This window comes from Pomacea canaliculata, linkage group LG3, assembly GCF_003073045.1.
Source record: "Pomacea canaliculata isolate SZHN2017 linkage group LG3, ASM307304v1, whole genome shotgun sequence".
NCBI classification, from domain to species: Eukaryota; Metazoa; Mollusca; class Gastropoda; order Architaenioglossa; family Ampullariidae; genus Pomacea; species Pomacea canaliculata.
This window is the reverse complement of record NC_037592.1, coordinates 41573010-41861367: the sequence shown is the minus strand read 5'-3', so window position 1 is coordinate 41861367 and position 288358 is coordinate 41573010. Positions and strand designations below refer to the sequence as shown.

General features: G+C 43.6%; 9 protein-coding genes and 2 long non-coding RNA genes across 34 annotated transcripts in view; 6 read left to right on the top strand and 5 right to left on the bottom strand.

Moving 5' to 3' along the window:
- LOC112560364 (carbonic anhydrase-related protein 10-like) overlaps positions 1-35837 on the top strand; it is a 39594-nt gene extending 3757 nt beyond the window's left edge. The window contains exons 2-8 of the mRNA XM_025232186.1: positions 24523-24570; positions 32939-33075; positions 33445-33636; positions 33912-34007; positions 34612-34678; positions 35184-35337; positions 35706-35837. Coding sequence (XP_025087971.1) covers positions 24523-24570; positions 32939-33075; positions 33445-33636; positions 33912-34007; positions 34612-34678; positions 35184-35248 — 605 coding nt within the window. The 3' untranslated portion in view covers positions 35249-35337; positions 35706-35837. The remainder of the gene's footprint in view (positions 1-24522; positions 24571-32938; positions 33076-33444; positions 33637-33911; positions 34008-34611; positions 34679-35183; positions 35338-35705) is intronic.
- A 2442-nt stretch (positions 35838-38279) lies between these two features.
- LOC112560365 lies at positions 38280-40348 on the top strand. Its single transcript, XR_003098510.1, has 2 exons — positions 38280-38466; positions 38693-40348. It is a non-coding gene; the product is annotated as an uncharacterized LOC112560365 (long non-coding RNA).
- Positions 40349-46757: 6409 nt separating this feature from the next.
- LOC112558563 lies at positions 46758-50236 on the bottom strand. The gene is made up of 4 exons (XM_025229093.1): positions 49979-50236; positions 49297-49457; positions 47248-47468; positions 46758-47125 (listed from the first exon to the last, which is right to left on the bottom strand). The coding sequence occupies exons 1-4, from the start codon at positions 50085-50087 to the stop codon at positions 47005-47007; spliced, it is 612 nt and encodes a 203-aa protein (XP_025084878.1). The 5' UTR covers positions 50088-50236; the 3' UTR covers positions 46758-47004.
- Positions 50237-50515: 279 nt separating this feature from the next.
- On the bottom strand, positions 50516-87109 carry LOC112558559 (copper-transporting ATPase 1-like). 6 transcript variants are annotated; one of them, XM_025229076.1, is made up of 27 exons: positions 86897-87109; positions 83605-83649; positions 83044-83130; positions 81812-81949; positions 73062-74415; positions 71268-71459; positions 70811-70974; positions 69314-69475; positions 68914-68993; positions 67933-68167; positions 67015-67248; positions 65995-66135; positions 64768-64876; positions 64172-64296; positions 63575-63709; positions 62839-63030; positions 62224-62406; positions 61845-62061; positions 61464-61619; positions 59668-59810; positions 59195-59398; positions 58318-58435; positions 57924-58026; positions 57494-57736; positions 55707-55733; positions 53527-53727; positions 50517-51365 (listed from the first exon to the last, which is right to left on the bottom strand). In XM_025229076.1, exons 4-26 carry the CDS (start codon positions 81914-81916, stop codon positions 53553-53555), a joined length of 4797 nt encoding a protein of 1598 aa, XP_025084861.1. In that variant the 5' UTR covers positions 81917-81949; positions 83044-83130; positions 83605-83649; positions 86897-87109; the 3' UTR covers positions 50517-51365; positions 53527-53552. The 6 variants fall into 6 exon arrangements, with proteins under 6 accessions (XP_025084860.1, XP_025084861.1, XP_025084858.1 ...); XM_025229073.1 differs by lacking the exon at positions 83044-83130; XM_025229074.1 differs by lacking the exon at positions 83044-83130 and having other exon boundaries at positions 50517-51315.
- On the top strand, positions 77918-91132 carry LOC112558560 (GDP-Man:Man(3)GlcNAc(2)-PP-Dol alpha-1,2-mannosyltransferase-like). 2 transcript variants are annotated; one of them, XM_025229080.1, is made up of 8 exons: positions 77918-78036; positions 80236-80369; positions 87140-87257; positions 87849-88082; positions 88426-88531; positions 88964-89190; positions 89797-90395; positions 90625-91132. In XM_025229080.1, the coding sequence occupies exons 3-8, from the start codon at positions 87223-87225 to the stop codon at positions 90906-90908; spliced, it is 1485 nt and encodes a 494-aa protein (XP_025084865.1). In that variant the 5' UTR covers positions 77918-78036; positions 80236-80369; positions 87140-87222; the 3' UTR covers positions 90909-91132. The 2 variants fall into 2 exon arrangements, with proteins under 2 accessions (XP_025084865.1, XP_025084864.1); XM_025229079.1 differs by lacking the exon at positions 77918-78036 and adding an exon at positions 78115-78408.
- Positions 91133-91312: 180 nt separating this feature from the next.
- Positions 91313-100026, bottom strand: LOC112558562. Of its 11 annotated transcripts, none has more exons than XM_025229083.1 (3): positions 99575-100026; positions 94317-94582; positions 91313-92560 (listed from the first exon to the last, which is right to left on the bottom strand). In XM_025229083.1, exon 3 carries the CDS (start codon positions 92505-92507, stop codon positions 91818-91820), a length of 690 nt encoding a protein of 229 aa, XP_025084868.1. In that variant the 5' UTR covers positions 92508-92560; positions 94317-94582; positions 99575-100026; the 3' UTR covers positions 91313-91817. The 11 variants fall into 11 exon arrangements, with proteins under 11 accessions (XP_025084868.1, XP_025084869.1, XP_025084871.1 ...); XM_025229084.1 differs by having other exon boundaries at positions 94317-94579; XM_025229086.1 differs by lacking the exon at positions 99575-100026 and adding an exon at positions 96744-97284.
- A 3654-nt stretch (positions 100027-103680) lies between these two features.
- LOC112560340 (protein Jade-1-like) lies at positions 103681-131540 on the top strand. Of its 2 annotated transcripts, XM_025232141.1 has the most exons (18): positions 103681-103818; positions 104439-104586; positions 105252-105329; positions 105681-105763; positions 106603-106760; positions 106991-107029; positions 107568-107728; positions 108721-108779; positions 109507-109596; positions 111641-111703; positions 112452-112570; positions 114298-114403; positions 115119-115292; positions 115915-116051; positions 116496-116616; positions 117097-117222; positions 117605-122635; positions 128601-131540. In XM_025232141.1, exons 2-17 carry the CDS (start codon positions 104532-104534, stop codon positions 119849-119851), a joined length of 3816 nt encoding a protein of 1271 aa, XP_025087926.1. In that variant the 5' UTR covers positions 103681-103818; positions 104439-104531; the 3' UTR covers positions 119852-122635; positions 128601-131540. The 2 variants fall into 2 exon arrangements, with proteins under 2 accessions (XP_025087926.1, XP_025087927.1); XM_025232142.1 differs by lacking the exons at positions 103681-103818; positions 104439-104586; positions 105252-105329; positions 105681-105763; positions 106603-106760 and having other exon boundaries at positions 107024-107144.
- A 5-nt stretch (positions 131541-131545) lies between these two features.
- Positions 131546-137621, bottom strand: LOC112560344 (short coiled-coil protein B-like). Of its 2 annotated transcripts, XM_025232151.1 has the most exons (7): positions 137516-137563; positions 137357-137416; positions 137189-137240; positions 136479-136559; positions 135334-135420; positions 133083-133234; positions 131546-132596 (listed from the first exon to the last, which is right to left on the bottom strand). In XM_025232151.1, exons 3-6 carry the CDS (start codon positions 137223-137225, stop codon positions 133092-133094), a joined length of 348 nt encoding a protein of 115 aa, XP_025087936.1. In that variant the 5' UTR covers positions 137226-137240; positions 137357-137416; positions 137516-137563; the 3' UTR covers positions 131546-132596; positions 133083-133091. The 2 variants fall into 2 exon arrangements, with proteins under 2 accessions (XP_025087936.1, XP_025087935.1); XM_025232150.1 differs by having other exon boundaries at positions 137189-137416; positions 137516-137621.
- LOC112560343 (FERM and PDZ domain-containing protein 4-like) lies at positions 137600-237065 on the top strand. Its single transcript, XM_025232149.1, has 13 exons — positions 137600-137690; positions 145883-146341; positions 197119-197235; positions 206018-206178; positions 216047-216149; positions 220779-220830; positions 221252-221365; positions 223305-223316; positions 228688-228795; positions 234092-234229; positions 234863-234982; positions 235369-235505; positions 236810-237065. Exons 2-13 carry the CDS (start codon positions 146244-146246, stop codon positions 237048-237050), a joined length of 1401 nt encoding a protein of 466 aa, XP_025087934.1. The 5' UTR covers positions 137600-137690; positions 145883-146243; the 3' UTR covers positions 237051-237065.
- LOC112560345 lies at positions 163048-166642 on the bottom strand. Its single transcript, XR_003098507.1, has 3 exons — positions 166554-166642; positions 166351-166456; positions 163048-163724 (listed from the first exon to the last, which is right to left on the bottom strand). It is a non-coding gene; the product is annotated as an uncharacterized LOC112560345 (long non-coding RNA).
- Positions 236966-259278, top strand: LOC112560341. 6 transcript variants are annotated; one of them, XM_025232147.1, is made up of 13 exons: positions 236966-237028; positions 237246-237323; positions 237642-237747; positions 238644-238779; positions 239173-239372; positions 240481-240985; positions 241448-241621; positions 242312-242461; positions 243458-243600; positions 244219-245391; positions 245915-245953; positions 248411-248462; positions 257100-257235. In XM_025232147.1, the coding sequence occupies exons 3-12, from the start codon at positions 237679-237681 to the stop codon at positions 248435-248437; spliced, it is 2616 nt and encodes an 871-aa protein (XP_025087932.1). In that variant the 5' UTR covers positions 236966-237028; positions 237246-237323; positions 237642-237678; the 3' UTR covers positions 248438-248462; positions 257100-257235. The 6 variants fall into 6 exon arrangements, with proteins under 6 accessions (XP_025087932.1, XP_025087931.1, XP_025087928.1 ...); XM_025232146.1 differs by having other exon boundaries at positions 248408-248462; XM_025232143.1 differs by lacking the exon at positions 248411-248462 and having other exon boundaries at positions 257100-259278.
- The last annotated feature ends 29080 nt before the right edge of the window (positions 259279-288358 follow it).

Sequence of the window (288358 nt, the reverse complement as noted above, 5' to 3'; positions counted from 1 at the left end):
AATGTTCTGAAGTAATTTCGCGGTTTGTTTCTCGTTAACCTCATCGTCTGTATTAGCGAAGGAGTTCTTTAATTTTGTTAGCCCGGACATGAGTTTAAAAATTATTTCCTGATGAAAGATGCTGTCAAACTCCACCTAGTGAGTTGGAAAAGAAGAAAAACTACCCCCCGCTCGTCTCACAGGTCAGGTTGCGGCCTCACGTGCGAGAATAACGGACCTGGCGAGACTCTCGCTTCACAAATTTGAGTTTTCTTCCAAAAAACAACTCATGGCTGCTGATTTGTATATCTTACAGGCGACTGCTTGTCTTTGATTTGCTGGGTGTAGAGAAGGATGCTGTGAAAGGACCTTAATGACTTGCACGACTCCTTGCAATGAAGAGAAAAGCTCTGGCGGCCATTCCCCGCCGCTGTGTGGAGGTTGCATGCTGTGGAGGGACCGCCTGCCTCCTGTAAATCATTTCATTTATTTCTGTGTGTGCTGGCGCTGTCAGAGAGCAGCTGTGAGAACTATCGGGGCTTGGGGGACAGTTGCTACAGCCGCCCTGTCACTACCCGGTGCCGGCCTGCGTCTTTCAACCTCCATCTGTCTTTCCAACGGTCCTTTGCTTTATTTGCTGCTGGCAGCAGGGAGGAGGGGGCAGGTAGGGGCACCAGTCTTGGTGGGGCTGTGCACTGGTGTGCATGCGGTTGTCGTGAAGAAAAGGCTGTAATCTCGCTGCACTTCTACCATGTCAGGTTCACTTCAAACATCAGGTACACGGGTACAGACAGTTCTTTGTCGGATCAGTGAATGTCGGAATCTGTCCTTTGCTGGGGGAAGGACCGTCAACAGCTTGTCCTCACTTGTTGGTCTGTCGGGTATGTGAGCGACATCAGAAACCCTCTTTTCCACTTTTTCGGGTATTTTAGGTTCTACCCCGACTAGTCGCTCTGTATTTCGCTCTGCTTATATTTGTTCATTGGGGTGTTTGTCTGTACAGCCGACAATGGGGTAACAGGATCGTTTCCCTGTCCACCTACACAGCGACAGTTTTTAAAACTGAGACAAGTGACGTCATCAGTCATAACAGATGCTGCATGTTCACACCTCTCCTCTCTTCATCTCTTCAGTTTCAACAAATTCCCGAGCGCTTCACGTTCGAACAAAAAATGTTTAATGGATTTGAGAGGTCACTGACCCTCGAGGACCTTGTCGCTTCCTCCCGGACCCGCCTGTCAGTCAGCACGGGTAGCGGTCCTCGCAGACTTTCTGATGCCGACATCAGCAGCAGCCTCCCCTGGCCTCACTCAATGCAGGTCGCTATGTCATGACCAGCGGGTGTCTCACATCATCGCCATTTCTCATATCATCGCCAGTCTCAACATCATCGCCAGGCTTTCACATCATCTCGAGTCTATCGCGGGTGGTCGCCTTCTGTCGGAAGAACACTGTTTGCCGAGTCCCTTGTAACCTTTAACCTTCTGCATTTACAAGCCCGTGTTCTGCTGCTCACGTGTTCTTGTACGGCTGGTGAACAAGCTGAACTGTTCACTGCTCATTAAAATAAGTTATTGATATTAATTATTTAATTAGTTTGAGTATTATATGTATAAATTAATATGATGTTCTTGCATGCCTGTATGTAAAGCGCCTTGAGACTGACTGATGCTGGAAAAAGACGTTATACACATGTGATGATCATGATGATTATTATGATTGTTATTGTGATTACCTGTACTTGTTTGTTGCTCATTGTCTGTAGTCGTGCAATGACCCCCACTATTGCTGCAGTAGTACTGTGTAATACTTGTAGTATTGCTAGTGTTTGTATGTGTGTTGTTGTTGCTAGTATGAGGTGCATGAACTACTCCTGGACAGTTTAGTTCGTGAAGTTTCTCCCAGGCAATGCGCATCCATCTGCTGCAATTCCTTGCGAGCCACAAACCACGTCAGTCCTCGTTATTACCCATTGAACCTCTGACCTCTGACCCCTCTGTTACCACTAAGCTCTTACGCTGTAGACATGTCTGTAGACGTCTAGAGTGGGTGATTATACACGAGACATTTCTGGGTGAGATGAAAGTGTCGTGGCGGGTGTCGATGGTGAGGAGGAGGTGATGCCATGGAGCTGTGCAGTCTCAGGCCGAGCGGTGCGGCGGCGGAGGATCAAAGCGCGTCTGGCTGCCGAGGGTCTCAGGCTCCGGCACGTCCTGGCGATGCTAAGTCCATCAGAGTCCAACTGCAACCTCATAACGGCTCTCCAACAAAATAGGAAGCTGCTCATTTCCGCATCAGCGCTGTCTGGCAACTGTCAGGGGAGACAACGCACCGCCACGTGGGGGTGTGGAAGGTGGGTCGGTGATGGGTGGGGAGGAGGAGAGAGTTTTATAGTGGTTGTAATGAAGATTGGTGTGCACTGTGGTGAACTGTCTCAGTCCGTGTCAGCTGTGTGACAAGTGTCATGTGTACAAACTGCATGTCATGACATCTGTAAGACATCAAAGACGTTTAGTGACAAGCAGCAATGGCGGAGCTGCTTTCTCTAACGACTGACAACGACAGCAGCTTTATTTTCTCATATACACAGGTCACGACAACAGCGGTGTTATGTATTTTATATTGGTCACGACAGCAGCTTTATTATCTCTTATACACAGACAGCTGGGTGTGGTGCTCACCACAATGGTTTTCACTAGGGAAGCTCTGCCTGAACAGCACAACAAACAAGTGCACTATACACTCCTTAGTCACAATTATATTTTGTGTGTGTGTACGTGTGTGTACGTGTGTGTGTGTACGTGTGTGTGTACTGGGATGTTCTGCTCTCATGCACTCGCAGTTCAAATCGCAATCATTTCAACATGTGTTCAAGAGACCTGGGTACCGCTGTGTTGAGTGATGTGAAGTCTGTGATGTCTGTGATGTCTGTGATGTCTGTGATGATGTTTTGTACATAACTGTCCACATGGCAGCAACATGACGACTGTGAAGTGTAGTCACACCCTAATGTACACTGATGATATTTTGCTGGTAGAATTGTGTAAAACTCACAGCCATCACTCGGTGCCAGTGTGTCGGTGCCGTGGCTGCTGCTGTCTGTCCTGTAGAGGGAGGAGGACAGACTGCGGGAGGCTCAGTCGCCATTTATCTTGTTGTTTGTTGTGTACACACATCTTACGTGGCTCCTAGACATGTGTACACTACACTCAGAGTAAACTCCGGTTTTTCTAATTGATGACAAGGGTCGCCATCTGTTAAAAGTCTACAAGTGTTGGCCACGTGACCTGCAGGGTCATCGTTGATGACGTGGATGACAGACCTTCTGTCAACAGATGTTTGTAGTTGGATGACAAAACTCTGTCGAGTGTAAACTGCTCGCCTCGTTACTGGAGTTGTTTGTTTACCTCGTGTCCACCTGATTGTGAGTGATTTGTAAACAGTGATAGCATCCTGTTCTCGTGTCACCACGAGGCGTAGCGGGTCTGTCCGTCACACATCGGGCTCCCCCGCGGTCACGTGATCACCTGGCGAGGTGTGAGTGAAGACTGACATATCAACATCTCAAGACTCAAACATTCTGTCTATCCACAAACATGATGGAGTGACATTAGATGTCATTCAACAGACAATGAAGACCTCGTCACTTCCTGGTGAATAAAAGTTGAGAGGAAATGAACTTCAGTGGGTGGCCTTCACCCTGAGGTGACTGCTGTCCATGTCCTGCTGTCTTCCTGTCTTCTTCGTGGATTTTGTGTTGGTGTCGACTGAGCCGCGGTTTTTTTGTTTTTCTTGTTTGTTTTTTTTAGTTTCGAAAACCCTTTGCTGGAACGATGTTCACCTTCCTCCGAGATAAAATGTTGTTTAAAAAAACAGGAAATTCTGCTCAGTGGGTTTTTGTGCGATTTGTATTGTTTCACACTCGGAGAGAGAGCCACCACTATTGTCTAGTTCCCACTAAGAAAGAGCGAGAGAAAAAAAAACCTCGCCAATCTTGTGTATTTTACAACAAGAGAGAAAGAAAAAAAGCCATCAATTGTGTACTTGACACTGAGAGGGAGACAAAGCCACCAACATTGTGTTTCTCACTAAGAGAGGGAAAGAGAAAGAAAGCCATCAGTACTGTGTCACACTAAGAGAGAGAGAGAGAAATGGAGAGAGAGAGAGAAAGTCCCACCTGTACTGTGTATGTCAGAAGCAATGTTTCATTTGTTGAGGTCAAAGATCACACAGGTGATGTATTTCATGCTTTGTACTCACACATCGTACAGACAGCACCTACTGTAGGTATCCCACAATACCCACCTTGAAGTCTGGGTGATACCAGTGTGTTTGTGCATGGCATAAAATACCAAAAACAAGTGTTTGTGTGTGTGTGTGATTGCCCTGTCTGTAGCCTCTGCCCTAGGCCACGTGTGTGCGTGTATGTCGGTGTGCTCAAGTGTGTGAGGAGCGAGGTCACACACAATGGGGCGACACACAGACACACACAAACACACAAACACCAAGATAAACACGGACAGTAAGCAGCACATGTCCTGTTCCCCTTCATTTCGTGATCATCGATCAGGAGACAAGCCTCAGAGAAATTTCTAGAACAACAGCTGCAATGGGAGGCAGCGATTGTCAATTATTTATTTTAACAAGTTTCGTGTTTAGTCAGACCGACACCCGACAGCGGACATCAGTTATCAGCCGACATCACCATTGTTCACCATCTTCACGACCGGCGACGGAGACAGAGAAAGAAGAAGAATGAAGGAGGGAGAAGGAGGTTGCTGTTGGTGTTGAAGTCGCTGCAGCATGTCGCGTGCAGCTGACGTCTCAGTCGCAGATCGTTGATGGCGCGTGGGCCGAGTGTTGATGGAGTGGCGGCGATGTGTCCTCGTGCAGCGGCTCGCATCTTGTTGCTGCTCCCACCCCCGGGTCCTGTGGCTGCCGGTCCCAACTGCCGCGCCGTCATTTCATTAACTGAATTCAACCCCCGACGCGTGTTTGTCAACGGCACACAGGCCGCCATTTGCCGGCAGTTTGCACACTTGAGTTTCAACAATGAGGTGGAGGGAGTTCGATAACTCCAGTCCTTTGATGTCCTGAATGCAATAACCTCCCTTCTTTATGAGACACGTGTTGAATGGACTTCCTGCTCGTCTGCTGCCTGCGGCACCCTTGCCGCCTTTGTTGATACGCTGACGTCACTTCCGGCACAGACACGTGGGGAAAATGCCCGCTAGTCACGTGGGCAGCTTGCCAAGGTAGGCACCTGCACCAGGTGATCAGAGGAGCAGCACCCTGCATAGTGCGGGTGTACACAGGACTGGCCTGGCACTGCAGTTTGTGTGACGGGTGCCACGGTTTGTCAACGTCATCAAGGTGTGTTTGGTCACAGGTAGACAGCTCGTGGAGACTAGCGACACGTTACCTGGACACACCTGATCATGAAGTTTTTGTTTTCTCACTTTCATTTATCAGTTCAATCTGATGCTGGTACTTTCACACCAAGCAGCTGACAGGCGAGCTGGTGATTGCTTTCTGGGTGTTATCGCTTATATTCACCATCCAGTATCGTCCTAATTCAGCCAATCTTGATTAAAAACGAGCAGAAAACTGGGTCAAGACCGTTAATGGTGCTGGTGGAGGTGCCCGGCGCTGACGTCAGGAGAAGCACAACCATGACGTCACAACGGCGTCCGACATCTTTGTTGACTGTTTGTCCCGCAGCACGAGGTCTGCACGGTCTGCATCACCTCAGTGAACTCAGTCCGACATGTTAGCGAAACTAAAGGCTGCACTCCACCCTCGCTTGTGTTTGCTTACCTCCAACTCTCTTCACGCATCGGGGTAGATGTTGATGTGTATCGACAGGCAGGAGAATCACTTTTATCTTATACATCCATTCACAAACGAACGCACAAGCGACATAGAATGTGAATACACACACACACACGAGCACGCTCTACACGCGTGTTGTCTAAGAAAGAGAATTATGTTGTGTATGTGTGTGTGTGTCTGTCTGTGTGCCTGCGTGCGCACTTTCACTGAGAAAGTTGAGTTTGTGATCTTAAAGTGGACACGGGATGGCGCTACTAGCAGACATAAAAAGCACCTGACGGCTCCACAGAGGTAGAGGGGTGAGTCCAGCAGCAGACAGGGGCAAAGTGAGGGAGTGACAGAGAGACACAGTGAGATTAGGAGACAGAAGGAGATAGTTGGAGAGACAGAGAAGGAGAAAGCAAGCAGCGGGACAGAGTGATAGAGGGAGAGATAAAGCCCCGTAAGAGCACTTGTGAAAGTTTGAAAAGTGATGATTGTCAGATGGACAGACGTATTTCCCAGTGGCATGATACTTTACTTCCGGTAATCTGTCTAATGGAGGCCAACCTGCCGACAAGCTTCCGTCTTCCGACTAACGCGCGGCTCCACAGGAAGTATCTGGTTTGGAGTTGTCTCCTCCAGGAGGGACTCCAGTAAATACAGTTTCTCAAACCTTCATGTCCCACAAGGAGGTCCACAGCTTCACGCCGTCTGCTGCAGACATGTCGTCAGCTTCACATTCACATTCACACAGCTTCCTTCCACACTCCTAGATACTTCCACACTCCTAGATACCTCCACACTCCTACCAGTCTGTATCCACACCATCAGCTGTCCACACACCAGTCTGTATCCACATCGTCTCTGCTGACTGCACCAGTCGGAAGCTCTCGTAGTATCATCCTCTCACTTCCTGTGTTTTAGCTCCGTGGCTGAACATTGGCCTGACATCACCTTGTATGACACTGACAGTCATCACCTTGTATGACACTGACAGTCATCACCTTGTATGACACTGACAGATCACCTTGTATGACACTGACAGTCATCATCGTGTATGACACTGACACACCGACGTTCAACAGCTGTCCAGGAAGTGACGTTTTAAAGGTCGAGCCTTTTGTCGGTCGTTCATCTTTGACGAGGGCGACAACATCCCAGGGGTGTCGGCGGGGCCTCGGTGAACTCGTCAACCGACGATGAAGGTGATTTTTAAAAATGCATTAGGATGATTTACATGATTCACATCGCGATGTCGACAGCTGATACTTGTGTGTTCACTTGAAACTGTCGACATGGCCACCTGCCAGACGACTGACCTGACTGGATTACAAGGTTTCTTACTGAGTGATTCCTAAGTTCAGTTGCAAGCCACAGACAGTTGCACAGACCGACTTCAGAAAGTATAAATTAGCGGGCATGTAATACTCTGCTGTCTGCAGCCCATACAAGCCAGGGACAGAGGTCAAAGGTCAAGACTGCAGGTTTTTTTCCATTTTTTAACCATCTTCATCCCGCGCACGCTGCGCCTCATTCAGTTTGTGGGTCCCCGGAGACAGGCAAGAATGGAGAGAGATCAGTTCCTCCCGACATGTCGATGCTCGGCGGGAAGTCGCTGCTGTCGGCTGGGATGAATTTCGACTTTGTTTTGCTGTGGTCAGCGACATTAGAGCAAATGAGATTTCACTGGGATGCTGTAGCCTGCTAGTCGCTCCAGAAAGCTTAGCATCAGGCAGTTTATCACTGGGGGCAATAGAGGGGTAGGGGCTGGGGAGCCAAGCTTGTTGTCTGGAGTGACGGCTCCTGCCGACTGCAACCAGCAAAACTGTGAGACAAGCAGAAGTCGATGCTTCCTCCTGCTGTGGACAACCTTTGTGGATGTGGAGTCTGTGGCGCCACGCGCACCTTCTCCAAGTGTTGCAAGCTGACCCACTGGTGGTTGAAGTATTGCAAACTCTTTCATAGTTCAATGCTGTTTTTACTTGATTACGGGGGTGTTTTTACTATCTTCTATCCTTTTATTATATAAGGAGAGGCTGAAATATAGTGAGTGGTTCACTGTGTTTAAGAGCAAGATATGCGAAAGGTACTTTTGGTTGATGGACCGACTAAGCTTCGAACACACGACTCTCTCATTCAAAGACGAGCGCACGAAGACCACGGCGGCGGACTAACAATCAGAGTTTCTTTCTTTCGCTCGTCAGAGACAAGTCTGCTGAGGTGGTTTTGAGGTTTATAGTTGGTAAACATGCTAACATCAAGGTGTAAACATGCTAACATCAAGGTGTAAACATGCTAACATCAAGGTGTAAACATGCTAACATCAAGGTGTAAACATGCTAACATCAAGGTGTAAACATGCTAACATCAAGGCAGGGGAGGCGGGGTAGTGAGAGAATGTGGAGGTGGTGGGTGTCAGACCTCATCTTACATCTTGGGATGCAGCAGGACTTGGGTGAGAGCATTGAGGTTGGTGTGTGTGTGTCTGAATGCTGAGTGTAAGAACTTGTATAAAGAAGTCGTATATGTATTTTATATTTAATTCTCACTCAAACAGCATCAGCCCGGCTTGCCAGCGGTTCATTTTGTTCACTTGTGCGGTCGCGTGCTCGCTGATGTGTGGGTACAGAGACAGGAGGTCGGGTGGCTGGTGTGGCCACTGAACTGAAATGATTTCCTGCATGGATCACCCCCCCCTCTCCCCCTGCTTTCACTGGTTTCTGTGGCTTTGCTACAGCCACTGGCTGCTGCATGCAAACAACAGTGGTGATGCTGATAGTTCCAGACTCCACCGCCAGTTGCTGGGCTCGGGGCTGCGAACCTTAATTAGCGGCTTTCTGTGGGCAGGAATCGCCATTGCAACATTCGCCAACATTCACAACAGTTTTTGGTATCAGAAGCTGTGTAAGCTTTTGGTACATCTGTTCCCCCCTTCTCTCTCTCTCTCCACTAACCCCTCCAAGGATTAAAGGAGAACAAGTTCTGTCGTGGACACGGAGCCCGCGGTGCTTTGAAATGAAGATATTGATGCCCCGTCACTCAGCGTCTCTCGTGAGGCTCACTGCCACCAACATGAGCCTCCCTCACCCTCAGCCCCTACACACTTCTCACAACACCATCACCCTCTCTGTCTCTCTCTCTCTCTCTCTCACACACACACAAACGCACACACATACACAGCGGGGCAGATGAATACACACGTGTACTTGGGGAGAGGTGCTTAACGGGGGGTGGGAGACATTGTGTGTGTTTATGTATGAGAGAGTGTGTGTGAGAGTGTCTGTGAGTATATATATCAAAATGGCAGTTTTGCTTTTTGTCCTGATGCTAGAAAGCTTTAGCACGACAGCAAATGAAGGGCTTTGAGTAAATCCGTCATGTCTGATATTGATCAACACAACTCGCACATTCTCGCTCTTGTTCAGCCCCTACACTTCCCCCAACACCCTACCCTACCCTCCACTCTACACTGTACCCCATCCTCCACCCCACACTCCACACACACTCTACCCCACACTCCACCCCACTCTACCCCACACCCCACCCTCCACCCCACTCTCCCACTCAATGGCTTTTTCACGAGGTGCACGCGAAGGTGCAATGAATAATTCATCACCGAGATGATGATATTGTATTTTTCTTGAAGTAAATAGTCAGTTCACGCCGCCATGATCGTCGTTACATTATTTAGTGTAAAACTGTTTACAAACCTCACCAAGTGTTGTTAAAATCGTAAATTGTTCTCAGGACAAACGCTTCAACCTGTGTAATGAGTTGTCTTTGCTCTCTAACAATTAATAGGTTTTAAAGCCTTTGCGCCACCTACATTGTTTATGTGTTGACTTCTGTCATAAATCGTAACTGGATATTGTGACACTGTGACACTGGACACTGTGACACTGGATACTGTAATGTTCTTCACTGTCAGGTAGAGAGCTTGTCATTACCGTGAGGGTGGCGGAACTTGGGGTCCCCCTGGAGGTGAGGGATAGAGCATCCTGTAAACATCTGTTGTATTTGTTACAACTTTGATGTGAACACCTTGCTTAGTAAAACAAATTTCTAGTCTTTCATATTTTAGTTTTCAAAATGAACAAGTGTTTTGACTCATGGCGACTGTACTAGGGATCGGGTGGGGTTGAGGTGGTCTCCCTCAAGCTCAGGGTGTGTGAAGGTCACTGTCCCCCCACCCAAGGTGCGGCATGGAGACCCCCCTCGCCTCTGTTGACTGCGATCCCCTCTACGAACATTGTGGAAACTGTTACTGGAATCCCAGTGCATGGAGGGCTGGGACAGTCCACCCACGTGTGAGCCTCCCCCCCACAAGTCTTTCTTGGTGTCCAGAGGCCCTCCCCCACCTCACTAACAGCTGTGCACGTGCGAGGTGTGAGCGTTGTTCACTGGCGGCACGTGCCTGCAGTTCAAGAGCGAGTGCTCTCCCCCCTCGGGGCTTCCTCGCTCCCTTTCTCCTCGCTCCCTCTCTCCTCCTCGCTTCCTCTCTCCTCACTTCCTCCCGCACACAATGAGCCGCGCATGAGTGTCCTCCAGCTTCTGCTGTCGCCATTTTCCTCCTAAAGTGTAATCGTTCGTCTCTGATATAAAAACTGTAATCGCTCTTTACTCTGATGTTAAAATCTCCATTCCTGCTTTCTGTAAGAGACGAAGCCTCCCAATGTCCTGCTGCCCTCTCGGAGTGGGCCATTATCGCGAACCATGGCAACAACAGGTTGCAGATGGATGGACATGGCCACACACACGATGGGTGGTTGCTGACATCTCTTTATTCGTTCACACTATCAACTGGCAGCGTGTTGGGGGGCCACAGGTACTGAGACTGCCAGCCACAAACACCGGGGCTCCCACGTGATGGCCTCTGACCTCATTAGTCCCCCAGCGCCGCCTGGGGGCAAAGCCTGGATACAAGTGTCACCCTCAGTTCTGCGAGACAAAGAGGCAATTAATTCCGTTCTGTGAGCAGACCACGGGGGGAGAGTAGCCAGCGACATTGTAAGAAAACATGAAACAGCGAAGACAAACATACTCTGGCAGGGCACAGCGACTGACAGACATCCTGACAAGACAGCAAACAGGGGACAACAGCTGTGACTGCTGGGAAATACTGTCAGGCGACATTATCTCACACATCACCCAGCCCCGCCTTTTCACTTCCAGTTTTTCATGTGAAACAATTGTAATCAAATTTAATGTGCGCGCGTCCCTGTGTGTCAGTGTGTGTGTGAGTAGTCCAGTCTTACAGCAGGCCAGTGTTACGATGGTCAAACGCTTGTCACCAAGAGAATGTGTCTGACTTCAGCCGCTGTTATAAGGCTACATTGAGCGCTCTTACAACACTCCAGGCCCGCAGATCGGCAGGTTCGATACCCACAGAGCGCCGCTCTGCTTCCCTCACTTGACTCAATGAAAGCTGTTAGGGAGAGAGCAGTAGCGAGGACATGATGGACACTCTGCTCACAAAACGCTGCCCCGGGGTAGGGGGGGGACCTGCTCCTCCACAGCACGGCGCTACCCCCGCCTGCACACTGGGGCTCTGTACCCAGGGTGCTTACCTTGCACCAGGACTACACACATTGACACATCCACACTGACACTGAAACACACTGACACTGACTGACACTACACTGACACAGACACACACACTGACACCACACTCACTACTGACACACACACACTCACACACACTGACACACACACACACACACTGCACTGACACACACACACGACACACACTGCACACTGACACACACACACACACACACACACACACTGCACACACACACACACTGACACACACACACACTGACACACACTGACACACACACTGACACACACACTGACACACACACACACACGGGACATCACTGTGTACAATGTTTAGTTTCTCCCCTTGATGCTGTCAGCAGAGGGGAGACAATGCTGCTGAGGCTGGCCACCGGGTAATTAGCGGGTACATGTAGGTGCTGTGTGTGCGACACCCGCCGCAGGACCCGCCCACAGCAGCGGCCACACGGCACGTGCACCCCCCTCCGTCCTGCCACGTGACGTGACGCTCGCGACGTCACCGACACTTGTTCTCGGACCACGACAGGCTTGAACTGTGACTGCCAGCGCCACCTTACGTCTCCCACGTACCCGTGCTTGCTGATTGTCGTGGCTGTCGTAGCCTGGGGGAGTCTGCGGTCCCCCCGTCACACCCTCACGTGCAGACACCCTCCCTGATAACGGGGACCGCGATGGCGCAGAGGGCAACAGACTTGTTGTAAACACCGGGAAGGAGGTGATGGTGGTGGTGGGGAAGTAGCATTATCTTGGATTCCTCCATTAAGTACGGCGCTCGCACTATTTTCTGACAGCTTAGGAGCAGGAAAGACGGTCTGTCAAATAAACTCCTTGAACCGCCGACAGCCTCGGCTAAGTGTTCATTGTAGTGGAGGTGGTGGAGGGTTGTTTGTGTTCTCCTGGCAGCAGTCATTAAGAAGGGGAGGATTACTTCTAGGTGCTGTCAAAATAATTGTTGTTGTTTTTAATGGTTGATATTATATCACAAACAGTCAGTGCTTTGGTGCTGTAGTCGTTTTACAGTAAGTAATGTCATGCCGCAGTCCGGAGACGACAACAGTTGATGAGTTGATGACATCTACTGCAGTGACGACAACTATTTAGCACCTGTACAGTTGAGTTGGGAGATAATTTCACATCAGCAAATGCTAACAAGTATGGAGTGAAACTTGACATTAGCTTGCTAACAAAAGTCAGTTTAGCATTAGCCGGACAAGACCCTCGCCACGTGGACGTCAACATGGCCGCCACTCTAGACACCGGCGACTAGAACAACCACACCAGTGATTGCCTTGATGCTGGCAGTGACAAGGGAGAAAATCAAGATTTCACCGGATGGAGTTGAAAACACACTCGCAGTCATGCGCAGGAAGGCAGCTGTGAGTAGACGCCTCACACCGGGTGGACAGCAACCGCCAACAGGTTCTTTGTCTTCGCCATGAATACGAGCCTCCTACTGGCTGTGTATAGGACACCCAGTGACTGTGATTGATTGATTGATTGATGGATTGGATTGATTGATTGGCAGCATCGCAATCAGTTGCCTGAAGTACCTTAGCGGAGTGTTAGAACACGAGCTCTAAAGAAAAAGGGACGAGAAGAAGACAAGAAGGAATAAAGACTGGAAGACTTAGGATCCAGACTGTCCCGAGCAGGGAGCCGAGGGATCCCCCAGTTCCACTGATAACCTTATTTTCTGAGTAATGGAAAATTTCGATTAGAACCTGCAAGTGCCTCTACCTCCCGCTATCCCCACACTAGACTCCTCCTAGCTGTGCCTCCCTCTCCCGGATGCGACATGAAAGAAATTGAGCTGTCAAAGATGGCGATACAATCTGCCAAACGACTGGTGACCCCGGGGTCAGACCTGTGCAGGGAGGGCTGGGGGGATGACGATACTTTCTGTGAAATTCTGTGTCGGGTAGCGGGGTGGGGTGGAGAGTTCTCACAGCCCCAGCGGGTGTGTGTGTGTGGAGGGGGAGGCGATCAGCTGCTGCAACAGACCGTTAGCAACAACAATGCTTGTGATGTTCAAAGCATCTAAACTTGTATGGGGGGAGGGATGCAGGCCGACCTCTGCCCACTGCGAGGCTCTGCCAGCGTTCCGCCTGATGCACTGGGGTCAAACTGGGGTCAACTCCGCGCAGATTTTTTACAATAAATTACCTGATGGGGATCTCCTGATTGCCTTTGAACTCCACCTAACTCGGACATTTCACTGCGCCAGTCATAAAGCTCTGCTTACTGAGGATGCTGCACAGAGATAGTGGTGTGTGTGGGGGGGACCCCCGGGGACCCAAGTACACTGGGTAAGTGTAGATGTGGGTGGCCACACGCTCAAACACACCCAAACCATCTACAAACGTGTATACACTGCACTTACACCACAAAACCCTTCCATCTACCCCAGTGGTCCACCAACAGACATCGTCCACCTGTCCTGATGTCTGCTGTTGATGTGATGTCACAGTGACGTGTCGGTGTGGACAATCGTACTGCAAGCATATTATCATCACGTGGGCAAATAATTTACTATCACAATTACAAGAGGTTGTCTGCCCCAGGGTGAGTGCCGGCTGTCGGCATACTGTCTTACTGTGTCCCACTGTCTCCCAACACTTGTCCCGGGTACTGTACCCGACTGTCAAGGTGTCCGCTTCAGCTCGCAGACCGTGGATGGACATTTTGCACGACAACAACGCACGCGCCTTAAGGACTCGAGCCTGCCATGGGACAGCCGCCATTTTTCTTGCCTTGATCACGCTGTTAAATGGCTTCCGGTGTCGCCACCCAGCGGCGAGATGTGGAAAAGGACAGGAGCAGCGAGAACCACGTGACCCGCTTAAAATGCAATCAATTAACGGGACTCCTTGAGCTGCGGGGCTGTCGCTCCGCTTCCTGCTGGCGTGGATGTCGTGGCTGGTGTGGCTGGCGGTGTGGCTGGCGCTAACGGGCGCCTCACATGCCGTGTCATGTCCTCAATTACCCGTGTCAAGAGGTCACCGCCGATCCTAAGATGTCAGCAGGGGCCTCTTCTCCTGGACTCCATTCAAAGTCCAAACATGCTCTCACAGCGTTTCCAAACTTTGAAAGACATTTTGTCCAGCTTTGCTCCCGGAGCATCAGGCTCTCTTTTTTTCTTGTGTTATTTTAAAAGTGAAGAGGATTTGATGTCGTGTGGTTTCTCGCATCTGCAAATATCTAGTGACAAACTGTTTATTTCAAAGTTAATCAAGTTCAAATTCAAAACCAAAGAAGACCTGATAATTGCTAGTTTCAACACGAACTCTGCCCATTTAGCAGGAAACACAAATGTTTCATTGGCTGCGACTGCGACTGGCTGAGGAAGTCCTTTTGATTGGTTAAGTTAGTCACGTGTTCACATCCTCTACGTGTCAGTCAGTTCGCTGAATTTCAAACTGCGGGGAGTTGGTGGTAGAGGTGCTGGAGTTAGTGCGATATATTATTGTAAGACAACATCATTCTTACCAGGTGTCTCTGACAGGACCGTTGACCTCCGAGGTCAAATCCTCGTCAGTGAACATCACAAGCTCGAGACGGGAGGGTGGTGGGATGGTGGAGCAGGGAGGGAGAGTTTCTGATTCAAATGCTGAGCAAATGCTGAGATTTCAATCGTTGTTCGACTAGAGATCATACCTGACTGAGCAGATCCACAGATAAAGTATGTCAATACACAATGCTTTATTCCTTTATATCAACACCTTATCTATGTTTTAGAAATTCAACTCTGAACTTTGACATTGTTGTCGACGGGTTGAGAGGTTGACGAGGTAATGTGTTGAATGTGTTCCACGCATGCTAAGTTTTATGGACCGTTGGTCACAGCTGATTGGACATGAGACAGAGCGGCTGCAGCTAAACTAGCAATAATGTTGCAGCTGTGGGAGGAGGAGGGCGAGCGATGAGATGGCCCGGGGAGCGAGTGGCTCACAAAGAGCGGAGCGCACCGAGCCTCGGCTAATGTCTGGCTACAAACACACACACGCACCACTGACCAGCAAACTCAGCTTTCACGCCGTCCTTGCATCTTCGTCATGCTTGAACAAGCACGCCCCTTCCGACCTCCTCCGCCCATCCTCCCAAACATGGCGCCCACATGGGGCCCACACGGGGAATTGCTGGGGCCGAGCTCTTCACGTCTGCCACGTGTCGGCCAGTAATGGAGGAGATGTGGAGGAAAACAGCAATCAAGAAAAGGAAAAAACAATAATTAATGACACTTTAATCACGTGGCCTGTCGTATATCATTCTCGCCCTCCTCTCTCGTTTCCCTGGAAACCACTTGTGGCGGCCGTTACGTACGTGGTCCTCATGTAGCGGGCCGAACGGACCAGGCGATGACCGACAATGGCAGCTACAGTTGGACCGAAATTCTTATAATGAGACAACCTCATCGTCATCATGATTGCCATGATGGCCAGCACTCAGTGCACATGGAGAGAAAGGTCACGACTGTCCTGGTAACAGCTGTGCATCCGGGCAACGGGGGGGACAACCTGCTGCGTGTGGCGGCAAGTCCATGTGAGGGGCGTGTGTCGGTGTATGTGTGTGTCGGTGTGTGTGGGGTGTCGGTATGTGTGTGAGGGGGTGTGTCTGTGTGAGGGGTGTGTCTGTGTTTGAGTGCGTGTGAGGTAGGAAGGGTGGGTATGACAGAGGTATTGGGGTGGCGGTGGTGGAGCGGATCTTACACTGTGTCGTCCTGCTGGCCATCCAGCCATCTGTCCACAGAAGCAGCCGCCACACAGTCACTAGAGTTAGTAGACAGTCGTGCAGCCAGACCACCCACACCACGTGACTTTGCTGAATAAAAGAGATGGTCGTGCCTGGAAGGTGTATCAGCCATTACCAGGCCTAGAAATCTAGTATCATGTTCACTAACCACCCGAGTTACAGCACTCAACTGTTTCTTCACTTTAGCAGTCCGCCAGCTGCACTCAAATCTTAGTCCCTCAAGTGGGCACAGTGAACCCCTCACAACGCGGCTCTCACAGCTACATGACGTCACGGCACTTAGCAACGGGCACCCCTCCCCTCCCCTCCCCACCCCCATCACACCCACCACTTTCCTCAGATCGCCGACATCGTGTCGGTTATCCCCGGGAAACTAAGCGAAGCCTGAGGAGCGCCACCCGACACAAGAAACCTGACGACAGCCTGTGGGTGACAGGGAGGATCGCCTCCACCTCCTGAGCGCTCGTCTAAATCCAGGTATTGGCAGGTGGCGGCAACCCTCCTCAAGGTACGGCTTCATCGACGTCGTCACTGCTGGTGGTGGTGGTAGTGGTAGTGGGGGAGATGCTGTTACCGACCAATCAGCGGTCGGTGTGAGTGGTGCGCTGACTCTAAGCCCATTGACCCGCAGTGCAGTGAGCTGAGCAGTTGGTGAGGATCACGTTGACGGACATTTTGACTTTTGTCAGGTGTGCACGTGCACTCGACACGGACACTCACACACAACTCGGTGTAAGTACCTGGGTGACCTCGTCCTCACTGAGTGACTCAGCCCTCAATCCAGAAATGGGGAAAAGGAGGAAGTGCACCTGTTGTTGGAGGGTGGTGGTGGTGGGAGGCGATCGCGCGGTGTAAAAACTATCAAGGGGAGATTACCAGGGTAAGTGACAGGGGGAGATTATTCGAGAAGAGGCTGACTGGCTGACAGAGCAAAGCCGCTGATGCGAGATGATGATGGGATGAGTGACACTCATGTGAAGACGGAGGCAAGGAGTGTTGTGCTGTCGTGGACAGTGGAAGGAGAGGTCAGAGGTTAGGCTAGGTTAGGTCAGGGGACACGTTACAGGAGGTCAGACACTGGGACTTGTGCTTGCGCCCCTGTCTTTCTGTACATTAGTTCCTCGGTCCTCGGGGTCTGACGTCTGTGTTTTGATGGAGACTGCCTGAAGTGTTCACGTGACAGTCTTGCCGAGTGTTAATGTATGTGTTGTGATGGAAGTGTTCACGTGACTACTTGACTGTCGTGACATCCTGTTGATTTGTGTTGTGACATGTGTGGAGGGGTTTGTGATGTGCTGTGACCGGAGACAGGCGAGCAGGACCAGGCGGCGCCTTGACAGATGAGGTAGTGACCACAGGAGGAAATCTGTGATGGAGAGGAGGAAGAGAAGAGTGGACAGACCATCGGCAATGCTGCGGACATGAAGTGGGGGTCAGTCCCGGGGTCCAGCGACTGGTGATTACAGAGGCGGTGAGTACACTGAGCTAGCACCGCTGTCTGATTAATTACCGCGCGTGAGGAGACTTGATCACATCAGTGGATGCTCGTACCAGCCACGGTGCTTGGGGACGACACACCTCCTTCCCCCGGGATGGCTTTCTCCATCCGTCTAACCGTCTGTGACCGAGGTCTGAGAGGATTTAAACACAAGAGAGGGGCTGGCAGCTGTGTCAGTGGCTTCTCGCTGTACGAACATCTGTCATCTACTTTACACTGCACGGCAGCTGCGGAAGTTGAATACTCTACCAAAACTTGAAAATATGAACAGTTTTCACACTGACAGCAGCAACTGTTTGTACAGCCGACATTATCAAGCTTTGTGACAGTGAACAGCACAGTGAACAGTGGACAAACGAAGTTATCAAACCTCTGTACACCAGACCTTACCAACCTGTGTTACCATGGAAACATCAGCCTGTCCCCACAGTAGACAATTCCACAGACCTACTCCACTACAGACGACATCCACCACATGTGTGCAGTGAACACCAGGATTCCTCTCCTAACTACCAGACCACCCAGACCTTTGCATCATCATCCTGTCCCTCGAGAAGCCTCATCATCATGCTTTCCATCACTAACCCGCTCATTTTCTCCTCGCACCCCCCTCGTTGTCATCAGGGAATTGTGGGCACTAAACATGGCTAATCAGTCCTGGCGTGGGCACGTCACCATGGCAACCTCCCCTTGTATGCTCGCAGTCGAAAGCAAACAAGCAAACGACCAAAAAGTCTGACACTTTATGAGTTGATGACGAGAACATTTCCGGTCATTCTCCTCTCAGGTGTCTGCTAGGGTCTGAATCATCTGTGACCTGCGAGGTGTTAATCTGGTTTCATCACATTTGTTGATGTGAAGTGATAATGCTCTGTCAGCTTTGTTCATATGAAATGATAATACAGTCATCGGCGAGTCGCTAAACCACTTCAGATGTTTCACATCATCGATGACACTCAACTATTTTCCATTATTTACTCTTTTGCAAAGCTTGGGGCGGAATTGTTTCACGAAAACAGCTTCATGTTTATGAAATAATGAAAGTAATACAGCCATTAAACACAGAAGCACTCACCATCATGGAGCACGTGCTAGACGAGGGAGGGACTGAAAAAGGTTTTGTCGGAAAGCTTATCGTCTCAACCCTCGATGATAGACAACAGTCTCAGGCGCCGTTAGCCACCTCGCGAGCTTTAATCGTCGAGAAACAAACGGATAACGACCGCGGCTCAACCGTTGTTGATCGTTAGTAAACAGTAAATACTCAGGGATTATCAGAGGATTGGAGGAGGGCGAGTCTGGTGTCTGATGTTGTTCTTCCTGCGAGTCAGTGGAGTGAAAAAACAAACTCATAACTTGTACATCACAGTCAGTTCAGTCCTCAAGTAGGTTGTGTGTTTGTTTTTGTTTTTGTTTGTTTTGTTTTTGTTTGTTTGTTTTTGAAAAGTGTGAACCTGTGACAGTAGAGCCTGTTTGGTGTGACTGGCAGTGTTTTCACAGGAATTATGCGGGAGGAGGGAGGGTCGTGTGTCACTTTGCGTGCGAGGGTCCGTGGGATGATGTTTATTGACAGACTGACAAACAACAAGGTCTCTCCAGGTGTTCATGCGTGTGGCAGGTGTGGTGTCGCCACTGTGCTCGCCATGTTCTACACGCAATCATCTCCACATCCGCCCCCAGGCTTTGCGCACGTCACAGGACACGTGACAGGGGGAACAGGAAACCCGATGCGCCACCTACCGCAGTGCGCGAGAGTTGACACGAGATGACGACGTGGAGATGACGTCTGATGGCGGAGGGCCGGCACGTGCTTCCCGTTGGTGTGCTGGTGATGTGAAGGGGTTTGTGGGATGGTGGGTGTCGGGGTAGTGTGGGGTGTAGGGTGTGGGGTGTAGGGTGTGTAGGTTGGTGGGGGTAGGTAGGGGAGAGCAGAATGCACCGTGGCACGTCGGCGCGCGGCTCTGCGCGTGAATATATTCCTCAGTTCGCTGCACAAAAGCCTGGAGACAGCCGTACACCCGATGATTTGATTGATGAGTTGATAGCCGATTGACTGGTCGCCACGACTGCCTGCCCCACGTGCATGTCGCCAATCACCGAGGCACTGGCCAGGCGGGGCATTAACGGCTCCATTATTCACTTCAGGCGGGAAATGCTACAAAAAGGAGATCCTCTTCAGCAGCCAGACGGAGGTAAATAGTCGGAGATTGGCGAGCGAGGCGTACTCCTCAACACTTTCCCTCCACATCTTCCTCGCTGTGTACTGATTGGATTGATTAAGCACTACAGGGAGGGTCTGAGGCCGCCACACAGAAGGGGATACAGCTGTGAGGTTCGTGCAAACACTGCAGACGAAGAACAAACGGCGACAAGAATGAGGCATGACGGAGGGACTTAGGTGGACCTTGTGGAGGAGGCAGACCTCATCCAGCGCTCGCCAGATGTCGGGGGCCGTGAGGGGCAGAGACGGGGCCGCCCCCGACACTACAGGGATGCTGCGAGAGATGAACACGTGATGGCTGTCTCACACACACACGAACACACACAGACCCACACACACAACACACAACACAGTCACACACATACAGTCACACACACACATGATGTCCTGTCACAGTCTGCATGTTGTAGTCTGTCGACTAGTTGATGACCAGCAGACGAGGTCGGACTGTAGATGGTTGATGTGAACGAGGCTACGAGGTCATTAAAGATGTCCGCCATGAAAGTTCAAGAGAGAAGCCGAGGTGCTGGCGGGTGGGTGTGGGTTATGTATCCAGTGGAGTGAGAAAGCACCTGTCATGTCTGCAAGCAGTCAGGCGGAATACAGACGATGTCCTGTCAGTCGCCATAGTCGCCGTCTGTAGACAGTCCCTCCCTGTGCTGCGCTCGGCGGCTTGTCGAGTGCTGATGATGCCGGGAAAATGACAAGCTTCTGTGAACACTGAATTCCAGAGGATGCTTAGTGGATGGCGATAGTAGCTTCTACCTTTTTATTTTTATTTTTATTTTTATTTTTATTTTTATTTTTATTTTTAGAGCTCAGATTGGTAATGGAATTTTTTCTACCACTTTTTCTTCTCTTCAGCTTTCTCTTCCTTTTTCTCTTCCTCTATCTTTCTCACACACAAAACCTGTCTTTGTCTCTCTCTCTCTCTCACAAACACACATACACGTACACACACAAATCACATAAATATTCATATAGCACGCTCTCTCTCTCTCTATCAAACACATACACCCATATATATATATTCACATCTCTCCATCACACACACACTCATTTGCATATGCATAGCAAATCGGATAAATATTCCTTTTCACTGGCTTGCGCTCACTCCCTCACTCTGCACGAGAGAGAAGAGGAAAAAAGCGATGAATCCCCCCACACCCCACACACACACCCAGTATTCATTGAGTGAGTTGAAAGTGCCGTTGCCATGACACACTGCCACTACTCGATACACACATTTCTTACCTTGTGTAGGGAGGTGAGGTGGAGGGGTGTGTGCCTCTCGCTGGGTCATCTCCCCTTTCATGGCCGCCATATTGATTTTGGTGTCAAAACTTGTGTAAAACTGTATTTTTTGGCGAGAGATTGCTGTGAAATGTGCGGCCTCGCTAGTGTTGGGCGGAAAACGAAGAAATAAATCCATCAGACCTGACACCCTAGTCTTGAGCGACCCCCGGGCACTCCCAGGTATACCCGCGCCACAAAGACTGCGCGCGCAAGGAAGGAGCTGCGTTTCCGGTGCACGACAGCTGCAGGGGAGGTAAGCAGTGGGGGGAGGGGGACTCAGATGAAGGCGTACATCCTGATGTGCTGCTATTTACAGCGAGACACAAGTGATAGTTTATTTTTTGTATCTGTACATTTGTTTAAAAAAGTAAGGTGGAGTGGAGACACTCCTGTAATTTCAAACTTTAATGCTCCTACGTCTTGTGTGGCGATGAGGCTGGTGCATCATGGGATTTGCGAACTAGGAGAACCTACCAGCTCCAAGGAAAGAACAGTTCTGTAGTTTACGAGAGACACGAGGTTCGCTCCCCCCATGTCCACAGACAACCTTAAACAAATATCGCAACTAATATAGTAACTAAGACTATATCACGGCAAAGCCGCCAGCCCTATAAACATGCAGAGAAGAAAAAAAGCCTGCTCGAGACGAGATCTGAACCCAGGACAGTCAATCATCACTGTATTGGGGGATCGGGTAGGGACAACAACGGTGTGTGGAATAAATCTTCACTGCCACAGAGCCCCCAAAGGCTCTTTTCCGATCAAAAGGACATTTGGACATTAATATGCAGCAGTCAGTAGTGTTGACAAACAGTCCGTCAATGACATGTTACACGTTGTATTATTTATTCACGTGATGCTTTGCACACGTCACTCTTGTAAGCTATCACCTGGACTCGGGCTCGTGCGATGCCAACAGCTCTCGTCTTGTGCTCAGCTCCCACATGAGGGTTGGACAAGAAACTCGCGCTGCTTGCAGGTGACTGGGCGGGGGTCCTTCTGGTCAGCCACGTGACTTGTACTCTTCATTCACGCATGTCACGTGTTGTCAGCATCCAGCAGTCGGACACTGCAGTCAATACTACAGTCATTACTATCTCTAGTTTAAATATTTCTGTCGTTTAAAAACCTGGGAATCATTTGTTTGTACTATCCGACAAAAATAATATTTTTCGCTGTATTTCTGCCTCCCCGGGATCCGATCGCCTTTTGTCAAACTGTTGAGTGACTTGTGCCCGGTCTGTGTTTTTTTCTTCAGTCTCTCTCTCTGTGGTGTTGATCAAGGAGCAAACTACTAAGTTATTCCGGGGCTCGTTCTGTCGACTAGTACCTGTCGAGCCCTTGCAGCCCCTGTCGCCGGGGGGACGGGCCCCGGGAAATGCCGGGTTATGACAGCGCATTCATTGGCGGGTGTTGCCAACGACCTGCAGACAGGAAACTGCTATTTATTCCGTGTGAGTGAACAGACAAACAGCCGGCGACGGATGGAAGAGGTTTATTTGGGCGGCAGATGATGAGATCTGTCCAGACCCCACCCCACCAGAAGGTCATCGGTACACGGAGGATTGTGGTCGTCGTCTGCTCACCCTCTTCCGCATCAGGACGGCAGTGCGCATGCGCCAAGCTGGCGTCCCTCCTGCAAACACCGGAGGAGGCTTTGGCGGCCATTCTGCCATCGGGGGCTCTGGTTTCTGGCTTATCCTCGCGACGGGTGTATTGATTCTCCTTGATTGTTCATTTCCTCCCGGCTCTACCTCTGTGGACACTTTCTTGGTGTCCATGTGCGAGTCAATAGTACATTTAATAAAGTCGCTTTTCTCCATTTTTTTCTCCAAACTGCACTCAGATTAAGTCGGGTGCGTGAATCACCCGAATGTTTTTCTTGTTACACCGATTACCTACATGTTTGTGCGCATTCATCTGCACGTCGTCAACTTTGACCTGTATTGTTGGAAGCTGGAGGGTCAGACGAGGACTAGGGTCTGTTGTTGCTGCAGCAGCGGCGATACTTCAAAGACTGACTTTCGTGTCGCAATGCATCAGGGTGCACGGGGTAGTCGGGTGGAAAATGCAATTTTCTGCTTCACTGACTGCGCGTGCAGGACTGCGCACCGACAGCGCGCCACGTGAGTCCCCGGGTGCTGCCCCTCCCTGGTGTGTTGGGAGGAGGAGGAGGGTAGACACAGGGTCAAGTACTTGGCCACACAATGCCACACATCATCATCCACACAGTCAGTGATCTTGTCCACATGGCACAGCTTACTTTCCTCTCTTCTCTGGGTGCAGGCGAGGGGGGCGGGGACAGGATGAGATCACCAATTGTTTGACTGGACTACAGTTGCTCCATGTTGGCGGCCATGTACATGTCGTGATGGGAGCTTGTAGAGGGAAAACTCAATGTTAGGAGCTTGTTTGTAAAAACTAGATATGATTGTATGACATTTCACAATTATTTACAATGCCAGTAAAAGTGTCCACTTTCTAATGGCAACTGAATACTTGTTTGTTAGAAAGTGACAGATGACTCAGCGCTGTCCTAAGTTGATCCACTTTGTGGACACGAGACATGACTAGTGACTTCTGTCGACAAGAACTTTGGACTTTCTGGTCGACTACAAGTACTATAGCATCACAGGGGAGACAAATATTTAAAAGACCAAACACTCACACGCTCAGTCTTACAAACTCAGGTCAAGGTTCACTTCAGTCAGTTGTGAGAGCTGAGCGTCCTTGTGTTTTGTTTGTTTTTTTCTGTTCAAGCAAACATCGTGGTTGTTGTGTGAAACATCTTGCAGCGTGGATTGTGTTTGCTTGAGATGTTTTGCACAGCACGGAGCAGTTCCTCTGTTTGTCAAATGAGTTGTTTTTATTCACTCACTTATTCGTTCGCTCACTTGCACTTTCATTCATTCGTCCATCTTTATTGTAACGACAGATTACGGGTATCTGGGTGAGTAAAGCGAGAAGGGTGGAGCAGTTTAGTTGTGGCGGAGGTAGGAGGAGCGGGTGAGGTTGTACAGACAGGGTGAAGAGAGTCACGTGACACAAGACTTCACTGTCTAGAAGCTCCGCCCTCAGCGCCATCTACCGACTCCCAGCCAGAACAGACAAGTGAGGTCAACGGGTACAGTTCATTGCTAGTTAATGAAGCAGACCGCCAGGTCCTCTTGTAGCAGCATCTTGTGATGGACACAGACCCTGAGCTGATGTGTTCACAGGCAACCTTCTCTCTCTCCTCCCTCACTCTGTGCTGCCTCCCTCCGTCTCTACCTACCTGTGTGTCTTCCATTCTGTGTCACACACACACACGTATATATACATATATATAAAGTGAAATTTTCATACACACTCCAACTGTCTTTATGACGATCGTCTTCTTTTGCAGGTGACTCTAATTTGTGGTCCAACTGGTGGAGCTACTATGGTATATCCGGTGAGTAGAGCTGGCCAACTACCTTCCTCCGTTTCTGTGTGTGTGTCATGTGTGTAATGTGTGTGTATAATGTGTGTGTAATGTGTGTGTTCAGGGTATGTGTCCGACACTTGTACGTGTGTTACACAAGTTTCAGGAGTAATGGCTGTCGTGTCACATCATGTGTAACAGTTTGTACTCACTTGCACATGGACACAGGATGGCGGGGCTTCAGTTCAAAGGGCAATGACAGTGTGGCTTCATCGGCTTCTGTTATTGTGTGCTGTCACGTGACCGGGGTGACAAAGGCCGCTCATTTAACTTACAGATAGAAACAGAACACAGCTGTTCAGCCTCTCAGTCTCAGTCTCTCAACCTCTCAGCCTCAGTCTCTCAGCCTCAGTCTCAGTCTCTCAGCCTCAGTCTCAGTCTCTCAGCCTCAGTCCTCCCTGCTCGTGGGTCTTGGCGTGCAGGTCATTAAAGGTACATGATGTAATTTCCGGTCTCAACTTTCCTGGCGAGAACCTGTGGACACCCAGCATTGTGGGAAGCCTTACTTCATCCTCCGCGCTGTGCACCGTACAAGGTGGAGCAAAACATCTCATCGGGGATCGAACCTTGCACTGGAGACCTTTCCTAAAGAACGTGTAACGGCCCGGTCCTTCCTCTGATCACACGCAACAAAAGTATTTCATCACAACACTGCCTGAGTCCGTGGACTGATCTCAGGACTATGCCGGCCATCATGTTCCGCCATTTGGACGAAAACTTCGACGGGACGAGGAGTGGAGCAGTCTGGTTTACACGTGGCAGCAATGGCGGCTCCTTGCAACAATCTGAAGGTGGCTTTAGCAGCCTGCCGCAAGTTACTGAAAGGCTGTAGACAAATGAAAGACAGGGTTTAGGACTGAAGGTGGTGCTGGTGGTGGTGGTGGTGGCGGTAGGGACATTTGTGATAATGTCAACTTGTTTAAAGATTAATGTCAACAAATACGAAACACGTCCAACGGGAATTTTTGTGGCATTCAGCTTGTAGACAGAATAATATTGAAAAGTGGGATGTTTTGGTGTTTGAAGTTACTTCAAGCGGGACAACCGGCCACAGGGGAGACAAGCTGAAATCCCATTAACTGCAAGCAGAATCTGCCTTCACTACAGTTGATACTAGTCCTCATCTCTCCTGATGCTAGTGCTGCTTTAGTAGCTTCAGACAGAAGCCAGATTGTTTGATTACCTCCCTTTTCGTCTTTCAAGCTGACATGAGATTCGCTCCCCGGAATCACTGGGGCGTGGAGAGACGCTTTTCAAAGGAAACCACGAGGCCCTGATGTTTGTTTTTTTCAAATCCAAAAGTCTGTTGCACAAACCGTTAGCGGATATCGCCTTGAAAAGGTGTTGACCTGTTGGTCTGTGAAACATTGACACACAGGTGAGATGACAAGAGGGGAGATAACTTTTTAAAAAGCTCTGTCGAGCGGAAGACGACACCTGTCAACTCTGATGTATGCTCTTCGCGCGTGCGTGTGTGACCGGGAAATTTGTAGTCAGTCAAAATGTCCTTGTTTCCTGTCATCATCTCCTTTTCTAATTTCCTTTTCATCTTTCTCTCCGTCGTATAGACTGCTTTTGAACTTCTCTCCCACACCGCCATGTAACCCCCGATCTCCCCTCGACATTTTCCCACTCACGATGAGGGTATTTGTTCATGCCCACCAGTCTAGTGTTCACAGCGCTATTTTTAGAAATATGAATATTCCCGACTGGTATCAGTAACCGGATCATTATCGCCACCCAGTGCTTTCTTGTTAGCAAGTATTGCGACTTCCATCATCAGCCGCCCTCTAGAATTCAGCCTGCAAGGCGCGCCGGGAAAAAAGCATGTGGCTCCCCCATTACATCAAATTCCAATGTGCATTTAGCGATGCAATCGATGCTCGGAGGAACAGTGGCCACCCCCCTACACCCACACACCCTACCCGGGGGACGGGAGAAGCTTCATCCTTTCGTGAGCCTCGTGGTCGATGTGTTGCCTCCGCCATGAAGCCATCATACGACATCGGGGGTAGCACCCGACCTTCTTGTGTTGCCTCCTATGTTTATCTTTTTTTAGACTTCTTAGGATTGTTTCCATTTGCAAAAACAGAAATCCATCTGATATCCTCACCGGGCCACCGTGGGATCGATTGAGTAAAGAGATCATAACATGAGGGATTGTTGCATTGCGAGCACGGCAGGCGGGTCGACAAAACCTACAGTTACCCAGTAGTGCCCTCCCACACTCTCCCCCCTCTCTCTCTAATGGCTGGGCAGCCACGGCCACCACATCAACACCAGGAACACCACGTCAACACCAGGAGCACCACATGAATACCAGGAGCACCACATCAGGATACCAAGCCAAAGGACCTGTGCGCCGAGTGCACCTTCACTGTGTGATGGCAAGATTATCTGTCGGCGATGATCGGCTCTTGTCTGCGAACTGCGCCATCTTGGATGCAGATGATTGTCGGTTTGATTGTCTGTGAAGCTGTCGCAGCAATCACCGACCTTCTCTTCCTTCAAGAGGAGCATTGTGGTCATGAAGTAGTCGCAGTCGTCTCAACAGTTTGTTTCAACCGTTCCCACAGTCCTCTCTGCCCAAACAGCCATCTCAACCCTTTTGTTGATGTTTACTTAATCCGTTCAAAAAGTCCGTTGAGGACAATGACGTCACTCACGTTGTTGTAGACTGTCTATTCACCTGCACAAACAAATCACACCAAAGTGTTTTACACTATTTTCTACACAAACAAGTCCTGCAATCTTTCCTCCCGTGACACGCCTCATGACCTGTGTTTTATTTCTCCTCCTTTCCCCAGGGCCCCATACACTGGCGGTGCCGGGGTACGTGTGCACCCAGCCTCCCTCCGACTCGATGGTTGCACTCGCCTTGCTCGTCTGCTTCCCTCTTCCATGACTCACCGGCCCCTTCATGTCTTTGTCTACAAATTTTCTCACTTCCCATCTGCTATTCATCTTTTCTTTCCTCTGCCTCTCTGCCTCTACTGGCTTTCCCATGTTCCTCTTGTTCCAATAAAAACATTTTCTTGCTTTGGTTTTCTCCTCTCCGTGACCTGCTGTAGCACTGCGGGGTGTGCCCCTGTCGGGGGAACTGTGTACTGGAGTTGGGTCTGTGATGGGCTGCGGTCCATCATTCCGAGACCTCTGTGCCTGGGTCATTCTAGTCCACGCATCATTTGGACCAGTGGACCAGTTCTCCTGTAGCCATGGTGCGGTTGGAAATACCCCGAGGAAAGAGTGCACGGAGGTCAGTAGAGTGGCCTGCCCTTGTTTTCTAGCAGCTGATGTGTTTTGTGAGCATCCTTAGTTGTTGGTCGGCTTCCTGCTGTTGTCCCACGCCATTCCCTTCTGTGGTCTGGCACTGACTTGCTCCACCTCTCCCTCGCTGTCTTGGCCTGGCATTGGAAGCGTCTAGCCAACAAGTGGCCTCCTTGATGTTTGTGAGGATGAATGTCTCAAAGTCCCTAAACATAAAATTTTTCTGCATTGCTGTACACCCGCACCTTTGTGCACTCTCCCCGCCCCCAGTATTTACACAGACTTGAGGCTCGTGACAGTCAGAGTCTGTGACTAATGTCCGCTCTTGTGGAGGAAACGTGTTCAGACTTCAGACGGTGCTGGCCCCTCCCATGTCATTACAGAAGCTGTAGTCTGGTGCTGTCGTCAAGTGGTCGTTGCTGGTGGCCGCGACGTGCTGCTTGTTTGTCGTCGTCGTCGCTGGCTGACAAGTCGTGTACGTCACCGTCCTTGAGACGTGACCCTGCTGTCCACTTCCTGTCTCCAGGTCCTCAGACACACGGCTTCCCGCCGACTGGCCTCAATGGCGGCAGTAAATGAGACACTTGCAGCCGTCACTGACAGACAGAAAGTTCTGGCGACACTGGCAGCAATGCACCACTCACTGGGGAACACCTCCAGCCCTGCACAATGCCGTCTGTGGATCCCTGGCCACGGGCAACGGCCGCTTGTTTTCTCGCCAGTCATCTGCACTTCGTCAGGTCAAGTGCTGGGCTGAGGACGGAAGCTGACAAAAGTCCGGAGACACGTCAGTCAGGAAACACAACTTTCCACAAACTCTTAATCTTCAGTCGGCAACACTTCAGAGGGAAATGGACGGACGGTCATTTGGCGGGGAATTGCTACAAGTGAGTGGACTCTCGGCATAGCGCCCTCGGGGGCACGAGGGGGGCTTCTCTCGTCTCACAACGAAATTGTGTCCGTCCACAGAGTTGGGCTCGGCAACGAGTTTACAGCGACAGGGAGACAGACACACTCCAGTGAATCGCTCCAGTGAGACAGACACAGTGAAGGGAGATAAATTACATTGGAGGGACACGACTACACTTTGAGACCTTTAACTGGTGAGCAATGGACTGTGTGTGTGTTTGTGTGTGTGTTCACACGCACGGATCTGCCCTGTCCCTCCATGTTTGTCCAATCAAGCGCTGACATATTCCGTGTCAAACAAAGCAGATTGTCGTCCATGTCGGCGCTGGTGGGGGTGTGGAGGTTGTGGCGGTCGTGGTTGTGGAGGATGTGATGGAGTATGCGGACACGGGCGAGGCGGGCGATTAAGGCGCTCGGGTGTCGGTGTCCTTTTCCCTTCAGCGTGACGTCTGGCGTCTGCTGCACGTCACCGCGCGTCACGGCCAGCAGCAGCAGCAGGCGGCCGGCCACCCAGCCCACCACGCCATCTAATTTGTCTGCCCCTTGCCATGGCAATCTCACCCAGCAGCCAGGCGGCACAACAGTGGATTGTTGATGTGGTGGTCACGCACGGTGTCGGCAACTCACTCCATTGGCTCTCTACCTTCTTCATTTCTTTATCCCGATTCCCAGTCCCCCCCTCTCTCTCCCTCCCCCCTTTCCTCAGCCCATTTGCTCTCTAGCTTTTTTATTTGTTTATCCTTTTCCCCCTTCACCCCCTCTCTCTCCCCTTCCCTCTGTCTGAAGAGCGAGTTTATAACTGGAAATCGTTCTGTCCTCTTGTGTGGCGCAAGTAAGTGTTCTCTACACCAGCCTGTGGTGCTGTGGTGCTGTAGTGTAGTGTGTAGTGGTGTAGTAGTGCTGTAGTGTAGTGGTGTAGTGGTGCTGTAGTGTAGTGTGTAGTGGTGTAGTAGTGCTGTAGTGTAGTGGTGTAGTGGTGCTGTAGTGTAGTGGTGTAGTAGTGCTGTAGTGTAGTGTGTAGTGGTGCTTGTGAGACGAGAAACGGGGAATGTAGACAGCAGACACCAGACAGGAGGGAATGGGGAATGTACACTGTAGACAGCGGACAGCAGGGAATGGGGGATGTAGACAGCAGACAATGGAGGGAAATAAAGAGCGCCAATACCAGAGAGCGGGGGTAGGAGGAGCGTGGAGGAGAAAAGTTTGTGGCGGCGGGAGGATGAAGGAAGGAAGAGTGTATATCACTGCGCTCAGAAGGAGGCTGAGCTAAGAGCTGTGATTGCAGGAGGCTGTGGGCCACGATGGCTTTAATCTCGGAATTAGGAAACAATCTGTGAACTGCCTGTGATGCCAGCCGCCGTGCTGTGAAGCTGGCGACAAAAGCATCTGAGGACCGAGGCTATCGCTGCTCCCCCACCAGACCCTCGTGGCGCAGAGGCTGCTGGGATTAATCATCGCGGGCCTCCGCAGCCTGGTGCAAAGCTTCGGGAACATTCCGCGTCCCTGGCGTGTGACTGGCCCCCTGCACGGAAGGCGGAGGATGAGTCTCCGGGGACTGGGAGCCCAGTGGGGTGATGGCCAAAGTGAGGCACTTCACGCTAGACAGGGATTCCGGCAACCAGCAGCTTGACAAACAACCTTCTGCCGATAGGCACTTTGATGAGGTCACTTCCGGAAAGTCTTGACACAGTCTTGGCACGTGTCTTGTGGTCATGTGACTGATTAAGGGGGCGTCGTGAACAGTCTCAACATGTTACCTTATATATATATATGTTACGTGACGTGACGTGCAGTCTCAACATCATGCCTGTGACGTACGTACAGTACCAGCTCAACATATTGTCATATCTACTACACATGACTACTACATTCATTGTTGTGTACGTTGCATGCTGTACACAAAGCTAGTTAACGTGCATCACACAGCGAGAGGATGTTTGTAAACATTCCCCACTGCTTGTTGGCGAGTACAACACAAAGATCACCCCGTGCATGAGAGTGAGCAGAGTTCAAGTGTCATGTGGATGTGTAGCGGCTTCTTCTTCTGACCACCGCGGCGTCCACCACCCTCCAATGTGCCTAAAGAACAGTCTTCAACAGGGAGTCGTGCCTGGTCACATGACCAAAGACCAGCTGACGTCACTTGAGTGTTGAAGTAGAGGTTCATGGTGTCTTGCGAGTGCGGCCATGGAGAGTTGTCGCCGTGGAATGTAACCGTCATCAAAGCTTCATTCACTCGTGTCCTTCTCCATGTCCGCACAAACATTGGATGACAGACGAGAAGCGAGAGGCCGCGTGTCTGTGTTGTACACCAGGACTTCAACCAACGGCGGAAGTGGAGGACAACGACATCATGGAGGACGCCAGAGTGGATTAGTGACGATCGATGACCCTCGTCATTAGCCTGTGTGTTAATTGATGTGGTTACTCCCTGTAATCACCGCCAGCATCTCACAGCTGCGACTGTTTGCCGGACTCGCATGTTCTCCATCACTGGTGTTGGCTGCTGTGTGTTCTCAGGCTCCCGCTGTTCATAAAGATAAAATCACTTTTTGTCGAAATCGCATTTGCCAGGGGGTCGAGCGGCAGCGGTTTTCTTCTCTCCGTGATTTGTCAGTTCTCGCCAGAACGAGTTTGACGAAAGGTTCGGTGGCAGCAGTCACTGGAGGGAGGGCAGGACCGGAGGGTGCTGGTGATTGTTTTCCCTTTGTTATGCCTGCAGCAGCACTCACCCCCTACCCCAACATCCCCCGTGGGAACCCGCCAACCTGGCCTCATCAACTGTAGCCGATTATGTTCTTTTTATTTTCTGCTTCTCTCCTTTGTTATTAGACATAAGCTGTTAGCGATCAGAACAAATAATGGGAACCATTTCCTCGGATATTACGAATAAGCTGTTAATAATGCAAACAAACAACAGCAACACGAGGCCTGGGTCCCCCAGTGTGGAGGGTCTCGATGTCCTATGACCGGGACTGTTAGACATGTGAAGAATGTTTCCATAATCTGAGGGATGCGTGAAAAATGTAAAAATCGTGTTTATCCAAAAAAGGGGACGGGAGAAGACACTCTGAAAACAGCAGCAGAAATGGAACAAAAAGATTTATAAATGGAGAAGAAAAATATCAAAACTTGTGTGTGAAGCTCAAAAGCCCGAGCCCAGAAAAGTGAGTGATGTCGGGTGGATATGAATGTGCTAATTACAAAAATGTTAATATTTATCTTGTTTAATCCTTATTACATTCCTCCTTTCGTCAAAATAATTTGCATGAACATGAACTGAAATGTGAGAAGATGACGCGGTGTGGTGTGGAGGCTGTCACAGGCATACAGGAGCGATGACACATCATCACAACATCGCACATCACCAACCATCATCTGACATGAAGATGATGAGTGATGTCGAGTGATGACGATGACGAGTGATGTCGGGTGATGACGATGACAATGCACTGGGCGAGGGCAGTAGAGGCTCAGACGAGGAGATGAACGAGGAGCCTGGGGCGCAGCGATTGTCCCGGCGGCGCGCGCTGAGCTAGCGGAGGACACGGTCCATTAGTCGCGACTACCATCATCCCATGACCTTTGACACTAAGCGCGCTTGTTTACTGCTCCTGTGGACAGCACCACTCCCTCCCATGTCACGCTGCAAGTACACAGGCCTGTAAATCACGGAGAGGAGGGCTAGGAGTGGTCCATCTGATATAAATCTGCTGAAGACATGATGCAGGACCAATCATCGTCTGCTCAGACCGAGAGGCTCGAACCACTTGTGATACATCGACCGATTGACCGATGTTTACTTGCGATGCTTTTCGTTGTTTACCTTCAACGCGGCTTATGCTCTCAACACAGCTTTGTTGACTTTTTAAAAATAAATAATGGACATTTACAATCTTTGTTTCTAGCAAATTTTGTAAAAACATAGTGTGATGTACATTCTTGTCTATCATCAACCATTGTCTGTCACGAACATTTCTGCCATTACTGACATAGTGTGACCTACATGTGTGTGTGTCTATGTGTGTACGTGTGTGGGTGTGTGTATGTGTGTGTTTATGTGGTGTGTACGTGTATGTGTATCTGTGTGTGTATGTGTGTATCTGTGTGTGTGTGTGTGTGTGTATCTGTGTGTGTATATGTGTCTCTGTGTGTGTCACAGGACCGGACTACTGGGGCCGAGTGAACCACGAGTGGACTCTGTGCAGCAAGGGTCTGTACCAGTCGCCAGTGGACATCAGTCCGCGGACTCTGGTCTATGATCCCAACCTGCGGCCTGTCAGGCTTGACCAGCACCGCGTGAGTTGACCTGTGTCCCTCTCTCACCTGTGTCACCTGACTGCCACTCACTGTCATTCTTTGCTGTGTCACTCCATGTGTCTTGACCTTGTCACTCACAGTATGTCACTGGCATCCCTCACTCACTGTCTTAACCTGCGACACTCACTGGTACACCACTCACCGTCGCCACCTCATTGTCTTCTTCACTCTTGGCCTCAGCACACGCACACACACGCACACACACGCACACACATAGACACACAGACACACAAGCACACAGACACACAGACACACACAGAGACACACACACATACACATACACGCACGCGCTGGTAACTGCACGAAGTACGCAGCAATAACTCTTGACTTCCCTCTCTTTCTCCCTAGGTAGACGGTCACCTGATCAACACCGGAAATGACATCACCTACCAGGTGGACCCCGACTTTAACCCTCCGTTTCTGATCTCGGGCGGCCCCCTGTCCTACACGTACCGAGTTCACTACATCAAGCTGCACTTCGGGCGCGTGGACCAGATCGGGTCTGAGCACACAGTCAGCGGCAAACCCTTTCCTCTGGAGGTCAGTGCCTTGCTCCTGTCATCTCTGGTTACGTCACTGACACCGTTAGTGCCGTGACGTCACCACACTCTTCTGTAGAGTATCATGACAGTATTGTGTATCTCTTTTTTACCTCTCACTGTGTCAGGTGAGTGGTTAAAACACACAAACCCACACACAAACACACACACAATCATAAATCTAAACAAATTTTTTAAGAAGAAATTCTTGGAATTGTTGGACTTGTTCCAGTATGTGTGCGCCGTGTGACCTTTCACCTTTTGCTGTCCTTTCAGCTTCAGTTCCTGGCCTTTAACAAGGATCTGTACAGCAACTACAGTCACGCCTCCAAATCGCCACACGGTGTCGCTGCAGTCGCTGTATTCGGAATGGTGAGCACCGTTCACTACCTCACCCCCAACATTAAACAGTCTGAGACCCCGACATGGACAAGACCTCAGTCCCGTCCCTCCCTTAGTTTGAACCACAAAGACTCCGCCTCACCTCCCCAAGCGCCTAGTCACTTCTGACCCCAACTAATCTCAGCACCCGTGCACCCGATAAACTTCCCCGAAACCTCAGCACACACACACAATACAAGTCATAAACACATCATGGAACAAAAGATTAACTGATGGGAGGAGAACAAGCACACACACCCCAACACTCTACAATCAATCCAGGGGCACCAGCAATCACTGCGCAGTGTTCACTCAGTCCGTGTGTTTATAACTCTGGGTGCTGACTGCGAGGTACTAAAGAATTCTTGTACAACTCTCATTACCAGTGATGTCTGGAATCGTGGCCCGGGGGGCATCTTCCTAACAGACTCCAGAAGTAAATAGGAAGAATTCTAAAGAACATGGTTTCTTCACCAGCAAGCAGCCTGGAAACTGTGGGTAGCTGTGTTGATGGCGGAGTGGCAGTCAGTGACATGTCTCATGACTTGTAGCCCCACACGTCCATGTTTTTATTTTCTCTCTTCATGTCTTTCAGATCGCAGAGGCGGGCAACAAAGAGTTCAGCATGTTTATAGAAGCCTCCTCACAAATACGATATAAAGGTGGGTAATACTTAGCTGTGTTACTGTTGTTACAGACTTGCTATAGTAATAGTGTATCATCACACTCTCCCTCATTACCCGGCAAGCGAGGTAACTCGCTGTGTCCCTATGACGTGAAACGTACATTTCGATTGTCTCCCCTTAGTCTACTACCGACACTACGTCCGACACTGTCACGACCAGCATCGCCGTCCAGAGAAGACTTTGTCAGACTAAAATCATGTTGGACAATGCCACGGGTATCTATGTACCTAGCTTTGACACCCGTGACACCCGTGACACCTCGGCTGCTTTAAAATGTGTCTGTCTCCGTCAGTGCTCAGATGACATGACATGTATGTCTGTTGCCTGTCTGTGTGACAGTGTGTGACAGTCTGTGACACTACAGTGGTAGCTTCAGTGTCCTGTTTCCAGGCAGATCACGTGTTCCTGTAGACAGTCACGTGACCACGCAGCAGCTGTATCCAGGACTGACCCTGTTGATGTCCTGTTTCTCTGTCTGCAGGACACAACCTGTCGCTGTCAGGCCTGTCCATCCGGAGCCTCTTCCCAGCACCGCGGACTACATGACGTATGAAGGCTCGCTCACGCAGCCCAGCTGTCACGAGACAGTCACGTGGATCGTCTTCAACAAACCTGTTTACGTCACCAAGCACGAGGTGCGCCTTCATCTCTGACTTACCGCAGGCTTTGGGTTTTCTCTGGTCATTGCTTGGCCTACAGATGGTGGCAGCAGCCAAACGAGTCTTTGTGTGTCTGTGTGTGTGTGTGTGTGCACGCGCGCGTATGTGTAGTGTGTGTGTGGACTCCTGTACTCACTGCGCGCTCACTGCAGTACAGTGTAGGTGGCAGTGTGTCTCCCTGTAACACCTGTGTACACACGTGACCTGATGTCGTAGAGCAGTTGGACATTTTACGTGCATGCGACAGTCTGTATTTGTCGACATGTTTGTCTGGTGGTGATGGGGATGATGGATGATATGATGATGATGATAATGATTATTGATGGATGATGATGTTGTTACAGCTGAGAATATTACGCCAGCTCCATGAAGCCCCAGACGGTAGTCGAACAGAAATGCTGATGGAGGACAACTTCCGGCCCACCATGGCTCTCAACCGAAGAACTATTCGGACCAACATAGCGCCTAAAGAACCAGTGAGTACCCTCACCCCCTCGCCCCGTGCCCCTCCCTGTGAGCAGTGAGTCCTTTTCATGTCCTGCACGTGTGCACAAAACCCTTACATACCGCGTACGAACTTTGGGTGCTTGTGGTGCGACATTAGAGAAAACTGAACTGTGAACATCACAGCATGGAGTGAATGAAGCTCTGTGAGCTTGGGTCATGAGAGTAGTCATAGCTAAAACATGGCGTGAGTGAACATCTGTGCCCGTCGTCTCCTGCAATGCTCTTGTCTTTACTTCTTCGATCCTTCCACGTGGACTTCAAGATGTCAAAGGTCGCACCCTGACTTTGAACTTAATGTTAAAAAACTTCAATGAACGCGGCAGGCCGACATTTTGTGTCCATAGTAAATGAACCTGTCGAGAAAAAAGTTTGTTCATGTGTCATTTCTGTTACTGGGTAGACGGACAGATGGCTACACAAGGTTAGTCGTCTGCTCTATGCACAATGTTTGTGACTCAAAACACCTTTGTACTGGCCTGTCATTTGGCCAAGTCAATGTTAATGAAGGTACCGACTGTGTCCCCTCTCTAAGAACTCACCTTGTCTAGAAAGTTCTAAGAAGGGAGGTAACCCTCGTTATCGCTCCATCATACTAAGAGGCGAGGAGCTGCCCACTTCCAGGAAATTGATTAAACCCCGAGAGAGATCCCGAGAAAAGTTTGAAATGTCATTAAGCACCGAACCTTCTCTAACAGGTAGGGCGGAACCACCATCGACCGCCATTCTCCTCCTTTCATCAACTGATAACAACGCAGGACAAGGACTGGCTTCTGGCTGTGGCGTCCGGTGACCACGTGATGTCCAGTGACCCATCAACTCTTTTCCGAAAAATATTATGTTTAGGCCTAGATCTCTAGCTTTTGACCGCCTCATCTCCGTGTGACTCAGCTCCTAGGTGAACTCACTAGAGAGTAAACAACACACAACCGGAAGAGACAGTAGGTTGTCCCCCATTAGAGGTTTGTTGCTTTACCTGTGAGGTGTGTTTACACAAGTGTTTGTCACTCACGAGGTGTGTAGTGCCGGCTGTAAAGTACCCACCGTGGGGTGAGGATGGTGCAGGAAGCGAACCAGCGTTGACAAGACAATGACACGCGTGACAATGACATCCTGGAGGAGGGAGCTCGGGGCTCGAGTTGAAGACAAAAGATGGCGGCTAAGCTTCACAAGACTTCAGATTGACCCTGCTCTAGTGACGAGCTACTCTTCTCTCTGAATGCATACTCCGCCATTTGCCGCTTGCCGAATTCTCACACAAAATGCATAAATTTTTGACATAAATGTGCACGTGGCCGCCCCTCGCTGACAATGGCGCGTGTGCGGGGTGTCGGGGAGGTACCCATGTGCCGCCCTTGCGTCACTAAAGAGCTCGGCACGTGGTTTTTTAACCTGCCCATTTGTAGGCCGCTGCTATTACCTCCCCCTTGTGTGGACAGAGCGAGGCGCTGGAGCACGAAACGAGGAACAATCATGGATGGCGCGCAGTCATGCGCAGTGGAGCGCACGGGCGCAGTCGATGAAGCGCAGCCAAGAGCTGTCGTGGGCCACCGCACCCATCAGTTGCTGCCCTTCGCTTTTCTTGCTTTTCCCCGTTTTTCTAATTTTCCTCTTTGTTGCAGGAACCCAAGTGTGGAGTCAAGAAAATCACGTTCTATGAAGGTAAGTACATTTATCGCCCATCAACGGCGGATTAAGTCTCAAAGGGAGATAACTGTACCCGACAGAAATGGATGTGTGCGTAATGCGTGGAATAAAGTTGGCAGAATTTATTGTGGCCCGCGCCATGCCACATCTTCCCGATCTGCAAGGGCCCTGCCTTCAGGAAGGCAATAACGACAAACTGCGGGCTGCGGCGGCTGATGTTGGGCTGAACTGTGCTTATCAGCTGCGCTATCGGGGCTAGTTGGCTGGACGCCTGAGACTCGAGAATCTGTGTGTGTGTGTGTGTTGTGTGTGTGTGTGTGTGTGTGTGTGTGTGTGTGTGTCTGTGTGTGTGTGTGTGTGTGTGTGTGTGTGTGTGTGTGTGTGTGTGTTGTGTGTGTGTGTGTGTGTGTGTGTGTGTGTGTGTGTGTTTTGTGTGTGTGTGTGTGTGTGTTTGTGTGTGTGTGTGTGTGTGTGTGTGTGTGTGTGTGTGTGTGTGTGTGTGTTTGTGTGTGTATGTGTGTGTGTGTGTGTGTGTGTGTGTGTTTGTGTGTGTGTGTGTGTGTGTGTGTGTGTGTGTGTTTGTGTGTGTGTGTGTGTGTGTGTGTGTTGTGTGTGTGTGTGTGTGTTGTGTGTGTGTGTGTGTGTGTGTGTGTGTGTGTGTGTGTTTGTGTTTGTGTGTGTGTGTGTGTATGTCTGTGTGTGTGTGTGTGTGTGTGTGTGTATGTTGTGTATGTGTGTGTGTGTATGTGTGTGTGTGTGTGTGTATGTGTGTGTGTGTGTGTGTGTGGTGTGTGTTTGTGTGTATGTGTGTGTGTGTGTTTGCGTGACTGTACTGCGAGACAGGACCGGCCGTTACGTCCAGGTAATTCATCACGTGATCTGTCGTCTTGTTGCAGTTAACGATCGTTATCGTGTGACGTAATCACGTGAAGGCCATCTTGAATGACGTCAGAGGTAGATATATTCGTCTTTTGTCACCTTGTTTATTAGTCGCCAGGTGTAGCTACAGATTTACCTGTGGGTCCCCTGTGTGCGAGTGTCTTGCTGAGGATGTGACTGTGTATGTGGGTCCCTGTGTCCTGGACTAGTCGGTCAGTAGAGGGTGAGTGCGCATGTCACAGTCTACCCGTCTTACTACCTGTTACACAAGCCAGAGTCTGTTTCACTGCTGTACTTACAGAGCTTCTGAACTGTTCTGCTGGTACCTGGAGCGGATGCTGACCCTCGTTCTCTCTGTTGACCCACACAACACCTCGACTAAGGTCTGTGGAGCGCCGTCCACCCGTCAGACGACTCGCACCATCTCCCAGCTTCTCGTGTCAGCCGCGGCAAAGCTCGCCAAGCAAACAAACAAACAACATGTACGGGAGATCAGGGTGCTAAACACTGGCCACTGACAGGATTTCCCCTTAACACTAGTTCCACGGAGAGAGAATTTGTTATACACAGACTGGTGTGTATGTCTGTGTGTGTGTGTGTGCGTTAGTGTGTATGTCTGTTTGTGCATTATTCTGTGTGTATGTGATTGGGCGCTTGTGTTACTATACTAGTAACCTTTTGTGTTCATCTGTCTGCCGGTAATATCAAATCGCTTGTGTATATTCATGTTCTTTGCCGTGAGTCAATACAGTATGTATCTGACATGTCGCGTGGAGTATTCAGTGAGTTTACATATATATATATGTATATGTAATTATGTACATCTGCTACATTTTTCTCTTTCCTTCTGTTTGACTCTCAGCATGCCAAGCGTGGCCGGGGGCCATGTATATCTTTACTTTCCATCTTGACAAGTCGTTAGGTGTCTTTTGACAATCGGCTTCCAAGAATATCGTCCCTTAGCCAAAACGAAGAAATCGTGATCCCGTCTTGACCTTTGGCCTTGTAGCGTGAGGTGAAAGGTCAGAGTAGCGTGAAGAATGCTGGAGAGGAAAGTGTCACCTTTGTGCCATGTTGTCTTGAAATCTATGCAAATGTTGTGTGGTGGTCTGTGCCCACGTGTCCTGCTGTACTCGTGCATCAACTTCTACTTGCTGCTGGAGCTGGTCACAGACCTTGCTCGCTCGCTAAGCCCTCGTCCTCGTCCTCGTCCGTCAACATGTCTTTTGTCTTGTGAAGCCCCCACACCTTCCCGAGCATCCACCCCTCCACCCGCAAGCCCCCTTGTGACTTTCTCAAAGTCCTTCTTCTTCGTGTCATCAGGGCGAGTTGTCTGTTCACAAGCCTGAAGAAGTTTTTCTGCACCTACTTGTCTGTCCTGTCCTACCCCTGTCCTACCCGTAGTCCCCACCCACTCGTACATCTGCTTCATCGTGTCACTTGTTCTTTCTTCAGATGACTTTCTTTCTCTCTCTCACTCCGGTGTGAATGTGAGGAGCTGTAGCTGGAAGACTGAAGTAGGGGCCAGACCCTAACTGGGGCTGCATCCCACAATAATGGTTTTGTGAGAATGATGTCGCAGGATCGTTTCTGTCTGTCGAGAGTCATCTTCGTTTTCTCAGTTTCGCAGAACAAGGAAAGACAACTTGGATAGAAATACACCGCGAGCACATGTAGTACACATACACACGGATACAAAGCTTGTACAACACTGCTAAGACCTTAGTACAACAGTGAAATATACACACATACAAGCGTGTGACTACCTTAACATCTCAGCACCACCCGGTTGTTACAGATGTGAATGTAGTTGTGGGTAGCGTGAGTTTCAGTTTATACAAACATTCTTGGCATAGCTATGGTAGCACATCATACACACACTGACATGACTGCCCGCAGTACACAGTAGCTGACAATTGTTCTAATGTGCTGTACTTTCAATAAATGAGTTTGTAAACACCTGTGTTGACTGTCACTACAACTGCTACCTGTTCAGACTGCATGTCACAGGTGAGACGGACGAATGTGCGCAAAGTAGTTCTAAAGAAGCACACCTTTGGCCAGCAGCCGCATTTCCTCACAAGTTTCCTCCCATTTCACAGTTTCTCTCCACACTGATTACCTTCCTCTGTCTATGTGTATGTGTGTATGTGTATGTAAAGGTGTATGTGTATGTGTATGTAAGCGTGTATGTGTATGTGTGTGCGCGCGTGTCCAAGACAGAGCAACTATAAATCATCGTATTGCAACCCAAGTCTCATTGCTCCTCATTCCCATGACTGGTCCCTCTCGTCTGCTTGCTGACATTTAAAGGCTGAGTCATTAAAAGAGTCAAGCAAATAAAATATTGCCCACAAAATCTTATCTGAAATAACACAGCTAATCAATTTTCTGTTTATTTACGTCTCCGAAGCAATAAAACAAAACAACAAAGACCTTGTCTGAGGACGTTTCTGGAAGTAAATGGTGGTAACAAAAGCCATCTGGGAACATGACCTACGACCTTTGACCGAATCACTCGATCAACACGCAGCCTCCAACAAATCCCTTCACGGACATGCGCCACGAGTCCGCCAGTGACAGGACGTGAAGACGTGAAGACGTGACGGAAGACCGTGATTACAGTCGCCACACCTGACAACACACTCAGGTGACCAAGGTCTCCATCAGACTGGAAATTCTGTTTTCATGCGAAAGGTCATCAACAGGCACACACAGGGAGCACACGGAGTTGAGTCTAGAAGCGAATGGTTGGCCCAGTGGCTGTGATTTGTTATTCGACATCAAATCGTACAAATGTTTGTTGTCGCCGTTTCCAGTGATGAAAATGTCCATGAGCAACCCTGCACACCCTGAATTGTGCAAAGTAGGAGGTGGGGACCTGTTGCCTCCAAGGATTCCTTCTAACAGCTACACAAGCACCGAATACAGAGTCAGGCTGAGTGGTGGGACGTCCCCCTGGCTAATATCCACCCTGACAGTGAGGATCCCGGGTTAGTGGATTAATGCCCACCCAACCCACACACCCCTACCCCTACACATACATTTTCTCTGGATGTGGCAACTGTTCATTAGGATGCACCCGCTGGACGATAGGACTGGGTAAATCAAGGTCGGGTATCAGCAGAGTCCGATCAGAGCTGTGTGACCTGTGGATTGAAACATTTTAACCTTTGACTGGCTGCATCGTGTCATCGCCACTCACCAGGAATCAACAAACGATCGCTACGTTTAATCTTTCAATTTTCATCTCACGTTCCATCTCATATGTATCTATGTTGGTGGATGGGCGTGCGTGGCCTGGTGGTGTCTGTCTGCATCCTACATTCCACTTCGTAATGATCCACCAGCGGCAGTCCGTGTCTTTATGACAGCAGCACTAAGTAGGTGTAGGCAACACATCGCACGATCAAAGGAGGATGGCAATGCACGTGGGAGGCCCAGCGTCTGGCCAAGTCGTTTCAGGCCTGACGATCAAACACCACGAGCATCGCGCGCTCATTGCGTGTCGGCGCGCACGTCCTTCCCCGCTGAGTTATTTTCACCTCCGGTCAGGGAGGGTCCTAGGATGGTCTAGCCCACTAGACCAACGTGAATAGCGCCAGCAGGCGTGTGTTGTAATTCCACGGGCCTCGTGGTCAGTCTCCATCATTTACACTCCAGTGAACATCGATCATCTCCTGATGCGAGACAAACTCCCGGACAAGAAAGGACCATAACTCCTACAGCGCCGTGCTCATTGTGGGGTGGGGGCAGGGTGGGGTGAGAGTACCCCCCAGGCCGAGAGATTCACTTGTGTGCGCTGTGCATAGTAAGACTGAACTGCATCAGAATATCCTACATGGTATGCAAGTGTATTTCCTTGCGAGCTCCAGAGGTCAAAATCTTAATTACCTTGGTCTGTGTTTATTATTATTAGTAGTAGTAATTATAGGGTTTGTAAAGCGCATTTCTTCACACGGAGGCGAGCTCCATGCGTTTGACCAGAGTCCAGGGGCAGTGGGGAGAAGCCGTGTGATGTGACAATCGAGTACAAACACACATACACCAACAAGGACGCCAAGGAACGCACACAGGAGCGTGGGAGGAGAAAAGACAAGAGGATGGACGAGTTACAGTAGGTGTTTTCGAACGAGAAATGTTTTAGGTCCACGAGAAGGCATGCACCGACTCCGCTGTGAGGAGAGACAGACTCAGGCTATTCCACATACCGGGGCCTGAGAAGGAGAAGGAGCGACGGCCGAACGTCTTCAATCTGAAGGGAAATAAAAAGAAAACCAAGCGTGGGCCGAGCGAACTGACCTGCGAGGTTGGTATGGCAACACAAGCTCAGACCACGCACGTGTATAGGTGGACTGCTGTCTGTCTGCCGAGACCAACACTTAGCCTCTTGTCAAGTTCTCCGCTAAACCGGAAGCTTTGTACACAGCTGCCTCGTTTTAGTAGTTAACTGGAAAAAATCGTCTGCCAGCAGTCCTGTAATACACGTTCGTGCTCAGACAGTTTGGGGGGAGACCGTGAACAACACAGTAGCAAAGCATGGCGGTGTGGCAGGGTCGGCCTTCCACTAACGGAATACAATCCGGGAAACACTGTTCTGAGCTCTCTGGAACTCGTCCTGCAGGCGACCAGGAAGATCTCTGAAGAGATTGCAACCCGATCATAAGTCTTTCACCACCAGGACCAGAGCAGTCTCTGTAGAGTGGTGTTGACGGCAGGCCGACTGAAATGGTGCCAGGAGACTGTACGTGTCCAAATGTTGTAGCAGCTGATGTCAAGCTTTCTCAAGGATCTTATTTAGAGACTTGGCGGTAGTTCTTCAGGTCGCTAGGGTTGGAGCTAGACTTCTTTAATAGTGGAGTGACAGTTGCATGTTTGAAAGAGGGAGGAACAGAGCCAGTGAACAGACTGATTGATGATGTCTGTGATGACAGGAATCAAGCCACTCAAACAAGATGGTCGAAACAGGATTCAATGCACAAGATTTCTTTGGTGATTTATTATTTGTCCCGCAGGCCATAAATCTGATGCCTTGTAAGACAGGCTCAACTTCATCTGTAGTTTCGAAATCACCTCACAAGTCTTTGAGCTTTAGATTGCCTTGTGGTTGTCTGACAGTTTGGAACTTTGGGCTGGAACTGAGTGGAGAGTTATCGTGCGCTAACTGTACATGTTTCACAGCAAGCTTTTTGTCAGAGCTAAATTGTCGTCGCCCACACCTTTAGCAGTTTCTCCTCCCCCTACCCCCATCTCCATATGCTTTCAATACATTGTTGGTGTTGTTATTGATGTTGTTATTGCTGCTGATGATGATGCCAAGAATGGTACTTGATGAAAAAAGCAAAAAATATCGATCCAATTTTTTTTTAAAGACTTGTAGGCTGGTCCAATAAATGTCTACTGGCTGCTTTTAATTGTTTCTTTGAAGCGTACCATCAATGAGAGCCATCAGTGGCCTCCAAACACTTGAACCTCCCTTGCGACACAGGCAGTTAACCCCGCACTGGACTCGGCCTACAGCGCTGAGGGGAGTTAATCAGGTCTGTCTCCTCCTGCAAGGGAAATAACACCACTTGCCGCTTTATTGTTGTTTACTTTTTTCCTCTATCTCGCCAGATCTCGCACGCGGTGCACCCGTGTGAAGCGAAATGTGGGTAACTCAATACAAGTCTGGAGCAATCTCTCCAGGCGTTGGTCACGAAATGTGAAGGAACAGCGGTGTGACAAACTAACTACACCACTCGTCTTCACAGGGAAAAGCAACTTAGCAGCAAGACAATACACGGGACATCACGCTTGTCTACATATAATATCTTTATATCTAACATGTTGAGGCACGTAATGAGGAAATGTGTGCAGTCTGTTGACAATTTGATTTTGTTTATAACAGTCAGGCGACCTCACAACTCGACCAATGGCGACATTGTAGAAGCTGCTGCCAACCTCCTGTATTCTGTCAGTGTCATGGACTGGCATCATGATATTCACTGGCACAATCAGCATCTACGCTGTGTGACATTTCCTGTGATGTGTTTCACAGAGTTGTCCCTAGGGTGAATGACTGCCAAGTGATTACATACAGAAACTGTTAAAGGGCGGCTATCGATGCTGAACAATCAACGACATGTCGTCATTGATAGCCTCCCTTAGTGCCGTAGGTTTCTAATATCGAGGGTTTCCAAGATTTTCTAATTCCCTCAAATGAGTATGTCAACACTTGCAAAAAAGCATTGTCTTTAATCATAGGTGCAACAGAAATTCTTTAAACGCCAAGTCACCGTTACTTCCGTGGGTAAGTCGGTTCGCTCTAAAAACAAGTAGAACAAAATTTAAAGAAAAATCATTCTTTTCCAAAAGCGAAATGGTACTGGTAATGGTACTAGTAATGGTAACTGACAGATCAATGTCCGAGAGGAAGACCGCTCCAAAATGGCATTCCAGACCTCTGCTGGCCTCTATCAGTTCCTAACCTTGTCCTTTGACGTGTCCTGTAACTTTTGTACCAATGATGAGGAAACTGGACCTCCAGGACCTCCACACCATGAGTTTCTTCGACGATATCTTTATTGCCACGGAGACGTGGGGGAACATGCCACTGCTCTAAACCCTGTTCTTTCATATTCTTACATCTTTCAACACTCGCCGTCTGTGGGCTGACTGTCTACCCCACAACCAGTACTAGTGATCAGGAGAAATAATGAAGGAATGCATTTTCAGTATGGTAGACAAACTTCAAAGCAAAGAAAATACAATTACAAAAATAAATAATCTGACACTTGAGCTCAGCTAAGAACGTTTTGCGCTTAAAGGGATTGTAAAGGCAAAATAAAACTGCTTAGAATCTGGTAAAGAGTAGGATCAGCTGTAATATCGTCTATTTTCGACACTTAAGGTGGCTGTTTACATCCTTGGCGCTCAGAATGCTTCTGGTCAGGTCATCAGGATCAACATGCGCTGACCACCTGGACATGGCATCGCTCCTAGTCGTCTGATGAAGTTCTCCAAGAACCAGTTCAGCACAGGTGCACTCAAATGTGCACATAGCAGTCATATACAACCCAGCCTACAGGCAAGATTAGGCCAAGCTTAGAGAAAGCTCGTGATATTTGTTTGCCCGTTGCCAAGCAACCCCCAGTTCGTTGCCGGTGCGCGCGCAACGCGATGTGCGATAAGGAAACTGGCAAAGCCACGCTGCCGCCAAGATTGGAGCCAGTGTCGCTGATATGAATATTCACGACTATCAAGTCATTCGCTAAAAATACATTTACACGGTGATTGCTTGTCATTATAATTATTTGTTTAGATTGTTGAATAACATAAATATATCTTTGACAAATTGTGCTCAGGTATGAGGGTAGTGACGTGAACGTTGTTCACTATCAACATGGAGTTTGGCCCCTCAAAGCTGAGCATTTCCCTCCGCCACTGGAGGGTTTACGAGATCTGTGATCTCCCATAACAAGCATCCTTAAAGGTAAGTAAATATTTGCAACAAAAAAAAAAAAAAATCGTCTTTGCCTACAGTTGCGACAGAAATCGCTTTAACTTGAAGTCACTGTCACCTTCCGTGGCAATGGCAGATAGCCGAGTGGTTAGAGCACTGGCCTCTCACCTAAGAGAGGAGGCGGTTCGCTGAGACTAATTCCCCCCAGCTGTCGAGAATGGGTACCTGACTCCATGGAGGGCTGGGGATAATGGCAATTCTTTATTAACGAGAAGTAAAGTAAGCAAGACATGCTTTTCTTCCACTTAGCCCTCGCCCTTTAAGGGGTAAAAATAAGATAAGTTATTAACTACTTACTAAAAGAATAAGTAGTAATAAGCATAACATATTATATTAAAAGAGTGGAAGTTAATTTGTACAAAAACTAGTTGTAAAGGTAAGGTATTGAGGGAGAGGAGACAGGCTCCCCCCTCACAAAAAGCTGTCCACCTCACTCCACAAACGACTTCAAGTCAGGTGACGACCTTTTTATAATCTCTGAACGCAGCAGATGTGTACAATTTTATACTGACAGCCGATGTTGGCACAGCTTGTTCACTGTCTGGGAATAGGAGGACCGCATGTCTGATATCTGTGAATAATTTGACTGCCTGCCCGACTAACATATGTGAATAGACTGCCTGATGTAATATCTGTGACTAGGCCGACAGCCTGCATATTTTAGTAGGCTAGACAGCCTGCCTAATACTTGAAAATAGCTGAGTACATGTCTGTCTAATACCTGTGAGTAGGCTGACTGCCTGCCTGTGAATAGCCGAGTGTTGTGTCTTTATTCCTGTCATCCTGTTTCTCAGTTAGTAAAGTGAATCACCCATCAAACTCTCATTCTTTCTTCAAAAACAAAGTGAATCACAAAGCCAGCTTAACATTGTACTGTAAGGTGCTTTTAATTTTCTTCTTAATCTGTCATCTTTCCTCACAAATAGTACTTGCGTAGTACAATGCCCACATTCTGGGGATAAATGTCAGCATCAAAGATAATATCATAAGTCATCATCGGAAACCAACAGACCTAGTGGAAAATATAAAAATATAAAAACCTAAATTTAATTTGAAGCCAGGATTAAGTTGGTCCGAGACAGGAGTGCCTGAGAATGGACAAAGGATGTTTACTGGCCGTTGCCGATGAGGGAGCGAAGAGGTGAGACTCGGGAGGACACGGAGGCCATGAAGCGGGTTAACGCCTGACCCCCGCAATGTCTGGCCAGACCCAAAATCTCTCGCCACAACCTGCAACACAAGCAAGAAGGCTAGTGACACAAGCCACGTGCAGAGCAAATGAGATGAATTGTAAGTTTGCCGCACAAAGCAAGTGTGTGTGTGTGTGCGCGTGCGTATGTCTGTGTACTCACTTTCCAGCGCCAGAACTGAAGAAGTCGTTGGCCTGAAGGACCTCCACGAACTGCTGCGCGTTGTCGCCGATGATGTCACAGAAGCCGTGACGCCTGTAGCAGTCTCCAACAGCGGCGACGGCGTCGTGCTCCAGGTTGTGGCAGTTGACGTAGTCGCGGGAGTACGTGTCCAGCAAGCGCTGGTTCATGCACTGCTGAGTATTGCGCAGGAACTCCTGGCCCTGAACACACACACACAGAGCAAATGTGAGGTCAACCGTACACTCGGGGATTTCAAACCATTTTGTGCTCGCACGGGCCTGCATTTGGAAGACTGTAAGGACACGCGAGAGTACACGTGACTTCTTCACATAGTTTAGTGGCAATGGAAGTGAAGGTAGGCGGTTTCCTGTATCTATGCCATGGGTAGTTGAAGGCGGAGCCCAGCCCTCTCCCTCTACTGCCCTAGCTCTATGTTTATGTCGTCGCTGTTGCATCTCTTACGCTGTCGCTGTCTCACACTGTGGTATACTACTACCTGGGAGAATGACGGCGCCATCTGTGGTTGTTTCTCCTTTGTTTGAGGTCAGTTTAACTCCCGCCCACATGTTGTGAATATTTTGTATATTAAAATAAAACAAAAACAAACAAACAAACAAACAAAAAAACAAAACAAAAAACACCTAGGACATTATAGCCTCCCTTGAACAAGAGACCGCGAATTCCCCAAAACAAATGGTCTGTGCGGTCCAGATAGGTGAAAGTTCATCAAGCGGGTCGGTAGCTATTTAGTGTCGCTGACCATCAGGACCAAACATGAGGCTACGGTGTAGTAGTGTAATTTCCTGTCGTCTGCTGCAGATGGCCTTTGGCTTTCCCGTGTCTTTCAAAACACGAGAGACCAGGGACCTATACAACAATGTCTGTTCAAGGGGAGAGTATAGCACCATTTCAATTATTGCCTACATTTAAGCAGGGTCCCATCCTCCAGTCGGCTACTGGCAGGTGATGAGAGGGTGTGCCTAAGTGCACTCGAGTTCAGAGGAAGTGGGGACACACAGTCAGTGTCACGCGGACATCGCCTCGTGGTGTACAACACTGAGGTCTCACAGGATGCTTCCGTTCTTGCCGGGAAGATTTCCGAGACTTGACATCCTGGGATGTAGGCAGCAAGTGATCTCTCGGTACGAATGGGACAATGATGAGTTGATCGTAGGTGTGTCTACACCATCTGCTTGTCAACAAGTTGCACAAGGAAGTCAAGGCATTTCCTGACACTTAAGGGACCAGTTCCACACGTGGACAAACAAAGCTTGTTTACTTGTCCGCACGCGCGTCACTCGTCATCACACATCATCATACTCGCCATCCCTGACAGATCCCTCATTTTGTTTGCGACCAGTTTTGTTTTTTTTTTTTTTTTTGTTTTTTTTTTTTTTTTTTTTTTTTTGCCTGCTGCAATCCAGTTGTGACAAGTTGTACTGCTAACCTCAGTTACATATCGTAAAAATGAAAGGCTTTGAGATTTGCGTGTTTGTTTCTCAGCCTCTTTTTGTAACTACATAATAAACAAGTCTTTTTTCCCATTGAGTTTGTAGCAACAGTCGTACTGGTGATTTGTAATTGAGAACAAATAAACTACTTTTTAGCCTAACATGTACATGATTCTTCATTCTCTTTGGTTACTACGTCTTCCAGTCTCCATGTGGTCCCACTTCGTTTTTTTAGGTGGACAGGGAGACACTAGGCTCGCTCAAGCCTGTGGTCAGTAAACTCGCCCCTTGTCTATCCAGTCGCAACCAGAGCGAGATGTACTGGGCAGCTGATGTACCGGGCAAAGTCAATGCGATGAAAGGCTCCACCTTCCACAAGCCCGAAGACATGGAAACCATTTAGACGGTCACTGGACCTCAGTGCGGCGCTGTCCAGTGGAGGGACGGTGAAGGCAACTTTCTAGCTAAAGACAGGAAGGCAGTTTAGCTCGCGAGAGGAGGGCAACATGTGTTGCGAGGGAAGGAGAGCAACATGTGTAGAGGGACCAGTGTACAGAGGAGGGGGCGAGGTACTCACGGCCGCTGTGAAGGATGGCATGAAGGTCTGGAAGCGGTTGCAGTAGAAGTTGCCGTAGCGCTGCATGTAGAACTCGCGGCCACACGGCAGGCGCTGCTCAAAGCAGTTGAAGAACTCACAGTTGCCGCTCTGTCCGTGAGCCACGCATGCGCTGTCCACAGCTGAAAACATAAACAACAGTTTCATCTCTAATGTCTGTGTGTGGTGTGTCAGAGTGACAACTGACGTTCTCTTATTTGATGTCCAAACAACCCATCGCTCAAGTGCACAACAACAGATTTTTTGGCAAGTGCAGTTGAGCTTACTTGCTGTTACAATCTGCGTTGTTTGTGTTCCCAACATTCGTCACTAAGCTTCAACTGCCGCACCTCCCATCTGTCTGTTTAACTTAGCGTGAACGGAGTATATATTTGGTAGTGAAGGGGACTACCACAGCGCTAGCGGCAATGTTTATACTGTTCTCGTGATGTCTTTGCCACCACCTCATCTGGAAATATCACTACAACTCACTTCCATTAAAAAAGGTTCAAACGCCACGACACTTGTCCATAATCCGACAAAGGGGTTGGGATAGAAGGTTGTTCCGAAACTCTCTCTCTCCGACTATCACAATCAATCATCACATGCAATCAATCAATCATCAATCGCCAACAAGCTGCCGACACAAGGTCCAGCTACTCACGTCGGCCATCGGCGGTGGCGGTCCTCTCGTTGTTGCGGCTGAATATCCACCAGGCGTCGGCACAGCCCAGGGTCAGGACGAGAGCGAGAACAACAACAACAACCTTCATGGTGGTCACTGCACGCGCCACAGACTGGGTGTTGGTGGCAATGAGGGTCTGTGTCCGCTGACAGCAACTGATTGCACGCTGTGAGAGATGTTGCCCTGGGATGCTGCTACCCTGATGCTGGCTCCCTGTGTGAAGGTTGCTGCTCCGTCACGTGCTCTCTTTATATCGGCCTCCTTGATGCGCGCGCTGACGCCCTGTCTTCCGGTGAGGTCGGCAGTCGGGGGCGACGACCTACTGACATACGTCGCTGACCAAAGAAACTGGCCAAGATTTATACATCATGTATCTCTCCTTGCCCCAAGGAAGATTTATATAACTATTTAGTATCGTTCCTTGATGGAAAAAAGATACTGTTCACGATTTACATGAGTATCTTTTGTTGACTGAAGAGATGCAACATTCAAGATTTATACAACACTAATATGTCGCTAGTGGAAGAGTATTCATGTCGCACTCGTTGGCCGAAAGAGACCCTGTACAAGATTTATAAAACACGTATTTTTCAATGAACCGGGGAAATATTGTTCCAGATTGATAAACATCGTTGACTCAGGGAAGATATAGTTTATTTCATACAAAATGGCATCTAAACATTTCAAACATCTCTTGCTGGCATAGTTGACATCACAAGTATGGATGAGAGGCCAGTTCAAAGCTCTGCGAACCTTCACTGTCTATTTTCTTGGAGCATTGGATCATCTGTCTGAACAAGTGGTTACGAGGATGCATGTAGAAAATTGTGGTCACTCTTGCAGAGCGCGGAGCATGCTGCTCCTTTCATCGGTCATGTCACGTGGACAGGATCCAGGGTGTCACAAATTGTTCTGATCATGTCTGGACAGGAAAGACGCTCGAAGTTGTCTGCTCATGTGAAATAATTGTCAGCATGAATTCTTTTCTTCATCTTAATAGAGCTGTCATTGTAGTATTGACACAATCCGTACTTGTATTATGAGCAGTCAGCACAGCTGTCACTTTGTGAATCATTAACCAAGCTAACACTTGTAGTATTGGTACAAGGTGTACTGAGATACTGAGATACTGAGAACATTTTGTGTGAACACTGTTCACGTCCTTGTACAACAGTTTCTCCACCAGTTCAGTCAGGTTGTTGTGAGCGGCCCTCAGCCCTTCACCGCTGGACAACAGCTTCATTCGCTCTTACAAATGACAGAAGTCGGGTTGTCGCCATCTTGACAATTATCAGTTGGTCTTACTTGCTTCAAAACTATTCAACAGATTGATCAAGCGGGTAACAGTTGTCTGAAACACCTGGACCTGGTAACCGAAATGTCAGCATGTGAATATTTGAGAAAATAATTATTTAATCATTAATGATCAAAGTTTTTTGTACAGTTTTTTTTAAAACAATGCTAAGTAAAGTAATATCAGGAATAAATCAACAACAGAAAGATGAATGTCCTTTGTCGGTACTCACAATGTCTTATACTCATTTTTCCGTTGAATGAAATGTAACGAAGGTTCTGTTTAAGGACAGACTGCGGCTGAAATAAAATTTACCCCGGAGGTAGCTGGCAAATTAACAGATCATAGCGCTATCAGTAGTTTGTGGGTAAATTGTGCTGAGAATTTTAAACTGCATGTAGAAAAAGCACACCAGGACTGAGCTGTGAATTGTAGCGAGTACGAGAGCTGTGAGGTGAACACACACTAAGGATGTTGCCCAATACAATAACTGTAATGTGTAGATACACTAACATCAGCCAGCAACTCTAGTGGTAGTGAGGTTTTCACCATTTTACAAATCTCAGGTGAGGACTGTCAGCTTTAAAGGCTTACACCCCATAAATGGGACTGAGAATGTTTGCTGAGATTTTACAAATTAGTAGTGCGGCAAATTAAACCCTTTCGTATGAAAAAGGTCACACTCGGGTAGAACATCATGTACGGCCATTGTTTAGAGACGCTGAGCTTTGTGGGTGTATGTAACAGGGTGCATGAAAAGGGGGCGTGCTGGTCTGTAGAACTTTGATTTATCGTCAAGACAGGCATTGATGTTGCCAGTGCCCATCGAGGAAGCAAGGAATAGTTGGAATCTCGTGGCTGACTGCTGGAAACCTACTTCTCTATGACTCATGCCACACACCTTCACTGTGCAACCCCAGTACTTCCCGAGGAAACTAGAATGTGTGACAAAAGTGTTGTGCTTTCGAGAAACAAGCAGAATGCGAAAGTTCTGGCACACTGGGGGTACCAATGTTTTCTTGGTTCTTTGAGGAAAGATGGAAGCACAGTGAGAGGACTGCACATCCGGCTGCTGGAGAGGATCTGGAGCAAAGGTACATGTAACTCAGTGTCGATCACTTCACCACTTCCCGTCATCACAGGACCGTTCACGGAAACGCCATTCACTTATACTTCCGGCTTCACTCGCCAAGACTGCCGACGACCGCAGGCCAGCATCAACTCTGACGTCATTGCGCCCTCATGTCGAGGCTGTTCGAGCCTGCAGCACGTGCACACTGTCGTCAGGGCCTCATCCTGCAGGCCAGCACTCACCTCACGTCATCTCCCTCACGCTCACATGATGGGGTCCAGGCCATTGTCCTCAAGTGGCTCGTGATGCACCCTTGCAACTTGGGGTCGGAGTTCAAAGTACAGCGGTGGTATCGTCAACAGTCATCACTGGCTATTTGCTTTGTCAGACACCGTGGAGCGTTTCATGTTCTAACTAGCGCGGCTTTTGCTTGCTGGGAAAGCCAGTTGTACCATTGTCATTTACATAGTATGTTAGTATGGACCCAGCACTACCAAGAATGCATTTAAATATAGCATTCTGTTTCATGTACAATGTTTAGTTACAAGGTCATTTCATCAGTTAACTGTTGTTAGGCTATAAACAAACAAATGTGCCTGCTACAAAGCCTTGTAACGGAGTGGACACAAAAAGCTGTCTCAGGATATTGTCTCAGGTATATTGGTATATAAACAAAATTGCTGTATAAGGCAATTTAATGGGACGGTGTGGTCCATTCCCTAAAGAGTAAGACTGAAAAGTAGGCAACATTGTTTCCTTAGCCCTTTAACATTCCCCTCCACCAGGATCTTGCTGACAGTGTTCTTATCAGCACAACAAATAAAGTTGTCGCATGAGGCAGTAGGTATTGCCAGTTATCGTTTATTTGATCATTAGACTTCTCTTTATAGTGTGCAGGGGAAATGAAGGAATGCTGGCAAGTTATCTCACTCCCTCCCTGTAAGGAAGTGTGCCAGAAAAGTATGAACAGTTGAAAACCAACGAAAAACCTTGCATCCTCTCACCAAACAAGAGGTGGGAGGGATGTACTGATCAAAAGACAGGTGGAGGTAGGCAAAATAAGACACTTAAATAGTGCAACTTGTCAACAGCAGTCATCTATCCTATGTCTTCACTGGGCCACTCAACAGTCACGTGACCATTACTGGAACAATTAGTTACCTGTGGGGCAGCCAGCATTTTGACATTTAAAGCTGACTGGTTGGCTGCATCTCTTGCATACACTTAAGGTGGCTGTTTAGATCCTTAGCGCTCAGAAGAATGCTTCTGGTCAGGTCATCAGGATCAACATGCGCTGACCACATGGAAATGGCATCGCTCCTAGTCGTCTGATGAAGTTCTCCAAGAACCAGCTCGGCACAGCTGCACTCAAATGTGCACATAACAGGCATATATACAAGTGTGCAAAGCTTGTATACACATACACATGCATGCACTCCCACACACACACACACACAATTCAAGGCCATAAAGGACAAAGACAATTGCAAGTCACTTTGACAAGGAAATGAATTTTGTGTTAAAATATATTCTTGTTTAATTTTCAGTTTTATGCTGTATTTTTAAAATAATATTGAAAATGGATTCAGCATAGCTTTAAAACAGCTTCCATACTATATACATTCGAGTGCTGGTATCTAAACATCACAATGTCATTTTATATATCAATTTTAAATCTAGCATGATGAAAATGTGCATGTATTCGCACAAACATTTCTAACTGGTCCACAAAAGTGAAAGAAGGAACATATTGCCAAATGTTTTACTTTTGTACCCTGACATTTTCAAGGAAAGGTCAGCCATTCATGTCAATAGCCTTAAAACCACTATGTTGCTGATATCTACAGCCAACAAATTAAAAAAGCTACAAAAAGAGTACCATACAGGCATGGCCATCCAGCACGAGCCAAGCAGAATGCATTTAGCCACTGGCTAAACAAACAGGAACATTTTATTGCTAAAAATTTCAAATGAGAATATGGCATCATTATGACTTCCAGCCTCTCCCTTCTTGCATGCACATGTAACACACAGACACACACACATTCTCTCTCTCACTTTGGTAGGGATGCTACATGAGAAAAGAAAAGTTAATTTGTCATATTTAAAGTCTGAAACAGATAGCAACAGATCTGATAGTAATGCATGAAGTCAATTTGGAAACACTGTTTCAGAGTTAAATGTTCAAGCCAAGAGGTCAAATGAAGTTTCCATAAGTAACAACGACTGAATGATAGTTCATTCCACCTACTTCCCTCATAGGCCAACAATAAAAATTAGTTGGAAAAAATAAAATTACACAATAAAATTTATTGCCATTTCTTCTACAATGCCTTCTTGTAAATGTGACGGAGGACAACTTAATATTTAAGAATAATATCTATCAAACAAGCAAAATATGAACATGCATGCCTTTAAATTAAATGACATCATGTCAATAATTGTTATGCATGCTTACAATTCTTCTGGTTATGGGTAAGGAGCCAATCAAACCCAACAACCCAGTGTAAAAAAAAGACTTTCAGCTCTGAAGAAAAATGTTACAGCTGAGATATGTTAACTGTCATTGAATTGGACTAGCATCTGCCTTAATTTTTTTTTTAATTCAGAGAGATGTAAAACCAAAGAAACATAAAAATAAACAGGAGTATAAAAACAACTTGCCAACACAAGAACAAAAGGATCTACCTATTCATAAAACTTAAATCCAATCAAAGCTCTAGTCTTCAAATATAGAAAAATTACAATTTAAGTGAGTGTGAAAACTTTAAAATGTCTTCATTGTTTAACAAGGCAATAAAGAACAAATACCTGATCCTGTTCATCGTCATTTGTACATTCAGTCATCAACATTTATACATTTACTCATCACTGTAAAATAATGCTGATATTTGACCGCAATGTTCACTCAGTACTCTTCCCTGACATTGTTGCACAGAAAAAAAACAAAGCATTTACAAAACAAAGTGAACAAAATTAAAGGGAGAAACAACTGCATAGAAACTGTTTCAAAGACATACCAGATGCAAACTGCATGAACAAGAGTAATGAAGAAGCATACTAAGCATGTTATAAAATAACAAAGTTATAAAGTACAGAATTATTGTTAATTGTGATAGACATTAATGTTCTATCATCAGGCATGCATGTCTTTTAATTTTGTACCACTTAAGTTTTCTAGTACAGCATGACATTATCTGGAAACATAAATCTTCAAAAGAAATAAAAAAATAATATAAAATATAATGGTAAATGTTACAAACAAAAAATGGAAAGGTTCAGCAAAATCAGCAAAGCTTTGAAAAAAAAAGCACAATGTGCTGAAAATAAACAGAATATACCTGATGACTGTGATGCCATCTTCAAAACTGGCAATAATGAAAATAATCAAATGAATACACAGGCACTGACAACAGTAATATCAAAAGATGGATTAACAAATGTGTTTAGATTCCCTTTTTAATCCCTTGAAAGTACAAGTGGCCATGTGAAAATAGAGCTGGCAAATTTACCATCTTTGATTTCTCATGTCAGAAACAAGAAACAGCAAGGTTTTTTAGAAATTAAAAAGCATAGAAAAAATGGATGATCCTGATTATTAATATTAGTATATCCTTTTTTATTCCACCTTTAACTCCCTTATCTCCAGCTTCAAACGTTCTCATGATAAACACTAGTTAATTGGTTAATGCCAAATGATCAGTTTAAGACAATGAAATGTTTTTGTGCCTACTTGATATTAAGCACTCAGCCCTCGTGCAGCAGTGTGCATACTGCTTGATATTTCACAAACCATTACTGTATATCTCACAAACTATTGCCATGGACGAGGTAGGTAATGACTGGAGAAATGCATACAGGAAAAGACATTCATCATTCTCAAACTCTTGACCTGCAGCATACTTCAGGATACGACTGACTTCTGATCAAATGATGGATAGAAAAAGTAAATCTTAAGAAAAACAAAAGATACTATATAGTGCAAAAAAAAAAAAAAAAGAATGGAACAATTATTCCAACAACTGCACAAACTCCAATTTTTACATATACACAAAAAGTATTTACACCAGGAAAGATAACCTGACGGCAGCGACACTACAATGAGTAGCAGGCAGATGAGGAGTGTAGGAAGCTCTCTTCATGTCCACCACTAACAGCTGAGCTCAATAATCAACGAAAGACAATGAAATATCAAAAGTTGCATAACTTATTTACATGATGTGTAAACTTGCAGAATTGGAACAATGATTGCTCAGCGAGCAGTCCCCTGTCTCCACTTAACCTTGAGCCAATTATAGAAATAATTTACCAAAGCTGACATTTACTTAACTTCCTAAACAATTAACTGGATTCTGCTCCATGCTGAACAAGAATCAGAAAATATTCCTAAGGGTGTCATCGTGTGCCAAAATACTTCTTTATTACAAACAGTCCACAAAAAATTCACGGACCAGCTGATGTCATTTAACAACTGGATCACAAGGGAAAGTACTCCCAGCTTCACATTTTTTTCACACAGACTGCAAACACTCAGCAACATTTTACAAACTTCATATGCCAAAGTCTTAACCACCATTTCACACAATGTGACATCCTAAAATCTTACTCATATTTCATGATGATCAAACCCTTAATTTGTAGTACACAAAATATTACATTCTGATTCTCAGCAAATATTTATGGTCTTGCAACTTGCAAGTTAATAGATTGTTATTTCTGAACATGATTTTAACAAATATCACATTCGTTCTAAAGGCAGTAACATGTGCCAACGCACTTAACCATGACAGCAATAACAGTTTAAGTCTTAATGACATTTAACCATTAATTCAAACTCTTGGATCCTATAATGAACTCAGTTAAAAATATATAAGAGCAGCATCACGCCAGGCCATATCCTGTATAATTTAACGAAAACTTCTTTTTATCAAACTGAGGATGGAAAGACACTGTGGGTGATATGTTGATGGCTTTTGATGTACTTAGCCAGAAACCCATGAGGCTTCAGCCAACCTGTTCTCCAAAGGCAGGAAAATGAAAGTTAATTGAAGGTTTGATGTTTGCCTACACTACAGTGTTCACCTCAATATCATTATCATGATTGTCTGGGTTATCTAGCAGACTTAACTGGTCAGGCGTCGCTTTCATTTTGCTGCTCAAGCGAGACAGTAGACTGCCTGGGCGGCTGCCACGATTGGACCCTGGATCAACTTCACCTCCGCAGTGCACAGAAATATCCTCATCATTTAGAACATCCATGCTGTGTTTGAAGGAGTAGGATTTGACACTAGATTCTGGAAGGTCTTGTTCAGCAGCAAAAGCATGATGGTAGTCCTGTGTCACAAGGTCTTTCACTTTTGGCTTCCTGAACCTGAAAGACCAGAACCAGCAGATTATCATGAATGTCAGTGCTAAGATGATACTTTTTTCTTGCAAACCAGGACACATGCAAGTGTGTGCCTGAAGGCATATGAATATCTGTGTTTAATTTGTTCAAAACTTGTTTATCTAAGCTAATATACCTGAGAGACTAAGAAAATGAAAATGTGTCAACATACGTTTTCAGCAGCAGTGAGGAACAGACCACCGAAACAGAAGACAGAGCCATAGCTGCAGAGGCCATCCATGGCCGCAAAGACAAGCCGATGGGCATGAAACAGCCTAAACATCAAGCAGAATGACAAGTCACATGATCAGTATCTCCTGTTCTCGTCTTGCTAAATATTCACAGCCTCAGTTGATTTTCTCATTAACATTCATAAAGATCAGACTGCCAGTTTACAAAACATTGCAATATATTCAAACCAAGCTATTCATTTCTAAGTGTGAAACAGAATTAAAGAGAATGAGTTGGTAAAATCTGTACTATAAAGAAAACTAAACTGCTGCAGAAAAAGTGTCAGCCTCAGATAGGACACCTCTCAGACATCAACCATCCTTGATATGACTTACCTGCAGCAATGGGAATACCCACAAAGTTGTAGATGCAGGCTGCAACAAAGTTGATGTGGATGCGGCGCACTGTCATGCGTGAAAGTTTAACAGCTGCATACACATCTAGCAGGTTGCTCTACATATATTGGAAAAAAAAAATTCAATATAATCTCAAGAAATTTTTAAAGATCAAAAATTGCTTCCATTGTTTTTTTCATTTATAGTCAAATTTCTGCCATCATGGAAGTTTATTGTTGCATGGTGTTATTTTAAATATTGTTTTTAGAAAATCCCCTGTAAATGCTGTTCAAGGAGCTGAGCTTTACCCTTAGAAAATTACCAATTTAAAGTAATTTTTTTTACATGTGAATTATCTCAGTAAGAAGCTGCTTGTTTCATTAATACTGCATTCCTAGCTCTGGACCAGTGAAATAAATTGTCTTCTCAGAATGAAATACACTTGAAAGCAAAAATTCTATTTGTGTTACAGAAATAGCCCTTTCATTAATAAAAACGAGTATTTGTGATGTGCATAACTTTTCCTAACAGGGCAGCTCAAGGGATTCATAAACCATTCTACACAATGTATCAGTAATTTTCCAAGTAATTTTCCAAGAAACAGAAACAATGCAAAATTGTCACAAAAAAGAAAACAAAAATAATTGTACTTATGCTATCTAGTAGTAATGACAACATCTAACAATGTTACTGGTCATTTCAAAGTGTTCGTATAACTGGATTTGACTTGGGTTTGATAGGTATTTAAAAAACAAGGACAACTGATTAACCTATTCACTAATCAATTTTACCGTGGCTAGCCTTGTTCTTGTTTCTCGTTTTCAAGTCAGCATTATGTGTACAAGCAGTGTTATTACATTTCAACAAGCTCTCACACCTTCATCAGCACAATGTCTGCTGCTTCCACTGCGACATCAGTGCCAGTGCCAATGGCAATGCCGACGTCAGCTTGAGCCAGAGCAGGTGAGTCGTTCACTCCGTCTCCTACCATTGCAACTTTTTTGCCAGATTTTTGCAGCTGACGAATTTTCATTACTTTGTGGGATGGCAGCACCTCTGCAAACACTTTCCTGATTCCCACCTGACAAAAATTGTAAGGATTAATTTACAAATAATCTTGCTTTCAGGCAAGGTATAAATGTCTTAAAATTGTTCAGACTTTAAGTTCCCCAAAATGCTTGCAATGCACATCAACATTCTAAGAATGTCATTTTTGTCATTCATATACCAGTACGGTAATTGCAACGTAGTATAGTGAGCATAAAGAACATGAAATGTCTCAAAAGTTTACTTATATCTAGAACACGCTTTTTCCCCCCCCATCTTATGATCCTTCTAGCACACTCTTACTTGTCTTGCAATGGCTCGAGCTGTTTTCTTGTTGTCTCCAGTGAGCAGATAAACTTCTGACACCATCTTCTTCAGTTCATGGATAGCTAAGTGTGCTTCTGACTTCACTGTGTCTGCAACGGCTAGCATGGCCATGATTACACCTGCAGACAAAATAAAATTCCAAGATTCCAATTTTTTATTGAGTAGGCCTGAGCCCATTTCAAGAGGAACAACAGCACCCATCATAATTAACATTTTCATAAACTGTAGTGTGGGGAAAAAATACAATTAACTTTTAATAGTACAAATATGTAAGATGTGCAGCAGCATAATTATTTTACATCCCAACATGGACAGTAATGGAGATTGATTATGTTCACATACTACATAAACCAAAAAATGCAGAATTCAACTAGAGAAAAATAAAAATCTACAATGCAAGTTTCAGATTAAGAAAGTAGGCATTTCAGTATGTATCAGATTGATGGATGTTTTATTACTTTAAGAGCATAGCTTCAGCAAGGGAGTGAGTATTTAAGAAAATAACTACACATTTTAAAACTGCTGTACCTACAGTCCAGTAATAAATAATGTCGAAACCAGTTATTCTCAAATTCTATACACACATACATATACATGCACTTCAAATAGCAGCATTTGTGAATATAACTACAGTGGAACCTCGGTTAACGAACTTAATCCGTTCTGGAAAGCTGTTCGTTATCCGAAATGTTCGTTATCCGAAACAATTTTTTCCATAAGAAATAAAGGAAATAGATTTAATTGGTTCCCAGCCCCTGTTGACTCTCTAATATTTGAAAGTTACAGGCTATATAGGTATTTGTTTTAATGAGAACAGTTATAATGCAATATAAATGGACTTAAATAAACATAAAAACATTAACGAAAGCATCTAAAAATCAGAAAACTCGCCGTTTTGACGGCGTGGTTGGAAGCAGGTGTGGGGAGGAAGGGGTGGAATTACTGCTTTGATTCCCCCTCCATGAGCACACGTGACATTATAAAATCGGGGGTGACTTCCCTTTTCTTTAGCTTTGAGGTTAAAGTAAAAAACTTGTCCAGTGTCTGTTGCTTCTGCCTTTTTGCCTTTTTTGTAAAACTCGTCGGTAATACGACATCACATTTCCGACAGACGCATGCCGCCTTCATACTTTGAAATCATTTCCTCTTTCAATTCATCTGTTGGCCGCTTCCTTGTCATTACCTCACAACTATTAATTGCTCTTAATTTTCTTTGGAGCCATTATTGAGGATTATCTTATTAAAATAAAGCACAAAAATCACTAAATAAGAAGGATGCGCATAGATAAGGAACGACTGATCGTAGCTGTGTCTCGAGCGCGAATGATGACATGCTGTTTGGTCACGTGTGGTTCACGTGGCTGTTCGTTATCCGAAATTTTGTTCGCTATCCGAGACAAACTTTTAACGAAATTTTTGTTCGTTAACCGAAATATTCGCTATCCGAGGCGTTCGCTAACCGAGGTTCCACTGTACCTTCTCACACATATACTGCTCACACACCACTATCCTATCAACATCATATACGGAGAATCATTACATCATAAAGAAGAAAACCTCCTCACAGCCTTTGGCTATCAAAACAAAACTTAGAGACCAACATTAAGAAGAAGAAAAAAAACCCCCAACAAATCAACAAATTGGGAGAGGAAACCGATGTTCATGCTGTTTATTCATCTATCTATGAGCAAGCATGTACACATACTGACATTTTTGCAAGACATTTTTGTTGATTTATAAAAATAAACTGAGAACCAGAAGCTGAAACCAACCATCAATAGCACACAAGACTGCAGTGTGTCCCTGGTCCTCGTGCTTGGTCATGATATGGTCCATCTCATCTGTGACCTGTAAACCATTGCGGTGCATCCACTCCCGGTTCCCAATTAAAACGTTGTACACTGTAGGTGCCATGGCACCTGCTACATCTGTGAAAAACATCATTCACATAGTTTTTTTTTAAAATATGGAAATGCAAAAATTAAATCATGCTTTATAGATGTTGATTGAATATTAACATATTGCCAAAATATTCCTCCACATTTTCCTAGATCCATGCACTCTATGCAAACATTTTTAAGCAGACTGTGTAGGTCAGATACATACACTCTATGCAAAAATTTTTAAGCAGACTGTGTAGGTCAGATACATACCCTCTATGTGTAAATTCTCACGCAGACTGTGGAGGCCAGAGGGTGACTTTAAGTCTACCTTGACAGCGACACTGCCTTGTTTGTTACGCCGGTTGTTGACACCCTCTAGATCTGCCTCTGTCAAGAGGGACTCAATACCAGACACCTTACACTTAAGGCCACAACCAGGAACAGCCTGAAACTCCTGTACCTTGCCAAGAACTTCTGTTGCCAAGGTCTGATGAGAGAACATACAAACAGACAGTTCAGTGAAAAATTATTTGACATTAATCCAGCACCTCCCCCTTGTCAGGAAAGTAAGATGTATAAACCCCCTCTTTCAGCGTGCCATCGCGTGTCACATCAGTCCTTTTCAATCATGCCAACAACCAAAACTTACCTCCTTGGCATACTTGACAATGGCTCCTGCTATGGGATGCTCGCTACTGGCTTCAGCAGATCCACTGATAGCAACAAGTCTGACAAATGAACATTCCGACTCATCCACAAACATGGACACTCGGGCCACCCGTGGCACTCCATGAGTTATGGTTCCTGTCTTGTCAAACACTATGCACTTAATCTGAAAGAAAAACAAAACTAAATTTAAGTAAACTTAAGTGTTACTATAAGGATTAATGAGACCACAAACATAAATTTCTAAAGGCTAGATATGTCCCAAATAAGACCATGAGAACACAAAGTCTGGTAGTGTTATGTACAATTAACCAACACAAAAATTTACACATATGAATGTTAGTAACACATTAAAATGCCTCAGGTAATAGAAACAGTAAAATGGAAACACCTAAAACCTACTATTCCTTGGAATAAATACAGGAGCTTAAAGGTATCATGGCTGAAATAATCTTATGAAACAGTACCACAGATAGGGGAGGCTTTACCTGGGGAAGAAGAATGGGAAGTAATGCACAAAAATACATTAACAATTTTAAATCTAAGTTGCAGAGCAATCATATCATTTCTGTCTATGTCATTTTGATCAGGTGCTTACTTTGCGGGTTGTCTCTAGCGGTTCTCCCCCCTTGATCAGAATTCCATTGCGTGCTCCCACTCCAGTGCCCACCATAACGGCAGTGGGAGTAGCAAGACCCAGAGCACAGGGACAGGCGATGCTGAGCACAGTGATGGCATACTGGAATGCTTTCTGGAATATCACTTCACTCTCTGAAATTGGCCCTCCTTTCTGAAGACAGTAAATGGTGTGTTTCAGTGGCAGGGTGGGATTAAGACTAGGCTTATGCCAATAACTTAAAGGTAGAATAATTCTTTTCATAGCTTCTTTTCAGCCATGTAATGGAATGCCATTTTCAGAAGGAGTGATGATATTTGATGGCCTCCCTATCTGCCTGCTAGATAAAGAGCTCAAAAGAATTGAATATATTGGACACACTGTGTAGCTCCTCTGCACACTTCTCATATATCCAGTTCTTGCTCTTGGGATTACAAAACTGCAGATTACTAATGATTCTCTGAGAGACGCTATGATGGACAACTGTGAGGCCCTCTATAGTGGATTATTGTTAGGGACTCTGTGGTGGATAATTGTTTATCTGCTGAATGTTATGATAACTAGTATCCCATGGCTTATAGAAAACACATTCAATCTTCGCGTGTGATAAAAAAACTCATTTTAAACCATACATCAAAATGATAACATTATTTTTTGTCAACAAGGCAGCACAGCCATTTAAAACATACCAAAAGATGAACAGAAAAAATAGTCTCACCACAAAGGATGGGTCAATCAGATGAATATTTACATAGCCAGCTATAGTCCAGCCAACAAGGGTGGTAACAGAGAGTAGAACTACTAGTGGCACAAAATAGCCAGCAATCTTGTCAGCCAGGTTTTGAATGGGTGCCTGAACAAAATCAATTTAGGCTTTATATCTACGTATCAGTGAGTCCAGTGTAGGAGAGATCAAATTAACTTTCCAATGAAAATCCAATGAAAAATGCAATCAGGACAAATGAATCTTTGAAAAACTGACTTTCCAATATGACCAATGTGTAATGAAAAACTTACTTTCCAATATCATAAAAGTCTATCTACATGAACAAAATAAATGGTTTCCTAAAAGTTCACCAAATAGCAAAATATAATAAACACATAAATGAATGACTACTAAGGCACAACTCCCTAACCTGTGCATCAGTGACGACTAGATTTAGAAATATGTAAATGAGAAATTTCATAGCAACTGATACAATTACTATTATAGTGTTCACTCTATTTTACTACCACCCTTCCTACCTGCAATATGTACCCATTTAATTTCCTATTTCTTCTACTCAAAAATATTTATATATGTGATGCCAGTCACCTTCGATGTTTGTGCCTCTTCCACCAATTTAACGATCTGTGAGAGAGTGGTGTCTGTGCCAACATGTGTGGCCTCTATGAGTAGCATACCATGCTGGTTAATACTGCCACCAATCACTGTTGAACCTGTCACACACAAACATTCAAATTTAAACTCAAAAGCATAATGTTTATATACAAATTAAAGTCTATTTTGACTTCTAAACATGTCGACATACTGTTGCCTGAGCCAAAATGTTCTTTAAGTTATTGATGATACTTTTTAAGGGTAAATATCTAAGCACCCTGACTAAAAAGTTCCTTCCTGATAAAAGACAGCCTTCCTGATCCTGTCCCGTAAATTTTTTAAAAGAACTTTATCAACAAGAGCCAAAAAAAAAAATGTTCATGGTCACATTTGTGTTCAGTACGCTGAGATACTACAGATTATGGCCTTTTTAAGTCAGTAATAATTTCAGTGTTGACCAGTGTTATTTTATCAATTCACAGGTATATACATTCCATGAAATATTAGCTTGAAATATGACAGAGTGGCATGATCAGGTACCTCTAAAAAGATACTAGCGTCACACTTGATACTTTAAAAGAGTTGTTTACCTTCTTGCTTGGAAACTGGCATGCTCTCCCCTGTGATCAGTGATTCATCACAGGTGGAATGACCATCAATCACCTTGGCGTCTACAGGTATTTTCCCACCAGGCACAACCTGTGCAAAGTACAAGAGTAGTAAGATGGTGCCTGGAAGACCACCACCGCTATTACTGAGTAATTACAAAAGTGTAATTACAAACACACTTGTGCCATGTGCACACTCTGCTCGCTCACAGCCATAATATGTCCATAACCCAATCACTATTTTCTCCCACAATCCCCCTTTAGATGCATATCATTAAAAATGAAGCTTTTCTTTATAAACAAAAAATGGATACTTAAGATAGGTTCTTTTTTATCTATTTCCTCATCTAGCTCTCATCATCTTGACGCGCATCTAATGTCAAATAAAATCTTTATTTCTATGCATTTGACAAAATCCACAAGAGGTTAAAGGTAAACCTAATTTTTAAGGGTAAAGACACCAATCTAATGCTCTATTGTCCTATCTCTCCCACCCCTACTCTCTCTTTGTGTCGACAAGGTGTATAGTGCAAGTGTAAGTAAACATCTATGTATGCTTGTGTGCATACTTACATGTCTATTTGGGTATGTTTGTGCATGCAGTCAGTGGTGAACTAATATGTATAGGTATTATATAGTGTATGCATGAAAGAGTGTGTGTGTGAATCAAAACTGGAAGTACGAATAGCACAAACAATACTGGAACCCTCTAGATGAGTCAAATTGCTGTATGTCTTTTGCATGTTTGTATGTTGTGTAAATCTTTACTGTTGTGCTTTAAATCCCATATCATTAGTCTTTTGGTTTTGGTAAGAGCAGGGATCGGGGCCCACAAGCCATATAGTGAAAATTGCAAGCAACTGACGTGTCATTATACTTATTGTTCCCCTGGGTGGCAGGAGTTAAATCCTAACGTTCACCATGGAAACATTGGTACAAGAGAAATATACTTTTTCATTTTTTAATGTGCGTAGTAACATCTGCGAATGTGTTTATGAGTCTGATATTTGTGTCGAGTAAATAGTAGCCATCATTAAGACATGTTCCTCGTGCAAAGTCACTTGGAAAATAAGCTTTTTTTCTGCTCTCTCTCACACACACAAAAACATCCACAAAAACTTCAAGATAAAATATCACCAAAAATATTTCTGTTGTGGTATTCAAGTTTCCAATGAAACTATTATTTTTGTTTCATGAGCAAAAACAGACCTTCAAAATGTCTCCTCTCTGCACAAGATCCACACTGATGATCTTCTCATCTGTGATTGTCTTCTCTTTGTCCAAGATCACAAGGGTAGCTTCTGATGCCTGGAGTGACAACAGCTTGGCCAAAGCCTCACTAGTTTTTCCCTGTGCACATAATTTTATAACTTTTTGCAATGTAATTCATCTAACCCTGAAATGACATATAAATAACTATACAGGTTTCTGGCCATACACGTAGGACACCAGGAACCTCTACTTTCAAGTCAAGCGATGTAAGCTGGACTTCTTTGGCCATGTGACCAGGCATGACATCTTGTCGAAGACTATCCTTCAAGGCACCTTGGAGTGTGGTCAATACCATGGTAGCCAGAGAATGAATGTCAAAGACTGGACTGGTAGTCCTTTACAGTACCTGCTCACTATCGCCCAAAATAGGCAAGAATGGCGGGCCCTATCCATGTGTTCCCCCCGAAAAACAGGTGCCAGTCAAGGGACAACTGACTTGTGACTGTATTTCAATATTCTACACACATTTATATATTGTATATTTTATTACTTTCAAATTTATACATCAATTGCTGACAATGCATGAAGTGGTAGAGAATTATTTCTGAATATTGTAAAACATGATATACTGTTGTTTGGGTTTGTCCAAAATCTCTACACTTGCTATCTTTTATGTAAATTTACAACCTGACAACAAATAAAACCCTTAATGCTAATACAAATTTATATACTTTATAGAAGTTTTAAATGAATTTAAGTCTTATTCATGTTTTAACAGTAGTTTCTTATTTAATAGTATTATAATTATTTAATAGTATTATAATTATTTAATAGTAGTAAACATATGTGACCCTCCACGTTGAAATGAGTCTTAAGTTGCACGGAACAGTTAACTATCAAGCCCTTATGCAATACTGTTATACTTACGATGACAATGTTATTCAACGAACTATAACCAAAGCAAAGGCATGGTACAACCAAACCAATGAGAAGAAACAACCAGATGTGAAATGTTACCTTGGCAATGTGTTCTAGCCATCGTCCCAGGGAGATAAAGACCATAAGCATGGGCGTGGTCTCAAAGAAGGTGACAGGTGACACAGATTCATGCAGTATGATGGCCACTACAACCACAATCACTGAGTATACATAAGATATTGTGGTTGCTAAGACAACAAGAACATCCATGTTGCTGGCCCCATGCCGGAGAGCTTTGTATGCTTGAATGTAGAAATAACGGCCACCAAAGAACTGAAAAATAGTGTAGATCAGATTTATCTATAAGAATGTACAAAATGGGCATTCACAACCGATAAAATGACAATATCTGTACTCTTAGTCTCATATGCACTACCACACAATTGAGACTGGTTCAACACCAAACTGGGCAGAAGGAGTTCATTTCTTATGTTTTCAGCCATCTTGTCAACACAGCTTAATCTCGTCAAAACAAGTGTTGGAATAACTTCAGAACCGGTCTAACATAAACATAGGTCAAAACTGAATATATATATGCACACACTACCCCAACCCTGACTTCCAGTATACATACATCCCTGATATCTTAATCCTTAGACCACGATGAGCCACGATCATGGCTTTGCCAGGTAAGTGCAGGGAAGGCAATTTTCATTACTTTTATTGCAAAGTTCAAGCTTTCTCCTTTCCAAAAATGTACGGGTTTCTTGTTTACCTGACAGCAGCAATAATAAAAAACAAACTTCACTCACTGTCGTCTTCATAGACTTCACTTATTAGCCAGTCTTTGTAATATTTATACTTTTATGCAATGCTAAGAGGGTTAAGTGATGTAATCATATTTCTACTTTATATCCAGTATGCATACATCCCTGATATCTTAAGTGATATTATATTTCTATTTATAGCCAATAAACAACTATATTTCTTGAAACTGATGTCTGATAATCTTCTCACCTGCACAGGCGTGGCAAGGATAAACATTAAAAGGTTCTCAAGGGACAGACCAGGATACACCATCATCTGTGGGCCATGCTCTCCCTGAGGCATGGGCGCAGGTGTCGTCATGTTATCTGTCATGTTGGTGTTGCTGTGGCTGTGGTCTTCGCTTTTCATACCAAGCATGAAGTACATCATTAAGATCATGGATGGTGCACCAAAAATCAACGAAAGAAGAAAGGATGTTCTCCATCTGAAGACATATCACATTTTGTGTCTCGTCAATTTTTGCAAGTTTCTGGTCCACATGGCCGGCAAAAAGAGGAGAAAAATATGTACTAGTAGGTGGAAAACACAAAGTTACATTTACAAGATTTAAAAAGACATACAAGAAGCTCATCAACCCATTATACAGTACAGTGTCATACAGTGAGACCAGTTCTGAACTGTTTCCAAATGAAAGCTCATAATTTTCATTTATGTGAGAGATAAATGAGCTTTAAATTACTTTTTTAAAACTATATAAGGCTTTAACAAATGAAAAACTGACTGAACTGAAGATTACTCCATGCTTGTAGCCAACAACAGAAACAAAGACTAGAATACAACCCTCAGCAAGTCTATTGAATCCATGTACTGAACCCCGAAAGTAAATCTATTAACTAGTACTCACTCCAGTCTTAGCTATTTTGTGAACACTGCACTTTATTTCCAACAAAACTCAAAGTGGTTGCATCACATAGTCTTCTGGCTAAGAATGAAATACACTTATTGGACTGCTGTTTTTTTTTTTTCCTCAAGTTGCGTTAAGAGATAAAAGAGCAACAATGCTGATCTTTTATGGGCTAAGAATAAATCACTGTAAAAATCTACTACTGAATGAAAGAAAATGTGCATGTAAAGTGCTAAGTGTGTGTAGCCATGATAAAGCCTATTGTTAGAATAGTTACAGTAGCTACCTTCAGACAAAATATCTTGGAAAAAGAAAAACTACAGTACCTCTTGATGTCTTCACGGTGATCATAGCGAGCAGCTCTCTTGTCGCTGTCCAGCAAGATATATGCATCAAAACCCAGATCCTACAAAGACACAAACTAGATCCTGATTCAAATACTAACAAAACACAAACTCCCATACTCAATAGGAAAGACAAAAACTAAAGACCCTAACATCAAGCAAAGAAGACCCATGTCAGGAAATACTCAAGAATTTTAAACTTTTAAATATACCTGATCATAAGACAAAATTAAAAATAAGTAATAAACAGAAACAAAGCTTTTGTTATATGACACTTTCATTTCAAAGTTTCATACTATTTCTTCTTTACTCCACAGAACTAACTCCTCATCCTTGTGACTGAGATATTTTAATTCAATGGCATACACTAAGATTCACTCACTTTAATGATGTTAATGATATCTCTTGGTCCCGATAATTCTGGGTCAAAGGTAAATTTCCCAGAACTTGTTGCCAAAGCAACAGACGCTGTCAGAATACCTGGGTGTTTCAAGAGGGTGCTCTGGATGAGATGCACACAGGATGAGCAGGTCATCCCTGTAATCTGTGGACAGTCAACAAGCAGTGTTTAGATGAGAGGCAAAAAGGATGGCAATATCATCCTTGTAATTTGCAGAAACAAGGTTTCTTGGCTATCCACTTTACAGGCAGAAGAGAGAACATTATATTATCATAGTTTATCAGATGACAAAAACATGAGTATACCAGAAATTTACTTTACCCCATTTCAAGGTACAATGTGCCTTTTGTTATATACAGCTGCTCATTGTTATTGCTGATTACCAGGATGGTCCAGACTGACCTCAAGATGCCGTGCAACTTGTGAGCACTACTGCGATCATATGCGAGTTGAGCTGTGATTGTATGGGCATCTGCCTAGTGTGGCAGGTATGAATGTGATGGTATTGCTGATTGTTGGTACTGTGGTGTGTGGTTCTAACCCTTGTTTCCTAACAGGGCTGCCACTAATTTCCCTCTGGGAAAAATAAAGTTATATATTATTTACCATGATACCAACTAATTTACAGTATGGTGTAGCACATATGTAGAGACATGTGGTCAGTACCTACCATATAAACAGTTTGCTAGACCAAGAAGCAAGAGCCAGCCACAAAAGTACATTCAGTCCTCACCTGATGTTGTGAGTTTTTTTAAAAATGTGACTTGAAATGAATAAAATAAAATGAAAGCTAATTGCTATAAACAAGAGTTAAGGTCCTACTATACTTCTGGTCACAAAAACATCTCCAAACATCTAAATAAAGACCAAAAAAAGAAAAACTCCCAATTTTTTTTTTTTTATCTATCCTAAGGAAATTCATAGACATGGGGAAATAATCAACAAACTCCACACAATCTACATGACTGGAAATCAATCTTTTTCTCATCAACATTATAACAAAATGAAGTGTATTACATATTACATTTTCCCCTCTTTATAAGTTCTACTACCCATAAAATATGGCATGAGAAATACCAAAAAGAGGTATAAACAGATATGAACAGGATGACACGCAAGAATTATTTATACTCAAGTTCTGCAAGTGCTCTGAAGCTGTATCCCTTCATTGATACATTCATGTCTTCCTTTCTTATTTTACCTTGCTTTCTTGTTTGGTTATTTGGTAACAATAAAATTCATCTGACTTTACATTCTTGTTTTGTTGTTTGCTTTTTTAGTTATTAAGTTTATAACAATAAAATTAATTTCTTAAAAAAAAAAAAGCTTAAAGAAAAATCAGCAAGTATTAAAAAAAAACCCTTGCAATCATGGACTTTACCAAACAGTGCCATGAGGCCCTAATCAAGAAGGCAAAGACCTGAAGCTAAAAGCAAACTTCAAACCAGTGGACCAACAAAGCAGTTTTTTATTACTTACTGTTAGCTCTATGCAGCCCTGTCCAAGACCTTCCCCTTCATCCACTGTTGCATAAAAACCTAAACCTTTGAAGGCATTGGCAATCTGTGATGGAAGTATATATTCTGGATCGTATTTTACCTCAGCTCTTTGGGCCATTAAAGATACAAGGACTCCATGGACACCTGTGTATGGAAACAACTTACAGTTACATTATCTCTGCATGTTAGCCAGCATATATACCATATGTGCTGTAAATGCACCATCTATCCTTGTACTTCCACAACCAGATAGATGCCGCTATACTAGTATCGAATGCACTATGACAATGAACAGCATATGCACAAATGCAACTTATAAATCATAATGTATGCAAACACAATTTTATACACAGATATTCACAAGGCTGAACACACACACACTACACAGAGATATGCAAGCAGATTTCTTTAAAATGCATGTTAAGACATTTGTTCACCTTCCATTTTGCCGATGTTCTTCTCAATAGTAGCCACACATGAAGCACAGGTCATGCCCTTGACAGTAAAGAAGCATTTTTCATATTCCTGCTCCACCTCACTGTTGAATCGCACAGCTGCTGGACTAAGCTCCACAGTACTTGCTGACTTCCCAAACCCGCTGCCCGTGGACAAGAGTAATTTGGTGCCATCTACACAGCAAAGAAAACTATTGGTTAGGCAAGTGTGCAACTGTGCATGTCTCAGAATTTCATGATCAAAACAGAGATGAATCTATTCATTTCTTGCTAAAGTTTATAAAGCTATAAAAGGCAAACAAAAGAGATCCAACCATCCAAACTTGAAAAACAAAGATTTCAGGTATCTCACCCCAACACTGTTCACATTGCACATGCCTTCTTCGAACAGTGGTCATGATTTTATCGTTCTTGTACCTGTTGCAGTAGTTCAACTGAAACCCATCTGAAAGCTATCTGACACTCCATTGATAAGAATACCTCTATTCATTGCCTTCTAGCCAGCCACAAAGAAAGAGGTGGCAACATCTGCAGCAAGTATTATTTAGCCTCTTACTGGTGCATCTAAATCACAAATATATCCCAGTTTGTACACCTGCCTACCTGACAATCTACCCCTTAAGCTACAAATACAATTTTCAATTTTCTTTTCTCCAGACACTTGTTTTAATAAATGGATGCATAAAATCTGCAAAATGGCAACTTATTTAAAAATGTAACTTTATCTCTGCTTGAAGACCTTATTTATGCCTTCTAACTCTACTTACTTTTAAAAAAGTTAAATCAATTATTTTTTAAGCACTAGCATTAGACTGAAACAATGAATTACATGTTTTCTGTTCTTAGAAAATCAAATAATTTTCAGAGAAGTATATATACAATGCATTCTAGACTCTTTCCTAACCTGTTTAAGTATGAGTTATTACTAAACATGCTCTCATTATCTTGTCACCATCCAACACAAATGTTGGGCAAGATGGTTACATAAAGAGGATAAATATCTATATCTAGGGATGATGCTGGAATGAAACCGGGTCTATTCACAGAGTGTGATAAGAGACATAACTGGTAACACAACAGATGGCAAGATAATCCTACTGAAACTACTGCATTAGAGCCTGCTTACTTCATGTGTACAAGCCATGATTCAACAAGCCAAAGATAAATCTTCCAGATATGAAAATAAACTCTCTTCACCAGGTGGATGCCCTACAATAGGCACTACAAGGCAGGATTAATTTATTTTCCACGGGTAGTGATCTTGTATATTGATTTTGCTGCGCTTGTCACAGCAGTTTTCAAAGCGTGAGTGAGAGAGAGAAAGGGGAAGGCAAAGTAGTGTATGTGAAGTGATAGTGATAATTATAATATCATATTCACCATCGGGGATGACACCATACAGTTGCTAATCTGTTTAAAGTTTTTATATTGAGATAAAGCCTATTTCTATAATTTAATGACTCTCCATTATATCCAAGATCTAAATGCAAGAAGTTTATAATTTTGTTTCAATTTCCCTTTGATGTTGCATTTTTTTTAAAGATAATTCATATATGCCTTTAAATCTGAGTGCAATACACCCCCACCCTCCACACACTAAACCCAATATGCATGCACAAACACACATGCATGTGTGCACACACACACATATATGCGTAGTCTCTCTTCTGCGCTTACTCAAATACAGGTTTTCTAAATTTTTTCTTATTTTGGGGGGCAGAAGGGGAGCAGCTAACAAAGCTGAAACTGCAAATCTACTCAATAAATATAACTCACTTGGCAAAGATGCATCAAATCCCATGTCCTTAATAGCCTCCACAAGCATCTGTGGTGTAGTTTTTTGAACATCATATTCAATTGTTCCTTTCTCATCTGCTAGAGATACACATACACTTCGAACAGCAGGATGTTCCGACAACTTTCCTTGTATTGTTTTGACACATGAGTCACATGTCATACCCTTGATGGAAATCACAGCTGTGCCAGTATTGAAGATCGCAGAATGGTTTTCTACATTGTCCCTAGCAACACTTGTATCAAAACCCATATCATCAATCATCTCTGCAATTTTGGATGCATTTGTTACTGATGGATCATACATAACAAATCCATTTGCATTAGTTAAAGACACTTTTATGTATTTAACTCCTGGTTTATCTCTAATGTTGGATTCAATGTTTCTGACACAAGAACCACATGTCATGCCCTGGATGTTGATTTCACACACTTTGAACACTTTGTTCCTAGATGCTATCTCAGCAAATTCATCATCTGTATGGGAATCAGTGTACTCTGCCTCTAGTGTAGCTTCATAGCCCATGTCACTTATCATGTTAGCTATTTGTGCTGGGGTAAGAAGCAAGGGGTTGTAGCCCACTGAAGCATTGTGATTTGCTAGAGACACTTTGACATTCTGTATTCCAGGCTTGTCCTTGAGGTTGGACTCTATGTTCTTCACACAAGAATTGCAGGTCATGCCCTGAATGTCAATTAAACAAGTTCTTGGTGTATCAGGTTTGTTGCGAGATGCTATTTGTGCAAATTCATCATCTTTCAGGAAAGCATCAAAACCAAGGTCACTGATCTCATCTCTAATTTGTTCTGGTGAGGTCAGACTGGGGTTAAACTGCACTACTGCCTCATTCTGGGACAAACTGACCTCAACTCCATAAACTCCAGGTCTAGTCACTATGCTGCTTTCAATGGTGTTGGCACACGACTGGCATGTCATACCTTCAACACGCAAGCGTGCTGTCTGTTCTAGCTGACCCTCTGCCAACTGTGCTTTAAACCCCATTTTGTTGATTCCATCTGCAACATCTGCGGCTGAAATTTTAACAGTGTCAATCACCACAAATGCTTTTTTCTCTTCAAGGGAAACACTGATGTGTTTAACCCCATTCAGACAAGAGATTCCATTTTCGATTTTATGCACACACGACTGGCAAGTCATGCCAGCCACCTTAATAGTGACCTTGAGTGTTTTGTCTAGACTGTCAGTAGAAGATATCCCTTGGATGTCTGTGATGGTGGCACGGAAGCCCAGCTCCTCCACTTTGGCTGCCATATTTGGTGGATTAGTTTCAGTTGGCTTGTAAATTGTGTTAGCTGTCCGCTCTTCAAAGCGTACCTAACAACAAAAAAATAATTGACAAATAAATAAATGTTCAATAGCTTACTTTTTAAAAGTTGTTTTAAATGCACTGATAAAAGCTAAATCATCTACCATCTGCTCCATATGGAAACAGCACAGCATTTTTTCTTTTACCAGTTTGGTAACCTGCTATTAATTCCATAATTAATTACTGTACCTGACATATAATACCATATTGGAAAGGTAAAACCGATATTTCTGTTTGTAATAAGCATCAGAATGTAATTTACTTATTTCCCACGCCATGAAACTGGTAAATGATCACTTATAAATGAAATTTAAAAATACATAAAATTATTTTACAAAGGTAACATTTTATTATTTTAAATCATCTGTAACAGCGTAAAAAATGAAAGAGGGCCTACCACAGCTTATTTTAACTGCTTATATGCACTTTACATGCTTCATGTATTTATTAAATGTTATACATATATTTTCCTGATCACCAGAATATGTTTTCATCTGACTTCAAAACATAATCTGAGTACATGGAATGAACTCGCTTCATGATATGTTAAAGAGATGGGAATCAAAGACTGTGAAACATGTGAAAATTCTGATGCTCATTATCACAAATGATGTGTAATAGACTAATACAGATTATTTGTGTATGTGCCATACACTAATAAAGATTCCCTTTGTGACTTACACTAATTCAGATTCTCTATGTAAACAAGATGCCTGTTGATTACCATACACTAATATTGATTTTCTGTGTAAACAAGATGCCTGTTGATTACCATACACTAATGCAGATTTTCTGCGTAAACAAGATGCCTGTTGATTACCATACACTAATATGGATTTTCTGTGTAAACAAGATGCCTGATGATTATCACCAGATGCACTTCTTTACCTTTCTTCACCATCTCCTTCACCCCCAGCAATTAATCACATCTGTCTTTAAATGCATCCTTTTCATGAAAACTAATTCTTCAAATCTTCCTTAAATCTTAAACATAACTGGATGGCCTGATAAAACTACACAAAAGCCTACAGATTACTGATCCCGATACCAATGGACACAAAGTTGCTCCTTATAATCTACAAACAGCCTGCAAATCATTTTAACTTTCCCAAACAATCTGGATGACCAGTACAGTTAGTAACAGATATAATGTAGAATGAACCAGTTTTGAACAATGGTGCTTTCCTTGTGCCCCTGATGATACCTACTTAAATCCACTGGCTGCAATTCAGCAATTAAAGTACTAATTCTGACCTCAGCACCGTTTGCAATTAATATATTTTTTCAAGTCTGTAGACAATACTGTGAGATATATTTCTCCTATAGGCACAGATTACATCCCAAGTACCTAACTAGGGCAAGATGCTTGGACTAAATTATGTTCCCAGATTTAGGGAACTAAGAATTAAGTTAGGGTTAAACATTTCTTCATTGTGCCTGGCAACCATGCCTACAAACAAAAGCAACTGATGATTTCCTGCCCTTATGACATATTGAGCTGTAATTGTCTGAGCTTGACAGAGGGGGTCTATAAGCTGGGCATCTGGACACAGTGGTGTGGACTAGAAGGTTACACTGAGAAAAGCTTTAAAGAGAGATAAGGCAAAGATTAAACTGGTTGATTGTTGGTTTAACTCATGTTAGCAAATGAAACTCTAATGTATCGTAGTTAGCCCAGCCACATTCAGAAAGAATTTGTTGTTGGAAGCATGAAGTGAACTAACAATCGCTTGGTAACAGGTGTGTTGCCCCAACAGCCTACCACAATATGGCAGACAAAGTTTACACATGTCTTTAGCCAAGTATAAAGGTTTGTGGTCGGGACTGGGAGAGATGGGGTGACATATGTTTTGAATTTCCAAACCCTCTCAAACATGTCATGAGAACGTTTAGCCCTGAACATTCTAAAATAAACTCATGATCGTGGTGGTTTTGAAAGAATAATCCATCACTTTGCCATCCTGGCCCCAGGTACACTTCTCACTGTGTTAATACAACACTCCCCTTTAAAAGAAATGCAGTTGTAGCACGGGAAAATCAAACGGCCAGTAACCGCAGATAAAATTGCTGATCAGCTCACGGCCTCTGACCCTGACACATCTCTGTCCGAGTATCTGGTAACAGGTCTGGGCGGTTACTATCACTTATTGACTGCAACTCCAACACCTCAGCTTGCGATAGAGACCAAAGGTCACATGATCTCTTAATGTCTCTGATTGTCTCGCTGGACCGTCACGCCGATTACCGAGTGATATACAATACCATGGAAACACTCCACTGATTCTCTCTGCAGCTGTCTCTACCAGATGTTAATTAAAAAGGTCCACTTATCACACCCTACACTTTCTCTTCCGCTGTGTGTGTAAATGTAAAGCAAAGTGGTCGGCTATTTAGTGTAATACACACTTCTAAAGCGTGTAAACAAACCACAAAATATTTTAATAGCAAATAATCATGAACTATTACAGAAAATTAGCAATTATGTTCTTAATTCAATGAAAATAGTATCACTATATCAACAATGTGTCGTGTTTTAATGGTCGGTCTACAAACACACGCCTTGCACTACAAAACCCACTAGTCGTCATTAGTGAAGAGCAAAAATCTTAACTTCAATACGATATGAAACTCACTTTGAATATTAATGAAATATTTTCTTCCCAACTTCATAAACAACAACTTGCATTGTAAGTAAAAAACTGAAACAAATAAGAACAAAGCATACCTGAAGCTTCTGATAACCTTTTCTGATGGACATTTTCAACTAGTGGAGAAGACCGACAAACACTGTCGTCTGCTAGTAAGTGCGAGTCCCACACAACAAAGAGGCCAGCCGTGGCGCTGAAATATTATTTACATCAACTACTTGACGGAACTCATCGCACTGCCCCAGGGGATCGCCGGCCAGCCAGTCAGACAGCCGGTAATCGTATTGTGACAGTTTCCTTAAATATAGCACGCCGTCCTGGGAGGCGGCCTCCTTCTCTCCGACACTGACAGACACTGGCTGGCCGTGACAGTCAGATCATATCATCATATGACTGCAGACGCTGTGCCAACTGCTGACAACATGCACATATTGCTTTGTCACCATCAGCTGATGTCAGTCAGTCCTTACCCGTCAGTCTACAAACACACATCCGTCACTGTCTCACACAATCATCTCTCCCTCACCCACAAGTCAATGTCCGAGTCATGTTAGTCTGACATTTATGAATACTCTTCGTTGAAACTGTTTTCAAACTTAACATTCCTAATTCCGATCTTCAGCTTTCGCAAAACGTTGCAACAAGGCGAGAAGCTTGTCCCCACCTCCCCCTTAGCAAACGGGGAGACTCGTGCCCTCCACTAAGTGCATCCTGACTTGTCATGTGCTCCTGTGAAGATCCCACCGCGGGCGGGTTTTTTCTTCACTGATCATAAACTTTACTTGCAGTTGCTAGTCGCCGTCTTCAGCAGGCATCCGCAGATGATACTGAAACTTGTACTCAGAAAGTTGGCGGGGTGGTGGTGGTGGTGGTGTTGAGGGGCGGGGAAGAGGACTGGATCAGGAGTCAACGACAGGGACTTGTGAAAACATGCAGAGATACATAATCAAAAGCCAGCCAATCGAACCATCCGACTGACAGGTAAATACATGCCCCATTTATCTCTTATGAGTAGGAGCGCAAGCTAGGTGCCCTACACTCCTCTACCATCCCCTCCGAGTCCTCAAGCTTTAGTGACAAACGAGGCCTGTCCTGGTTTACACTCACAATCTCTGGCCCCCGCGACTCCCGACACTCGTCTTCCGCAAGATTCAATCCTTTGCCAGAGTGCAAGCAGCAATCGCTATATTCACCATGGATGTGTAATACAAGTTCGGGATATTCACCGAACTTAAGCAGCGGCGCAGACGGGCCTGCTTGAGACAGGTGTATTGCATTGATTCTTACCTGACGGAAAAGTTTTTCTTTTAACTTTCAGCATGCGCGTGACTTAAAGCGTCGACCACTCACAGGGTAACATTTTATTTCATTTATTTAAAGACTAATTACAGCCCCGCCTCTCTCCATGCTTTGTGATATAACGCATTTTCCCCCAAAAGGACATCACACACCCTCTTTATGTCGCCAACCGCCTCTCGCCCGACATGTGTACGTTATAGTGGCGAGATAGCGAGATGGGCCTGTTTCGCTGGTTTATTTTGTCTAGTTAGTTCCTGTATCCTTTTGACTGTTTAGTATCTGGGTTATGTCAAGTCTAGATAGACTCCTTTATGCACGCTTCAAATGCAATGTAAAAGCTCGTGTTAAACATGATTCATAAGGGTTAGTCCACAAGCTGACATTCTTGGTGTTTCATGCTCTGTGTCAATTTGCTAACCGAGGTAGACCTTTGAACTCGGTGTTACGACATCACAAAAACTAAGCAAGAACGTACTGTGGCTCTACACAGTCTCCACAACGGCCAGTCCACCTAAATAACCTTTCAAATAAATAGTTTGCAGCTTTACAGGAACACTAATTGGAAAAATAGCACGGAGACAAAATAGATCAGTGCGGCAACTGGGCGGGCAGTAAATACTGAAGTTCTTTTATCACCCTTACCGGCCAGCTCATTAATTACATTTACAGACAAGTGAGTGAGGTTAATTAAGTTCTTTCTATCACCGTGCCTGTCGCAGCTGTGGACGATACTTCCATAGCTAGGAGGAGAGAATTTTCCTGTTACCAAATTTTATCTTTTAAAGACCGATTCGAAAAGTCCTATTGATTGGGGAATAGCAATCTAAAGTCCACAGGAAAAGTACATTCTTTGAAGACTTCACAAGTAAATTACATTTAAGTCTCGCGTGACGCACGCACCTATGTATACATATATAGCAAATCCGGGATAATGACTTCGACCATCCTTGTGCAGTATAATTGCCACAAGTATTAATATCGTCAATGTCATTGACAAGGAAGTGTACACAACTACATTTGTTTGTTTTGAGGACTTCAGTTCGAAGCAAAAAAACAAAACAAAAAAATTCCGGACCCCACACAAAATGCAAAAAAAAAAAAAAAATAAAAAAAAAAAGAGAGATTCCCGAATTGATATGGTCAGGCTTGACTTCCTTCCTACCCCTAAAACTGATCCTAAACTCACTCTTATAGTACCCTCATCAAACCCCATACCAAATTCCCACATACCCCTCGAAAAAATTACAATTGGTTGTAACAGCTAAAAATTAAAATTGCTGCGAGCGCGTACATACACAGGTATGTATCAGAACGCGAACTGTGGATAGCAATGCCAGGGGATGGAGAGTTTCGGGCAGTGTCGAAGAGAATAGAAAATTCATTCTGAGCAAGTTTATCGAACATGTTAGCAAAGGGTAGTTGTGCAGTCTTTTTTTACCACCCTGCCTGCCCCACCCCCTTAGCTGGGAACATCTTGAAGGCTTGTAAGGATGCAGTCTGTAGATACCGTGTGAGTCACAAGTGATGTGAAGCTGTCATGCTGTACTCTACAGCTTGGCAGTTTGCTTGCTTGCCTTTCCTACAGTTCCATCTATACCCTACACCTTTATTGTCGGCATAAGTTCGTAGAGCCTTTCTTTACTAGTTCTGACAATATTGAGAACTGCTGGTGAAAAACTTGTTCCGTTGGGCCCTGTGAACATTTACCGACTTCACGCGACCGTTCGTCTTGTCAGCAGTTGAATCTCTATCCCACACGTGTTTACGTGTGTTTAACAGGTCGGGGTGTATGCACACAGCCAGTCACAAGCGTTCACAAATACTGTAGTTTAATTAACTTCATATGGAAGACTTAACGACGAATGCATTCTGTCTTGTCAGGGTCACGATGATGACTGTATCAGTCTTCTACGGCGGCTGGAGAATGGACAGCTTGCAGCTGACGACAAACATTCTGAAGAAAGGCTGGCGACAGCAAAATGTTTTCTCCAGATCATGAGTTTTAAGGAAAAGGGGTCAGTGGCACTTTTTTAAAAAAATAAACAAACCTTGACCTATCCACTTCACAGCTATCACTGCCGTTTCTGTTGCATTTTTGAATAAACAAACTTGGACCTTCACAGCTTCTTCACACTTCACTGCCTATTGTATTTTTGAATCATACCCACTGTTGTCCACCGTCTCGTACTACTGGTAACACACAAAAAAAGTAAACGTAGGATTGATTGCAGAAAAAACTGGCACGTCAGCAACATAATCATATTCAGTATGGAGATGTTAAACTGGGGAAAAGGCCGTTCCTACTTGTCGTTAAATGCTTTATCAGCTATCAGCTAGGCTTGACTGCCCTTGAAGACGCGAACTTATGCTATCCGTGTACAGCTAAAACAATCCCGGTGTGCGTGCGTGACTGCCCTCAGGTAGCCTTAATTGTCATTCAAGACGCGAGGCACTATTAAATACCCTACATGTACAAACTTCCCAAAGCCCCTATTGGCCGTCTTCTGTCCTGCGGCCGTCTCGCTGTCTGCTACCTGAAGCTACATAATGCAATTGCAATTGATGTGCCTTGCTGCACGTCCTCCCCCGTGACGCCCCAACCTATTTTCCACTTCAAACTGGTGAATGCGGGCTGCCTCCACAGGGTGGGCGTGTCCGATCACAGTGCCAAACGTGGCTACTCAACTGTTATGTCTGACCAATGACGTCCATAGTCTCATTTTGTTGTGTTTCTGACCTACACACTCTCTCCAACACCGTCTGGGGTGGACGAGCTGTACAAGCAGATAACTTTTTAGTAGTTCACGAGTCTGCGTAAATACCATGAATGGAATTTCACAAGTCTAGGCCAGCACGGCGACTCCGGCAAACTCAACCATCTCAGACAACACTTCCGAAGTTGACATTCATCTCAGAATGATGACTTTAGCCATTCCAGATCAACCTAAATATAGTGACTTCAGCCATCCATAGATCCATGTAAATTTAGTGACTTCAGTTGTCGATCAATGTAAATATGGTGACCAGTCATCCATTGATCCACAGAAATAAAATGAAAGGCAATCCATTTTTACATTCTACCACTTTCTCTAAGTATTATTTATGCTCATTACTATATTTTTTCTTTAACTAGAAAATATACTTATGTCAATGATTTTTATAGCAAAAATACACTTCTAACAGTATGTTTTGTTTAATACCATATTTTCCCCTTAACTGGACCTCTAGTTAATTGATTCATCCTTTAATTAGGACAAATTTTAATAAAACTGAAGCAAATAAGTTCTCCACTTCTTTGAGGATCTGTGTTGCTTAGTAGGTCAGTGATTCTTAAATGCTGTTTTTGCTGCAGCTTCTTTTAATATTTTCTGCAAACTTGTCACTCAAGATAGGTTCCTAATCTTTCCTGTACTCTCTGTGTAATATTTTGACTCTCAAGATACATTATAAGACATACCTGTACTGAAATAACACCTTTCTCTGCAGCCAAAGTCTTCCTAATATGCTCTGCATCTGTGACAGTTGCCATATCTGGAATTCTTAAAACAGCCTGACGCTCCATTTCCTCCACTTCCTCTCTCTTTTCTTCCTTATGCTGTTCCAAACATATGTGACAGTCAAACAGTATTTAAATCTTATTTCGTCATTTTCGATGCACATATATTTAAAAGAATACTCTCCCTCATCATCATGTAAGATTCATTTTATTCTGCATAGAATTCTGTTTCTATCTTGAAAAAATGGAGGAATAAATAAATCATTTGTCTTCATCAGTGCCATCTCAAATTGTATCCATGATCTGCTGCGGTAATCGTAGCTAGTACTATCAAGGGATGCAAATCTAAATATTTGAAGTAACGTTGACTGGATTAGCTCTCTTTTATCCCCCCCGCACCAATGCAATGTAAAAAACTAGTAACAAAGTGCATGTCCATTTACTGTACTAAAACTGTAAAGATCACAACAAATTTTTACACATGGTTGTATTTAAAAGCTAAAAACTTCACCCTTTGGAAAGTTTTTCCTCCTTTTCTAAGCAGTCACAGGGCATTTAACTAACTTTTCTATTTTTTTTTTTTTAAATAAACATAAAATATACATTATTCATTCTATTATAATACTTATAGAAATTTCAAAGAAAGCATATACTAGATTTCCAAAAAAATGCATCCACAGTTTTGAAAAAAGCTAACAAGAAATAATTAATTTTCAATTAAGAAACATAACTGAAAGAAAAACAGTTTTAAAAAAATCCTGTAACAACAGAAAATGTGTTTTTATACCGAGTTGCCAAGTTCTATTCACACATTCTCTCTCTGATTCTGTCACACACACACACGCACACACACACATATACATGCATGCATACAAAATAAAGTTAGGCACTGAATTGCTAGATGTATAAATACACAAGATTCTACATAAAAACCTGCTACAGGAATATTTATCATCCGTTAAGCACCATAATAAACACTCAAGGTAATAACAAAATAAAAATAAAACAAACCTTTAAAACAAGCTTATGGATAAATGATTGCTTGTGCTCAAAGCAAATCAATAAAATTGTTCAGTGCAATAGGCAAATAACAAAAACCCTCGTCAGCAGGAAATAATGAAAACCAGTTTCAGCAAGCAGTTCAGCAATACAAGTAGCACATGCACTCAAACAGCAGACTCCTGAAAACCCACCGATGTTTCATTTGGTACAGAGAAAGCAGATAAATACCATTAACTGTGTTAGTTGCTGGATTACATACTGTGAAATAAACAGTAAAACTGGAAGAAAAAAAAAATCATTGGCTGTAATGAAAATAAAGAAAAGCAGAACTAGGGAAATTGGATTCAAGGTTCACACTGGCAATATTGATTTTACTTACTGCTTTTTAAATGTGAATCCTACTTTCTACTGGTGCTTTATTTCATTTTAATTCTAACATTTCCATGTTATAACTGCATGAGATCTTTAAAATGCAAATAATGTTAAAGGTTAATACTAACTTTCTCATTAATCTCAAGCTTTTATGTGATAGAGAACAAATTCTAAATAATGTATTTACTCCCATAAAAGCTGTCTGTAAGAGAATACATGATACGTGAGAATACAACTAAAAGCATGAAATATTATCCGATCACACCCACAATACAGAGAATGTGACATATAGGAATTTCACAAAAGGGTAAACAAGTATAGGATGTCATGCAGTCACCCCACTGAAGCAAGTTATCACACGAACATTTGTGTGATCCTACCTCTGTACATGGCTGCATGGTGATGGTTCCACGTTAGCAGCTGTCCTGGCAAAGTATACACTTACATTCAACATAGAGTAGAAAGGTACTTGATATGAGGTGACATGATAGCATGCATTCAAAAATGACCTGAGTCCTGATTTAGCCATAAAGATCAAGAGATTCTTTAGTTTAATTTATATACATGTATATAATACGATCTTTGCATGCTTTGTTAACTTCAGCACATTGTATTCTTTGTACTTTCACAAGACTTAATCATATCTACAGAAGCATGCAGTGAAGACATAAGTCACATGATAAAAATAAAAATGACAGTACAGCAGGTAGATGTATAAATTTGTAAGTCTTTTTTGTGCATGTAGCATTTCAAACTATGTCTGCCTTAATTAGAATCCCCTCTATAATGTATATTTCTACAAAATAAATATGCTGAATCATAAAATCTGACAGTATATCCTTTTTTAGACATCATCTTTTGTGAATTAATCCATTTGGGGTATACTAGCTCTTAATTTTTTGAACAGATGACAATGTTGAAAAGTTGCATCCCTATGGGGAATGAATAAATTTTATAAAAAGCACTTAAACTGAAGAAAAACTCTACAATTTATTATTATATTAATAACATAAGTTTCATGCATATGATACTGTGTTTTGTGCGTGTTGGGGGTGGGGGTTCGCGCGAAATAGTGAAAGATACAGACATCTATGTATGGATGGGGGTGCATGACATGCTTGTGACATGAGGAGGGCGTAGCCCTGTGAACACGTCAGTCGTTATGCTGGGGAACCTTTTGATTACAACAGCAGACGATAAGACGCTTGGACTGACCATGTCACTGACACGAGATGTGAGTCGACGTGCACCCCTCTAAAGTACACAGCCACATGCTACACGTAAACAGGATAGAACATAGCATACAACGTGACCTCTGACCCTGATAGTCTCCACCCGCTTCGAAGGTTCAGAGTGAGGAGGGAAGGTGGGATGTCGGGGCGAGGGGGTTGTTACTACTGACGAGTAGAAAAGTCGACAAGTGTCGTCTTACTATAGAGAGGACGCCGGCCGTACGTAGTTTTACCTGGATGCTCTTAATTCTAACAAAATTCTGCACGTTTCAGACTTATTCACTTTCCTCATGGAAGACCTTGACGCCTCTTCATAACAGCACGTTAATCGTGTGAAGTAATTTATTAGCACGTGAAAAAAATGTAAGATCTGTCCACGCCAGGGAAACAGCGATGAAAAATGTCACGTAATTACAAAAATCAAACTTGCCTACCTGTGAATGAATTGTCTGTGGGAGACAAAAGATTATCGTCCTTGTAGGAGAGACAATGCCGTAATTGGAACAAAGCGGATTGTACGTCCGTATGCCTTAGACCGCCAGCTGTGTATGGACTGAGTGGCATGGACCTCTCTACTGCGTCTTGTGGATTGGACTTTCTAGCTAACCAATCACAATGCAGGTCATGCAATCACGCGCCTGGATCGTGGCGGGTGGACCCCAAATGGATCGCGTGATGTGGACTTTCTGGATCGCTGACTCATTTCCGTGGAATGAGCTAGAAGAATTTGTGTTGGGCGAAACAGTGAGATTTGAAGAATGGGTTTCGCTGTGTTGACATGGACTTTGCTGAGTCAACATGGACTTGGCTGCTTGCCAATGATGACAAGTGGACTTTTCTTTCTCTCGTGATCGTGCAGTATGACTTGGCATTGTGCCAAAACAAGGATGTGTAATGTGTGTCAGAATATCTAGGGGTCCATGCCTGAATTTACGCCTCTTTTACAGTATTAAAACTTCATGTTTTTGTTAAGACTAATTAATCCCAAAATTGGATTTCTTTGTCTATTTGCATTCTACGAATACTGAAGCCAGTGAACTGTCATGTAGGTTATAACAGAAATAAAACTTTATGTCTTGTCTTCAAAAAGCAAAAGAAATCAGTTTATGCAAACTGATACAAAAATATTTTTACCAACCAAGGTATATTTTACAATTTTAACGCTTCTTTTGGAATACTTTACATCCCACCATGGCAAGCTGTTTGTGTCTGTGTGTGTCCATATTATCAGGCAAGGTGACAATATATTTATAAAGCAATACTAGTAATATTATTAAAAAGAGAAATGAAAGCCATACTGTATATCGCAAGGACACTTTCCTAAATACCACCCCCAAAACTTCAACCACATCCCACCACCACTCTCCTTTGGCCACTCTTCAACCTAGCTACACCACTTAATTACTTTTAGTTCTTATATTTTCCCTCAAAATTTCAATCTCTCATTCCATCACATTTTGTGCATGGTTTTGAAACAACATATGGCCACAGGATTTTTAGTTATTGTGCAAGCGAAACAATGGAACTCTCTTCCTTTCCATATGCGCCACCTATCCACAATTGATTCCTATAATACGTGCACTGAAAACACTTCCTTTTGCAATATCATGTTAGTCTCAGCTCTTGTTCTTGTTATTTGGTTCCTCTTTGTGTTTTCTATATTTGATTTTATTCTTTGTTTAGTACAGTTGTTTATTCTTTCTTAGTTCATATGCTATTTGCTTTCCTGTCCCTAGTATGCTGTCCATGCTTTGCTCTTGTTCTTAAGCACTAAGAGTATGCTCCTTAGGAGTGTGAGTATGTGCTTTACAAATTTTGCATGTATTATTATAATTATTTCGTATAACAAAGCAAATTATGATGAAAATTATGTTTCTTAGGCAGTGTTAAAAATACCATTTCTTTAATGACAGCTACATTTCTACACAAAACTAGGCTTATAACCTACTTGGTTTAATTCCCAGTCATGCATACTTTTAAAGTTAATATTACCTTTATGTGTGCATGTATATGGTTTTGTGTGCATGTATATAGTTTTGTGTTCTTATATTACAAAATGCATGAAACAGACTATTGGAAAACATCCAAATTTGTTCTGGATTTGGGTATTTACAGTTATTTGCACATACAAAGATAAAATTATACATCCATGCATTATTTATTTTAGCACAAATAAAAATATTCCTAGACATTTTTCGCTAAAATCAATGTACGACACATCTTTTCTGATGTTCATAACTATTAAATATTCTTGCTTGCTCAAATGCTTTCGCTGGGAAAACTGATACTACTATAGTCTAAGTCATGGCTTTTAAAAATAATCTTTAAACGGGAAAAGTTGCAAAAGTTGTTACAGAAAAACGTATTAGTTGTTATTACAAATGTGTAGAAGAAAACAATAACCTGCTGTAATTGTTTCAGTAATTTCATTTACTCCTACCTGCATTCATCCACAACTAAACATCCTCTGTCGTGGGTTTGTTTATGCCACTCGGTGAGAGCAGAGATGTCTCCACGCTAGTTATTTCGAAGAGCAGACAATTCGCATCCGGTGAAAACAGTAAACATTTCGAGGCACACGATAGTTTCTGTGTTGTTTTACTACGGTATAAACTCAGGTGTTTGACATTGTATTACAAGAATAACTATTTTTTAATTGAAAATTATTTATATTTTATGCCAGATTTCGATGACGCTAGGAGCAGCGATTTACTGCGGTGTAGGAAAGTAGTGACCGGAAGTTGTACGTGCCGCTTGCCGACGACCATGACGCTGTCTGAGTTTATGCGGCAGTATGTCAGGTAAAATCTACCTAACTTTGTGATTAACATTTCATCTGATACTATCAGACTCACGACTGAACAATCGATTCCTTTCGTTTGCAAACCTTATGCTCAGATATTTCAAAGCGAAAGCAGCAACTGAACGGTTTTAGTCAACCTAGTGTTATTTTCGTCATCGTTCTTCTGTGGGGATGTAGGGGAAGAAGTCCAGAGAAGTAGGACAAGTGCCTTCAAAGAAATCAAAGCAGACAGCTTGCACTGAATGCATGTATGAATCAGCAGCCGATACAGAAAATAAAAGAGATAATATTTACACCTGTACACTGTGTACTTTATACTGCAAAACCCAAACAGTTTAACTAAAGATCTGAAGACCCCTAGAATTTTACGGATGGGAAACACTGCCTCTTATGGTCTTTAGTTAGCACATTTTATTCTACTTACCCAGCAGTGATGGGTAACTTATTTATTAATAATATTAAGGCAGGTAAATAAAGTGGCAGAAGGACATCTACATTCCATATCTTTGACAGGACCTTTTATAAAAACCTTCTTTAACATACACTTGCTTTTATCTATTTTATTGTTGCTTCCTATTTTCTTTTTCAGTGTTGTGTCACAAGTGGCCAGTCTTTTGATACTGTCTGGCATTTTCTTCATTGGTGTGTTTGCCCTTGTCTTGCTGGTACTTCGATTTTGGGTGCAGCATCGTGCCAAAACTCTTCTGCCTCACCTGAGGGAAGGAGGGACCACATTGACAGTTGGGTTCTTCCATCCATACTGCAATGCAGGTGGTGGAGGAGAGAGAGTGCTTTGGACAGCCATACGGGCTATCCAGAAAAGGTTTGATTCATTACTTTCAGACCTTTTACCTTTATTAAGTTGGAAAAAGTTGGGTGGGGGGAATGTTTCCAACAGCATGCAGCAGTTTAGGCCCATCCAAAACAGCAGTTCTTAAAGTTTTTTAAAAGAAATTTACTAATAGAATGAAAAAGTAACTGGAGTTTTATTTTCAGCCAATCTCTTTCCTTTTTCGTGTTATGAAGCTTGTCTTAGAATAAAGAGTTATATATGTATACCATTATTTATCACTTATCATGATCCTTTTAAGTATTTGTTGCCTTAGTATCTAATTTATCATGAAAAATTTGTGGAAAAAAACAAAAAACGTTTTTAATGCTTGTAGATATCCCAGAATTCGCTGTGTGGTCTATACGGGTGACATAGAGGCAACACCTGCAGAAATTCTTGGAAGGGCTCAGCAGCGTTTCAATATTACACTTCCAGGCCAAGTGTGTTGCATTTATTAAATATGTTGCTATTTCCCTTTCTGATTGTAATGTGAATAATAACTAGAATCCAATATTGTTAGATTCTAGCCACATTTGCTGCCAACATCTTTAACTTACACAGGCGCCTGCTCATGTTTGATAATGTTACCATTTCAGTAAGTATGAAAGTTTGTGTGTGTGCATGTGAGGCTTAGAAATTTGCACGTTATCAATTCGATTTTAAAGAAAAGTATAGAGCAGTTTTGTGTTTTAAAATATTGACATGTATGGCCAGATAAAATGATGCAAAGACAAAATTCCACTTAATAGATAAATAGATCAGCATGGTATTCGAAAACTTGCTATCTAATTGTAATGCTTTGCTTAAAAATGTAGTAAGATTTACTTTTTATGTTATTAATATTTACCAGACTGTTTATGTCTGAACTACAGGTTGAGTTTATCTTTTTGCGACATCGTGGCTGGGTGGAGGCTTGTAAATATCCCTGTTTTACACTGCTGGGTCAGAGCCTTGGTTCTGTGGTTCTGGGCTGGGAAGCCATTATAGGATATGTCCCCGATATCTACATTGATTCTATGGGCTATGCATTCACTGTACCCATCTTCCGATTCTTTGGTGGCTGCAAAGTAGCCTGTTATGTGCATTATCCCACTATCAGGTAATGATGCAATACATTTAGTTGAAAGAAAGGTCATTTTACAAAAATTTCTTATTGATCTCATTAAGGGAACAAATTTTGAGATATTGTAATGTTGATACATGTGTTACACAGAACTGGAAAAGTAGAATGCTTGTTTCAGTTTACAGACTTGGTAATATAAAACTTGCAGATTTCATGTACATCTGAATTTGTCCTTTTTTAAAATTATTTCAAATATTGATAACTAAATATGGAACAGCTTGAATTATTGAACTTCATTGCGTATATTAGAAATTTATATTTACAAAGTTGCAGAACTTAAGTGATTCAAATAGTATTTTGCTTTAAATTTTGTTTGAAATTTATTTTCAGACTAAACTTTGTGTGAATCTGCTCAATTTTTTTTTAATAGATGAAATCAAGCTACAGCACTTATGTGCCAACAAGCATTTTTGTACACACATCTGGGTAAACACTAATTTGCAAACATCAGTGCAAGCACACACACAAATTTATGGGGTACAAAAGCATAACCAAATTTGTAATGATGTTTAACAATCTTCATTTTCCTTCCTGGCTGGTTAGATTTTGTGACAAATGCTTTTCTTCCTTTCCTTTTAACAGTACAGACATGCTGGAGAGAGTGTCAGAAAGAACTCAAGCTCACAATAATATATCTTTGATCGCAAACAGTTCCCTGCTGAGCAGCATAAAACTTATTTATTACCGCTTGTTTGCTTACCTGTATGGTGTTGTGGGCAAACGCTCACAAATCATCATGGTCAACTCGACATGGACATTCAATCACATCTTGCAGTTGTGGAGGGCACCTTCTAAGACTCACATTGTGTACCCTCCTTGTGACGTGTCAGAGTTTATCAGCATTCCCCTCACTCAGGAAGTTCCCGTAGATGAGAAGAATATCATCAGTGTTGGCCAATTTCGGCCAGAAAAGGACCATCCTCTCATGCTTAGATCATTCAAAATGTTTTTAGAGGACACCCCCAAGGAGGCGAGGCCACGCTACAAGCTGCTGTTAGTTGGAAGTTGTCGCAATGATGGGGACATGCAGCGTGTTACAGACTTAAAGAGACTGAGTGAGGAGTTGTCCATTCAAGAGAATGTTGTCTTCCATCTTAATGTAAGTTTTACAGAACTTAAACAGTTGCTGGCTTCCTCGGTGATTGGTCTGCACACAATGTGGAATGAGCACTTTGGAATAGGTGAGACTGATTTTTGTTGTTTACTCACATTATCACTGAAGAAATCTAACATGATAGATGAAGTTTAAGTTATTAGAAAATTATGTTTATGTACATATATATTCATGTACATGTGTTATTGTGCATAATTACGTGCTTATGCATATGTGATCATGGATAATATTCAACAATAGAAGTTGACCACAAGACAATGCATAAATCTATATCTGCTTCCACATTTTTTCTGCAGGAGTAGTGGAGTGTATGGCCTCTGGTACCATAGTCCTTGCACACAACTCAGGAGGACCAAAACTTGATATCGTCATCCCATACAACAATTCTGCAACAGGATTTCTGGCCAGCACTGAGGCTGAGTATGCCAGAGCTATGAAGATAATCTTTACCATGAATTCAGATAAAAGTCTTCTGATTCGGCAGAATGCCAGAAATTCTGTGGCTAGATTCTCTGAGGAAGAGTTTGAGACGAATTTCTTAACTGTGATGGACCCATTGTTTAATCAGAAGATTACATAAAATTAGCTTGTGCAGCAAGTTGTATTTATTTTGGGTGCATTAAATTTATTGTTAAGTGTAGATGTGGGAAAGGTTTTTGCTTAAGTGCATTCTTACGTGCATAGAAACATTCTGCAAGATGCCTGTTGGAGGAAAGCATGTGTTACCTGTGCTTGAAGACACTGTGTACATTGTATCTTGCACAAAATGCATGTCACAAGTATCTATAAACTGCTTGGAAAGAAGTTTGTTTTTTTCTACACTTTCTCTGTGGCTGTTTATTGTTGAGAATTTAAAGTGACTTTTGAATGCCAAGCCTTAACTCAAATGTATAGTCTTGAATGACTTTTTTTCTTTAAAGACAGCTGCCGTGCCTGGTAGGCAAATAAACTGGCATTCAAATACATTTACAAGTACTAGCACCAGAAGAGTACTGTCCCTTTATTGTCTAGGTACTATGAACCCATGAAATTAACAATAAAAATCAGACAAAAATGTGAACTAATAAAGAAGGAATAAGCCGTGGGTTTGTACGTGAAAATAGACATCATTTTTATGCGTCTGGCAACATGCATGTTAAAAGGAAACCAACAACAGTGATGAACTAATTTCCAACATCACTCATTTTTGCCGTGACGTGCAGTACATTCTTGATTTCAAGCAGCAAAGTCAAGTTAAGGTATGAAAAGTTAATATTCAACTTGTTCTCTCTCATGTGTAAATTCCAGAAAATGTAGGGTGGGCGAGGAGGTTAGCACGTTCTTTGTGGTGACCTAGTTGACTGACCTTTTTTTTCTTTTTTTGCCAAATGAATTATTTTTCCCTGATTGTCAAAAGCGACAAAAAAAATATATACACTTTTGGAAAGCCCGGTAAGAAACTGTTTAAGCTGCAGGTCAGCGGGCAATTGCTGGCGTAGACTTCGGGAGCTCATTCTTTTTCCAAGTACAGTTGGCACGACCAGTAGCACATGTCTACAGCTACCTTCAAAACATAGGGAACGTAAGCCAGGAGTCCGTGGAATGTATGGTCTTGCTGTGCGAGTTTGTACGTGAACAGGTTGTCCTTCTCATTGTGCACCTGGTCAAAGTCAAAATCTTCCTGGAAAGCTATGTTGAGGGTCTTCTGGTAATCGTCAATAGTGTCCTTTAGATACGGGTCCCGTAGCAATGTGATACTGCAGCAGTAGGTACAAATCTTCTCATACAGCAGGTCGTGGTCCTTCTTGAGGCCGCCCACGGCGTCTATAAAGTGCTCCAGCTCGGCCAGTCGCTCTGCGCTCCTGTCCACAGGAAGTCCTCTTTTAGGCAGGACCTGCGCCGTCTCGTACATCCGGCGGAAGAGAGCCACTGTGTTGTGCTGGGGTGGCACGACCTCCGGGTAGGTAATCTGCAGCAACTTAATGGAGTCAATAAAACTCTGGCGTCGTTTCTCGAACCAGTCGGTATATTGGATGCGGACGCTGTTGAGGCGACACATGTGGCGAGAGATCTCTTTCTTCAGCCTCTCCAGCTCCATCATCTTGACCTCGAATGACGTCATGTGGGGGTGGTCCCGCGGCGTGTGGTGCAGTGGAGTCATGGAGCCGGGATGTCTGTAGGACCGCGGTGTCCAGCTCATGGTTGGGCCGTGCTTGTGTCAGAGCAGATGTCTCAACCTTGCCGAGGGCGTCTGAAAAGAAAAGAAAAAATGTTTTTAGCCTACCTGAAATAGGTATTTCTTTCCGGGATTATTATAAGACAAAAGTAGTTGTCCTCATTGCAAGATATAGCGTCTAATATATTGATATCGACTAGTTTTCAACGTTCCAAAACGTGAGGGAAGTTAATTTGACTGGTCGCTGGATATAGATTATCTGAAAAGTACTTTGTTCGGGCATATTGGCTCCTCTCAGAAGATGTAAGGATATGAGATACTTAAAAAAAACCCAGGAACTTTGTAGGTCAAAATAGTTTTAGAGCATTTATGAAATGGGAACTACGATTAAGGGACAGATTCTTGTCCTAGGTTAAAAAAAAAAGAAAACAAGGAGAGAAGAATTACAAATTTTCAATGAAAAGGTTGTCTACAAGGTGGGTGATTTGAGAGCATGTGCAGTGTCCATGATATCAAAATCTTGTAATAGCGAAACTGTGGTTGGCAAGCAGTCAAAAACACTGGTTAAAATAATTCCACTTTCACCTCTATAAATCTCAGAAATGCTCAAACACTCTTTTTGTGTTTGAAACCTTCCCATCCCACTCTCCCTATCATTGCCCGACTTCCTCGAAAAAAAAGAGGATGCAGTCTGCTTTATACCTCCATTTACGTGCGTTTGACTGGGATTTCAGGCAGTCTCTCAAATGTAAAGCAAATTCCTGCACCAGGCATGGAGTCCTTTCCCAAGGTCCTGGCATTAAATAAACCTATCCGTGGTTTGCACTTCGCCGCCATGATATGCAAACCACACAACAGCCGGGGGTCAGATGTCAACTGCGATATTATTGTGTCCTCGGTCGCTTTCGAAAAGGTCTTTGACAATGTGAAGCAGTACTGGATTGAGCGAAGCACAACATGGCTATCAAATATCTCTCAGCAAACAGAGATACAAAGTAAGGTTAGAATCTCTGGGGACAAAACGTTTTCTGTGTTCTGTTCTTTATCTTTTCTTTTTAACAGAATTTGACATAAATATTAATAGTTCTAGTTTCTAAAGCAATAAGAATTAAAGATAATCCTGACATACTTAAACTTTGTACATTCAAATATTAAAACCTGCCTCACGCTTAAGCATCATGAACAGTGAGCGAGTTAACCCGATTAGGAGTCAGTAGTTCGCCATCCTTCCCAGTCTGACAAAACAGAACGCAGACTATGGTGACACTCCACCTTGCTCACCTCAATTCCGAAGATAGAATTATATTTGCTGCCATATTATTGTCCTGTCTTAGAAACTCTGTACATTTTATTAGCAGCACGACACTACGGATTTCAGATTGTTATACCTTGAGTGTTCAAACAACCCTGCAGGTGTGCGACCAAGAAATTATTGACCGTTCCTTGCAGGTGTGTTAACAGCCTTCTTTTCTCTTTATTTTTTCTTTGCGAGCGATATTTTATTTCACTCGAGTTCAGGCTATGATTTGAACATGACAATACCTGTCTGTTTATAGTTAGTACACAGACTTCGTCGTAGATAACAATTTAAACGAGAGGCTTATGAGACATGATGTGGATTCCTAAGTCAGATGACGTGAAACTTTTAATATACTTCACACCTTGATAATTCAGAAACGTCAATATTTTGTTCGATACGTCACTAAAAATGCTGAATATTGTTTACTTTTTTCAATCTACCCTCTATATGCCGGTTAGGTTGTTTGGGGTCTTGTCCTTTATCCATCCTTTCTTTCAAATTAATAGCAACCAGTAAAGGGAATGTCATTTACTTCACGATTGATTTTCTCTTGTCACAATTTCACGTTGAATTCCCGTCACGTAATGCTACGGCACGTGCAGGGTATGGCACGACAGTTTGTGAGTGGCCTCTCACTCAAGCTCGAGATGCTAGCGAGCGATCGACAAGACGAGGGAAGCAGGCCGGCATGCAATGTTCGTTTTTCCTTCGATCTTTCCTTCGTGAGTGTTGCTGGTCTTCGTGCTGTCCTCGTGCGCCAGTGCAATGTTCTGTGACATGTTTAATCCAGTGCTTTCTGCTGAATGTCAAAACCACAACCATAACAGAAAAAATGGGGTCTTAGAATGCGTTCCAAAATACAAGGTTCTGAAATCAAATCAGGAACCAAGAATATACTCTCAGAACATGCCAGAACACCGCAAACAGGTTTTCAGAGCACATCAAGATGTAGATTGTAGAGGAAAGGTTTTCAGAACCCGTCCAGACACCAAACCAAAACACTTTCTCTGAACACGTTCGCTAGGACAAGTTTCTCTGAACATATTTACCATGACACAAAACAATAAAACATCGCATGCGATACAGACTCTAAAACAATTCCCAGAGTAACGGAGCTGTGTAAGCCAGTTGCTGTTGTTTATCATGTAGTAAATACGAACACATCCTTTGCTGGTGACAATTATATTCACATTCACATGTGTTCTTAATTTACTAATGACAGTTATGCTAATTACTAATAACAGTAAAGCTATCTCTTATCTTTCTATATTCATGTGGCATGTCGTTAATATTATCGTCATTGCAAGGGCGTTAGAAGTGGAAGCAAAATAATTTGTTAAAAAAATCTTTGTGACATTTCAGCGTTCTAAAGAATTCTAAAGTAAAACTTTGTATTATATTGTATTCACAGTAACATTTGGCCGAGAAAGATTGGAAAGAATTCTAGCGTGCAACATTTTTTCTCTCTCTCTCTACTTTCCTGCCGCCCTCCTGTCTAATTAAGTAGGCTGCACTTTCAGCACACCAAGAAAGCACGAAAGAATTACACAAGGTCATTAAAGAAAGGAAAAACAAGAAAAAAATCTCATTCAGCATTCACACCGCTTATTGTGTGCACTTGACAGGGTTGTTTACACCACTTATTGTGTGCAGCTGGCGATGGCTATAATAAATAAGTCTTATAAAAGCGCCTGGTGCCACACAGAAGAGCCGCCACTCACGACGAGGGGGACAGTCAGCCTGCAGGAGCAGTCGACATCTTCTGTGTATGGCACAGGTGACAGGATGAAGCCCCTCTGTGTTAATTGGAATATTGAATATTCACGCCTCTCTCATGGGATTATTTGTGTCCAAAGATTTTTTAAAAATCACTGGGTACAAATTACCTTCGTATGAAAAGTGACAGTGTGGACAGATTATTTCAATACGTAAGCTGACAGCTGCAGAACTAAAGATAACAAGGACGAGGAAATGTTGACAAAATTTGTATCACGAAAAGGACAGGAAAGAGATAAGAAAATGTTTCTAGATTACGATACTTTATCTTATCTATGGTCTTCTGCGAGTATTTTATCCATCGTCTTCTACCAGTATTTATTGTTTTCTATCAATATCTTCTACCAGTTCCTTATCAATCTCTTCTATTACTACTTACACTGATGGCTATCCTCCATATGGTGGAACTTGTATAATGAAAGAGTCCGACATCACTTTTACTGGACTGTTAAAGTGTTTAATGATCTGATGTTCTTCATGTACCCGGTGTATACCTCATCTGTAGCAGCAATTTCTTTATGGCGAAGTCTCTATCAGTTGTGTATTTACTTCTCTGGCTATTCGCTCGACTTCTTGGAACATACGATCTGTCGTCTGCTGTCTGCGACTCAGCCTGGGTCAGAGTTGACTTACTAAGCGAGGCCTTGTATCGACATCGACAGATATTTTCTTTGTTCAAAGCATAAAGGAAAGATATCCTCGTTTTTCTTGTTAACTGATGACGTGTCAACTGTTTAGATGTCACTCTTCTGTTACTTTTTTTTATTTTAGTGGTGATAATACTTAATAATATTTATTTCAAAGAAACAAGTCCATGATCGGCGTCACGTGTATAGGCCAGGAAGAAAAATAAACAAGTCGAAACACGTTTGGCACGAAATGACCAGAAGATGTACATTGGTAGGAGGAGAAAGTGCTGGGTCGAAACAGGATTGGCAGGTGGGAGTAGGAATAACCTCGGGAACTAGAATATAAGGGGTGTGAAAATGTCACTGAAGGGCCGAATCCGGGTTATGGCAGTGAAATAAATTAAAAAAAAATACGGCACAAAATGAGGGTATGGGTGTTATGGTCGATCTCGATTAATAATAAAACTGAAAATGCTAAAAATGGTTTTGGGAATTAACTTCCAAATTTTCAAGCAAGTAAACAAGTAAATTAATTTGAAAAAAAAACCTATTCACCTTACTCTAAAGGTACATCCACACATGGCATGACCATTTCTGTCTTCAGTCTGCTGTTCTTGACATTCAGCGTAAAATAAATTTCTCCCTTTGGCGGATCTCCCATTAAATACCTGCCGGTTGTAGGGGCAGGTGAGAAAAGAGCATGCATATGAAAATGAGCAGGTAGAGTAGAGGTGCTCTTGACATGGAGCATATTCCGACTTAGTCGTGAAACCGTTGTTCCATATTCCACAACTTAATTGCCACCGATAAACAGTCCGCACACACTCTTTTCTTAAAACTGTACTAGAGGGTCATAATTCAGCAAAGGAGCAGCTACAATCAACAGTGGTGGGGCCATGAGATGGAACTCTCAGGACGTGAAAGGCACGTACGAAACAAGTACTTGGGCCCTTTGATAAGACATCATTAATGTGAACATTAGGGGGACTGGTAGCTAGCACCGAGTGTCGACTAGAGTGCACTAGATGAAAGGTTCGATAAGACAGTCACACACACTCACAGGCGCGCACACACACACACATACACACACAGGCACACACACACACTGTCCAGCACATGTCTAATACGTCCACTCCATTGCCGGTTCTGACACCCGACATTTCGTACCAGACCTATGTTTACTAGACAGTGCACCCATTCAAAGTTCCCGATAAGTTCTAAGCCCGTGCTTACTTCAATGTACAGCATTAAGTAAAGCCTAATTTACCAAGTTCATCGACAGCCATTTATCATGGCGACCTCTAGCATCGCAATCACATCATCAGATGTTTACCACTCGAGTTGGCCATCTTGTCTCTAGAGCTTGTTCCTCATCACAACCACTGTGTAGTTGATGGGAACACGGAATGATAATCACATTTATTTGTAATGCAAAGAATTTTGCTTCGCTGGTTCTCCAGTTGACGCACTTTCGGGATATTTTGTAACATCGCTTGCTTTTGGATGATTGTATTAAGGACCCACAGCCCTCTAGTTAAACATCACGTGATCTCAGTTTCACACACACTCACACAACGGTCACTGGAGGCGTCTACAGAACGATCCGTAGCAACTCTCTTTCGCTCATAATAGTCTTCACACACCTGATGACTGGTAAGGTAGGGTTAGTGAGGTCGTCACCCTTGACCTCATCACAACACAGTTAACCGTTTTGCTGACAGCTCTCATGAGGTCAAACTCGAGCCGTTGCTTACATGCCACCTTTATTGCTAATTGTCCGGAACTGCCTAGGTATTGGAACTTGTACTGGTCGGGTAGGCTGTACATGACATTACCTCGTAACTAACTGTACGCGCTGTCAGACAACCGACCCAATCGAAAAGGCAGTACCTGTGTTTGCAAAGCTAGATACCGTTAATGATGACAACTGACTGAGCTGTAGGGCACCTTGGCTAGCGGCGAAAGTCGCCTGACATGTTCCGCTCTGCGTAGAACCAGTTACCTATACGCCAACTTTCACCTGTGAAGTTTTTCAAGGCAAGCTGGTGCAAACTCCTTCCCATTCCCTCGAAACACTTTGTTCTGGAGCTGCTTGTGCTGCTTTGTAGCTACCTATGCTGATGTATGCATACACACTGGTTTTGTCTACCTGTGGGAGGATGTCCCTAAACTCACGTCACCTTATTATCAGTGATCACTTCTACGTTTTATTGGTGACAAAAAAAAAAAAAAAAAAAAAAAAAGAAAAAGAAAAAAGAAAGAAACTAAAATAGGTAAAAGACCTATTCCCCACTCATCTTTCAAGGTGAACACACTCCCCCTCCCCATTTCCGAAGAAAAGTGAAAGACCAGAAAAGAGCCTGTTGTCTGGTACTTGCAAGGATTCCAAGGACCAGTTTGGTTATGACTGATTGTTAATGACGTTTTGTGATAGACTTAACCTAATTAAATCCCCAATGGTAAGGGTCACTGTTGACCTGTGACCCACTTAACCTAAATCACCAACGGTAAGGATCACTGTTGACCGCGCCGTTCCGCAGCGGTTTCCAAACTTGATGACGTGTACCTTAGGAATTCACAATCTCCTTTCATTGGCTGCGATCTCAAGAAAGCCAATCCAACACTAACTCACAGAGATTCCAAAGATTCCAGTTCCATTTGTCGTAAGACAGCTTTTTGAGGACTGTTCTTTATGCTGTAAGCATGTGTGGCCCAAAGATGTCAAAGACTTCAGCAATTTCTGATTTTATGTGTAGATATATATAAGATAGTTATTGATGTTACGGACCTTATAAATTATTTTTCTTTGTTTGTTGTAAGAACTGGCCATAAAGAGCTTGTGTTTACACAAATATAGAAACACAAATTAGACGAAACGTGTGAGAGTGTGTGTGTGTGTGTGAGAGAGAGACAATGACAATTTCTTTTATTCGGTAGGCTCGTCCCAATAACCGATGCTGGGGCGGCGAGTGGGTGAGGAATAAAGTAAAAGTACAAAAAACATAGATATAGTGCCCTTACTTCATTCAAATTATAACATACATTAATTTGTTATTATCAATATCAGTATTTTGAACACAAAATGTAACTCAGTCTCTTCACAATTCACTGGGGACAGTGAACAAATTGCTGTAACAGTTTATGTTTCTAACTCCAAGCTTAATTAACACTTATGAGTTTCTAATAGCAATGTGTTCAAATGAACTGTAGAATGAAAATCGATCACTACTATACTTTGCTATGCCAGTTTTGCTTAAAAAACTGTCTCAGCATGAATTCTCTTAAGAACTGCTTAACGTTTCCCAAACCCATATTGACAAAGTGCTACCATAATGTTGTTAGCCCAAGTGGCCTTGTTATGTGAGAGAGAAAGAAACACAATTTACCTGACTTTGTCACCGGATTTACATGTCCTGAAAACTGAGGCACACACCTTACACATGGGGCTCCATAGTTTGACTCCAGCACACCACACAACACAAGGCGGTGAACACCGGTATATGACTAGCAAACTGTCACCTCCGAGACCACAGTTATCTCTATACGCTGGCACTACGTCGCCACCACGTAGTCAGGATTCCAACTGACCCCTTTGATTGGCCTGTCGCTGCGCACAACGCATCTTATGAAGGGAGAAAGTTTGTTGAGGCCTTTCTGCTGAAACAAGCCGGAGTTCCACCCGACTATTGCTAGCGACGTTCGATTACCTAGTTATCCAACAAACCTCTTTCAGCGCAAATCAAGCTCCTGTCAGAAAGAAAATCAATCACTATGCGGAAGCTTTTTTGCGTGGTGAGATAGAAGTGTCACGTAAGTTAAGACGGGAGAAAAGACAGGCCAGGTAAAACCTTGAAAGAAGTTCTGGAGGAAATGAATAGAATATACCTCCCCCCCCCCCCCCGTCCACGCCGCACCTTTCCCCACACAGCAAAGGTGTTTACAGACATGTTAGATAAAGTTTGTTTGACACCGGCACCCAGTCTTTTCAAGACTCGACTTTGCTGACGGTCAGAGCTAGTTGAGAGACGGGCGGCGTCACGGTTGAGTTGCTAGGTGTGAAAGTGAGCCCCTCTTTCACCTTCTCTCCAGACTGTCACCTTCACATTATGTCGACAAGAGGGTTTGTAATATGGAAATAAAACCACGTGCTAATGCTAAATACTGTTTTCAAAAAATGTCTCCTTCCCATTCGCTCACACCTCGTGTAATGTCAATCCAGCAGGCATGCAAGTCATACCTGTATCGTACATAAACGTGTTTGAACATGGACACTGGCTACGGCCGCTCTAATACGCAATCTCCGCAAACTGATGGTGTGGAATAATCTAATATTTCATACAAGTTTAACAAAAGGCAGCAGTACATTAGTTATTTTTTAACCGCGACTCTCGTTTGTTGCCCCCTATCCGCGCACCTATAAACGGGTGCCGCTTGCACAAAGCTGGGGTGGCAGTTCCGTCAAAGGCAGAGCTTTCTGGCTTCTTCCCGCACCCGATCAAAAACTGTTGACCAAATTCAGTAAGTTTTGGACTAAAGGGAGTAGGGTTAGGATTAAACAGGACAACTTGCTGTCTCCTAGCTCGAGGTGTCAACCCATGGACGTGTATCACACTAGTTTGTGGTCAAACTGTTCATTGAAAAGATTGCGAATCGTTGAACGATCACAAAGAGAGCTTAGCGGAAAAGCGAGTCCGAGTTCCTAGCTTGACCCCTGAATTATGTTGTCAGCGACTACACGATACGCGAAATAAATGAGTTCCTTATTTTTATTTTCCTCTGCAGAAATAACCTGCCGTACCCTTCAGTAGAACCCCATCAGGGCTGTCTGAACTGTCTTTCGTGTTAGCGCTCGCAACAAGTGTTTGTGGAAACGAATATTTAGATGTGGGAGACAAGGGTATATAACTGCACAAGGAAGCCGCACAAAAACATTTTCCAATACGAATAAGACAGGAGAATTTTAGTTAATCAAAATGCGTTCAAAGATACTGGGGAGGGGAGGAGAATAGTTCAGTTAAGCTTTGACCTTTGATGAGATTGCATAGTCCAGCAAGAGGTGATTATTATGTAGAGAAACTGTTGGTTTGATCCTTGTTTTCTTTTTTTCACTTTTATACTTGTTTTATTTCGTTTTCACTTAATCCTCACACTTCATTTTTAAAAGTTGTTGCTTGTTCCTGAGACTTTTCTTTTAATATAAAGCTCTCTAGCTATTGCATGAAGTAGCTCTGTGGTTAGCATTAATTTTAAAAGATAGATGTTAGGGTTAAGGTTTGTGCCTGGGTTTGGCATGTGATTAGGGCTTGGTTCTACAGAAAAAGGATGTATCTAAAAGTCTATATTTATATAAAGGCACAGGAGTTCATTCCTTAGTTTTTGTTGTCTAAGCTCTTGTGCTTTGATTTGCCAAAGTTTTCCTGTCCTACTATCTGGAAAAAAAAAAGATAATTGTGCCTCCAGCTGCAATCCAGTTTGGTGAATCATTCACTTCATAGCACAGTTTCCATGCCCTCTAATTAGCTGAATTTGTAGCTGCATTTACAGGCACTCCATGTCACCATGTCAAAAGTGTATCATGATGGCAGTCATATTGATCAGTAACATCAAGTAAATCATTATTTTGAAGACATGGATTAGTTTATCTGTCACTTAGTCATGTATGCAGTCTTCAAATAGGGAGTTTGTAATAATGATAAGCAGGACACAAGCATTTTAAGTGATGTTACACTAAAACATTATATGTAGACTCTGAAGACACTCTTTTTTTTTAAAAAAGATAGAGGAAACCTTAAGATTCAAACTGTAGCAATACCAATATATTAGTTATAGCTGCATAGCTGACACAAACATGTTTCCCGACCTTCTTCGTTAGTTACACAGTTTGCACATGTACACACACACACAAATTACATACTTTTAATTTTCTGGTCACTTTGAATAAACAAACTGCCTTGAGCATCATTTACAAACATCCTCCTACAGCTTAGAATTTTGTATGTGATGACTTATCTAGATTATTCACAGTTTCAAATCCAAATCAGTTTCGTCACATCTTCTAATTCTTATCAAACAACAAAACAATTAGGTGCTGAAGACTTAGGTCTTACATCGTTTGTTTTTACACATACATATTAGCTGCTGGCATATTTGCTCCCTTTTCCGCAGCAGTTCTCTGATTAAGATTCAATCAAAACAACAATAATGTTGATACACTACTAACATCTTCAAGTCTCTTTCATTAGTTCTGATTACCCCTCCCCACCCCCCCAAAAAAAGTCCAAAAAATATTGCCCAACAGTTTCTTAGTATCCGAATACTAAACAGAAAGCTCACGTCTATGACACTCATGTGATGACTCCAGTGGTGTGGCAATATTGAAATTTAAAAAAACTAGTTGCCTTGCAAAATTTTCTGGAAGCGATTGGCTATACTGAGTGAAGTATCAATAAACCTTTCAACACAGTTTGTCATGCATGTTTCAGTTCGAGAATCCAGTTTGTCACGTGGCTTCTCTAGGCACTGCTCCCAGCACAAGTCTGTGAGCTTGTGAACCTGCCCTTGGAACTGGGCACGCTGTGTCTCTATCTGGATGAAGTTCTGTAGCTCAGAATCAAGGCCTTCTCCTGACGGCAGTTTGGTATCAAACGACATGGTTCGGCACACAGTATACCCAGTCCAAATCTTGCTTTTGTTTTTAATATGCCGTGGATACTAATCCCATTCAAAAGATTTTGTCTTTGGTGTTGGCGTCTGCAAAAAATAATATTTAGGTCAGCGTCTTTTAAAAGTAAAACCTACTAAAGCGCTACGCCCGCCACATTCCACTATGCACAAATACATTAATTAACAATGAATAGGCATTTTAAAAAAGACAAAAAATCTCACTACAAAAAAAAAAAAAATACAAAAAAACCCAACATACAATGAACTCAGCATATAGAAAACTGGAAGTTTACAGGCCAAAAACATCAAGATCATGGGAACATTGTCACCTCAAGTGGCAACTCACCGACACTCAGTGGCTTCCCTTTAATAACTTTGACCTTGATCGTGTCAAAGCTAAATAACTATACAGGCCTATAAACTTGAAAGAATTTCAATAAACTACACCAAGAAGGCAACTACATACTAATAGTCATATTAATGACAGCCTCTTGCAGAAAATATGTAATATAAATTCGAAAACAAAACTTTAATCAGTCACCTATTGACTATACGGTGTCCTAGACGGGAAAACGTGGTCGACTTTAGCATAGGGATGAACTTTTAAAAATCTAAATATTAAAGATAAACAACGGTATCTGTGACTTGCATAACTTCTTCCTGCACCGTAGATAGCCATTTCAAAAATTAATATTTTTGACTTTCAAAAAGTGATGGGATTATTACTTACGCAGCGGGTTTCCTATGCTGTCTGCTACACGATTTTCGAGGCGGAAGTACCTTCCAATAGCTAGTCTTGTCATGCGCAGTCAGAAAGTACGAAACGAACCATGTATGGCTCTTCCTGTGTTAGTCTCGTTTCAGCTCATGGTTTCGAGAATTTGGAAATTTCGCCATGATGGCGCCAAATGAGTTTGCTAATGTGTGGTAGTATAATTTTTGTACGAAGCAGATGAAATCGACAAAGGTATAGAATGTGTCTAAATTATAGAAATACTTGTTGTTGTTTTCGGTTTATCCACAGAGTGCTTGTAATCGTCAAGCAACATTTACTGAAATTGTGAATAGATAATTAGGTTTCAACGTTCGTACAAAGCCGACACTACGATAAATAAGGTTTATTGTATACAACTTTACTAACGCAAAAGAACTTCCATGCTCTATAACATAGTTATAAGTACCTTTTCAGTTACGTCTGTTTCCAAGCGTCACACTCTCACAGTCCGTGGGACTTTGCACATGTTTCCATTCTCATACTGTTTCAAGTAACTATTGTGCTGATGTTCCGTTGTAATTAATAAAGTAGATTGTTCGAACGATAGACGTATTTTCTTTTGCTGATTTGGATTACATTGTATATTGATGCTCTATAAAACTAATGTGCATTGATAGCGTACAGTGGCAGACCGATATTTGACAGGACAAATGTTACACACATACACCATATGGAAATATGAATTCCCCCAAACCCCACTGTTAATATTTATTAATTAATGCATGTTCAGCGAAACATCATCATAAGCAGTATATGTGACAGATCTGTATTTGTGTATGTTATTATAATTCTTGTATTTTTTTTCCTTGCAGAAATAGTGGTGACTGACAGTCATCCAACATAAAATCAGAAGGGCAGTCAACTGCAGATACTGCAAATGCCTGGAACATTGAGTGTGTTTCACAATGTCACCAAATAAAACTAAAAAGGGAGCAGTGGCTATCCAGGAGTCAAGCCCAGGTATGTCTTCTTATTGTAAAATAAGCAAGAGATATTTTGTCTGCTTGGGTTGGCATATTAGAATGGGACAGAATTTTTCATGTCTCCTTGAACATGTCAGTCTAGTTTCTGTTAGTATAGTGATTATTGTTATTATGATTATGTGAATATGGCTTAAAGGGGTTTGTATGTCACCTATAATGATAATAAATGCAAATATTTATACTCGCACTTCTAAGGAGCATGATATGCACTATGGAAAGATAAACAACAGAACTGATGATGAACAAAAACAAATATAGAAAACGCAAAGAGGAACCAAATAAAAGGATTGAGAGTGTCGTGATTTTGCACATGGAAGACAAACAGAGCAGTAGCAATAAGTGAAAAGAAGGAAGGTTGTGGGAAAGAATTAGCTTTGTGGGAACTGGTGTTAGGACTAACATTTAAGGAAGAGGTGCATTTTCAGTGCATATTTTAAGGATTCGTTAGTGGGTCAGTGGCGGATAATGCAGACTGTGGTGTATGGGGGATGTTTGATGGTATATAGTTGATTGTAATGCTTTAGTTTCTTTGTAGTACTTGATTATTTCACTCAGTGTGATAGAATTTATCAGTGACTTAAATTCTGTTGCTGATTATCATGTCATATGCAAACTTGTAGAACAGTTGTCTGCTGTTTGTAGAACCTGGACCTTCAGCACTGAAACGCCAGAGGTCCAAAATGAGCAGTGAGGATGAGGATGAACCAATTCCACGAAAAGGTAAGTGCAAGTGTTGCTCTTGCAAATTGCATTATACTGATGTGGCTTGTAGCATGAAATAAAAGGTTTGGGGTTAAGCACGTAACTGTGGGGATGAGTGTTTAAGTGTGAAAGAGATCAAGGACTTTATAGGAAATGTGGAAACGTTGGGGATGGGGACGTTCTTGTTTTTAATAGAAAATCTTTATTCTCGAGGTACAATCTTCTTACATCTCAGTAAATTATAACCATGTTCCTTTCATTCAGATTTATGCTTTTTAAGGGAGACTTGGGCATTGAAGTAAAAGATGGTTGCAAATTAAGGAAAATGTTTGCAAATACTTAGCTGGAAATGGGATTTTACTATGACAGGGGCATCCAAGGCAACATCCAGCAAGTATGGCTCACATCACATGCGAAGTCCTAGCTTTGGTTCTCACAACAAACCAGCTGAGGTATGCATGCAGTTTTTGTTTTATTTAAAATACCCTTCAGATAAGCGTCTTTGTAGCTCTTACCTATAAAAACTATTACTGCTTGGATTCCCCCTCCATGAGCACAAGTGGCATTGTAAAATCTGGGATGACTTCCCTTTCCTGTCGCGTTGAGGTTGACGGAAAAAACTTGTTGATAATCTTAATCTACTTCGAACACCAGGATTTGGTAATCATATAACTGTACACAGAGAAAGACAATTTAAAAGATCAATAGAGTTCACAGAATTCTTTGGACATAGTTTCTGATTGCCAATTTGTAGGTAGTGGCAGTCAAATTTTTATTTTCTGCATATCACTTTTAAATGTGTTACTGTGATGTAAGAGAGGGTGTTAATGTAATTGTTGTCAGATTTTATGTGTATTGGTGTTACTGTGCTAGTTAAGAGTTTATCTGTTTATGTACCTTTAAAATAATTTACCCCTTGAAATGGGCTATGACCTAAGAAAGTTTGTTACATGAAAAAACTATAATTATGGCAGATCTATCATTAAAATTTCTGCTTCAGCAATGAGTATTTTATTCCTTCTGGTTTGTATGAGTCCTTCTGTTATTCTAGTAAGAGCTGGAGAAAGAAGACAAAGAAAGGAGACGTGATTCGAGTATAATAATAATTATTGGATGCGTAAAGCACATTTCTTTTCATGGATGTTAATATGCTGCACACAAAAGACTACAAATGATTTGACGGTCAACCTTTCAAGAATCGTACAAAATACTCGCCCTTTTTGACTAATTCCAGAGTGTGCCCACTTCACCAACCATTTTTGTATTATCTGAGTGTAACATTCTTGTTTAGCTGTTCCGGAAAGACCTGATCAGCGCAATGAAGTTGGCGGACTCTGAGCCCCTGCAGGAAGGATCATATTTCCTCATTTCTGACCCCTGGAAGCAGGAATGGGAGAAGGGTGTGCAAGTGCCAGTAAACATGTCAGACATTGTGCAGGCAGATATCAAGTAAGGGTGCAAATGGTTTGTATGTAGCCATGCAATATCTTGTGCATATTGAACACCATAATGGCACACATCACATATACCATGAAGCATGCAGGCAGATTTTGATATTTGAAAAAATACAAGTCTTTAAAGTCAACCTGTTGGATTTATCGGATAAATGTATTGTGTAATAGTCTGTTTCTTTGTAATACAAAGATTGTGTTTCAGTGCAGTCAATTTTTTTTTAACAGGGAAATTCGTGAGAAGAGCAAACTTGGAGACTTCAAAATGTAAGCATGCTAGCGCTTGCTCCTTCAGATTATCCTTGAATCCCTACACAAAACAGGGGAGGTCATTACGACTTTATGTGGAGGAGTGGTGAGACTATGTGGTCTTTGGTTGATAGTAAGTTGTTATAAGGGCACTGAGTAGCTTATAGCGTCACTATTAGAGGATTTGAAATATCAGAAGGGATTAAAAGAATTCTTACGTGTGTTAACATGCTTGCTTTGACCATCCGTTATAGTGAATGATGACGTCTGGTCACTGGCTGTTGTAATTGAGGCTGCTGGTACACTTTGAACAAAGTGGTTGCTTTGTGTTAATCATTGCTGATGGGATATAAAGTGTAAGGTGTGGATTATTCGTACACCTGGAGATTTTAAGGTTCATTTTAAATGGGTAGAGGAGCAAGATTTTTAAGCATTATTTTGTAGCATTCTCTTAAAGTCCAATGATTCTTTGTCAGTCATTGTTTACTTATTTTTTTTTAGTTATTTAAAACTATGCTATGCTTGTGTCCTGTAATTAATTTACTCTTTTATTCAGTCCTCACAAGCTTTTGCGTGAGAGAGCAGATAGTCAGTACAAGAAAGGACTCCATGAATTAACTGGCATGCCACAGTTGGCTGAACTTCTTGTTCGCTATGACTTAGATGATCTGGATGTTTGCTGGCTGGAAGAAGTTAATTTTACTCGACAGGAACTTGGTGAGTGTTGTTACTGTTGTGCATTTCTTCACTGGTTCATTTTTGAAATATTAGCTAAGCAAAGCTGAAGAAAGAGCCACAATTAAAGATAGGGGCAGCTCCAGAAACCTTGACATATAATGCATATGAATATGTTCAAATGTGTTTTGATATTCATTTTTCGTACCTACCTTCACCAAATTTCTTGCAATGATACCAAAAATTGTTCACATGAGTCTTCGTTACGCCAGCAAACATCGCTATAAACATGATTTTGAAATAGTACATTTTTAAGAAAGTAATTTATTAAGGTAAAAATGCTCATTGTAGTCCTTAAAACATTTTGTTAATATTTTTATTATCTTGTTAACTAAAAACATTATAAATGATTAAAACAAAAAATTTCATTTTTGGAGTTGCACTCAGACTTTGATGTGTACATGGACATATGCAGACATCCATCTGTGCATATGCATGCAGCTCAGTTTGTCCTTTGCATATTGTCCAACACTTTTTGTCAATTACACTATGCCAGACAAATTTAATGTTGTAAAGTCACACCTGCACAATTAGTTTGCACTAATTAAGCCGGCTGTGGGGTCTGATGTGATCCTGCCAGTGACATACGGTGCACAGATTAAGGAAGAGATAGCAAACATTGGCATTTTCAGTCTTTGATCCTGCTGCTTGCTTCTCACCAACAAACTACTATCAAACACCTTTAGTTCCCATATTTTTCATTTTCGAAGAAAGATGACAGTTTTGGATGTGGTGGTCACAAGCTGATCTGCATATGAAAGGTGAATGGCCAGGAGAGAATTGCACCTACTTGTGAAATATAACTCCAAAGAGAGAGAGCAGCAGACAGTAGATCTTCTTCAAGTTAGAAGACCATTTGAGCAGAATCTGCGTGGTAGTCAGAGAAATCTAGCTTATGATAAAATTGTTTACCCCTATTTCTGAAACAGCCAAATGGAGGTTTTAACCTATTAATAATCGTTCACCTTTTGCAGGTCTGTCACAGATAAATGAGTGGAACATGGAGCGGGTTATGGAGGAACTAGAAAATCAGGTAATGGTGTTTCTTACCTTATTTGTCTTTAGGACTCTGTTTAAAAAAAAAAATAGTAAAAGCATATAAGCTCATATGTTTCTGGTGGGAACTGAAAGCTTGGGGCTGCAAAAACAGGAGTACATGGACCAGATCAGCAATAAATTGCATACATTGTTGCATAATTAGTTGTATTGTAATATACAATGAATAAGAAATGTCAGTGTAGCTGGTTTAACACATATTCTGCATGATTGATGTATAATAATTCCAGAATAATTTTGGTTGTGCTCTGATCATTTCCAGTAGTACATTTTTGAAATAAAGATAATATATGAAATGTGACGTGCAGTAGCTACAACAAAGAATGTGGTGATCATGGACGTGTATATGTGGACTGCTGTCTGCCGAGACTAAAGCTTAGCCTTTTGCATAGTTCTTCGCTGTTAGTCTTGGCAATAAATTTGACTAAACTGGAAGCTTTGTATACACCAGCCTTGTATTAGTAGCTTAGCTGAAATGTAGTGAAACTGAAGGCTTTGTATACACCAGCCTCGTTTTAGTATTTGGAAAAAAATAGTCTTCAAGCAGTCCAGTAATACATGTTTGGGTGGTGATGCTAGTCTTTTAGACGACACGCTGCAGCAGGGAATGTGATGTAGTGGTGCTGATTTTTAAGTACAGCCATTTATATTTAATGTACACAGTAGTATGTTCTTTACCAAGTAGGTTAAAATGTCTGCTGCAGTGCCATGAGAAGATGACAGCTGTCATGAAAACAGAGGAAGGTCTGGGCATAGAATATGATGAAGATGTCGTGTGTGATGTGTGTCGGTCGGTAAGTTATAGTTAAATTGATTTTTTTCTGTTTTCATTTCCTGTCTGAGGCTCCAGTTTTCCTAATTATTTGCTAATTTTGCAATATTTTATAATAGGCAGCTGATGTTTCTGAAGTGCACATGCTGAAGCATGAGTATATGTGAGATACTAAATAATAAAAGGGATTGTTACAGGAGATTTTTGGCTTCATCCTTAAAAATTGAGTCTTAAGAAGCAATAGGTTAAACTGATGATGGGGTGTTTGAAACAGCTACCAGTATGCACTAATTAAGCCGGCTGTGGGGTTTGATCTGTGATCCTGCCAGTGACATATGGTGCACACATTAAAGAGAAGATAACAAACATTGGCACTTTCAGTCTTTGATCCTGCTGCTTGCTTCTCACCAACAAGTCAAAGTCTGGTTTTTCTTATTTATTCAAATTTTGTTTTTTGCTTAGCCAGAATGAATTTTTTTCTTATTCATTAATTTTTCCAGTTTGTATCATATTCTTTTAACAAACATTGGGACAGGTAAGCTTTCTTTTGTGGTCTTTTCTCTGTTGCGTGTTCCATTGGAAACATACTTCATCCTTACTGAAACATCCCTTAACATTTCTTAACACATTCCTTATATGCTATTCCTTAGATTGTTGTAAATCAATGTTTTCGATTTTGTTTAAACGTAGTCGAGTCGAATAAAATACCTTTTTTACTAATACCGATGTTTGTTATAAGAACTGTTTTATATGCCTTTTCATTTCCATTGATGAACAATCCTTTTTATCATGACCTGTCACTCAAAATGAAAAAAAAAGTGTTATTTTCATGACCATCTAAAATTTAATTGTTCCAGATATTTCATATATCCATTAACATAGGAAGGATGTTGGAGGATTTTAAGTGCTTTCTTATAATTTCTCTAAGTTTGTCTTTGGATGCTATATGGCAATTTTTAAATTTTATTTTCCATAGAAATTGAAAGAGGATCTCATGTTTTTTTTTTTCTGTGGTACCAGATTTCTGATGTTAACTTGCTCAATTTCTAAAAGCTCAGACTCATGGACTCACCTCAGCAGATATTCAAGTGAATCGAATAAGCTTTTGTAACAAGTCCTAATATGACAAAACCATCAGATTAACCAAATCAATCAAAGAGGAGACTATTGCAGAATAAATAAACTGAAAACAACAGGAATAATGACTGCTGGCCAAAGCACTAAGCTTTACAGTTTACACACTTAGAACCTTTCAATGATGGCATCACGTTAAAGAAAAGAGAGTTGTCATAAAAGGCAGACACACTCGCACACTCGTTTACAAATCACCAATCCTCTGCCCAGCATTTCCTGTTTTCTGTTCCCTTCCCATCCTAGTAGGGGCAGTCCGGTGATGCAATGGTTAGTGCCTATCACCAGTACAGTGAAAGTTGGCTGTCCTGGGTTCAGCTTTTGTCTCGGGCATGCTGTGCTTTCTCTACATGTGGCATTTGTTTACAGGGCTGACTGCCGTGCCATGATGTTTCCGTAGTAGCTGGCTTGGTGTGAAACACCAATCCCCCCCCCCCCCACCAATCCCTTTTGTATCCTACTGTGCGAAAAGCAGGTTTGGGACGGTGTTACATATTCAGTTCTGCTGTCAGGTTGCTGTTTTTTATGTAGCCAACCTGATCTTCACTAGCAATAATCAGCTAGCTTAACATTGGTCTCCAGTTGGGCAAACTTCTCTTTGGTAGTTTATTTATTTATTTATTTATTTATTTTTTTGGTACTATTTGTATAGAAGTTACTGTTATTTTTTTCAGCTTCTCCCAGAAAAAAAAAATTAGTGTGGCCATTGATATCAGGGTGATAATCTCATTTTCTTTTATTTTAGGTTGTAGATGTTTCATTCACAGACGTGGGCTCTTAACATAACTCTTTTTATTGTTAAAAAGTTGTGATATATTGCATTCCGGTATCAATAAGTTGCTTTTAACTGTAGTTTTGATATTTTCTGCCTTAACAAATTTCTTTAATGATATGGCGATAATGGTGGTGGTGATTAGTGTAATTTATTTTTTCAGCCAGAGAGTGAAGATACCAATGAGATGGTCTTTTGTGATGGATGTGACATATGTATTCACCAGGTATGTTTATTATAGTTCATTTTTTAAGAGGAGGGAATGTTTTTCAGTGGAGATTTGTTTTTGTGTTTTCACATGCTAACATGGTATGAGGAAGTTAGTTGCACTAATTAAGCCGGCAGCGGGGTTTTGAATTGTGATCCTGCTAGTGACATACGGTGCGTACATCTAAGATGAGATAGCAGTATCTTCAGCATTGCTTTGATGCTGCTGTTTGCTTCTCACCGACATATTTTATGTACACAACTCATTTCTTCTTTTTTTTGATAAAGGACAGCTGTTACCAGTCCAGTTTTGTCACAGAGTTATAGAACTGTATGCAGGGCTTCTGCTAAGGCTAAATTCTTTGGGGTCCCAGGGACCCCTTCAGATTTTTAAGGGGTCCCTGTTCTTTGCCCAAATTTGAAGGGGACCCCATTGACGAAAATTGAAGGGGTCCTCTGAACTTTTAATGCGTACTGTACGCAATGTTTTGCGTAAGCAGAAGCCCTGTGTATGTATCAATGTTAAAGATTGAAATTCACATGTACTTGTTATCTAGGAATATAAACTTGGAACATAAAACTGTTGATTATTCCCAAAGATTTCTAACACCTTTTAAAATGAACATATATTAAACATAATGCAGGTGGGTTTCACAGGGTTAACTTGTTAATATAACTGGCAGTAAATGTGTGGTGGCTAAAACATTAATGCCCTATTCATGCTAGAAAAGTTTCTTGCTAGTATTCTTAATTCTTTCCCTTTACAGGCCTGTTATGGGATTCAATCCATTCCAGAAGGAAGCTGGCTTTGCCGCACCTGTGCTCTTGGAATCAAGCCACGCTGTATCTTATGTCCAAAGACAGGTGGTGCCATGAAAAGCACAAGGTAGAGTTGTACTTTGAAGCTGCCTTCAGTTATTAACATTATAACCATATTACATAATCAACTTGACAATATATAAACTGATGTTCAGCATACAGTGCTCATGGATATATTGCTGGAACTGTTATCTAGGAGTGACCACGTGAAAATTAATTTTGACCATCTGTTAAGGACGTGATTCTCACAGTACTAAGACACAACATCCACACTCATTCTTTCAGCAACAAGAGACAATGACCTGCCAATAGGCTTCTCTTTTGTTTCATAATAATGCCCATGTGCCAGCTTTGTTTCTTCTTTCAAAGCTTACCTTCCTCCCACAGGTCACAGGATACCCCCCCCCCCAAAAAAAAAACAACAAAAGAAACAACAAAAAAAACAAAACTGGTTGTAATACACAATATAACAAATATTCTGTTAAACCAAACAAGGAGTAAACAAAATAATTGAGGTTCACTCTGACACTTGTTCTAGTTCACTCTGTCTTGTACACCTTTAATGCTACAAGAGAAAACAGTTTACTTTAAAGTGACAGATTTGTATCCATTAACTGGTTTTCTACATTGTTTAACATGCTTGCACAACATGCATACAATTCATACTAAGCATTTAAGGGGGTGATTCCTGACACTGTCATGTTTTTATGCAGGACAGGGCTGATTGTTAAAACGCCCCCTGATTGTGCAATTTTAAAACGACATTAATATAAAGCTAAATTACTATGTGCTCTTTCCATCATTGAGACTTATTAGAACTTGTTCACTTTAGCCCTTTTAAGAGGCTAAGCATCAGTATTACAGTCTGCATGTGCTGTGTTTCCTTAAAAATAAGACCGTGTTATATTTTAAATTTTGCTCCAATAGAGGTATTTTAGAGCTTATTTTCAGGAGACGTCATTTTTCATGTATAAAACTCCACATTTATTTTAATATAGCTATGTTATCTTCGTTTAGAACATCATCATGACTGTGTAGACCCTGAATTCAGGCCTGAATTTGCCTGTCTCGCTGACAGTCTTAACTAGGGCGTAATATTAGGTGTTGGATGATGTCATGAGCTTCTGAAAAAAGAAATTATAGGGCTTATTTTCAGGTTAGGCCTTATTTTCTATCATTTTTTTTTTTCAATCTGTTTTTGTTTGTAGAGCACAGTGCGGAACATCCCTCAAAAATATTTTTTTTCACCATATAATGAGATGCCAAGTGAAATGATGGCATATCTTGTGTTGCTGATTTACTTTGGTTAAAATAAAATTCATTTTGTGCCCTGTATATTTGCTAGAGCATCTTGTGAAGCAAAATTTTAAGCTGCAATAAATGATAAAGTAATTATGCTGAATGGGTTATACTTGTAGAAGTCTGCATAAATGCAAGTAGTTTGCACTAATTAAGCCGGCTGTGGGGTCTGACATGATCCTGCCAGTGACATACGGTGCACATATTAAAGAGAAGATAACAAACATTGGCACTTTCAGTCTTTGATCCTGCTGCTTGCTTCTCACCAACAGGTTCTGACATCTCTATGAAGAAGTAATGAGGGAAAGATGAAATGAAACTGCTATTTTTTTATAGACACTTTTCATATTGTTGTGTGCAAGATTAGTTTGTAAGGTAACATTGCAATGCCATAGCCAAACTAAAACTCAGAATATGAAATTATAAATGCAAATTATAAACATCTGAGTGGCTGTCAAGCAAACTTATTTGTATTGTTGTCAAAACATTGACCAGGAGCGGAACAAAGTGGGCGCATGTGAGCTGTGCCTTGTGGATTCCTGAAGTCAGCATTGGCGTCCCTGAAAAGATGGAGCCCATCACAAAAATCTCTAACATACCTGTAAGTTATGAACTCTTTGTGCTAAAATGCCAAAATCATCATAAACTTAATGGGGTTTGAAAAGGGTGATTTAATGTAGAGAAGTAGTTCATTCATCCAAGATGAGAAAACAATGCACGCAAGTTTCATTTCTGCTCTTTCTTATAGCTAGTGACTAACAACAGATCTATGGCAAATGAGATGAAAGCTGTAAAAAGAGGTCTTGGATATTTGTTTATTAATGTTAAATGATTGTTGTAAACTCACAACTTAAGTTAACTTTTGTAAATTTATGTGCATTTTTACCTTTCCTTTTGATGGATTAAGTTTCTTTTTATTAAAAACATTTTGGCTTATCTCAAAACAGTTGGCGCACGTGTGTGTTGCTTGTTAATTTTATTTTTTGTTGTTGTTACTTCAGTTAGAGTGCTTGTATATGTGCACATACATACAGATGATTCTTAACTTTTGTATGGCAGTTGGTAGGGTGCTATTGAGATTCTTCATTACGAGCAGCAAAATGGGTTTAACTCTGAGACAGGTTTTAGACACTGTTGAAAATAATGAGCTAAAGCAGCTCGAATGGTATTTTTTATTTGATAGCCCCAAAACTATGTCTTTTGGGGTTGTTGTAGATTAAAATGTGGATGATAACATATTTTTTTCTCATGAAGGTTTTGAGTTCAGGGGTATTGGTGTTACACTATTGGCAGGTGAATGTTTTTTATCTTTATAGCCAAGTCGGTGGGGCTTATGCTGTAATCTGTGCAAAGAGAGAGTTGGAGCATGCATCCAATGTTCGGTGAAAACTTGCAAGACAGCATTTCATGTTACATGTGGATTTCAAAATGGTTTGGAAATGAAAACTGTCTTGGATGAGAATGATGAAGCTGATGGTGTCAAGCTCAAGGTAAGGTGCACACGAGAAAAGCTGTGTATTTTATACACCTGTTGTGAATACACCTGAATGAGCAAATAGAAAGTGTTTAAAGACTGTTATCTATGTTATTTCATTTTCACTCAGAGGCACCATGCATCAAAGTTTTTATTTTTGACACCATTTTAATTCACGCTGTCAGAGTTTGCTCCTAAAAGTAATTTTTTTAAAATATGTATTTATTTTGAAGGACATGATTGTCAGTAAGGCTGTGTCTGTTCAAAAAGGTATGTGACAGCAAGTTCTAGTTTTATATAAATTTATATTATGCAAGTGCGGTTTTGCTGAAAAAAAGAAACCTGTAAAAATTCCTTCTACAAAATAGACGTTTTCATTTCATTATCATAATACAGTATTTGATATTTCTGCATTTTGATACAAGTTATAATGCTCATTAAAGTATGAATGTGTGTATACCACTGCAGTCATCCTAATCTAATCAGGCAGTCAGCCATCAATTACATAACACATTTCTCTTCATGGTATTTTAAGCAAAACTGGTGTACAGTTTAAAAAATTTTTTTTTAGAATGGCGTACTTTTAGACAGAAGTAGACAGCACTGTTTTTAGAGTTAGCACAGAGTCATGTTTTCAGGCCTACTGCACCAAGCACACAAAGAAACGTGAAAGAGGGCAGTCAGAGTCAGATTTGGACTCGCCACGAAAGGAGGGACCACCAACATCTAAAAAAGAACTAACACAGCAGGAGAAGGCCAATCTGCGTGCCAAGAAGTAAGCTGCTGAGTTACCTCTTGTGCATAGATAGACCTGTGGTCTCCCTAGAAAATTATTGATTAAATTGTGATCATTTTCTTTGCATGCCTAAAATTCAAAAAAAAACATTTCTAGAGTTTCATAATCGGATTGCGGGTAGAGCATAAAGTAGCCAGTGGCCTGTGGCAGACAAACTCCCTGCCCACCTTTCTTATTATGACAGGTAAAGGCAAAGGAAAGAGAGAGTTTGGCTCTTCCTCCCACGTGGCTTATCCTGTGCATGGTGAATCCCTGACATTTGCTGCCTTTTCAGCCATTTGGCTATTTGACTCTTTGCCAGAAAGGTGTATCACCTTGTGACATCTTTGCATTCTTTACGATACCTTGATTGTGGTTATTTTGATTTGCTTTTTATTATGCTTCCTAGATTTCAGTTGGACTGAGTTTTTGCTAATGTGGCAGGCTGAAACAGCTGGAAGAAGAGTTCTACAAAGTTGTCGATGTCGCAGATGTGGCCCGGGTACTTCAGCTGGATGAGGAGATAGTTGATCTCATCTATGTGTACTGGAAACTCAAACGAAAGGTAATAATTGCTGCTTAGTAACTGTGTCCCAAAAACTTAAATGATGGACCATTTATGCATAACATTTCAACTTGTGTAACCCCTGAATAACAGATTGGGCTCGAACATTTATGGTTTATTTGTACAGTTTCCTTTGGTTCTGAAAAATTGCTTTTATAATATGATAACTCAGACTTTCAGTACCAGAATAATCCAAAATGTTGCTCATTCTCCCTTTCTCTTTGGTGTTGACTGATGGCAACATGATTGGTGTACCAGCATGACATAGTAAACTATTTGCAGCTGTTGTTGACCACAAGTTCTAATTGCTTACTTTGTTACTAGATAATTTATCGATGAGTTTTAGAAGCTGAAATTTGCAGGTTAGTTTTATATCTCCTGTATGTATCAATATCTGCAAAAATTGCAAACCATCCAGGTTGGTTGTTAAGCATGGGAATAGGGAAATGACATGGAGGTAATAGTTGTCTTTACATGCAGAGTAACTGGGACAGACCACTGTTAACACCTAGAAGAGAAGAGGCAGAAATGTTGGAGAAGCAGCAGGAAGATAGCCTGGTGGCTCGTATGAAAATGTTCGTACACCTGCGGCAAGACCTGGAGCGAGTCAGTGCTTCTTTTTGTCATTTAGATTTTTCTTTGGGATTTTTTAAATGAATTGTCAGGGTAACAGATGCTTTACATGCTTTAGCTTGAAAAGCCAATTCTTTTTGGTGTCTTGTACTGTAATAATTGACCCAATCTCAAACACTTTTTATTTGAACCTTTTATTTTTGATAGCAGTCTTGCTGCCAGTACATATTCTTGTCACACACTCCAGCAGCAGAAAAAGAACATTTTGTTATTGCTTGATGGCACATTTGTATCTAACTGTGTTAGAATAAGGCATGTGTGTGTGCGTGCAATATGTAGACTGCATTTTTATATTAATCTCAATGTTTATTTTTTCATATTGCATATATATATATAAAATATTTTCTGATACCAGGTTCGTAACTTGTGCTATATGATTGGAAAGAGGGAGAAGATGAAACGTCAGTTTTTCCGCTACAAGGAGTATGTCTTCGCTGGCATGGTTCGAGTCCTACTTGACAAGCACATTAACCTTTCTGACAGTGATGTTGAAGGCATCACATCTAATTATCATTTTGACTCCATTTATGATGACTATGGGCACTCCTTTCCTCAGCTCATGGACTACCAGTCGGCTGAAGAGACAACAGAAGGGGATGACAGCACTCTTAAGACCCCTGGCAAAGGAAGGGTGATTGAAGATATTGCTGAAAGTGGAGATGACTCTGCTCAGCAAGATGTGGGCGTGCTGACTTCAGACGTCAACACAAAGATGGATGAAGAGTCCTTGAGGATGTTGGCACGAGGAGAGCGGTGGTCAGGCGAGTTTGTTAGGACAGGTTTTTTCAAGCGACGAAGGCACAGGAAATGGATTCGTGGACCTTTTGGGTCTGTGTCAAAATTAAGTGCTAAATGTGAAAGTCAGTGTGAAGTAAAGGCTGGTACTATAGAGGCAGAAACAACTGACAAGGAAGATAGTACTCATGCTGTCAGTGCTGATGAGTCAGAAATAGATAATCCAGTCATAGTGAAGAAAGAAATTTTGGATCAAGGAGCAAACAAAGGCAAGAACAGTGAAGGTAACTTGCCTCCGATTCCTAAAATTGTTGTTGTTTCACCTAAAGGGAAAATAACAGAAAAACTCAGAATCCGTAGGAAGAAGCGACAAAGGGGCAGAAAGCCTTGGCATGTGAAGAAATTTCACCATGCTGAAATAGCTGCCAAAATTGGGCTTGTGGGTGATGAAGAATTAAAAGAAATGGGTTGTGAAGAAGTCAGAGATGTGGGAGGAACAACGAATGATGCAAGTGAGTGTGAAGAGACGATAGTGACGGCAGGAGATGCACAGGCTGTTGCTGTTGAAATTGTTGTCAGCACAGAACGTGACAGTGACAACCTAGGTGAAAATGTGGAGTCCATGACTGATCCTGAACCTGAGTGCCCAGTAGTTTCTCTACCTGCAGGTTCTTTTGAAGCTGCTTCTGAAAGCAAACAGAGTAGAAGAGAGAGGTCACGTCACAGGAAACGCATTGCCAGGTCTAACAGAGCTCGGGCAACTTGTGAAGATCCCAGCATAAAGGTTCAGCCTGATGAAGGTGGTCTTTCAGTGCAAGCCAGAGTGTTTGATATAGAAAAGTATCCTGGCAAGAAGAGGAAAGTAGATGCTGTGTTTATGGAAGGAAAAAAAGAGCAAAATGATCAATTGGAACTGGCTGAAAAAGAATTAGCACCAGATGTCAAAGTAGAATATTCCATTTCTTCACGACAACGAAGAAAAACTCTCCATCAGACAAGGCTAAACATGAACAAGGCTCTCTCGGCATTGGCTGAATCATCAGATGATGATTTTGTGTCCCCAAAATTGATGGTATCTACAAACTTTGCTAGAAGACGCAGTCATATCAAACAAGAGAGGAGACAGTCAGTGCAAGATCTCAAACAATCTGATGATGAAAGCAGCAAAGATGAAGAGAAGAAAGAGAGAGAAGAAAAGGAGGATGCAGAGGAGGGCCTGTCTGATGGGATAAATGCTGTTTTGCTCTGTAATCCCCAGCAACCAGCTGATGGAATAACTGACCAAACCTTGCCAAGATTGCGCACAGCCAGCATTCGACCTGAGCTCAATGGTTTGCTGCGAAAATCTAAACTTACTGTCAAAGAGTCTGTGAAAGAAAAAGTGCAGAATAGACTTTTAAAGTCGCGGCACAGGTGGAGAACAAATAGTAATGGCTTGCACAATGGCTCACAAATAAAAATTGACGATTTCTGCAGTGTTGACAAGAACCAGGACTCCTCAGAGATTATCAAGAAGCAGGTGTCAAAAAACAGAGTTCTTCATGAAATGAACCCTGAGAGAGGTTATGGTGCAGAGAAAAATATATTTGGTGCCCACTATACTCCTAAAGGAAGCCTCAGTGGCTACAAAATTCCAAAAAGGACAAGCCAGTCAAGTCTGCCCACAACCCCAACAAGTCCCTTGCAGAGTGCACCATCTTTAGGATGTGTAGGGATTGTAGAACGTGCTTGTATAGAACTTAGTCCTGATCTCCAGCCCACGCGACGTAGACTGGATAACAGGTTAGAGGGCAAGTCATCAGTGAAGAAAGTGTTTCATTCTTTAGATGTTGAAACTACAGCAAGCAGCATGGCAAGGCCATGGTGACTCTAATCATTTCACCTTGGAGACAGTCAGCAATTGCCATGGTTACCGTACCAACAACTCACCACTGTCAAGTGAGGGGAGTAATGGAAATCATGCTTTGCAGTCTGATTCACGAGAAAGTACTCCACGGCGTGTTACACGTAGCCAGTTGACTGACGACTTAGGGGAAAATGCTCCATCTTCTCCACGGACATTACTGAACAGTGGAGGTGGGAGTGGAGGCAGCAGTGCAAAAATGCGGCTCAAAGAAAGCTGGCTGAGGGCAGCTCATTTCTCCACATGATGGTCTTGGTGCTGGTGACTGTAGACAGAGAGGGGGAGGCAGAGGAGGACAGTGGAATGTGGCTAATATAAAGGTGTTTGTGGGTGTGTTGTGCACATGTACCGTACAGGTGAATGTGTAACTAATGTAAAGATGTTTGTGGATGTGTTGTGCACATGTACCGTACAGGTGAATGTGTAACTAATGTAAAGATGTTTGTGGATGTGTTGTGCACATGTACTGTACAGGTGAATGTGTAACTAATGTAAAGATGTTTGTAGATGTGTTGTGCACATGTACTGTACAGGGGAATGTGTGACTAATGTAAAGATGTTTGTGGATGTGTTGTGCTCAAATACAGTGTGATGTGTGAAGCCGCTGTTGGGAGTATGAACAGATTTTAAAAATCCATCATTTGCAAATATTTGAGATCTATTAGACATTGCATTTCATGAATATATATTTGCACAGACTGAAGGTTACGATGTTGATTATAAGTCTCATGATTATGATAAAAACAGGTTGAGATGTTAAAACCAAGATGTAAATTATGGTTTATTCGCTGTGATACATAAAGTCACAATTGTGTAGATAACATAGATATAATACAGGCTGTGTGCGTGCGTGTTTGAGCACTCACCAGAAGGGCACATTTAAGTTGAATGGACGGAATAAATGAGTTGGAATGGTATTTAGGCATAACATGCATTCTTTCCCTTGATCATAGTAAATCATGAAGGGCATGATGTTGGTTTGATATGTCACCCAGCTTTTCTTTAAATGAGAATATGCTCCACTTACCAGACAAACCTCTCTTTCATCCCAGGCAGCATGTTAATTTATTCAAGAGCCACTGCTTTATTTTATATCTCATGTAGGTTCTTTTTCACCTCACGTAATCTATAGGCTATCTTATGCATGTCTTTTTTGATTCAACATCTAAGTAAGAGTGAACTTCACAATTGCAAATAGTGAAGAACTATACTAACTGAATTCCAGAGTTGTGTTTTTTTTTAAATGTTGAGTGTTAAAAAGGAAACAAACCCCATCTGATTTGCAATCCACACACTTGATCATCTCCATTTCATGCCTGGCTGCAGGCATGTACCACCATTTTAAATAAGGATGTAAACTTAGAAGTGGCATTTTATGCCTTTATAAAGTGACTGTCAATAGAGTAGGAAAATGTTCATTTTAATCCTGGAATTTATCAGTGATAGTGCCAAAATATAAAACTTTGTATTAAAAACTGTGCCATATGTATACAGTATAATGAACCGCATTCTGATATTTATTGATCCAGACGAACTCTCAGATTTGTGATTAGCTCAGCAGCAAGTACGGTAACTTTGTGTAAATATAAATAATATAAAATAAATAGCACATTTGAATGACGCTCTTTTCCAGCATCAGCCAGACTCATGGCATTTAAAATATAAACTTATAAGAATAATAATCGTCACAAAACAAAAGAGTTCGTTGTGTTTTTCAAGGTGAATGCCATTGGCATAGATGCAGTTACTACAGCTCAGTTATGCTACCAGCTGTAGCTGTGATTTGTAGATGAAGCAGGAGGCAGGATTGTAGACAAAAGAGATCAGAGAATATGCTGCCTAACATGTAATGTTGCAGTAGTTAAAGAACAGTGGCATGTAACCCAGCCTGCTTCGCTGTCACGTGAGAAACATTCAGGAGGTATTGCTGGTGAATGGAACTGTGTTGCTAATTAATGCTTCTTCATAAAAAGTAATCTGCAACCCTTTAACAAAGCCAGTAATAGTGGTTACCTATAGTTGTTGTAGCCTTGCATCAACAGTTGTGGGGGGACTCTAGACAGTTCTGTTTAAAGCCATTAGAATCAGTATATGCCTTGTAAGCTCCAGGATTTTATGTAGTTGGCAATATTCACCAGCAAATGACCCAAACTTAAGTCAAAACATTTGTTTTTGTAGCTGTATGGGTTGTGGTAGGTATCCAGAGAATGGGTTCTGTTGTTTTGTGCAAGGCTGATGACTTGTATTTCTTTGCAGGCTCCTTATTTTTGCGTTTCCTGTGTTTCTTTAACAAATCATGTGAATAGTATATATTCAACCTATCATGATGTAATTTATGTTTTACAAAGCAGGCCAGTGAATTTTTTCAGTTTAGCATATTTTCAAAGATATATGTTGGCTTTCTAGACAGAGTAATCAAGTGACATGATCTGTTTTCATACAAAAACATCTCTGATAGAATGAAGCTACAAACACCATGCAGTGCACTAGCTTCCAGTTTATCTACCTGTATTGAAATGGTGTCAGAATCAGAACTTGACTGTACCTCCCAATTCTCATTTAAATAAAAACATCAAAAATTAAAGACACTGTCAAAAATGCAGTCTATGGGATTACTTTCCCCATGCTTTAATGGTAGAAGCTGACATAGTCCCATGCTTGTACATATAGGATGAACTTATCCGTCTTTACGCATGCTCAATTTCATTCTTTGTTCTCATTTCTGAAGTTACATTTGACATTTCTAAGGTTTTAGCAGCCCCCAAGGGCCCGGCTTCTAGTGCCGGGGGCGAACACCCAGCCTTTCTCTGGCTGGGTGACAAAGCTGGCCCACCCCTTTTCCTTAGGCTTTTCTTTTTCTTACTTCATTAGCCCTTTCATCTCTATTCTTTTTTCAAAGTAAACATCTCTCCTCATATACTACAGTTTTACCCTTCCTTTCTTCTGACTTCACCGGCCTTCTTCTGTTTTTCCTTCTCCCATTACATCTTTCTTCGAACATCATTTCCTGTCTGCGGCCTTCTTTAGGTCCCCTGCGTTTGCCGTGCAGGGCGACCCGTGTCGGGGGAGAATGGGATCCTGAGGTTGAGGTCCCTGATGGGCTGCGGCCCATCATACCAACACACCTCTTTGGCCCGGACTTCCCCTAGACGGGGGTTGGTGTGGCCCACACCAATCAAGCGGCTGGTCGTGAATTGCCCTAGCTTTGCTAGAAGGCTGCGGGCCGGGGTCAATCTGGTCTTGCTTCTGGAAGGCCAGAGTATATTCCTTGTGTAGCCCTGGTGTGACCCTGCTGGAAATACCCAAGTGGTACCGCTCGTCGCATCCCCTAGTTGGACTCCGTGGTGGGTGGGGAGCACAAGGAACGAAACGTTAATCCTTTTATCATGGCCAAAAAATTATCTAACCTGGGGAAACGCATACGTGAAGATGATTCCTCTGATAGTGAAGAGGAAGTGAGAGAAAGTATTGAGAGGGGCCTGGCCCCGTTTTTGGTGGTAGAAGGCGCAGAGCAGGACCGACCTCTCTCGTCTCTATCACCTTTTGCCATAGGCGAAAGGTTTTAAAACATTTCCAACAATTTTTCTGCTATAAGACGTTTGCGCTCTGGACAATTCCTTGTCAGTGCGCAAATCAAAAAGCTTCTGAAGCCTTACGCCGATGGGACGGTAAACAGTTCGTCGATCGCCCAATAAAAGTTACATCACATCGATCCCTCAACTCTTCGAAAGGGGTCATTCGTTGCCCGGACCTTGCTGGGATGACTGAGACTGACATCAGGTCAGAATTGCATCTCAGGGGGTCTCAGCAGTACAAACGAGTCACACTAAAGAGGGATGGGAAATCTATTCCCACAAACACCTTATTTCTAACCTTCTGTCTACCCCAAAATACCCGACTTCATTGAAGTCGGGTACTTACGGGTAAAAAGTTTCAATCTTCATTCCATCTCCCTTGCGCTGTTTCAACTGCCAGCGTTATGGTCATGGGGCGAGCTTCTGCAGGTCCCAGGCCCGCTGCTTTCGCTGCGGCGGTACCGGCCATGCGGCAGCTGATTGCTCTTCAAGCGCAAAATGTGCAAACTGTGATGGAGCACACGTCGCATCATCTAAAGACTGCCCGAAGTGGAAGGAAGAGGCAGCCATTCAACGCGTACGTGCGGAATCTGGCGTCCTCGTACGCTGAAGCCCGCCGTCGCGTAGTGGGTGGCTCCTCAGGAACACCTCTCTACTTCGAATTCCATATCTTATTCAGCAGCAGTCATAAGCGACCCTCCACCTCTGTGTCCATACAGACTGACATGACTTGGGTCTCCTCAGAAGGCCCTGTTCCTATAACTCAATCTCATGCCGCCTCCTCCTCCTCCTCCTGCAAAGTTGTGGTGGCGCCCAGTCAACACAGAAAACTCAAGCATCCCAAGCTACACAAGCATCACAGTCAAAGCCTTCCACCTCACCAACCAGAAACACCGTCAGACACACAACGCGCAATTCAAAAACAACCAAAAAACAAGAATATCACACCACAGACAGACAAGAATACCAAAACAAAACAAAAATCACCTGAAAAATCCACTACACCGGGACCACCACAGCAGCACCTATACCAGTTCTTAATCGCTTCACTCCTCTTGGCGAGCAGGGGATGGATATGGATGAGCGACGCTTAATGTCGCCTTCTCCTTCCCGCCGCCCCTGCCCTCTCCTGGATCTTCTCCTTCAGTTACTTTGGGGCGATCTACGTCCCTTTCTCACAGATAACACATGTCTATAATCCTTCAATGGAACTGTCGAGGAATCCGAGCAAACTTTGAAGAACTCCGATGCCTAACATCTCGCTTTTCTCTTGATGTAATAGCTCTGCAAGAGACTCATCTTCTTCAAAACAAACTCTTTTTCCTTCAAAGGCTATCGAGTTCTACGTCAAGACTCACCAAATGATGTACCTTCAGGAGGGACTGCTCTTTTTATTCGTTCAAACCTTTTATATAGCCAGGTTCCACTAAATACTAATCTTCAAGCTGTTGCTGCCCGAGTTTCTCTGGGCAAAACTATCACTATCTGCAGTCTTTATCTACCTCCATCAGCTCGGATATCCCGACAGGACCTTGAGAGTCTTTTAACCCAACTTCCTACTCCCGTCCTTCTTTTGGGTGACTTTAATGGACACCACCCCATGTGGGGCGGGCCTCGACTGACACCAGAGGAGAGTTGTTGGGATCATTTTTATGGAAAATGATCTCTGTATACTGAATGACGGTTCAAACACCTTTTGCCGTCCACACAACAGCACAGAGTCAGCAATTGATTTTGTCAGTGGTCAGCCCAGCACTTTTATTAGATTTTAACTGGGCTGTACATGATGACCTGTGTGGTAGCGATCATTTTCCCCTTGTTTTATATTTTACAAATGGTCTGGAGCGGGACGATAACCTTCACAAAGGTGGGTGGAATTTAACTAAGGCAGATTGGCTTGAATTTCAGGCCCTCTGCTCCACCCACCCTTACCAGAAACCCGTTCTTTAATTTTGAGATTGAAGACATTAGAAAAGACCCGATGTTACACCCTGCTAAAGTTTTCACCACAAGTTTAAATAAAATTGCATCAGAAACGGATTCCGGTACTAAGGCACCGTAATAACCGACCAAGGGTGCCTTGGTTTTCAGAGGAGTGTAGGGTAGCTCAGCGCGCGCGCGGAAAAAAGCCCAGCGTCTTGCTTTCCGTCAACCCACTCCTGAAAATGTAATAAATTTTAAACGTACCCGAGCTCAAACCCGGTATATCTTTAAACAGCAAGGAAACTTGCGTGCAGAAATTTGTGTCCTCATTATCCTCCCGTACCACTTCCAAAGCGGTGTGGGCGGCCATAAGGAAGATAAAGGGAAGATTTCAGGCTGAGTCAATAGGCCATCTGCGGGTTGGAGACTCTATTCTTACAGAGGTACAGGATGTCGCAAATTCCTTAGCATCCACCTTTGCTCATAATTCTTCCTCTTCTCACTACTCTTCAGACTTCCAACGCTTAAAATCTGTCCAAGAATCATCGGGTTGTGACTTTTCTTCAGACAACTCCGAAAAGTACAACCTACCTTTTTCTCTTTCTGAACTACAACAGGCCCTTCAAAAGTGCAAGGATTCTGCACCGGGTCCTGACAATATTTCCTATCAGCTACTAAAACATCTCCCACAGTCTTCTCTCCTTCTCCTTCTAGATATCTTCAACTTTATTTGGGTATCCGGCTTTTTTCCCCCCTCGTGGAGAGAGGCAGTAGTTATACCCATTCCAAAACCTGGTAAGGATACCTCTGATCCAAATTCTTACCGTCCTATCGCTCTCACTAGCTGTCTATGTAAAACTCTAGAACGTATGGTAAATGCTCGCCTTACCTGGTACCTCGAATCTCAGAGTCTCCTCTCCAACCTGCAGTGTGGCTTCAGAAAACGCCCGCAGCACCCTGGACCATTTGTCCGTTTTGAAACCTTTGTCAGGGATGCTTTTGTCGGCAAAGAACATGTTCTAGGGTGTTTTTGATTTAGAGAAGGCATACGACACTACCTGGAAGCGGGGTATTCTGTTAGACCTCCATGCCCTGGGCTTCCGGGGTCGTATGCCACTCTTCATCGAGAATTTTCTTTCAAACCGCCATTTTCAAGTCAGAGTAGGGTCTATACTGTCTGATCCTCAGGAACAGGAAATGGGCAGCATTCTTTCTCCAACTCTTTTCAACATCAAAATCGACTCCATCTTGAAATCAGTCTGTCCAGGTTTAGAGGCCTCTTTGTATGTAGATGACTTTGCTATCTGCATACGAGGCCGCTCCCTTCCATGCCTCGAACGCCGGCTTCAGCTGTGCGTAAATGCAGTACAAAAGTGGGTGACAGAAAACGGCTTCAATTCTCTCTCCTACGAAGTCAGTATGCATCCACTTTTGCAAACTGAGAGGTATGTTTCCAAACCCTTCTATCACTGTCAAAGGCACGATACTCAAGGTGTCCAAGAGGTTAAATTTCTTGGGTCATCTTTGACCGTAAACTGTCTTTTCTACCTCATATCAAATCTCTACGCCTATCTTGTCAGAAAGCCTTGGACATTCTTAGAGTAGTTGGCCATGTCAGCTGGGGAGCGGATCGCACGGTTCTGCTACGTCTCTACCGTGCCCTGATCCGCTCAAAGCTAGACTACGGATCCATTATCTATGGCTCTGCTCGAGAGTCCTACCTTAAAATTCTTGATCCAATTCATCATCAAGGGCTCCGCATCTGTCTGGGTGCCTTCCGCACCACTCCTGTACAAAGTTTGTACGCAGAAGCTGGTGAGCCTCCACTTTCTCTCCGTCGTTGAAACTCATGCTATCGTATGCCTGTCGCTTAAAATCCCATCCTGGGAATCCTGCGTATCGTGCTGTCTTCAGACCTCAGCGTGCTGCCCTGTATGCCATTCGTACCAAGGACAAAAGCCTCTTTCACTCCGAGTAGCACCTCATCTTCAAGCTGCCGGAGTAGATATCAAGCAGGTAGAGCCTTACCTCTACAAACAACTCCTCCTTGGATTCTCCCTGTTCCTGAGATTCGCTTTGATCTTACAACTTTCAAAAAAGGGACACTAGTGACCCCATCTATCTTCAACATTTTCGTAAACTTATTTCTGATTATCCTCAATTCTGTTCAATCTATACAGATGGCTCCAAAATCCCAAGTGGTGGCCCAGTCGCTGCGGCTGCAGTTCCATCCTGCCAACCACAACGGGCTGCTTCAGTCCGATTGGCAGACGAAAGTTCTATCTTTACAGCAGAACTTTATGCTATCATACTTGCCTTGCAGCATGCTCACCGCTCTTCGGAGCACACTTTCTGATAATCTCAGACTCTCTTTCTGCTCTCCAAGCTCTTATTTCAAATGAATCTGATCACCCCTTGTGGCCAAGATTCATAAAATTCATGCAGCACTTATCGAACGAAACAAGGACATTGTCTTTATCTGGGCCCCTGGCCATTCTGCATTCCAGGCAATGTCCGAGCAGACCAGGCTGCTAAGGCTGCATGTCAGTCCCCTGGTAAAATACAGTTCCTTATTTCATCTGACTGTAAAACTGTACTTACAACCTACATACTGACTTTATGGCAAAACCTCTGGAACACCCTCTGTCAGAATAAATTATTCGCCACTCTTCCCTGTCTTTCTGACCGCCCACCTTTGTGCCATACCACAAGGCGGGAGGAGGGTAGTCCTAACAAGACTAAAGACAGGACACACATATGCCACGCAAGGATACCTCTTGCGAGGGGAACAACCACCAGGTTGCCCCTGGTGTGGGGGACATCTTGACGTAGTACACTTTCTCATGAACTGTCCGGGGCTTCAGACCATTCGTCAAAAATTTTATACAGTGGATTCATTGTATGTTTTATTTAGGTCCATCCCATCGGCAGCTATTTTTGGTTTTTTAAAAAGAATAGGACTTTTACACCAAATCTAAGTCTAATATATCTTATGTAATTTCTGTTTTGTTGGCGGCCTTTTTGGCTACACCACCCATTTTTACACCATATTTGTTTCTTTAACATTTAGTTAACTTATTACCGTGGTCTGATTTTAAGTTAAATAACTGGAGAAAATTTACCCTGAAACCTTTAAACATAAAAACTTTTTTATTGCCATGATATAGCCTTAGTTGCTGGCATGGCATAAAACACCAATAAACAAACAAACAAAGGTTTTAGCATGACAGCTAGGTTGCATACGTTCATAATGCATCTAATGAGAGCTTGTATGGAGTTGGACGCTACATAATCTGTGTGTAATGTGCCATCTGTATAAAGTCACTTTTTCTGTTTGAATTGGTGTCACATTCTGAAAGTGCTTTCCACCTGAGAAATTACCAGCCTTTCTCACAAAATGGCCCTTTTGCTACCACTGGCATGTTTAAACTGTTTTAAATGATAATTTTCCAAGTGTTGTAAGATAGTTAACTAGGAGTGTTAACACCAAACATAATACAATGGCTTTTGATGGATTTTCTAGGAAACCTTTGTTAGAAAATGTTTTTGTTTTTTTTTCCCTAAAAACAGCACAGTATCTGATTAGAAAATGCCTTACAAACATGCTTTCTGCTGTTGTCTTGGTGCACAGTATAATACATTTATTAAAGTAATTTGATAGTAAATGGGAGAAAGGGTACAACAGCCGATTTTCTTCTCTGAATGTAGATTGCCATAAAAAATTGCTAAACAGAATCGTAGTCACAGAATATTAGGATGCGTTAGAGGGTTTGCACATGACCATGTATGTTCACTTCCATGCACGTGTAATTAACATACACATACGCCAGTAGTGTACAAATTGCCTTGCCAATCCATTTCTGAGGCATCTCTGTTTTGCCTGTTATGAACTATTTTGGCCAATTTAAATTGCTTTTCTGCATTATTCTGGGAACTTTCTGCAATCTGTTGCATGTGGCTAAACCAAACATTAAAAAGCTACGTGCACTGTTAAGAGTATTGAGTGATTCTTGGAGCTACCTTTGCGCTCATTCGCTGCATCCCTTAGTTGATATCCAGTGATGTTTGTCATGGTGAACTGGTATTTGGCTTTGGAGAAAGCTCTTTAAAAAAAAAAAAATCTGAAGTTTTTTTTTAAAGAGCAAAATGAGTTCTTATTATCCTAGTGGTTATGCCAGATTACGACTAATTTTGTCACTTTCTGATTTGCCTCCTTAGTTTAGTTTATTCCATGTTGCTCCTCGAGGAGCATTGGGCCGCAACACCATCTTGCCAATGGACCTGGTTTTGGGCAGCCCTCTTCAGTTGCACCCGTGTGGTTCTGAAATCCTTTGCCTCGCCCTCTATTGTTCTTTTCCAAGTCTGCTTTGGTCTCTCCCAACTCTCCTCTTCCCTTCAGGGTTCCAGTCAAGTGCCTACGTAACAATGATGTCAGCTGGTTTGCACTTGTTTCAAGATCCATTTGCGCTTTTTGATGTCTTGACTAATGATAGTCTGGTTGGTTCTTTTCCACAAGCTGCTGTTGGAGATCTTTTTAGGCCATGGCATAGGCATTGGTTGGTAAATTCATTATGAAAGCTTTTGTGAGTTTGCCGTTGTGGGCAACTTCGCAGGATGAGTCTTCCTACAACCCCTGGATAATGTTTATGAGCTTAAACAGAATACCATAGTGAATCGTCAGCCTCTAGATGACATTCCTGTCTACACTGTCAAAGGCCTTCTTAAAGTTCTATAAATTGTATTTGTCTACCAGCAAGTAGTCTTATGTGATGCTGGTTTACCATGCAGTTCTGTGCAACATAGCTGCCAAGTGCTTTTTCTCCTGTTATCATTTGTAAATTTTTTAAAAGCATGGCTGGGTAGATGCACGTTGTTTTTCAAATAAAACTAGACATTGTACACTATTCAAGTGGTCTGCTGTGCTGAGGTTGGATTGAGTAGTGAACCCAAAAGACTGGCATGTCTTGTTGGAGAAGACTGGTGCACTCCATCCAGGAAAGGAAGGCGGCTTCTTTGGGCTCCCAAGTAGAGTATGTATGGTAGCCTTAATCATTAGAGGTGCCTCTCATGTGCATAGTTTTATTTATTTTAATATTGATGACTACATTAGAACAGCCGTATTTAAATTGAGTAATTGCTTGTTGTCTGTTTCCCTGTAAAAGACCCACTAGACTGAGTACCTGACTGAATGGCAATTGGTACTAAGTTTTCATGTGTTCAGCAGACCACAACAGCTCTACATTGTGGAACTGCCAGTTAAAAAGAAAAATGTGCAGTTATAGAAGTTCAAAAAAATTTTTTTTTTTACTCCAAGTGTATGTATATGAGCATGTTTTGAAGTGAGAACTATAATGACTGGTGCATTTGGCTCCAATAGGCAGCAGACTGTGAAATACAACTACCATTGTAACATACTCACTTTATATTTATGCTGTCATGATTGACATTTGACAATTTCATGTGTGATTCCTGTTATCCCACCAGTCTTGCTTCAGTTTCTAAATTGCAGTGCTGGAGTTACAGACATCATTTAAGACCAGAGCCTGCATCTGACTACTTTTGACAATTTGTTCACTCATTTTGCTGTTCACTCCCAACTCCCTGGTGATTTTTCCAACAAAATAATTCTTATAATATTGAAGCTGTATACAGAGAGCTTCAAATCTTAAGAACAGCAACAGAAGTTGCAGATACTGATGTTCCTTCTAAAATAAGCTTTTTTTTTTATTACCTGTTAGATAAAGTAAATTATTTGAAATCATGGGCTAAACTGTATGAAGTCAGATTTAGTATTAACCCCAAGTTTTTTTTGGCTTAACTTCCAAAAACTGCTGTTTGTTGGTGTGCATGTGAGCTTTTACAAACAAAATTTAGTCCCTGGTCTCAAGGGGCTGTTCAAACCAAACTTATCTATTTCAACCTGTAGTTGAGACTGTGATTATAAGACTTATTTTCAAGAATTCACATGCAACCCAGCCTTAGAAATATTTTGCTGAGCCATTTTAAATGGTCCACTTAAATTTGACAGAAAAAAAGGAAGCATTGTGTGGAGTTGCATTTTTAATTGTTCATCTGTGAGTGAGCGAGTGACAGTTGGTTAACTTTTGTATACATTCTGTACAAAGTAGGCGAGAATAAAATGACTACCACAAAAACTGTCTCAAAAATCAAACATTTTATTAAAGTTTTGATCCATTTATGTGGGGAAAAAACAAAAAAATCTTGAGGCGTAAAACTATTTGTTTGCTTTAGGTGTGCATGTTTGTCAAAGGGACATTGTCTTGTTTTATTATAAATGGATAGCAATTGATGGCTGATGAAAGACACTCACTGGAAGAGGTCCACTTGCATAAACAGAGTTGATAAAAGAGGAACACTGAAAACAACAATGGTAGCCTGCAGACTGTCCTTAGTAAAAAAAAATTTTTGGAAAACATTTTATCTTGTAACATTGGTATCAGATTCTGCTTGTGATGGACTGTCCCTTTATCAAAATACTGACATCCATATTTGGTAGGGTAGTACATTACAACTTCCTTTCCTTTGTGGTACTATCAATCACCAGTGCATCCTGCTAGTGACTATTCCAATGAAAAAATGTAAAAATATCCCCAAAATCAATAGAGACCAACATGTCACCAAGCAGCTGGCAGTGTCTGGACAAATGCAAAATATACACAAATGACTTGAAAAGTTAGCATGTAAAAAGTTGTAATGAACTGGTTTGTACAATCACACAGGCAAACAAAGTAAAGCATAATATCATGATTTACTGAAATATTGCACACAACCTATACTATATCTGCTTTATATGATGCGCTCAAATACAGATGAAAGTTTCTGGAGAGGTTCAGATATTGCATCATCCTAAAGAGACTTTATGCAAAAGAAGAGGCACAGGCTTTAAATAAAAAAAATTATCAATGACATTTAATTGTGTGCTTGCTAGAAAATTGCCTATCTCACGATACAGGCTAACCACCCACTTCCCCCCTCCCCCTAAACTCACAATGGAAACTTCCTTGATATCACTTAGGTAAAAGGTAATCATATAAGGTTAACAATGACAGTGAAATGCATGGATTTCGAACCTTTTGCTATCATGCATGTGGTTACTTTCTGCTGTAATTCCATATGGTCATATGATCAAAGAACAGGCAGTAGGATTTGGTTTTGCTGTCCTTTTTACCTTCCACCGTGAGCACTTTCATCTGAATGACAAAACAACAGAAATTAACACACAAAGATTCAGACAATTCACAGAATTGAAAAAATTAACATGAGTTTATAGCATGAAGTCATTCTATACATTTATATATTTCTTCCTCCATCTCTGGGAGAGAAGAAACACCACAGTAAAACAACTGTTGCATGAATAGTACGTAAGCTCTGAGGGTGCATAAATCAACAAGAGCAAGAAAGATGATTTCTTCAAAGAAAAAAAAAATGATCTGTCATCTGTCAACCATAAGTCAGGGAAAGGGGGATTAAAAAGAGCATTTCAAGATTTCACGACACTTATGCCATGCATGTCGATTACTTTACTTAAAGGGCAGATAAATAGTAAATTCAGATGGAATAATTTTTGGGACAAATCAACAGGCATATAAAAAGTATCTGTTATTTTAAAAATATGAATAACAAAATTTAAATTTGATAAATCCAAATATATATTACAAAATAGAAAAGAAAATTACCTGGGGTTTCTATTTCTTCTTGGTCTTAGGTGTAGCTGATTGAAAGACACTGCTGGCAGCCATGAGATTTTCAATGTACTGGCCCAGCACCTGGTTCTCAGACTTCAGTTTAAGATTTTCAACCTTAACTGAATCTACTCGTGAGGACAGATCTGGCAAAATTTGGAACATTTAGTATAAGATCAAATATTTACATGACTAATAAACTTATTTGTGATGGCACAGTTTGACATAAAAAAATATGTATCTTAAACATTATCCATGGAACTAAATTTTTAAAGAATAATTTAAACTCAAAGAACTGTTTTGACCCTAAATTTTAATCTGCTTCATTTTTAATTTTATCCCCTGTAAAACAGGGACCAAAGGTGAGAAAGGTTATTGCACACACAAGGGAGAAAATAATCCCAGGATGAAATCCACTTAAATCATAAAACTCATTGTAGATGAGCATATCTCCCTTATTACTTAAGTCAGCTTAATACGACATTATCATTTTCACCACTAAGCCATAGATTACAAAAATATCTGATCTGGGATGAGAACTTGAAACTAAAGGTGCTTGTTTTTTATTTCTGTCGTGCCTATTATTTCTTCAGCAGAAAGCAGACTTGAAGGAATGCTGCTCTATAGAAACTGATTTTGCTTCTGATTGGACTGGTTTATACAGTTAAACTGAAACTGAATTGAAATCAAACAATATATTGTAAAATCAATGTAATTATGTAAATACTGAATTCTTCTTCTTGGTCCTAGTCGCCCCCAGTGGAGCATAGGGCCCCAAATACAAAATTAATAAATGCCCTTTCATAGTTATAGTTTATTCCTTGTTGCTCCTCTGAGGAGCATAGGGCCGCCTCCTTCAGTTGGGCCCAGGTGGTTCCAATGTCCTTTGCCTCGCTCTCTACTGTTCTTTTCCAAGTCTGCTTTGGTCTCCCAACTCTCCTCTACCCTGAGGGTTCCGGTCAAGTGCCTGCCTGGCCATGGTGTCAGCTGGTTTGCGGGGTGTGTCCTATCCAGCCCCATTTGCGCTTTTTGATATCTTGGCTAGTGGCATTCTGGTTGGTTCTTTTCCACAGGCAGCTGTTGGATATCTTTTCATGCCATCTTATTCCCAGAATATAACGTAGGCATCGGTTGGTAATGGTCTGGAGCTTATTGTTGATGGTGTTTGTCAACATCCAGGTTTCACAACCATACACTAGGACTGCTTGCACATTGGTGTTGAAGATGCGGGTCTTACTGCTGAAAGATAATGCTCGGGAGTTCCAGATGGGGTGTGGGCTATTTAAAGCATGCCTGGCTTTGTTTATGCGGCTTTTGATATCATCATCTGCTCGGTCTTACACCGGTCTTCACTACAAAAAGTTGAGTGAGTTTGCCATTGTGAATAACTTGGCAGGGCGAGTCTTCGTACACCCTTGGATAATGTTTATGAACTTAGGTGGAATGCCATAGTGGATCATCAGCCTCCAGATGACTTCCCTGTCTACACTGTCAAATGCCTTCTCGAAGTCCACAAAAGTTATTTAGAGGGAGGACTGCCACTCGATAGACTGCTCAATGATGATATGGATGGTGGCAATATGGTCAGTGCACGATCTATCCTGGCGAAACCCTGCTTGTTCTGGTTCAGTCTCTCTAGAATTATCCTTGATAGGACTTTACTGGGGATGGACAACAGCACGATTCCCCGCCAACTGTTGCACTGAGAGAGGTCTCTTTTCTTCGGTAACTTGACCAGGTGGCCTAGTTTACCAGTCTGTTGGTACTAACTCTTGTTCCAAGATCTTTGGAATTTTTAGCAGTTTAATTTATGCCCTTTCATAAAGTGGTATAAATTAAACTGCTAAAAATTCAGTTGAATCTGGTAAAAAAACCAGCATCAAGTTTACATTGCAAAACTTTGAATACTTTGGAAGAGAACTAAACTGCCTCCTTCTGGGGCTGTAGTTATGAGTCGAAAGTAAACCATTTTCCCAGCACAAAATTGGGAACTCCAGACATAAAACATGTATCTTGTTTTCATAGCTACATGATGCCTTGATCCCACGGACACTACTTCATGTTTCTTTACCTTAGGGTAACCCATGGCTTTATAACTATGCCTTCAGGGGTAATACACTTGCGGGGTCTGATACCACCTATTAACTCTGGAAATGACACTTTTCCTTGAGTTTCCCATGTTGCCCCAGGATAACTACTTACCTTTGTTTTGTAACTACAAATCCAGGTGGTAATGATGCCTTACCATCAAGAGTGTTTTGTAATTCCAGCACTTGAGAAATGAGTCGCTGTTTCTCTTCATCGTCATCTAAGTTGGAATCTGGGTCAAGGCCTGAGAGACAAAGTTTATCACAGATATTATTCAATAACACTTCCATCTAGGTACATAGTATATATGAGAAAACATTTCAAGAGATAAACAGCCAAATGGGTTAGTAAATAAGCAACACTATACGCTGTGGAAAGAGAACTTCCAACACCTGAAGGAAAGCTCAGCATTTCAGGCTACCCCAAACAGGTATAACATTTACCTGGGAACCTTAAAACTGCTCCCCACCCCTTGTTCAGCAGAGACCCTGCGGTGTAGATGTGTCACTATTCCAAAGGTGTAACAGAAGCCATTTCTGTAGGATCAGTAAGAACAGGGTCACCGTCTAACACCATCCACCACAGACTAATGGCCTCCAAAGACAAGACTTAAAAACTGGACAAGCCAGGTACTTTCTGCCACACTGAGTGCCATGACTGTGACCAAATTTATGTTAACAAAACAGTGAGAAAACTGAAACAAAGACTGAAAAAACATGGGAGTCCTTGCCTGCGGATTAATGTTTGCATAATAATAGAAATCTTCTCATTGGATAATGTTTCCATCTAAACTGAAAGTCTTGGTGGTTCCAAAGATGGGTGAAGAAAACCATTTACATCATGGCTGAAAAACCTTCCCTCAACAGGCACCAACTGCTGGCAGCCTACAACAGTCTTATTCAGTCACATGCCCAAAATTCATCTCAGGGTGGTGTGTGCATTGAACACACCACTTTCCTTGTAAATGCTGGAGACCAGTGTGGATACATATACTGATATTTCCAGTGAGTGCTAATGTTTTCTTGAGTGTAAAGGTCTTGTTCTTTTGCCAAGCAGCACTATAGCAATAAATTGGTACTGCTGAAGGAAACAATTTTTAAGACATCACAATAGGAGACTTAAAAAGTTTTATTTCCATAATTTGTAACTTCTGCAAAGTACCTCATGGGCACTATACACAGTTGCCAACTCATTGTAGGAGGTAGCCTTTGTGGATGTGGGCCTTGATGGTGATTGTATTTGATGTGGACTTGGATGGCTAATGTATCTGATAGCTTTCAGTATTTTTTCAAATGGACTTACTGATAGTACTACTGCTGAAGGCCATGTTCTTTACATTCTCCTTGTCAACTGTTGACTGGCTTGGAGCTGGGTTACATTCTCCTGTAATCAAACATTGTTGTTCTCACCACACCAGTTAATGAATAATGATGATCTTCACCTTGGTTATCACATGAGAATGCACAAAGGCACACACACACGCCACATAAAGAGAATAAACATGTATAAATATCGAACTGATAACCATGATCCAGTGCTGTCATGATCTCTTGACATATTTTCTATATTTTATACCTAAATGTTTGTTTACAAGATCCCCTGGTTACTGCCATAATTAATAATTTGTTGTTGAAGAACAGAACCTTTTTGTGCTTTTGGAATATAGGGCTATATGAAATATAACTGTGACACATTATGGAGGTCTTGATATTAATATTATACACATAAAAAAACTTAAGAATTCTGTGTGGACTGTAAACACACACTCATATTCTCTCTCTCACATTAAGACATGCTGAAAGTTGAAAATAAAATTTAAAAAAAAAAAGTTAGTACATCATAAGCTAAATTAATCAAATTTGCTGGATAAATAATGACGCAGATTTTGCATCTGTCTATAAAACCAAACGAGAAATTTTGGTGAGATGATCCTGGAGGGGTAAGTGGAGAAAGCGACATTACGTCAGAATGAAAGCATATTAATTTTCATAAATTATTACCAGCATATGTACCTGCATCACTGTCACTTGACAGAGCGATATTGTCCATGCTTCTTCTATTTTCCTGAGATGACATAACAAAATGGTCAATCAAGTAATGAAGACAATAAAAAATACGAGAAATGAGCGTGGAACACAACAAATTCTGAGTACACGCAGAAACCGTCTGCTTCCGACTACCGAGAAAATCAGGCTTGAAAATAACGTTCCTGGCAGTCCTTTGCTGGAAATCTTTATTTTCTGAAACATAAAATGAAATAATTAAGACAATAAACGTTTAATGTAGTAGAAGAAAAGCCTTTAAATATCTATAAAATGCAAAATGGTAAAACCTCTTACATTCACTCCTACTCTGCTGCGGTCGCCATGTTGTTGTGGTCACATGACTCGACGTCACAGGCACCTGCGTGGTGCGCGCTGTGGGGCCGTTGGTCGGCAGTTTACCTTGGATATGGAGCAGACGAACCACCGACGCCGTCGCAGTTGACGGGAGAAAAGTTAGTTTCTAATACAGGTAAGGCGTTTTCTTTAACCATATTCATTTATTTTTCTTTGCTGGGTGCACATGTTTGTGTTTTCTTGAAGTTTTATGCGGTAAACAAAACATTTATCACCGCGCGAGTGTCGTCTGTTCCCAGTCAGTGGGTGCGCACGCGACGACGTAAAGGTCTATGTGTCGAAAAATCAGGCTCTGATCGACATACGCGGCTAGGTAACATTGCAAGCACTGTCACGTTTGGATAAATTCAGTAGCATCAGCAATCTAGAAGTTGACGAAAGTAAATTTTTTATGTCGTTTTTCAGTGAAAGGGAAAGTCTTTTCATTTTCACGGGTGAAAGTAAAGGCTGGGGAATCTCAGGTAAAAGGAAGTGACAACTTCTTGTTGACTGAAGAGCTAGCGTTGATGCGTGGCGGGGGTGGTGTAAATTTACTAGGTAAACAGACAGCAGCCAGAGGTTTGTAAGGCTGCGTGTTACAAGCTAACGATCCATCATACGTTCTTGTGAGACTGACGATGATAACTGACCAAATTAATTAATAAAAATTAATAGTTTAAATTTAAAGGGATTATGATAAATAGATACAATGATTGCGTCAATTTAAGAATAATATAGAGGCACATTGCAATGTTTTATGATAGGCTTTTGTACTATTTCACTTTGGAAAAAAACTCTGTATTTCAGGAACAGGTATATATGTGCATGATTGGATGGATGGACAGATGCATCACACAGACTTTCAATAATTACGTTCCAAAAATTCTTATATTTTTTGAAAGTGGAGAAAAGGAATGTGTTTTCTTAAGTAAATAAAATGGGCTTAGTAAATATGGTCTGGTATAATAAAATTTTTTTATAGCAAGAATAGCTATAGTGGGATGGATGGATAGTTTTTGGTTTTGCACAATTTCTATTTTAGAAATTTTAATGTTGCAACCGTCAGGAATTTATTTTTATGTGGCAATGTCAATAATTGCCAAATGTATGTATAAAACATGTTTTTTTTAATTTAATGGAATTGTTAGGAATTACTGTTATGAACTGATGTTGAAGAAAATAGCACACATCCGTATTATAATTACAAGCTGCATGTAGTTCATTTTATAAGCAAAGCGAATTTTTTTATAAGCCTTTGATGCACATTAGCTTAAGTTTTTAATAGAACTGAATTTGAAATGGGAAGTGCTTAGTTTTGAAATTACAGTAGGATTTGACTGTAGTGAACACGTATATGTTTGCACTCAGCTATACATATTGCAAACACAAGAACACCAGCAAATCTAACCCTGTTATTGCCTTGCGGATAGATAATGTTGTACTGAGGTTTTAGGATGGTATAAGTAAAAATCAACAATATTGTAGAATTATGCAATTATAGCTTGAAATATTATAGGGGATAGAGGAAGAAGAAAATTATTATTCATCATTGTAAAAGTGTGTTTGCATGTGTGTGTGTGTGGGTGCGTGCATGCGGAAGCCATTTTATGAGAAGATGCACAGGTCATTAAAGTGTTTAGTCGTGAAAAGCTATATTCTTAATTTTACACAGCTTATATTCCTGAAGCATTTTCACTCAGCCTTTTGCCTTACCTGGGCTGGGTAGATCAGATACTCGCAGGTAGCTAAAACTCCATATTTATGGCCCTGGAGCCTGCCTAGATTACCAGGCGCTAGCTTACTGGATGGGTCCCTTTAAGTAACTTTCTGCTCAGTAAATACTGCAGAGCTCATGATTGATTTAGATCAACACAATCGGTCACAACATTTTTCTAGATACAACAAATAAACTGGACTGATAAAATGGTGCAAAAACTGAGGTACATAGCTTTTTTTAAAAAACTGATTCACGATTTGAGAGTAACAGATGCCATAAAAAAAAAGAAACTTGAGTATCACATACAGTTTATATGGATAGTGCCTTTCATTTCTTTCCATTGGTCATTTTTTTTGGAATGAAAATAAATGAATATTCTTGTCATTTAATACTTGCTTGAGAAACACTTTTTGTCAGAATAAATAAATCTGACATTTTCTTGCTTGCTTTTTCATATTTTTTTTTTTGTTTTACATTTTAGTGGTAGGTTTTATGCTTTATTTTATAAGTTAACAGTACATGTGCAATTGCACTCTTTTGAAGATTCCTGCTAGGCTGGTTGGTTAAATAACTTCACCTACTGTCTGCCTCGTGATTTAGGATTTAGTTTGCCTGTAAGGCTAACCTAGCCAGTTAATTTCCTGTCTAAGATAGGGTGGTTGGGCAGATTGCTGATGGCCATGAATGTGAGCCCCAGAGATCAGTTTGGCGACCTACAGTAAGCTTTAAATAATGTACACCAACATTATAATGAGATGGGCTGATTGTTGTAGTGTCGTTTCTGCAACTTTCATGTAATATGTTATTAGCAAAGTGCTTTTAGTTCGAAGAAAATGTTAGAAATGAAGCTAAAATATTTTGTAGCAGAAGCTCTTGAAGGCTTAATCCTTAATTACAGTAGTGACAAACTAGATTTAGATAAGAAGTCTTTTAAAGTTAAATGATTTATTTTAAAGTACGATTTATTTAAATTTTCTTATGTGGTTTTGAGGGTCATAAACTGTCAAAATATTTGCAGTTAATTCATCATCACAAAGCACAAGAGCAGAAGTTTAAAGAGACTTCTGTCATTCATCTTCTTTTACAGATATTTGATTTATTTTCAAGTTAATTTATCAGGCTGGGAATGCAATGATTGATATGGGGTTATCAAACATTAGCAAACTTAAAAGTAAATTTCCAGTTAACATACAGTACTATAGATACTGCTGCTGTTGCCCATGAGCAAGACAGAAATGACAACAGGATTGCAAGAGCATTACATGCTCAAGCTGTTCTACTTGTGAAAACAATTCTGCCCTCTTAGCTCATTTTTGATGCTTTCTAATTTGCTTTGCTGTAAATAAATCATACTATAAAAAGCTTTTGATATTAGAAGCCAATCAAATCATCTTTATTAAGTGATTCTCATCACATTTTGTTCACAGCCTGATCTCATGCTGAATTCAGCATTTGGAAGACTCCGTAGATCCAGATTTCTTTTGCATTTGTTTACACAACAGAGTTTAGGTGCACAACACATTTCTACTTTTAGACACTTTTAGGCCTTAAATCTGTTTAATCACTTTTATACACACAGTGCACAGAATTTTTTTAAAACTAAAGCTGTTTTAAAAAAGTTTCTAAATTTGCTTCTTTAAAACAGTTTTAGAAACATGTGGGACAATTACTCCATGATCGATAAAAACTCCTTTTCTTAGTACCGGATCTAACAAATGGCCTTCCATTTAGAGATGCATGTTACCAAAAATCTAGGTCTCACCTATAAAGGTCAAAGAAATGCTCTTCCATCTTCTATTGAGGGTAGGTTTTAATGTCACACACAAAGATGATGTCAATGATAACGATAATTTTTATTTGTCCCAGTGGGCAATTTGAACATGGGTAGGTGCCCTAGTCACAAAAGTAAAAGAAATAAAAATAAGAAATACAGTTCATTGCAAGGTGCAGCATTAAAAGATGTTAAGCGGTGAAAAATATTAGCAAATGAGAAAAATGGGTAAGTGACATATATAAAAAAACTTACATCAAGGATATTCAGGTGTACACCTACAGCATCTCACACACACAGTGACACTTCATTGTAGGTTGAGCAGCTTTGACATCCTTTTATTGATGTCTGTCTTCCAAGGCTTGCCTTTTCTTTAAGAAAAGAAATATGGGAATTGCACATATTTTGGGAATCTGTATATTTTGTTATGAACTAATACAATTTTATCTATTTGACTTAGTGAAACCATGATTGTTTCTTACTGATTTTTATTGTTCTGGTTTAATTGTTTTGAGTAGCTAATTTTTCTTAGCCATTTAAATTTGATGTAAAACATCTTCAGGAAAATATTTACCTTTCGCTGTAACTCTCAGTTAAAATCTTTACTTTCAAGGTAGATATCTGTACAATCGCCTGCCACTTGAGAACAATTTGTTTCCTGTTTTAAAGAAGTGACCAATCAATGTATGACGGATTTGAAGTGCATGGCGTTATCGAAACTGAATAAAGGTCTATTGTACCTGTTGTCGGCAACCAGCCAGCAAATCTTTAGTCCTAGCTGGTAGGCACTGTTGGTTTGACAGAGCACCTACTGCACTCTGTAAGAAGTGGAAGATGTTTAAGTCTAGCGCAAACTTTACACATTCCGTTAATTTGTAAACCAGGGAAATGAATTTGACGCCAATTATTCGCTGATGCAACCACCGATGACAGATGACAGCGGAAGGACAAATAAATGAAAATTTGCTAGGTCTAGAATTGAGTGTTCTAGAATCTAGAACAACGGCCTGATATAGTGAAGATTGACTTGCCAGCCTACCTCACCCTGCAGCACTCACTTCATACTATGGACGTATTCAAAGAACTAAGGCATTCCATAAATATTATGACACCATGCGAGACGCCTGTGGTAGCTCACCATCTTTCAACAGGAACGCAAGAGCGCGCGTCATCACAAACAGAATTCTGTGTGTGTGTTTAGTATATATATAGTGTTCGATGTTTGTTGTGGCTGTCACCTTCAGTCTTTCGGAACGACCTCGGCAATGGATGCAGTTTGACAGCCACTTGCTGGTAAAGACGTTTCGGGATCGGTGTATAAGAGCAAATGAGAGGAGAACTTCTACAGAAGCCTCGCCAGCGGCCGTTGAATTGTGGTAGTCTACACACGATATTCTTTGCCCGTATAGACATTACGCATTTCACTGTCACTAGAACTTAAGAATAATTGTCAATTTTAGTAATACTGATGGACTCTGGAGCACAATCACATCCCAAGTAAATGTTCGACGTTCTCGAGAGAGAATGATTATTTTAATATATTTTAAATTTTTATGAGATGTTTTTTGATTTCACCTGATTTTTTAACTTAACTGTCAGGACTCTCGTCGTCTTCACTGTGCTGTCATGTACAAGGCAGCTACTTCCTGCCCGAGCGATGAAAAAAGATGTGTCATATGCCCTCCGTCATTAAGAAGGCAGTCGTCGTGACAGTGTAAGCTGCTTTACCAAAGACATCTCAGAGCTTGAGCCATGACAGAACTGGCCATGCCAGACTGCTAGCTGCCGCTTAGCAAAGCCCTCTGTGGCAAAGTTTGTGAGCTACTGATTTATTACCCCTCACCGCCACCTACCCCCTTCTTCCTGACGGCCACTAAGCAGTACAGGTATAGGCAGGGCCGCCGAGAGCCAGCCCGGGCCCCGGGACAGACCTCTCCGGGCCCCTTGTACTTGTAATCGTAAATTATTTTCCCAGTATATAATGTACGTTTACAATTCGAATCTCAATATCTACACTCAAACTCAACTTCTGCATGTGTAATGCTTGGGTGTTCTGTCCTTAGACCTTTCTTTAAAAGAAAAAGAAAAGGAGAAGAAGAAAAAAAAATCCACTGACCAAGGCCGGGCCCCCTTGACAGCCGCGGGCCCGGGTACACCAACCCCCCTGTCCCCCCCCTCTCGTCAGGCCTGGGTATAGGGACTGACAGCTGTGTAAAGTTAATGACAAAAGACCTGGTCTTTTACAGCTGGTCTAAACCATTTCCAGCTCCAAACTATTTGATGATCATAATTTACGCCTGCTTGTTCACTTTGTGTTACATTTCATTTGGATATTTTAAAATATTGTAAGTAGTACTAGATACAAGCAAATATAAAAGTGACACAACGCTCTTTCATATTGTTAAATATGAAGACTATCTCTTTTAAAGTTTGTTTTTTTAGTGAGTGACAGTTCCATCCGCGAAAGGGCTGCTTGAGTGGATGATATATCGGCGTACACAGGTATCCGTATACATTCTTCACCCCTCGGCAGGCCTCGCTTGTAACGCTTTGTATGCAGTTAGCGTCAGGACGGTTATCACAGCCTCGTTAGAAACATCATAAAAACAAAAACAAGTAGTTAACACAACACTGAAGCCTATGATCTAGCGTTCTGCTTCTTCACAAGAAGGGATCGACACATCGCAAGGCCCGTTAGCGCATGACAGATAACGAGCAAAAGCTTTGACCTTGCTCACCGACATGATTTCCTCTAATTCTAAAAAGGAGGAGGTGGTCTGCAGAAATTCCAATCAATATTTTGCCATCCTCACCACATCCAGGCGAGTGTTTGTCTTCGACACCCGCAGCTATCAAAAACCACCATTTTTGAAAAGTCGGTAGCATGTGCTTTGAGTTGAGGCAGTTGACACAGTGCGTTCGGTGAAGAGCCTGGAGTATTGGCATTTTGACAACAGGTCGGGTGCAGTGTCGCGGCTGGGAGGCAACCTCCATCACTCGCCAATGGCAGACACAGTGGCTCGCGGGAGTCTGTCTTTTAGAGATCACTGGAATCTACAGCGTCGCAGACTTTCATGGTGTGTGTGTGAGAGAGTGAGAGAGAATGTCCTCTTTTAATTTAGCCTCAAAGAGGGGAAATACGGTAAACTAGGAGAAAAAACACTTTTTCTAGCCTGGAGGATAGGGGTGGGTTGTTGGCAAGGAACTTAACTGATGGATCAAGCGCAAAAGATTGTGAAAAACTTCGGTAATGTAACTTTAAATCTCTTGTTAGGCTTCAATGTGCCGCGGGCCACGCGCTACTGTTTTTAAAGATAGTTTCCCAGCCCAAGGATTCTCGTGCCTGTCTTTAGGGACAGAAGAGGCTGTTTATGCAAAAATTAGCAGAGAAAATAACGTGTAAATATTTTTCTTCGTGCCAAAATGCCTTTAATATTTTGGGTATTACCGCTAGCTTTATAGCACGTAGCCGTTTGCAGACAGTTTTTGCCATGATCGGAAAGAGCATTAGTGCTGTAACACTCGAAAAACGTCAGCTGACATTTGTAACGTTGGGCTAGGATTAGGAGAAATACACAGTTGTAAGATGAAGACAAACCCGTGCCTCAAAAGGATTGGCATATGAGAGACATATCCCCCAACAGGGTTATTTGTTATTTAATGTTTTGGAAACCATGTTTCACCGCTCACTCCGAGCAAGTCACTGATGTGTTGAGAGAAGATAGACGTGTAGCTGCTCAAGATTTCTTTTAAAATAGCAGAAAGAGATATATCAATCGTGTACTTTGTAGTAACATGTTTTTAACACGTGATCAGAAGCCAAGCACCGCTGCGGGAGATACGGACACCCCACGCTCAAAACGGGGGATAACCGAGTAGATCGATGCAAGTGGGTTTTTTTTTTTTCTAAAGCGAAAGCATATTTCTCGAGGATAAATGGTAATGTAAGCTAGGCTTCTAACGAAAGCTGCAACTAGGATAGTTGTGGCATCGAAGTGAGTAGTGGCAAGGAATAGGAAGGGGATTGTGGTATGTCAGCCTTAGTGTGGTCAACATGTCCTTGATGTCGCGTGGGCGGAAGTGGCAAAGCTATTTTAAGTATACAATATAATTTTATTTATCACAAGGGCAATTTCAGATAGTGCTCGTACTAGTCATATACATACACATGTTCACATTTTTTTTCTCTTTGGCACACACGCACATTTCCAGCAAGTACAGTTGGTGGCCTTATGTCACCTCAGGCTAGTACAAGATCACGACCAGAAGAGTTGATCAAGTAAATGGCACGTGGAATGAACGAATTGCGGTGACGATTGGCATAGAACTTTCATTAGAAGCATGGCCATATCTTGTGGACATTACGGGGTAACGTTTTAGCGAGCGTGTGGTAATAAAAGGCTGAATGTGATCGTAAAATTTAGATACCAAATTATCAGTTTAGCGACAAATTGAGATCATACATTTAATCGAGAAAATTTACAGACATGATCATAGTTTATAGGCAGCATAGCCAGCACGACTTTTACTTTAATTGGTTAACACGATGGTCATGATAATCAACCCGAGTCATTGGAAGATCAGTGACATCCAGCCTTACGTGGTTTTTAGCTGTTTATGTGTGTGAAAATAACAGTTTCTACAGACTGCTGTACGGATGTGTGCTTTTCTTCTTAAATTTATTGTGCAGTAACGCGTGGTGTTATAAAACCCTTTCTCTATTTGAAAGAATACTATAACTGTAATTGAAATAGTTGGTTACTTTATGTTCTCAATGTGATTTTTTTAAAAAGCTTTGAAACTGGTTGCGTCAATGGAACTGGCATTACTTTGCATGCAGTGCCTCAGATCGTGGCTAGAAGGCCCAGCAGTCCAGTTGACACGACAACCATAAAGGACGCCGGTGTCCCGCACTTTGTGGGCGACGTCTCGCCACAAGAAGGTGCAGTTTCAGCGTGTTTCCACGAGAGACTGAGATCGAAGCACCTCACTGGGCGACGTTCGCTTTGTAGTCGGCCCGACAGCAGGGCCCGCACATTGCATAGTGGGCCTGCGCGCTGGAGCCCAGCACGGTGACAGCGATCATGGCACTGCAGAGGTGCGGTCTCTTGGCCGGCCAGGTCACTGGAAGTAATTTCAAGTGATGTGTTGGCGGCAGAAGAGGAATTTATCTTGACAAGAGAGCGAGGACGTTGTTTATAATGGCGAAGAGGGAGAATGTTCTGCAGAGGATTAATACAGAGCTAGAGGACGGCTGGGAGGCCAAGCTGCATCACAATGGGCGGATCTACTATGTCAAGTAAGTGACATCACACGTGCATACTTGTGTGTGCATGCTCATGCATGTGTGAGTGTACGTGTATGTTCATAAGTCACGTCTCCATTAGGGTCGGTACAAGGAGTAGAAAGGATAATGGTATCCTCTTTAGTATTTCACAATTTCATTGACCAAACGTTATTATCACAGCAGTTAGCGGTGTTTAGCTGCATTTAGCTGTATAACCTTTCTTGAAGTCACGTACCTTCTCACTGAAACAGTCTGTCCTAACATTCATCACGTTACCTTGCGACAACATCAAACGCACTGGCGTGAATTTAACAAAAAATAGCAAGCATGTTATGCCTTTCGTTTTGTTGTATTTCAGTTATGTTGTGATATTGTGTTCTTTATGTTGCTTCTTTGGATTTCTGCTTGTTTTGTCATCACTTGCTGTTTGTTATGACGTTGTCTGACATGTCTGTTATGATGCTGTATTTCTGTTTCCTGCTGTTTGTTTGTTTTTTTAACTCATAAAATTTCATAACGTAGCTGAATGTTAATACAACAGGTGCTTAACTCGCGAATGAAGTGTGTTGCACTGGCGACGGCTAGGTCACGAGTGCTGTGTAGTTATTGTAGATGATGGATTGTGGCTTTGCTCGGAGAAAATCCTTGCGTGAATAGGTATCACTGAGATATGGCTACGCCCTTTTCGCAAGCGTCCGTTGAAAAAAAAAAAACTGGTTTAGAGTGAAGGCTACAGAAGCAATGACACTGTTGCAGCTTTGTAATCAGCACCGCACATTCTTGTCTTCCGAAAGCACGTGTCTATGCAAATTGAAATGCAAAGTGTAGACACCGTTCTTGAAAATCGTTGTGTACTACTGTAGCACCGTAAAAGATACATACGATGTTTTGTTGTGTCTCACACGCATCGCTGCTCAGCGTCGTCAAGCGTGCTGTTCCTGGGTACGCGACATGCATGAATTCACAAGATAGAAACGTGACATCTTGTATCAGGAATTGTCAACAAGACAATGGGATCTTTTCCTTGTCCTGTCGCATACAACCAGACTAAATATTGGAACTTGTATTGTCGCCCCTTTCTGCTCTCTGACCCACCCTCTACTGCCCTAAGCAAGTTCACGTTACAGGGTTAGTGTTGGGGTCAGCAGCACGGTTAGTATGAGTCAAAGTACGAAGCGTGTGAAAAGAGGAAATTGAGGAAGCGCGGAGAACTGCAGGAAGGGGCAGTGTATAAAGGGGCTTAGGATGAAGCCTACTGTCGTATCAATTAGTAAGCCTTCTTACAACGGGATACTTTTTTTTCCTGAGCCCCGTCCTGTCAGGCGATGGTGCCCAGCTGACCAGGCATGCGGGTGATGGGATTTTCTGCTTGGTTAGTCTGTGATTGGTGTAGGGGTTTGCTGGCGGGCGTGCCCAGACTGTAGCGCCAGAGAAAAATAGCCCTCGCGGTGCTGATGTCCATGGCCCAAGCACAACATCTACTTTCACCTTCACGTTGGCCTCTTACAACTGTAAGTGCACGACGGTCATGCAACTGCATTAGCTCTGCAACCCTGCAGCCACAACCATCCATCTACATCTGTGCATGAATTAGCATTGGCATCTTGCATCTTTGTCTCCAGTGATACCCTACATATATTTCTATATTATATTCCTCTTACAAGTTAACAGTAACATTAGTATGATTGACAAGAATATTTCCATAATTTTATGATATTCATCTAAGCCGACCGCTGTATTTGCTGTAGATTCAGGTTCCGAAACATGTTTTTCCCCTGCTGTTCGGAAAGTGCTATTGTTTTAAAATGACCTTCATAATTCTGATCGACAGAATCATCCTAATCTGGCCAACCTCTCGTGTTATTGCAAAGTTTATCTTCCCTGTATGGTCTGAAATTCTCGCCTACACACAACACACTAGAAAGTGGGATGAAGAAGTCTTGAATCTTGTTAAGTTCGTCCAAACACTTGCGAGCGTGGTCTTATCCCAGCAGTTTCGCATCGCAAGATTTTCACCATTTGCAACCCACCGACGGCAAACATTTCAGGGACAGTTCCGAGTTCCCAAGATTCCTCCGGGTCAAAGCACGTCTGGTTGTTAAATTACTTATTGCGTACTTTGCCGATCCCCCCCCCCCAGCCCCAACAACCCACTCCTCGAAATGAGAACCCGGTCATGTTCCGTGTGCAAAGAGCAACGGTAGCTAGCTAGTGACGCGCTGCAAGTTGCCACCGGCAGACGAGTGTCCCTAGGGTTCACGAGTGGTTCGAAGCCGAAATAGACTTGTCACACTCCTTAGTAACTAATGACCAGAGGACCGGGGAGGAAAGACTAGACAATCAGTGTCCCCCTTCCGTCGACCAGGCTTTGCGATTGTACATTTTCAAACGTCTGTCTTGTACACGTGTTCGTCGAATGTTGTCATCTATCTTGACTTCGGTCTTAAATAATACTTTCTTCATCCATGCAAAGAATGGAAAAAAAAAAAAAAGATAAGAGAAAACTGGTTGATCACTGTGCTAAAGGTACCGGCGCTCAGCTGCATTAGGTTGCGTCTGTGCATTTGTTGGAGTTAGTGATAAAAAATAAAAATATGCATTTTGAGAAAATAGCGTGATATTCAGTATTATTTCCTTGACTCGCAAACTACTTTTAAGTGAATGGGATGGTGAGCAGCTTTCCACTACCACAGAATGCCTGGTTACCTCCCTGCCTTCCTGTCTGTATGTCTGATGGGTCGGTAGAGGTTTCATGTTCTGTCACATGCTTCGTGCCAGTCAATGTCCAAAACAGTTACCCAGAATTACCACCCGAAGCATTTCTCCTCAGGCGCTTAATCTGACTGCCTGATGCGGGACCCTGCAGTCATCTTCTTCTTCAAACAGTCTTAGCTTTGCCGACTTGAGGGCACGGCGGATTTCTATGAGAAGGTAATCGTCGGGGTGATAGGGCCAGTCTCCTGGTGTGCAGCAGACAGAGTTATCGGGAAGTGGCGGTCAGCTATTACGAGCAGCGCTGACTGGCGGAATGAGATGGAGCTGACTGAGCCAGAAGATCCTGCCTGCTCTCCATCTTCCCTCCATTCACAGCAAGCTGGTTAATTCTGTGGAAAACAAGAATCTCCCTCATCATCATCTTATGTCAATAGCTCTTGTGGAGTCAGTGCCTAGGTGGGTAGAGTGTTAACCATTTCAATGTCTGAGTCCGCATAGCACGTAAAAGGATTGCCACGTGGGCAATTCATTTGTTGCCTGCTGGCAGTTATTTATGTTGATAATAGAAATTCACATGTAATTACTTTGTACATCTGGCACTTTGAACGAAGTCCAGGGAACGGTATTTGCGTTAGAGGAGGATTAATTTCCTTCTCAGCAAATTGAGGTAAACCTAGGTGAACACCATTTCTTATTAAACGCGAAAATCCTACTTTGTAGTAAATGTTTCCAATACAGTAATTTCATTTTCCTGTGCAGAATTGGTTTTTCTTCTCTTATTTAAAGCAGGGAACAAAACCGAATTACATGATTCAGAGCTGCATCGATCTTGAAAAAGTTAGCTGAAAATACTTTTTTTTCCTGTCCTTTTGTTTCCGGGCTGACTTTTCTATCCAAGGCTGCGATTCTCTGTTCAGAAGGACAGGACAAACAACGTTGTGAGATCAACCGGCTGTATTTTTCGCGAGAATTCTGACACTGCAGCTGCTGATATTGGGAGACGATGAAAGATCAGTGAAGTAGTCAGACATAGCAAACAAACAGCAGAGAAGTAGTCAGGCATAATAAACGAACAGCAGTGAAGTAGTCAGGCATAATAAATAGCAGTGAAACACTCATACACAATACAGAAAATTATAACCTATGACAACAGCGTTTCTTCCTTTATTCGTTGCACACTCTAGCCGAAAGCTCGCTCTCTTATTGGACAATTACAACGTCCACTTAAAGTCGAGATGATGTTCGTGCTCTAGAGCTTTGAACGCTTGACCAGAGAGACATTGAAGGAAACGACAGCATCGTGTGGATTTTTGTTCATTTCAAGACATGACATCTGCTTGGCATTTAAAGACGTGCAATCAACTTAGCATTTTTTTTAAAAGAAATGACAGCGAAGTCGAGGTTTTTATAAGACATTAAGTCAAGGTTTTGTTTGTTCTGTAAGAAATGACTTAAGTGACTTTTATTTTTAAAACCATACGGTGAAGATGCTATACTTTAGGGATAAACTATTGTGATATTAGGGGCAGGTGAAGTCGAGATGCTAGGGAAAAGAAATGCCATGATGGGTGAGAAAATCGAGGGTGAGGATGTCAAGATGTTAGAGGCCCAATGATGAGGAAACAACAGAGAAATGATGAAGCGCCGATAATAGCCTACGGGTATGTGAGCAATCTTGCCATAGATCATGGCCATCAATGTGCAATGTTTCGAGAAGTTTTCAAGGATTAATAAGTTACAACCGATCTTAAGACGCAGACTACAATGCTTGCGGCACCACTTACACTGCCTCGTGTGCAAACCTGTGTTTATTGCAAACCCGTATGCGCGCGCGCGCTCACACAGATTGATTAGAGCAAGCGGGGAGGGAAGAGAGCTATTTTCTTAAAGATCAGATTTACTGTATAGGACCACATTGATGTACTCGCGTATGCAGCCCTTTTCATCAGATTTCAGTTCACCAGACAGTAAAGTTAGGTTATAACCTCCATCCCAACAACACCCTTCATACTTAAAAAAAGAAATGGAGATAAAAACGCCATCGACGAATTCTAATGAAAGGCTTCGAGCAAAATATGGCTGAAAGAGGAAGAAAATAAAAGGAATGTGCGTGTGTGCTTGGTCAGACATTAATTTCGCACTGGGGACCTCGGTTAGCGCTCGATATGGGGTCTTGTCGAGTGTAGGAAATGCTCGCTGCGACGAGATGATGCCGAGCCCTGGCAAGAAGAAATCTGTGAACGTTTCACGCTGTCAACCAAAAAGGAGGATGAGTCCAGAAGAAGAAGAAGCATCCTTTTCTGAGGTAAACAGTGAATACAAGCATCTAATTACAGCAGTAGCGCCACCAGACGCTTCGCTGAACAACCAGTCTCGACAAGGAGAGCAAGCTGTGACAAGTGCACTTTGTTTTTCGCTCTGACCTGCTGGATCTTGACCTTAATCTAAAATCCGGTTGAGGGGAATAGGAAAAATAACAACTGTACCACTGGTAAACTAAAACAGCCGGGATAACACCTACAGGTGCCGCTGTCACCACTGCGTCATATACAGTAATGAACCAGCACAGCCACAGACACAGACAGCAGAGACACACCTTTCTACAAAAAGCTATAGAAACACACCCGTCTACGCTACATCTTTATGCGTTACACCATAGATTAATCGTGTTACAGTTGGCACGTAGATAACTTGCTAAGATATCACACGTCCTGCAGCAATACACCAAAGAGCTACATCATACTGGGGTTTACCAGATAACTAAGTGGTTAGAGCACTGGCGGCCCAACCCAGAGACACTCCGGTTCGTTACCTATGGGGCGCAGCGAATGGATTCGTGACTCCATAAAGGGATGGTGAAAGTCAGGTAGCTAGGAAGAGATGGGGCACTACCCTCATAAAAGGTGGCCTAGAGAAAAGTGAGCTCTCCATCACGCCGCTCAGCAACGACCAAAAGGTTAGGGAAGGACAACTATTTTTTTTACACCATGCTTTAATACGATAGATGAATCATGCCCTAATAAATCCCCAGAACTACATCATCCGAAATAAATCACAGAGATACATCATGCTACAACGGCCCTAAGACAAATTTCATTAGTTGGCAAAGATGAAATTATTGTAAATATCTTAACCTTTTCAGCTGCAAACCAGTTTCTTGTAGGAATCCACTAACATTAATTTACGGGAGACATTGCTTGCGACAAAATGAAAAAAAGTGCTAGAATGTGTTTGCTGTGCAGGAATTGGATTAATCATAAAAATGGCGAAGGAGATGTTCTTGTAAAACAGGGTAAAGTAAGGAAATAACAAATCAGCTTGTGAATATATATATTTCTGGTGTAAACGATGTGCACTGTATAATGATTTTATGCTACGTACTAAAATAGCAATATTCGGCGTCTGCTAAACACACTTTAGTGAACAGTTAACAATATTCGGCCTTTGTTATCCACACTTTATGGCACAGCTTATGGTAATGGGTGTACGGTTACAATGTATAGTGTACAATATAGAGCGCACAGTGCGCATATATTTTAGTACTATCGTTATTCGGTGATACAGTGTCCACTGTGCAGGTTGGTGTATGCAGCATATGGTAATTTATACATTTTTTCGCTTGGAAGACTGTCTTGGCACGCGCCCCCCTCCCCTCATACACAAATACATTTGTCTGAACTGGTCTGGTCTGAACAGAAGACTAATCTGTTCAGATGGAAACAAAACAGAATAATTAAATGTGGCACTTCGCTGAGGTTGCACGAAATAGCTGAAACAGTCCTGTCGCATGCTGGTGAGTCTCCCGTTGCCCCTGACGAGCAGCTAACTGGCCATTACCCGGCCCCTTCATCTCCTCAGAGGACTCTGACGTGCAGAGAAACATACACTGGCCTCCCTCAGGGGAGGGACCCTGACATGCAGTGAGACATGCCATTAGCTACCCCTTTCATCCCTCATAGGACCCTGACATGCAGTGAGACATACACTAACCACTCCCTTCCACACCTCAGGGGACCCTGACGTGATACAACTAGCCAAGACATGCTGATTAGCCTGCCTACTGGGACTGGAGCCTATTTCCAAATTGCCGAATTTAACTTATCCTTAGAACTAGCTAAGATTCATTCCGAAAAGCTACATAATAGATATTCTCTAAAACAATTTCTTTACGTGTAATACGTTGGGTTAGCAGGGGCACCACCATTTTATTTCTTTTGGGTGATTATACTGGTTTATTATCAGCATCTATTAAGCTGGACATTTTGCCTTATTAGTTTACCCAGGTTTATCAGTATCTATATAACTTAACATCGTGCCTTATTAGCTTAGTTGAGATATAGCTGAGGTAAAAATCTGAAAGAATGTTACATGTGGTGGTGATGATACAGTTTATCTGTTAGGGATATCACTGACCTATAACCTATGTTTTTCAGTTACCTGTTGCGTTTGACCGCGTTAAGCAAGGTATCAGATTCGTGTTAAACACCTGGTACTTGCAAACAAACAGCCGTTTAACTTGGAAACACTGCCTGTTTGAGGTTCTTCCTCTTCATACCAGGGTTTCTGTTTAGCAAGCTATTCAGCTGGCTTTTCTTTGGCCTTTGAGCTGCGTGTTTGCTCAAGGGGGCCAGACTGCTAACAGAAGTTAACTCGGAAGAGGGGAGAGCGGGGGGAAGAACTAGGTTGAGAGGCAATCGGATAAGGATGTCAGGCACGGACAGCGGCGACCCAGCACATAGCACTGCCTTGAAGCATGCGGCCTTGAGAAGAGTAAACAGGTGACAGATTTATATCCATCTTGTACACTCGTCAAAAGATGCTTTTTTGAACAAAAAAGTTGTTGCTGAATACAAACAGCCTCTTAATAAACAAACGAGCAAACAAACATACTGTTAACCACAATAACCAACACACAAAACAACAACAATAACAACAAAGAACACACACACACACACAAACGCATAGACACGCAAAGATACAAACCAAAAAGGAGAGGAGGAAGAAGGGAGATGAGGCGGTCTGTCCTTCATGTCCGCAGTTTTTCGGAAGTTGCATTGACAGTGAGGGTGTTGGATGTAGAGGGTCTTTTTACTTCTTAAAGAAATGGTGCGGTGAAATATTTTTGTAATAATTGGGCACAGTTCAGTGCAAGATTCTATTTTCAAAAAGCGGCGAAATATTCCTTTTCTCTATATACACTCTGCAAAAAGCCTACATCACCATGAGCGGGTCATGGTCAACAACACAGAGGTCAGGATTGTACAGAGCTACGTTTACGTTTTGATGGCCCCAGTCAGCCGGTGAGCTGAGACCACATGTTAGATGTTAATTTAGATATTTTTTTATATAAAAATGAGGTCAGGATTTTGACCTCTTGCTGTGCCTGGTAATATCTACAAGATTCTAGAAATATCCATAGTTGAAAAATTGCCTAAGGTACAAGAAAAATGGGCTTTGAATCAAACAGTCTTTCTGCAGAAGAGATGAATAGTGAAAACAGATATCACAGTGCAGTTCAACTGGCGCTTTCAGATATTTGAAGTTTTATGTGGGCGTTTCTGTCAGAACTACCCTTGTAGACCTTTAGTCTTTACTCACAATTGCTGGGAAGCATCATGGAACGATTTGTAGTTCACGATAACGCTCTCTAGAGATTGACATCCGTTAACGTGATCTTCAGGTCCCGCCATATCTTCATTGCCAGGTCATGACATCATCAGGTCGCATCATTGTCAGGCCAGCGCTTACGTCACAAAGTGGCATCATGAGATCACATCACACGATAACGTCATCATTAGAGGTCATGCTATCTTCAGGTCATGCCGTTTCGTGGCCATGTCAGTCAGACTATGCCTCACCAAATCACTCTATTTTCTGTATGGGCGTGTACTTCGTCAGCAGTCACGTCATCGTCAGGCCAGATCGTCATCAGGTCACACCATCATGATTCCTCCAGCCGCGTGTCACGTGGTATTGTCATGTTTCATATAAGCCTTGTTTCGGACTGTGGTGTGTCGAGCAGATCAATGATGTCACATGTCACAGGAAGATTGCTTCGCAAGTGTTGCTTGAGGCACGTAGTACGACTTGTCAATTGATCGGAAGTTTGATGCGAGATTTACGGAGTGCCATGAAAGCTGCTCAGCTGCTCTGTTGTGCATGGCGGCAAGATTTATCCTCGGGAGATTGTTAATTTCATTGCCGCAGCCATTCCTGCTGGCACGAAAATCTCATTTTTGTGGCCACTGTGTCGGCGACTCTTGACTCTGTCACACTAGGCGACGACTCTAATAAATTTTTCGGCAGCGGCTGAGAGGCTTGGTGTGGGCCGTCACTGACTCTCTTCACTATAACAGATTAACAACTTTAGGATCACAAAGGGAGCAGGGTTGTGAAAAAAAAAATCTTTACAAGTTTTGTTTGAAGAAGTCTGGATCAGAATAAAGCACCTGCGAACTCATTAGAGGAACCTGGGCTTGGGGGTAGGGGTGTATTTTGTTCTCATATATTAACATGCCCATAAATTACCGAACGTGAGCAGATTGATGAAGCCCTTGAGTCGGCATTGACGATGCGAACCTTTCTGTGTGGGCTGAGCAAGGTGTTTGGGTATGACCTGAGGAAGAAGATAGCGAATGCATGAATAACTGGAAAAAAATCTTAAAGCGACAGTTTAAGTCGTACTTTCTAAACTATTGTGTGTGCTAGGTGCTCTCCAAGAACTCGTCGTCAGCACTTTCAATTTGGCGGAGAGAAGCCGATCTAGCTTATCGATCTTGTGTATCGATCCTGTGGGTGATAAAGCCAAGGAAGCCCGTAACAATCATTGCAAGCCTGCTACTTGTGAGGACGTAATGCTCCTGCCTAGGCTTTGTCCAACTTAATTTCATGGGAGGTAACCCTCCAGGTGCTGATCAGCTCCATACTGTGGCGCTGGTCTTCTAGTGTTCCTAATCTTGCTGGACAACGCTTTTACGCATCTGAATTCTTCGCTTGTTTTTTTAAACTATCATTAGATTCATTGGTTATATCTACTTGATGCTTGTGCACGGAAAGTAACTTGTGTTTGAGACGCACCTGAGTTACATATTTGAGTTACATAGGGAATAAATAGTTGGTTCGATGTCAATCGTCTGTTCCTCTTTTTTACATATGCTACCATCCTTTTCCAAACAGCTTGCTTTTGTTAGCACTGCTCGCAAAGTCTCCATATGTAAACGAGACAGAGAGACTTGTTACTAGCGCTGTAACGACTATGGCGATGGTGACGACAACGATGATGATAATTTTGAACCGCTGAAAAAGTAGTAAAAGCGCTAGAAATAAATACACACCATGAGTAGGCTTACAAAGTCACTGTATAATGCTTTCTCTCATACACTTGTCAATCCACGTGGTCATACAAAGCCATTGGCACGCACACACCCACATACACTATGACTTTGTAACCCCACCTACAGTGTCTGTGTGTGCGTGTGTGTGTTGGTGATTCTCTCTCTCCCCCTCCTTGTTCCTGCTCCCCTGATCCTCCTTTGTATCTTTGTATGTACATTCAATAAAGTTTTACATTGTTTACACTGATATTATGCAGCGCATTTCACGACGGTCAAAGAATTAAAAAAACTACAATGGTTAATCTAACGGCGGATGACTAATGTTTGTTCTCCGCGGTGTTATCTATAGCAAGCCACAATAAGCAACAAATAAGCTGCTGTCTCCGAAGGTATGTTACCCATTGTCTTTTTCCTTGTTCCACCAACCTTATGGAACAGTATAGGTGTAGTATAGACCGCCCCACCCACAAAAAGAAAATAAAAAAGAAAAGAAACCTCGCTTTTTTTAATGCACACCCGAGAGCAAGTCATCTGCAAGTACTTCTGTGATTGCTGACAGCGGAATCAAGGAGAGAATCTGCGCTTGAAATACAGTCAAACTTCACTGAACAGATTGGGATTCTTGATGTCCCCTCTTGCAGGTTAGCAGGGAAATGTCTTCAGTGACTGACAGTGGGCGGGCGCCGAACACTCGTCAGCAGTGGGCGGACAGAGCACGCATTACAAGTTAATGACCTTACTATTTTTAGCTACCGGCTTTGACACTCTTGACAGTCTTTTAACAGGTGAAGGGGGCGGGTGGGGGAGTGTGTGCATGTGAGAGAGGGTCTGGAGGACGAGATTATCTCATGCTTCAGTGCATGCTACTGGCCATCAAGCACAGCACTGCCCTTTAATTACTTCTGGAATTCTCCTTCCTTGCTGCTCTCTTATACTGCCCAGACTGGCCTCGCCAGACACCAGCCACGTCTTGCCTGACCCCAGCCTTGCCTCACTAGATCCTAGGCTTGCCTGCCTAGGCACCACCAGAACCTTGCCTGGCCTCATCAAACAAAATCCTTGACTCCGTCTCAGCACCACCTGGTCTCATTAAAGCAAAGCTTTGACTCGTCTCAACCCATTCTGGTCTCATCTGATCCAGCTTTTTACCAGACTTCATACTTCTCATCAAACCTCCTCCTTGTGTCACCAGATCTCAGCCTTTATTTCCAAGTGTCCATCCGTCATACCAGACAAACCCCTTCTCACCAGACCTCAGGTGTGTTTTACCCAAGCCTGTTTCGCGAAATACCAGTCATATGTTCGGAAATGTCTTTCTAATATATGGAAGAGAAGGAGGGAGGGGGAGAGAGATGATAACGACGATGATGTTGATGTTGATGATGACGACGACGAGCTAATAATTTTACAGAATCTCGTTCGTTGTGACATTCCACACACTTTATCCAGGGTGGATCGTTTATTTGTATGAATTTAATGTTTCAAAGGTATTTTGTTTTCCGGTCTTAAAAAACTCGTCAGTTGGCGTCGCTACTGGTCTAACTGAAGAGCAAAATAAATTTTAAATTCTTAGATGGTTTGAATTTAAGGAAAGAGCCGCAGGAATTTCGTCTTCGCTTTGTATTTTTGTGTTTGTTAAGCGCGGTGAGCCAGGCTTTGCCCGGGGTTACGCGCCTTACAAGCTCACTGATTATTATTTCTTTCCTACCACCTCTAACATCTTAATATTCTGATAAGATAAAGTGACATATTTGAGAAGCCCCTAGTAGGAGGAGCAATTTGAATAATCAAAAAATCTGCTGGTTTCCTGCATATGACAGGGAAGAAAGTTGTTTTTAATCTGTCACCACCGTGTCCTTATAAAACATTGTAGGCTGCAGTAAAGCTTTAGGATGTGTGTTTTTGTCTGTAGCTCTCATAAAACGTGAGTACATCGAGATTTCTTTTAATGTCAGAGACGGGGAAGGCGAGCTTGTGTAGTGAAGGGAAAGAATGTTCAGTTGGTTCCGTTAATAAAAAAAATTATTTCAGTTTCTTGAGCACAGTCGTTGCTAGTATCTTGAGCAAAACACGAACTGCAAAGTATCGTTTTCCTCACAGAATATTAAGTTATTCACGTGGGGAGAAGAGTTTTGTAATGACATTTCTGTCGTTTGTGTGTGACATAATTTGATTCAGCATTTTCTAAATTTTTTTACTTTGGGTAAAAAAGGATTGATTTAGGTCGCACTTTTTTCATTGAGGACTAAACATAGCTTATTGTTATTTCAAATATTAAAGAGGACCAGATCCTAAAAGATTTGTAAGTGATACCTGTCGTGACAGATCACATTTTTAATAATGCCCTATAGACAACAGTGATGATTACAAGTAATTAGTGTAAGTATGGCATCGGCGACTCAACGGGAGGGAAAGAGTTGAGGTGACTCAGTTTACTGCAGAATTAATGAAATGACAAGACCCAGCCAGAGGACGAGGGAGGTGGGTGGTTACTGTTCATACAAAGATGTTATGTTCACAAATCCCCTTCCACACTTTGTTTTCGCCTGCTGTTTAGAGGCAATCCAATCCTCATGGATTCATCTGATAACTTTGTGTGTGTGCGTGCGCGCGCGTGTGTGGGCATGCCTGCGAGCTAATATGTCTGTGAGAATGTGACTGCGAACATGGATAGGTGTTTGTGAACTTGTGTGCTTCTGTATTTGAGGCTGTGATTGGGAATATTTATAGATTTGTGTGGGCGGGCCTGCGAGCTAATAGGGCTGTGAGAATGTGACTTGTGTTTGTGAACGTGCGTGTTGCTGTTTGTGAGGGTATGATTGCGAATATGTATAGATGTTTGTGGGCGAGCATACATTTTTGTGTGAGGGTATTGATTGCTTCGGTAGCTCCTTAATCAGTTGTCGTGCGGCAATGGGGGGGCAACTCGCTAGAGAAAGAAATGCTCTCCTCAATCACACTTTTTGTCGAGAATTTAGTCACTTCGCCCACCAATCCGCAGTTATCTGGGAAATGGAGGTGAAAAAGACGACGCTGACTAAGGGTGAGGCATATTGTGTCCTGCACCACTAAGTAGAAGACTATCGATTCACGAACCCTCACATTCGCCTTGCCAGTGATTGGGAATACCTCATCTTCATGGAGCACTGTTAAAAAAGAAGTGACATGCACTACCAATTTTGGTACTGGCATTCCAGTTGCAGTAATATATGTTCAATTGATACACTGTACAGACATCTTTCATTGGCACATCGTACCTCAGTGAGACAGTTGGAGACGCTTCTCATGCTGAAGTTCTGAAGGCATTGAAAGTTCTGGCAGGTGTTGTTGGGAAGTAAAATTGCAGGTCACTGATGTAGAGACTGCGAGGGCCTTGAAAATTTCATATTGGGAGCATGTGGTATTCCGGCCATCATTATAAGCGGATTGCAAGACGTATGGAACTTCAGTGAAGAGCACAGTTGCAGAACCTTTGTGGCATATACATTAGCTGAACTTTAGAAGTAAGTGATAACACAATAGCACAACTTGAGTAACGTACACAGCAGCAAAATGTCAGTGACCTTTTGTGACGTATACAGCAGCAGAATGTGGTTGACCATCAGGGACACATGCAGCAATATAATGTCAGTAACTACGCATTATTTTCGGCGAAGACATAATCCTTGACTGAACTTAATGCTGGCGACATTAAAAAAAAAATAATGTAACATAACGCGCAACATCACGAGTAAGATAGATCGCACTCTGTGCGCAGACCAATAATGATAAATGAAAAATAACAGTCTGTGGACAGTGAGGTACGTATAGACATACTGAACAATATAAAGATGAGATACAAGATAATAGACAGTGGACAGTGAGGTACTATAGACACACTGAACAATATAAAGATGAGGTACAAGAGTAGAATGTAAAGCAATGTATGAATGTATGAAGGGATGTAGATACTATAAACAGTGAGTCGTTACATGATGGTTAGGATGCCAGACAGTATTGTCAGGGAGTTAAGAATAGTAATTCAGGGATAGTACTTAGTGAACAGATATGTTTACAGAGAGCGTGTGAATGTAGCCTAGTAGTCCGAGTGGCGAATGTGATGAGGAAGAGAGTTCCACTGCTTAGCAGCACAGATGTGGGACGTCCGTTGTCCGTATGTGACTGTCTTTGTGGGAGGGAGGGTAGTGCGGAGTCTGATGAGCGAAGATTTGGGGCAGGAGTGTGGACAGATAAGATTTCAGTAAAGTAGTAGGAGGACGAGCCTTCAAAGAATTCATAGAGTTGAGAGGTTGTAGTTTATTCTAGCTTTAACTGGTAGCCAATAAAGAGAATGAAGAAGTGTGAACGAGACGATCAGGTGAGTTCTGGATTTTCTGAAGCTTGTGAGCGAGGTACTGTGAACAGTCTGCAAGAAGAAAGTTGCAGTAGACTAGCTTAGGCAGAACAGATGAGCAGATAAGAATTTTGGTGGTTGAAATGGACAGAGTATGGCGAATGGAGCTGATTATTCGGAGCTCATAGTATGCAGAACGACAGTTTTGAGAAACATGCTTATCAAGAGACATGCCAGCAGACATTATGACAATTGCGATCTTCGTTTTCTCTGTAAAAGTAGAGTGAAGCGCAAAATGGCGGGACTAAAGAGAATGTAAGGCTGCAGTGGATGGCGACACATGAGTAGTCTGTGCTCACCATGACAACAGTCGCATATCGATCTCGAAAGAACTAACAGCGAAAACAAGGACATCGTGTTGTTAAAATCTCCCACCATCTTCACCTCTTACCAAAAAAATGGGGAAAGCAAATTGGTTTTTTACTTAGTGAAATAGTGACCTCGTTTTGGCTAGCGCGTCGCCTCGTTTTCATTCGTTCTCTCTCAGTGTTCACAACAGAGAATCAACAATCTTGAAAAAATTGTAAGAAATAGAACAGAATACTTAACAATATTTTTTTGCAAGTCGGATGTAGAACCTAGCTCATCACTGAAAGTTTATATCAATATCTTATAGTTACAGCGCATTTGTACTGTTATTACAGGAGCAATAGTTTGTAGCCCGCAATCTGTCCCCCACAGCACTTTACGTTGTCCTTGCACGAGTAGCTGGAGCCTCGCTATAACTTCTTATATAAACTAACTGTGCATGCCATTATAACTCAAGTGCTTAGCTCCAATAGTCGTTTTGTAGGCAGCTGTGTTTTATGACTTTCTTGGAAGGTAGCCAGTGAAGGTGAGCGACCCAGTGAGACCCTTCATGACATCGTGGTCTACTTCTTTCATCTCGAATGTCTTCAATACAGAAGGGATGGTGGTGTGTTAATAGTGGCGCCCACTTCGCTTGAGGGCGCCACCTTTCACAAATCACCATAAGTTTCGCTGCTGAGGCATTGCACTTACAAAAAAGGTGCGGCAAAATTAATCAGCAAATCTTCAGAGTGGTTTAGAACTAACAGCGAACTTCACAGCATATAAATCATGTCCAAATATGAGGCCAATGTCGAGCCTGTAGTCCAATTACAGATCAGTCTAGGTGATAAGGGTGTCGTACATACATGTGATCGCTGCATGGACCCATAAAGGCAACGTAGGGGATAATTCACCTCAAACACAGTGCCAGTCTCTTAGGAACTGATCAAATGCCGGAAAATATTAATAATATATTCATATATATGCTTTATGCTACAGTGATATATATACACACACATATATGCTATTTAGGTACAAAAGGCTAAACATTGTCAAGTTGGGTGTAAGACTAGGCCTTGGTTAATAAGGATTTAAAATTTATTTTCGAAATATCCGCTAATACATCAGGCCTAATACATGCGTTTTGCTATAAAGAATAAGATAACATTGGGCAATTAATGAACTAATAGTGTTACGACGGACGGTACCCAGCCCCTTCAACTATAGGACCCATAGTGCTGTGACGAGTGGTACGCAGCAAAGATCAAGGCCGTTAGTTTGGCCAAGGTGGGAATGACAACCTCGATATGAATTTAAATTCATGAGGCCAAGCAGGTCGCCAAACTATTATGCATTCCATGGTCCACAGAATCCGACATGAGTGTCAGCGCGTGTTACCCTTCATTGTGGTCAACCCGACCACGTGCGCGAGAGAAGACGACACGTGAGCGCCGTTCATCTCCCTAGCAGGGTTCAGGCGTTTGCGTGCGAAGCGGACTGAAAGGTCGAAATTGTGAAAAGGCCACTCGGGGACGAACCACGATCACCCCCAAAAGAATGGTTCAATAGAATTATAATCTTATAGGCGACTGTGTCGCAAAGTATATCGCCATAGACGGCGCTGCAAAATCAATCATACCCAGAGGCCGGCGCGCCGTGCTGTCACACGCCCTTTTCACGCATGGGCAGTCTGCGCTTGGGGAGGATGGAAGTAGGGGAGAAGGTGGTGATGGTGGTTGTGGTGGAGGTATTGGCGGTGGTAGTAGCTATAAGAACTCGCGGACACATCGTGCTACTTACTATGCTGATGGTGCTGCAGTTGTCTCCTCTAATACCTGGGCTAAATGTTATTCTGCCATTATTAGACCTGTAACAGCGGTTTTGGTGGATGTTGGCAAAACAACACTTTGTACTATGGTATAACTTGTGATAACGGCCTACCGTGATGTAGTTGTCAAGTCGTCATCACTGCTGTTTTTTTTCAAAACTGTTAAGCCCTCGTTATAGAGATTATTATGTAAACTCTCTGACTCCTGTGATGTGACCGACAGACTAGACGTCAGGCTTTAAAGGATGATTCAGTCTCGGTGATAAATAGAGTATTTACTTAGCGCTCTGCTGTTAGAAAGTTTCGGAAAGTTTAGCCTCTTCCTCCTCGACACACACACAGAGATACAACCATGTCTTTCATTTTACTTGTTTTTGGTGCAAGTTACCGCTTGAAAAACAACGCATCAGCAGCACGATGTTTTATCGCAGGCACTATAAGCCAGCAAAGATTGTGACTACGTGCGTAATGTCCGGAGAGTTGCTATTCAGGTCGACAGCCGTATCACGTCTTCCATCTGTGCGCGTGCAATCTGTGACAAATCCAAGCTTTACGCCCAGTGGTTATTTGATGCCGAAGCAAGCCGTTAGGGAGCTGCAGGCAGTGAGGCACCGAACTTCAGGCGGTGCGAAAGCTGTCTTTGATGACAGCAGGCGGCGCAGATTCCCGAATCTGACTCGTCGGTACCAACCCCTTGCCTGCCTTTCGCCGGGTCTTACAGAATGGACTTGGTATAACATCGACTTCATCCTGATCCCTCTAGTTTACTTGGCATATCGTGCTCGTGGTGCCAGTCTCCAAGCATCACTGAGACTTTCCTCATTGTTCTGTGACCTGTTTGTAGAAAAAAAGCACGTTATGAAGTCTGTTTCTTGCAAAAGGTTATCAAAAAGTACAGCTGCGATGTAACAGGTTTAAAAATAAAAACAAGATTGCTGAGAGTTACTTGTTACTGAGAGCTATTCTGTAGGTATCGCTACTTGTGAACAAAAATGTTCTCAAATTCGATAAAGTCTGTTACTAAGGAGTCTCTTAAAATACCTACATTTATTTTCAAATAGAATATAACTTCTTTCTGGTCTTTATTTCCATTCTTATAAGGGGTAAAAGAGGTTACTTTGTTAGCAGTACTCAGATCTGCAATAAAAATACTCGTATGTATAACATTTTTATGACTTAACAAATGGATGTTTTGGGATTATGGAGGGGAATGGCGATGTTGGGGGAGGGACGAGACGGAAGGAATAATTTTGGTGGGAAATCCTAAACTAGTCTAGTGAAGTAGACAAGATCGCTTCACAGTGGTCGTTAGTAGTGTGGAGTAGACAAGATCTTTTCACAGTAGTTATGGAAGTGATCGCACCCGTAATATAGGAAGATGATATCAAAAGCCGCATCAACAAGGCCAGGCATGCTTTCAACAGTCTACACCCCATCTGGAACTCCCGAGCATTGTCCTTCGGCAGTAAGACCCGCATCTTCAACACCAGTGTGCAGGCTGTCTTACTGTATGGTTCTGACACCTGGAGAGTGACCTATACCATCAACAACAAGCTCCAGACCTTTACCAACCGATGCCTACGCCATATTCTGGGAATAAGATGGCCTGAAAAGATATCCAACAGCTGCCTGTGGAAAAGAACCAACCAGAATGCCACTAGCCAAGACATCAAAAATACTGTCATAATAATCATTGTAGTAGAAGCCCCAGTAACCCTGACCCTAAAAGCTCCACGGTGTGATGGCAGGATCCAGGGATCACATTACTGTGTGAAGTCTCCAGGTGTCCGCAGCCACAGACGCTCTAAGGCTGTCACATCCTGCACTGAGGTATTGATTTGTGTGGCGCATCATGTACTAAAGTGGGTCCTGATTTTTTTAGCTCATGTACTGAAATGAACCCTGATTTGTGCAGTAATGTTGTTAGATGTACAGAAGTGGCTACTGATTTATGTAGTAAATGATAAAATGATAAAAAGACAATGATTTGTGGGCAGGTATTGTGCCGCACAGTCACATCATAATTATATGGATTGAAATGGGCCATTCGCATCACTGTACACAGTGGGCCATCATTTGTGCTGTCGTAGAAAAAGGTGTTGTATGAGAAAGGGTTGCTTGTTTGAAGACCTAAGACATGAGACACCTGTCTGCCAACCCTCGCTGTTGCCCATAGTGGGCTATTTCCTTCTAGCTTGGCTTTACGGTAGGAACACACGAGGTGTGTCCACCCCTCCTCCATCTCCTATCGCCATGTTTCTTGTCAATCAGGAGTTGAAGTGCTTAATGGGCGGCATCAGACCAGCCAGTGGAAATCTCAAAAGCATTGCGACAGATGTCGCTTGTCTGACCTTAAGGAGACAGTCAATTCTTGGGTGCCCAGAAGGGACTGTCGGTCTGCCGGGGCCAGGTTGGAGTAAGTTGCATGCCCCGGCTTACCTCCTGTGACTGACGGCTCCAGTAGCACGCATTCATGACCAGTTCTTTCAACTCCCATCCTGTTATCTGCTGGTGGTTTGCTTTGATGCTGTCGACACGACCGAGCTGTACACTTTGACATGGTGCCACCCTGCCTACCTTTGTATCGTCTGAAAGAAATGATCAGTACCGCATGCCTTTGTGTCACAAAATAGAACCTTTCTTACATCAGCTTTCTGTCGTGTAATTTAATAGACATGATCCTTACTTTAAGTGTGTAGCATATAATAAAGCAGACCCAATTCCTTCCCGAAGTCTGCGGACTGTGATAGAGAGGAGCAGATGCTACAACTGAGCGCGTGCTGTGGAGATCTCTGGAGGCGCAGCTAATCCTCAGCCCCTCATACATCAAGAGGAGAAGACAGGTGGAAGTAGGTCATCGTGTTGCCTAGCTTGCGAGCAACTACGAGGTTAACTGGCGACGTGGGCGATTAAATACTCCAGCGCCATCTTTAATGCTTCATCCTTTTTTGTCAGTGGCATTCTTAATTCTTTCTTTTTCAGCGACAAACTTTGTGCTAGATACCTTTCTTTGTCAGTGGCAAACTTAATTTATGTGTAGCAGGCTCTGGCACAGCAAGGTTATTGAGCTAAAGGGACGATCGAAATGCAGGATATGAACAAGGCCCCACCGTTATCGTCTTCCAGGTGCACCCGATTATTTTTGTTTGTTTGTATTTTCTTAGTATGAAGTATGCGTGAATAATTGGGCTCAATGGGAGTAAACCTGCATGGGTGCTTAAGTTACGTTTAAGGACTAGGTGGTGCATTTATGCTCATGGAAGACATGGGGAACAACCATACGTATATAATATTTCTCACTACGTCATCGACGTTATGGTAATATTACTAACGTACGTGAACAGCGCTATGGTAACATTCCTACTACGTCAACAACGTTATGGTAATATTCCTTACTGCGTGATCGATGTTATGGTAATATTCCTTACTATATCATAGACGTTATGGTAATGTTTCTTACTACGTCGTTGGCGAGGACTGAGTTTTATGCTGTAAAAAGTCGAGTTGCATCGTGTCAAAGCCTCCTTTGTTTCGCTTGAGAGAAGACCTTTCCACTTACACTCGCGCTGTTTTGAACAGATAGCAACAGACAGCTGTTATACATACATCCCATTTTAGAGTTATTGTTCAAAGGAAGACACCTATCGACAAATTTCACCCTACCCTAGTATCCATGGTGCTGAAACTGCAACATCTTGACAGACAATATGGCGCTACAGCATGGCCCGCCAGGAATGTTTGCTCTTCTCTTAAAGGCGCTTAAGTGGCCACCCGTAGTGTCTATGTCGGTGGTCTCCCTCCCACTCCCCCCTTTCCACCTACAGACTGCATGTCGGTCTCGGTACAGACTTGTTTGCATCCGTCGCGGAGATATAGTGCTATACAGCCGTGCCAACACAGAGCAAGGCGGCAACGTTGAAGTGTCGCAGATGAGGCGATAGACTTGCTGTCTGTCCCACCACAGGTATGTGTGTCCACCTGTAGAGCACTGCTGTGTCGCCACTGAGGCGTGTGTCAGAGACTGATTGATAGATCGAGTTGCTTACATAGGTACAGCATTGGAGAGCTAGTTGGAGTAGAAGAGAGGTTCTTCAGCCTATTTTCTTTTACTCCATGATTTTTTTAAAAAATTTGCTCTGAAGTAGTACTAGAAAGGAGTGCGCTTGTCTCTGTAGCATTCTGTCGGTCGGCGGCGTGTTTCTGTTTAATATTCAACACCATATCAATAGCGTATTTGTATGCAATACATACCGTTACAATAGCGTATTTGTATTTATTACGTACAATGACAATCGTTTTGCATGTAATAATACCGTAATAATAGCTTTTCTTTAATATATACCGTGACATCAGCTCGTTTTTAATACATACTGTGAGAAGAGCTCGTTTCCATTATATGAAGTTAAATCCAAAACTCTCTAGCAGTCGTCTTTGGTTAGCCCACCCCGACCCCCAGTCCTGCTCAGTAAAGCAATCTATTGGAATATTTCTAAATTCGGCGTTCGGCCCTCGCTAAAAAGCGCTGTCTTCAAGAACATTAAATTTTTTTGCAGGGGTCAGGGAGGAACTCTTCTCTTGAGGGCCTTTGGCGCTGATGTGATATTAAAATGCAAATTTTGATAAAATAAGAGGTGGAACAATTTGCTGCAGCGTTATCGACAGTGTGTGGCGTTTGAACATGGATTAACTTTTGATGTTAGCCTTATCTTAGCGAATGTGAAGCGACCTGCCATGTCTTTGGCAGACTGACAAGACGGCTAGCGTGCAGGACCAGGATTCCGTTATCTACTATGTATCTAGAGTCACAGTCCTGAATACAGGACTAAACCCCTTGACAAAAGGCTTATTTTCCCTCTTGTGTGAAGAGTGGGTCAGGTCCCAACTTTAATAAGCGAGTGCAAAACCTGCTCGTTCAGTTTTCTTAAAAATGTTGTTTGAACAAAAAATAGATTTTGTCTAAAGACACTACAAAGCAATGGAACATAGCTCAGTATTCATTATAAACAATATGAATTGTGGATTAATGAAAAATGAACTGTCCACAGCCAGTGACGAGGCTCGGCTTTGGGGGAAGGGTGTGTGTGTGCCAAACTTCATGCTGACAAAAAACGACGTTAACATCCTTGCCTCCTCAATGTCTTTTTTGACAATATCTTTTTTTCTAACAGCGTATGTTGAGCAGACACGGTTCCTGCTGGTTTTCATTGCAACTCAACCACTTCAGAGTACACGTTCAGTCGTGCATAGTAACAGGGTGGTGTTGGGGTCACATGATAAGCTTGCAACATACGGCTCCGGAATACAGACTTGGGGCTAATGAAATAAATAAGTAAAGAAATAAAAAGCGTTTCATTATGATCGGTTTAACTGTTAGAATTAATTGTTAGAAATAACAATGTTTGGTTCCCTAGCCTATAGAACCTGTATTTATACTCTCCTACATTTGTGCATGCGTAGACATCTTCAGTCGACATTAAATCTTGAGAGCTGGAAGATAGTTGTGAGAATATACTGCCTGGTGAAAGACACCCGACGCGTCAACCATAAACGTCCTTCAGGCCCGAATTACTGAAAGAAATGGCATTCACATGAAATATTGTTTGATTCCACGATTTCCACTGCTGTTGTTATTATGTTTTCTCCAGACCCTCACTTTTTGCTATTTCTTTTAAAATTGTTATTTGTAGTTTTTTTTCACGACATCTTGCTAGGCACCTGCTTTGTTCTAAAGTGCAGACGAAAGGTCAGCGCTAGGCTGGTTGTTGGTTCCTTTGTTATAACAGCAAGTTCTTGAGATAAAGGGAGGAAATGCAGGAGATGAACTAGGCCCCACCATTATCGTCATCCAGGTGCACCTTGCTATTTTTTGTTTGTTTATATTTGCTAAGAGACAGATGAAGTATGCGTGAATAATTGCGCTCAATGCAAGTAAACCTGCATGGGTATTTAAGTTACGTTTAAGCACTGGGTGGTGCGGGAACGTGCATGGAAGCCATAGTGAGCAGTCATACGTATATCGTCTTCACGGTGAAATATGGATAGTGAAATATTAAGGGTAGAAATATAGTCTGTGGAACATTCACGGTGCTTGTAGAAAGTAAAAACTGACAACATGAAGCACTTCTGGCTAACAAACTATTGTGACAGTACAGAATACACACACACACCACTGTGACAACACGTGTGCACGCACATACACATACACACAACTCTGTGCCAATATAGTATAAACTCGCGCGCGCGCACAAACACACACACACAGTGACAATACAGCAGACACTTGCGCGCACAGATTCAGGAAGATGTTTTTGTACTTGGTCTCTTCACGTGTCCTGCAAATCCTAGTCCCTATGGCCTGAGCGAGACTACGAGTGTGGTATTGTCACCCAAAGGTCAGGAACATTGCCGTGAGCAAGGTGTTGGATGTCATGTTGAACCAGAAGCGACCAGGCAATGAGAATGAGGAGTGAGGCGCTCATGCGGCCACCTTCAACTCGATTTACTATGGAAACGAAGCTGAGAGATGGCGGGAGAGAGGAACGGACTGAAGGTACTGGATACCAGTACGAACAGGCTCCTTACGCAAGGTCTACAACGTTCGGAGGATCAATGGGGTCAAATTTGGGCGAAGAACAGGGAAAATCTGAAGAAGACTCCAAAGAATTTAGCCTTAGCAGAAGCCCTGCGGAATATTCAAGTCTACAAGATAACGGCATCTCCGTGCTTGGAAGACAAACGCAAGCGTTCGTTCATAGTTTGCAAAAGTGTTATATTTAACCTTAACTGTGTAATATTTAACACATTGTTTACATTGCGTTATTTGGTATTAATTTTTTATGCTTTTGTCATGCGCTGCTGACTTTGAAACTGTACACGAGACCCATGAAAATACTTTATCTCCTTCTGAAGGATCATTGTCTCAGACGCTCAGCTGATTAGAACACGTTAATATCAGTACACAGCGAACGAGCGTTCATTTGATCTGAACAATAAATCAGAAGGCACACTGATGAAGAATCCCGAACCCTCAAAATCCCATCAGAGCAATGAGGTGTGAAATATGCCTCAGCAGATTTTACAGTCGATCTTACCTAACAGAGTGTGTAAAGATTTTACAGTCGATCTTATCTAAGAGAGTGTATAAAGATTATACAATCGATTTATCTAATAGAGTGTGTAAAGATTTTACAGTCGATATTATCTACCAGTGTGTAAAGCAAGCTTCAGCAAGACGTAGTACCGCAATGGTTGTATCTCTCGTACATTTCACCTCTGCATTGTGGATAGAAAGATCTGGAGTTAGGATTTTCTCTGGGTACTCCACACTACCCTTCATCATCCGTCTTTTCTTTCCTTCTACCTTTTCCCATTTGTGCATAAATCATAAACCAACCAACACGCTTGTAGGATAGAACAATCGAGAGATCGAAACTACAATTGGTCGCGGATTCACCTGTCACCCGAGTGTCACATCTGTGTTGCAAAGGGTCAGGGGGAAATTACTCAAAGGCAGCTTGTACGCTTTTCAGAAACTAGCAGGTGACTATGTTAGGGTATGCAGCTGGTAAGGGTGCAAGTCCTCCGGGAGAAGGGTAGTTGACATCAAGAATACGCAGAGATTAGATTGCCTGGAGACAACTCCGGCCACTCTACACAAGTTTCTCTTCTCAGACAAACCGTGTCTAGGTACTTACTGAGTACCCTGTTATCCCTGAAAGCAGCACATGAGTGCTTAGATCAGTGGCGTCTGGAGGCGTGCTGGTTCGATTCTATGTGTGTGTGTATCCTGTGTATATACACGGTATTTTGTTATCTTCATAGAAGCCAGGTGGGCTAATTCTTATCGTATCCTGCTACACTGCGAGTAATTACACCAGTGTACCTGTATCCTGTCTTGAGAGCAGTCAGACTGGATTGCGTGTAAAGTACCCCGTTATGCTGAGTGAAATCTCGCCAGTGTGCATATGCAGTACCCAGTTTGTAACGTGATTGAAACGAGGCAATGTCGACTTTCCGACCACCACGCTATTCATGGTGCTGGGACGCAAGCCTCACACATCTGTCATTAAGAGATGCAGGGCTGTCACTAGCCACCATGTGTCCGTGACCGGCACACTGGCAATGCCGGGGCCTTCCATTGAACCGAAACTTCATCAGTGGCCTCGTTAGATGCACTACTCCCCACCCCACCGACTCCTCACACACACTAATTCTAGCGCCTGGCAACACGGAAGATGTCAAAATTCCCTCCACCCAAGCAGTACCCTTCCCATCCTTTTCACTAAAGTTGGTTCCTTCCTCTGTACTCCACCCTCCGCACACACAGATCATCGTATTGATCTCTACCACCGCATTGGACTTTGCCGCCAAAGATTTATTCTTTTTATTTTTTATTTTATTAACGTGCGAGGTTCCAGCATATGAAAGAAGCAGTGCCTTCCACCAAGCAGCGGGTATTGGCTGCACGTGCAAGTGTCCGAGCTTGTCTTGCTTGCCGATTTATCAGTCATTTGGTTTTTGCTGAATGGAAAACGATAGTTGCCGAGAGCTGACAAGGGAGGCTGCGACGTTCTTCGTAGCTCGACTGTGTACTTCTGACGTCAGGCTGTGAGGTACGCTGGGTCTCGCGCAGCCTTATTATACAGCGTCGCAGATGTCGGGTTGTTACAGCGCCAGTTACAGCTGGGACGTGGTGCTGATAGTCTGGGGTGGCGCCACCATCTATGAAAGGCGTAGTTGAAATTGCTTGGCTGTACAGTCATTTTTTTGTAGCTGGCAATCGGCATAGCAGACGGCAAAGAGTTAATGTTTTATTATTCTTTTAGACGAAAGACAATTATGAACATAAACATTTCCCTTTTTTGATGTGTCTTCTTTCTACTGGGCAATACCTGTAAAAAAACCACACACAAAAAATCCCACAAAAAACAAAACAAAAGCAGAGCAACTCAACGAAAAAGCATCTTGTGTTCAGGCCTCGAGAAGCAGGGCTCGCTGCAGTCTGTCGGGAAGATCTGAAGGTCTTGATAATGACCCTGGTCTCTGGGTGACACTTTCGTAGAAAGCAAGAGAGCTCTTTAAGATTCGGTTACGACGAGCTTCTCCTACATCAGCATTAGCGCGTGAAATCTTTCATGTCATTTGCGGCTGAATGTTTTATAATCTTCAAAAGAGACAGCAGTATCTTGGAAAAACTCCCGTTGGCATGACAACGGCATCCTCTGTCCTTGTGGAATGTCCACAGCCTTCCGATGTTGGTGCGAGGAAAGCTCACGTGGAGTGGAGTTGTCTGTCCAGCCTGCAGACTTGTCGCATGCGGATTCCACGAGTTACTGGTCGTCGTGTCTTTCGAGCCAGGCGGATCTTCTGCAGCTTAATAATCAATGGTGCGTCGTGATCATTATATGGCACAATCCCGTCCGGTAGATTAGGTTTTAATCAGGCAGTGTTCTGAGAATAAAAAAGGGGATTTCTCTTCGTCTTTGGTTTCTTTAAATAGCCTACCTTCCTTATCAATATCCTGCTTCTATGCTTAACGAACACAAATGTTTTCTACATAACTAGTGTTTTTGACGATTATTTGTACCCGAATCTTCATTCTCTTGAACTTCTCTGGCACTTATCATTCTGCTTTAGCTTCCAGCGCAATTTCCAGCACAGCTCACCAGCATGACTCCACGTTGATCCTGCACCAGCTATGACAGAGGCCCCACAGAACGTGGTCTTGAGCTTCAGTAGACAAAGAGAAGATAGACGGAGTCGTTTTACGGCTATTCGCCGCCTCCCAAACTATGATCAGGACGGGGCGGGGTTGAGAGATAAGGGGAGTGACGCTTACTGAAGCGAAAATCCATCGCACGCCGTCCTTAGACCGGGTCGCCAAGGAGCCATGGACGCAAGGGAAATCATAGAGGAGTGAAAAAAGTAGTGTTGCCTGTAGTGACACGCTGTCTGCAGTACATTGTGATGGTTTATTTTCACAGCTATGTGGTATAACTTTGAGGAGAGCACCTCCAGTATATAATATGGCTGTGAGGTGGACAACATTACCAGTATGAAGAATAGCTGTGAGGCAGGCTACAATATAATAATAATAGTATTTTTATATAGCGCTATATGTAGGCTCAACGCGCTTTAAAAGAGTGATATCAATCCGACAAGTATGCAACACACACACACACATGTTAACTAACTACAGGGCTTCTGCTCTAAATACGGTCCCAGCAGATTTTTAAGGGGTCCCTGTTCTTCGCCCCATTGATGAAAATTGAAGGGTTCCGAACATGCGTACTGTACGCAATTTTTTGCGTAAGCAGAACCTAACTATATAAAGAAAAGTGTTGGTAGCTGGGATTTGAAGCCGCCATGAGGCCAGTGTCACATGACCTAACCAACTGCGTATGTCGGTTCTAAGACCAGCTGAGTCTGTCTAAGGGACTGGACGACCATGGAAACTTCTGCCCATGTCCAGCGTACACACACACACAGATTGCTAGCAAGAAGCCTCGCCCCAACACACAGACCGTGCACAACAGTTGACAAGACATCCGAAGGTTTCAGTCCACGCTGCTGATACACATTCATCCAGAATCCATAATGTAGCAAAGCGGTTCAAGATAAGAAAATGTAAAATTTGCAAGTGGTGAAAGTGGAGAAAACATGGCTGTAGACATCGCTAGTCGACATCATGATGCAACGAATGGCACAAAAACTCCAGATATGGTTTGATCTGGCACTTTATGAATTGTCATGACTGCTAGAAGCTGCTCAGAAAACATCATCACGAAAGATAGATTACTAAAGTGGTTTTTGTTTTGTTTTGATTTTTCAAAGCACCAAATCAACAATCAGGTGGAAATAGTCTTTTCTGTAGATAATATCATCATCACCACTACAATCAACATGATACATGGTACTTTGACAGAAAATAGTCTTGTTTGTAGATAATATCGTCTGTACATGACTACCATCAACATAGCACATGACACATTGACAGTAAAATAGTCTTGTCTGTAGATAACATCATCTGTTCATAACTAGCATCAACACGATACATGATACATTGACAGTGCATTAGAGAGGAGAGAGTGAACTGCACCGTATGACCATGTACCAACGAATGGCGCGAGGAAGCCGTTACGCAGAGGCTGGCTTTCAGTGGGACGACAGAAGGCCCTAGTTGAGCAAATAAGGCCTTGATCATGATGCTGTTACAAGTACAGATTATTATTTTTAATTTAGCTTTGTGACATCAGCTTGAGTGCATGTCAGTCCGTCATACGAATTCATTTTACAGCTATGGCGCTTGACATTTCCTGCTGACCTTTGCCTTATGGCACACGACTTAATATGCTTAGCGGAAACCATGGAGCCTTTCTTTTTTGTCAAAGAAAATGTAACGTCCTGAAATAAGGCTAATTCTTCGTCATGTCCGACAGCGCTCACATTGTCCTGTAGTTTTATTTGTCTCTCTCCCCTTCCCGATTTCAGTCGGCACAGTCTTTAGAGTGTGCTGATATAATTAACGTGCTGATGTAATTAACCCTTCTAATGTTATTAACCTTTCAAAGGAGAGCGCACGTAAGGAAAACGTAGAAGGAAAAAGGGAGGAGACCGCGAGGAAAGGGAAGAGTAGACAGAGGAAATGTTTTAGAGCTGCTGGGAGACGAGGCCCCGTCAGGCACAAATCAGAGTAGATAGAAGAAGGTTTCGAGAAATTGGAAGACAAGGTCGGCAGGGTTAAATTAGATTTGCAACTGAACCTTAACAACATGATTTCTTTTATTTATTTATTTTTTTTTTTGGTGATGGTGGTGGTTGAGGGCTAAAGAGCAGATCGTTCGGTGAACCTAGCATCCCGGTGACGGGTGTGAGCTGGTGGTCTGGGTTATCTTGGTGCTGCTTCCTCTACAGAAACGTGGAATTGTTTTAAGTGTTTCTTCTTCGCTTTGACGAAAGGCATTTTTTGTCTTTCTCATCACACTTTCTCGAAATATGTTCAGGCACAGAGATACAATGAAATATGAAAGGCACAGAGATACAATGTTGCCTATGTTGACATCGTGTCACAGGGAAATGTGCGAAACAAAAAGAACATCGAGAAAAGTTTAATGAGAAGAAAAATAAGTTGTAAGGAAGTGACAAATGTAAAACTTTGACTTACCAATATACGCGCTCTCACGTTTGAGCCTCGAAATTTGACTGGTTATACATGCCTAACAAAATTTTACTGGTAGTCACGTGTGACTAGTCCGTTCTGAGATTATTAACAGCATAACAGTACCCACGCACAGAAACCGAGGCTGAGCGAGAGAAATATCGTTATGTATTTAGACGGTTTGTACATTCTGAATTTAGAATTATCTGTATCATATGTATTTAGAATCTGCGAGGTTTCTAAATAATATGCATTCACAGTTTCTTTTTATTTTGTGTTTATTTTAACTGGTTGTTTTATTAGAATCAATAGGTCTGCTGCTATATTTATCGCCGTAGAATCAATAGGTCTATTCTGCTACGTAGTTTCACACTTAATAATCAGTTGGTTTGCTGCTTCTACTAATATGCTTAACACTGTTGAATCAATAGGTCCCTTAGCTTTGCTGCTCATTTTTTACAAGGTAGAATCAATAGGTCTGCTACTTCTGCTGCTATTGTTTGCAGTATAAAACCAATAGGCCTATTAGTTCTAGTGCGCATGTTTGCATTGTAGAGTCAATAAGTTTGTAAGTTCTTCTGCAATGCTTTGTATTGTGGAATCATCTCTTCACTTTTTATACTGGGTCACCCTGCTGGTGAATCCCCCACGTGTCCTCCATCTCTGGAAAGTGGCGCTGTTTGTGTAGCGATCGAAAGAGGCTTGGCAGGGAGTGCAACTTATTTGCGCAGTGGTCGACCTTTTCGAGGACTTCGACGAGTTTCATGCAGATTGATTTGTATTATCTAGGACATGTCAGCCAATACATTCCTATAGAAATTCAGCCCTCGAGTTTTTCTCACTGATTGATTTTCTTTCTCATTGTACACTGACGAGTGTTTTGAACGGTAAACAATGTATCCCGTGTGATTCGCATTAAAGTCGTATTTGTGTATTATGCACCGTGAGGTCTTACAGCTGCCGGAAGCAGGGGAAGGAGGAGATGCTGAGGGCAGACACGGCTCTGAGGACAACAATCTGATAATCTCATCGTGACATCGACAATTGACGGGTGAGAAGGTGAAATCTGGTGAAATCTTCAGCACTGAAACTGCGTCCAGTTTCTCGATCATGTGACCTTCCTTTGTCATCAAGCGTCTGCTTAAGATGATGTGGAAAGCTTACGTGGTCAAAAGCTGTTCACTTGTGCCATGCGAACTGTACGAAAGGGAACTAGTAGAAGCAGTAACAGAGCTAAAATGAGAGGGAATGAAGCGAGTCCTGCTTGCCAGTCGGCGGCTAATGTCGGGCTATTGCTGCCATTTTCCTGTTCACAGATCGATGCTTTGGCGAATCTAGAGGAGGGGTGGTGAGGCTGGCAAGGGGTGGGGTGGAGTGGGGTGAAGGTGGATGAAGTGTTAACCCTCGCCATTGTCTGACTTAAGCCGATATGAGAGACCACTCCAATTTCTCTCGGAAGGGTAAGATGAAGTGCTGTCCGCTTGTTTGTGTCTGTGATACATGTTGGTGTAGGTAGAAATTACGAAAGGCCATCGAGGAACTGATATACTGTGGCTGATGGGTCTCCTGACCTCGTGTAATGTCAGTCATTATGTCATCATGTCGTGACTGTCATTTAGACTGCACTTTGGCCTTCGCTAGAGTTTTCGGAACTGATTATGCCCGTTCCCGTTGTATCCTTGAAGTAATTTTGTTGATAATCAGTGAAGTTTACTCGGAATACTCAATTGCAGATCTTTATTATCCCTGCCTACCCGTGTCGTCTGTGCCTGCCTAAGTTTTCGTTGGTGTTGTGTGCGCATTGCTGTCTGGCAGGCCAGTCTGATACTGTTTCTGTACTTCTGGTGACGAGGGATCTCATTCACGTCTGATATTATCTGTACTTTTAGTACAGAGGAATTCATTCATGACTGCACCTGTACTTTTAGCGACAGAGGCTCGTCACTCACTCTTGTGGTCAGGTTTGACCTACGCAATTCGTTGTCGGTGAAAATTGTCAGCTGAACTTTACATGTTAGTCTTGACTTGCAAAGAGCAAAGCCTCCTGTCACTACACGTTTTTTTCCCATCCCCTGGGAAGGACGCCTTGCCACCTCACACACACACTTCACATCAGCAGGTGGGAGAAGTGTTGGGTGGCTTGTGGCGACTACAGATGAGCATTCAGCTCTGTGTTGACTCGAGAGCCGGACACAAGTCCGAGAAAATGAACTGTAGCAGGCTAAATAGGAAACATCTTTTATTGCGCGCCGAGCCAACACGCGTTGCGTCGCCCGTTGTTTGCGGGGCCAATGTTTGAGGTTTACCTTGGAACTAGCCGCACGCGGCCAGCGCTCCCTCTAGCAGCGAATGTTTTCGTAGATGACGAGCGCTAGCCGAGAGCGTCCTCGCTTGTTTACTCAGTGAATGTCAAAACGTAGGAGAGAGAGAACGAGGATGGGAGGTGTCGAGAGGGCGAGAGCGGGAGATTAAAATATCACGTGACGTTCAATTTCTTGTGATCTTGCTTCACGCTTCCGGAAAATGAGTGTTTTACGCAGAAGAGGAACAAGTTTTGCGGCAGAGACAACTTTTCTTTAGGTGTTGCTATGTAAGCATCCTTATTTGTGATAGTGATGATATGCAGCGTCAAGTTATCATTATACCTGATGACATGCAGCGTCAGTTTGTTATTAAATAATGAAGACATGCAGCGTCAGTTTGTCATTAAGTTGAGCGTGATTGATGATATGCAGCAAACTTGTCCTTGATGTTGATCCCATGCAGTGTAAAAATGATACACCAACCAGTGGGGACAGCTGTTCAACTCCACAGACCGATGGGATGACTTTGGGAGGAAAAAAAAACAACCCATTATTAAACAGCGACACAACGAAGGGAACTGAGAATGTAACTTGTGCCTGTCCTGTCTGCTAACCCTCAGCTAGTACATGTCTGTGATCGTGAGCTAGTATCTGCTGTCTACTGGTCATGGGTCTGGCACGGCCCGTCTGCGAGCTGGCGCCTGTCCTGTTTGGTGCGGGTGAACTTGAAAGTGTAGACACTAGGAGAAATCTTGTTACAATAGTGAGGTCAGTGAGGGAGAATGTTTCCAAAATTAATCATCTACTTTTGTTGAAGAGTAGTGATTTGTTCTCTACATTGGACAATCAAGCAGCAAGGGGAAGGGAGTGTGTGCGGCTGTAGAGTCACTGTAGTGATGTGATGTTTAGCGTAGTTGGCGAGAGCTAGAGTGAAGTGATATTGTAGTGTAAAATATCGCGAGAGCTGTAGTGATATTTTAATGTCATTTCGCGAGATCGTCAGCATTTTGTACGTCACTGTGTGCTTTATGGCAACAGCAGAATGTGACACAGCGCCCCACAGCCAGGGGATTACCGCCACTTTAAAGCTGGCTGGACGGCCTGCTGGGGGGGAAGGGTCACTACGTGTTGAGGGAAAGACACGTCATGGGCATACGTCGTGCGTCACGAGCAGATCACGCTGATAAGGCCTCTGTAGTGACAAGCGGCTATAGCTCACAAACACTAGCAGGTACTAGCTCGTGCCGATAAGACATTGGCAGCGACAGTCGCCTGTGGTCACAAGGAATCCAGACAAGCAGGATTAGTAGCAGCAAGGTATTTTACCTGAGTCAGGTATGGAGCTATGAGCTGGTGAGCAAGTAGAGCTATTGAAGCTCGTCTTACACTGCAGGTTTTTCTACATATGCAGTCTGAATTAATCAGGACTGGCTGCAGGCACATAAAGATATATGCATGCATGACAGCGACTGGCACATATTTCCTTTTATCATTTTTTCCATGGCAGCAGTGACAAACAGTTATGCTGCTCGGCCGGTGCTGGTAGAAAGGGAAGGAAAAAGATGTTTTACGCCGAGCCAGCAACTAAGGCAAGGCAACCAAGCTTGCCTTGGAGGCCCATCTTGAGCGGCCGTGGTAGGCGCCAGTCGACTCCTTTTTGCAAGTCAGCCAGCCAGTCTTTTTTTCTCTGTCCACCTCGGCATCGACCACGCTACCTTCCAAAGTATTTGAAGGCGGTCTTAGAGAGTCGTACCGGGTCACGTGGACAAACAAGACATCCTGATTGCGCCGCTTCACTGCTGGCAGAATGTGTAATTATTGGTACACCACCATTACCATAAACTGGGATAGAGGGGTACGTATGATGTACACCATGGACGGGTATCGCTGGGAGAGACAGTGTGGAAAGGTACACCGAACTCAACTGACTCAAAATATGGCTGATGTTATGCGAGGGATACGCTGAGTCAAAACGTGTCTCAAAAGTGACTCATGTGGTTAAGTGGACAACAATGCGCAATGAGCATTCTTCGGAATGGATACCCGCGCATTATAAATCGACATCATCATCATCATCATCATCATCATCATCATCATCATCATCATCAACAGACCTAAAGTACCATTCGTTTGAACGATATATAAAAAATGTCTTTCTTTCTCAAAGAAACAAGGGAGCTATGAGCACAGTGTCAGTATGCATTCAGTTTCTTTGTTTCCTCTGTCTTTCTCTTTATATATATATAGTGTGTGTGTTCTGCGAGAGGTAATTGCCCTAGAATAAGAAGTTCGAGGCTAGTTAGCGGCTATTATAAGTATACACTTTAGCTATAGTTAGCGGCTTCAAACTTATACAATTTAGCTGAAAAAATCAAAGGTACTTTGACCCCAACAAACGGGAAGTATACACAACTAGTAAGCCAGCAGTGCTGGGTAATGAGAGCCTGACTTCTGTAGTAACAGAGGCAGCATCAAGATAGAAGGAATGCGCATTTTTGTTTCCATAACGCTGCCATGTTTCTGAAACGATGGCGAGACTGGCATATTATCTTGTCATAAGTGTGATATGCTGGCAAGAAATGCGCGTTGTTATATCAGTGTGATGGAAAGATGGGGGTTGTGCCACAACGGGGTCCTCTCCTGTCAGGTTATTTGGAACAGGTCCCTTCCAAATATAGCCATGTTTTCTAATCATTAAGCATTTAAACATTTTTTTTTTCTGTTGCAAAATAACTTGTGTGAACCCTTTGCATGCGTCATCTAAAAGCCTGCATGTGTATCCATCGCTTGTGAGACCTCACTCAGTGATACTCGGTACACAACGTTCTTCTGAAGCACCCGAGTTCGTACTCAAGGCGCTTTCACGATATTTTTTGTGATGACGTCTTTAGGAGCACTCGGCCTGCCATTTTCACAGCTCATGTTACAGCAGTGTCGGCACGCAACAAGGCTCGGCATCTTATTTTGCCAAGCTCCTCCAGGCCTAGTCAGCCGCCGCGTGTCTCTCGGTAAGATGTCACAAGCAGTAGCACCAGCCGCCATATTGCCGAGGGCTGTGGAGCGAGGCTTGGGGACCTCGTGTGAGCATTCCTCGTGGCCAACCGTGAATACCGTGCCCTATAAACTGGCCTCGCGAATTTCAGTCCGTACGAGCCGATGAAATGGTGACATTACCCCAAACTACAGCTACATCGTTCGTACGTGATCCATCAGAAAGTTTTTTTTTTTTCCGCTCAACTCTTCGGGGGCTACAGTACGATGTAGTGTGTCGTCAGACTATGACATGGTGGGGGATCCGCCGTCTCCTCTCTCACACGCTGGGAATCCCTTTGACGCCAATTGAGATGCTGTCTTCTGGTCTTGATATAGGGCAAAAGGGTGTCCCTTCGCCATGGTATAGGGCACGAACTAATATCCCTGGACTGCTAGCAGACGATTTTTTCCAGTTAACTGCTAAAACGAGGCATCATACAAGAAAGCTTCCGGTTTAATCACATTCTTTGTTATGGCTAGCCAAGACTAACAGCTGATCACTTCGCAAGATGCTAAGCGTTGGTCTTGGAAGACAGCAATCCACCTATACACGTCCGTGCATAGGGTAACACGCTGTATTACAATGCGTTACACAGCTCAAGTATTTACATACTATAGCGAAAGCATGCCTGTACAAATTTTAATCATTCGGTGAACGTTCACGAGTGTATCACAGTTTTCTTGTAAGGTACGTGCTAGAGGTTAGCACGATTTTGTGACTGAACCACTGCAATCCAGAAAAGATGGCTACCTTATTTGTCAGGGCAGTTAAAAAATGGTGGCCTTGCCCAAACCTTGTGTAGACTAAAGCAACCTAAAGTAAACCCCACCCCCATTTACACCTCTATAGGCTGTGTAGAGCGACTTTTATAATAATAATGGGTATTTGTAATGCACACCACTACGATCAAGATACATCGCACTCCCTGCACAGACCAGTATTGATAAATGAGCAGATAGTGGACGGTGAGATGTGCACAGCCACAGAACTTAAAGCAATGAAGGTATGAAGGATACTGTAAACAGTTGAAGCCGTATTTGATGGCTAACACGACACACAGTATTACAGAGGTAGTTCATGATAGTATTTCAGAAATAATACTTTATGAGGCTATGTCGATGCTAATGTGTTGATTTTCCCAGCGCTTGCGCATGTTAAATTAGGCACCAGGAGCCAGGAGTGCGCGGGAGTATAATATACTCTCTATATATATAGCTTTACCTTTTTGTAATTCCTGTCTGCTGTTAGATAACCTCTGCCCTTGACATAGCGTTAATCACGACCAACCAATTTAACCGCCCGTTTATTTCTTGCTGGACTGCATCTGATGTCTCGGTGCACACCGACAGACTGCTGTGTGTCGCTATACCAGCCTTACAGCTCCGATTGAGATGAGACAGCTGCGAATATTGCCAGCAGCGTGCGGTGTAAAGGCGCTACATTGTCGTGTTATGCTGGCTTGCAGCACTTGATTAGCAGGGGATGAGGGCTCCCCACGCTCGCTTTAAACAAACCATTCGGACTAGCGTCTCTGGTATAGGCAGATCAGGGGACTTAATCGCTACTAGCTGCTGCCGTCCTTTTTAGGGGGTAGGGGAGAGACGTCTTTTAGAGTGACGCCCCCCTCAAAAACTCTGCTGTCCCCAGGGCCGCATTTTCCAGCAACTGCCGCCAAGGAGCACTCAATACATTGATTCTTTTAAAGGGGAATAAACTGCAGCAACAATCTGCGCACGGAAGGCCGCGAGGAGCAACAAACTGCCCCATCGGATGCACATTGAGCTGTTTTTGTCGCCGAGCGGGCTGGCAGGCCGGTAAGCTATAGCAGGTGCAGGTCGACAACACGTGTTTCGCATCAGTACAGTTTGTGCGAGGTGGTTAAAATGCCCACTCTGCCACCATGTCGTGGCACACAACCACCCCCGTCACAGCCACCCAGTCATGGCATGCAGGCATCTGTGGTGCAGTCTTCACTGACGTGTCTTCGGTGCCTGAGGTCGGACCCTGCGGGGGAGATCGGAAGGTGCAGCGGACCGGCTCCTGGACGAAGGTTAGAGGTGACCGAGACCGCAGAGTTAGTATTGTCTTTGAAGTTCGGAAGTGGTTATATCAGCAGGGTTAAGGTGTTTTCTCTGTGACTTTCTTGGGTGACTGTGGTTGCAGTGTATCCTGCTTACAAAGATGGCGTCAACGGACATTTCTGGGAAGTGACAAGCATTGGCAAGGAAGGTTTGGCTGTATATTAGGTCAAGGAAGGTGACCAATATTTTTTGTGTAATAGTGCAAGGAAGGTGACACAGGGCTTGTTGTGGACTAGGGAAAGGTATCAAAGGTTTTGCGGTGTACTAGAGCAAGGAAAGTGACAGATTTTGTTGTGTACTAGGGCAAGTGCAATAAGAGACGTTTATAGAGCGCCAGGTTGACACTTTAGCTGAATCAAAAAGCTCTTTAAAGGCTCGGCTACCATTGGTATAAGCACTAGACCTGTGTTACTGACCACAAGAATGACAGGGCGGAGACAAAACAATTGCTGCGGTGGCTTCAGCCTCATTAAAGCATTTCTTCTCCTTGTTCCTGTGTCTGCAAGCGCCACCTACACAAGCTCCATTCCGACGCAGAATTTAATGTCCACGCATGCGCATCGGGTGAATGTGCCAGTCGATTCTTTGTTCTGCGCTTCATTAGATAAATTAGATGCCTGTTGTGAGTTATTTCTTGTTACGGAAAGTATGTGAGAAACCAGACAGAAGATAGGGAAATCCTGAATCTGTATCCCCTGGATGCCTCGCAGATAATTGTTTTTCAATTAACTCCTAGAACGAGGCTATTGACAGAACAGCTTCCGGTTTAGCGAACGATGACAATGGCTATGTCAGCAGAAATCTACGAGAGTAGCAACAATAAATAAACAACCAGGAGGTGGTTTATAATGTTGCATGGAAGGATGCCACTGTGCAAGTGTCAAATGTTTCGGTGTAAGTTTTCTTTCGCTTCCGTGGACAGGAATATCGAAAGAGCAAGACGAGTGGCGAGCGGCTCTCATTCATGCTATAGGCCTTCAGACAAAAGTTTAACTCGGTTGAGAGCCAAGATTTTCAACCTCAATGTTAATGTGCGTTTCATACTATTTATCATTACACAAGAAAGATTTCAGACTAACGAAGCAAATAATTTTGTGTTCTAAACAGGCAAGGGTTTGATTAATAGGGCAAGAAAGCAATACACTTACAGTAATTATAGTGTTGGCATCAAAGTCTCACTCAATTCCATCTTCAAGCTTTTCCGGAAGCTGAAGTCTGACTGTCAATTGCTCGCCGTAAAGACTAGTAGCAGTGAACTTCGCAAGAGGCCGACCGTTGGTCTTGGTCAGCCATCCACCTGTACACGTCCGTGGGGACATTCTACGTCTGTGTGCACTCAGTGATTATCGGTCTGTGTAAAACACCTCGGCCGCCCCCCCCCCCCCCACACACACACGCGCGCGTTTGCTCCTACGTGAATGGTGCGTGGTTGGGTTGCTTGTGCTAATTTTCTAATGTTGCCTTGTAAACAACAAGTCTGTTATTAAAAGCAAGCTGTTTCCATTTCTTTTCTTCTTGATTAGGAATATAGACACCCTATAGCGTTTTACCTGCTATTGAGGTTGACCATACAGATTATTACTAGCGGCTGAGTTACGCCACGCATAGGACAGCACAGGACAGCACAGGACAGCACAGGAAACCTGTCGAACACTTGCTTGAGTGACCAGAGTAAGGCGATTACAAATTACATTTTGCCTGAGTGGCCAGGGCCGGGCTGTCATCAGACTGACACAGAAACCCAGTTAGATTCTCTGTTAGTTCAACATTTCCTGATCGGAATTCGTCTCTTTTTGAGAAAAGTGACCTGACCCAGCTAACACCACTTCGGAACCCTCCGCGTGTCTGCGGTATTGTGATCTTAGCGAGAGAGAGAGATGGGGGCGAAGAGCACTCACCACTAAGAGCTGCACATTCTCTAAAACATGGGGGACTCGAGACGCTTAGTGGTCTTTCATTTAGCGGGAGAAATTGTTCGAAGATTTCCCTTACCATGCAGTAGACTGTATTCTATGTTATCGCAGTAGACTGTATTTTGTACAATTGTTGTCCGTGAAGACTATGGGTTCTCTCGTGGACTTAATGTCATCGACACATTCACTCGCCCTTTGTCACTATGATGGAACTACCAAACAAGAGTTTTACACTTTCACCTAGAGTTTCCGTACAGATGGAAATGGTGAGGCGTGCTACGCGTAATGTGTGTGTGAGAGAGAAAAAAACTCGTCTGCTCAATCTCGAGGAGATTGAAATGTGAACTGGAGGGAGGTTGGTGGTTGCATAGAAGAATGCATGTGGCATTTTTGTGAAAAGGCGACCAGAGTGAATTCCCTTGGCAGCCTGAATGGCGTTGTTTTACTTCACAAAGAGTGAATGCCCTTGTGACAGGCATCCCAAAGACAGTGTTATTTATTTTTTTGCAAAGAGCTGTCAGACCTGGCACTCTGCATCCCCAGCAAGCTACCTCGCTTGTAGATGGCGCTTTCTTTCATCAGGTTCTGGCAGTAAATTAGCGCTGGAAACTCCCCAGTGGTTGCCCACATCGACACGTGTGGCTGGCCGAGATCAATAGTTGTGGGAAGTCGTTTTGTAAACGTTGTTGTCACGTCACACCAGTTACCCCCTCATTCATTCTCACAACATGTCACAAAATGTGATGACATTACGCGACAGCAGAGTTATTATTGCTCATTATCATTCAAACGTTGGGTGTGTGTGCGTGTGCGTATGTCCGTGCACCTGTGTGTATATCAAGAAAGATTTAGTGGGTAGGGTAGACAGCGATCAGTATTTTTCATTACACAAATTTGCTTAGTTTTTCGGCCACTGGCCTTTTAGAAAATGAAAAAAAAAAAACCCTGTTTATTTCCAATTACATATTTTTTCTTACCATTTTATTCTTAGTTACGTGTCTGTCATCTTGATTCACGAAACCAAGTCTCAGTAAGTCTTTCCACTACACGATTAACGTATTATATGGTTGGTTCTGAAAGATGAATATTATTTTGATTAGCTTCAGCAAATATTTCATGAACCGGGCACTGAACTGAGATGGAAGAGATGGAATGAGTATAATCAAAAGCATAATTTAGTATGCGCGTATACAAGGGGAGGGAGAGAGAGAGAGAATTGAAATCGCTGAATATTGAATTATTAATAAGTTCATCGACCAAGCTCAAGGAGGAACGATATATATAATTGCATATATTCAAATGTACACAAATATCCCGAGGCACATGCCAGATAGCACGTGATGAGTGTAGGAAGCCATGAAAATATTGGTGACAATGTAACAGGCTGTACGTAACACGTGACATAGCCACGTGACATTTCAACACAAGTGTAGGAAGAACATCTCGGAATTGGCAGACAATTAGACACATCTCTCTCCATGCTTTCTGCTTAAGGTCTGACAACTGCTCCCATATTTGACTCCATGGAACTTTACACAATAAAAAAAAGAAAGATCATTCATTATGTCGTTCTTAATGTTGAACTTTTACAAAAGTTATCATCCCAACAGATGCAACGACCCAATAATAATAATAAAAAGGATTTATAGCGCCTTTCCTAAGAGCGCTCCTTTTGTACTCGAATATAGGAGAACTTATACGAAATCATGTTAGGGACCATCTCAGTCTTCTTATTTTGATCATTCTGACATGTCTTCCTCAGTAGATGTTAACAAAACTTTGGATTTCGAGCATAAGTCGTAAAGTAGCATCAGTAAGCTGACCCCAACTATCAATTATGTTTGTGCATCGGACGTAAGAAATGACATGTAAAGCGTAAAAGCAAGCAAACAAACAAATGTTAAGTCAGAGTTGCAGGCACATACACCAAGTGAGGTTGGGAGGGAGAGAAAGTGGGGAGGGGAGAAGCAAAGCAGTCGTATAGGCGTCAGGTGATGTAGGGGAGGCCACCGCCTGAGTTTGTTCCCTAATACGATGGAGTTTCTTCCCTTGTAAATCTGTAAAATTTTCCTCAATCCCCAAATACCTTGTAGAGAACTGCAACTCCTACGAGGCTGTGTTGGTCAATCATTACTTCCCTTTTCTCGACACTGCTCAGCCATTTACAGGCCCGATGTGTAGTAGATAACAAATGCAAACACTTGACAGTTTGTTTTGTAGAGATTACTATGTATGTGTTCACAATGTATGTTTTGACACTGACTTCGAAACAGAGTACTAAAAACGTTAAAATTTGTTGCAGAAACTATGTGTTGACACTGAATGTAATAGAAACGTGGGATATACAAGCTGATGCGACAGTTGAGTTTACTAGACTGGCTGGCAGTCTGAACTGTTTTTCTAACACGTCATGTAATTCTTCCCCTTAGAACTCGGCATTATTTCAACGCTGAAGTGAGACGACATGTTACAGGGGAGTGTAATTATGCACAGTAGAAATGTGCAGTCAGTTGTAACGCCCGGGTTACAGGTTCTTCTTTCTGGCATGACTGCGGTGGGCCCACGTGCATGACCCCTAGCGGCGTGTACCTGCGTGTCTTGGAAAGCAGGTCGTCGTGTTCACACCTCGCTCTGTGTTGAACGCCTATCTCGGCTGTCGGTATGTACTGTGTTGGGCCTTTGCTTACGCAGGTCATTTCAACTTTAGTGACTTCAGAGTGCTAGCGGTTCATATCTCAGTATCTGAGTGCTTCATATATCACTGTGGCTCTAGAGTCTGGACCCTACTTCACACTATACTGACATCTTTGGATCGGGAAGTTCGAGCCCCTGTTGGAGTTACCTGTTTCCGTACTGTAAGCATAACTAGCGTTTAGAGAGAAAAAGGACGCTGAGGACAGCCAAAAAGGAATATTCTAGTTGCAAACAGGTCCCGAGTGAATGTAATTTAGTGACACCCGCGCGTGAGATGGAACCATTAGGAAGTAATTAAATGGGAACTAATTTATGAAGGGTGACGTCACAAATGTTTTTAAGCACTTTAACGTTGACACCGATGGCAATTGTAATAAATAATAAAAATAATAAAATAATAAAAATGGCACAAAACTGCTCCGCATCGCTTGAGGATGCATGCGAGGGAGTGGATATATTGGTGGGTGGCTGCGTGACTGAGTGGGTAAGTGAATGGTTTTGTGAACAAGCAATATATTTTATTCGAGATGCATCAGACATATAGTTGTCTGAGAAAATGTGCTTAAATATAGCTTTCTATTGTATGTAGCACTACCGCATTTCACAGTTTCTTTGGGATGGGCAAGTCTTCTGAATCATTGTGAGAGGAGTAAATTGATGACAGTTCATTTACATTTGGCTTTATTTACATGTAACCCGAAGTTGAAGAACAGGATGTAAGATAAACTGCATGATTCCACAAACAACAAGTAAATGCCGTTCCAGAGGATACTTAAAAAATAAGTGTTGAAAATCTGTTTATAAAGAAAAAACCAAGAAATAAAAGGTTTGATCAAAATGTCAAACAACTTTTAAATTCATTATAATTTAAATCGATGGATAAGATTCAGATTAAATTATTGTTTAGATTTAAAAAAAATATGGACAATTTGGGGTGTGTGAAAAGATGCGTGGGTGGGGGTGTGAAAGGCGCATGGGTGGAGGTGTTGGTTGATAGAAGGAAAGCAGAGGTGGAAGGGGAGTAGAAAGGCATTAGGGGTACGATCAGAACGGATGTTTGCTGGGAGATCACTCCATGTTGATGCAGCACAGCATCTGAGGCTAGGCCCAATCGAATCAGCGATGATTGATGGCGAGGAACGCTGCAGTGTGCGTTATCGTTCTTGACCTCATCATCCCTCGTTGGAGAAAGTCATCCAACTAATGGCCGGCCTTGGGGCTTGGCTTGCGGGTTCCCTTGCTGTATCTGTATACCCACTTTCTTCCTTCAAAATTTAGAGAATCTTCATCTTAAACAGTAGCCTCGATCTGGCCTTGGTCTCTTGGGAAATAAAAACCGACGCTTGTATACGGTTTGAAGTCGCTCTGTGTGAGTCTGGATGTAATCATGATGTAGCAGGCTCTGCACTGTTGTCCGCTGAGGGAGTGGTTATAGTCACCAAGATGTCTGGGCTGTCAAATTCAGTAATAGTAGTCAAGAAAATGACAGAAATACTTCTAGCATGCTGTGGGGTCAGTGCCAATGTAACATTAACAAGATAACAAGCAGCTCCAAGTCTAGCAAGTGTTTGCATCAGTGCACACATACTGACAAAAAGACAGGATTTCTAGGCCTGCAAGCGCGGATTTTGCTCAGCGAATTTGAAAACACCAAACTATGGTTTGCCAGAGAGATGCAGCTTTCTTGTTTGTTTGTTTTTTTTTTTTTTTTTTTGTGGAGCGAAAATCTGTAGCTGCTAATATGCTTTCTAAAATGCTGGCATAATCGGTAGAATTGATGATTTTGATAGCGCCGTGGATCATTGCAAAAAATTTCTTGTCAATGCTAATTAAGATAAACGCTTAAACATGTAGCAGATAACGAATGCCCAGAACACAGAAGCAAAAACAATTGTCAGACATGACCAGTTCCCATGCCCCCTCCTCTACTCCTAGTTCAAGGTCAGTTGCTGAGTGTTTCTCTGGCCAAGCAGTGCCAGACAAGGTCTCAGTATCTTTTTTACCAGCTTCCACATACTTTGCAGACCGTATTATTATTATTACTGTTGCACAAGACGAGCTGGGTCCCGAAGAGGTGTGTCTGCGGGTGTCTATGTGTGTCTATGTGTGGGGGTTAGGATGGGTGGGTGCAGTTCTAAAGGGAGGGTATCGATTTCTTTCACCCACGGCATTGTCTGAGCTGGGCGCACGGCGGTAGTCTCAGAAATGGCAGGCGTTGGGACAAAATGAGAAGTTGGCGGTAAATTCACGGGTCGTGAGAAGATCCTGGCGGGTGTTCCGTCCTCAGACAGGATATGCTGCATCCGCAGCTCTTAACGATGTAGACCTTGTCGGCAAACCCAGTGGAAGCGCAGCCTGTGAGGAGGATATGGTCGTGTTCCGTAGGCTGTGCCGCACAACTTTTCTCTCGCCTAAGGCAAGGGAACGAGACTTTCAAGTCGCCAGTTTTTATTCGGAATATGGTCTCGTTAAGGAGAATCACGTGTTTTCATTCAAAGACTGAACCTAGTTCGGCAATCGTCACGATGTTTGTACGATGTTTAATTGGGCTTCTTGAAATACGATGTTTGGTTTGCCAAGTTGACCAACCTTAGCTGTGGGGAGGAGGGGTTAACAAACAAACAAACAAACAAACAAACAAACAAAAAACAAACAGCAGCAAAAAACAAAAAAAAAAAACAAAAACAACAAAAAAAAAAAAAACAAGAAAAAAACTCGATCGCATGATTCCTAAAAGTCTTTTATCTGCTACAACATTATTTCAACTGATTGGCAGAAACGAATTGTTTTTTTCACAGTAATCAGTTAGTAAAGAATTAGGATTAGTAAAGACTGTTATAGATGTGTTACCTTTTCCATATCACTTTGAAGACAAAAGGGTTAATTCTCTGTCAGTCGGTGGTTTTTCCTTTGTCTAAATATCCAAGTTATCTTATGTATTTGACAGACATCATCAGGGTGTCATTGTCGATGTTTTAGCTTTCCTTACATAATTGATTTACCGCTCATTCTTGGCTGTTGATGCAAAGTGCAGCTAAAATTAGCTGATGCTACGAGCATTGTGTGCAGTCATGCACGAGGTGGGCAAATCACGTGAGACAGCCCCAGAACACGCGCTGAAATCTTGCTAAGGGTTTCCAACAACGACACTAAGATACCTTGAATTTAACCACATATATCAGATCTGCTGATTCCTCATTTGTTATCAAATATCATGGGCGGTTTTACATACATATTAGATCATGACACTAATAGAAGACTTCTGCAGTAAGCAGTCGAATTGTGCAATAAACTCCTGTATTAGACAGTCCTACTGACAATTCCTCTAAACGACTCATTTTAATGGGGGACTTTAGGTTACCACTGACTGACGCTTCATCTGTCTTCACAAATTTCCCTTGTGGTGGTGTTTTTCTGCTGTAACATGGACGTGTGTTCGTGGTTGTAAGAGGTGACGGGAAATAAAAGGTATGATCAAAATATTGAGGACAGCGGGATTCTGGCATAATACGCTTTTCCTGGCATGTGACACGAAAGTCCTGAAGGACATGAAATGCGCAAGGTGACATGATTTTTCTGACATGACATTCCCGAGGTAACACGATATTTACGACGAAAAGTGTTATTTTTGTGGCCCTTGACATTCCTGACGCATCACACAATAGATATTCACAATGAGAATTTTGATTTTTGTGATATGTGATATTCTTGCCCTAACTGGTATTCGCCGATGTGTGACGTGACGTGGTGTGACCTATTCGCCCTGATGTGACATTTCCATGGAAGACGAGAGGACGCTGAGGCCTGCAGCAAGACTGGGCTGCTCTGGTAACACAGTGAACTGTCGGCAGTGTTCATTGATTGGTCACAAGGTCAGTGAGACAGAATTAGACTACCATTTCCTTGCCTCCGGCCACTGCACCCGGTTGTCGGGGTGGACTGGTTTTTTTTTTCCCCGGCTCACTTCCTCTGCCCGCTACCCACTCTGCCCTGTCTCCTCCAGCTGTGCCAATCATCTTATTCTAAAATTATAAAAAAGTTCACAAAGTTTTTTCAAAGCTCTAAAGCTGTTGTGAGGGAAGTGGGATGATATTGTAATAAAAGGAAGTATATATATAAAACACGCACGCAGGCACGCTTGCACGCGAATATATCTACTGAGCTATTTGCAGATTGCACTTTTCTTGGCTGCTTTATACCCGGAGTGCAGATAATGTGGAGAGCGCGCCTGGGGCGGAGATGGAATGGGCGGGGCGAGTTTCAACCACAGATTCAAGCGCACAGATACATGCGCGTTACCGGATGTGTGAGTAGTACAAGTGTTAACAGTATTCGGCATTAAAGCCCTCATGAAATCAAAACAAAGCCCCCCACCCAATAAATAAATAAATAAACAAATAAAAAGAAACTAATGGAAAAATAAATTAGCAAAAATAATGGAAGCCAAACATACAAATCGAAAAATCCCCTCCCACAAAACAGGGAATGCTGCTGCTTACAGTGATTATTCATCTCGATCAGGTTCATTTTAAAACCGATTCTGGCCATCATTCTTTTTTTTTCTTTTTTTTATATATTTTTAGATCCGAAGGATTCATGAATGATGTTAAATGCCAGCTTTCAGAGACTATGCTAATTATTCCAATTTGAGTTTTGTGTCACGTACTTCACCACATGCTGAGTACTGTTTTGTGTCGCCGTGTGTGGTGTATGATTGTGAGCTAGGGATGGTGTCTAGTATCTCAGCAAAGAGCGACAGCAGACGCCTTTGCTCCTGTGTGATGGTAATGTAGCCATGATACAGTGTGTCTGTGGTATAAACAAACACTTACTCCTGTATGATCTTAATGTAGCATTGATACAGCGTGTCTGTGGTATGGCCAAACACTTTCAGGTAGTAAACAGCTGTATTGACTTCTGTACAGCCGTTGCAGGGACTGCCCGAAGCGGCACAAGGAGTGGGGTAAGGAGCAGTACCCCTGAGTGGCACGAGACAGCAGAGGGTCAGAGGTCGTGTATGAATGAGATGGGCTTACATCTTAAAGCCCAGGGCAGCGAGTGGCACTGGACATTATCGATCTGGCCTGTTGCAGACCTAACGAGCCTTTGTAATATTTCCTCACTGCTCTGGCTACAAGGAGAAAATAACCTTCTTCCAAACACTCCTTTTTCTTGCTTTTTAAAAATAAAAAAATGTGTTGAGAGTGTCAAAACAGATAATCCTAGGACAACCCTACTTGCCTCTATTACATGGCACAGTGCATAGCATCTACAGGCAGCACAGTCTGCTACAGCTGTTGCAGTTATCACAGTCTCTTGAGCATGTAAATGCAATGAAAGCAGTCACTTCTGTTATGACTCTTGTACTGATGCTAATGATTACCACTAAATAAAACCAACCAAAATTCTTGATAGGTGTTTTCAGTCGCTATTGTGGTAATATGTGACCCAACTCAGTAGTTTGAGGGTGAGAAGTGGGTGGGGTAGAGTAGGAGAGGAGGTTGAGTCTACAGACGCAGGCTGTCGCTGGCCACGTCTCACAGCTAGAGCTAGCCGCTGCGTGACGGTGTGGCCAAGCTCGGCGGCTGGTCTGTGAATGGCAGGAGGCATGCCCTGCTCCTGATGAGCCCACAAAGTGTGCTGACGCCGACACGTACTACCAGCTGACTTCTCTCCGCCTGACCAACACTGGGACTGGAGGCCAGCGCGAGGGCACGCAGTCTTGTTCCTCAAGTGTCCACCATCACCAAACGTATCAAGATCCACTCCACTGCTGCAGTTGGTGACTGCATCACACGGCTGTAAATAACTACTACTGCTCAGTGGTTGGTCACTTTGTGAACATAGACATGGACGATGAGAGTGGTAGTTACAAGTAGGGAGGGACGGGGGATGATCACCATGTCATTTTCTCCAATTCTGAACAGAGACGCTATCCCTCTAGAGTGTGACTGCACTCCCCGATTTGCAAGACGCAAAGACCATTGACAGATGTTCTTGCCGAGGTTTGATTAATCTGCTGGCCTATCGCCTGTATCTGGCGGCAAGCAACAAGAGGTCGCGCGGCAACACACGCGGCAACAAGAGGCCGCGCGGCACAGGAAGCGCTTGCACGCGCGAGGGACGTGCGTGTCTCACCCCCACCCTCCACAACCCACCCAGCGACAGCTGTTTGCTGCGACAGGGCGTGGGACTTGCTCCTTGCACTGTCTGTTCCATCAGGCCGATCGTTCACGCCGTGCTGGCATTCCACTTCCACAGCTTGGCCCGCCTGGCATCAGGGCGGCAAACCTGTAAGTGTCAAGGAAGATGCGAGCCGCTCCGCCGCCTTGCCTCCCCTCCACCTGGCGTGTCTTCGGCAGGCCGTCACTACTGGACACGCACTTCCAATGCTATCAACTTGGTTTCCAACCATAACAAACCAATCAACAGATGAAGTTTGTGATGCGGCCTTCCATTTCGCGAGGGAGTTTCACTGCAACCTGTTGTTTGTAGGGGCCGTTACTCCACACGTTACTGCCGCGGAATAAACCTGCAGTGAGCTGCATGCTGGTGAGGTTCCAAATCATTTAGTGGTGTAAGCCAGCGCTTATTGATGTAAACCAGTGTTTATAGACCAGTGCCTTTTGTCGTAAACCCCAGGGTTATTTACAGCATGCGGTCCCGTAGCTGGCTAAGCTGTTTTCTGACTATCGTCTACTGCACGAAGTTTACTCGCACAGGGTTAATTTGACAACGCTGCTTCAAAATAATAAATAACTTCGAAAGGCACAGTTTTCTTCGATCTGTCGTGTTCCTTTGAAGTAACACAGTATACTCGTGTTGACAGCTAGACGTGTCAGAATGTGAATGTGAATTATCCGTTCAGAGGATGGCATGTTAGATGGGTGCCGACAAATTGTTCGTGTGCACAATAAACCTTTTCGTGTACTTCATGGGATCTGAAGCAACCCCTACAAGCTTATAAACAGCACGTAGTGATGTCAGAGCCTTGAAAATGGGAGCTGCTCAGGCAGTCGGACATCGAATGTCGTCGAGATGTCAATTGACGAAGACTTTTTAAGCGTCTGTCCCCGAAGCGACGTCAGCAACCAAAATGAGGGATCTCCAGGGACAATGCAGACGCATGGAAAAGTCATGACATCGATCAGGTAGAGGGAGACAGCGCGGACACGCGGCCTCCTACAATGCCAGCAATTAGTGGCCGCCGAGAGGACCTCAGACCGCCGGGCCGCTCTCCTGGTGGGATGCGGGTGTCAATGGTACTACAATAGACACCTTAGTAGCCTCGTCTTGTTTGTCAAGCGCTCTCTTTCTATCATGAGTGAATCTTCTTGGGGAACTTTTTGATAACGGCATTTTACACTTTTCAACTAAATGTGTTCATTGGATGGCTTGAATTTACCTGCCTATGTGGGTGTGAGGTCTCTTTTTTATGGAAATCATAATGTGGACGAGAAGGATGTGAAATGCTAGTAAAATCTGTTCCTGTATTGAAACTACGACCTGGAACTTTATGAGTAAAGTTGTAAAAACTCGTTTTCTCTGGAGACAAGAGCGCGTGTGACTGATTCAGAACTGAAGCGCGGTAACCAAACGAAGATCAGTAAAAGGCTTTGCAGGGTTAGTGCCGCCAACTCGTAAAGCAAGGAAAACATTGCGCTGCCGCCATTGGCTTTTATAATGTCACCTTATCCAATGTTAACTGAAAACAGTTCACAGTGCGCCAAATGTCTGCATTGTCATGCACTCCTTCACCGGATGGTAACATTATCTGACCGCTAGCTGCACGAGCCATTTGGTCAGTATTGTCCGCTGTCGGACCAGTTCTCAGAGACAAGCTCCACCCGAGGAGCAAACACAGATGACGCTAGAGGACGTCAACGCCAGCTGAATCGTGCACGACAACAAAACACCAAGGGCCGATAAGGGAACATTCATACAGAGGCTTGAGGCCCATCTCACGAGCAAGACACCCTGAGCCTGCGATGGGCAACGCGGGCTCTAAAAGGGTGCGGGGCTGTGTCTGTGACTGTGTCACGTGTCAGAAACACCGCGCTCACCCTAGGGAGCTCGCCCACGACAGGTAGGTCGGCCCTTTGTTCTCCCTGCCAGTACTTAGCTGCACAAGCGACATTTCCGTTGGTTGGATGACCGGTCTGCCTGCCTGTCTGTCTGTCATGTCAGTTTTCAAAACTAAATGTGTTCTCCTTGCGTTACCTTTGTCTAGAGAATGTTTGACAGGTTCAAACAAGGTCATCGAGATAAATGTCAGGATTTATCAAAATAAAGTTAGCAAGAACAGTTGGCTAGAGATGATAACACAAAAAATGGAAAGGGAAGTACTAGAAGAAAAGATGATGGCAGTATGCTGTCGCAATATTTCGATGATCTGTCATAAAACTGAGGAGCGGGTGACCTAACGACCTTTGGTTTCCATGACGATACTAGACGGGTGACGCCATGCATGCCAGTCTCCCCACTGTAAGGTCTCGGGGCGCGGACTGGAGGTGGCGACTGTACAAGATGTGGCAAGACTGCAGGCAGCAGAGACATTGAGTAATGACTGCAGACGCCCCTTTCTTCCGCAGTGACGGGATACCTCCGAGTGGGGCAGAGTGGACAGGGTGGGTGGTGGGGGAGAGGTCAATGGGTGCACATTCCTCACCTCATAGTCTAGACTAACGGTGGAATCTAATAAATCTCATTTGCTTTATAGTATTCAAAAGTGATGATCGATAGACAATACTTCAGTATATTTTTGAAAAACACACAACATCATTATGAAGGCGTTTGATAGCAAAGATAATCTAATATGGCTGAAAGCATCATGGCAAGCTGCGATCGCTTCTTTTGAATGATTGGGTGCTATGTGATGGAAGAGTTTCATGTAACTGTCAACGTAAACAAAACTGTCTGACAAGGAAACGTTTACAGGTCACAGGATGTTGTCTTGCCAAACAACTTCCTTTCAGGCTGCTCAGATCCTATGTTTTATTTACGCAAAAGGAGCGTAAACATTAAATTGCTTTTAGTGTCATGTTTGTTGGCTGTAATCTACTTTTGGTGGCATTCTAACAGTAGCTCAGTGGTTGTTGTATTGTGTGTTCTAAAGAGAGGAAAATAGAAAGAGGGAGAGAAGAAAACAGACAAGAAGTGAAAGAGGGGGTCTTTGATTTAGTCATCCTCCACAACTGTAGCTACATTGTTGCTCCTTTTGTGGAGATGGAGACACTCTGGAATCAGGGAATTTTAACAGAAGTACTCTCAGTCGATGGTGTCTGTTGGTAAGGCACTGGGTTTTTCAGTCTGGTATATCTTCCTCACTTGACCGTTTCCATGGCTCGGTCCTGCTGCACACGACACCATGTAATCTCCTCATCATTTCTTGATTCCGGCGGAAGTGCCGTGGAAAGGAACTGTGGGTAGAAGCCGTCTGAAGCCTGGTATTTGCCGCTATGACATTTTTGCGATTATTGGCTGTAAATTGCACAGTAGTGGTCGACTGTCGGAGTATGTCACTGTGTCTTGAAAGCTGTTCTTTATGCTTACTTGTATGCTATGTGAATATCGTGTTTTCTACGTGATGCTATTTTACCAGAATGTAGGAAGAACCGACGCAGGTGTAAATGTAGAGTAATGCTATTTCAGGTAAGTGTGACTGCAGCAGCCAGAGGAGGAAAACCGTTTTTTTTTTCTTTTTTTACATTTTATGAGTGCAACCACACGTGACCTCTTTGCCCCTCTTTCTTCGTGGTATCATCGTCATCCTCCATCATATTTAACTTTCTTTTCATCTCTTACTTCACCATTGTGGCTGTTGGTCAGTCAGTTTGATCATGGCCAACAACACTAGCACCATCATCACTGTAATCACATTCACCCTTAAGCTGGTAACATGAGTCCTTACAGAGACAGCACGGAAAATCAGTCTAACCTCGACTGTGCCTACAGTAACAATAAAAAGAGTTTTACGAAGTAATAAACTTGTGAGAAATCTCCACTGATATAGTATTTAACTTTTTTCTTTGCCTTTTTTTTAACAGCCACAAGACCCAAACGACATCATGGCTACCTCCACGGGAAAACTGGGGCTCGAACACTGGTTTACCGTACGGCTGGGAGACAGGCGTTGACCGCCACGACAAGGAGTACTTTATCAAGTAAGTAGTGATAGTGTTTTTATTTTATATTGGTATGATTCGCTACGAAAAAAGTTCTTGATTTACTATGAACTGCTAGAAATTTTATGGTGGCATGTAGAGTGACCTTTGTCAAACACTTACCTACCATGATCGTGATTGTCCAGCGGCATGTATCGTCTCTAAAAAGTATTTTTTGGACAAGTACTTAATATTCTTTAATGTATTATTTGCCCTCAAGTACCATAATGATCCTAGACAATTCGGGGAAGTGGAGAGCCGAGTGGTTATAGCGTTGGCATCCGAACTGAAGACGCGCTGTTTCAATTCCCGATTAGCGCAGCGAATATTCCCCCTGTCGACCCAGCTGTAAACTTGTTTGTTTTGCTTTAGAAAATATTACTTCATATCTCGTCCAGTAAATAGTTGGGGAAGGTAAGGCAGAGAGCGAGAGTAAAGCTGGCCCCGAAAAAGTAAGGTATCTAACACCTTACTCCCCAATGACCTGAAAAGGTTAGGGGATGACCTTCACTTTTTTTACCTTAGACCTTTTCACTAATACTAGGAATAATCATTCATATGAACTATTTACTGGACGAGATATGAAGTAATATTTTCTAAAGCAAAACAAACAAGTGAAGCAAAAAACAAAACAAAAAACAAACAACCAAACAAACAACAACAAAAAAGAAATCGAAATATACATAGGCGCACACTGCAAATGAAAGTCAGTGCACCACAGTAGTGTGTGGCGCTGATGTAACAGACACTCCACGGACGTCAAGCTTCACTTCATTGCGTTGGAATGAAAACTGTCTTCCTGTCCAACATGGAAAGTCTGCCTGATCACTATCACACTGAACAGTGTTGTACAGACTTTCGTCACCTGATGATATTTTCAGAACAGAATTAAGATGTCTGTTCTGTTGTGAGTAGTGTAACAGAACTGCCTGCATATTGAGAAGTACGTGATGTGACGAGAGGACAGGGTTTCACTGTCTCCTCTCTTGTCCCCGGCCAAAAATCGTACGACACACACGCGAACGCATACAGGTACACAGTTATTTTGTGGTCACAGTTATTGTTGGTCATTTGTTGACTATACATGACATTGCTGGCCTCTTAACCGGCCACACTAGCATGATGCCACATCCATAGACCGGATTATAGAGGTCTGTGATCACTTCCGTCTTACAGATCTTAGAGCATTTTAGTTTCCATTTTATTGTTGTGGTTTCCTTTCTTCCGCTGAGCAATTTTTTTTACCTCGAACTATTGCCAGAATTTTGAATTCGTCTTTAAGATATGCCTCTTTTTTAAGACTTCCTACATCTGCCTTTATTTGAGTCAACCAAAACGATTTCAAATATGACAAAGAGGTGCTGGATTTGTTCTGAAGCTGATTTTAACCCAGCCAACCTGTGTTCCGAAACACTGTTTGCTGCTGTTTACACCAGAGGTGGCCAAGCTGTGGCCAGTAAAGAATGTCCTTTAAAGAATCCCGTGGTGTGGTGACAAAGTACAGGCAGCTCGGGGTGGTCCCGCGTGTCCTGGATATTCGTCTTCTTGTGTTTAAATAGACCTACACTTTAATGAGACATGCGCAGCCTCACAGGACAATCATTTGCATGTCTAAGGCAGGACTGATAAGCTGGTTTATTGTAGGATAGCAAGCACAACAGACATGTTTTTTGTTTTCTTTGACCGCGTGTACATGCTTCTTATCACGGTGAGGCGAGGCAGTTGAGTGTCTCGTCAATATTCTTGTTTCACCAAGGAGCTGTTGCTATATCCGTATGCCAACCTGCTCGCTTGGCTGATTGTCTATTGTTTCCTTTGTCTTCCTCTTTCTGCTGTAACCTTGCTGTGTGGACGTGGGGCCTTCTTCCTGGCTGGACTGGCTGGCTGTGATATAGTAAAACTAGTGAAGTAAATACCAACAATGACAACCTCGGTCTGCGTGAAGGCGTGCATGCCCCTCCTCCTGCAAACTATTCGTGTCATTTGTCTCCTGTCCAGTTCTAACCTTCCCTGTCTGTAACTTGACCTGACCTATTTTTTTATTTGACCTTAAACTGTTGTCTGAAGGATGCTTTCCTGCCCTTCCTCTGTAGTCTGATCTCCTGGCTTCCGTCTATAGCTTCCTCCCTTGATCTTCTGCTGTAGTCTGACCTCCTGGCCTCATGTTACCCCGACTTTACGATTTCCGTCTTAGCCCGATTCCTGACCGCTGCACTTTCACCCACACACTCATCGTGTGTTGGAGCACTTGATAGCTTTATTGTATCATTACGGCGTGTCATGTTGGACATCCTCTTGTCTTCAAGCCCACATTCTTACCCCATGCCCAAAGACAGCTGGCCACTTGGCGAGTCTTATAAAACTCGTTGAGTGAGAGAGAGAGATGGGCGAAGTCAAGGCACATTTGTGAAGCACTCTGTAAAATTGATTTTTCTGTCGCCCCTCGCTGTCTATAATTTTGTAGCTGATGGAGCAACTAGGCATGCTTGCGAGCCAAAAATTGTGGAGTCTTATACAAACTTATTGATCATCAGCCCTCGCGAACGACAACGCGAGGGACAGTTTTCTTCCCGTGAGATCTCGAGAACACAGGGTTTTTAATTTGAAACGTTAACCAGGCCAGTGATACCCTCAAGATCTAATCGCCAAGCCGGAAAAAAGACAAGAGCACGTGATCTCAGCAAGGCTGCATAGAGGTCCTGGTGGGAAGAGAATGACAATCGTCATCTTGTACACCAAATGCACCCAAAAAGACAAGAAACAACAACAAAAAAATACCCACCGAGGTCGATGGAACAAGAACAAATGAAAAAAAAAAGAAAAAAGAAAAAGAACTAACGTCAGGGGAAAACGAGAATGAAAAAAAAAAAATAAATAAGGCAAAATTTGTAAAGCGCATACTTACACTCCTACGGAGTATGCTCTTAGCGCTTAAGAACAAGAACGACGCATGGACACCATACGAGGGACAGGAAAACAAACAAATAAAATATGAGCTATAAAAGAATAAACAACAGCACTAACAAAGAATAAACTCAAATACAGAAAACAAAGAGGAACAAAATAACAAGAACAAGAACTGAGAGTAACATGGTATTGCAAAAGGAAGGATGAAAAAGCCTAGCATTATGGAAAAGGTGTCAGGAGTAATGTTTTCAGTGCACGTGTAAAGGAGTCAATAGTGGGTAGGTGGAGTATATGGAAAGGGAGAGAGTTCCATTGTTTGGCTGCACAATCACCAAAAATCCTGTGACCATATGTTGTTGTTGTGGTGACAGGAAGAGTAAGGAGACGATCATCAGACGAGGAGCGGAGTTGTCTAGCTAGGATGTAAGGGAACAGCAGTTCAGAGAAATAATCAGGGCAGGTGCCAGCAAAGAAATGTTTGTACTGGATGCCAGAACGGATGGGAAGCCAGTGTAGACAACAAAGGAGAGGGTGGTGTGGTCCCGTGTCCTGGCTGTAAGCACCAGACGTGCAGCAGAGCTGTCTACTATCTTGGTCCTCAAGACGTGTTTCCTGATCAAAAATTTAATTTTGTTGCCTTCGTCTTCGTGTGGCTCTCTTTTTGAGCGAATCCTTTTAAGCTTATTGTTGTGGTCTTCACGTTTCTGTTTTCCGACCAAAGTGACTGTCACCTGGCTGTCAAAATTATTTTACTGTCTTAGTCTTTCTGTTTGAAACTTAACATTGTACTCTTCTGTTGATGCCAGGAAGTAACAGCTCGACCAATATATTAATGAGCGAATTTTGAATCTCAGAATTTTTCAGATTTTTTTTTTCCCCAAAAAAACCTGCTGCAGAAAATCGTTTTCAGAAGTCAGTTGTGTTTCTAGTGCACTTGAAAACGCAGAAACTCTTGCCCCTTCAGCTACCAGAAACAACATACCCGACTTAGGGTACTCTCTCGAGCCGCTGTCCAGTTCTTTGAAATATGTCGTTTTTTTTTTTTGTTTTTTTTGTTTTTGTTTATTTCAAAGCCCAGCGAGGACAAAGCTTGTGACACTTTCTCTGTTTTAACCAACTGAGCCTAGTCAACAGTATGTAGCAGACTATGGCGCTTCTCCCATCATGCTGTGCATGGACAGCCACCATATCTGTCTTTGATATGCTTCCCCGCACTCATTTCCAACAGGCGTCGAGGGAGATTTTCCTGAGTTTTAATTGTTTTATTTTTCTTCTCTAAGCTCAAGGCAAAGTTAGCCAAGAGATTGTGGTTGTGTCTTGGAAATATGCTAATCATGAGATGGGCCGTCAAGAAGTTTGGAAACGTCTGGGGTCAGATGGAATTAGTTTGAGATTGCAGACTGGAACTTTGAAAAATGACAAAAATATCATTCGAGTCACTACTTGTTTTGGTAATGTAAAGATATTTTCACTCACCACCTGCCCAGAGAGAAATGTTAGAGCCACACAAGTAGGGTTTGTTTGTGCTACGCTCCCCTTCTCTACCCCGTTGTTTTTCTTTCTATTTTTACTTCTGTCTTCTCTCTATTCCTCGGCAGCGTGACAAACAAGCTGTGACTACTCCGCCCTTTTGAAAAATACAAAAAACAAACAGGGCAACATAGTGTAGACAATTCGATTGAAGGCCACACGGGTTTATGACTTGTGGTGTACCCAGACTCGTTAACACCACATGACAAGTGGCCATCTTTAAAAACCTTCAAATGCAGCTAACTCTTTGTTTACACGTGGCTAGCAGGTTGGCTGGCAGTTGCCTGATCTGCTGAGTATGGATATCTGTCGTGTTAATGCTCTTTTTGTAGCGAATAAACCCTGAGCGAACTTGAGTACTGGACACAAGAACCATTAAAGAACACACTCGAGCACACAAACACCCACGCTCGCACGTATCAAACACACCTGAGATTCGCGGTAGGAGGTTGAAGACTTCATTTGGCGGTGGGGAATACGTGAGGTGACCTCTACATCGAGACGAGGCCACGAGTGGTCACGTGACAACTTTACAACGCAAACCCAATCTCGAAAGCAAAAGGCGAAGTTTAGAATGTTATCTGTGTCGTGAAAACGTCCAGGTCATTTCCATAGAAGGCAATGACTGTGAGATGAGCTGCTGTGGAGACACCTTTAGGAGAGCGACAGAGACCGGGGGTGGGTGGCAGGGAGAGAGACTTGGGGAATGGAAAAGCTTAGGCTGGGCATTTTGATTAAGGCACCCATTGGAGGTTGTTGCAAACAGCGGAAATTATCTGCTCTCTGCCAGTGATAAAAGGCGCGGGGGGAGGGGAAGGGCGCTATTTGCTCGGTGGAGTATGCAACAAGCTGCAGTTCGCGTCTTGCCCACACCGTGGCGCTGCAGATCGATGTCGGGGGCCAGCGCTGTAATGCCGGAGTAAGGGGCAGTGGTAGTGCTGGGGTGGTGGTGCTGGTGCTGCTCTATAATTAGAAACAAGGCACCAATCTCTGTATTTGCCCTCCAGTATTCCGTGTGTACTCATCATAATTTGCACGAACATGTCGTGGTCTCGTTCCGTTTACCTTTCGTCTGCGATTTTTAAAAACACTCTTAGCTGGAAGAAAAAATTCAGATCTGTTGCAAAGCTCAAAATAATCGCTTTTACAACTTTTTCACTTCTTTAGAAAGTATTCTTTATTTGGCTTTTTTCTGGGATTCCTTGCAGGGATGCTGTAGGCGCTCTGCGACAGCTAGTAAACCTTGCTGCTTAGACTTATAGGCAGGTGTGTCCGTGAGATGTCAGTGAGACTAGTCTTGGCACAAATGAATCAGTTGACACAGTGCAGTAGACAATGTCGACTGGCAGATTTAGTATAGTAGACAAATTTCCACTGGAAGATTTAGTATTTACAGGTCAGTCGTATATAGATAGGCTTAGTACAACTAGCTTAGTTCTAGTGTTTGATGGACCTTGGTAAACATTGGGAGACAGATTTGGCTGAGTAGAATTAGCGTAGACTGGCAGTTTGTTGCAGATGGATCAATTGTCAGATTTATTACAGTAGGATGAGTTGTAAACTAGCATGTTTACCAATGGATCAGTCGTATATATCAGACCGCTCTTAAATTTACACAAATCACATATCCTTAAGTCGAACTAAATCAGTACTATCCAGACAACACTTCAAGATCTTGGTCTGTGCAATATGGATAAACCAGAAAAACGTACACTTATCAGGTGATTAGTTCAAGAAAAAAGTAGATAGGTCCCTTCAGGACCAGTATATTCAGAATGAGATAGGAGAACTAAACTCCAAACAAATATACTCAGCTTATAGAATGTTTAAAAGTTTCTTCTTAATAGAACCCTACTTAAAAATATTCTCCCCACCATTTTCCAGTGAATAAATCATATAAATATCCCTAGAAATGAAAGGTTCTATAGACTCTGTAATAATAAGGATGTAGGGGATGAATTCCATTACCTTTTTAATTGTAAGATGACCAGTCTCAAAAATTATTTGCCACATTACTATATTAACAGTCTAAAAGCTTATAAATTCCAGTTATTATTAACTTCAAAAATAAAAAGACCCTCCACAGATTAGCTCATTTGTGAAGATATTACTAAGATGGTGAAGTAAATGAATTGATTGTAATGCGTATGTGTGTCGGTGGGTGCAAGTGAAATACTGTATATTTGGATGGATGGAAGTGCATGTTCATATGTACAGTATCTCTTCGAGGGTAAAAAAATAGTAAAAAAATATAGAATGTATGTAAAGCGGAGAAAGAGAGAACAAGAGTGTGTTAATTCTTTGTTTACATGTGTGTATATGCTTTAATTTGACTACATACGCGTAAGAACAAGATTGACATAATCAATGGTCTCATTGTTCAAGTAGAGTTATGTTCACAAAGATGTGGAGTAACAGTCTTATTCCTGTGGTAGTTTACTCGGAGTAGCTGTAGCCCGAGTGTAATAGTATATTCTTGAAACACTGGTCTTATTCTATGAGTGCTGCTATTGTTTTAACAGTAGAAGAAACTGAAGAAACGGTAATATTCTGCGAGACATTTCCAGTACTTTCATGAGTAAAAACAGCGCAGATAGGTTGTGGATCATCAAGCACGCCACCGGTACATGTGATCAAAACATTTTTGGACGACCTGCCGTTTGAATAACGGACGAGGCCAGAGCAGTGATTGATTTTCACACAGCACGAGGGGTGGAGAGCACGCTGCTTGTTGCTCTGTTTACTTTGAAAGCTGATTTCTTGCTGTCGAGTTCTTTCTGCTTTTTTTTTCTTCCCCAAGTCACAGACTGCTTGTGGTGAGGTGTGGATATGCAAAATCACGCTGAAGCTGGAAGGATAAATACGATCTGGCCAAGAACAGAAGACTGTCTTGTAGATGAGGGACCGACTTGGCTTTGGATAAATTTTCCGCGAGACACACGCTCACCATCCCCCCGACCCCCGGCATCGCGGATAATTTGTAGGAGCTGTAGATAAAATATGCATGGTGCGCGCCTACAGACAACTTGTCTCGAAAGCATGAGTCATGTAGATGCCTCAAACTCCTCCCTCCCCATATCCAGCAAAGTGGCTCATGAACCGTCCCGTGACACTCAATTCTGTATTCCTCTCAGACACTAACAGGGCTGTACAGCAGTTTTACGACGGTTTGAGTTGGCCAACGAGCGTCCGCGTGCGCCTAAAGGGCAGGAACAGATGATGTAGAGGTAGTAGTGAGGCCAGCTCTGTAGGAGCAGACAATGTAGAGATAGCAGCCTGGCTAGTTACAGACAATATAGACTATAGAGATAAGCAGCCTGGCTAGTTACAGACAATATAGAGAAAGCAGCATGATTAGTTACAGACAATATAAAGATAGCAACATGATTAGTTACAGACGATGTAAAGGTAGCAATGAGGCAAGCTCTGTTGGAGCAGACAATGTAGAGATAGCACCAAGGCTAAATACAGACTATGTAGAGGGAACAGTAAAGGTATCCCTTAGCTACAGATGATGTAGAGGTAGCAGTAACTAAAGCTGCAGACGATGTAGAGCTGATAGCATAGCGAGCCCTTTAGTTATTCACTCTCTGCTATCACTGCGAGCGAACCGGGGCATCACGGGGAGGATACCCGGCTATTTATATTATTAATTTTTTCACGTCTCAGAGGGATTGAGAGAGAGGAAAAGGGAGAGTGAGAGGTAGGAGAGAGGGTGTTTGCGTTTTTATATAGTTTTTGTAAGGCTACACGTGACGCGGTTGATTTTCAAACTAAGCTGTCCGCTTGACTAGTCTGATACTGAAAGACCCGCGCTTAACGACTTAGCACGCACGTACAGACTCGCACGCAGACTGACTGGACGATAAAGAAAGATATGCAAATGTCTGTCTGCAAGGTATTTGCAAGCAATAATTATCTAGGCAGCTGCAGCGAAAAGTGCTTCAGATCAGAACTTCAAGTACATTGCAAGGAGAATATAAATTAAATATGCATTTATGCATTGCATAATTATCTATATATTGTCTTAAATATGGTACATAACAAGGAACTGTCAGGTGTCTTTAAGAACGACAGAGCAGCCTCAAGCACCAGTCGAAGTAAAGCAGTGTCATTACTATTTATTCCGTTCTCAATCATTAGTCATTGCCGAGATTTAAAAAGATATATTTTTTTGTACTCGTGAAAAGTGCTCAACTTTTCCGTTTCTGTCTGTGGATCTTCGTTATGCTATATACATTTTAAAGATTTATTGGTGAATTTTGAATATGCTCGATGATCATCATCTTGTTTACTGCTCGCTTTGAAGTCGTACATTTCGTCAAGTCACGTGCTTTTTGTGCAGTCACGTGGACAGGTTCAGTACTCGCGACGACCCCCGCCTTGACCCTGACTACATTGAGCCTCCGCGCCCGAGGGAGGTGGAGCTGCTGAGAGATCCAGACAAGGGCTTCGGCTTTGTGGCTGGCAGCGAGAGGCCGGTGGTGGTTCGCTTCGTTACCGAGGGTAGGTCTTTAACCTTTTAACTTGTCAACGCTTTGTGGTGTTACAGATGATAGATGTTCAGCATTTATCCTTTGATATATGTTAGAGGATGTTCTTTAATATTTCCAAAAGGCATCTGTGATCTTGGTTGTAAGCTTTCCTCGTTTATTCTGGGGAAGAACATGAACTGTATACTGCTGTTCTAGTGACATATTGTCGTGTTGTTGTAAATACAAAATGCTTATTATTTAGTTGCAGTATTGTTCTAGTTACAACCGGCACAGCATTGCTGCCATTTCGTTTCATTTACAGACTGGCTGTATGAGCTGTGCTTTGACAATTTTTTGGGTATACTGTGAAGATGCAGATGGAGATGAAATATATCTTTGTATTCCGCTTTATCCGTGGTTAATTGTAACCCGTGGCCGTATTTTACATCTTTGCAATAGACCACAAACAGGATACTATGCTACTTAAGAAAATCTAATGAATATTTTTACATTTGAACAGGAAAAGTAAATTGTTGCTAGTTTGAGGATTTTTTGTGTGTGGTGCAGCATTGTTGCTTGTTAGCTGGCGGTAGCAGTGGCGTGCTCCTTAAGTCTTAAAGAACATCGTTGGTGGCAGCAAGTGAGTACAAGTATAAGCCGGGATGACGTCTTCACGTGATCAATACTTGTCTAAGCTGGGATTACATTACCACGAGTAACGGTGTTTGCTTGTCTGCTACGCACTTATCAGAGCCGGAATAACGTCACTTCCTGCCGCAAGGTCGGGAGCAAGTGACGTCAGACTCCACCTTCTACCCGCTCCAATCTGGCGCGGAGCACACTGCCATGGCCTTTGAACGAAGTGGGGTCAACTACAGTTTGGGAGAATGTCCTCATCTGAAACATGTCAATTAATCCTACGAAATTGGACAAATAATTGCCGAGAAATGGCGAAAAAAGCGTGGGCGAGACTAGGGTGACAGGGTAGAAGGGGCGGGTGGAGGGGGAGCCTGTACTATTGCTCACTTATGTTATCTCTCTTTACGAGTCTGCTGGGAGGTGGGCCTGGCTTTTGTAGAGAACGTGTTAAAGATGAATGTTGGCAGAATGCCCGAAGACACGGTAGTTAAGTTTGTCATTTAAACTGTAACAGAAAAAGAGAAATAAATTCTACAGGCCTAGAAGATAGGAAAGTTTAGAGCTCTCGACTTTGACCAGCTCTTTTCTACAGAATGCGAACTTTGCACTTCTGTGCATACAACGACAAGACTTTCAGTTGTATGATACAAATAGCACAATTCAAAACAAAGACCACTCTAACAGCGCTGTTTTAATACTACAAGTTTGTTGCCAAGTTTTTGGAGCCTAGTGTAGGAAATAGTATATTTGTGCTGCAATTTTCTGCAATCGACCCACAAAATATGAAAGAAGCGTGCACAGCAGTGAGTGGCACAGAGTCTCTTGAAGCGCAGTCCTTAAAATAATCGTCTGATGAACTGGGAGAACTCTTGACCTTCTGTCCACTTTTCAGCGTCAGCTGTCGGATTAAGAAGAAGACAGGCGCTGACAAAGAAGATGTATTCGTCATGGGATTGTCTGGGACTGTTGTGATCGTTGATTTGATGGCCATCAGTATCGCGTGAAGCCATCCAGAGCAGAGGCAAAGACACCGCTGGGAAATAGCTGCTTGACGAATGTACGTTTCTGTGGATGGATGGGCTGACAAGCAGAGGGGAGCTAGAGAGGAGGTCTTGTTATCTTTTGCATCATCACTGTGTTCAGAACAGCGCGTGCTCTCATCAAGTCCCGTTGTTCTCAATCTACATTTATCGACGCGCTAACCATGATATTATTGCGGTTGTCAAAGATATTGCATTTGTTTCATGACGATAATAACATCGCTGTGTTTTTCGATCACCCGTCTATGCATCACAGCTTCCTTAGATCACATCACATATCACACGAGAGCAAACACATAAACCCGCACGCACACATACCCAGAGAGATTTGTTGGTGATTATTCCTCGTGTCGGCGAGGAAGATATAACAATGCCAGATTTACAGCAGCAGCAACTAACAGACAAAATGCGGGAACTGTTGGCAGAGCGTTTCCCGCCTGGAAGTCTGGATCCGAGGGCTGGTGACAAGGGCGGGGTAAAGTGTTGTACAGTCAATCTGCTGTATAAGGTCAAGGTCCCTTCTCATTGTCGTATGTCATCACGAGAGCGTGAGAATGTCTCAAAGACTCCTTTCAGGCTCAAAAAGGCGTCATCGACCAGCACCCCGCTCTCCACCCCACCACCACTCTTCGTCTCTCTTCCGGCAGATTTCTCAGCCATCGGGTATCAGTAGAGAAATGAAACTGCTGGCGAGGGGATGGTGGGATTGATATGATGGAGCAAAGCCCGAATCGTTGCCTGCACTTTAGGATCACTATAATTTATTACTTGTAGAGCGGGTTGTAATTGTGCCATCATGTTCTTAAAAAATACTGTGATCTGAGGGGAATGAGATATCATATCACAAATAAAGCAGTATGGCGATGTGCGTGCGTACGTGTGTGTGTGTAAGAGAAGGAGAGCTAGACCAGTGATCACATCCACATGCTTTGTCCTATCCACACAAAGCCTGTGTTTGGTGTTGTAATAATAATAAAAGAAGGTCTCTTATATAGCGCCTTATCCCTACCCTGAGGGCAAGCTCAATGCGCTTCACAAAAATAAATACATTTTTACAGTGCAGTCTCCAGAAAATTCCTTGATATCCAGATTTTCAGGCCTGTGCAGTCTCTGGGTACGACATTGCACATGGTTTCTTACAGCAGTTCCCACATGTCTTGTTACAGTCGAGGCCACACAAACCCCTATAGCAAGCTTTTTTTAAAATTTTATTATTATTATTTTTTTTTAAACAGAGAAGTAACTGTTATCTTACAGCGACCCCTGTCTCACGCCTACCGTCATAGATGTTACTCATCTCCCGCTGAGGCATCGCAAGTGCTTCCTTCGGAATAGCTACCACACATGTTGCTGCAGCCTGCACCGAAGGAAGCTTTCTTTCGTGTTTCATTATAATATGGCGACTAATATTCGGGTACACAATCTGTAACATGTAACTGGGCTACGTCCGAGGGAAATCCTGTAAATCCAAAGAAGTCAAAATTCCCCACCATGAGCGTTTTGTCAAAGCGACCAACATGTAGCCCAATGACCATGGATGAAAAACAAACGCCACATTAAGGACAGGACGCCAAGAAACAAGAGATAAAAGTAAAGAAATACACACAGTTCAAGAACCGTCTCCTGTGGTGTGTAAAATGAGACCCTTTCACTTCAGGGAAGAAAACTCGGATAACAAACAGGATATTGCTTGGATGGTGAAGACGGGGCAAAATAAGTAAATGATCTTCAAGGTATCAGAAAGATATAAGTAATTTACAGAAGAGAAGACCACCCAGAGGATCGCTTGGAGGAGAAAAGCCAGCATCAAGTAAGCAACTTGAAAGCCACTGTACTTCATGTAGTTGATCAAACATCTGGCTGTCGTACAATGTAGAATGTCTTTATTTCAAGTGTGGGTCAGTAAAAAGAAAGATTTATCAGAATACCGAATTTGAAGTTTCAGGGGAATACAGTTGAGAAGAAAGCACAATCCTGGCACTGAAGAACCGAAAGCGACAGTAGTCAGTGACAAGCAGGGAGCAAGATGCAGGATGACAAACACACTTTATCACCAGATGTCAGGGTGAAGCGCATACATCCACAATCTAATCTCCACAACATGCAGCTACGTACACGGTTCGTCAATCAACACTAGAAAACGGGATGGTCCACAATAGTCCACGATGGTCCACGATAGTCCACAGTGATCCACAATGTCAGAACAATTAAAACTTGTCAGTGATGGATGATGCCACAAATGGTGAAACGAAGAACAGGAGACAGAAGCCATTAGCGGAGGAACATGTCTGTTGCAAGTAACTGAATAACAATCCACAACAGAGGGGAAGGTGCAACAAACATCACAGATGAGTACGAGAACTCAGAATTCGACTTTACATCCATAGACGAGACAAAACGACAGAGAGCTGGTCCCTACAGCTGACCGTGCGTATGAATATTCTCAATACAAAGTGATAGACCAAAGCTGATAATATTATAAAATCACAACTGGAAGATCTGGCGACAGAAAACGGGTAGCCTAGCAAGTTACTCAGAAGAAGGTAAGGGCCATTCGTTATGTTCAGTGTGTTCTGCCATCTTCGCGATTCTAATTAAAAAAAATCGCATGGTGTGGTGGATGCTTTATTTCCTATAAAGAACAAACTGCAGAATGAATTTAAGTGGTTTTGTACCTAAATTAGTTTCTTAACAAGATTTTTAACCATCACTTGCACCCTCATTACAGCCGTCGTGGTCAGAAAACTTTCTTATTGACCACCGTGTGGGGGGAACAAGCACGCAAGGGGAGTGTAGGCTGCCAGGGGACGCAAGACGTGATAATGGAAGAATTATTGTCATCAGAGGAGACTGTGCACGGCAACAGTTGGTGGTCTTGGCTCTGGGATGAGCACCTTCAAGCTCGCGCTCGCGTGACCCTGTCCACTTTCGTCTGAAGGACGTGCAGTCGCGACGACAAGAACACCGGTGCGGATAGCGACAGGTCTTGTCTCGTGACATCTCGCTGGCCACGAGAAGCTGCGGGAGATGCTTGCCAGTTTTTGTTTCGTAGCATTAGGAAGCTTTATTTTGTATCTGTGAGAGAACTGCACGCAGAATTCAATATAGGGACGTGAAGTTGGAGTGCTCTTCACTTTCGCAGTTTTTCAACCACAATGAACACTAAAAAAATACAAATATACCCCATCTCTCGTTATCTGTGGAGAGATCTGTCCGTTAGAACACTTCAGGCTGTCCAGTTGCAGTCTTATTTTTTCTGTGCTTCATGGAGCAGTATCTGCAGTATGAGCCCGGGTTATGAAACCCCACCAGACCCTCCCTCCTGTCTTTTCTCGTCTGGACTGTATTTGAGACTAGTGGTGCTGACACTGATGGAGCCGTCACCCTCCGAGTTAAGTGTCTTGACTGACAGTGTCATTGATGTGACTGTGAGCCAGGCGTTGATGTTCGTGTGATGTGGCGTGACGTGCAGGGGTAATGTTGAAGTAATGACATGTCAAGACAAGGCTCTAGAGCACGTGACTTTTACTGTGACCTGATGACCCCAGACAGAAGACTGGTGATGTGTAAACGCCTCAAGCAGAGTGAGAGAACAATGAATCTGAGAGGAGGTTTGGTGGATGGATCGTTCTCCTTGCATCTCTCCTTAATATTGTAGAAATTCAACAACACTGTAAATGTCATTGTTGCAAATAATAAAATAAGGATATTACTAACAGGAATCAGCATGTTTAATTATGTTTTTAAATTCGCTTCCCTTACTGACCACGCTTCTCCACCACATAGAGCAAACAATTTACACGACTGGCTGGCTACTTGGTTAGAACAAAGTAAAATTTACTAAACTGTTCTTTCAAACCAATTGATAATGTGAACTTTTATAACCAGTAAAATAAATATTAAACGTCACCATTTACATTGTATTGTTTTGGGTGGAATCTTGGGTATATATCTTTAATGGCATTACTTTAGAAAAAAAATCATTGGTCGGAAAATCGGGAAAACTTGCTTCAAATGCTTCCTGTTGTGGAAAGAAAAAAAAACCCGCGGAAAAACTCAGCAACCATTTTTTTGTCTGTTGGCATTCCCAGGTCCGGGCCATGACGTCACACGCGTGTAGTGCGTTTTGTGCAGTTGTCTTCCTTTTGAAGTTGCGAGATCAGGGCCCATATCCCCAGTCCCTAGTGTGTTCTTACAGAAGCATTAATTTTGTTCAGGGGACAGTGCAGCGATAAATGCTTCTCCTTGATGGCTGCCAGCACTAAAGGTTGGAAGCATGCATGCGTGTCAAGCTTATCAAAGAGATTATGTCCTGGGTTTGGTTTGTCTGTTTGTACTGCGCATACGTGCATGCATACATGCATACGTGAATACATGTCCACCTTGGGGTTCTTCAAAGACGCACAGTGAAAATAAGAAGTGTAAAGAAGTGCTCTTGGGGGAAAAACCTAAACAAATAAAAATGATAGCAGTGAGGGAAAATTGTGGGCTACTGCTTGCTGGTATTTTACTCCAAGGTAGTAACAAAGGCAACCTCTTGTTGCCGTGTGAACAGGTGTCGGAGAGAAATCACCTGTGGCAGTTGCGAGATCTAAGCCACCAGTGACGATATTCATTGGTTGGTGATAAGTGATAAGTGATAATCCTTTTTGTCTTGGTGACAAACCTTGATCCTCACTGTCTTGGTGACAAGTGACAATCCCGTTGTCTTGGTGACATGTGCATAACTGTTGTGCTGGGGGATGGGTGGCTGGTTGGATGACGACATCTTGCACATGTTGCTAGGATGCTCTGCTTCTCATCGTGTGAGGGCGGACTGCTGTCTGGCGTGACAGCTTGCACCGCGTAGCTGGGCTCCTGAAGGACTCAAACTTGTTTTTGTTTTCCTTCACTCATGGCCTCATGACGAGGCGCTCGGTGCTGTGATAAATGGCAGTTACCAGCCGTGAAGGGCGAAAGCTGCTTTCTGGAGGCAGGGTGTGTGTCAGGCAGCTGCAGCACAACAAGCAGCACCCTGCGTCACCACTGAAGTACAAGGAACTGCCCGAGTGTGCGACACTCCAAACACCTTAGTCTTCTGTAGCCTCGCCAAAAACTCCACTAGGCAATGAAAGTTGTGCATGGAATCTTGCCTGGAGAACATGATGACAAAACTCTATCACATAAAAACGAAATAAAACTGCCATCCTTTTAGTGAACACGGAAATAGAACTCGTTGTCGTGGGTTGCATCATCTCGGAGAATAATTTCTTGAAAAATATGCGGCCAAAACATAATTTTGCTAGTTGAAAAGATGCCATCATTTGAAAAGATGTCATTGTAAGATTGTAGCTGATTTTATGGAAGGATGTTTTTATTTGTTGCTTTTTTCTTGTGAGGGCTTGGTTGTGTCAAGGGCCGGCAATGGAACGCGGTTTTGGTTGGTTGCTCCGACGGAATTAGCCCTCCAACCAGCTCCCCCTCCTCCTCACACTCAAATCCTGTTTCCATCTGCTTTGTTTTATTGTGCATTCAAATTTCAGTCGTGACGGCTGTTCAGCATGCGCGCTCGCTTGTTCCCCTCAGGCATCGTATGGTGTTGCTTTTCCTTAAGACCCTAACTCTTTGAGCCCTTGAGTACTTTAGAGAACACAAAGGCTCTCCAACTAGAAGATGCTAAATGGTGGCAAGACAGGCATCGAAACGAGCAGTAAATGAGTGGTATCTTCTTTCGCGTTAAGCTGAGGTTAGAAACTTGTTAATCTTGCTCTGCGATATGCTTATACTACTTTATTGTTTTAATAGTGTGAAGTTTTCTGTGAATTGAGTAGGTGTAATATTGAATCACAGTATGCCAAAGGTGTGTTGCTTATGTTTATAGTTTGCTTTCCTTGACATGAGTATATTTCATTTGCTGATTATTTTTCTTTGCTGAATTTCGGAAAGATGTTGTTGTTAGCTTTACTTGGTTTTCAAAGTTTAATGTTTCTGATTATGTGTGATGTACTTTACTAACGGTAATTTCTTTTTTACAATTATATATGATTTATCATGCCCAGGGTTAATTTTTATACGGAGGCGACTTTGCAGAGAGCTGATTGTTTTTACTTCTCTATGGCTTATTTTGCTATTGAGGTTTACACTGACCGCTGTATTTGAGAGACGTACACAGGCCTTGCTAGGTTGAAAACCGTCATGTTTTGAACAGAAACTTACAGAAGAAGCTACTCTCTGTCACAAGCAGCAACTCCAACGTTTTAGCTTAGGCTTGGCGGGCCCAGCATGGGAGTCTGAAACTATCCCTGACACCATGTTGATGACGGGAGTCTCAAAGTAACCCTGAAACCATGCTGATGACGACATGAGAGTCTCACCCTAACCCTGACACTGATGAGGACATGGGAGTCTCACCCTAACCCTGACACCATGTTGATGACGACATGGGAGTCTGAAACTATCCCTGACACCATGTTGATGACGACATGAGAGTCTCACCCTAACTCAGACACCATGTTGATGACGACATGGGAGTGCTCATTCCTTATTTACCCCCACCCCCAGAAGTTAATGCAGTTTACATGTACTTGTCATTACTGAGCAAAATGAAAAACAGTAATTTCCACCACTAATTTGCAGTTGACAGCCTTCCCTCCCTAGGCGTAAACCTCAGTGGGAGGTGTCTACAGGGCCGCTGTAATACACCATTTCCCCGCCTCTCTCCCTAGGCCACCTCGTATTGTGTCGGCGAAAACTCACGGAGACCTGTATGTAGTCTGAGAGACCTGCATCTACTCAGGGAGACCTGTGTGAGTGTGTGTCATGTAGCACCTGTACTGTTATTTCCCTGCAGCTCGCGGTGCCTCATGTGGTGAATAACACAGAGACAGGCGGAGAAGATTTGATGACACGTGATAGGCACAGGGTGACGTTTGACATGTCACGTACCCGTCGTGGAGTTTTGCATATGACAAATATTTCATGTCTTGTTCTACTCTAGAAAATGTTGATAACGGATATCGCGGCCGTGTGGTTCATTTATTCTTTCTTTCATTGTAGCGCTTCGTTCCTACAACTCGTTGCTTGTGTTGTAGATTTGCTGAAGGAGGTTTGTGCCACAGGCAAACAATGGCACTGTACGGTCTCCCCCCTCTACAATGCTAGTGTAGGGTCTGCTGTCTCCACAATGCTGCCCTCGCCAGTGGAATTCCACAGGCCTGTCCTCAAGTCACATCAAGATCATCGCGGTTAGCTTCTAACAACCTCTGTAAATTTACTTCTTGCCTTTTTTGGGCTTGGCACGCTGCCTTTGCATTCTGGGGTTTTGTGGGCTGGTCGGTCTGCTGTTTGTGTGTTTTTGCTTACCAAAGTCTCACGCGCTCCGTCCTGTCACAGGTGACGTACAGGTGGTGGGCGTGCCAGCCATCCCGCCAGCCTACACTACACCACGTACAGACGCACAGACAGCACTCAAACTTTGCTTGCCAAGACTAGTGGTTTTAATGAAGAAGACAAGACAGGTTTGATTGAAACTGTCCCCTGCGCTTCATGGTTGTGTCCTTTGCTGCTGAGGGAGAAGGGGCTGTTCAGCCCTATCATCCAGCTCGGCGGGCGAGGTACATGACAGGCTGACGTGTCTGGCACCCGGCTGCGAGTGACGGTAGGACCCGATTCCTCACACTTGTGACAAGCAGGTCGAAGTGCCGGCGTGTCTGACGGCTCTGTCTGATGCCGGGCTTTGAATGGCAGGCGGCAAGCTGGGTCCTGGGCGTGCAGGGAATTCATACAATTGTCTCTCACTTGATCACTGTCCAGATGCACTGTCACGAAGGGGTTCTCTCTCTCTCGCCGGCCGAGCACTTGAAACCGCGTGTGTTCATTCCTAGTGTCGGTTCTTTGACTACAATCATGACACATTTATTTCTTCCAGCACAAAACTGTGAAATTTATGACACATGACATACAGCTGTGATATTTGTAACCCTTGGCACACTGTTATTATCTGTATTTAGCAGTATTACATCACTAGTCTGGGAAAATGCCGACACCAACTGTCGATGCATTTGACATTTTTGAAATGTGCGTTGTGATGCTGTTAACATTTTATGTTCTTGGCGATTGCTAGGTTAGCGTGGTCAGTGCACGGACATAATACAAGTTTGTGGTCAGTGGGATGTCTCAGTCTTGCTTAGAGCCTCTTAATGGAACAAAATGCTATCCAGGTGGTTGTGAATATTCTTGCAGGTGGCCCGAGTGAAGACAGACTGTTGCCTGGCGACCAAATCTTGAAGATCAATGGGGAGGAGGTGCGGAGGGCTCCACGCGAGAAGGTTATCGAACTTGTCAGGTAACGTGATTGTTGAGTAACTAAGTTTGTCACAATACTTGTTTACGTGTCATCAGCATTGCTCAGAATGTTTACGAGAACTTGTTTGTTGGGTCCCCGATACCTCAGTGCTGGACATCTCGTCAGCCACAGCCATGCACTCACAAGTACACTGGCTGGATACTGACCTTACATCTCCATAGTAACCGCCATGTCGCTGGAAGGCGCATCAAAGCAGAACCATTGAACGTCTGCGAAGTACAGATGAAGTGGGCAGGCGGGATGAAAGTTCCAACTGCGAGATAGCGACGACAGCTGTGGGGGCGGAGAAGAGAGAAGATGACAGCTCTGGTGGAGGAGAGGGAAGTAGGGAGCAGAGGACAGCTGGGGTGGGGGTTAGGAGAGGGGCATGTGATCGGATGGAAGCGGAAACTCGTTCTTGCTGCTGATCATCTCACGGCCTTTGCCTTTCTTCCTCTTCGGTCTATCCCTCTTGCTCCTCTCTATAGCTCCATAGAGAGCCCCCCCCCTCCTAAAAATACTTTCTGGTACCGTTTGTCACAGTCCTGTCTCTATGCCTTCAAATGCCAAAAATAATTGCAATGGAATGGACAGGTCACACAGTTTAACATGAACTCCTGTCGACCCTTTCTTTCCCGGGGCAAAGAAAAAATCTCATTGCAAAATGAGGCAAAGGAAACGTTTTTGTTGGCCAAACAAAAGAGCACTGGAAATGAAATCCATGTGAAACAAGAAAATGGCCGCTGGCGTTGCGGTCACTGTCTGTCTTTCTTGTGCATGGCACATTGCGCTTGGCACAGTGACCTTCCTTTCCTTCCATGCCTGTACCAGCAGTGTCATTGTGTGGCTTTTGTCCTCTTGTCTGAAAACTGTAATCTTTCAACGTACTTTGTAGTTATGACCTCGGGTCAGTCTCTTTCGCTTAGAAAACGTTATTTTGATTCTGACGTCAGAATCTGATAAATGAGAAATGAGCGAACAATCAATTTTTGAGAGAACGAAGTTCGGAACATAAACATTTTTTTCTTTCTTCGAATGATCAAATCAGGAAACAATGCAGTTATTAAAGCGAGTCTGCTAACGAGGGATTTCGTCAAACTAGTTTGACATTAGTTTAGTCCTTGTTTCTCCTCGAGGACCATAGGGCCAGAACAACACCTCGCCAGCGGACCTGGTCTGGGGCAGCCCCCTCAGTTGGGCCCAGGTGGTTTCGAAGTCCTCTGTCTTTCTCTCTGCTTGGCTCCGGTGCATAGGCGGTCTTAACTTTTCGTCTTGCTTAACCCGCTTTTTGTCTTGGCTAAGTTCGCGGTCTCAAGCCTGTTGCATGAGCGAGCTCAGCCCCTTGCTTAGCTGAGAACCGGGTCAGGTCAGCGCGGCGGTCGAGGTCAACGATATAAATAAATTCGTCCGGGGAGCGGCCTTGCCAACCGTATATTCCACCAATGAAAACTGCGCTACAGCGATGGTGCCGAGCCGCGAAATTCGTCTGCACACCATTACTGAAACGAAGGAGAGATGTGCGACAGCGAACTATTAGTCTTAATCGAGGAGGTTACCAGGGAGAAGAAGAGGCTTTACCAGAAAAGGAAAAAGATGAAATAAGAAAGAAATGAAACAATTTAAAATCTTCCACAATTTCATCTCGCAGTCGTCAGAAACATCCACCAACGGGCGGGGGCAACCACCAGAAACACCAGTGATAAACGGAGAAAGTGATAAATATTTTAGATGATTGCAGACAACTGATGGCCGGCATAAACATCGAAGGTTAGTCATTTTGTTTACCTGTGTAGACTTAGTTTTTACACGTCTGTGTCATCCGCAGAAAATGATCTAGATACCGAGAGAATGCAAATGCAAAGCCGATAGTCAGCACACAACAGCCGGTTTAGAAAATAAATATTTCCATCCGAAATACAGTTATTTAAAATGACTAGGTACATTTCTCATTTAGTTTTTGTGACAGGTGGTGAATCATTTACACTGGTTCCTCAAGAAGTCTTTTGTAATAGGGGAGAGTAATAAAATAATATTGACATATGTAGGAGGTGCAATATGTGTACTTATGTAGAACACCCCAGTTCCACCTTCTAATTCAATAATGGAAATGCTTTTGTTAGAAGTATATGCAGATGTATTATTTTCTTGCATAACAAGCAAGAAGGAATTGAACATTTCAGACGATGTTTTCAAATGGGAAATTTTAAAAATGTACTTTATATCACATAGATATTCCTGATGGTAAGTTTGAACAAAACATAAAATATTAAGGAAAAGCGCCAATGTTTTTTGTACTTTACTTCCAAAGCTGGCTTAAAATTATAAATTATTTAATTCAAGTGCCAAACATAGACTATGACATAATTTGGGAGGTGTACACAGCAGGTTTGTCTGTACATCCACAGTCAATTTGGACATTTAACCAGTTTTAACTACAAGTCTAATACATGTTACAGTACCAGTGTTCTACAGTTTAGATTCCAGTAGACACTGATCAGCTTCTGAGTGACATGGATGTGCAGTGTCTACATTCTTTACCAGTTGCATGTTATCAAGTTCTGAAATAGCTATACCTGGGTCCAGTGAAAAATAAGTCTGGCACAGGCTGAGGTAACAAATATTACATGGAAAAACAGATGGAAAATGAATTGGTAATGCCGGCTGCTCAAAGTGTTGACCAACTGGTTGAGGCGGATGCTGCTATTCAGCCAAAGTCAAATTGAATAATAAATGTTGTGACCATTCAGTTAGAAATTATGACAGCACTATGGAACACCTGATGATTTTTGCTGCTTTGGCAGGGATGTATCTGATGTCACACAATATTTCTGGAGCACTGGATATTAAGGGGAGGAGTTTATGTATTTCTAAACCATGATGCAAACAAAAGGGTGCAATATATTACAACATGGAGTAAAGACACATACTAACCAGCCCACAAGCAAAAACTTGTGCATTTTAACCCTGACAAAGCAAAGACAGTATTTACCATAGTTGTTCCTGAAGAAATGGAACCAATTTTTTGAGAACATCATTGGTTCTCTTAATGGTGTCACTTGTTGAGCTGTGGGCACAGTTGATCTTTTCCTTGTAAAAAAAGGGGATACTAAGCCAATCAGTCAGCGGGTAGCTACTGTCTCCATATTCATCCCATGTCAATGCCAAAAGTGTCAGCCACTAAACTTGCATTATGCTTGTTGCATAAAATTGTAATGCCACCATCACCTGCAAAAGACATAGGAAATATTATTGACCCCAATGATTTATATATTTTAGTACTCACATCTCAACGAAAACTGTCCATTTTTAGTTAAAAGGACGATGTGAACATTAACCTATTATGATTATTTACCTCTTGAGCCACATGCTTACAACTTGAGACATACTGCAAGGAACTGCCTGTCAAATTGATAACATGTATTAAATCAAACTATATCGGAGTTTCTGGGTGCTCTGCTACTTTATTCTGTGTTGTTTTACTTAAATACAATGACATCAATTTTTTTAATAATGTTAATGTTAATAATACTCTAAAACAATACTTGGAGCACAGTGGATGGCCAGAATTGTGCCTCTGCTCAAATGAGCCAAGTATAGCAAACTGTGAATTTTCTTGGATTATTGCTGTCACCAGAGTGAAAGTAGAAAATTTCATTACTTTTATTGCAAAGTTCAAGTTTTATCTTTCCAAAATGTATTGGTTTTGTGGTCTCATGTTTACCTGAGAGCAGCAATAATAACAACAAACATCACCCACTGTCGTCAACACCGTCTTAAGTTATACGCCATTGTTTTGTTATGTGATTATATTTTGAAGTCATGCTAATATTATTAAATATTTTTAACGTAATGCTGTCAATTACACTTATTAATTATATATTTATATAGTGGCGGTGACTGTAGTCTTACCTGCAACAAAGGCGGAATAGATCGGCCTTTTCGTTGAAAATGATGGTCGAAATCATTTTCCACTAAGTTATGTTCGCTCGACGGAATCAAAAACGATGAAACAAATCGACGTCATACATTTCAAATTGATTTGATGGATCCCTGAAGTAGTGAAAAATCTGTATCTTGTCAATGGTATACGCAGGGCAACTCAGTAAACAACACGATCAACCGCCACTGTTACTACGAAAGCCGCCGTACGGTCATGCGTAAGCAGCGTGTCGCGGCTAAGCAAGGAGTTAAGCTTGGGGGGGGACCAGTCTTAAATTTTAAGACTAAGACCGCTTGCTTAGCGAGTTGAGACCGCCCATGCACCGCGCTTAGCAGGCGTCTTAGGTTAAGACAGCGTGCTTGGCTTAACTGCGGTCTTAACTCGAGTTAAGACCGCCTATGCACCGGAGCCGTTCTTTTCCAAGTCTGTTTTGGTCTCCCAACTCTCCTCTTCCCTTGGGGATTCCAGTCAAGTGCCTGCCTGGCCATGATGTCAGCTGGTTTGCGCAGGGTGTGTACTATCCAGCCCCATTTTTTTTTATTTTCCGCACATAAAACCGTTGACAAAACTCAGGGTCTGTTCAACCTTAGAAGTTTAACGACTTCAAGGTGTGGAAAGCTGATAAGATGTTTATATAAGAAATACTCACAAGCTGCCGTGTCTATGTATTCGCCTGTCTTTGTGTGCAGATCGTGCAAGCAGTCAATTGTACTGACTGTGTGCCAGCCCTACACAGACAATGTAAGTCAGGGTGGCTCTACAGATTTTTTAGAAGCTAATCGTGGGTTTCTTGGTGAAAAAGTTGGGGGAGGGTAGTGGTTTACGTTGTGCTTGTTTGTATTATCATCTACGTAATACCCGACTTTCAACACCTTTACCTCACACACTTTATCATTTTTTTTACAGTGACTGTATACAGAAGAACATTTTTTCAAGCCATGTTCGCATGATTGTGTGTGCATATATATATATATGCACTAAGGATCTCTCACTTAATATCCGTCTTAACAGGTTTATTTTTACAAATTAAAATATATTTAGTAGTCAATGTGGCTAATATACTGGGCGAAATAAACTAGACTAATATATTAAATTGGTTGTGCCAGTGGGGACATATTTCCTCATCTATCTATATGTATTTATGTATATATTTTGCGTACAGTCCACTAGGAAGTCAGCGCTGTTGACGGCGGCCAAAAAGGCCAAATTAAAAAACAACCCATCGCGAGTTCGATTCGCCGACGCCGTGATGGTCAACGGAGCGAGCATCGTGAATGTGAGTGACTTGCCCTTACCTAACACTGTCAGTGATTGTCAAGATTGTGAAATTGCGGGTGTCTGTGTATCTACAATGAACCTCTCTTTCTCTCTTTGTGTTTGCATATCTGACTGTGCATGGCTATCCGACTGTCTGTCGGCCGGTTGGTATGTGCCTTTTTCTCGTCTTAATTATGGGGACAGACCCTCATGATAGGTCCGTTACGATAGCAGTAATTAATAGAAAATGTCAGTTAATAGACAATTGTTACAGTAATAGTATTTGCCACAGTTGAAGTACATAATAATGTTTTATACTACATTTCCGAAGTCTTCATGTCAACAGACAAAGCAGGTTGCACCCCTCTTTGTGTTAAACTCAATGCCATTACTTGAAAGACGAAAAAGATTGCCATGACTATTAGTACAAAGTTTCAAAAGAGTTCTAGAATGTGTTTTATTTTAAAACTATAACTGTGCAGACAAAGGGTGTTATTATGTAGCAGGTATTGCCATCTGATTTGAAGCTGACATGCTTGGGAATGTCGGAATAACCCTGTGGCGGGGGGAGGGGGAGCGCGGAGAGGATGTAATCCGCCGGCGTTTATCCCCAGCAATCGCTCGTCTTTGCCCGGAATTAGCCTCAAAGGTCACGGCTGACGCAGGCCCGTGCCACAGATGGCAAAACCCGATTCCATGGAATCTCCTACTCCGTCTATAGATGGAAAGAGTCAATGAATCGATTGGTGAATGTCGGAGAGAGAGAACAAGCCGAGAACGAAAGAGAAAGAGGGACGGGGAAGGTGAAAAAGATAAGGGGTCGTATCCCTGGGGTGGTTTTACCTCCGCTCAGTGCCTACAGTTCAACTCTAGTAAGCCCTCTCTAGCCATAGTCGTACGCAAGTGGACGACGGGACCTCTGTTTTACTGGATAATCTCCGAGGTCTGCTCTTGTTTCCAGTCACAGAACTAAACAGCTGTCTATCTATGGCAAACTTTGAGGTATCATCCTTCCTACTTCATAATTACGCCCATGGGGACTGTTGAAGGGATGAAGTAACTCTGTAGAACCTGACCAACATTTTAGACTTGTTCTTATTCCCACTTTTTAGATGAAATATTCTGTCTGCTGATGTTGGAAACACGGGCATAGACAAAGGTGAAGACTGCAACCTTTCAGTCCTTACAAAGTGAGGCGTGCAGGGACGTCCTCCACCACCCTGCACTTCCTCCCTGTTCTTATCTCGCCCTCTACAGAGTGACGAACCCACCCACCAGCTGGCTTGTGTGGGCCAGCCACGCTACGTCACAGATGCGCAAGCGGCTAGTACGCACTTCCGGCTTTTAAGGCTACTGATGTCCGCTTGCCGGGTGCCTTTAATAAACAAATCAAATTTATTATTTTAGTCGCGACAAGTTTATTTTTCCATTGGGAAATTCTAATCTTGCTGAATAGGAATGTGTTGACTTTTATATTCTCTTGAATTAAAATAAATATCTTAGTGCTGAAGGTAAGAAATGTTGAACTTCTTGCATTAGACAAAAAATCAGGGTCACTTACTAGAACTCTAACGCGCGTGGTTTTTAGTAGTTTCTTAAAACACGTTGACTGGCCTGCATTTGCTACACGTTAATTTGACATTTATTAGTTTGTGAGGAGTATAAAGAGCTTGACCTTTTTGTACAAGAATGTCACTATGTGTTAATGTTATGACACGAAAAGAGTGAATGAAAGAGGAAGTCAAGAAAACATACATATAAAGGATGAGAGGGAGAGAGAGAGCGCACGATGTTCACCTCATCTACTCAAGCTCATTCTTTGTTCTTGGGCGCCTGCAGTTCCGCCAACAACAAAGGAAACAAATGTTTGCTGTGATTGACTTTAGCTCATACATGAAATTAACGGGTATTTAACGATGACCTAATGATGTATTTTGCCTGTCTGTTGCTGACCTCAGACGGAAAACTCGGCAAGTGAACTTCGTTTTTCTGTGCAGTGTGTGACCGTTGTTCAGTGAGCTGTTTTACTGTTTTAACTGCTTGCTGTTCAGAGTTAGATTGTTGTGTACTGTCAGGACTGAGTGTAGGCTTGACATGCCCTGTAGCGAGCTGTCCTTTTTCTCGTGTTTCCACAGCTGAATTGTGTCTGGCATGTACTGTATTAGGCTGTTGTTCTGTATTTCTTTTAATGGAGCAGATGTCTAGCATGTCTGGCCCTTGAAGCCCTGTGCATGCCCAACCCTTGGCTTTACTTCGTTGATGTGGCATGTCTCATGTCAACTTTGTTAAGTTTCTGATTTTTGTTTTTTTGTGCCACACCAGGAAACCACGACATACCACACTATGCTCCTATGTATTCTATGCCGCTTAAAATTATCTTTATTTTCATTTCAGCAGATGTAGTTTTTCAATGCAACTTCAAACTGTATTTTCCCAGTCGACTGTAAGGTTTAATATACGTTATACGTCAATTCACCTGAGGTTTCTTTCGTTTGATAAGATAGTAATACGAAAGACTGGGGCTGGAAAACAACACCCTGGTGACACAGTAGCTTCTAAAAGTGTCACAGAAGCGATACGCTAGCATCCATACAGTGACACTAAGATCTAGGAATGAAATAATCATACCCAGTAGTGGCATCCAGAGTGCAGCACTAGTTCCTACTAGTGTCAGACACTAAACACACTAAACACCCACTAAACACCCACATAGACACACAACTAGGCATCACTGAGACGCTGATATCTAGTAGCGACTCACTAACACTCAGCTGTGAACCACTAATATAATGCTCTTCAGAGTCACACTAATTATGGGTGGTGGCAAACTAAACCACCAGCGACACAATAACACAGCATCGACAAATGAAGTTAGTAGTGACACATTAACACCCAGCAGCCGTAGGCTGTCGGGGCTGGATGTAATCAGCTCGCCTCAGGGATAACAAGTACAACACAAGATGGGCGGGGGACGCGGCTCGTGTCCTGCGGGAGGGTCGAGAGGTAGGCGGGGGAAAATACTCGTCCATGCGTGTCCGTGACTGGCCGGCAAGTGGCGAGCACTTGTTGATTGGATTTCACCCTCAAACCCTCGGCCAGCCAGACGGCGCGGCTTCCATTAGGCTGTAATGGACCATGCTGTGGTTTTCCTGCTTCTCCGGACCTGTTAGTCTGGGACATTTCAGCCAATGTTAGTCTGGAACATCTCCGGACATGTTAGTCTGGGACATCTCAGCAAATGTCTGTTTCTCTCGAATGACCTAGAAATAAGACGGGAGAGAAAGAAAAGACCAGAATCTGGAGGGAAGAGATACAAGCACAGAGAGAAAAAAAGAGCGTATTGGACTGAATTAACAAATGAGGTTAGATGTTGGAGGTTTTGTGAGCACTGTTCACGTGATCTTTCCAACCTTGCGATGGTCACGCAGAATCATGCAAAACACAAGTACTCCCCTACTTCTTGCCCCGATGCGCATTCACGCACGCAAGCGCGTACACACGTGCATATATACGAGCAGTCACACTCTCACTACTTTCGAGCAACCACGCACACAAAAGCAGGGAAAAAGATATTTAGTCTTTTACGATGGTGAAGTGAATAGGACCGGAATCGTACTGAAGTCTGTGGCCATGGATCATTGCTCTGTTCAGACCAAACCTGCACCCTGCAATTGTCTAAGAAGTCATTATGCCGTTCTTGTCTGCGCAATTTGAAAGTTTCTTCACCGACCACTGCACCGTGATACCGTTCATGACTTGCTGAGATCCCTGGGATTAAGGGCCGTTGGGGCCCGACCTTCTCTTTATTCGTGAAGATCGAGGTCAGGGCCGTCAAGGCATGCGCAGACGAGACACGCCAGACTTAGCCACTTCTTGAATGCAGCTCACAAGTGTCTACAAATTCCAGTCATTGTCAGGCTTCGTTCCGTGGCCATCTAAATGGATAATGAAATGGCACGGATATACCAGGAGGATGAAAATCCTTCTTGATAGTATTTTGTCATATTGTTTTCCTCGCATCGCCGACAGTCTGTGCCTGTGTCACCATGTGTCAATATTTGTCAATGTGTGTCAGCATGTATTAACATTTATTAACCTTTCCTTACGTGTTATCCAGACGTCAGCATGTGTAAACATTTATCGGCCTGTGTTGACAGATGTCAACATGCAGCGACATTTATCGACCTGCAAGAAGCGAACAAATTCTTTTGTAGAACCTAAGATATACTGTTCTAATGTCATAGGGCAGCATTCGACATCCAGTATCTCTGCATAAAGAAGGAGGCCACAGTGTTGCCAGTTGGAAGGCCAGTCGTGAGTACAATAAGGCACACATTTGAAACTGCCAAGATATGTGCATAAATGGAAAATGGCAACAGACGATGGCCTGTCTGAATATACCTAAGTGCTGAATATACACTAAATGTAAAATACTGCTTTGAGTAGAATCCCGTAACCAGCAGACATACAACACCCGCCCCTCGCTTATCAACCCTCTCCTCGGTAATTAGGAAAGACAAGTATTCAGTCTTACCAGCACCATTGAGTGTTCTCAAACATAAAAATATCATGACAAGTGTCTAGTGCATGCAAGTTACAAAGAGAGGATTTAACAGCATGACACAAAATACTCTTGGTATACCCAGCCGTCGAATCACATTCTGCAAGATTCATATTTATTTCAGACAATATTTTTCGCTCTAATTCTGACTTGGAAATCGCTTGTAGTAAAAGACAGAATAAAGTAGAATTTAAGTATGGTACGCTTCCATCTCCGTTCATTTTCTTTCTCTTTTCATGTTCTCGTCAACATCCCTCTTCCAAAGAAGTAAAGGATACAGGAACTAATCTCCATGTTTTCCTGATTAGACGAAACCGGCAAAAGATATGTTGGAATTCTTGGATTCCAAAGTGAAAGGTCACTACTAAAAGATAGTAGACGGGAGTTTCAGGAGCAGAATGATGTCTGAGGCTGAGATTGTCACATAATGGGAAATGTAAACATGAAAACTACAGACCAGCACATCCTATCCCTCCTTCCCCCCTAATCCTTGTACTCTAGTGATCGCTTTGACATTCTCTCTTTTCTTCTGTTAAGTGGTTTAGTGAAGACCTAATCTTTCCCAGTTTCTACAGAACACTTGATAAAACTGTTTACTTTGAATTAAAGCAGAATTTCTTGCTTATCTGGCTCGAATTAGGACAGACAAACTTTCTGATCCGCGGACAAGGCATACCTTCTGACTAGCGCAGACCAAGTTTTAAAGTCCAAGGACAGACCAAGTTTTCTGGTCCGTGGAAAGGTCATGTTTTCTCTGACCAAAGTACTGACCAGTCTGAACGAGGAATGGCCGAGTTCTGTAACGGGTAGACATCTCAAGTTTCTGACAAAGTTCGAAGACATAATTAGTTGTCTGATCTAGGGACAGGTCATGTCGAGTGGCCAAAAGTTTTTGATCCTATGACATCAGGTTTCTTTTTTTTTTCGGGACAAACCAAGCTCTGTGACCCGAGGACAACCGTCTGTCAGGCGGACGAGCCATTAGCATGCTAGGCAGCACGCGGCGCTATCGCAGAGATCCGCCCACCGTAGTCTCGGTGTCCAGACGCTGAAGCATCTAAGCGCCATGTGACGTGGATTCATTATGGCTGCTCAGCATCTTGGTCTGCAGATGTTCCACCATCAGCTGCCGTCGACACTGTTCATTACTATTCCGATTCCCCCACTTCCTCCACACACACACACTGCAGGACTCACTGAAAATCATTCCGTACAGAGAGGGAGGGGGAGAGAGACGTGGGGCGTGTGAACAATAATAAATAATAAAGCTAAGGCAAAGGTCACTGAACCTAGTAGGCCAATGAGCTGTGTCAGGACTCGGCACAGCGGAGCCAAACATCTCTTTTTGATCACCTTTGCGATGATTTGGTGGATCTGCGTGGCTGGGTGGACAGAAGTAGTTTGAGTTAATAGTCCAAGAATAACTGTGAAACCAGACCTGCTGTGAGTACATTTATTCAAAGGAATGAAGCAGCATGTGGCAAGTGGAGGATACACAAAGCGTTGAAGCGTGCTCAGCTGCTGAAGTGATAACTAATAGTACCTGCTTGGAGAAATGACAGTTTGTGAACAGCCAAGTGCAATGTACAGACTGATTTCACGTGTCCTTTATCGTGCAGGTCCAGAAGACAACGCTTCACCATCCACAGGCTACAGCCTGCTGTCTCTAGAGACACTGCCGGGCGATCAGGTCACGTGGTTCAATCCACCTGTACAGTCCTATGGGATCTGTGTAATTTCAAGCCTGCCGCTTCCTCCCATTTTTGGTCTTGTTTTTTCACCCCTTCACGGCCGTTACTGAATTATGGATCTGGGAATTATGATTAGGCCTCAATATCGTGTAATATGACCTGCGTTTAATAATAAAAATGGATTTGAATTGTGCGGAAGGAATTTAACTGCTTTTGGTCCTCCCTTATCAACGTTTTCTTGAAAAATACGAGAAAATTCAGTATAAACCAAACATCACCTCCGCAGAAGATGTTGCTGTAGTTAGTAGACTAGTTGCTTTTGCTGGTGGCGCTGGTGCAGTATTTCCCGTAAACTCCACAGCCATCACCTAGTGGCGCTGTTTGCTCCAGAATCACCTGCTCAAGCATATGTGACCTGAAGTAGAAAAACAGTGTTGTCAAGCTGAATATTGGTGTCCACATTGTTGAGAGTTATAGTCATCATATCATGCCTACTGTTGGTGTTCGCATGCCCAGTGCTGATGTTGATGTCCATAATTCTGAGTTGTGATGTCCGTAACTCCGAGTATCCTTTCTAATCCATAATAACGAGTGCACGTCTTGTGTTGATGTTCGTCTTGCCAAGTGTTGGCTGTTGTGCGTGACATCAACATTCCATTTGTGAACAGCGAGCGTTTCCTGTTGCTAAACTGCAGGCGTGACGCCTTTGTCACGTTAAAGTCTGTCGTAGGCTGCAGCTTGGGGCATCCTCCTTGTGTTGTGTTGCTGTGAAATTGGCAAGAAATTCTCTCCTGCGTTTGATTTTTGTATGATCAAACATGTTTGGCATATTTGTTGTATTTTTTTTTTTGTTGTTGTTTACAATAGGCTTTAAATCAGTCTTTGATTATACACATTTGTTGTTTTGTTTCCATGTACAAAAGCCTTTGGTGACTTGTACTTTATGTTAATAGCAGTTGATGCTTGGCAGGATTTTCTGTGGAAAGTGATGATAAAATTGTAAAATTCGTCTTTCCTTTGAGACAAGCTAAGGTGTTTCTGATCACTTTGTCTACAACGTTCTGTTGTATTTTATTTGGTCTTTCTCAGCCATCACCTGTGGAGAGTTACGTGCCTTTTATGCCAAACGTCTTAAAGGTCTTCCTGGAGAATGGTCAGACCAAGTCCTTCAAGTACGACAACAAGACCACGGTCAAGGTAAGTCGCCTTATCGCCTCGCAAGTTTTTTTTTTCTTTCGTTTGTATTAGGAGGGTTCGTTTAAATTTAGACCCTAGGTTTCTTTACATGAAATCAGCTCACTCTGCATTCAGAGTTGGTCGTTACGGGTGTCTATGTACATCACACTGAGTGCTGATGTTTATCTGACGTTGTTTGCTTTGTATTGAGGTGCTCCGTTCCTGCTCGCCACTTGCCTTTCATTTTGAAGGAATCATTAGTAGGCTTAACATTTACACATCGTCATCTGTAGCTCTGCATGTGTGCATCAGCGCACGCATGTGTGTGTGTGTGCGGGGGTGCGTACTGTATATGCTTTGTGTTCATGTTTTTTTTATGTATGTATGTGTGCGTACGGATGTCCCTACGGACGTCTGCTTGCAAACCCGTCATGTTTTTCTTCCCACACCACCCATATTAACTTCCCACTTTCTCCCTGTTTCTCCCTCTCGCAGTTTGGAGCCGCATTAACCGTTTTTCTTGGTGAAATAATTTCATCAAACACATGACAGTCGCATGAAGCGCGGACCTGGGAGAGAGAGAAAGAGTAAGAGAGAAAAAAAAAGAGGCCAGAGTGGTCAGGCTGGAATTGGATAGCAGGAAAGGAACAAATCGAATTGTCCACAACCACGCGCTAAGCACACGCGTCCCTCCACCCTCTTATCGTCTGTCCACTCGCTCATATGGCCTCATCGTCGACCTGTTTGCGTCTCGTCGCAGGAGCTTACCTTCTCCTGAATCACCATAGGAGTCTTCCTTCTTCAGAGTCATAGGAACATACCTTCTGCCTAATCATGGAAGCCTACGTTCTCCTGGAACCATCGGCAGACACCGCGTATTTACTGAAATCCAAGCGAAGATGACTTTGATCGGACGGTGCGAAGAATCACTACTAAAACCTGGACTTCTTTGCCTTACGGAAGTAGCGGTTACTGGCGGGAATTAACAAAGTCCGCGCGTTCCTTCTACCGGAAATAAGGTCTGGAGCCCAGATTCCATCCCCCTCCTCACTGATGCGGGTGGGAGCAAGTGATGAGGCGAGGCAGGAGGGCTATGGGGAGGGGAGGGACAGCGTTGAGACCGGGTCACCGGCGATATTAGATTGCTTAGGCGCTCCGACCAGGCGTGCAGGGGAGCTCACTCAGGCGAGCTTTCCGCCCGCTTTTCTAAAAGGTCGAAGGAGTCAGCGCCGCATGGATGCCGAAGTAAGAGCAGGTCACAGCGGATTATGTCTTGCCGAGCCCTATTGGAGACGCTGGAGTAGAGAAGAATCCTGCCAGCCGGCCAGAATGTAACTTTTGCAGCTTCACCACTTCCTTTATTTCTGGTCAGCCGAGGTCCGCCACGACACAAGAGTGTTGTGTAAAGTGGAGCCACGGAACATTAATGCTTCTCAACACCGCGCACTATTTCATGTGGAGGAGGAGCTCTTTCTTTCCCGATTTTTTTTTACGTGGAATCATTTGTCACGTGTTTAGTCGCATGCACCATGATTGTAATGCCTCCACTCTTCCCCTGCTCCCCTCCCTCAGTATTATTGACGTCTTATCTCCGCTGTTTTAAATACAGCCTCTCCCACCTAATTACCGGCATTCTTTCACAGCACCCCAATGCACACACCTTCATCGATTAATCCATGTATGGTGTGATTATCATTGGTACGATCACAAAACAAGGCAAACAATACAGCATTATGTGGAAAATGTGTCCTAAATACAATGACAACGAATACCGTTGTACAGAGAGATAACCAATAAATGGATTATACAATAAACTAAGCACAATAGACAATGATTACATATTATGAAATGGGCTAAATATCACCGGACACTTTTACAATACATTTGTCGAATTTTGCTTGTCTCCAAAATATACTGTTTTTGTTTCCGTCTTGTTTGCTGTGTGTGTGTTGTTTCAAGTTCTAACGGCATTTAACTTGAATAAGAACTGTATTGGAGAATATTTCGTGTCTGGTTTAATAACTTTTTCTGGGTTCAACGCGGTCTTTGCAGCTGGCTTGCACTAGCAGGCTGGAATTTCTGAACTTAGGCTAGACTGAAACGATATATTTTTTAATGGAAAATTTCAAAAATTTCAGTTTCACTGTAGAGAGTAGTGCTGGCCATAGACCTGCCGTAGAACGCAGCTGTCACGATCTGGACCCTAACTTCATTGTCACAGAACTTGGACATTATCACAGATCAGTGTTGACCAACTTTGACCATTGACCCACCCCACAGAGTCGCACACGGAGAATTGGTAGGCAAACCTCGGGGAACCACTGTCTCGTGCGATAGGTTCCTTCAACTCTCATTGACCAAAATACACGTCAGTCGCATGACTGTCACGTGCTCCACTTGTGCCCAGCGTGTGAAGTATGTCCTGCCTCTGTCCCAGGTTTAAGGGGAGGGTAGGTAAATAAGCCACATCTGAAGTCATCAACTGTTTTGTAACTGTGCCAAAAGTTTTAGACATAAAGCTAAAAGTGGTGTCGATGTTTTTTGGTGGGCAGGCTGCGCTTGATAATTATACAAAATGGCACCAGTTGTCTGACCCTCACCAAAATTTGTCCGGAATAATCGTTTCGATTACGGTTCAGGGTTATTTTAAACTATATTTGGTATTTGGTAAATGAACCTTGCTCCGGAATTTGGTTTTATGTTTATTTTTTTCGTTGTAAAATTTTATCTGTGACTACAAATGAAAAAAAAAAATACTACGCAGAAGAACATTGCGGCATACCTTTATGGCGCAGAACAAATGTGGATAATGTAATATAAAACTGCAGAGAAGGAGGGGGTCGGAGGGAGAATGATGCGCGAAGGAGCGAGAGAGAAAGTTGAGTGGCGGATGGCTCCAGAACATCTTGTTTAATCTTCCAATCACTGGAAACTTCGTGTTCCATGACGGCACGCATGAACAAGCAAGACACAAATGAAGTGAAAAGCTTTCCGCAGCTTACATACAGTTGGCTGCACACTGCCTCAGGGGTTAGCCATATGGACCTCGAAGGTTGGCTGAGGCACCTCAAGGGTTTGGCGCAGTGGACCTCGTGACAAGGCGTGGGCACTACAAAAATCCATCGATCAAAGATGATCAAACATCCTACAAATATTATTTTTGATCAGATGACGGAGTTATCTTTTTCTTCACGCATACAGAAACTCTAATAATGTCTTTTTTGCGAGCCCATCTCTGCTTTATGGACATAATCTCAGACATCATTTCTTTCTCATCTTCTCTCCGACTTTCCCAAACCTTATCCTGTGTTATGACAAAAACACGCCGAGAGCTGACCTTACGTTTATTTCATCGCTCAAAGAAGTATTTATGGTCGTGATGCTAACTTTCTGTGTGAACAAGGGAGCTGACAAAAGATGTATTGGACTGGCCGTTTACGGGTGCTCATTCCCGAGCATTAATGAGTCACCATAACAACTCCAGCAGTGGCAATGCTGCACAGTCGTGCAGCAAAGTCGAGCCGCAGGCAGCCTGCTGCATGGTTCCAGTGCCGATCAATACTGTGGATGCCATTCTGGAAGAAGCAGAATTCATCCCCCATAAATAGTCTGGGAGTATTCCATCTTGGTAGCCCCACTTCTCCACCCCCGTATAAACACATGAGTCTGATAAGAATGGGGATTTTATTTCACCAGACTGGTGAAGTCACGGGGTGTATACGGTGCCCAAGGAAGACCGAGGCACTCACCATGCTGTCCTTGTCAGACTTAATATATTTCAAGAGAATTCTGATGAAGAAAAAGCAGCGGGAACACACACCTAGCATGAACCGGAAGTTGATGTCCCCAGGCTGGGATGAAGTTGTGTATCACGTGTCGAGTTTCCGCGAAGCGTCAATGCTGTATGACAGAGCACTTGTTGTCACTGTTACAGAAGATTTGAACAGATACCGATGAAACTAGAGGTAAAGGATCAGGCTCATCTAAACCCACAGAGAAAAATCTACAAATGACGAGGAATTGCGCTCTGTTTTTAGAGACAGAACACGTTTTGCGTGAGATGCCAACGCATGACCAGACACAATGGTCAGACAAACTTTAATGTATACATTGTCATATGTACGCTCTAGACTGGAATACTCAGACAATTGTTGCCTTCAAGATGGCGGTAAATGCTTTGTGCTAGACACGTCGTAGTCGGACAAGACTTGTAGATAAACATTTGTGATAGTCACAGAATTTTCAGATATGCTTCGTGTTAAAAATAACAGGTTAACTACAACGTCTCCCACTTCGTTTTAGAATCAATCAGTCGCATTTTCTCCATCCTTGTCACGTGATACACCACTTAAGGCTGTTGTGACACAGGTCTGCCTGATGAATGCAAAATAGATGATTAACAACATCCGCTGGCAATCAAGGCCGTCGCTACATTAGGCGTCCGTGTGTCTTTCATAGCGACATCCTTGATTAATTAAAACTACCAGCTGAGAGGTCTGCCCCCAGCCACTAGCTGCAGCTTTTGTTCCTGAGACTGATCTCGGCATTCGTTCCTCTCATCGCTCGCTCTGAGCACGATGAAGTGAGGGCTGGCTGCAAGGGTAAGTCGATAACGAAGGCAGCCTCACAAGAAAACCGGACCTCGGCAAGTTATTGATGATGGGGACAATCTGGATTTGAAGGGAAAACCGGTACTGTTTTTAAAATAACTGTTGTATTTTACAATTGCTGCAGAATGCTCAATCTCTCTTGATATGCTGCAGTGTGAGCATCTTCGCGGGCTTCGTTTCTCTTACCCCTAGTTACAACAGGGGCTCGCGGAGCTCGCGCCGGTTCAATACCCCGGTGGCGCAGCGAACGCACCTCGGTCGACTCGGCTTGGGGACTGCATAGAGAGATGGAGAAAGGAAAATATCTAAAGGGGAGGGAGATGGATACACATAGCAAAGAGAGGAGGGGGTTAGGGAGCGACTTTTACCTTAGAACAGTGATACATTCTGACAGACACAGATGTAAAATGCAGATATATATATATTGTAAAAAAAATTCACACTTCAAAGATTTTACAGTAGACTGAAGATGCGGAGAGTGACTACCAAACGTCTACTGTTTTATTGCACAACATCGACATTTTGTGCACGTGCTTCCCTCTCTTTTTGAAAGTATATTGATAAACTAATTGATAAACTAATTTGCCTCTTGTTTAATCTGTGACCCGTATATAACTTTTGCCTTTGCCGTACAGACAACCGTCAGCAGATAAGTGCTTGTTTTTCACATCAAACGCCTGAAGTGTGTCTGCTGTTTGTTGAATCAGGATGTTGTTCTGTCGCTGCAAGAAAAACTGAGCATCAAGTGTATTCACCACTTCAGCCTGGTGGTGCAGAACATGAAGAGCAACACGGGCACCGCGGCCAAGATGACCCTGCTGCATGACCACGAGACCCTAGCAGAGGTCAGAGCACGTGTGATGGGCTTGATGAGGCGAGCAAGCGTGTGTGAACTAGTTGACGAGGCGAGCAAGCTCATGAGATGAACAGGTCAGTAATTCTGATGATGATGTGACCGGAGATGACTTGGTTGATGAGATGAGCAAGTGTGTGATTTTGCGGAAGAGCTGAGCAGGTATGATTTGGTGGGCGATGTGAGCAGGTATGCTTTGGTTGATGAGACATGCTGGTAAGTGATTCTATGATGAGATGAATCTGGCATATGATTTGGATGACGAGGTGAGCAAGTGTGTGATTCAGTGGATAAGATGAGCAAGCATGAGGGATTTGGTTGATTCAGCAGGTGAGTGGTTTGGTTAAGTGAAGCATGCATGGTATTTGGTTAATGAGGTGAAAAGGTGTGCAACTCATTTGAGGAAGGGAACAGGTAAATGATTCTGTTGAAAGTTGAGTAGGGGTGTGATTCGATTAAAAACGAGATGAGCAGGTAAGTGAATGATTAAGTTCATAAGATGAGCAGGTGTAACAAGGTTAATAATGTGAGCAGGTGTGGTGGTGTAGCCTTCCCGCCACTTCTGCCAGTTTGGTACTACCGAACTGATTTTGTGAGAACTAGCGGTGCTTTCTCAATCATTTAGATTGCAGCCAGACCTGGAGCTCGGCATTTCCGCTGCTTGTTCAGGGTGATGTTTGTACCCAAGGATGCCTACGATTTACTGAAGGACGATCCCATTGCGTTCGAGTATTTTTATCTTCAGGTTTGAGATTCTTACTTTGTGACTGGTTGTGTTTGTGCATGCATATATTAGGTTAATGCGTGTGTGCGGTTGTTTCCGAGCATGAGTATAGTGGAGTGGACGTGTCTTTCAACTCGTCATAAAGTTCTTTTCTCAGACTCGACTCTTTAACTCTTTGAAGAGAGAGACCTAAATAATTTGTCATCGTCATTTACAAAAATGTTTTAAAACAAGTCTTTACCAGCCTTAACCTTCTTAACCGGACAAAAGAGACTACAGGTTGAGGGTTTGTGACATGATCGTTCAGCAAGACTGACGGTAATTTAGGGAAGCGAGAGAAGAGAGAAAGACGTTAACAGTAGAGCCCGCCGCGCGCCTAATGCAGCTCACCCACTGCGTGCTTGCAGTGCTGTAACGATGTACTGCACGAGCGTTTCGCCTCGGAGATGAAGTACGACACGGCCCTGCGCCTGGCAGCCCTGCACATCCAGCAGCATGCCGTCAGCACCAACATGGCAGCCAAGATCTCCATCAAGGCCATCGTGTGAGTGATTGCATTTTGCATCAGCAGCTAGACCCCTAAGGAGCAGCAGTTCATTTAGCAGCATGTGATTTAGCCGCAGTGGGGTTAACATCGCACTGCACTTTGCCACAAGCATGTCTCCCTTCAGTTTAGAGTTAATGCTCTACGTACTGGGCCCTGGCTGAACTAATGGCTTTGTTCAAAGCTGTTCCAGGCAGATTTGTCGCGCGTCAGATTGTGGCGAAAGGTTCAGTGACAAGGTAATAATTGGCCGTAATGCTTGCAAGTTTTTAGTGGAAAATTGGGTTAGGGCCATCCTGTAGTCATGGCCTGGGGCTCTATGCTGTCGTGAACGATGTTCTTGAGAGCCAAAGAGCGAAGGCCCGTTACTCTAAACAGGTGGATAGGAGTGTGGGGAGAGCTGGAGGGAAGCCCGGGATGCAGTTAAGGGAAAAATCTTGACTTCCGTTAAAAAGAACAGAAACCTTCTGATGGATGAAGGAGTTGATCTGGAAAAGGAAACATCCAGGATAGAAATGAATTAAGGGGACAAAGCGATTAGGACAAGAGAAGTGATGGGAGAAAAGATAGGGAGGATGGCAAGCAGAAAAGGGGGGGATAAGCTGGTCAGAACGCTGTGGCAGGGGAGGAAATGTAGAGTCCTGCAGTATTTAAAAGGAAAAAGTAACTCAGAAGGGAAAAATAAAACATTAAATTTTTAAAAAGACAAAAGTAAATAAAGAATAAAAGACATGATTTATCAGACACTTCAGAGGCTTATTGTAGTTTTATCACATCATCTTAGGAAGGTAAGGTGCTTGGGGAGAGGAGCAAGCTACTGTTAGTTTCACAAAATACGCATATAGTTGTCACATGCAATGGTGTAGACTTACACCAAAGTGTGTAGCATGGCTGATATGAAAAGAGGTATAGTGACATGAAATGATGTTAATTATGTGAAGTAAAATCACAGAAAGACTTCCATGAAGTTATGTACACTGACATAAAATGATATAAAATAACATGAAAATGAAGCAGAGTGAATGACATAGCTATGCCACTATTGCTAGAAACATCATGTTTTCCTCAAGTCTCCACCATATCCTGTGTAGCAGCATGGCATGTTTCCACTATTGATGACAAGCTTACCCGCCATTACTACCTCCTCTTCTTGTCACTGCCTGCCAACTCTTGGTGGTACCTGAGGTTTCTTCTTCAGCAATGAGTGTAAAGACCCCCAGTACGCTTACCTCACATACTGTCCTATTACCTCACATCTCCTCACATACCCTCTCATTGCCTCATGATGCTTGTGACTGTCTTAGCAAGGAGTGTGGGCTGGAGAAGTTTGTATCCAAGAGTCTAAGAGAATCCATGAAAGGCAAGGATCTCAAGCGCATGCTAGCACAGTACCTCAAAATGAACCAAAGCCTTGCGGCTCCTGGCCAAAAACAACTGACAGCTCTGCAGGCTAAACTGCACTACATGAAGATCATCAGTGAACTCAAGACTTTGGCTCAAGGGTCTTCATGGTCACCTTGCTGGTGTGTTTTTTGGGCCTTTTAACATGTTTTCTTCAATCTATAATTGGTAGGTCCGTTAATGAATTTAATTTGAATTGGGAGAAATGGGGGAATGGAGATTAATCATGGTCATCATGATCATAATTATAATTTGGGAGCCTTGATAGCATGGGGGTTAGCTAGCATATGAGATTACCAGAAAACTCTCATCCGTTAAGTGATTTTCTTTTCTAAGCAGGACAGAAAATCAGAGGCAATGCTTCTAGTTGGACCACACTCAGGCATCAGCATAGTTACTAACATCAAATCTTATTCTGTAAGTATGTGTGTGTGTGGTTCTGAGTGTTTTGCATGCATTCCTACATGTGTATGTGTGTGTCCCAAATTGTGGTGTCCAAAACTCAGTAGCTATGCTGGAAAAAATCAAATGGATTGTGCTAGTCCGAAATTCAGTTTTTAACACTCACCTTGCACTCATTTGGCAAATATTTTTCCATCAGCCTTCGCCATTGCTGTCATATGTTTATCATCATTATTGATATTGTTGCCAAAGAAAATACAATTACCTTGTACAAATAAGGACACAAGAGACTATGTTTTAAGGCAAGATTTACCATCATTGGGTGCATTTCAGCTTGCCCAGCTAACAGATTTTGAGAACATTAGAGGTCATGCGGGTAGCAAAGGAAGGAGAAAACATGAACAGGGTGGACATCAAGCTGAAGGGCCAACGGTCTGAGGTAATGTGCAAGTAGGCAAAGGAATGAGGACCAGTAATTCTATCTGATATTCACTTCCTATGCTTATTGCTTCAGTTTTGTTTTTATTAATTAAATACTTTTTACCAGAGAGTTGACCTTGTTGGTTCTAATGCTAACTGGTTTGTACATGTAAATCTTTTTGGCAGGCCTAGAGACTGCTATGGGTGCACCTGTTAGTGTAGTTGTTAAGACAATTGCTTTTTCATCAATGTAGCAAGAACTAAAATGTTCTGGGTTCAGATCTCATTTTGGACACTCTGTAAGTGGCACCCATTTGCAAAGCTGGCTTCAGTCTCCTCCTACCTCCCTTTTACCTCAAAGTGTAAAATCACCTCTAGGTGGAAACACTTTCCTGTCAAACCAACCAAGTAACCAGAGACTACTATATAGCTGTTTTAACAGGATGTGTCTCCATAATTTATTGACACATTTTGACATTGTAACAAGCTTCACATTCTATGTTGAAAGATCTAAAAAGAAGAGAAAATTTACTTCATCTGTACCTTTTTCAAAATGATGTTTGATTATGTCTTATTGAGGATCCTTTAGAATGTGGGTATTTAAATGTAAATGATATTTTCTGTTATGGTAACATAACTTTTTTTCTCTGCATTCAACTAACGGCTAAAACAGAGATCAGTTTGTTAGTGCAGTGGTAGTACTGCTGGTGGTGCTAGTGTGATTGTGTAATGTGACTAGTGATGTGAGAAGTATGACTCGTGATGCTAGTGCTATGGCTCTGTTGTTGCTGTTGGCAAAACTGATGTTACTGTTGTTTTGTGTATGCAACAGACCACCAATACTAACGTAATTGCTGTTTTGTGAATGACAGATCATCAATACTAAATGTTAATGTTGCTTTGTGTATACTGCAGACCATCAGCTTAGGACTCCTTTCAGAAGATGCCAACAACTTTGCTGGAATGGTCGCTGGATACTATCATATCTTTGTGGATCCTGACAGACGTCTGGTGGAGAGGACCATGGGCAAAAATACCAGTGATCCTGAGGGTCTGCTCATTGTGCCCTTATGTATTGCATTCTTCGGCTCCTTTCCAATGCTGCAAATTTTTTATATATTTCAGTACAGTATAGGCACGAGTTTTATTTCATGTCAGTGCAATTTAGGAATCGTGTGGCTTATAATTATGATTAGATCATATGTAGTTCTTTTGAGGGTTAGGAAGGTGGGAGGCCACAGTTATCTGGAGAATGGGAAAGAGAATAACTTTCATCACCACAGAAGAACATAGAGTAAAGAAAGTGTCTACTTCTCTGCATTTCTCTACATATTGCACTTATTCTTGACATATTGTTCGCATGTTGTACATATTCTCTATATATTGTACTTTCCAATTCTAAGCTACAAAAATGTGTTATGCATACACTTATTGTCTTTTCCAGTACCCAGCTATGATAGTGTACACAAGGTGCAGGCAGAGCCCTGGTCCTACCCAGAGGATCTTGTGTCAGAACTTGTTGGTACCTCAGGCACTAAGGTGTCAGAAAATGAGCGCTTGGTTGATTTAGCACATGAGCCTCCAGAATATGTTGCAAATGAAGAGTACCTCAGCAGGATCAAGGAAGACCTTGGAATTGCCACAGTAGGTTTTTTTCTTTTGTATCCTTAGAAGGTTATTGTATGGCATTGATGTGAATTAAATAAAAGTTGAAAAGTACCTTTTTTAGAATCAATGGAAGTCCACATCCATGCTCATTTAGCAAACAACAGATTGTAGTTTTGTATTTTATAATCAGCATGTAAAAATTTTGCTGTATCATGATGTCTAGATGGCAGTCAGGGATTCAGTGATTTTCTTTATAATGAGATGCCCTGTTGCATGTCGTATGACACTGTCTATGCTGCAGTTAAGTTATGACATTATCTATGCAGCAGTCAAAATTTTAGTGGTGGTGTTGGTCATGAGTGTGGTGATGGCAGTTCTGATGATAATCTTTTCTCCTCCAAAGAAAAGTTCATATTCATAAAGAAGGCAAGAAGATATTTTCAAACCCAGCAAAATGATAAAACCGGACTAGACAGTAATGGTTATTGGGGAATGGATAGCAGTTAATTGCATTCATAATGAGAAAATCCATATAGCGTATCAGGCATACTTAATCTTTGCAGACTAAGAGAGATACTGTTACCTCTGGATTTTCGCATGATTGCTTTCGACTGTTTTGTAGAGTCAACAATGAAAAATGTATGGTATTGTGAAACCCTTATCCATGGTGTAAGTAGTTTTGAGATTCTAAATGATCTTACAAACAACTACAAATCTGCACTGATATCAATTCTAGGTGATCAAACAAAGAACTGCAGCCCTGTACTGTTATCAATGTGTCGTAGAAACCCTGGAGCAGTAACAATGCAAGGGAGACAACCATCATATAAGCCGCTGGTTTCACCAAATTACAAATGTGTTTCTTTGAAACAGATATATTCACTAGTTTTTCTGAAAGGAGGAACATCTTATGGACAGTTTTTACAAGGGTTTCGCCTGGGTGAGGAAATGTAGGAGTACCCACCGGGTACTACCTGGAGATGACTCACTGCTGGTTATCAGCACCACTTGTACTCCTACCTTCCCTCGCACCAGCAAAACCACTCTCTTCCTATAGACCAAAAAAGTTCCACCTTTAAATCATGAGTGAAGCCTGTTGATGACATACCTTTATTTATATGTTGCTTTCTCTCTTTTTTTTTAGAGTGAGACAACAACAAATGGGGATGACAATGTTTCAATCTTGAATAAAATGGAGACATATGCCATGTCTGCAATTAACAATAGACTAAAGAGAAATGGTATGGATGCACCTTTTGAAGAGGGTGTTACATCATTTGGCACAGCATCCAGCAGTTCCCTCAAGGCTGTTCCTACTCCACACAGTTCTATATCTAGTCATCCAGCATTCAGTCCAAACATAGAACTGTGGAAAGTGGATTCTGCCGCAGCTAATGGACATTCTGTGCCTACTGGTTTCACTGGCAGCATGCAAGACCCTCGCATGGATTCTGAACGTTCCTCTGATACAGACAGCATTTCACTGATGGATGCAGAACATAAACCTCTCTTGTCTCAGGTTGAACATGTGAATGGCAACTTACGAAACAGTATAGATGCTGAAAGTGATGATACTGACAGTTTCGGGACTCCTAGTGGAAGCCCAGCTAAAGGCCGGCACTTACAACGAGCCTCATCTGTTGAGTCAGGTAGTAATTAGCCATTGCTAAAACAAAAGCACAGGGTTTATGCCAAAATTTTATGCACATTAGTCTTAAGCCTAATGGTGAAGAACTCTTTAACTAGATGACTGATTATTAAAAGGGAGGGACGACTGTTGAGATCATGTAATATATTAACCGATATTACCCTAAATGAGCAAAATATGAATGTTCACTGGTGAGCAATAACCTCTGTTGTTCTTCATCCAGTATTCAATAATCAAGTGTTATTTTCTCCAAGGCACCTCCATATTTTCAAGCACAAGATATGCTTGTGTGTTTTCTTGTTTAGATGAAAGATTTGGTTAAAAGGAATAAATGTATTTTTACTGGGAAAAATTAAAAAGAAACTAAAACCATTTCCATACTTTTCATCTGATAGTTATCTCTGTACATTGTGTTTCTCTTGGAGTCTGCTTTACATACCTGTTGATATGTTCCTCTTGAAAGGTATGCACAGTTTTGGTCTACACAGTCCAGACACACTGCCTGCAGCAGATGTAGATTTTCAGCAAATGGGTGATGGAGATTCACAGACGTTGCCTACAGAACTGTATGATGCTGCATACAATACAGCAAATATACTTCCTTCTCAAAAGTTTTATTTTGATCCAGATATTATAGGTAAGTTCAGCAAGAAATGCACTAAGATCATAAGATGATGAAAGGCACAACCAAATTAATTAATAAGTCTTTGTAGAAAATTATGTTAAATATTATCATAACATCAAGCAAACAGAAAAAGATTTGTGACTTTCATTAACAGGATTAAAATTTTGTTTAAGGTGTTGTCATATTCTTAAAATTGTTCTTGTATAGTTATGAGACATATGCTTTCCTCATTTTCATTTCTGTTTGTGATTTCTAAGAACTACTTATTTTTATTTTTACTTATACACATATTTTTAAATAAAATATTCTTCAGAAATAAGGCATAATTTGTGCTATATGATTATTTGCCAGTTACTTTGTATTTGTGGTATTTTTTTGGTTCAATATTTCAGGCATTGAAATTTACATCTAAACAATTTGCAAAGGCATGAAATACCTCATTTTATTATAAAGAAAAGTTATACAGTTGTCGCAGTTGTAGGGAAGAAGCATTTGCTGTTTTGCCAGATGGCAAGTTCATGTACAGTTTTATTCAATGATTGCACTTCCAACACTCTTTTACATTCACAGACTTGCTTGTCAGTCTAATTTCTGTTGGTGAGGAGGATGAGTAAAGTTGTATTGCATTGTGGCTTTGAAGCTTCTCTCCAAATATTTCCTTTGTCCTTAAAGTGTGACATACTGTGATTATTTTCTTTTCAGATCTTACCGTCCTCCCACTTCTTGATGTCCCTGATGATGACTTTATGATTGACTTCACGGCATTGCCCAATCTTCTTCCTCCAACCTTCTCTGCTTCACCTTCTCCACCTGTGCTGACACCTGAAAACTCTACCTCATCATTGCCAGCAGGTACTTGCTTCCCCTAATCCTCTACTTATAGGTCTTTCTCCTGCAGTCTGCTTCACATTATTCCTCTACTCATAAGTCCTTATCCTCAGGTCTGTCTGCTTCACATCAGAAGACTATATTCTTGCAATTCCCTGTCAAAATAAAAACATTGCTTCATGTGTAGCTAAGTACTGCAGTCCTCTTCTTCAAATGTTCTATCTACAATCAGCCAGGATTTTAAATGTGCATATAGAATCAACATCTTTCCTACATAACAGCTTCTGATAGAGAGAAACTTCTGATAACTGAATATTGTTTGCTTATTATTACATATTGTAAGTTTGTTCTGTTATCTGATCTGTTTGACTTAATTCCCTTTTTATTTGTTCTTTATTATTATATGTTTCATTATTTTATATTTTACTTTGTTCTTTTGCTTGAGTTATCTGATCTATAACAAACACAGTAAGTGCACTCACTTAAATGTGTGATGTTTTGTCTTATATATTTCACTTTGGATTTGTAAGATTATCAGAAAGACATGACACTCCCAAATTGCTAGAAATGTAGCATTACCAAAATTTCATTGGAAAACTTTGTTCTCCCACCTTCATGGCAGTTATCATGTTTTGTTTGATAATTTTTTTTATTAGGCTATTATTTTCTACATACCGTACACATCCTACATGTTTCTGATGTTATTGTCTTGTTGTGGCTTTCATGTAATAACATATGTGTTTGTAAATTCATAAATTCATAAGTAATAAATACCTCAGAGTTTTACCATTTCTGGTGACTAATGGTTTATGCAGGCAGACATGCGTGTGTATGTTTTGATGCAGAGTGACAAGCTATTCACAATTACAGTAACTATTATGTTCAGATAAGTAGCTATTTATGACATACACTTTGATGCTTTTACTTATTATTGTAATGAAATTGGAAATGAAAAGTAAAACAAGGACAACTTTGTTAGCTGATTGCAGTTTCCTGTCAGTTTTGTCTCATTTTCTGCAGGCTTTAAAGACAGCACATTGCAGCAAATGCACCACATTGAATCGTCGGCAGGTTCCGACATCTTTGGCAGCGACATTGACACCCTTATTGCCCACTTCTATGTACCCCCTCCGCCATCCTCTTCCAGCGCCATGCCTTCTAAGGTCAAGCTCAGTATAAACAATTGTTTTTACTTGCCGTAAGGAAGCCCACCCAATAGAATGAAGTTATTCAATAGAATGCTTTTTTGGACCATGTTTGTAATAAGATCAGTCAAATCTACCCCAACTGGAAATAAGAAATCAGAATGCTTTGTTTAATGCTATCAGATAGCCATTCCCTTGGATTAGCCTACATGAGTTGTTGGTAATTTTAGGAAATTTTATAAAGAACATATTATCTATCTGTATGTTGAAAAAAGATATAATTTACAAGAATATTCCATGGTAGCGTGTTAAGGTTTACAGATGGGGGTGGATACACACTTCACAATTACAAGCAGCACAGCAGTTTCTATGAAGAACAGAAGGACATTTCATTGAAGTTTTTCCCCCTCTCGTTTAATGCAGTTGTGACTGTCTTTTTGTTGATCAAAACCATCAGTCATTGTCCGAACGCTGTCCAGTTCTATCGTGACTGTTTAATCCCTTTAATGTATGCCATATTTACAACTGTTTGTTCAAGTGATGTTCTAATACATTCCAATTCAACCATTTACATAAATTTTGTACAGCTGTTAGTGTAAACCGTTGTGCAGCTGTTCATGTAAGCTGTTTGTGCAGACGGCCTCCTACAGTGGCTCAGGGAAGCCAGGCGATCACCATCAGCAGGCAGTTGAGTTGGATGAGGACTTGTCTTCACTCATCATTCCGCCTCCACCAACGACCTCGCAAGCCGACGACGTTGACAGTTCCCTACCTGCTGCCGACAATCGCAGAAAGTTCCGGCACAAACGGTCCTCGTCTGTAGACATTGGGGCGCTAAGCTTAGCCAAAAAACAACTGGAGATGTCTGACAAGAGAAGATCTTTAGACAGTCAGGAGATGCAGCACCAGACGACAGAGAGCAGCACCAGACCTAGCCAACCCCCGCGTGACCTTGGTGACCTGGGCAAGTTCCAATCGTCTTTGCATGAAGACGTGGAGGTAGAGTCACCAGCCACGGTGTCCTTGAAGCTTCATAATCTCCTGAAGTCCTTGCCCAGCTTCGTCACAGAGGACCAGCAGGAAAAACAGGGGCAAGAACAGCAGCAGCAGTTATTCCGCACCGGTTCGCTTCGCATTCCTCGCAGCGCCTCGCTAGACGTCATCGCAAGCGGAAGAACCGCGTCGCAGTCAGCTGATGGTGGCACTGCTCGTGTCTTTTCCGGAAGTTCTGTACTGAGAACGTTTTTTTCGGGCACCAGCAGTCTGGGCAGGAACTCCGGCCGGCGAGCAGCACCACACGGGCAGAGAGGTCCAGAGCCACCTGCCTCCACTGACCAGCTTGTCCCCGCTGGCGCAGCGAAGAAAGACAGTGTGGACAAGCAACAGAACCACTCCGACAGCTTGGCAGCACTGAAGGCCAAGCTGAAGGATTACAGAGACAGTCTTCTGCGGCGCTCCAGGAAGAAGTCTGTGTCACTGGAGGAGACAGAAGGCAGGTCAGAAAAGGAGAAGTCGGGCAGCTTGAAGAGGTCCAACTCCTTGACCAGAATCATGTCTCACATCACGAGGCATCACAGATCCAGGTCAAGCGATTCTTCGGTTTATGGAGACGGCAACTGGACTCTGCGACATCAACCGCCGGGCGCCAGTCCTTCCTCGTCCGCGACTGATGTCAACATCACCAGTGTAGCCCCTGCTGGGGAGCCAGATGATTCAGGGGGAGAGAAACGAGCGCCTGTTGTGAGAGAAATGTTTGCAGTGCCGAGGACAATTACCCTGCGGCCGAAAACAAACGGGGGTGATGCTCAGGTAAGATTACCACGCAAACGCATTGATGAAGTTTCCACAAAAAGTAAAAAGGAGATGTCCCACGTTTGTTTACCTACCAAGATAAGAGATAAAAGACGTATGTGTAAGTGTGCCTAAGGGTCTTGTTACTTCAATTTTGTACCAGTTTCTGGTGAACTCCGTCAACATATTTAATCTACTTTCTCCATCAGTTTTTTTCTGAAGTAAAAGACTGATAGTTGGATGAAAGTAAGGAAAGTTATAACAAGGTTTTTGTTTCGGGGGGAAATGTCCTTTCTCAGTGACGTTTTATCCCCCACCCATTTTTGAACAACTAACAGTCAACGGAATTTTGAATCCGTTTTAATTTTTCCAAACTTCTTTCCTCTCATAAACATCGCTTGATTACTAAAGCAGCATGCTGTGCAGTCTCGCAGTTGACGGCTTTGACTCGCAATTTTTTTTTTCGTCGCTTGAACTCTCGCACTGCACGTGTATGTGTATCATTGTCATCATCGTTGCATCGGTCATCTCATTGTTTCAGACAGATGTAGAGGCGTACCTAAAGGACGTTATGCGACAGGTAACGATCTTTAACCACGTCTAAGTACTCTTTCTGCTTCAGCTTTATGGGACTTCGTGAAAAACCTGTTCACCGCTTGTTGTAGGTTTAGCTTGCCACGTCCGCTGTTTTAACACTGCCCCCCTCTCCTTCTCTGATCCTGATATGACTAATGCATGATGGGACAAGGCACCGAAGCAAATGCAAGACAGTGGGGGGTGAAGTGGCAAACTAATTCAATATGTTCCTCTGCTGAAAATCTCTCTGACATGCATGACCAAAGTGTGCAGCACAATTTATGAAGCTTCGCTCTGAGGTTATTATCTGCGTTATATATCACTCCACCTTCCTGCCAAACATACTTCTTGATGCTTATAGGGAGCGCTGTTGAAAGGTAAGCGAGGCAGTGGGAGTGTGTGCATACTGAAGGGAGGGGGACAGCTTAGCACAGACACACAGTGAAGTCACTCCACTCCTGACACAGCTTTAACCCTTTCTGACCTTAACGATAATTTTCTTGTCACATATACACAATCTTACGCCAGGTAGACATCACGTGCTTTGTGTGAGGTAACGACAGAGGTACCTCGTGAATTTGGCGAACAGCTTGAGGTGAGGCTGCTTGTTTCGTCTCTGGGTTCAGGGTTGTGCTGTTAATGCATAACTGTGTGCATGTATGCTGCTTCACACTTATCACAATGGTAGCATCAGCTGTATACTCCATGTCTGTGCATGATCACACCAGTCATATCGGGGCATGATGGAAACTTGTGTGTTCAGCACATCAGCTGCCCACGTGAACACACGCTGTTCACAGTGCATGAGTATGATTGTAGTACTCTCACTCACTACTATCTTTGCATGAGTACATGCACGTTTCGCTGTATTGCATGCTGATATTACAGGAATGAAGTATTGCGAGGGCATAGAAAGCTGTAGCCTGCAAGTCAGATGGTGTGCTGCACTATCAGTGTTTGTGTGAGGTGTCCCTGTACGACTTTCTGCAGTGTTCTCAGCCCTTGGCTGGCTCGTTGTCGAACCTGCAGTACTACTACTGATTCTGATGTCGAAGTCATGCTCATTCATGTCCATTTAAGCAAGAAGCTGTCTTTAGTGTTCAATGGATCGTACACATAGATTTTTGTAGTTTAGAAAAATAGCATAATATTGAAATAAAATCTGAATTTAGTGCTGTAACATAACACTGACATAAACTTTGAGGGCAGTGGTATTGTGGAAACAGACACAGACAGTATCCAGGATACACATCTTGTAAGCTCCTGACACTGTATATTAAGTGCCCATGCAGGAAGAAGCAGGTGTCGAGAGGCAGTGTTAGTAACACAGTTTCTACATAATGAAACATTTAACAATAAAAGCTAGATGATCATGTTTTGTGCTTGATTATGATTTCTTGCAAAACAAAAGGTTGGATGTACAAAAGAGTACAAATTAGCTTGTAAAGTGATGAACATTCTTACATGTCTGGTATTATGAGCAGAGTAACGCCCTCTAGTGTTAGTATCATACCGCCATCTACAGTGTCATGAGCATAGTCATTGCTGTCATCACTACAATAATTCCTTGTTATTGTCATTAATGCCGTGTCTAGTGTCAGCATTATAACACTATTATTATCACTACGAATGTCACATCCAGTGTCATTATCAGAACATTGTCTACAGTTATCAGTGCATTTCTCTGTCTTATGTCAGTATCGTACCACTGTCTACAGTTATCAGTACATTTCTCTGTCTAATGTCAGTATTGTACCACTGTCTACTGTTATCGTCATCAGTACAATAATTCTCTGTCTAATGTCAGTATTGTACCACTGTCTACAGTTATCAGTACATTTGCTCTGTCTAATGTCAGTATCGTACCACTGTCTACAGTTATCGTCATCAGTACAATAATTCTCTGTCTAATGTCAGTATCGTACCACTGTCTACTGTTATCGTCATCAGCACAATAATTCTCTGTCTAATATCAGTATCGTACCACTGTCTACAGTTATCAGTACATTTCTCTGTCTAACTGTCAGTATCGTACCCTGTCTACTGTCGTGTGGCTGTAAAACAGAGATTGTTTGTCCACAGATGCAAATCTCACAGGTGTTTTACGGCTTATCAAGTGTACCTGCGCACGGTAAAGGTCACGTTATGAGTACAACATGAGTTTTGAAAAGTCTTAGGTAATAAGTTTTCCACCTGAGCTGCTTAAGGAGAAGTAGTTGCAGCAAAGTTCTGTCAGAAACACGGTTACTTTTATTTGGGGTTTGGCCGTGAAGGCTGTGGTGTCGGGTTATCTACATGGGCGGCGCTGCCAGGCGGCGCAGTTGAAAGGTCGCACACCTTCTAAAGTTGAACTGAGAGTGAAGGGTGTATCACAAGGCAGGTCCACAAAGCATTCATATGTGGTTATTTTTATAATTTTCTCTTCTTACGCAAGAGGATCGACTTTTGTGTGTGTCAGCAGGATCCGGCCTCTTCCTCGTTGCTCTGACCTCGGCTACAGGACGCCCAGCAAGGTATCCATGTTTGAGCTCTCTAGCACCCTACACCTCTCCCTGCCTTTTTTTTGTTTGTTTCTTTAAGAACAATATTTAAAATTTTTTTGCAGTCAATTATGTTGTAGGGTGTTGGGCTCGCATGAGGATTTTATGGTTTTATTGTGGTAGCGGTAGTTTTTGTGGTGAGGGGAACATACTGAGGTGTTGGCTGTTTGACCTGTGTGTGGTTATGTGTTTATATGTACTTTTGAGCGTGTGTGTGTGTGCGTGTTTCATGCGAGGCACGCTGACACAGGCTTTTGGCCCCGAGGATGAAGGAAGATAATTAACACTATGCATCTCTAAGGTAGTGCATGCTGATGGCTTTTTACAAATTGTAGGGTAGTGTATTTCGATGTGGAGCATTTAGTACATCGATCTTATTGTGACAAAGATGGGAAAAACTGTTCAAAAGAAGAGGCATTGAAGTGGGTAATGAGCTTGTAGTGATGAATCTGGAATTGATGGCTGACCCTGCAGAGCGTTGTGCAGAAAGGAAGTAGGCTTCTGTCGTCCTTCCTGTCACACGCACGTTGCTGTGTGCTTTGCATGCTTTGCTTGTCACGCAACTCAACCGTCGTGTTGACACTTTTTGTTTGTCATGCAACTGTCTTGGAATATTTGGAGCAGATAGAACATCGGTTTCTGTAGAATATTTTCTGCTTTGCACGTCCGTGGATTTGCTTAAGGAGATTTTGTTCAGTTCTGTATATGTCCTGCAAGCGTCTAATTGTTGCACTTACCGTCACTAAAGTATCCTGACTTTTATTAAGACCTTCAGTCAAATCGTAGAGTTGTACTTCAGCTGTGGGAAAGAGCGCTGTTGGGAGGCGTGGAGATGTAGAAAGAGAAAGTTAAAAATGAAAGAGGGATAAGATCATAAAAGTTGGTGGAATTTATTTGTGATCCGTTCTTGTCTTTCGAACAAAAACCCTCTGTTCTTCAAGATCACCCATGTCCTTTGATCGTGTAGTTATACATATATACATCCCCAGTCAGGGAGGGCTGTGTAAATAGCAGTGATTTCGCATCAAGCAAGCACATAGATGAACTTTGAATCAGAGAACAGAAAAGAGAATGTACACAAAAGTGTGTTGCGAGCAGCCAGACTGACACACATTTGATGTAGCTGTCAGGCAAAGATCAGTGAGGGATGGATATGTCAGAACTAGAGAAAGGCAGTAGAGTCACGTGTACAAGGAAGACAACGAATAGTCAATCTTCTTAGCTGTAGTTTGGATGCTGGAAGAAAATACATGTTTGAACAGATATTGAAGCAATAAATATGAGACAATTGTGCTAATTAGTCACATTATTTAGTCAGGATAGTGACTGTAATTAGTTATTTGCATTATGCTCTTGGTATAACGAGGAGTGTCAACTGTATGTCAGTTGTTATCGTTCATAATACAATTTCCTAAGACATGGGATATAATTAAATCATTATCGCCATATTCTGATGCATACTGCCACACGTACGGTCTGTACGATAATAGTTTACCATGATGCTAGTAGCTCACCTAAACATGCGCAGTGCCGCAGTCTCGTTCACCGACATAAGGAAAGTACTACAGTAAGCAAAGAGGTAGACAGAAAAGTGGCACAGAATACAGGACTCAAAACCCCCGACATGAAGCTTATCTTTTATTGTCGTATTGTGCACACAGCACAACGGGGGCACTGCGCTATTTATGGTCAACACCCGGCGAGCACAATATACGGGTGGTGCTGAGAGGGGTGCAGTGCGTGGGGAGGGGGTGATGATGTGACAAGACACAGGTGAGGCGATAGCACAATGAGGTCACGTGTCAGGTGCGAGACAGGCTGCGATTAAAACTGTCCGTTCTTGTCGCACCACGGGCAGGAGTGGGGATGCCTGCAGTCCCCTCCCCTCTGTACATTCGTCTTGCCACCCGCTCCCACGGCTCCTTCACTGCATGGAGTGACAGGCGGCGCCCGCCACACGGAAGTTGCTGTGCCCTTGTCAGTGCTGTCGCAACCACCAGCCCGGCCACCACAAGTGTAAGTACATCTCGGGTGGGGCTGTGAAGTCAGAGACTAGATGTTGGAAAGCGTGTGACTGGTGGCGCTAGTTTGAACGCTGGAAAGGGTTATGTGTGTTCACAACTTGGGGACAACAGGTTTCGTGAGTCTCGGCAGGGAGTCCGATACGACTACCGCCTACAGAGGAGAGCAAGTCGTTAGCCCATTTCCCACACTGCCTACAGGATTGTTTGGGCGTGTGGCAGTGTTTGCGATTTCTCGGTGAACGAATCACACGGTGTAACCTGAATGAGGAGACATTTAGCAACAAGCTCTGATGTCGCAATGTTGGGGTGTCGGGGGTGGGGGCAGTCGTGAGAATTCTTCTCTGACCGGGCGCCATATCGCCATAGAATGCAGATTAATTTTCAGGTAAACATGACACGGGGTCTCTTACGTCACCAGGGTGAAGTGGAGACTGACCCATGACCTTGACTGCCCTTTCATGACACGGAAGGACACTGGTGAAAAGTCAAGGTACTTCCGGGATCTTTGGGTCCTTGAGGACAGATCGTACTTTTCTCGGGACTATTTTTTTAAAAGGGTGGATCCAACTTCTTGGTTGTCTCACCTTCCCCAATGATGTAGGAGTGTGGGGTCAAGTGGAGGAAGTTGCTGCTGTGCGGGATTGGACGCCACTGCTGTAACCACTGGGGGGCGCTGACTCGGAGACAGGTGGGCGTGTACGTGTGGGCCGAGAGCTCTTGTTGCCAGAGATTACACAGGAGCAGTTTGATAACCAACGTTTAACGTCGCTACGTTGATTTAAACATAATATTATTGCCTTCTTCGGTGCCAGCAAGTGGACTGTGTAACCAGCAGGATTACACAATAACGGCGACCTGCGTCTGCTGAGGTCAGCGAACCTACATACAACTTTTCGTTACATGTATATCCCAGCCTCGTTTTGGTTTCATGGGTTAGCGCCGGTTGGAAGCACGCGCTTATAGTGACGTGTTATTAGCCCCTCTTACCTACTCGTCTGTCTAGTTTACATGAGCTAATGGTGTGATTTAATAGCGCGTGAAGTGACTGAGACAGTCTTTATATTGCCAGCGATATTTCCACCCGTCAACCTGACATCTTCCGTGTTCATTGTCAGTCATCGCTGTTGACGACACACGCGTACTCCGTCCCTAGGAGGCTGGAGGAGCAAGAGTTAGAAACCTGGCGTCCTAACCAATCACCATGCACATAAAGGCAATTAAACTATCTGATTATTGAAAACTGACAGAGCAACAAGAACAGAAGGAAGCGGCTATGCATATGTAAAAGTTCATCATTTTTCATCTTGTGGTCTTAACTTGATGTATACGCTAGGTTCCTTGTAACCGCCATGCTTCGGCTATCATACGACTAACCAGGAGACTCGGTAGTTCTCAGTGCTGTGGTGGTCTCCCTGTGACTCACTTTCGCTCTGGCTGAAGGCTTTCATCAAATATTTCCACGTCCTCTTTGCGCGTTTATTAAATATTCTTTCCCTCCCTGGCGTCCACACCTCGAGCACCTTTTAGGCGAAAAGACACTGGCGGTGCCAAGTTCCTTCCGTCAACATCTGGCGCAGGTACAAGTGTCGATACGACCTGCAGGTGCCCCCGCCTCCCACCTTTTAACGCCTGAATTCTTTTACTCTTCGTGCTGCTGGTGCACGCGTGGGAGAAATGGTTTTCAGCATGTTTTATCCAGTGTTGAAGCCGACAGGGCTGGAGACAGGGGTGACGGCGGCAGTATCATCGCTGATGTGAAGTGTAAAGAGTTTGTGAAGCTTACCTTGCCGCTTGTAACAAGGGGCGTGTAGATTGTTCACACAGTACAGCAGCACGTGAGGTTAGGGACACAGTGGACAGGAGCCAGTAACCTGGACAATCCACCTCTCCCTTAGTACCCTGTGGTGACCGGGGCGTCACAGACAAGGAAGGGACCCGCCCTGGCGTGCAGGGTAGCAGACGATACAGGTGACACAGGGACTACCTGTTGCAGCACGTGAATTAAATACTTATAGCGTTCTCAGGAGTGTTGTGATGTTTACCTTGTTAAAGGTGAGTGCGTATTGTCACTGATATATTGACTATATCTCATGTAGGGTACCGCGATGGCTACACAGTTAATGTATGTTTGCAGCTACAGTCATTGGTATACAATTATACATTATCATCGCAGTGTGTAAGGCGAGTGTGTTTTCCCAACCACCGCACTAACCCTAATGTTCCTGATTCTGCTGATTTGACACACAAGGCGATGTGTAATTCAGAGTTTGTATTGACCGTGATATCATAATATTCATCCTGTTTAATATGTTTTTTTGTTTCCAGTGCATAACGAGAATTATAGGTTTGAATACTTTAACAAAGCAGTACGTGTCACCACGAAGCTGTCTGCATAGTTGTGTGCATACCTCGCTTCAACTACATGTATATTCAAAGCAACTGGGTCTGTTCCTACTGAGATGCTAGTAAATATTTGTAGGTAATCCAGGGCCTTTAACTTGCTTCAGACCAGATTTGAAAACAGATCGAGCAGGCCGAAACACATGTGCAGGAAAAAAAGAAGAGAAAAAAGAACACAGATTCAGGAACAAAACTGGTCTGACAAGGGGAACATGAGTCCACGAGGGGAATATACAGATAACTCGAAAGGTCGCGAGCATGATACAATAGTAGTTATGTTCATATTACAGAAAAAAATCTCTTATCTCCATCTTTCAGTGAATTTCTTCGTTTCTCAAAGACCAGACGACATATAACCTTTTTTTGGAGATCGTTTGTGAGAGATGGGACTGCTAGCGAAATGAATTGTTAGCGTGCGGTCAGCGGTCGGCAGCCATTAAGTCTGAATTACCGGGGCCCACTCCGCCCTGTGGTGCTGTGGCAGTGCTGGCCCGCTAGGTGTGTGGATTACAGACCTCAGGGAGGTGTGCGAGATGTGCACCGAGACCTGTCGCCGTGATGAGAGGTCGCTGCAGTGCGTGTGGGAGCTGCACGGGTGGCCTGAAACATGAGTCACGGGATCCCAGTGTCCCACGGGGCCCTAATAGCAGTACCACGTGGTCTGAGTGGGTGTAATGAAGCAATTGATGACAGGCAAGCTCGCTAGCAGCTTGTGAAAAGGCCCATAATGGCAGCATACATGAGTGCGATGGTAAACCACCTCCCATTAATGCTGCTACAGTTAAGGTTAAACGTTTTTTCTACCTTAGACGATTTCTTTTTTACAAATGCTAATTAAAGTTTTTCGCACTGGTAACAACTGGGCTCCAACTGTGCCCGGTGGTTGGTGCGCTTGATTATTGGGGCTCACCGTTATTTAATGTGCTTGGTGGAATTTTAGATAAGTTGTATTAATTCCCTCTAAGCTTCGAGAATCTTTAAACTGTTTGTGAATGCAGTACTCGAGTACATGACCACTAGCGAGATACAATCATGTGAGTTGCTAGTGTGGAATCATTTCGCGACACTACTACATCAGGAACACCGCAACTACTCTGTCCCTTGCATCAAGAAGTTGGTCCAGGGGACAGCAGCAGGAGCTCAAGAAACTGCTCTGTGTTTAGTTGTAGCACAGACAAGGCAGCTGGTACCTGCATGTATCAAATAGAGCAGTTAAGTCAACGCACGTGAGAAAGTGGTCTGTGTTACACCCTGCAGTGGGGGTGGTGTATGCACCTGTAGGTGTAGCTGGTGTTGTGGGGGTGGTGTATGTCAGTTACCTGTAGGTGTAGCTGGTGTTGTGTGGGTGGTGTATGCACGTCAGCTACCTGTAGGTGTAGGTGGTGTTGTGTGGGTGGTGTATGCACGTCAGCTACCTGTAGGTGTAGCGTCATACAGTGTAGGTGGTGTATGCACCTGTAGGTGTAGCTGGTGTGTATGTGCGTCATACAGTGTGTGTGGTGTCTGTATGTCAGTTGAGCCAGAGTCTGCCTACGTCAGAGGAGCGTTGTGAGGCTGTAACTTCCACAGCTGACAGGAGAGGAGGGTATCGTGTTTTGCTGAGTGCCTTTCATCAAAAGCAGTGGCAGGAATCAATGCTCGATCATTTACAAGCTTGACGGTATGTCGATCGTCAGCATTGTCCGCCTAATGGAGCGTCTTGCAGTTTCCTCACGTCGTCAGCTGCTTGCGGCTGAGTGGTGTATGCATCCCCCTCTCTACCTCCGTACATCGCTTGCATATCATCAGCTTCCTGTGCAAGTCCATGTACACGTGTATGGCACTTAAAACCGCAGTGTGTACCTCCCTCATTACACTCCCAAACATGGATGTGTAGGTCTTCTGTGCAGTGTAGTCGTTATATGTCCTGTGACTGATCAGCTTTGTACATCTAGTTACTTCAGTACTTTCATATTTACAACTTTGTTCATCTACATCATTTAGAATTATTTTTTTACTTTTAAATCTTTGTGTGTAGGTCTCCTAGAGTTTTTCGTCTGCTTGTTTGTACATTCACGTCTTTTGCAGTTTTACGTACACATCAACAATTTAATTTTTCTTACGATGTTACTGTACATTTCTATCCGTCGCAAAGAACCATTACAGAAGAAATATGGCGGATAGTTGACTTTTCCTCATCAACTGCAGTCATCCATCTGTAGAAAATCTCTACCTGTAGAGCTCAGTGAGGCACAAATCCACCATTACGAAGCGTTGAGATGAAGATAGAGCGCAGAAGTTGCTCAAAGATGACAGATAGTTATGCAAATATTTTCACCTGCCAGCAGCCGATTGATTAGCGAGCTGTGAAGGCGGAACTCCTTTATATTAGCATTTACATCGATCGTCAGAGCTCATCAGTGACGCTTGGCGGAGCTTTGCTGCCTTGAAAGAATAGACATGTCAGATGGTGAGTGGCGGGAAGAACCCAGAGGACGATAAACACCTTCAGCTACTTTACTCCTAAGTGTTCAGCCTTCTTCACAAGCTTAGAACTTTCTTACTTTCGCACCGCTGCCGTGTCCAGTATTCGGGAGACCTCTCTATGCGTGGATTCTTGCAAATGACAAGTCAGTGGACTATCTCAGTTGATGTTTTCTGTGTTTGTGGTGAGTTGTACAAATCTTTCCATCACACGCCATCAGAAAGTATGACCCGTTAAACTTGGGATTATAGGTTAGGGGCAGTTGGTTTCATACATTTTATCGATGACAATATAATAGGTCTCATAAACAGTTGTCAAGTAAAAGAAATTAAAGACTGGATAGGACAGGACAGAATTTGGACGAACATAACACACGACAGAAGCGGCACAAGTAATGGAAGACATACATAGCCCCAGCATCTGTGAGAGAGCTTGAAACACATGGGAGTGACAGGCCAGCTGTTAACGGACATAAATGTTGGAGGCCTGCTGAAGGATAACTTGTGATGAAGCCTGCACTGTGCAGTGCACATAACTGTGATAAAGCACAGAGAAGCAGTTGTTGTTACTAATGCATCACTGAGACATGGAGGCAATAACGGTGACACGGTTGACTTGCTTCATTCACGAAGACAGAGAAGCCATACTTGGCGGTGGTCTAGGACGAAGCATTTCAAAGGACAAAAGTATTATTACTACCAGGTAAGACACAGTTTGTGGCTAAGTGGTGAATAACAGAAGGAAGGATAATACACAGGCCTTGATTGGCCCTGAATGACAAGGATGTGGTTGAAGCTGGACATATCGGACTTGGGAGAAATTATAGCGAGGTCATGAACCCAGAAGGATGGGTGACCTCATGTCTCGTAACTCAAAGCACTTCTGTTGAGCCACGTGACCAGGGGCAGACTATTGGTTCTTCATTTAAACTGATTTCTGGCGCGAGGAGGATGTGCTGTGGAACCCATGTCACTGAATTGTGACGTGAGCTTGTGTGGCGTGACGTGTCGCTGTAACGGATGACACCAAATAGTGACGAGCAAGGATGTAGACGCGTCGATAACGTCTAAATTCTTAACCAGCCCTGTTGGTTTGCAAGCCAGGAAATGGTCCACCCTTCACTGATCGACACGGTGTTGATTTCGCAGTCGATGCTGTGGAGACTTCAAATTTCCTGCGGAATTCCCGGTCGGCGAGCTTGATATGGACAAGTGCGGAGTTATTTAACTCCCTGGTGAGCAGTGAGATGGGCAGTTAAGACAGTCAGGTATATCGTTAAGGCAGTCCAAAGCTTTTCCCCCTTAACGTGGCATCCAAAGCCAGTGAGCTGGTTGAGTTCCACTACTCTGCTGGGCCACGCGCTATATTGAATACTTTTTTGTCTCCCTTGGTTTTTCCCGGAGCCAGGCTGTCTTTATCTTTTTACCTCAAGTAGGCGAAACTCTACTACACATACGTACGTGAAGACACGTGTGCATTCGTGGACATGTTTGGTAGAGATATTTGTTAAACTCAATGTCTTGATCGCTTTTACTATGAATTTTAATTTTTATTATATACAAAATAACTATACTTTTAACAAAGATGTTATTGTGATATAAGCGCAGCATGTTTGCTTGTGGAGAGCTATGGAGAACAACAAATTTTCTTCAGCAAAAGTTCTTCATAAAGAATGTGTTGGGTTGTTGATGCTTTACTTACAGTGACTTTTACCTTTTACAGGGTAGGTCGCGGAAGAGCGGACCGTTAAAAGCGCTGTCGTCTGTAATCAGCGAGCAGAAGAGTTCTGACGTCAAGCTGGTCAGCGAGCAGAAGAGTTCCGACGTCCCGCTGGGCAACGCGCCAGACCACGCACCCTCCCCTCTCACCAACTCGCATCTACACGCTTCCAAGGACGATCTCTCCATGACGGCCAGGGGCAAGAAAAAGTCCAAGGCTAAGGCCAACCCTTACGCCACCATCAAACTGTGGCGGCCTTTGGCCGACAACTCTGGCGTCGCCAGAGATGAGGAGGTGTTCCAAGACTTCACGAACTTTGACCTGCTAATGGAAGAGCACGCGCTGCCGGTCACTGGTCATCTGCGACAGGAGGAAGGAAACTGGACGCCAGGGGCTGGGTCGTCTAGCAGAGCCGTGGGGTCATTTTCTGTCGGTTCCCGGGATAAAGTAGCAGCGACAGGAGCAGCAGGAATTGGGGTTGGCGAGCTGGGGCGGTGGGAGTCACCAGCCAGGGACTTTTCTCTCGGTGAAGATTCCCCAGAGACAGAACGCCGCGCTCCCGCTGGTCGGCCGCGCGGACGGTCACCCACGCGCCGCCCCCGTCAAATGGCACCTTCATCGCCGCCGCAGACAGTGGTGAACGGCGAGGAACTGGTAGCTGATTACCCACGTGACCCGTCCCCAGCCATGCGTCATGGGACGTCGCTTTCCTCGTACACGCATGACCCCGATGAGTTAGGGCGCTAGCCAGGCCGTGCTGGACGGCAGTTTAAACATGGTCAGTCCGGCGGTCAGCAGATCCGTCATGGCCATCTTGTCCAAGACGTATGGTACGCAAGACTTTGACGGGGCGCGAGAGGACGTGGAGCGGCTGCTGACACAGCTGAAGATGACGGTGGAGGGGCTCCAGGGCCAGACCACGTGCAGCGATAAGCAGTGGCAGGCCGTGCTGCAGGACCTACAGCTGCAGACCAAGGAGTTTGTTAGCGACGCCAAGCGCCTGGTGGCGTCCACCTCAGGTCCACGAGAACTGGCGGCTGAGCCGCTACACGCAGCCATGCATTCCTTGGCCCGCCTTCTGCTACACAGCCAGGCCGTCATGACAGCCATGAGGTCCGTGCACCACGCCCAGCACGTGGGCTTCCAGGTCATCAAGGTCACCACGGCCTTCAAGAGCACGTTAGCTGCCGGCGATGCGGCCGTGGCCAAACCTCGTAACGACCCTCACGTCATATACCTGATGCGACAAGCGCAGTACCTGGCGGGTCTCCTCAGCACCCTGCTCACAACCTTGACCACCCTGCAACAGGGGCTGTGACTGCGTGCTTTGGGACAGTGACGTGTACTGATGTTGTCCAGTGTCCTAACGCCTTGTATTTTTCCAAAAAACGAAATCTGTACAGCACTCAGTATGTCATAATGTTGTTCATCCTGTGCATTTATAACCCCGTCCCATCCCACCCAACCCTGCCACACAGATTGTAAGTCTAGTTTGTATGAGCTTTCTTATCGCCAGTTATACCCCCACGTCATAGCCCCACGTCACCTGAAGGTGGATGTCTGGCTTGTATGAGCTTTCACTTGTCTCTGTCGCACATAGCAGTGCCCGTACATTTCTTGAGGTAAGGGGCGAGCGGGCCTATGAGCGGTTTTATGTAAACTTTCAGCCCAGCCCGTGTGTGACATGATCATTCCGCAGCGTTCTGTGATATGCCTGACATTTCCTACGCTTAGCCCTGTTGTAACTGTGTTAATCGGCGAGCATCAACTGACCACGTGACTTGTTTATGGGCACATCACCTCCTGTTACTTCCGACTTGGGACCCAACGACACACGTCCTCTCTCTGTAGCCTTTCCAAGTAACATATGAGCTTCGCTTTTTACAGTTGGCAATGACGACAATATTCTGTAGGTGTGTTTGTGTTCATTAACGGGTGTATCGTGAATGTGGGGAGTGTGTCGGGACCGTGTGCGTGTCGCTTTGAGTGCGTGGTAGCGCTGGCTACATGTGGAGGTCTGGCCACGGGTTATTAGCTTTTTGTAGCTGAATATGTTTCTTGTGGGCGCAGTTATTTTGTAAGGCGGCTTAAGTGTATTGAAGTATTGTTTTCGGCAATATCTAATCATTATTTTTTGTCAATGCACTACCCAGGGGACTTAATAAACGACAAAGAAAGAACAGAGTGAGCGTTCTTGTTTTCAGAAAGCAGAACCGTGTAAGGTGATTTATGTCCCCTGGCTGTTCTCGCCTGTTTGCTTGTCCGCTTCCTTTGCACCTCATTTCTTCCCGACAGCCTCTGTGTGACACTCGCCATTTCTCCTGACCAGGCGCCCAGGCGTGCGTTCTAGCAATAATAATACAGCGTGTTTATATAGCGCCTGTCCCCAACACCAGCGGCATCAAAGTACTTTACATATATATGTATAGATGGACGCACGATTACTGACATGCATACATGTACAAACTCAGATAAACGTGCATACATGCATACAGACATTTCCCAGTAAGCATGGCGCTCAATTTTCTTGTCGTTCAAACGGGCCCTGAGGCGAGTGATCGTGTGTAGGACACTAGAAGTACAATGCAGAGCCAAACTCGAGCCCTCAGCCACCCTTAGCTACCCTTAGCCACCCTTAGCCACCTTTAGCCACTTTAGCCACCATTAAATTGCATGTTTTCACATCAAATGCTGCTACAAGCTTTGCAGACACCGGGTCCATCAGCCTCCAGTTGCATTCTGCTAGGTCAGCTAGGAGGTGAAGTGACCTAACCACGCGAGTCGCAAGTTCCGTGTAGCAATTTCTGTCAATAGATGTTGGCTCACCTGTCCAGCAACTGTTGCTCACTCACACAGACCTTGTAAAGGCGCAGTCCACGTGACGACTTCATGGTAACATTTCATTCTCTCCTACATCGTGTCTGTTTGCAAAAAGTTGTCCTGGCAAAGCTTTTGACATTCTGTAAACCTCACTAACGGTGCTTCTGGGGGATCGTAACTTACTGCAAAGCATCTGGTGTCAGTGTGATAAGTGAGCAACAGAACCTAATATCAACATAAATTATCAGCAGAACGTAGTGTCAACGTGATAAGTGAGCAACAGTACGTAATATCAGCGTGATAACTTCTCAGCAGAACGTAATGTCAACGTGACGAGGAAAGTGAGAGGAGAGAGAAACCATCAAACGTGTGGGCGGCTGAAGAAATGGTGAACACAAAGCAGTTTGACCCACTGGTGACAGGAGGAGGGAAGCAACACAAGGTCGTATGGTTCCGCCACGTGACACGTCACACTCTAAAGTCGTTCTTCACGGCACGTTCGTCACACTGAAATCGTTGTTCAGGGTACATTCATGTCGCACTTTAAGATCGGGGGACGTTGACAGGTGGTCTGCGCAAAGACAAAGACACAAAGGATGGCTAACATAGCAGTGAGCTGGCCATACCATAAAGACACGTTTACCGCCGTTCACGACAGGTCTACATGGCTGCGTCTATTCAGTTGTTGCCCATGACGACCAGTTCCAGCAAACCATAGCCGCGCGTCAGCTGGTGCCAGCCAAAGGATGAATGAATAAATAAATGTCTGTGAATTTGCAAAGGGCAGGACAAAAAAATGCTATAGCACTGAATAACCTCTGACTGTGCAGCGACATTTAACATTGACTGGCAACCAGAGGAAATGACCTTTTTTGGAGATGAGTAGCTGCAGGAGTTCACGGCCAACCGGAAGTACTTGCCTGCTGTAGACATTGGTACGTCCCCTGCTTTGACTCGCATGTTGCACCTGACAATCAAAGGGTAAGTTCATGTCAGGACAACACAAGTCGCTGAACTCATAATCACACTATGTCTAAACATTTTAATAAATTCAGCACAGTCCACAGGTGGGAACATTGTAAACATACCACGTTCACTCCCTTCATCTAGTATTCCAGTATTATTTATAAATCAAGGGGTCAGGTCTCTAACCTTTTCGCACTCTCGTTACAAGCGATAATTACCGTTGTGATCACTCAAGTGCTGCAACACTTATCTGAGACAGCTGCTTGTCTGGGGCTGTCCACCTGTGGTCCCAGGACCTCATCAACTACAAACTCCTTCTGTGGTCGACTTGTCCAAAATCTCGTCCTAAAATAAGGATGTCGTGTACCGTTGTCATGACAATAACCACCATTGCCCTGCTCACACTGTAACCGAGTGGAAATCCTTATCCCAGTGTCGAGAGCGCCTTGCTTGACTTGCTAATAATATTCGGCGAACTACTATTCATAAAATCAAACTGTCTTCTCACATTTATTTAGACGGAGACCTGCTACTGTTCGACTATCCGGAAGTGACAGGCGCAGAACTGAAATATATTTTAGTAGTTCATTTCATTAGACAGAATAAAAGTTTTCTCTGATCACCTACTTACACAATACTTGGTTTCTTAACTCTTATGTTTCAGCCTTTTGTTCAGGTTCTGTTAATTTCGTAATTTGGCTCCATTATGTTGTCTACCTCCATTTACCTTATACTCGCTTTTTGTATTAATACATTAATACTCTTGAATTGGTGTTAATGTGATTTATTTGCTACATATCAGCTAAGTATCCGTTCATGTGAAAATTTTTTCTTGTGGGATGACCACACACCATTAGCTTATGTTTATAGTGGCATCCCTACTATGTTTTCTCTCAACACAGCTTTGTAACTTTCAAAAAGAAACTTGTCAGACGATGCAGTCTTTCACAGAGAGAACATATGTGCTATATATATATAGGTAGTATATATATATACAGGGCATTTAATAATATAAACATTTCTTGCTCATCAAGATGTGAGTACATTACCAGTGGCCGTACTTGCATCTCTAAATTAGTGGCAGCAGATGTTTGAAGCCGGAGAATGAAGTGGAATGTAATAACATCAACAGATAAGTACCAGCCACGAATAACTGACCTTACAGCTTCTCTCTACATCTCAGGTCTACAGACTGTACTGTACGTGGCTCTGTCTGAGTTTCAGCTACAGACGATGAAGGGCAACATCGTGCTGTTCAGTTGAATGCAGGAGATGCACCCCGTTCCGGCCTCACACGGGTACCTGTCTCTTGTGGTCTGACGAGCACAGGAACTAATTGCCCGGACAAGATCACCCAGTGCGCGGAAACAGATGGCGTGTCAGACGCATGTAACGGGCTTTTTGTTCTCACAACCGTTGGGCATGATGCCAAGGAAGTGAGGTTGAGGGCAGAAAGGTCATCCCGTTGCACTCAAAGACACATGGGCAGTTGCGCATGATCAACTTTTTGTGTGTGTGCCCTCGTACATCTGGCTTTGAACACAGAAGTTGGCGTATGACGGGGTCAGACTTACTTAAGAACTGAGGGATTACATGGGAAAACAAGTGAAGTGAGATTTTCGGGTTCCTTTCAAATTTTACTGAGCTATTCAAACTTTGAGAGCTTTGCGCTGACATCGAAACCCGAGATAACAGACCTGCAAACACTCGGGTTAACTCACATTAAAGAAACTCAAGGTCTGAGACCTGCCAACAGTTTTACGAGAAAGCGGAAAACGACTTTTGCATTGCCCAGCAACCATGTCGTGTATAAACGAGTTTCTAAAATGAAAGCAAAAGGAAAAATGTAAGAGAATCTCGCGAGAGCTCACTCATGTCCACCTTCACGCAGACAACTTATCGCATCCTGCGTGGGCAAACACCGCGATCTTTTCAGCCTATTCTAAAAAGGGTAATCTCCTGTCTCTCCTGCCCCCAGGTTAACTCGAACCTCATCAGCAACATGTCTGCAGCACGCTGCGAATTTTATACAAAGTTAAAAGGTCAAAAGGTCCCGTAGCCCAACACTCCTTCCTAGTTTTGCTTTATGAGGTTCAAATCACAGACCAGAATCCAGAATAAAACTCCAGTCTTCACCTCCACAGTGGAGTCCACTAACCACCAGGTTAACAAGTCTTACAGGTGTCCATGCCCCGGGACTGTTTTCTGTGTAAAGGCAAGTTCAGGAGCGCGAGTGTTGTTGGAGCAAACGGTCGTGGGTAGCGGTGGGGTGGGGAAGGCCGGAAGGGGTGCACAGTGTCAAAGTCACGTGTCATTTTTATATTGGAACAGGACTACAGGCTAATCCTAGAGGCTTGTCTGTAAAGATGCAGTCACATCAAACGTTTTTAACGCTCCACATTAATATTTATAAATGTTCAGCTCGGAAACCTTCCTTTCTTTCTTTTATTTTCTATGTTGTGAGGTTTGCTGGCCTTAACCGTCCAGAACAAAGCCAGGGGCTATAGAACGCAGAGGATGAAGAAATGTGAGACGCATTTAAAGTTTTACACAATGTTTATGGTAATTACTTTTACATTACCATAATAAGATTTTTCAAGCTTCAAGGAAACATTCTTACAAGTCAGGTCAGCGAGACACCGAAGCAATAGCAGTGAAATGAAGGCAGAATGGCCGCCAGCCTCTGATGTTACAGGCGACAGAGAGAAGACGCCTGGAAGGTGGGGGACAAGAAAAAACAAACCTGAAGATGTAGGAGAGGCTGCGAGAGAAAATCAAGGGAGGGAGGGGTGAGGCCTGCCCGGGGCTTTTCCACCCTCCCCCGAGGCTTGTTCCAGTGATTTCCATGCAACTCAAACAGTAGCAGGCACGTGGAGGCACAAGACACCCCCTCCCTCTCTCCTCATGCATTTCATTGCGGCCCGGATCGCGCCCGAGCCGACAGGACAGTCGTGAGGTTATAGACGACAGAACATGAGGTCAGGAGGTCGCTGTCAGCTTCTGCTGGAGCCCGACTCCCCAAGCAACATTTTTTCAGTGCCAAGTCCATATTTTGTGCACCAATCCATAGTTTGTAGAGATCTTCACGTTCTGCGTGCAGAGTCCACCTTATGAACGCCACATCAGGAGCACCGTCCATCTTGTAAATGCCAAGTCCATCTGCTGCATGAATTTGACCGCCAGGTCAAGAGTGTGGGGGAAAGGCAGTCAGTCTAGTAAGCTGAGTAGGAAGGCTTGGTGGGAGGGGGAGAGTGAGGCTCCCTATTCTGGTGATTAGTGCCTTCTACTTGAGAGCAGAAGGTCGCCAGATTTCTATTCGCTTGCTTGATTCAGTGGTTAGCAAGAGTTCGATCGCGTGACAACATGGCTGACCCGGGGGAGAGCTTTAGTCATGTGACAAGATGGCCGACACAAGCCCCTCCTCTAATGACACGTCTTTGATCGGACGCCTGGCAAAAAAGGCACCAGCTGTCGGCAGTCGTGCGCACGCGCTAGGAAGATCAGGTATGTGACGTCACGCAGGGAGCCCAGATCACTTAGCAACCGCTGCCAAAAAAGCCCCCTCGTCAATCACATGACGTGGAACTGGTCAGTAGAATCTAGATCAGTTACCTAGTCGTAAACAGCGAGAAGTCTTGACAGTAAAAGGGGCTTTACAGCGAGGGAGACACGGGAATGAGATGGAGAAAGCCAGGTGTCTGCCTCAAGAAGCGAGTTTGTCTCACGAGCCTTCAGGGGAAATAACCATTGGTAGCGACAATTTCGAGTGACCTCAAGGGGAGGGAATTGTTCTGGCCGTTGCCGGAAGTGGACAAGGAATTGATGGCTATAATGACGGCCTGACTGGTTGCTAGAGGAAAGGTCAGTCTCGCGAATCAGCATATAGCAGAGTTGCATATATCTAGCGGTCGGTCAGGGTCAGGAGGTCAATTCTTTGTGGAAGATATTATTTCCCTTTGAAGTCCCCCGATGGTGACGCCATGTAAGATATAAATTTCAAGGGATGTAGCTCTATAAAGTATTTGGTTTCCTGTTGAATGCTGGTCTTGGCAGCTAGAAGTCAAGCTGTGAAAGAGTTGACCTTGTTGTTCTGGCGTATAGGTGACCTTCAGGTATTGCAGGTCAAGTTCGCGACCTCAGTCTTAATGAGCTTGTCGCTATCACTCACTCCCAGGCTGCTCTGTCCTGCCTGCCTCTGTTCTTCACAGCTTTTTCGTGGCCCGATATTCCGTGCTCTCCAGTTATCGCTCTTGAGCCTGCAGTAGACCCACACACACTCACTCACACTCACACACCCACCCACCCCATGTCGGCATCGGGTGGCGATAACGATTTCCATGTAACGCACAAATCACAGGCCTTGACTCGAGGACTTCGTGTGGAAAGTGGAAAGGGCTTTTGTAGTCGTTCACACACGCACAGAAAACATGTCCACACCCTCTCACACAGGAGGATAGACAGATAGGTTGTGAGAGACTACAGACAGCAGGCAGGACATTTCATAATGAATAAGAAACTGAAATATTGCGCAAAACTATCACAAATAAACGTGTTTATTTTACGACAAATTCTCTGGCTAGTGTTAAATGTCTTTAAAATCACAGATGATTATTAGGGACGAGAGGGAAAGAAGGAGAGGCAGGAAGGAATGCATGAGTGCGACCTGGAGAGCGAGTGAATGCCCCTGACATTTGAGTGCAGATGTTGCCGAGGGAAGAAACATCAAGTGCAGGCGAGAGGCCGCGGTGTTTTGTATTCGCGGAGGTCTCGCTAGACAATTTAGTTACACTTTTTATTGCATTGCTTGGGGCCTCTAGCATCCTCAGCATCCTCTAGCAGGCTGGCCCCGCTGGGCTCATCAGCTGCAGGACTGTGCAGCAGGGAAACTCTGACAAGTTGCGGGGTGTATGTACAATTTGCAGCAACACAATTTTAGGTTTGAGTTAGAATATCTCACTTCCTGTCACTGGGTTTGAGCACTTTATCCCGCATCCAAAAAATGAGCGCAACTTAATGATGGAAGAGCGGTCTCTATCTACCTCCTCCTCCTTTTATCTCTAGCCCTCATCCCATTTCATTTTTGCCCATCCGTTTGTCTGTCAGTCCGTCTATAATCAGATGTATGTGACTGTTATACCTGTCTGTGTGCGTGATGTCCTACACAGAACTAGATATTGTTTTTAAATGTAGAAAAAATTTATTAGCGGTTGAGAATGTGTTGGTGAGGGGCAGACTACTTTAGCATCTCCGTTTCACCACCACGACTTCTGGCTGGAGCCTTGCTAAACACATCAGTGGCGGCCCCACTTCCCGAGGTCGTAGGAAGGCCAGTTTTTGGACAGGGAGGGGGAGGCTGAGAGAAGTTTTAAAATGTTATCTAGACTACGTATTTATCCTGACATGCGATCAGCCATTTTCTACTGGCCAGCGAGGGACATGCCGGGATTCAGACGATCGGTGACCTAGCAACAAGACGGCGCTCGTCTCCCCGGTGCACTCGACAAGCGGCATGACCCACCGCCATCAAAGGCTCGCCGCCTCTTTAATCATGCGACTTGGTACCTCCCACCTCCAGCTGTACATCCACCCAGACGTGCAGAGACACACCACAGCCTCCACTGGCCGGAACTTATACCCCGGGCTGTCTAGGGACACCGAACCTCCACAGGGGTGAGGAATGGAAGTCTGTGAGGTGCAGCTGTGAGGTGAGGGCGGACTTCTGTGAACATAAAGGATGCAGTGCTGTGGGATGCTTTGAAGTGCAGTGGTGAGGGTGATAAGCGGAATTCTAAGGATCAGACGGATATCCACCCGTGGTGGAAGTGAGCTAGGGTACTTGTGGAGTGTGTCAGGGAACTGTCTTGACACAAGAAGTCGAAACTGTACACGACTGTGATGGCAGTCTAGTAAAACTGTAGTAATGCAGTGTATAGGAACTGTGTTAATGCACTACTTCGGAATTGTAGAATTGAGTTCTGTGGAGCTGTAGGAATGTTTATTATTATAATACTAGCTATTTATTACTATATCGTCAAAGTACAGTTTGAAACCCGCTTCAAGTTAAGTTTTTATGGAGAAGTCCCGAAAATGGAGATATCAAGATATAAAGAAATCTATCAGCTGTTATCTCTGACAGGTCACTGAAGAATGACAAACAATCCGCTGTACACAGGTCTTGTAATTAAAACAAGCATTTAAAGTCAGTGCTGAGACTAGGAAACTGGGCTCTCGTCTGCTTGTCTATGTTGCTGTTTATGAGCGATGACTAGTTGCAGGGTGTTATGACGATTATGCAGCAGTATACACCACCCCGTGGTAATCAGGGCATTAGGTCATGAACCACCTGCCAATAGACTACCCAGGTAGCCCAGGTAGCCCAGGCCAGTCTCAATAGATCACTAACCTCTAACAGAAAAAAAGATGCATGGGGTGGAGGGGGGGGGGGCAACCGGCTGTAACTCGAGGAGAAAAAGACCGTTTGAGTGACAAAACAAAAGACAAAGAAAAAAAAAATTGAAACAAGCAAACCAATAAAATAGCAAATAAACAACAACAAAATACTGTTAGCAACTAGCTTTATAACGTCTGATATGCCGTTATCATTTCCATGGAATTTATTTTTATCAAAATTAACTTTCTGATTTTTTTATTTCTCAATTTTTCTTCCTTCGAGGCATTTCAGCCAAGGAAAAATGTGGACTGAATGGCAAAAATTAAAATCCATTTAACAGCCACACGATTGTCTGCCTGTCATACACTCTTCGATTAATCAATCCTCTCACATTAAAAAAAGAAAAAAATAAGAAATGCCGCAGTCTCGTAGTCACTCGTGCAAGGCGCCACACTTTCTAAAATTGCTGGTGTGTTATTTTTAGCTTGACCCTTCCTCTTGTGTCAGTGCCAGAGTAGAGATGGAGTGACGGGGGCAGCGGGAGGGAGTACAACTGCTACAACTGGCGGCCGCCTCGGGAGTCCGGTGACGTCACGGATCGAAGTATGGCTGTTACAGCCTGCAGTTTGCAAAAGCAACATCTAGTTTATTCAATTGATTTTTCCCCCGTCCTCTGTGGCTGTTCTAGTTTTTGAAATTAATACTGAACAGATGATGTCCTTTCTTCTGAGGCCAATTATGGGATGTCCTGGTAGCATGTTCTGGCGGCACGTTGCTCGATTTGTTGATTTCCGACACTTTCAGCGGCTGTGGGCGAGGGCTGTAAAAGACAGCAGCAGCATGGCACCTCTGGCTCTCATTTAGACATCTACAGACGGTCCTTATGCTGTAGGTGGGAAGCTTATTAGTAATATTATTCACCTATGTTTTCATTGTTTTGATTAGTAAGTTGCCAACATCAGTCAGGATTTGTGTTCCGCCATCGACAACATCGCATTGTTACATTTAATTGTAGTAATTAAATCTCTAGATAAGCATACACAACTTATCGCACGTATCAGTAGGAATTAATTTATTTCCTATAGCAAGCCCTAAAGTCATGATCTGAAAGCAGAACTGCAGTTTTAGAAACAGATGAGAATCGAATGGTTTTAATTGCCTGCAACCACATCTTCAGATTTTTCATCTTAACCTCGGCTCATCTTTACTGCAAGCGTTGCCAGAGAAACCTGTTAATATCTGCGGGTGTCTTCCTGCCATTACAAGAATCTCAAGTCCTTCCAGAGAAGAGCTGAGTAACGAGCAGTTTTGCGGAAAGTCTCGTGCTCGCTTTCAGATGATGTACGGTGTGATTTGCTGCTGGTGGGGACGGAGTTCAAAATGTCTGATGAATCTTTCTCCTGGTTGCTAGCAAGCGCTGGCGTGCTGCTAAGTTCAGGTGACCCTAGCCTTGCTCATCCAAAGAGCTAAATCTTACAGGAAGTGGCATGAGCCAAGTCAATTGTCTTTCCTTGATTGCCTTGGGCGTCAGACGGACCTCATTCATGAAGGCGTGCGACGAAACCAGCGCTCACGAGACGGATGGAACGCTTGGCGGGACAAAGACGTCAATCCACGAGGACATCAGCGAGACGTGCGACAGACAGTGGGACCACGTGATCGAATGCCATGAGCAAGGCTGAAGCAAGTTCACTTCTCCGGTCGGCAACTTCGCATCACTCTTAAGAAGGCAGGCAATCCATTCTGGATTCTTCCCTCATTTTTTTAAAGCAGATAACTTTTTTTTCATCTTGCATGCACATGGCAAGGAAACGCACGTGTGAACCACGTGATCTGCCAAACGTAAGAAACAAACTCAACAACAGATGTACTAACAGCATGGACCCCTTCTTTCCACGGGATACGAACTGGACTTGGTCTAATTCCCGAGAGAAAGTCGACTGACAACACCTTCCAGGAAACTGGCAAAAAGAAACTACAGACTTCAGTGCGAGGAGGACTGTGGGAGGACTTCAGATACAAAACACTCCATCACAAGGTCCTGGACCACCCATAACTCGCTCACAGCTCAACTTCTTGACGTTCGTGAACAGGAAACAGCTTCTCTTAGTTTGTGCCATCATTTATTAAAGCCGCTTTAAATGAATTTTTTAGAGGCCTGGCATGCACCACAAATTCATCTTTCAAGGTTTGTGTTTCAGACAGCGTGTGAGTGGAGCCGCTGTGCGCGCTTCATGCAGCTGTCACGTGACACAATCATCTGTCACCTGACCTTCCCGATCCCCGAGGTGGTGCCTTTGATGGCCATCTGTTTAGCGGACTCCGATCTCACCGGAAGTGCGTTTAACAACGCAGCTGCGCGTGTCAGGAAGAGGAGGAAGAATAAAAGTAGTCGTCTGCTTGTTAGAAGTGACACTCATGTCCTTTAAGCTCCTCAGGAGGAATTTGTGGAGCTTATCGAACTGCGCATGCCACGCCGGCTTCCTTCTGAGCACGTCCGGAAATAAACAGATAACCTGGCAGCGGCTTTATCGGCGTTGTCGTTTGTGACATGGTCGTCAGCCAGACACCAGTGGAGGTCTCGCATTTTTTCCCGTTTAGCCACTTTAGTGCTGCACACCATCGAGCGAGCAGCCGAGCGACACACACAAAGAAAAAGAAAGAGAGCTTTTATTCGTTCTTTATATTCTTGATTTTGGCTAAGTGGGCAGATCGTGTTTTAGTGACAATAACACAGCCCACTGGGTGAACGCCAGTCACGCCGAAATGTGATGTGATGGTGATGATAGTGATAATAGTGATGATGATGATGGGGTACAGGTGAAGTCAATAGTGGGGTTAGTCATATGTGGTGGATATAGCGAGGTTGATGATGGTGGCCGCGGTGATGTTGATGGTGGTGGGATATTCTGTCATCATTGACGACGAGGAGGTCATACTCGTGTCCTCATCGGAGGTGGTCGTTCTTTGTCAAACCTTCAGTCTTCATGACAAGGCCTGAACACGTGTCTCTTGAGTCTGTGAGTCTGTGAGTCTGTGACTATTCGTCCGGTCCTGCGTGGTGAGTCGTGTGGTCAGCGAGGAGCTGGGACTGTGGACCAGCAAAGGTCCCTGCGCACATGGCACAGACAGGGCGGTGGTCAGCGCCACAGAAAGTGGAGGAGACAGGGTCAACAGAGTGCACGGTGTCGACATCTGATGTCACACCTGAAGGCCTCAGGGGCGACAACTCTGACAGTACTGTGCTGCTGTGTGTGCGGGTGTTTGTTGTTATTATTATTATCTCCCTAACATCTCTCATTATCAGACCTCGGTTCTATGACATTACTTCCGAGTTCATTAGGCTAACTCTCTGTGTTTTTGTGTGTGTGTGTGCGAGTCAGGCATTTCTCCAAGCTATTCAAGACTTTACTGTTTACTATTAGTGAGGATATTTCTGATCACCGATTTAAAGACTTGAGGTAATAGCGGGTAGGTGAGGTGGATTTTGCCAGATTTCACTCATCACCACTCATCGCCACCAATTTATTGATGAAGCGCAGCAAAGTGAAGCTGACGATGGCAGTGACCATGGTGGAGGCGGTTCATGCTGCCACATAATCACCAGTGAAGCTGCCGGCAATGGACTGCCCAACTCAAGCTCAATGTCCGGAAAGACATAAAGATGCGCGTCTGCCGCTGACGGAATCGTCCATAAATACGAGACATAATCGAAATCAATAGCTGCAGCCTCACTGGATAAACGATTAAGGCCTGCGGACACGGGGGGAGACAGGTGGTGACCTGCCAGAGCTGTGGCGACATCAGGCCGTCCTCACATCCTCCACTTGAGTACAGCGGCTCCCTTTAGATGTTGTTTTGCCCGGTGGTGTGCAGGACTTGTACACACCATCCTCTTCTTCTGGAACTTTTCCAAATCGTGCCCCAAGAAATAGTCTTGATGCTTGTAAACAGTCACGCCTACAGGCAGTGCCTTGGTGTCTCCTCAGTGTTGACAACCATTAGTATTATGGGTTATCATTAGTCCCCTAGGGAATTCTCAATGTTAAAAACCGATAGTTGTTGGCACCATGTAGAACTCTGCTGGCACTGGTGTCACAAAGCACAGCTGTCACAGCTTTAGTCACGGTTGTCTCAGTTTGGATAAGAACCACCTTGACACCCGCTTGATAAGGACCACGAGAGTTTGCTTGATACCAGCGGAGATGGTCTAATGAGAACAAGAGTTGCGAGACCTCTGACCTCTGATTATCGCCATGTCGTCGTCGTGAGTACGGCCCACACCTGCGACCACAGACAGCTCGCTAAGTCTGCAGGTAACAGGCGGAGTAGCGTGGGGCTACCTGTGAGAGGTACACGTGGGACGCCAGGGCGTCGCCTAGACTCGGGATAATCTGGTGCCATTGGACTGTACGTGACATACATGACTCTACGTGACATACGTGACTGTACGTGACATACGTGACTGTACGTGACATCGTTCATGTCGGCGCGTGCTGCGTGACAGTGTGGTCGGGTGAACAACCAGTCGTCGAAGAAGCCACGTGACGTCCTGGACTGGGACAGCGCTCGGTGTCCGTGTGATTTGGTGGCCGGCGTGTAAACACTGCAAGCTTGTGACAAGACTTGTGTCACCTTATGTCCAGTTCCTCGGCGTCAGTGTTTCTCGCATTTGATGAGAAAACGCAGGAACATCGTAACACACATCATCTCACAACATTACAAGATGTTACCATGGCAACGGTCTAACTAATGGCTTCGTCACCTTTCTGACTTGTAGAGACACTTTTTATAGAACCGTTTTCAAGCCGACTCCATTCTGCACCAGGTCCCCCATTCTTCAACAGCTGTTGGACTGTTTTTTATAGCTTTAGGGAACGATTATTTCGCTTTGATAACTTTCCTGAACATAAAATCTCTCAAAGTTTTCTAAACTCGTGTTCGTTTAAAAACATAAAAACCCAACTTCCAAACAACCTGTAGAAGAGTTTTGTTTGCGCTGCTCTAAAGGCTGGTGATAAGAATACCTTTTCAAAGCCGATTCGTGCAATCCAACGTAACGATTCCTTCAGAATGTCGCCCGCGGCCAACACTATTCAGGCTGGACGAAAATAAAAATATAAAAAGAAAATATTCAGGCCATCAGGTGTCGTGTTTCTTACTTTTTTACGTCCCATCAAGAAGGATTATGGCGAAAAGAGACGTTCTCCGCAAACTTCCGGTTGCGCGTTCACGTCTCTTTTTGTCCTCAGACCGGTTTCCCTTGGCGCAAGAGAAAATGGCCGCCGTTTTAACAAATTACCTTTCTGGCAAATGATAGAAATTTCCGCCGTTTAAAGATTTTAACTTCCCGTGAAAGACAAGATTTTCATTTTTCTTCCTCTTGTTGTCCTCAGCTAATATGATTCCACTTCCTAAGCGATAATGCGCCGTGTAACAAACTGCTCGTTTGTAGTGAAGTACATCACCATTTGTGGCTGCGCCGTTAAAAGGAATAAAGTCCTTTAGGAAGGACAGAACGTTTTGCGATTTTACGATGTAATCATTCTCAGGAAGGCGTATTTTCTGTCATTTCGTGTCCATCATTGTCAGTTCTACCCTGGCTAAGTCCCTCGTCATTGTCCACAGCTGCAGGCGCTCAACAGCATTGGCAAGATTTTTATGAACTCAGCAAATACTTTGACGGAATTCTCGTCTTTGTAAACATCCTCTATACATAGGATACAAATCTCATTGGCAAACCTCTCCATTTCTCTGAATTTTGTCTAAAAGGATGATCAGACCTGCTAACATCGACATCGTGAAGACGACGCTAACGACTTCAGGTCATCGTCCACCATTTGTGTGTTGGTCCACATGACATTAGCTGAGTCTTGTGATCAGTCGCCAGTGAACTAAAGCAGCAGACCATCACTTACTATGCACTGAGTAACACAATAGAACCTTCCAGAAAGTGTCGGGAAGTCATGTGCAATAAACCGCTGGTAAATAAAACCAAGGCAATGAAGTTTCTTTGTTTTGAATTAATAATCAGGCTTCCTGCACAGAAATTGCAAAAAGCAAATGAGGTCAACATTTCACCGCTCAACAAGAAAATATTATTTTGCTGGCGAGAGTGTTGACCTCTGTTTCTCCAGAGAAAGAATATTTACACATATTGTCTCAGCAGTGAAAGATGTCCTGACATTGTCATGACCAGCCGAGGCGGCGATGTACGACTGATGGTGGCGCCTCCTAGTGTTAGTTCTCGGTGTTACTCTGGGTGATGTTATTGTCGCAAGACACTGTGTGTTGAAACTTTATTGTTCTACACTTCATTACTCAGACTTCATTACTGTCTTCTTGTGATTAATTGCCTTTTGTCACTCACTTTGCAGACTTGATAAACATGGAGTCGCCTCCCTGTGTTAGTGGACTGGGATCACAGAACTACTGGACCGTTTGTCATGTTGATAACATAATAAAGACAAATTCTGTTCCTAGTTCAAATGGATAAAGCTTTATCTACAAGTACCACATTATGTACCACACTGCCATCATTTAGTGATATTAGCGGAGCAGTGAAAGCCTGGTATGAACAGAACTGTGTTTGACAATTACTATCCAACTGTTTTGAACAAAGGCGTGCAAAGATAATGTCTATGTAGACAAAAGCACAGAGAAAGAAGAAATATAAAGACTCTTGCATGCACGTGTGGTGAGAGACTCAACATCGCACACGTGCTGCTGGAGCAATAACAACGAGAAGGAGAACTCAGGTTTGAGATGAATGTAGACATTAACTGACATCAATCATTTACAGCTGCCTTCACCACCCACACAGCTGCGGCCTGTTGTCTTGTCATTAACATAATAATTGTGGCAGTCAGTCCTAGTTGTAGATTCACATAAACAGGCAAGGAGTGCGAGCTGGGCCACATCCCAACAAAAACATTAAAACCCAAACCCAAAAGACCACAAACATTGCCATTACCATAAATGAATGAACGAGTCTGCTAACAGCAAAGCCATAAAATACAGTTCAAATATCTTTGAAATAAATTAAACCACGTGGGCTTTCTTCGTTGATTGATAACCAGAGCTATGATCAAACAACAGGCCAGGTAATTTGATAAATAAATAAAATATTTAAACATTAAGAAAACAGTAAGAAGCATAAAAACAAACTGTAGCAATAGAAATAGTGGTCAGCCACACAAAGATCAGTTTATCCAGACCAAAAGAACAGTAAAAGAAACAACTATAATAATCCAGATGTCTTTAAAGTAATGAGCTGTAGAAACAAATAGAAGCCCTACATGTAAATAGCTTTAGCTACGGCTGGAATATAGGATTATGGTAATATCGGGATAGGCAACCACTACACCATCCACCACTGAGGACGTGGCAGCCTCCTGGACACCTACAGCAAGGGAGCACAATTGGAAGAGGGCACCAGCAACGGTAATCACCGTCAGCAACAGTAAACATCAGCAGCAGTAAACACCAGCAGCAGTAAACATCAGCAACAGTAAACACCAGCAGCAGTAAAGTCAGCAACAGTAAACATCAGCAACAGTAAACATCAGCAACAGTAAACATCACCTGCGGCCTCACACAGCAGAGACCCCCCCCACACACCCCTACACTCACCTTAAACACTTTCCCTGCTCACGACTTCCATCATCCATTCCCCCATATCTCCCCAGACTCATGTTCCCCCCACGGTGCGAAAGTGGCCTTTAGGTGGAAGCACCTTCTCCCCGCCAAAGACACCGACAGCAGTTGTCTGCCAAGGGGCACAGCACTCGCTTTGCAATGGGAAGTAAGTCAAGACAGAAACATGTCACGTGGCAATGCAATCAGCATTTTGCACTTATCAGGGAATTGTGCTGTTACTTTAATCCCTGGGGAATGTTTCTTGGGAGGAGCAGGTGTTCCACAGAGGCTGGCGAGTGCCCACGTGTCCCCCCGTGTTGCCAGGAGCAGCTGCCACACTCAGGTAGGAGGGAAACAAGTTCTCTGTCATGTCTTTTTCCTCAGTTGATGAAGGTGACTGTCCGGCTCTCAGACAGTGTTCACACCCAAACACCTGACACCAACACGCAGTCAGAACGAGGCTCCCAGGTGATATGAGTAAAGCAACCGTTGGCTGGACAGCGAGCCAATCAACTCAAACACTTGAGGACCAGTTGAAATTTACGATTTAGCCCTCAACCAAGAACTTTAGTGATGTGGTGTGATGTAGCCTAACCCACCTTGTCAGACGAGCAGAAAAATATTAATTACAGCTTAATTTACATGAAATAATCTTTTTAGGCAAGAAAATCCTCAATTTTGTTAAATTTGATTTTTTCCTCTCATTACTCACCAGAAACGGTTGGCAACATTCATGGCTTGTGTGGGTTCTCATGCGATATTATCTAAAACATCTGCGGGGTGAAAGCATGAAACCACAGCGAGGACTGCAGGTGATCACGTGGTGAGCTGCGGTCCTGAACCATTGAGGGTCAACAGTCGTCTGGTGAGGACCTTCATCACACGAGCACCACACCCAGCCCCAGAGAGGACATTTCGCCCCGGCAAAACATCTCAGACTCCCATTCCGAGAACTCGCCACACAGATGTGTCAGGCAAGCAATGGGGCGGATGATGTGCCCCCTGCTGAAAGCAGCCAACCTCACAAGAAAAAAGCCAAACAGCAATTTGCTGACATCACTAGCGGGAGCGGAATCAGACAGAGAAAGGTCGCAGAAACTCCCATGGTACACAGCCCTGAATTTGGCCCTGGCCTGTCTCTTCTCACCGGAAGTGGAGGATCCCTATTAAGGATCCGATAATGGTGAGCACTGAGGCCGAAGGTTGTTGTCTAAGTGGAAACCAGAGCCGAGACCCTGTGATGGTGTTTGTCGCCACAGTCGGCCACCCAGACATCGCCGACAAGACACCGAGCGGCTTCCGTGACTGGGGAAAACCTTTCAGAAAATATCTGCGAGACAAAGAAAACATCTTTCTAAAAGTTTTTTTTCTTGATAGCTGACCACCTTTATGTAGTCTTCAACATACAATTCTGAAACTTTCCTTCTTGATACCACCTATCATGTTGCATACACAAATGAGTTTTGTTTTTAGAGAAAGAGAATCGCAGGACTTGTAGAATAATGGAACTGTGGAGGAACCTTGTTATCTCCCCAGTCTGCCCGTTAGCCTTTGAATGTCACAGCAGCGGCGGAGACAAAATTGAGGAAAAGAAGTAGGAGAAGAATAAAACGATAAGGATGATAAAAAAGAAAATAGTGATGATGATGATGATGATGATGATGATGATGATGATGAGGGCGATAAAAAAATGAGAAGCAAGAAAAGGATATGAGATGTGCTATTGAAACCAACAAATGAAATTATGTTTGCTGGAGACATTGTTCGAGGGCCTGCCATCTGTCCGACCAGCCGGTGACTGTTTGTACATGTACTCAGTGTAATGATGCGTTAAGACTTACTTTTCTAAATGCTTGCCACACACAAATAATTACTTGCCGACTCTTGTCATCAGCAGCTTCCTGTCCTACAAGGACCTCACTGATGTTTCCAAATTTCACACTCGGACGCAGCGACAAAATGGCGGCATGGCGATGCTGGAGACATTGTTAGAGTCGCCAGCACGTGACTGATAGCCAGTGGAGATTCCACTGCGGCCTGCCCAGCCATGTGCATCGTTATTACCGTAGCAGTTCATTTCACGGGCCAGCGGCCAGCGCCACGGTAAGTGGAATATCAATCTTCTCTTCTCTTGCTGCACCCACCCGTCTGGAAGCTCTGGCAGCCATGGCAACGCTTGTCTTTTTCTCAACAAAGATGTTTCTCTTTTCTGGAAAATTATTTGGAGAAAGTGAGAGAGGACACAGACACACCTTGCTAGCTCCCCCTCCCTGCAGAGTCTGCGAGGTGACGAGTGACCTGCATGTCCTGTTGAGTCAGCAGTATTCTCTGGGTGGGCTTGGGATGGGGGAGTGTTCCAGTCGCAAACCCGAAGAACCACGAACCAATGTTCTCTGTTGTGAGTGGCGCTCACTGATCACTAGACAACACGAGTCCATGCCATTGATGACAGAAGAACTAACGAACAAATACAGAAGGATGTCGCGAAGACAGCTGGTCAGCCAGCCGGACAGACAAGCGGACAGACAAGCAGACATTTTAAAAGAGTTTTTGCTAGAAAGGCTTAGAGGGGAGACACATTTCCTCAAAAAAGTCGACGGCTGTGGAAGAAGCGGAAATGGAGACCCAGGAGGTGGCCAGAAGGACTCAAAGGAAGTTTAACGATTTCTGCTCCACACGGCGGCCGTCGCCTGATGTCCTGCAGGTCAGGGGAGTACACGCCTGGCCAGGCACCTGCTGTCTGTGCACGTCACTGGAGGGAAGCCACCCAGCACGTCACAGGTGTGGACACGAGACAGGTTCAGAGGTCGCCACCAGCCTGACATCATCTCCAGAGTCTGTCACGTGGCGGCTGCCAGACTAACTTGACACACTCTCTCTCTCTCTGGCCATGGCGGGCAGCATCCACAGCTGTCTCCCTCACTCACTCCATAAACAACATCTCAGCAGCTTGTCTGTGTGAGCAATAAAGACAGAAGGAAGACATGCGCACATCAGTTATTGTCACGCGACAGCGACATCACAGAGAGGATGATGGCGATAAAACGAGCGATAAAAAAAGAAGACTGTGATCATCGAGGGCTTAGGGCTGACAGGAAGGTGTCCGTGACCTCATGACATTAACCCCGATAAAGGTCAGCATTTCGCAATCTGTCTGATACAAGGTAAGTGCTCGGCCATGATGGCGCCATGCACAGCCAGGTGTTCCAGAACATCTACAAGATAACGAGACAATACAGATAATGTGATAACATCATGATGATGCAGATAATACACGGCTGCTCACTCACACAGGAGGGAAGGAAGAGAAGCAGAGAGACAGAGAGAAAGCGACAAAAGAGGAAGAGAAACACAAGGAAGATTAATATCATCTTTATGTGTGGCTGGGAGCGCAGGTATGTCAAGACACCTGTGTTTACAAACCACAGATCAATGGCGGGTAAGAGGCTGGAAGCCACTCAGCCATCTGTGGAATGGCGGCCTCTGTCAGTACAGGTTTGTCTACTGATCCGTCTGTCTGTCTACTGATCCGTCTGTCTGTCTGTCTACTGATCCGTCTGTCTGTCTACTAGCTTGCAGTCTAGCTTCCTGATATTGTCGGCAGACACACCGGCAAACACGCGGAATTCCACACCTGAACAAAGAGTTGTAAGCAGCAGGACCTGACACCCTCAAAATAATTCCGTCCTCGTGCTAGAGCTGACCACAGTCTGAGACACGACTACAGCCTCTGGAATCACAGCAGGAAACAACCACCACCAGCAGCACACCACCAGCAGCAGCAGCAACATTTTAGAATGACGATAAGGCTAAGAACGAAAACAGCTTCAGGAACAGGTCAGAGGTCAGAAAATGGCTGAAGGCGAGAAATTGAGTGTGAAGCCAAATGGCTGAAGATGCTGCTTGCATCCCTCGGTCGGCAGACCAAAGCCGTGGAGCCTCCCATGGAATCCCCCCCTCCCCCCCCCCCCACGGGAAGTTTTTATTGGATAAGCAACAAGTATCCGCGCTGGCTCTGCTGGTGGCAACTGGAGACCACTCTCATTTCCGCGTAGACAGCCGCCGGTCGAAAGGGCAAAAGTCAGTTGTGGAACTGATTCGCCCCTTCTCCCCCAGTCCTAATCAGCTTCAGATGTTGGTGAACTTTGACCTCCGATATTGATGACCGCAGCGGGCCTTTACTGGAGGCAGTGTCTTTGGTTTCACCGATCTCTGCAAGATTCATTTGCACTAATGATACTCTGGAGTTTGGGATACAATAGATGTGATACTGAGAGGCATGATAGTGAGATCGCTGTCATCAGAATGTAGCTTCAGACATGATGTCGACAGGTACATGATACTGACATAACATGACATGACATCATAGGTAGCATCAACCATTACACTCGACAGATGCCTCCAATCAACAAAATTACTAGGATATATGTGGAATAAGGCACACATTGTTATGGCAACAGAGGGTGTGTGTTCAGTCATGTAATTCACTCTGACACACTCGTCTCCTCTACTGATTTCCATCATCTTTTAGTTCGTCATAGCAGCTGGCTGCCTCCTACGGGTATCGAACCGGCGCCTCTCAGTTCGGACGCCAGTGCTCCAACCAGTCGGCTATCTGCCCCCCAAGTAGCTGTGAACATGTTCTAGTGGAAATTCTGATTGTAATATCTCGGATTAATTCTTATCTTGCTCGTTATTGACAGGATTAGTTGACTGTGGGTGAGTCAGTCACCTAATGTGTGTAAACAATTACCGTTTGTGAAATGCCAGCCTTCGCCAGCATCACCTTTACCTGCGCGCGGAGTAAAACTCGATGGTCGGTCGTCCGTTGCCAAGGTTACAGCAGAGAGTGGAGCTTGACCGTTCGTTAATTAAGCATTGACACATCGTTTAAACATAACCTCCGACTCCTCGAGTCCCGTGCGTGAGAGGCGATGGAGATGTGAGCCTGTTGGTGTGCGTGCTGCAGATAAGTATTGTCGGGGTTGTCAGCGATCGAATCCCAGTCCCGGCAATTAGTCCACGAATGTACTTTGTCATGGCAAGTGTCGCTAAACTGCGCTCACTTGGGACATGTGTGCATTCCTTCAACAAGAACAAAATGATCGCCTTGTTTGGCTGTCTACATCATGATGTAGTAGTCTCCTGGACAAGGACTCGGGCCACGCGCCTCTCTCACTGTCCGATCCTGTCTTCATCCAAATACATTTGAAAATACACTAAACGCACAGAGTGGAACCTCCAGACGGCAAGATAGATACGCCCTCGGGGTTATTAAATCCTGGCGGATAAAATCTTATAAACACCATCGGTTTCAGCCCAAACAATGTCTCCAGTCGAACTGTCCAATGCACTCCATCAAGTTTATCTACAGACAACATTTACACATCCTTCCTTCACTCTCCTCGTCACTACAACATCCCGAGAACAGGAGTCAGGTGGCTGACCTTCGTTCTGCCTTCGTAACGAAGTCCTTCAGGAGACTTCTGCGGATCTCCTACAGGAAGCAAAAGATGAACGAATTCGTAGAAACGTTCACAGAGGAGCCGATGCTCACCATTGTCAAGCGACAAAAGATAAAATGGTTTGGTCATGTCATCCCACGTGACACGGTGCCAACGGTGGTCCACACCACTGTGTCCAGGGTGGCAGACGCGTTGGCAAAGAGATGAAAGATTGGGTGACAAGTGTGAAGGAGTGAACGGACTGTTCACAAGAAGACCTCAGTCGCATAGACGACCGGACGGATGGTGTGAAATCTCCTCTGCTACGCTCCATCCTACAACTCCTACAAAACCAAAGAAGGAAGCCAGTTACAGGACGACCGGAATCTGGGGTCAGCAAGAGGTCAGGGTGGTATCTGATCATCATTGTATCTGTATTGTATACCACGGTCACAGCGTACACTGGGGCACGTGCAGCTCGGACACAGACTGCAACATCCCGATCCTATGACGTCAGTGGAGTGTGAAGGAGGGTCGGGAGGCTCCACTAAAGACTGAAATATGTTTCAATGTCTGGTAGATGATACCCTGGCGGTGTTTACATCCACGAAACATTGAAATACTCGTCAGTCCCTGACGGCTGGTGTCCTGGCGGTGTTGACAGAGGTCGCCATCAAGCGCCGGGCCGACAGCACTCGGGGACAGACGGGGTCACTGTGGACAGACGGGGTCACTGTGGACAGACGGGGTCATTGTGGACAGACGGGGTCATCCTGCAAATCACTGCGCCCTCTGGGGTCATCGATGGTCACATTTCCTCACGACAATACAGAGTGCATTTCTGTGATGTTAAAAATACACTCAACTCTCACGAGACAACTTCTATCATCTGAATGTAATGGCGACACATCTTGTTGTTAATTAACAATAACATTTTATAAAACATTTTACTTTCTTATCAGGATTATAACATGTAAAGTTTGCATCCCACACGGGCTGGTCTCTGGTGCAGTTGCACACAGGGGTGGGAGGCCACTGTATACATTTAATGTGCAGCAAGTACCTGTAGGAGCCCCACGTGAGACCTTAAGGTCACTAAAGGGTTAAAATCAACTTCATTCCTGTTTCACATTAACCAATGTGCTGCTAACAAGATTATGATATATCTTTCACTCCGTTAGCCAACTTGAACGTTGAGCTCCACAGCGGGAAAAGCTAACAACAGGTTGATAACATGCTGAAATGGGAAGCTGACATCCTTAGTGTACATAAACTGTCTTTGTGAACCGCTGTAGTTGCCTGGAAACACTGCAGTCCGCCATGTTTGCTGCGTCCCTCCAGCTGCAGCGAGGATTTGATGGCCTTTATCCTCCGACTGTTCTTACTTATGTGATGCGAGATGCCTGTCTGTCTGAAGCCTTTCATAAGAGATGTAATTAACAATTTTCTGCTTGGCATCACCCAGAGAGGCTGAGGGAGATCAATAGTGTAAACACTGACATATTGTGGCTGACCATCAGTCATCGCCAGCACGTGGAGAGGCATGGCCAACACAGCATCCGTCAACGTGTCGTTTGCTGTGAGGCCTGGCACTCTGTCCCCCTGGGTGCCTCCACTGGGGCATACCCCGTGTGGACTGACTGACACACGCACGTGTGTTTCCTGTTCTACCCAATGCTAACGGTCGCCATCACAGCCAGTCTCAACATCTCGTGTAACCAGGCGTGAGGACCCTCACCACGGCCTCAGACCAGGGAGGACTCACCTACACACACCCAACATGTTGTTATGTCTCGCAGACCGTCGAGACCGGGTATAAAGGTCGTTAGTTACTTGGCGACCAGTGTGAGGACAGCAAGGTGTGGGTGGATCCATATCTGGACACTGGGTGCCAAGAGGGCTTCACGCAGGAGGTCAAAGTGAAGGCAGATAAGAAAAGCTGTCTGAGCCTCAGTGAGGCTTCTAATGAACATGTGGCCCACACAGTAATGAGCCTGCGGGGCCCACCCAGTGACAGTGAACCTATGGCCCACCCAGTGACAATGAACCTATGGCCCACCCAGTAATGAGTCTGTGGGGTCGACACCGTCTGCCTCGCACAGTAAAATTTTTCATTGAATTTAAATTCATCACAAACAGATTTCTTGAATGACAACCTGTTTCAAGTCCATTTTTCTTCACTACAGATTGTTACAAGAGTTTGAGCTCTCTTGACTAACATATTTAATTCAATTTTATTAAATTTGTGGAGTGGTGTATTGTCACAAGAGTATATTTATCAAATCCTAGAATATTTTTCAATTGATACAAAGGTTGTGGTGATGACTGTAGCAAGTTTAATTCGTGAACAACATGTCGTTACCAAGATAAATAGTTTGAATTACGAGGCAGTCCCATGAGAAAGTCTCACCGCGATATGCTCTCACAGTGTATCGAGACGCCAGCTGCAGGACTGTAGTGGAGAACAAGAACCACGTGACACGAACAGCGCGAGGCGTGAGGCGAGATAACGAGATTAAAACTGTTCATTATTCCGCTGTCTAGCAACTACACTTTACGACTTTCTACACCCTATCACCGGCCAGCCACCCCGCGCCATCTCACACCCGCCATAAAGTAGCTCCTCCAATAATCCGCGCCCCCTTCCCCTCGCAAAGGAAGACCACGTGACGGCCGCGGCCCAATGGTGCGACGCCAAATGAAAGTGTCACAAGACGCGAGGACAAGGGAAATAACTCACCACCGGGCTGGCAGGAAGTGGGTGTGACAACCAGAAGCAAAGTTAGAGGTGTGATTATTTGTCCAAGAAAGTGAGTGACCAGGAGGAACGACACGAAGGTTTTGTTAGTCGTCGGCCAACTTGCACGACGCTTCCCCTGGAGGTCTCCTGGCCGGAGGGGAGAAAGGAAGGGAGGCTACTCTTGTGTGTGGCTGCCGGAAATAGAGGAAAAGTGGTGTCAATGCTCGAGTGTTTGCACACCACACGTGAGGGCTGTATCGATCTCAACCTACAGTACCGACCGCGTGACTCCCTCTCAGCCCTCCTCCCCCCCAAACCTCCACTGTCCGGGTGGGTGGGGGATTCCCCCAGTGCCTCCACACCGCCTTGCTTTGCTGATTGGAATATACACTGTCTGTAAACAGATACCCGAGACGGTTTACACGATCGAAGGTGCCATCGACATGCCGAGCCCTCTGCCTGGAGAGGGTCTGGAACCGGAAGTTCTTGACACACAGAGACAGACAGCGGTCCTCCCAGACTGTCAGCTTGGCCGCCCAGACGCAAACATCGCTGGCTCCCAGTGCAATGAGATTATCACTAGATACCCGAGTTGCAAGACGAGGCTCACAGCATCATGTGCTTGAAAGCTTTTAGCTGGAAGTGTTGGCCGTGGTGTGTAAGACTGATGTGTCTAATTAAATGTACATACAGCCGCTGAAACAAAACACAGAGGGGGAAGCCTCCCCCCATCACGGGAGGACTGCCGCCAGATTGCCGGCCGTGGCCAGCCTGCAGCCAATATTCCCACGTGTGGGTGGAGTGGATTGATGGTCGCAGTTTGAGGTTTATAAACTTTCTGATAATTCAATCACAAGCGAAGTGACGAACCCACACTCGTCTGTCTTGTGTCTGTGGCGGATATTTCTTCCCTAGTCAGCAGCAAAGTTGAGTGGCAGAAACCTGATGTCTGTGGCTAACTATTAATTGACTGGTGATGACAAGAGTTCATTTTCAGGATGACATTAGGAGCTGGAGTTGAGAACTGACACAGCTCTTCATTCAATTACATCGAAGTAAGCAAAAGAATATTACTTCAATGATTTTAGTCTGTGGAAACATTTGAAATACAAACTGTCTTCACATCGCCGGCTGTCAGTCTTCTCTAGTTTAGTTATCACATCTGTGTGTAATCTGTGGGACTGGATATGAATATAGTGATGAACACTGAGGTACCGAGCATTCTAGCCTTGTAACCCTGTCATTAACTTTGACCAAGCGATGGTTGAATCAGTTCTGGTCACAACATCTCAGCCGATCGCCACTTCAAGAGAAAGTCAGTGGAGAAGATTGTTAGCCATGATGGTGTTGTTCATCTTGTGGCAATCAAAGCTGGGAGAAGTGACAAACTGCCATCTGGGACCTGGCAGCTGGTTGCTGTTACACGTAGTACAGCAGACTATTGTTTTCACACCCTCGTGCATAGAAACCCCATCTCACCCAGTCCACCCTGCAGCCGTGGGTAGCTGGTCTATGAAGGGAGGCAAAGGGAGGGGAACAGGAGGGTAGGCACCACACCTGTGGACCTTTTCCACTCGCTGTACATGTCTCTAAACTGTTGAACCCTTGACCTCTGTTGTTTATGTTGGTGGAGGGTTTTGACAAACACACTGTTTGGTCTTGAGTTGACTTCTTGTTGGAAAATGTGGTCAACGACTAATCCTTGCGAACAAAGTAAGATGGCTAGATGCATGGCACGACTGGCAGACACAGGACAGAGCTTGCCTGTTATAAATGATAGAGAAAACTGTAATCACGGATTGGTATAGACCAGTAAGTATAGTCACTCACTTGTGCTCACCAAACTCTCACCAACATCAATCAGAGCTACACACATTACCAATGTACTTAAAGATACAAAGTGTCTGCTTGCATGAAGGCATCAAGGCAAACTAATTTATCTGGGGTATGGTATCCAGGGTAGGCACAGTTATTTTTAAATGACAGAGGAATTGACAATTATGTCTGCGTCTTGCTTCAACAATGTCTTTAGCTCCAATAATTATTCTGCAAAAAATCACTTTTATTCTCCATGGCGGAGCCTGAAGTCACCTGCTGATCAAGTGGCTGATAATGAGAATTACAATCTGACACTGCCTACAGAGTACACAAGCATGTGTGCACACTCACGCAAACGGGCACTCACGCATACACAAACACACACGTACGGACTCACGCACTCACACGCACACATTCACAATCCTGTGACTTTGGGTTTTATCTCCCCCTGCCTCTTGGATTGTGAAAGTATCTGTACACAAGGGGACACATCCGTGTGCGTGTGCGTGTGCGTGTGTGTGTGTCCAACCTTTAACACAAAGCAGCCATGTTAGCTGTGCAGGCCACTGTCGTCTGATATCGTGAATATCTACAAGACTGAATAGCTTCCATGTCTGGTGGTCAGTGGTGTGAGACACACTCCATATTGCTGCTGAGTGCTGGATAGAATCTTTTTGCCAATCATGGAAGGGAGGAGCGACTGCTGCCCCGGCGACGCGGATACCACGCACTGTCCCAGTCCAGAAAGGTCCGAGAGGACAATCAACATTGTCCCTCCCTTGCACCTCCACCAGGTGCTGACAGACATGCGCAGCATCTTCCGCTTTCAGTATCAGTAGACACAGAGGTCCGAGAAGACCAGTCGCGACACAACTGTCAGACCAAACCGTTTCCATAGAGACCACAGACCAGCATCAGCAACTGTGGCATCTAGTGTCAAGTACATAGAGGCCTTCATGTGACTTGTGTCATCTAGTGTCAGCTAGTGTCAAGTGTGTCAAGTACACAGACACCTTCACTAAAATGGTGGCGCTTACAGAGATCGTCACGTGACTGGGGTTACCCGGTGTCACACAGACTGTCGTGGTGTCTGCAGGGTTCTCACAGGTCGTCGTTGGGTCGCTGCTGATGATGACACAGAACAAGCGCGCCGCCATCTGCAAGTGAAACGTTGGCCTGCGCTTGGCCCCGCCACGGGAATCGATCCACAGTTGACAAAGTCTTGTCAGTCTTACTGAGACGAAAACTGCTTTTGTAGCCTGTGTAATAAGCTGCTGGCTTCACTTGCATGTTCCGTGACTACTTTCACTCAGACACAGAATCACACACAGAATCACAGAATCACAAACACGGCATCACACACACAGAATCACACACATTCTGGTGAATCGGTGTGACTTCCATCATGCCCTCTGTCCAGCAGTTCACAGTTATCAGGTGTAAATGTATACAAGCCCCCACACCCTCTCCCTAACTGTGAATAACACCCTCCCAAGGTCCAGACTTCTTTGCCAGCGAGTCACGTCCCCTTGTCAGGGTAACAGGCTGACCCGGGATGCATCACGTGCCTCACTGTTATCTCCCTTGTGCAGTGGTTCTCGCCCCTGCCTGGCGCGCTGCCTGTAATCTCGGCCGCACGTGCCTCCATGCGCCCACGCCGCCCTTACTGCGCATGTGCGAGAGTCCTCCGAGAGGCGATAGAACGAGTCTAACGGATGAGGAGGCCGGCAACAGGAGGCGGCTAGTCGGTGGTGGTGCGTGTTGGTGGTGGTGTTGGTGTTGCTGTTGGTGTTGGTGCGGGTTAGCGCCATATTTGTCAATCATCATTATCATCATCTCCGTCATCTTCATGACAACAGCAGGCAGCAACCTTCCCACTTTTCATCTCCCAGTCCCCCCTTCTCCCTCTCTTCCTCCCCCCCCACACACGCGCACACAGCGATTGGCTGCACGATCACTGAAGCACCAGTGGATGGAAGTCAAAGGTCAAGCAGGACCAAATGGCAGTTGATATGAATAAGTCATGGCAAGTAGCGGCGGAATGAATGTTTAATCCTTTATTCTAATGAGGGTCGTAATTATTAGACTCGTAAGGTCACGTGGAGCCGCGAGATGTTTCCACCTCGATGTCACCGATACAGTCGGAAATACAAAAAATTGATAATCGAGGTTGGTCTGAGAGAGGAAGTGCTTTCCTGTATGGATGAGGATGAGGAGAACAGGGTACAGGGTGGGGAGGGTAAAGGTCATTAGGGTAGGAGGGACGTTGCTACGTGGCTCTGTGGGTGTTGCTTGTTGTTACTTACTGTTGTTGCTTACTGTCGTTGGTGTGCTCTTGTAGTTGTTCTGTCCTGTGATGCCGAGTGCAGACGGCCTGTGATGCTCTGCTGGCTGCCAGACCCTAAAGTTGACCTCACCCTATATAATGTAGACTGCGGCTTACTCTTTGATATTACATTTATCGATGATTACATTTCTTTCTCTAGTTCTCAGTGTGCCACTCACACGAGACAGTGCGAAGTCACTAGAGACAGACAACATAGACAACATAGACAACATAGACAACATAGACTTGTGCACCAAGTGACTATACATTAAACATGTGACATAATTCACATATAACTATGTATAACTATGATCATTATAAAGTATATATATATATCACTATATCTACACAAATCTCTCAGGTGCAGAATCCTCCCACACTACAGGTCAGAAGGTTACGAGGACCCACCCTCGACATGGAAGTCCCCGAGGTCCTGACTGGTTTCTTCTTGTGGCTGCAGCTTTCTTGTTCTGTTCGGTTCCCTCACATCGTTCTCACGCGCAGCTCCATCCTCCTGTCCAGCTATTTGCTCCAAGGAAGCAGATGTGGAGGCAGTGGTGCCGACTGGTGGTAGCCATGGGAGTAAGATGGCGGGAAGGGGAGGCGACTGGAGCGCGGGGCTGTCTTTGACTTGGGATGTAATAGCCATTGGTTGTGGAGAGGCACTGAAGCTAGCGCGAGACGGAGAATGGATGCAATCAGCCTCAAGAGGTTCTCCTGGCTCTGCAGCAATCACCCTCGTCACAGATAAGGCGCTTGTAGACCTGCACTGCCGCCAGGCGGCGCGCGCAGCCCATGTGTCATGCAAAGTGCAATGCTGAATGTCATGGCGAGTGCAGTGCTGTGTCAAGCTCAGTGTCATGTCTGTTGTTGTGTCCAGTGGTCATGACGAATGTCACGTGACACTAGCTATACGCTGTTGACAGTGACACTACCTCTCGCCTCAGTTCAGTCCACGTGGCACAAGCTGTCAGTGTCACATTAGCTGTCAGTCAATACACCAGCCCAACTGATGATACCTACAATCTGTCACACCACGTGACATTGTCTCTATTCAATCTATTTGTCTCTACGACGATCTGTTCCTACTTCATGTCGCGGAATGTAAGGAAACCTGAA

What these genes read in the sequence shown, in the direction of transcription:
- LOC112558563 (XM_025229093.1), bottom strand. Translation starts at nt 50,087, where the DNA reads ATGAAGGTTGTTGTTGTTGTTCTCGCTCTCGTCCTGACCCTGGGCTGT. An exon ending in CGCCACCGCCGATGGCCGAC is followed by an intron (nt 49,458 to 49,978) that starts GTGAGTAGCTGG and finishes TTATGTTTTCAG; the next exon opens with CTGTGGACAGCGCATGCGTG. An exon ending in TGCCATCCTTCACAGCGGCC is followed by an intron (nt 47,469 to 49,296) that starts GTGAGTACCTCG and finishes GTGTGTGTTCAG; the next exon opens with GGCCAGGAGTTCCTGCGCAA.
- LOC112558559 (XM_025229073.1), bottom strand. An exon ending in ATATCATTAACATCATTAAA is followed by an intron (nt 68,994 to 69,313) that starts GTGAGTGAATCT and finishes GTGTCTTTGTAG; the next exon opens with GATCTGGGTTTTGATGCATA. An exon ending in TGAGAATTTACACATAGAGG is followed by an intron (nt 61,620 to 61,844) that starts GTATGTATCTGA and finishes TGTTTTTCACAG; the next exon opens with ATGTAGCAGGTGCCATGGCA.
- LOC112558560 (XM_025229080.1), top strand. Translation starts at nt 87,223, where the DNA reads ATGACGCTGTCTGAGTTTATGCGGCAGTATGTCAG. An exon ending in ATACGGGCTATCCAGAAAAG is followed by an intron (nt 88,083 to 88,425) that starts GTTTGATTCATT and finishes TAATGCTTGTAG; the next exon opens with ATATCCCAGAATTCGCTGTG. An exon ending in ATATTACACTTCCAGGCCAA is followed by an intron (nt 88,532 to 88,963) that starts GTGTGTTGCATT and finishes TCTGAACTACAG; the next exon opens with GTTGAGTTTATCTTTTTGCG.
- LOC112558562 (XM_025229083.1), bottom strand. Translation starts at nt 92,507, where the DNA reads ATGAGCTGGACACCGCGGTCCTACAGACATCCCGGCTCCATGACTCCA.
- LOC112560340 (XM_025232141.1), top strand. Translation starts at nt 104,532, where the DNA reads ATGTCACCAAATAAAACTAAAAAGGGAGCAGTGGCTATCCAGGAGTCA. An exon ending in TGGAGGAACTAGAAAATCAG is followed by an intron (nt 108,780 to 109,506) that starts GTAATGGTGTTT and finishes TGTCTGCTGCAG; the next exon opens with TGCCATGAGAAGATGACAGC. An exon ending in TGCGGCAAGACCTGGAGCGA is followed by an intron (nt 117,223 to 117,604) that starts GTCAGTGCTTCT and finishes TTCTGATACCAG; the next exon opens with GTTCGTAACTTGTGCTATAT.
- LOC112560344 (XM_025232150.1), bottom strand. Translation starts at nt 137,252, where the DNA reads ATGTCATCTCAGGAAAATAGAAGAAGCATGGACAATATCGCTCTGTCA. An exon ending in GTCAAGTGACAGTGATGCAG is followed by an intron (nt 136,560 to 137,188) that starts GTACATATGCTG and finishes GTTTGATTACAG; the next exon opens with GAGAATGTAACCCAGCTCCA. An exon ending in CTTCAGCAGTAGTACTATCA is followed by an intron (nt 135,421 to 136,478) that starts GTAAGTCCATTT and finishes TTTGTCTCTCAG; the next exon opens with GCCTTGACCCAGATTCCAAC.
- LOC112560343 (XM_025232149.1), top strand. Translation starts at nt 146,244, where the DNA reads ATGGCGAAGAGGGAGAATGTTCTGCAGAGGATTAATACAGAGCTAGAG. An exon ending in GGTTCGCTTCGTTACCGAGG is followed by an intron (nt 206,179 to 216,046) that starts GTAGGTCTTTAA and finishes ATATTCTTGCAG; the next exon opens with GTGGCCCGAGTGAAGACAGA. An exon ending in AAGGTTATCGAACTTGTCAG is followed by an intron (nt 216,150 to 220,778) that starts GTAACGTGATTG and finishes CTTTGTGTGCAG; the next exon opens with ATCGTGCAAGCAGTCAATTG.
- LOC112560341 (XM_025232143.1), top strand. Translation starts at nt 237,679, where the DNA reads ATGCGGGTAGCAAAGGAAGGAGAAAACATGAACAGGGTGGACATCAAG. An exon ending in AAGACCTTGGAATTGCCACA is followed by an intron (nt 239,373 to 240,480) that starts GTAGGTTTTTTT and finishes CTTTTTTTTTAG; the next exon opens with AGTGAGACAACAACAAATGG. An exon ending in AGCCTCATCTGTTGAGTCAG is followed by an intron (nt 240,986 to 241,447) that starts GTAGTAATTAGC and finishes TCCTCTTGAAAG; the next exon opens with GTATGCACAGTTTTGGTCTA.